The sequence below is a fragment of the Myotis daubentonii genome, chromosome 19 (assembly GCF_963259705.1).
Source record: "Myotis daubentonii chromosome 19, mMyoDau2.1, whole genome shotgun sequence".
Classification (NCBI taxonomy): Eukaryota; Metazoa; Chordata; class Mammalia; order Chiroptera; family Vespertilionidae; genus Myotis; species Myotis daubentonii.
In genome coordinates this window covers 25,775,922-26,058,607 of record NC_081858.1, presented here as the reverse complement: position 1 = coordinate 26,058,607, position 282,686 = coordinate 25,775,922, and the positions used below count along the sequence as shown (strand labels likewise).

At 47.7% G+C, this 282,686-nt stretch overlaps 4 protein-coding genes, 3 long non-coding RNA genes and 1 other non-coding gene across 43 annotated transcripts; 6 read left to right on the top strand and 2 right to left on the bottom strand.

Annotated features, from left to right (window-relative positions):
• The first annotated feature begins 3,669 nt into the window (after positions 1–3,669).
• LIF (LIF interleukin 6 family cytokine) lies at positions 3,670–19,945 on the top strand. Of its 2 annotated transcripts, none has more exons than XM_059675840.1 (4): positions 3,670–3,858; positions 13,959–14,079; positions 15,755–15,933; positions 16,565–19,945. In XM_059675840.1, the coding sequence occupies exons 2-4, from the start codon at positions 14,061–14,063 to the stop codon at positions 16,973–16,975; spliced, it is 609 nt and encodes a 202-aa protein (XP_059531823.1). In that variant the 5' UTR covers positions 3,670–3,858; positions 13,959–14,060; the 3' UTR covers positions 16,976–19,945. The 2 variants fall into 2 exon arrangements, with proteins under 2 accessions (XP_059531823.1, XP_059531824.1); XM_059675841.1 differs by lacking the exon at positions 3,670–3,858 and adding an exon at positions 11,669–11,858.
• Positions 19,946–59,089: 39,144 nt separating this feature from the next.
• Positions 59,090–62,031, top strand: LOC132221784 (uncharacterized). The gene is made up of 3 exons (XR_009450074.1): positions 59,090–59,409; positions 59,635–59,717; positions 60,591–62,031. It is a non-coding gene; the product is annotated as an uncharacterized LOC132221784 (long non-coding RNA).
• A 14,538-nt stretch (positions 62,032–76,569) lies between these two features.
• HORMAD2 (HORMA domain containing 2) lies at positions 76,570–128,307 on the bottom strand. 7 transcript variants are annotated; one of them, XM_059676882.1, is made up of 11 exons: positions 128,062–128,307; positions 124,117–124,201; positions 120,367–120,508; positions 117,673–117,736; positions 116,391–116,427; positions 114,423–114,443; positions 113,449–113,475; positions 108,465–108,532; positions 105,112–105,263; positions 104,693–104,946; positions 76,570–77,539 (listed from the first exon to the last, which is right to left on the bottom strand). In XM_059676882.1, exons 2-11 carry the CDS (start codon positions 124,165–124,167, stop codon positions 77,435–77,437), a joined length of 921 nt encoding a protein of 306 aa, XP_059532865.1. In that variant the 5' UTR covers positions 124,168–124,201; positions 128,062–128,307; the 3' UTR covers positions 76,570–77,434. The 7 variants fall into 7 exon arrangements, with proteins under 7 accessions (XP_059532865.1, XP_059532864.1, XP_059532863.1 ...); XM_059676881.1 differs by having other exon boundaries at positions 128,086–128,306; XM_059676880.1 differs by having other exon boundaries at positions 128,090–128,306.
• A 311-nt stretch (positions 128,308–128,618) lies between these two features.
• Positions 128,619–158,302, top strand: LOC132222062 (uncharacterized). The gene is made up of 2 exons (XR_009450137.1): positions 128,619–128,758; positions 157,658–158,302. It is a non-coding gene; the product is annotated as an uncharacterized LOC132222062 (long non-coding RNA).
• Positions 142,493–225,270, bottom strand: MTMR3 (myotubularin related protein 3). 21 transcript variants are annotated; one of them, XM_059676862.1, is made up of 24 exons: positions 225,053–225,269; positions 206,799–206,899; positions 187,864–187,914; positions 186,220–186,304; positions 183,496–183,585; positions 182,986–183,102; positions 178,545–178,577; positions 173,706–173,788; positions 171,341–171,507; positions 167,605–167,701; positions 166,553–166,666; positions 161,748–161,953; positions 161,097–161,228; positions 159,997–160,108; positions 156,437–156,632; positions 155,001–155,186; positions 152,409–152,579; positions 151,079–151,224; positions 148,877–150,272; positions 148,128–148,181; positions 147,677–147,787; positions 147,109–147,197; positions 146,310–146,336; positions 142,493–144,522 (listed from the first exon to the last, which is right to left on the bottom strand). In XM_059676862.1, exons 4-24 carry the CDS (start codon positions 186,220–186,222, stop codon positions 144,351–144,353), a joined length of 3,702 nt encoding a protein of 1,233 aa, XP_059532845.1. In that variant the 5' UTR covers positions 186,223–186,304; positions 187,864–187,914; positions 206,799–206,899; positions 225,053–225,269; the 3' UTR covers positions 142,493–144,350. The 21 variants fall into 21 exon arrangements, 18 of the variants coding, with proteins under 18 accessions (XP_059532845.1, XP_059532844.1, XP_059532843.1 ...); XM_059676861.1 differs by having other exon boundaries at positions 206,813–206,899; XM_059676860.1 differs by lacking the exon at positions 206,799–206,899.
• LOC132222061 (uncharacterized) lies at positions 144,403–145,938 on the top strand. The gene is made up of 2 exons (XR_009450136.1): positions 144,403–144,528; positions 144,666–145,938. It is a non-coding gene; the product is annotated as an uncharacterized LOC132222061 (long non-coding RNA).
• LOC132222323 (U6 spliceosomal RNA) lies at positions 150,549–150,653 on the top strand. The gene has a single exon (XR_009450192.1). It is a non-coding gene; the product is annotated as a U6 spliceosomal RNA (small nuclear RNA).
• A 22,463-nt stretch (positions 225,271–247,733) lies between the features above and the next one.
• Positions 247,734–278,631, top strand: ASCC2 (activating signal cointegrator 1 complex subunit 2). 9 transcript variants are annotated; one of them, XM_059676699.1, is made up of 20 exons: positions 247,734–247,869; positions 250,853–250,950; positions 255,901–256,059; positions 256,410–256,580; positions 257,764–257,893; positions 259,922–259,989; positions 261,107–261,217; positions 262,214–262,326; positions 265,876–265,950; positions 266,350–266,457; positions 266,693–266,761; positions 266,973–267,047; positions 267,362–267,542; positions 268,894–269,108; positions 269,954–270,073; positions 273,294–273,438; positions 273,609–273,739; positions 274,295–274,394; positions 275,200–275,279; positions 275,811–278,631. In XM_059676699.1, exons 2-20 carry the CDS (start codon positions 250,870–250,872, stop codon positions 275,980–275,982), a joined length of 2,304 nt encoding a protein of 767 aa, XP_059532682.1. In that variant the 5' UTR covers positions 247,734–247,869; positions 250,853–250,869; the 3' UTR covers positions 275,983–278,631. The 9 variants fall into 9 exon arrangements, with proteins under 9 accessions (XP_059532682.1, XP_059532683.1, XP_059532687.1 ...); XM_059676697.1 differs by lacking the exon at positions 247,734–247,869 and adding an exon at positions 248,233–248,257 and having other exon boundaries at positions 273,294–273,387; XM_059676696.1 differs by lacking the exon at positions 247,734–247,869 and adding an exon at positions 248,233–248,257.
• Positions 278,632–282,686: the final 4,055 nt, after the last annotated feature.

Here is a 282,686-nt window from a genome sequence, read left to right as displayed (position 1 = left end):
GGGGTTGGGGCTGAAGGTGGGAACAGTCCCACGCAGGACTCTCTCCAGTAGATAGGACCCACTTGGCAGGTGAGAAGACTGAGGCTCAGAGAGTTCGAGTCACCTGGCCACGTCCTCAGAGCACTTTACTGCGGGGGAGCACATTCTGAATTCGGGTCCCTTCGGTGCCAGGGCGGGAGCCTCTTCCTGTTACCCTCCAGCCTCTGTCACTCCGCTGACAGCTCCCTGAGCCCCTGCGGGCACGGAACTCCCAGGTGAGGGGCAGACAGACAACAGACAAGCGACAGTGCTCCCAGGAGCGTCTGAGATTGCAGCGTCAGCCCGGCAGCCAGAAGCAGGGGTGGTAGCAGAGAGTGAGAGGGTCGGGTGGTGTGGGCGGTCGGGGTGGCACCTGGAAGAGGTGCCATCCGCTCCTCAGCCTGAAGGACACAGGTGCCTCCGAGCGGCATCGTGAGGGCAAAGGCCCTGAGCACTCAAGGGTCAGGGTTACCCAAACGGCCTGGGGAGCAGAAGCGTCTTGTTCAAGGTCACAGTGCAGGGCTCAGGCGAGGCCTCTCAGCCCCTGGCTCCCACCAGCCGTCTTCCTGAGCTGCGGCCCGAAGTATTCCAGGCTATTTACCAAGCAGCTAGTCAGGGCCCCCCGCTGCCCGCCACGGGGCCCCCCTCCCTTCACTCAGGTTCCTGCCACACTGGGCGCCTTTGGGCTGCCGAAACGCCCAGGCTCTCTCCTCCTACAACGCCTTCGCCTATGCTGTTCCCTCTGCCTGGCATGCTGTTCCCCGTTCTATTTGGGAGTGTACCTTTAACAAGTCTTCCCCAGCACCCATGGGCTGGGTTCAGCAAGTTGGTTATTTGTTCTCTCAAAACTGCCCCATCAGATGGGAAGAGACAAATCAAAGAACGCATATACTGGCATGCATAGCTCAAGGAGACGGGCGATAGGCAGGAAGACCTGGGGAGACAAGGGGGGAAAACGGGAGATATCTGTAATACTATCGACAATAAAGAATGCATTAAAAACCCGCCCCATCAGGGCCCGCACCATCCACTTCCCTCACTACCTGGAGCTGCCAAGGATGGAGGCCACCTCCGCCTCCCTGCTCTGTCCCAGCACCCAGCCCCGTGCCTGCGCACAGTAGGCGCTCAGCGAGGAGCAGGGCAGAGGAGGCCTGGAGGGAGTCACAGCCCCGAGGAGGGTGCCAGGCAGGCAGCGGGGCCCAGACAGGTGCCCAGGTGCTGGCAGCGGCAGCAGGCCTCCTTTCTGCCCGCCCCAGGGGGGGTGGGGGTGGGGGGTGCCTCGGGTGGCTGCTGGGAAGCTGTGGGTGGCAGGTGGCAGACACCAAGCACCAGGCTCGCTCAGGTGCTCGGGGCGGAAGGGGACTGGCGCTGCCGCGGCCGTGCGGCTGCCCACGGAGAGGGCAGAGGTTGGTCTGCGGAGGAAGAGCTGGGGAGCCCGGGGTGCTGCACCCGCCCTCTGCCTGGGCCCCCGGCCAGCCCCCCGCTCTGTGGATCAGCCCCAGGAGCAGGACCTGAGCTGGCACCTACTCCCCAGGACGCAGATCCAGGGTCTCCAGGCTCGGGGGGCAGGGGTCCCAGGCCCGCCCCCCCCCCCCCCGTGAGGATTTGTCACCTCCCCACTGTCTTCTGAGGAGACCACAGCCTCCAGTGCCCAAGCCGTCATCCCCATCTCATTCTTTCCAAGCCCACACCCACAGCCCGCGGCCAGGAGCACCCATGGGCGCCTCAAGGCCAAACGCACCCCGACCTCTCACCTTTCTGCTTCTTATTGCCCCAACTGAAGCCCCAGAACCCCAGCCCACCCCCTTCTCTTCCCTCAGCCTCTCCCCTCCCCGCATTGATCACAGAGACCTGCACCCCTTCTCGGGCACATGCCTTCTCCTGCCCCTACCGCCAGCCAGGCCCTGGCTCCCTGCACACGGTCTATCCCAGGGGTGGGCAAACTTTTTGACGCGAGGGCCACAATGGGTTCTTAAACTGGACCGGAGGGCCGGAACACAAGCATGGATGGAGTGTTTGTGTGAACTAATATAAATTCAAAGTAAACATCATTACATAAAAGGGTACGGTCTTTTATTTCAATAGTTTCATTCATTTCAAATGGGCCGGATCCGGCCCACGGGCCGTAGTTGGCCCACGGCTGGTCTAGTGTCTCACCGTCATGTCTTCTGCTCACAGACCTTTGCTGACTCCCCCGTCTGACGGTCTGTGGCATCAATTCCCGATTCCTCCTCACAGCAGCCAGCCCCCCGCTCAGGTCCAGCCACCGCTGCCAGCTCAGCTCAGCGCGCTCAGCGGCCCCCACACCCCCGGCCTCCCGGCCTCCCCAAGGCCTGCATTTCCCCTCCCCGCTCCTCCCACCGCCTCCCAGAGGGTCAGCTTATGTCTCCTCCTTCTTTTTCTTTTTTTAAAAACATATTCTTATTGATTCCAGAGAGGAAGGGCGAAGGAGAGAGAGATAGAAACATCCATGATGAGAGAGAATCATGGGCCGGCTGCCTCCCGCACGCCCCACACTGGGTGGGGGTCGAGCCCACAACCCGGGCCTGTGCCCTGACTGGGAATCGAACCGTGACCTTCTGGTTCCTAGGTTGACGCTCAACCACTGAGCCACACCAGCCGGGCTGCCTACCAGTTCCGATGTGATTTCCCCCTTTTCTTGTGGGATGAGCATTAAAATGAATGGAAACCCCAGCCGCCTGCCCTGAAGCTGTGTAACTCCCAGGCTGGGCCTCAACTTTCCCCTCTGCACAGTGGGCCCGCCTGGCCCGCCTGCCTCTGGGGCAGATTTTCTGGGAGACAACACACACGCACACGCACGCACACACACACGCACACGCACGCACACGCACGCACACACGCAGCGCTATACCTGCCAGCCACCAGCTTCACTGAGCAGGTGCACCAGCCACGGTCCCTTTCTCCTCTCTCCCGTTTTCCCGTTTCCTTGGTTTCCCTCCTCACGGCTTTGTCCCCATCTCTCCACCCCCAGGCCCCGGGCCCGGGTGCCCACAGCTCCCCCCCCCCCAGGGAAGGTCACAGTCCAGCCAGCGGGGAGGCCCGGGCAGGGCCGGCCTCACTTCCTGGGGCGGCCCGAGGGCTGGGCGGGGAGGGGAGGGGCGAAGGTCCCGGAGGGAGGGTGGCAGGTGGGGCCCGGGAGTGTGTGGAGGCGGGCAGCCCGCGGGCAGGTGGCTCCAGGTTCCAAGGTGGGTGCCCGGACAGGGAGTGGCGGCGGGCCAGGCGCTGTGTCCAGGGGGTAGTGCGGCCGGTGGCTCCTGGGGACCGGGATGGGGACGGGGAGCGTGGCCCCGGTGCACACGGCCCACGGCAGGTCTGAGTCAAAACGCCTAAGGCCGACCCTGGCCGGTCATGCGGAGGGCTGCCCAGTCATCGCCTTATGCCTGGGCCACTCAGAAGGGCCGGGCACCGCCCCATCAGCTGTGACTCAGGTCCCAGCAGCCCTGCCACGCAGCACGGCCAGGGGCTTGAGGCACGGGGACACACCCCCCTCCCCCCTCGGGGCCCCACTTTTCCCCTCGGCCACCCTGAAGCCCCTGCCCCACCTGTGTCAGGGGCCGTCTGGCCGGGAACCTGGGGTTCTCTGCCCCTGTTGCCCCCAGCCCTTCATCGGGGGGTGGGGTCGAAGTGGGGGGAGCCTCCGAGACACCCGGCCCTCGACGGGAAGTCAAGTGGGGGGTGGGGTGAGGAGCCGGCTCCAGAGAAGATTCAGCAGGAGAGGGAAGCAGAGGGGGCCCTGGCCCCGAAGCCGACAGTGTCCCACGAGAGATCCAGCACTCACCCCGCAAGACGCCGGAGGGTCCCGGGCGAGCACAGACCACGGTAGGCTCCCCGATGGGGCAGGGCTGGGGGGTAGATGCCAGCCCCCAAATGTATCCTCAGCAGGGCACACATTCCCTCCTCCCTCGTGCGTCTGGGAGGCCCCCGGTGGCCCGCACGGTTCCCCGGGCCTCAGTCGCTCCATCTGTGTAATGGGTATGGTCAGCGGTGCCCTGCACATCTCTTGGAGGATGTTGAGGCAAAGAGGACAGACCAGATGTGGAAGTGTCAGGTGGCCACGTGAGGGGTTAAAGATCGTCTTGGGGTTAAAGGGCAGAGGAGAGAGCGCGGGATGGGGAGGACAGAGTCCTGGCTTGGTGTGATCCCCAAGTCACCGCTCTGGGGACAGTGATTCCTGGATTCCCAGGGAACCTTCCCATTCCCTTTTCCGATGAAGACGAGGCCGAGGGTCCCTGTTCCTCCAGGAGGGGCTGCGGGGGGTCCCGGGGTGGCCCCTGCCTGCCTGTGCTTTGGGAGGAAGGAGGGCGATGGTGGCGTTGGCAAAATGAAGTTCCCCACGGGGGGCTGTGGGCAGTGTGGTCCGTCAAGGTCATGGCCCCTTCGTTTTTGACCTTGGGCCAGCCTAGGACTCCACGACGCAGCGTATTCTTGGCTTATTCTGTGAGGTAGGCCCAGGGGCCACGGTAAGGGGGAAGGAAAGGCAAGGTCTGCCTGGAGCTTGGAACCTGAGGGCAGGCTTCCGGGAGGGCGGCGGCACTGTCCCCAGGGTCTGTCCTGGAGGGGAGGGGCACGGAGGGGGGTGGGAAGGGGCAGCAGCGTCCCTCCCTCTTCCTCCTCCCAGACCTCCAGCTGGACCAAGGCAGCTGCCCCCAACCCAAGCCCTGTGCGCGTGGTCCTGGCGCCCCCTGGTGGCCAGTTATTGCGCTTCCCACCCCCTCCTCCTCCCAGGAGGTGCTGGGCAGCGCGGAAACCCGGCCAGGACCTCTCAATCGTGCCCCCTTTCCCTGCCTTGGCCAATGGCCCCTGCCCACCCTCCCCTCCGAGCCTCGGGCATCCCTGCCCACTCCCTCCATCCCCAGATCCGCCCCGCGAGGCTCTGGAAGAGGCACTGGCCAAACCAGGCCGGCCTGGAGCTGGCGGTGTCCCGGCCGCTGGGCAGCGGGGGGCGCTGCAGTCCGCAGCTTGGAGCGGAGCTGAGGGCTGGGCACGGCCCTGAGCCCTGGCCCTGGCCCTCCTCCCTGCAGGCCCCGCTTTCCAGGGTGCCCGCTGGCCCGCAAAGCTTCCTCTACCACCCCCACAATGCCCCGCTTCCCCCATCCACTCCTCGAAGAGCCTTTTCTAGCTCCTTCCAGACTGGTGCCCCCCGACCCCAGGCCTGTCTTACAGATGGGGAAACTGAGACTCCAAGGAGCTCCTTTCGGGAACTCTCACAGCCAATCAGGGCCGAAACCCAGCGTCGCTGACCCCCTGTCTGGGGGTCCACGGGAGGCAGGCGGCTCACACGCTGCTGCTAACGAGCTGTGTTGCCTTGGGAAAGTGACTTCCCCTCTCTGGGCCCCACTGTTAAGAACGAAGATGATCATGTCAGTAACTCAGGTGCAGCGTCCGTGCCTGCCGCCCAGGCGCTGCTAACCTCATTGATAACATGGGGTCCCCCTGGGTAGCGGCCGGGACGGAGGCCTGAGGGGTGACGTCCGCTGTCTGAGGCCCAGAGCTGATCAGTGGCAGAATGAGGACTGGACCTGGGGCCTGGCTGATTGCAGAGCCCACCTGGCACCCCTTTCCCCTCCCCCAGCCTCATCTTTCCAGCCTTTTCCCCTTTGTAAGTGAGGATGCCCACGACGAGGCCAGCAGAGGCCAGGATGGTCTGCGAGCTGCCCCAGGCCAACTTGACTCCAGTGGGTGGGTGGGTTCTCGGAGGCCAGCCCGAGGGGGAGGAACTGCAGGCCACCGTCCTCCCTCATGCAGCCTGCCGGCCAGAGTAGGCTTGGGGGGGACACGGCCACGGAGGGGCTTGTATGGGCTGTGGGCTCTCATGACGGCCCCTGCGATCCCAGGGCAGGCCGGTCCCACCCAGAAAGGGAGGAAGAGGAAACGGGTCCGGGTGGGGCCGGGCGGAGGGGCCGGCTGGGCAGGAGATCAGAGCAGGATTGTGTCATGGAGTCCGTGGCTGATAAGCAACCCAGCGGCCGGCCCGGGCAGGAGGGGGCCCCCGGGGCGGGGGGAGTCACCTCGGACCCCCGTGCCCCCTGCTGCCCGTGAACCCTGCCAGGCTGCCCGGCTCCCTCGTGGCCTCCCGGCTCCGAACGGTGGGAGGCTGCGAAGCGCGGGTGGAGGGCGGGCTCCGTTGCACCCCCCGAGACCGACGACAAATCGCGCCCGCTCGCCCAGCCTCAGTTTCCACGTCTGTACAGCCTGGATGAAAACGCCGCCCTTGTGCACAGGGGCGAGGACTGAGATCACGGGGGCTTTAGCCAGCGCTTTGGGATGGCTTGTTGGGGGGATGTGGGTGCCAGAGAGGCTCGTGAAGGCCTTTGGGGTTGGCGGCATGCCAGCCACAGGCCGCAGAAAAGGCGGGAAGCAGCTCAAGTGGCCCGAGGGCGGAGGAGACGGGCATCATACCCAGGTTGCCGGGTGGTTGCGGCGGAGGGGGGTGGGTGGGGGGCCCAGGAGCTGGTCCCATCCCCGCCCCCTCCCCTGATTTCAGGGAGCTCAGCCTGTATTCTCTTCCCAGGGGAGAGGATGGTCACCCTCAGCCAGGCTCCCCCACCCACCAGGCCAGGACCACTCCCCGCTCCCCGTGTTGTCCCCTCCCCCCCAACATCCCCAAACGCCTCAGTGTCTGCGGGCACCGAGGGACAGTGTGGGGAGCCGGCCTGCTGCCTCCCTGACATCACCTCTGGGGGAGAGTCCGGGTGGCCCCACAAAACTTGACTCGAGGTGGGGGGTGGGGTGGGGGTGCCGCCGGCTGCAGGCTGAGTGGGTCCGGGGCCTGCTTCCTGTCCTGTTTATTGCCTCTGAGCTCAGGAAATCACTGCGTGAACCCTCCCCCCCCTCCCCCCGCCCCCCTCGAGATTCTTTAACGGGAGCCGAGCTGTGGGCTCGCTCTTTTGGAAAATCCAGTGGGAGAAGGAAGCTGTCAGCTCAGCTCTGACATCAGCCTTGTCCCTGGGCCAGGAGTCAGGGTGGCCGGGTGGAGGGGAGGGGGGCGGGCGGGGTGGGGAGGAAACCAGCTGCTGGTGGCCCCTGTGACGTGAGGCTGCCACACGGTTCCCAGGGGCGGGGGCTGGCCGGCGCAGAGCGGGGATCATCGGAGACACATGCAGGGGCGCAGGCACGCGCGTGCGCGCAGGGTCACGTGTCCCCGCTCATTCCCAGAAACTCCCACCGTGCGGGACACACAGACACGGGGTCAGACACCCGTACAGGATCCACGCGCTCCGTCCCACGGTCCCGCAGAGGGCTGGACAGTCAGCCAGAGGCCTGCACGCTGCAGCCCCCTCCCAGCCGCACACAGGCCAACAGACAGCACAGGCACACGTATGCACACACAGACACACGTATGCACACACGCAAGGCCAGGCACCTCTGAACCCAGACGTGCAGACACACAAAGGCCCCTCACCACACACGCACATGCGTGGGAATGGCCACTTGGGCCCAGACGGACAGGCCCCTGGGGAGGAGAGGTCTGTGACTACCCTGTGCTTCACCCGGGTAGGGCCAGGCGGGGAGGGGAGCTGGGGGGCGGGGTCTGAGGCTACAGAAGGGAGTGGACAGTGAGGGGCTGGGCCCTGGGAGGGCCTCTGTCCCCACATAAGGTGATGCCAGCCCCGCCCCCAGGAGCACCTGCCCGCCACACCCCACCCGCAGAACCTCAGGCCCATTCATGCCGGAGCTGCAAGGGGTGGCAGCTGAGAAGCCCGTCGGGAGCCCCACGCTGACCGCTGCCCAGTGACCTGAGGCAAGTCGCTCCTCCGTCCCTCGGGGCCTGGCCGTCATCATCGATACCGGGCGGCTCACCCACGGTTTGACCGCGACCCACAGTTAGAAACACATTGCACCTTGCAACCCGAGGATGATGCACACGCTGACACATCCGGGCAGCAGCGGAAAGAAAAGCGCCGGGAGGCAGAGCCGGCCCTCGCCCCAGGCGATGCCGGCTGACTTTTGTGATTCCATCTCCTTCTCAAAATCGCAGGCGGCAACCCGCAGCCTGGTGTGAGAAGGTCACTCTGACCTTGGCCTCCTGCAGCCTCGGGCTAGTGTGAGGTTCAGGGAGAGCCCGGAGGGGGTCAAAGTGCTTGCAGAGGCAGACAGGCCCCATCCGCTAAGTGCTGATGGTGAACTGGGAGGAGAGCGACCCATTCTACAGATGGGGACACTGAGGGCAGAGCATGGCCCTTGGAGCCAGGCCTCCGGCTCCGCCAGTGATGGGAGCCCACGGGCTGCTGCCTCCCTTACCGTTTCTATCAGAATTGAAGGAGAGAAGGAGCCGCTCAGATTCACCTTCCCGGGCTGATCCCTCGTGCAGAACCGGCCGGGAAATGCTGGGGGCAGCTGGCAGGAGACCAGGGCAGCTTCTGGAACTTCCTTGGCCCCAGGGCGTGTAACTGGTCCCTGCCAGAGATTTGACGGAGTGAGGCTGAGACGGGGTGCACAATAGGCCCCCGAGCCTGGGCCTGAAGAACCCCAAAGACAGCGGGCTCTCCAGGGCCCCGTGGGGGAAACATTGCTTACCCCTGGCTGAGGCTCTGAGGGGCTGCTGCGCCCTCACGCCCCACCCCCCACGCTCTGCACTGAGGACCAGGAGGCCTCCCTGGCCAAACTCTCAGACCTCAGGGGGTGCCCTGGCCCCTGGACGCCCGCCCAGCTCAAGTCCTGTGGCCACCCAAACCCTGGTTAGAGGGGCTGTCACGTGTTAGAGGGGCTTTCACGTGTTAGAATGGCTAGCAGGTGTTAGAATGGCTATCATGTGTTAGAGGGGCTATCCCATGTTAGAATGGCTAGCAGGTGTTAGAATGGCTATCACGTGTTAGAGGGGCTATCACGTGTTAGAGTGGCTATCACGTGTTAGAATGGCTATCACGTGTTAGGGGGCTATCACGTGTTAGAATGGCTATCACATGTTAAGTGGCTATCACGTGTTAGAGGGGCCTTCACGTGTTAGAATGGCTATCACGTGTTAGAGTGGCTATCAGGTGTTAGAGTAGCTTTCACATGTTAGAATGGCTATCACGTGTTAGCGGGTCTGTCACGTGTTAGAATGGCTATCACGTGTTAGAGGGGCTATCGCGTGTTAGGCACTTTATCTGCCTTTTCCATTTAACGTCCTCACGACAGCCGGTGAGTTTGTTCAGAGAAGACGTGGAGGCTTAGGGAGAGAAAGCCCGTGGCTCCAGGCCTCACACTCGGAAATGGTGTGGACAAGGACTTGAACCCACGTTTCCTGGCTCTGAGCCACACCCTCCCCCGCGGGCACCATCACCAGCCTCGCCCCAAAGCTGACTTGCAGGAAAGTCCACGAGGGTGCGTGGAGGGTCCCATGGTGCCGTGGGGGAGGGGGGAGGGGCCGCCGGTGTAGTTACGCCCGCATTTCTGAGTGCTGAAGAGTGAGGTGCTTTTGCCTCTTGGGATAAGACACCCACTTCCAGGACTGTGCCAGGCATCACTGAGCATCTCGGTCTCCTGGCTGCCTCTCCGGCCCCCCATCCTCCCCCGGGGCCACCTTCTGATTTCCTTACTCATTTCCCAGGGGTGGGGGGGCAGCAAGGCAGGGGCCGGCTGGGCTTTCAGAGAACTGAGACCTGAGCTGGGCACAGGGGAGGGAGACGCTGAGGGCGGGAGGGGGCCGCCTGGGCAGCGGGGCTCGCCCGCCCGAGCGCTCAGTTTCTGGGTCACTGGTCTTGGGGAATTCCCCGATGCCCGAAAGGCTGCTCACCTGGTGACTAACCGCGGCTGGCTGCCCACACAGGATGCCTGGCTGTCAGGGTGCCTCCCTGCCACCTTCTGCCCATGGCCATGGCCAGGCTGCCCTCTACCCTGAGTGCCCCGGGGGTTCAGGAAAGAGACAGACAGACAGGCAGGGGGCTGGCCCCCGCCCCCGCACCCCCTGGGGCTCCACAGGGGGCGGCTGGTGATTCAAGCCCCTCTGAGCTGATCTCTGTCTCCTTCCTTGTCAGAGGGGGCCCCGGGGGTGAATCAGCTGCTGGGGGCGGCGAGGTCGGCTCAGCCACGGACCTCAGCCCAGGCCTGGGAGGTGGTGGTCAGGGGCCAGGATGGCACATGGGGGGGGGTGAACACACTGCTATGCCAGCCCCCCCCCAACGACCCATCTCATTTTTTCTGAGGCCCCCCCTGAGGCTGGAGGCTGTCGGGGTGTCTTGCCTCCATTGTCCATCAGAAGAGGGTGGACAGGTCTCTCTCCTGCCCAGCTGTCCCCCCTCGACCCTGGAGTGCTCCCACATTTCCTCATCATCTGTTCAATGGGAACAGGGAACCCCTGTTTCACAGGGAGGGGGTGAGGACCCATGTCGATGGGTAGAGGGCTCGCAGGGCGCCCAGAACTGCGCTGAGCCCTGAGCCCTCACAGCAAACCCCCGGTGTCGGCCGCCTAATTCCCATTTTACAGATGAAGAGACTGAGGCCAGGAGGTGAGAACCTCCCCAGTGTCACACCCAGCTCACAACGGGCAGAGCCAAACCTCCATCTCGGCTCCGACTGAGGCTGAAGTCCACGCTTCAAACCTCCAGACACGACACCTTCTCTGCCTTCCATGGGTTTGGCACGGGCAGTTTTGGGAATGACAGGGTGCGTCGAAAAAGTCCTTAGCCTGCCCTGACCAGGCAGGCAGCTCACGTGGTCAGCACATCGTCCTGATACCCCAAGGTTGCGGGTTTGATCCCTGGTCAGGGCGATACAAGCATCGACCGATGAATGCACAGATAGGTGGAACAACAAATCTATGTCTCTCTCTCTCTCTCTCTCCCCCCTTCCCTCTTTCCCTCCTTCCTCTCTCTCTTCAATTAAAAACAACACAAAACGCAACTTAGCATCTACTCTGCTGTAACTCTGCCAGGTGCTGTCAATAGAACAAATGAGTGTCAGACCCCACCCAGGTCCTCAAAGGCTGGGGACTAAGACCCGTCGCCACCGAGGGACGAGGCCCTGGAGGGCTGCCTGGAAGAAGTGGCCTTGGTGCGCCCGATCCCCTCGTAGCGTGAGGTGCTGCTGGCACCGCTGCGGCCGGCAAGCCAGAGGCCTGGGTCCCAGACCCCGCTCTCCCATAAACGCTCTCTGCGGCCCCGGGCAAGGGCGTCACCTCTCTGAGCCTCAGTTTCCCCACCTGGAAAACAAAACATCTGTGACATTCTCGGAGAGGCTTGTGGGGGGAAATGAGCAGAAAACGGGGGGCAGGTGGAGGCACACACCAACGTGTGTAGGAGAAAGAGCCTCGAGGGGCCCTGGGAAGGCCGGCGGCTGGCGCCTGGGCTGGCTCTCTGGAGAGGAGAGAGGAGCCAGTGGGCGGCACGGCCACCTGGAGAGGGCCCCCAGGGCCCCGCTCAGCAGCCCCCGTCCCAGGCGGAGGTGCCCCCCGTGGGCCCCGACTGTCCCCCTCGCCCCGAGGCCGGTCCAGTCCCCAGCAGGCCCCGTGCGCAGGAGAGGACAGGCTGGGGATGAGGTCACGGCTGGAAGGGGCCGGGCTGGGGCTGCCACTCCAGGGTGGGGCCTGGGGTCACGACCCCGGGAGCCGGCAGCCAAGAAGGGAGGATGCCTTCCGTGAGGAAGCCGGGAAAACACACACACACACGCAGCAGTTTGGGGCGGGAGGGAGGAAAACAGACGCGAGGCCGCAGCTGGCCCGGGGCTCGCCCGGCTGCCTTTTCCACGTCGCCGGCGGCTCACCCCCTGGCGTCCCCGCGACCCTGCCCAGCCGTGGCCCCCGGGCCCAGCGCACGTGGGGCTGGACATGGACAGGAGCGGGAGGCTGGGCCTGGGGCGCCGAGGGGCCCGCCGCGCTGGGGGAGCACGGACCACGTCAGGTACCACCAGAGGGGAAACCGAGGCACGGAAGGGGCCAGTCGGGGATCGGGGTTTCGTCGCTCCTAGACTCTGCCCCCACTTCCTGTTTCCTGTGGGGTGGGGCTGAGGTTCTACAGCGATTGGGGGTGACTGTAGGGTTGATGGGGGCTGGGGGTGGGCAGAGGGCGGTGCAAGGCCCTAGAAGTCCGTGCAGAAGGGTGCTGGGGCGAGGCTGGGCCAGGGGAGCGGGGGAGGGTGGCCCCCGGAGAATCAGGACACCTAGTGAGACTCGGGCAGGGAACCCCGGGGGGCCCCGTGTCCACTGGATTTGGGGTCCATGTCTGAAATCCAAGCTGCGTCAGGTGACATGTCCGAGAGCTGTGGGGGTGGGGCTGGGGGCTGACCCAGAGTTCACGTGCTCCCAGTGTCCAGGCCCTTGTGCAAGAGAGACTGCGGGGGGAGGGGGGGAAAGGGGGGGTGAGAAGAGGGAGGGGAGCTGCATTGCCCTGGGCTGTGGGGTTGTCTGAGCCAGGCTGGGTGGGTGGGCATCTGGGGGATGTAGCTGACCACAGAGCAGGTGTATGGGGGGGGCAAGTGCCAGGTGGGGCCTTTTATGTCCCCCCCCCAGGAAGACACAAGGTATTGGGGGGCAGGGAAAAGGAAGGAGAGCTGGCCTGGGCTCTCCCAGCCTCCTTCCTGCTGGGAAGTGCAGGTGCGATCGGCAGTTTTATCGCCTCACATCCCAGGTCCCCCGAACATGGGGTAAGCGAGCCTGCAGGGGGCAGGTATGTGTGTGTGTATGGGGGGGGTGGGCGCAGCAGGCACTAGGGCCGTCCTGGCACAAGGAGGGAGGGGCACCTGGCTGGGCAGGTCTGGGGTGTGGCGAGGAGCAGGAGTGGGGGTCACCCATGGAGGATGGGGGAGGGGTGGGAGGGAGCACTGGGGGCCAGGGAAAGGCCGTGGGGCTCCCCGACCTTGGAAACCCAACTCTCCCGCCCTCCTTTCTGCTCAGGGCTGCGGTGGGGTCCCAGGAGAATGAGCTCAGGGGGCCCCGGGTTCCTGCTCTCTGACCAGCACCCCCACCTCATGTTAAATAAGGGAGGCGCCCCTGTGCTCATTTCGCCCTGGTTCCCCCAAATAGGATGGGTGACTCTGCCTTCGAGACTCGGGAAGCACCCTGGCGGGCCCCCACCATTCTCTGGGGCTTCCAGGGCAGGTGTGGGGGGCACACGGCTCCGTCCTCCCCAGCCATCCCTCTGCAGCCCCAGGAGGGACCCAGGCCCCACTTGCTAAGCCCCTCACGGTCTCCGCTTCAGGGTCCTTCCCCGCGGGAACGCTGGCCTACCTTCCATGCGGGGGGGGGGGGGGGGGGGCTGTAAAGAGTGTAGGTAAAACCCAGACCCCAAACGCCTTCCCAGGAGCTGTGTGTCCCCAAATGACCCAGTCACAGCAACCTCCCACCCCCATCCTCCCAGCCCCCTCCCCAGCCACGCAGGTGTGCTGATGGGGTCAATGGGGGGGGTACCCCGGACAACTGTTCCCTGGGGAGCTCCCCTTTGCCCAGGGCAGGTTCGGGGAGGCTACCTATGAGGTGGCTCCCTGTGCCCACGTTCAGTTCCGCTTTATTACAGTCTAAAGTCCAGGCTGGGTCCCAGCCCCTCTTCCTGGAATCTCCTTCTCAGCCAAACCCCAGCCTGCCTCCTGCCCACTGTCCCCCAAAACCCTCAATCAGGGGGGGGGGCCCACAGGTGCCAGTCTCCATCTACTTGCTTAGTCTCAAGCCACCTCCCCAAACCCAGGTGAGTCAGGGCTGTCTGGGGCGCCCACTACCTGAGGACCCTGATGACTCGGCCTGGGGACCCCCCCCCCCCACCTTCCCCATCTTCAGGGCAAGCCACTCAGGAAAACCACAGCGAGTTTTGTCGAAGAAGAGTTCATTATAATTTTATCAATCAAATTCTTAGAAGAGGGAAAAAGTCTGGTCTCCCCACCCTCCCCCCTCGATCCCCCCCCTTTCACTCTCACTTTCTTCCATTCATAATTTCCTATGATGCACCTCAATCAACTTCCTGGACGGGGTTCCCTGCTAAATATAGCTGTTTCTCTGTCTTACAACACAGGCTCCAGTATATAAATCAGGCAAATTCCCCCTTTGAGCATGAACCTCTGAAAACTGCCGGCATCTAAGGTCTCCTCCGAGGCCCGCTGGAGTGCAGCCCATAATGAAGGTCTTGGCAGCAGGTAAACCCACCCGCCCCGCGCCGGCTTCCGCGCCGGCTTCCGCGCCCCGCTGCGAGCCAGCACCGGGCGGGCGATCGCGGAGGGACACCCACCCGCCGCCGCCGACACATGGACGCTTGGGGCGCCCGCGCAGCCGGCCCGGCCGCTGGAGGCGCTGGGTGCCGCCGGCCGGACCGGGCGAGCGCAGGCACATGGTCCCGGCACCGCGCGCCTAGCCCTCCCGCCCGGGGGCCCGCGGGTCGGCGGGCCAAGGAGGGGGCGCCGCCGCCTTCCTCCACCTCCTGCTCCTCCTCCTCCTCAGTCCTGCCAGCTCCCTGCTGCCTTGCTTCTCCTGCTGCCTCCGGACTCACCCTCCCTCCTTTCTTTCTGTCTGTCTTTCCGCTTTCTCTTTTCCAACTGCGTCCCGGGCTGCTCCCCGGGAGGGGCGCCGGCCGCCGAGCCGCTTGCAAACTCTGGCTGGGACGCGAGCAGGTGCCGCCTCCATCTGCTAGAACCTGAAAAGCTGCGGGCTGTGCTAGGTGAGCTGGGCCCGGGGAGGGGACCCCCGGTTACCCCGGGGACTCCGCCTGGCCCGGGGATGCTGGGCGGTACGGGATCACTCAGAGAGTGAACTTGAGGCGGCCACTGTCCCAGCTGGGGGGACCCGAGCACCAAGCTTCTGCACCCCAGCCCACCCCCCCACCCCCCCGCCCGCCTCAGGGCTTCCCCAGCCTCACTGGTCTGCTGACCCCGGCCCCTCGGAGGGGACTCAGGAGTGAAGGGGGGGGAGCGGGCACCTAGGGGAGGGGCGATCGGGGATGGGCCCCAACAGCTCCCAACTCTCGGTCACCTTTCACTTTCTTTCCTCCCCCGCCCACCTGTCTGCCTGCGACCTTTTCCCTTTTCTGGTTGCACCATTTCCTCTTCTTCCCGGAGGCTCCGGGGGCCTGTGGGACCCCTGGATTCTCCTCGCCCCGACCCAGGGCCTGGGGCAAGGAGTAGGAGAGACGGGGGGAGGGCATGGAGGTGAGGTGCTGGGCAGGGCTGGGGGACAGAGAGTTTTGAATGAGGATCTGGGGAGGGATGGGGGCGCAGGGCCACAGGACTGGATGGAGTTCTGGGAGGGGAGTGGCCGCATGGGGAGGAGGACAGAGAGAGAAGAAACGGGGCGGGGAGGGGGACAGAATTAGGGGACCCATGACCCAGGGAGCCCACGTCACGTGACAGATTCGGGAGGGATAAGAGGGTCAGTAGAAAACCTATAAAACGACACGTGGGAATCCGACGGTCCTGGGAGCTGGGACCAGAGGGGTTGTTCTTGTGTTTTGTGTGTGTTTAGACCCTCTGGGCCGGGGCCTCAGGGCCTCCCAGCCAGAGGGCCAGGAGGCTCGGGCTGGATAGTTGGTGTCATCCTGGGCCCAGCTCCCAACGGGTGAGAACAGCTCAGGTCCTGCCCCTTCTCTTCTGTTCTCGGGAAAAAGCAGAGAGAGAGGTCAGAGGGTGGAGAGAAGCAGAGACAGGGAGTTAGCCGCCTGGAGAGGGAGACGCACAGACGCAGCGAGTCCAGGCCCCACGAAGCTAGAGCCGGAGGCTGAGAGGGGACGTGGTGCCCCAGGGGGACGAGAGCCACCCTCTGCCTGGAGCCCCCTCGCCCACCCCCACCTGCCTGCTCATGACTCCTCTTGCCTGTCCCCAGGAGTCGTGCCCCTGCTGCTGGTTCTGCACTGGAAACACGGGGCGGGGAGCCCCCTGCCCATCACCCCCGTCAATGCCACCTGTGTCACCCGCCACCCATGTCACAGCAACCTCATGAGCCAGATCAGGAACCAACTGGTGCAACTCAACAGCAGTGCCAACGCCCTCTTCATTCTCTATGTAAGCCCCCCCCCCCCCCGCCCCTACCAGGCCCAGAGGAAGGAGGGGGAAGGGAGAGGTGTTTGTGGCACTGACCCTTTTGTAGCTGGAGGGAGAGAACGGGGAGGGGACTTGGTTCAACCACCCCAGACCCCCCCAGCTCCCGCCCCGCCCCCCAGGTGCCCAGTTAGGTGGGCAGAGGAGTGGGGAGATGGGAGTTCTCCCCCACATGGAGCCTGAGGCCGATGAGGGACAAAGGGGACAGAAGAGAGGGGGATAAGTGGGGGGGTGGTGCAGCTGGGAGTGACAGTGGCTGTCAGGGGGTGCAGAGCCACCCAGGAAGTCGGGGAGTGCAGTGGGTGAAAGGGCAAGTGTGTGGGCACCCGGTCCCTCTATGGTCCTCACCGTGATGATGATGATGATGATGATGATGATGATGCTATACCTTTCCTGGCTCCGGCCTTGACCCTTTCCCAAGGACATCCACACTGTGATGACTTCCGGCTCTCACGGCCACGCTGAGATGCCTACAGGACAGTAGTGGGGTCCCTGCCCCATAGGTGGGAAACTGAGTCCTGAGAGCTCGCCCAGCGGGCTGGGATGCCGGCCCCCGGCTCTCTCCTCACCTCCCCTCCATCCCTCTGCTCCTCAGTACACGGCCCAGGGGGAGCCGTTCCCCAGCAACCTGGACAAGCTGTGCGGCCCTAACGTGACGGACTTCCCGCCCTTCCACCCCAACGGCACGGAGAAGGCCCGGCTGGTGGAGCTGTACCGCATCATCGCCTACCTGGGCGCCTCCCTGGGCAACATCACCCGGGACCAGAGGACCCTCAACCCCCACGCCGTCGGCCTCCACGGCAAGCTGAACGCCACGGCGGACACGCTGCGTGGCCTCCTGAGCAACGTGCACTGCCGCCTGTGCAGCAAGTACCACGTGGCCCGCGTGGAGGTGGCCTACGGCCCCGACACCTCGGACAAGGACGTCTTCCAGAAGAAGAAGATGGGCTGCCAGCTCCTGGGGAAGTACAAGCAGGTCATCGCACTGCTGGCCCAGGCCTTCTAGGGGGCGGCCTCGGGGCGCGCGGCGGCGGCCCACAGTCTCAGCTCGGGGGGCTCTCGCGCCGTGGCCCCGGCCGAAGCCTCACCAAACGCAGTGCCATCGGCAGGCAGACCCCGAGGCCCTCCCGGACGGCCCGCTCCCCGCAGGGAGGACTGTGCCGAAACCCAGCAGCGTCAGAACTCCCGTCGGCGAGGCCTGGATCCAGCCTCTTCGGGGAGACCCAGCCGGGCCCTGGGGTGTGAGGCTGTGAGGGGCTGGACTTCTGCCCCACGTGTCCCCGCGGCCGGGGCCTTCGGGACCAAACCGAACACGTGATCTCCGGCGATTCTGGCCACAGGGCGAGGCAGCAGGGCTGGGGGGGGGGGTTCCCCGACCCCCAGCGGAATGACCAGCGTCCGTGCCTTTGCTGCCCCTTGGGTAGACTTTGGAAGGTCTGGATGGGGCAGCCGCCGGGCCGGGATCCCGGCACCCCTGGGCCTCTGTGCGAGTAGCGGGGAGTGGAAGTCGGAGAAAGGAGCGCTGGAGGGAGACGTTGCCTCCTCTTCAACACGGTGGGGGAGCTCAGGCCTCGGAACTGCTAGGCTGAGGGTTCCGGAAGGAGGTTCCTGGGGTTCAGGCCCCTGGGGAGGCAGAGAAGCCGCCTGCAGGCCTGGGAGGGAAGACGCTGGAAGGAAGAGAGGCCCTGAGAGTCCCGCGGCCCAGGCGGCCGGGCTCTGGCGGCTGGACCCGGAGGGCGGGTATGTGGAGGCGGGCAGGTGGCACGGTCAGGTGAGGCGGTGGGGAGGGGACCCAGGTCTTCCTTCTGGGGGAGGATCTGTCGTGGAGGGGAGGGGCGGAGCCGTTCGGAGTGGCAGCTCACATCAGAGGCCTCTGCAGGCCCCGTGAGGTCACGCAAAGGTACTTGAGGGGGACAGAGGCCGTCCCCCGAGCAAGGGGACAGCAGAACTTGAGGTCAGGGTCTCAGGGAAGTGCCTGAGGCCCCAGAGTGGTGTGTGTCGGACCCGGCACATTCGTCTATTTATTATGATGCCCTATTTATATTAACTTATTGGTGCTTTCCATGGCAAAATGAATTCCCCCTTCCCTGTTCTCTACCCAATAGAAATGGTAGGGTGGCCCCTTCCCGGGGGGCCGGGACCAGGGCCAGGCCTTCGCGGGGCTGCTCTGGAAACTGAAGATGTTACAAGTGGGATGAGCCTTCTGGGCGAAGCTCAGAGGAGGCTCAGAATCCCAGGGAACCGGTCAGCCATCCCTCCACCCCAGCTGCGCTTTGGGGTGCCAGGGTCCTGGCTGCAAGGCAGGCTGGGGGCACTCTGTGGAGTGGCTAGAGGGGGGCCCTTTCCCAGGGCCGCGCGCTGCTTGGTTCCAAGGGGTCATTCGACGCTGTTCTCTGGGGGCCCCCGGAATTGTGCAGAGAGGGGGGCAGCGGGCCAGGCAGCCCGGGTGACCTGCCTGCTCCTGCTTCCTGGTCCCCACGCTGCCTCCTCTAGACTAGCAGTCGAGGGGGGCCCTGGAGCAGCCCCGACGACCCAGCACCCAGCACCCAGCAGGCTCGCACACAGCGGGAGGCGCCTTCTCTGGTGGCCCGGACACCCACAGAGGGAGGGCGGGCGAGCGCGCGGGCCGGGCTGGACCTCAGGAAGCGGGCAGGGCTGGGAGGAGGCCCCTGCTCCGGAGGCCAGGGAGGCCCTGGGATGTGGACCAGGAAGCTGTGGTCCCTCCCCCCACGCCCCCACCCATGTCTGGGCTCCCAGGCAGGGAACCCGATCTTTTCCTTTGTGCTGGGGCCAGGCTAGTGGAGGAACGCCCTCCGGGCTCGGAGCTCGGGCAGCTGCAGAGAGGAGAGCAGCATCTGGCTTCTTCTCAACGCTAAGCGCTGAGCGGCCGTCCGAGCAGCTCAGCCAATGCAGTTACGGTACTTTGCACTCGCTCTGCCCCTCTCTGTCCTCTCAGAGTGCCTCCCCCCCCGCCCCCACCCCAACCCCACCGAGGGCAGGTGAGCAGGCAGCGGTCAGCCCTGGGCCTGGGGTGGGGGCAGGGGGTGGAGTTGGAGTGGGTGTAAGGGGGGTGGCAGGGACCATGGAGATCCCATGTTCTCCGATGGGTCGATTGGTCGATGGGTTCGAATCTCAGCCTGCTGCCCGCCTCATCTCTCTGGCTCAAACGGCTTGGCTGGTGGGCCGCACATCATGTCATCACCCCATGAACACGAACAACGCCCCCCCCCCCCATTCCAGGCCAACCTGGGCGGCCTCTGAGACTCAGGGGCCAGCACAGCCCCTGGCTCCCAGGCTCCGCCCCTGCAGGGCAGCCGCTGTCCTGTCCCCGTTGTTCCTGGGGGCGGGGGTGGAATCCTATGTGCAGCCCTGGTCGCCCGCTGGGCCCAGGAGGAGGGAGAGGGCCGTCATGTTGCATTTTATTGAGAGAGGCGTATTGGGGACCTTATTTATTATTTAAATGGTTAAACAACAAAGCACCGTTAGTTTATTTGTCTCTCCTCCTTGTTGTCATCCCCGCCCCCCTTGTCCCCTCCGTGGGGACGTCCCCCCGACAGAAGCAGCCCAGCTCTGCCCCGAGGGCTCTTCAGAATAGACAGTGTGTGGGGTTGGAGCTGGGAATCCGGCGAGAAGTTCATCTCCTTTCAGCTGGTACAGATGTTTTTACCTTTGGATCACGCCCCCCCCCCCCCCCCCGTTCCCCCAGACCCCAGTACCTGGGCGTCCCTCCCACCCACCCCGCCAGCCCCGTGCTCCGTGCGTCCTCCCGGATTTCCCGCCGTCCTGTCCACTGGAGAGGACTCGGCTTGGGGACAAATTCCTCTGTGATGAATGTGCCCTGTGGGAATGTTTCCTACTGACAGAATTATTTTTATTTATTCAATGTCATATTTAAAATATTTATTTTTTTATACTGAAGGAATCCTTTTTTTTTAAAGAAGAAAAAAAAAAGAAATTAATAAAGAATCTGCTCTTGGCAAGCTCTCCAGAGTGTCCTGATGTGGGAGATGGGGCTGGAGGGGTCGGGGGTGGGGGTGTCTCTGTCCTGCACTCGCCGTCGAGTGGGGCTCTGTTCCGCTCAGGGCGGGGGTGGGGGCGGGCAAAGGGGGCGCCTCCACCCACTAAAGGTGCCGGCGAGGGAGAGGGAAGGGGTGGGCCGCCCCAAAGAGGGGCGGGGTATTAGTCGATGTCTTCGCTCCTTCACTCACCTCTTTCTGTCGTCCCATGAGCCCCCTGAGTCATCATGCCCATTTAACAGAGGGGAAAACTGAGGCTCAGCGACGAAGCCACTTGCCCAGGATCACGCCTGGTTAGGGCCTCCCTCTAGCTCCCCTCAGGCTGTCTCCCCTCCACGGAGCTTCAGGGACCTGGGCGATACCAGCTGCCCAGGCCTCTGCCCTCAAGGAAGGGACCAGGACCATCTGCGGGGACACGAGAGCAGCGGGCGTGAATGAATGACCGACCGCAGTGAGAAGTTCAAGGTTCCTGTCCGGACTCAGGCAGGATGCTGGGGCCAGAACCAGGGCCTTTGCGCCCGGCTCTCCTGGGCCCGAGCAGCCCTCCACAGCGGACACTGCCCTCCCTCCTCCTGCCTCGCCCCTGGGGCGGCTGCACCCTCCGTCCCAGCCTCCGGGGACCCTGTCCTTGGGGAAGGAGAGAGTCTGGAAGCACCTGACCACAGACGCAGGGGCCCCGGGGAGCCCCGAGCCTCCTCCCTGTGCTTGGCGCTAGGGCTTGGGTCTGGGATCCCCCAGCTGAGATCCATTTGGGGACCTGGGACATTTTCCTGATGGTCCCCCCCTGGCTTGTTCACGATGTCTGTAAGTGTCAGGTCCTGTGTTGGTGACCAGGATCCAGGCCGCTCCTCCCGGGAGCTCGCAGGCCGGTGGGGGCAGTGGGGGAGCCACCTGGATGCTGGGAGGGAGGGGTGAGGCCCCCAAAGGCCCCAGGTGACAGTGGGGAGACCACTCACAGGGCCCCCTGCTTCCTGTGCCGTGAGGAGCTGATCAGAAGGGCGGAATCCTGCCCCCTGTCCCCCCAAGCCCCGCCCCCCCCAGGCCTGCTGGCCAGAACCCGCCTGTTCACAAAGTCCCAGACAGTCCCTGCGCCCGCTAACGTCTGAGAGAGGCCACCCTGCGCTCCTCCCATCGCCCGCTCCTCCGGAGTTTACTGAGATCCCCAGAGCGAGCTGCCAGGCGCACAGCTGTTCTAGCCTCTTCCTCCCGCAGCCGGGCCCCTCCCCTCCCTGCAGGCTCCATCCCAGGCCAGGCCACACCCGCCCCGTCCACTCCCTTCCCCTTCGCGCATGGGAGCCCGGCTGGAGGCTTTTTCAAAAGAACCCTTTCCTAGGAAACCAGGGGAAAACAAAACAAACGCCAAAGCGCAAAAGGGAGGGAAGTGACGGGGCCGCAGCCCTCACGCGGGGCTGGGGGCGGCTGCAGGTTCTGCCGCCTCTGCCTGGGGGCTCTCGGCCGGCGGGGAGGGCAGGTGCTCGCTCGGCCCTGGCCCGGCCCGGCCAAGAGAACAAGGGACTGCCCCTCGGTTATCGGTGGTGGGGAGTGTTATGCCCAGAATTCAAGATCCCCAAGATACCACGCCAGGGAGCCAGTCCGATGCAAAAGCAGAAGGTCCTTTATTGAGTTAGCTAACCCGACCCGGGCCTCCAGTCGACGCAGCGACCGGAAAACCGAGTGATATCCATGAGAAAATCAGGGCTTTAATAGTGAGGGGAGGGGGCTAGCTGTGGGCCCTTCGGATTGGCCAGGCACCAAGTCGGGTCTTGTTGCACAGGATGTGGTCATCTCTATGGCGCGAACATCCCTTGCTTGTCATTAGAAATCCCGGGCGTGGCCAGCAGGGGCCTGGGCTTCCGGGAAGAAGGCACTCTTCTGAGCACATGGCCTCTGCCCCAACATGGAGGATCCAGGGTAGGATGGAGGGCATAGCCCTCGCCCTTTCATTCCCCCCTTGTCTTGGAACTTCCGTCTCAATCATGAGACGGACTGCACTTTTATTTCACCGTTGCTAGGGGCCCATAGTGAGCACACAGAACTATCAACTGAACTATTTTATACACTTAACAAATGGTCCGGTGGAAGGGAAAGAAACCATTTTAGCTTTAACGACTTCTATTGAAATAGGATTTTTCTTCTTAAAATTCCTCCATGGCTATTAAAAAGCCAAATCAAGATAAATTTATTTACTGTCCTGATGTTTGCATAAACACAACAAGAATGGTAACTGACTATCTTTGCTGGAATTTCATGGTTGAACCTTAATGTGCCCCGTAGGGCCAGGAAGCCAAGCCATCCAGCTGCCATCAGGCCTGCCTGCAGTATCTGCTGAGTTAGGTGAATCCCTCACCTGTAGCAACTCCACCTGAGCCCACGCTCCAGGCTTTAAGGCCCATCTCAGTAGCCCTCCTACTCGTTGCGGCCCAGAGTGTGTGGGGGTTCTGCAGGGATGCAGAGGCATCTTTACTGCTCCCCTTCTACTCTTACCAACCGCCAGTGATGGTAGGGCATGGGCCTGACGCTCCAGTGCCAGCCATCTTCAGGGCTCCCAGGCAGGACACCAGGCTTTCTTCGTGGCATTCTTAGTGGCTTCAAGTCTTTAGAGCTCAGATAGGGCTCTTCAAAACATGATACTCCAGTCAAAGTTTTCCGTTAATAAAACCACTATTAGGAACCAGTCTTACTGAATCTATGCAAAGAAACGTACTTACTTAGCATTGCCAGATTTCGGAGGAATTACATAAGGAGAAAAACATATTGATCTACTCTAAGATTTTCTGACTTTCCTTGCTAATTCCTTTTCATGGATTTAAAACAAAACAGTAATTGTTGGTATAAAACCTTCTTTCTATGCATAACCATGCCTCAGACTTTCTAGTCTAAACAGGCTTTTTCCAGCTTTACTACCCCTGACATGGGCATGGTCACGCAGGCCTGCAAGACAGTATTACAGGCTGTCAACTGTTAGCTGTCTCTCAATAGAGACCAAAATCTGATGGGCACCCTTCCCTGCCCAGTTGGGCACCTGCCCCCTTGGCAGCTAGGCACCCTTTACTTTTGGGGGTCACCCCACACAGCTCCCTTCCAGGACAGCCAACATACATTCAAACCTGCAAAGGAATCAAAGGTTAATATAACATATCAATACAATGAAACATAATATTGGCATCATGGCCGCTTCAGGTAGCCAAATATTCTACTAAACATGTGATTCTATAAATGGTCCTTGTCTTTTTGGAGCCATGTCCATGAAGATGCAGGCATTATCTAAGTGTATTACACAGTATTGTGGGGGCTCCTGGTGACAGGAGCGATCGCGAGTCATGTTACCGGAATCAGGCAGGTCAAGCACTCCGTAGCTTGAGCTTGAGCAGGTTGGGTTGATCTCTATCGATCGATGCTCCATTTGGTGATGAAGTCTTTCCGGATGGACCCAGGTTGTGATGCCGTCTACCTTGAGAGCGGTGGGGGTCGTCAGCCCCATAATGTAGGGATCCTTCCAACGTGCCTCTAGGGTCTCCCGGCGGTGCCTTCTGATGTAGACCCAATCTCCTGGTCTGTGCTGATGAGGAGTTGGGGTTGGGCTGGTCTCATAGATGGCGCGGAGGCGTGGCCAAATGTCCTCGTGCGCCCTCTGGAGCCCTCTCAAGGAAAGAGATAGTTAAAGAAAAGCGACCCAGTCCTCGCCAGTCTCTGAGTCAGATTCCTCCTCTCTTGGAGAACTTCAAAGTCCTGATGGCTTCTAGGTAACCCTGTTTATCAGTTACAGCGCTCTGCTTTCTTGCCTTTCTACCAGTTCCCTTTGTGGCAGAGCAGCAACCAGGCCTCTTTGAAGGGAGTGCGCTAGAAGGGGTACCAGCCCCTCCTTTGCTAGCAGCAACAGGTACCAAACCCTTTCAGTACATTTGACCAGCTTCATTCCTGCCCACCTTTACAGATTCTAAGGCCCATTGTTTTCCTTTAACCAGCAAGCTAAATGACACTGACCTGTATTATTTAATTCAGCACAGGCAGGGGGAAGGGCCCATGGAATCTCTGCCCTGAGGAACTGTGAGCCTCACCTTTAAATGTCCCAATCAGACTAGAAAAGCCGTAAATACCTTTTAAATCTACCCTAGAATTCCAAAATCCCAACCTAGCGCAGAATATACTTCCACACTTACATGAACAAATAATTATACCCAAGTAGACATATAAACACCAAATAAACATCCATACTTACATCCTTTCAGTGAACAAATACTTTTACAGTCTTGGGATCTTGAGCAGACAGGAACAGATGTGGAGGCCTCCCTTTCTCACATCCTAGGACAGGACTTTTGACCTATGTCTCATCCAGATAGAAACGGTCCACATTTATATCACAAAATACCAACAAATCAGTTTCAGTTGTGTAGCCAGTCTGAGTTTTGACTTCTCTCTGGAAGTCTCAGCGATGGTGAATACCATCTAGAAGCTATTAATCCATTCACACAGTCCCCCAAAAGTTAAAGAGGAAGGAAAGAATCATTCAATGTCACTCAAGAGGATTTCGGCGAAACAACAAAATTGACAGATTAAACACATTGGAAAACCAAGGCCAGAAGTACCCTCTGACGTTTCAGGGGTACCAAGGAAGGAGAAGTTAGGCCACAACCAGCCCTTCTTACAATCCACCATTAGTGACCAGTCCCAGCTCACTGGTCTACCATCCATTTAACATTTCTTTTTTCCTCCTATCACACCAAGGCCATGCTTTCCAGGTAGCTAGAACTTTTAGCCTTAATTTTTAGGTGATTAGCACTAGTTAAACAATTTTAAACAACAAAGATACATATTTAAGTAAACATATTATCTAGAACCTAGGTTAAACTTAGGCATATCCTGGGTCTCCCAAATACTGAGTTGGCAAGGTAACTGGAGCCCTTTAAGATCAGTATGAAACCACAGTTTTTACCTGAAAGACTTTGACATAACCTTTAATTGTCCTTAGTTTAAGGAAAGCAGTGTTTTCTAGATTTCATTTTTCAATACTTAACCAACAGATTTAATTCTGTCTTCTAGATTTTTTATGAGGCAAATTACTTTTTACTTTCAAGCGGCTCTGGAGAACCACATTCGAGCCTTGCAAGACAGGTTTTTGGCCTCCCTGGTCTTTTCAGATGTAAATTGACCACATTCTTTAAGATTTTGCTGCAGGCAGGAGGCGGCTATCTCCTCCCTCCATTAAGAAAAGCTTTCTTAATTAACAAAGGACCAGTTTTTTGTTTTTTTTCCCCTTTGGAAAAACTGTTCTTTATTATGGATTAGTCTTGGGATTTATCCTGCACTTTTGAAAGGAGACGCTAGCTTAAAACCCTATCCAAAATTGGACGGTGCGCACATTAGTTTTAAGCCAGCTTTTCTCCCTACACGTGCACAGAAATCCCAGACGCATTTACCTGGGGAGGGGGTGACCTGTTTCCACAGACCCTCACTCAGGCAGCCGCCGACTGCCACACAAAGGAGGGGTGAGAGCAGTCCCCCCTCCCTCCACATTCATACACTTTCATTAGACATTCATTCAGAGTTTAAACAATCCATTCAACTCCTAACAACTTCCCCATTCCTGAGGGAGCTCTAAAGCCTCCCCCAATCTCCTTGAAATTATTAATCCAGCAAGTCCACAAAATAAAACGGAAACACAAACAACTAAAGGGCCCAAAGAAATACAGCCTTCCAACTCCATGGAAGCAAAAAACAAAGACAAAAAACAAAACAAACCCAAAGCCAGACGTTGGCTGCGCGCCAACCAGCAGGAGCGACCCGCCTTTTCTCAGATTGAGGGGTTCCTACAGAACTTCCAACTCCGCGGAAGCAAAATTTCCCCTCTTCAGATGGAGGATCGGGGCGCCCCCCGACTCCTCCTGCCTGTCTCAGATTAAGGGGCTTCCTACAGACCTTCCGACTCCGCGGAAGCAAAGCTATACCCCTTCAGACGGAGGATCGAGGCGTCCCTCGGCTCCTCCCACCTGTTGATCCCGTGCATCCACGGGATCATTATTACAGGCATTTACAGGCATTTACAGATTTCAGAAGTGAGCTCACACCAAAACACACGACACACACAAAACACGACCTACCGCGGTCAGTCAGGCCCTCCGGACTGGGAGTCCCATCGATGGTGTTGGGGATCCCGATCGAGCCCCCAAAATGTTATGCCCAGAATTCAAGATCCCCAAGATACCACGCCAGGGAGCCAGTCCGATGCAAAAGCAGAAGGTCCTTTATTGAGTTAGCTAACCCGACCCGGGCCTCCAGTCGACACAGCGACCGGAAAACCGAGAGATATCCATGAGAAAATCAGGGCTTTAATAGTGAGGGGAGGGGGCTAGCTGTGGGCCCTTCGGATTGGCCAGGCACCAAGTCGGGTCTTGTTGCACAGGATGTGGTCATCTCTATGGCGCGAACATCCCTTGCTTGTCATTAGAAATCCCGGGCGTGGCCAGCAGGGGCCTGGGCTTCCGGGAAGAAGGCACTCTTCTGAGCACATGGCCTCTGCCCCAACATGGAGGATCCAGGGTAGGATGGAGGGCATAGCCCTCGCCCTTTCAGGGAGGGAGGTCCCCTGCTCTGCTGGGAAGCCCCCCCTCTCCGCCCCAGGAGACTCAGGTCCTGTGACCCCCCCTCCCCTTGCCTGTGACATTGCCACCGGAGTCAGCGATGAAGGGAGGGCTGCGGAGAGGAGCCCATGAGGCCGAAATGCTGTGAGCGGACCGGCCGGCCCATCCACAGGTGGAGATGGGAGAGAATGAATCCCAGGCAGGGACGCCCTCCCTGCAGGGCCAAGGGGGTCCTCTCCCCCTGTGAGTGCGGAAGGGAGGGCCTCACAGCTCTGAGTCCCAGGCCAGGGGGCCAGGCGGGCAGGGAAGGGGGCGCACAGGTGGCCCGCGGGCGGAGGGGGTGGCGTGGGAAAGGCGCTGTGTCTGACCGGTGGGGGTCAGACCAGCCTCGGTCTGTGAATTCGGGCGAGGAAGGAATTCAGAGCCAAGACCCAAACGGTAGAGAACGTTTCCTGGGTAAATGGCAGAGGCAGGAAAAGCAACTCCTGGGAGAAATGGGCCAAGCCGACAAGTTCTCGGGGCAAAGGAAGGGCCCTTGGAGCTTGGGAGTGAGGGAGCTCAGGGTGACCTAGGGGTAAGGTGCTGGGGGGGGGGGGAGGGAATGGAGAGGGAAGGGGGAGGCCTGGGCGCGCACTGGGTCCTCCGTCCTAAGGCAGCGGTTCTCAACCTGGGGGTCGCGACCCCTTTGGCGGTCGAACGACCCTTTCACAGGGGTCGCCTAAGACCATCCTGCATATCCGATATTTACATGACGATTCATCACAGTAGCAACATGACAGTGATGAAGTAGCAACGAAAATAATGTTATGGTTGGGGTCACAACATGAGGAACTGTATTGAAAGGGCCAGAAGGTTGAGAACCACTGGTCCTAAGGGGTTTAGGGTGGAGGTTTTAGGGGAGATCCCAGGGAAAGATCTTAACAGAACGTGCGGCAGCTCCACAGGTGTGTCCTCTCAGGGCTGTGGTCTCCGCGGATGGGTGGATTGGCTGGCACCAGGGCGGGTCATTATTCAAAGCAGCTGGTCCTGACCTCGGCCGGCCGTGGCTGCTCATTGCTTCTCTGGGCCTGGAGCTGAAACACAGGGAGGCCTAGGTGTCATCTCAGCGAGGAGAGGTCAGGGGGTCCAGAGCGCAGGACCAGCCATGTGCTGGGGGCGGAGGGTCACCTGGGGGCGAGGTCCCCCCGCAGTGGATGGTCCGTGGCTTGGCACCGGGCTCTCTGCCTGGGGACCTCCTGTGCCTGCCCACGTCCGGGCTCTGCCCATGTCTGCCCAGCGGCCTTTAGCTGACAGACCTGCAGCGATGGCGTCTCTGGGGCCCCAGAGCTCCATTTCCGAGAAGCCCGGCACAGAGAGGCTCCCTCACCCCAGCGAGGTGGTGGAGTCAGGGCCTCCTCCCACCCTGGCTTTTTTTGGGGGGGGGGTTCAAAGGCCAGGAGGACCCCCACCCCAGGAGGAAGATGGTCAACAGCCATGCCCCTGGGTGCACACGCCCACGGCTCGGCGATGGTTCTGTCCCTCGCTGTTTATGAAGCGTTTTCTGCCCCGTCATCACTTCCCCCAGCCGTTCTGAGGGTCGGACCCGTGACTGTGCCCATTTCACAGGCTGAGGCCTGGGAGGCGAAGGGACCATCTTGACCTCACTCAGTTTGGGAGATATTTGCTTATCTTCCTCTTCTTTTTTAAATATTTTTATTGATTTCAGAGAAGAAGGGAGAGGGAGAGAGAGAGAGAATCATGGATCGGCTGCCTCCTGCACGCCCCACACTGGGGGATCGAGCCCGAAACCTGGGCCTGTGCCCTGACCGGGAATCGCACGGTGACCTCTTCGTTCCAGGGTCGCCGCTCAATCGCTAAATCGCCTCGATATTTGCTTATCTTCATGCTCATCACCTGTCACTCACCTGGTCGGGGCCCTGAGGGCTTCTATGAGCCAAGGTGCTGAGAGGCTCAGAGGCGGAAGGGAGAGAACTTCTGAGGTCACCTCTGCCCTAAATACTGACTATGTGGAAGGGGAATTCACTGATCACGCTAAAAAACCCACATTTTCAGCAGTAAATCTAACGTCACAATGGAACCACTGTCCTCACTTAGGGTTCTCTTTGTTCCAAACAGCACGGAAAGCAGCTTACAACAGAAGGCACATCATAAAAACACTGATACAACAGATAAAGCGAATCAGCATCAGGGGAGATAGCAGCAGGGAGAGAAAGCTAAGCCACAGGAAGAAGGCAAATAAATGTTTCAGGTCACGAAGGGCCACAGAACTGCCGTGGCTTCGAGATTCCTGGCAGCCAAAGGGAAAAGGGAAATGTGACCTGAACTCAAGCAGTTCTCACAGTCAGAAAGGGGGAGGCTTTCTTCAGCCTCTGGGAAAACGGAGCAGGTTGGGTGTTGGGTGGGGGCAGGAATTTCTCCCTCAAGACCCCCGGAGGGTGGTGGTTGACGAGCCTGCCTCCACCTGTTCCTTCCGCAGCAGCCTTTGCAAAAGCGAATGCCCAGCATCCAATGCAACCCAGCGAGGGGGTTTCTAGAAGGACCCAGGATGACAGAGACACCAACGGGGGCCTTGGCCTGACCCACACGTGGACTTCTGAGTCCCGAGGGTGCAAAACAGGGGCCTCAAGCTCCCCCTGCCCCCCGGATATTGAAACACCTTTTAAGCAACATATGTTCTTCCTACAACATGGAAGATCCTGTGAGGCTGGAGGGAGGCCCCGTGGTGCAGGAGGGGGAGGGCTGGGAAGGACAGCACTGGGACAGAGGCAGGGACGTGGGGTCAGCGGGCCTCGGGCCTCCGTCCCAGCCTCACTCCCAGGCCACTGGGGTCCTCTGGGGTCCGGCGGAGAGCCTGTCGCTGGGCCGCTGGCTTCAGCATCCCAGGACGCTGCCCGCGCCCCCTCCCGCCTTGAGCGGAGCCCAGCCCGAACCCCTCCCTTCGACTTGGGGGAAGCACCACCCTGCTCTGGCCTAGATGCAGGGGCCAACTATTTCAATTATGAGGACGCGGTCAAGCCCGGCCCACTGCGGCCGCCCTGACCAGGCCGTTAGGAGAGAGGGTGTCTCCGGGGGAGAGGTGGGCGGCGTGCAGACGGGAGAGGGGACGGGGGCTGCGGGCTTAGCCGGGCAGACAGGCCTTCTCTGCAGACCCAGCATAAAACCGCCCGCCGGGGGAAAGTATGTGTGAGGCATTTTTGTAATTCCTGGAGGCTCGGGGCCAGCCCTTGCCCAGACGGTCAATGAATCAAAGCCGGGAAGGGCCCTACCTGTCAGCAGGCCTCCTCTGGCCCCGCTCCCCCAGGCCGCACCCCTCTGGCCACCGCAGGCCCAGCTGGAGGACGGTTCTTTGAAGAAGAATGTGTCGCAGGCCAAGGCCAGACACGGGCAGAACGCGAGGCATTTTCCTTCGCCTGCCCTGCGCCGGCCGCGGCAGGGGCCCCCCGAATGAATGGATCGTGGCCCCCGAAAGGCCCTGTCCACGTGCTCGCCCAGGGAACCTGTGCGTGTGGCCTAATTTGGAAAAAGAATCTCTGCAGATGTCATGAAGTCGAGGATCTCGAGGTGAGATCATCCGGATTATTCCAAGTGTCCTTAGAAGAGTGACGGAGGGAAGGAGAGGAGCGCCGTGAAGGCGGAGGCAGGCATCGGCGTGATGCGGCCGCAGGCAAGGAGTGCGGGGCCACGGGACCCGGACGGGGCAGCAAGGACCCTCCCCAGAGCCTTCGGAGGGGCTCAGCCTCCCTGACCCCTGGGCACTGGGGCTTCCGGCCTCCGTACTCGTGAGAGAACCAGTGGCTGCTGTTTGAAGCCATCCAGTTTGTGACAATGTGATACGGCATCCGGAGGACACGGATCCAAACACCCATCCCCCTCCAAGCGGCCCTGCGTTTCCATTTTGCAAATTACGTAGCTGGTCCTGCGCCACGTAACCTTTTCGGGTCACCTGCCCCACACCCCCTTCCTCCGGCCACCATGTGGCTGGGGTGGGGGGGGCGGTCTGTGACCTGTCCCATTTCTTCGCCTCTCCATACCTGGGCTCTGCTCTCCCTTTTGTCTCCAACGCCCGGCCTCCTTGGCTCCACGGAGAATTCTTTCTGGTCCTTCAAGTCCCATCTCAAATGCCACCTCCTCCAGGAAGTCCTCCGTGATGCCTCAGCTTAACTCTAAGTCCACTTCGGTTCTGATGACCTGTGGGCACAAGGCTCTAGAATTCACCAAGCTCCTCCTCACTACGGTCGTGTTTCACAGGGGACAGTGACACCCACTGTTTATCGAGCACCTACTATGCACACAGCGTGTTTTAGGGACTTTCACAGGAAATAGAGAGCGTGCGTCCATTTACTGAAGGCCTATGCCAGGCACTTGACTGTTTTACCTGACGTCAGGGAAATAGAGCACAGACCAGCATGTCCCCAGCCCCGGGAGCTGAGAAATGCGGGACCCAGACCCCACCTCAGGCCAAATGAAACGCTGCATTGCAGTGCGGTTTTCAGGGGCTTCTGTACATCCCAGGCCGAGAAGGGCTGACCCATGGGGCTAGGGCTCTGGCACGCCTGGGTTTGCATACCAACCCGCTCCTTTCCAGCTTAGGCAAGTTTCTCCAATCCTCTGTGCCTCGGTTTCCTCCTCTGCCACATGAACGCCCACGGCCCTTGAGAGAAGTAGGTGTGGTGATGCCTGGGCAGAGGGTGAGTGGGACAGGTTAGCATATGAATGTCCAAGTCCCCTCTGTCCTCTAGAACTTTCTAAAGCAACCCCCCGCCCCTCCGCCATGGTGACTCTTCTAAGGGAAACCTCAGATCTCCCAGAGGCAGCAGAGGAGGTTTGGGGGTTCAAAGAGGCCTTTCTGTCTCCTCCACACCTGCCCCTGGCCCTGGCTGGGGCCTCCAGGACCCCCCACTCGGTTCAGCCTGCCTCATCTTCTAGGTGCCTCCTCTCCCCCCGGGACCCCCGGGAGGTCCTGTTCCCAGCAGCAGCGAACCCCCAGGAGAGGCGCTGGAGGAGGGGGGGGCGGGTGTGAGGTCAGTCCCACGTCAGCCCCTCTCACTTTCCGAGCCGCGGCTGGGAAGAGGCCCCTGAGCCGGTGCCAGCCACGGGGGAGGTCTGTCCCCTGCTCTGGGGCCAGACCACAGGCAGCCACTGCTGGGCTGCAGCCAGGCCGGGGGGAGGGATCCCCACCCCCAAGCTCCTCTCTGTCTGGCCCTGGGGACCCCTCCCCGACCCCAGATCCCAGCACCAGCCAAGGGCTTCTCCAAGCAGGTGAGGTCATTCTCTCCATCAGACCAGCCTGATGCGAGAAGCCAGCCACCCACATGCAGGGCTCCTGCACCCCCAAGTCTCCTGCTCAAACCTCTTCCCCAGCAGCAGCCCTGGGCCCCCAATTCTCTCCCTTCATTCCCTCCCGGGGGCCCTCAGGTGGGCCCCAAACACCTGTTGAGGGAACGGGAGCGGGGGCGGGGGGCGGAGCGGAAATGGGAGGACAGGTTCCCTGACCACCCTGCGGGGTCCGCGAGGGCCTCTGAGCAGGGGCAGGGGCGCCTGGTGCACAGGCAGACCCTGTACCTCGGGGTCCAGGCATCGCCCCCAGAACACAGCCTGCACAGTGCCGGCGGCGGCTGTCCCCGCTTGGCTAGACGAGCCCTTTCCTCTGCTGTGAGGGCTTCCCCCATGGTCCCTCCTGGCTGCCTAGGATGCTGTTGCCGAAAGCCTGGGGAGGATCAGGGGTGAGCGTGGGTCCCCCTCTCACCCTTCCGCGGCCGCAAACCTTCGCGTTCGTGGGAATCGGTAGTTCCCAGCTGGGTGTGATTGCGTGCCCTCCCTCTCCTCCCCCCACCCCAGGACACAGTGACATGGCTGTTCGTCACACACGACTGCTGCCTGTGCTCCTTACCGGGCTATCGTGGGTGGGGCCAGGGGTGCCGCTAAACACGCTGCAATGCACAGGAGGCCCCCCCCCCCCCCAGTCATTGGCCCACATGTCGCTGGTGCTGGGATTGAGAAGCCCTGATCCCAACGAACCCATCCATCAACCCCTCCCCTCTCAGCGCCCAATCTGCTCCCAGACAAGACCCTCCTCCCCAGAAACGGTGAGGTCTACGCCTTCAGGTCTTATCTGGGCACCCGTGTGTGCAAACATGTATACACATGTACACACACACACTCACACACACACACACACCGGAACCCAAAAGGTCAACAGCAACACAAGTTCATGCCCAGAAGCGCTAGGCGGCCCCTGGGAACTGCAGAGGACGGGGAGCCAGGAGGCCTTTATCCGGGGCTGGACAGGCCTCCCCCCATGGCCGTGGGCCCCAGACACATCACCCCACCTCTCTGAGAAAGGACCCTGGTCCGGGAAGCAGGGGCCTGGGGTGCGGACTTGGCCTTTCACCGATTTTCGAGTGACCTTGGCCACGTCCTTTCCCCTCCTTGGGCCTGATCCTGACTCCCTTCGTGTGTTCAACAAATATCTATTAAGTGCCTACTATGTGCTACCAGATGCCGCTGGACACGGGCCCCCTCTCCTGTGGTTTCAAGTTGTGGGAGATGCGGCAGCGTCCACACTGCACCGCGGTGTCAGCAGGTGGGAAACGTCCCGGAGGAAACGCCGAGGGTGCGGAGGCGGAGCGGGGCGGCTGGGGGGCGGGGGGTGACCTTCAGCAGAGACCCCGCAGGAGGAGGAGCCTCGTTTCTCCATCCGATACCCCCTCTGGGCGGCCTGGGCCAGCTCTGGCCAAGAGGCAGCGTGTCTCCTGCACCCCTTTGCTTGAGACACCCTGAGAGAGGTGCCTTTCACTTCACCCCTTGTTTTTGTTGTTCTGTTAATCCTCACTCAAGGATAGTTTCCCATTGGTTTTTTAGAGAGAATGGAAAGGAGGGGAAGAGACAGAGAGAAACATCGATGTGAGAGAGAGACACATCGATCGGTTGCCTCCTGCAGGAGCCCCAACCAGGGCCAGGGATCAAGCCTGCAACCGACACGTGCCCTTGACCGGAATCAAACCCGGGACCCTCCTGTCCGCAGGCCGACGCTCTATCCACTGAACCACACCGGCCAGGGCCACCTCACCCTTTGGGGTAGAGAGGACGGGGCCACCGAAAGGGCTGCCATCGGGTGGAGGGTGCAGGTGGGGGTGTGGGGAGTCAGGGGTGGGGAGGGGAGAAGGGTGGAAGGCCTAACCCTGACCGTGCCAGCAGCTGCCTCCCTTCCTGTTTTCCTGTCCCCGTTCCCAGGAGTGTCCTGTCCGCAGCCACACTGGCCAAGCTGGCCTGACCCCGGTGGCCAGGCCGGGGAACCGGGAGGGCCGCGCCGCGTGGACTTCCTGCCGAGCACAGCCAGCCCCGGGCCGGGCAGCCCTGGGCAAGTGGGCCGGCAGCTCCCTCCCAGCCACCTGCCCCGGACGGACGGACGGTCGGAGAGCCGGGGAGGTAAGGAACATGGCCCAGGCCGTCTGGATGGGTGTGGCGGTGGGGGGCGGCGGTGCGACAGCCGTCAAGCCCGGTTTACAGCCCCACCCGCGCTCGCCGAACCCCGAGAACCCCCAGCAGCCTCGCTTTATGCCCCCCACTCCCTCCTCCACGTGGGAGTCTCCCAAGACGAGGTTTTTTTTCATGTGTACCAGTTTCCTGGCGGGTAATCTGATGAGCACATTGCCAGCGATGAGGGCATGATGCAGAGGTGCCCGCTGGCCCCTGGAGGCACCTCCAGGTCACACACTTACGTTTTAATTGGGGCCTCCGGCGCCCCCGGGCCAATGAGTGACGCAGGGTGGAATTCTGGGCCCCTGGCGAGTCGTGGGGGGTCGGCCCCTTGGGGGTTACGGCGGGGATAACAAAAACAGTCCCCCTCGGCGGACAGGGCTGTAAAGTTTACTAACGCGGAACTCACCCCGTCGGCATGCGCTCATTTAATTCCGCGCGAGCCCCACGGGGAGGCCGGCCTCATAGCCGCTCCTTCGTGTGTTCATGCCGCGCCTGGCCCTGCGCCGGCTCCTCCAACGCCAGAGCGAACACACAAGACCCTTTTCACGGGGTGGCCCTGTGGTCGCGGGAACCCGGGCGCCCTCTGCCGAAGCGAGCCTCAGAGAAGTGGGTGTCTGCCCCTGCAGGACCCACCCTACCCAGCCCCTGTCCCCAGGTCTGGTGCTCCTTCCTCTAGACCCGTGGTCGGCAAACTGCGGCTCGCGAGCCACATGCGGCTCTTTGGCCCCTTGAGTGTGGCTCTTCCTAAGCCTTAGGAGGACCCTAATTAAGTTAATAACAATGTACCCACCTATATAGTTTAAGTTGAAAATTTCTCAAAAGAAATTTCAATCGTTGTACTGTTGATATTCGGCTCTGTTGCCTAATCAGTTTTCGGACCAATGGTCTAGGCCCACTGTGGGTTCCACTGCTCTCCATTGCCCAGGGAAGTTCATGGGTGGTCAGAGAATTAAACACACACACACACAAAATTGGGGAAACACTGGGTTACACAAAATTTTTTTAAAAAGATGTTTTGGTTGCAGGACTTCTCAGAGCCTTCAGGCAGTTGGGTGGGGTGCAACATGCACGTGCACGGATCTCCCAGGGCTGCATTCCGTAGACAGTGTGGGAAATCCCGATCCATTCACTTCCTTTACTGTCCTGTTAGGCACCTTTCCCCAAGGCCACCCCTGCCTGGCCCACACAGAGGCTGGCGCGGGGCTGTCTGTCCACAGGCCGTTTCTCTTCCAGGCCCCCAGACTCCCAGTGCGACCTGCGCTTCTTGAACAGAAGGGGAGGGAGGAGAGTCTACTGAGCCCCCATTTGCCCCTGTCTCCCGCCCCCCCCCACCCCCCATATCTCAGCTGAACTCCAGGTGCAGGGCACATGGCATCTATAGGAGGGGTCCCCACAGAGAGGCCCCCTCCACTCCCAGCCGCACCAGGCCTTGCCCCAGCTCCTGTTTAAAACCCTCCGTGGCTCCCCAGTTCCCTCAAGATCAAGTCCAAAGCCTCGGCCCCTGCTCCGCCCACCCTCCAGCCCTATCACTTCCTGCTTTAAGCTCCAGCAACATCAAACTGTTCGTGGTCCCCAGGACACGCCACGGGCATCCCTGCCTCCCGGCCCCTGTGCCCCGGCCTGGGACGCCCTCCCTCCTCTGGTCCCCCTAAATGTTCTCCACCCTCCTGAGAGGATCAGTGGGAGCCTCTTCTGCTGTGAGACGCCTCCCTGTCTCCCCGGCTGGCCTCTCCCCCACATTCTAGGAAATAATCTTGTCTGAGTTTATCTCCCCGGCGAGACCGCAGACTCTGCTCCCTCCCCCGCCGCGGCCTCAGGGCTGCACAGAGCACTGCTTCGTTGCTGACACCTACAGATGTGTACCGGCTCCCGCGTATCAGGAGACACACGGGGTATCGCAGGGGAGAGCGCTGTGTGGCCTGGGGCGAGTTCCTGGGCCTCTCTGTGCCGGCTCCTCCCCTGCAGAGCGGAGTCTCTCTGGGTTTGTAGATGGACAACGCAGACCGGTGTCTGGTCTGTGGGAAGCGCTGTGCGTGTCATGCTAGGATGCAACGGGGGCCTCAGCACCCGTCCCTGTGCCCGCTCTGCCACTAGCTGGCGAGCCGGGGCCAAGAGCTTTTCCCCAGCGGCGTCTCTGATCCCCAGACTCAAAATGATGAGGCTGTGGGCCCCGCCAGTGTGGCTCAGTGGATAGAGCGTCGGCCTGCGGACCACAGGGTCCCGGGTTCGATTCCGGTCAAGGGCACGTACCTCGGTTGCAGGCTCCTCCCCGCCCCGGCCCTGGTCGGGGCTCGGGCAGGAGGCAACCGGATCGATGTGTTTTCTCTCACATCGATGTTTCTCTCTGTCTTTCCCTCTCTCTTCCAATCTCTCTTAAAAAATAAAATCAGTGGGGAAATATCCTCGGGTGAGGATTAACAGAGATAAGTACGTGAGGCTGTGGGGTGGTTGATCCAGGTGGGGGGTCGAACGGTAGCTTCCTCTCCCCAAAGTTTACATCCACGTCCGGGAATATGTCACCGCGGCCTCATCTGGAAAAAGGGTCCTTGCAGAGGTCAGGAGGTCAAAGACCTCCAGGTGAGATGACCCCCGTGGGCCCTGCACCCAAGGACACGCGTCCTTGCGGGAGGAAGGCAGAGGCAGAGAGCGGAGTGAGGTCAGGTTGCCTCCTGCACGAGCCCCGGCCAGGGCTGGGGCCGGGGAGGAGCCTGCGACCGAGGTGCGTGCCCTTGACCGGAATCGAACCCGGGAACGCCCGGCCTCACTTTCTAGATGAGAAGAATGCTTCCCTCGAGCCTGCAGAGGGAACCTGACCCGCCAGCACCTTGATTTCAGACGCTGGCCGCCAGCCCGAGGGAGGGGAAACGTCTGTGTTTTTAGTCACCCGGTTTGTGGTCATCGGTTACGGCAGCCGTGGGAAACTAATACACTCCTTACAGGGCTCTCCCCATCCCAACCAGGACTGACTCAGAGAGCTGCACAATGATCGGGCACGCTCCCAGGGCGGCCCCAGGCTCCTGGCAGCCTGAGACTCTGACTCTAGAGCAGCGGTTCTCAACCTTCCTAATGCCGCGACCCTTTAATACAGTTCCTCACGTTGTGGTGACCCCCAACCATAACATTATTTTTGTTGCTACTTCATAACTGTGATTTTGCTACTGTTATGAATCGTCATGGAAATATCTGATATGCAGGATGTATTTAGGGGACCCCTGTGAAAGGGTCATTCGACCGCCAAAGGGGTCGCGACCCACAGGTTGAGAACCGCTGCTCCTGAAGGCGAAACCTTATTCTTTCTCTAAGATATTGATCCCAGCACCCCCATCCTTCCCCCCTCATCAGCCCTTAATGACACCAATACCTGAGGCCGTGAGGGCTGGAGGAAGCCTTTGAAATTCTCCCTCCTGTCTCTGCGCCTTCGCACAGGCTGTTCCCTCTGAGGGGAGTGCTGTTCCCTGCTGCCTCCACCTGCCACTTGGCTACTCAGCCTCCAAGTGGACTCAGACATCCCCTTCTTTATATATATATTCAGAGAGGAAGGGAGAGGGAGAGAGAGAGGTAGAAACATCAATGATGAGAGAGAATCATCCATCAGCTGCCTCCTGCACGCCCCCCACTTGGGATCAAGCCCACAACCCGGGCACGTGCCCCCTGACCGGGAATGCAACCATGACCTCCTAGTTCAGAGGTCAAAGCTCCACCACTGAGCCCCACCAGCCAGGCCAGACCTCCCCCCCTGACGAAACCTTTTCCCAAAGCTCAGCCACCAGCCGCCTGGCAGAGTTAACTCTCGGACCCTGGGACCCCTGAGGGAGCAGCGGCCATGTCTTGATTCATTTCTCTCCAATCAGCATCTCACTCAGCCCCCAGCCCGGAGCAAGTGAGCGCAACCCACGTGCGTTGACGGAAAGGCGCCCTGCAGCCCGACACCCCCAGTTTCCAAGCGGGGGGACCAGACCGGTTTGCTCGGGGCCTTGGGGCGGATGGTGTGGGAGGCCCCAGGCGGTGGGGCTGAGACTCCGGCTTCAGCCACGTGCACGTGGCCGCACCTCCTCGCTGAGCCTCGGTTTCTTATTCAGGAAGAAAGGGGAGAGTTTACCGCAAACCTCAGGGGGACCCGAAAGTGCTTGTGCGGCGTTCTAGCGTGACGGGCGTGTGACAGCTCCTCCCACGGCCGTGGGCTGCATGGGACCCGGGTGTCTCCTCTCTGGTCTCTGTCATCCAAGCACCGCGGGGGGGGGGGGGCTCCCCTCTCCCCCGGGGGTGCGCGGGCCGTGGCCTGGAACCCTCGCCGGGGTAATGAGCCCCGTAAGTTTATCTGTGCCGGGTACTGTGAATCCGTGTTTATGCAGGCGCCCACAGGAGTAAACAGAACGCTCGCATGACCGGAATTTTCCATCGCAGCGTGTTTAAGGATAGATAACCCGAGTCGCAGCTGTCCCCTGGGCCTTGCAAGACCCCGAGGCCCCCCACATATGCACCCCCCCACCCACTCCCCGGCCCCTATGACGTTCGGTCGCATTGCACCATTTGGTGGGGTCAGTTATGAAAGTGCAGCCCGCCCGAGCTAGAAGGGCCTCAGAGAGTCCCCCGTGAGGTTTCTTAAATATATATCTTTTTATTGATTCCAGAGAGGAAGGGGGAGGGAGAGAAAGAGAAACAGTAACGATGAGAGAAAATCATGGATCGGCTGCCTCCTGCACGCCCCACCCTGGGGATCGAGCCTGCAACCTGGGCATGTGCCCCGAGCGGGAATCGAACTGGTTCATCGGTCGACGCTCAACCACTGAGCCACGCCAGCCGGGCCCCCGTGGGTTTCAAATTGGGCCCCGGGATCCCTGTGGGGTGAGGAGGTGACCCAGGGGCATAGGGCGACAGAAGACAGCGTTCAGGGTTTGACATGTTGGGATAGCACATGAGAGCTTTCTTTAAGAAGGTCTCTCTCTCTCTCTCTCTCTCTCTCTCTCTCTCTTAAAACAAAATAAAAACACCCACAAAAGCTGGGAAACCGCGGGTGTAGTTCAAACCTTTCTCACTTTACAAAGAGACCTCGCGGATCCCGAGCCGAGCGCTGCAGGGCCTTGCGAACCCCGGGGGGCTGGGTCCCAGGCCACAAAGGGCGGGGGCTTCCTGCCACTTGGGCCAGGACTCCCACCCCATCAGGGCACCCTCATCCCTGACAGCCGCCCCCCTCTCCCCGCCCCCCCGGCCAGGATTTGCCTGGGCTTCCTCCTTTATCCCAGAGTGACCTCCGGCCAGCTTCGCAGAGAGGGGACCCTCCTTCCCTGGGACCCAGGGTTCCTGAGTTTGCTAACCGGTCCGGGTCGCTCTGCAGGAGGTTCCCTCCTTCCGCAGGGAGAGAGGGTTCTGCCACGCAGCCCCCGCCGCGTCCTTCCTGTGCGGACAGCAGCTGACCTCAGGGTCAGACAGCTGTGCTGGAGCCGCTGGGGAGCAGCGGGCGGTGGTGGGCTCTCCAAGGGCAGGTGGGGCTCTCGGGGGCAGCACAGGCGAGGGGCAGCTCCGGCGGCAGGCACGGTGGCCCTGCTCGCCAGGTGGGCCAGCCGCGCATCGAGATGACTTCTCGGCCTCCCCACCTCAGGCAGGTATAGAGTCCCTGCTGCGTGGGGCCCAGGGGTGAGCAAGACCCAGGAGGCCCTCCTGGAGGAGGACAGATAGGGAGGCACTCACACTATTTAGGGGAGCAGCGGCAGGTGGAGTGACACTGGAGGTGGGAATTGGGGAGAGCCAGGCGGAGGAGGCGGGGGAAACCGTGTGAGAAGATAGGGCTGCTCAGTGGGTTGGGCTGTCGTGCCGATACACCAGGGTTGCGAGTTCGACCCCTGGTCAGAGCACGTACAAGAGTTAACCCGTAGGTGCATGGGTAGGTGGAACACCAGGTTGATGTTTCTCTTTCTCTCTGTCCTTCCTCTCTCTCTAAAAATCATTACGTTAAATAAAAATCTAAGTAGAAAAGAAGACAGCCCTAGCCGGTTTGGCTCAGTGGAGAGAGCATCAGCCTGGGGACTGAAGGGTCCCGGTTTCGATTCTGGTCAAGGGCACATGCCCAGGTTTCGGGCTCCATCCCCACTGGGGGGCGTGCAGGTGGCAGCTGATCAATGATTCTCCTCTCATCATGGATGTTTCTCTCTCTCTCTCCCTCCCTCTCCCTTCCTCTCTGAAATCGATAAAAATATATGGGAAAACAGTAAAATAAGAAAGAAGACAGACTGACCAAGGCAGATTGCGACACTAAACGAGATGATGCATTTACTGGTAAGATTCTTAGCATCATACAGGCCACAAGGGGCTCCAACTATGACAGCAATTCTTGTGGTTCCTTGTCTAGAATGACAGGATCGGGGATCTGAAAGGGCATCAAAGCCAGGGGTTCCCAGCCACGGGTGACTTTGCCTCAGGAGGCCCTTGGTAATGTCTGGAAACGTGTCTGATTGCCACACACGTTGGAGTCGGGAAGGGGAGGAGGGACACGCTGCTGGTAAGTAGGTAGAGACCAGAGAGGTTGCTGAGAGCTCCTGAGGGTGCACAGGACAGCCGCTGCCTCACAGCATGTCAGCGGCGCTGAGCTTGAGAAGCCCCGCTCTCGGCTCCCCTCCCTCAGAATCCATTCCCCTCGGGGTCAGCTCCGGCAGCCGGTTGTCAGGCCTTCCCTTGAGCCCCCGCCAGGGATGGGGACCTCTCCACCCCTCAGGCAGCGGGTCCATCTGGAAGTTCAGGTTCTTCTTTTCACAATGAGTGGAAATCCCTTCCACGCTCCTATGCCTTCCAAGCCTGTGTCCTAGACCCGGCCCTGGAATAGCCCAATTCAGGGCCTTCATGAGAGGCCTTCAAATAGCTGAGCATACGTGTGTGACTCCTTCCTGCCTGGATGCCACCACCCCTACACGTCCAGGCCCCGACATCCTGCCTGCTGCATGGTGCTCTCAGTCATACGGCCGCTGAGCCTCAGTTTTACCATCTGTCAAATGGGTAGGCCACCTGCCTGGCCTTCCTTGCCCAGTGCTGCCATGCTCAGAGGAGGCGACCGATGGGAAGATGCTTTGAAAGGCGAAAGCCCCGCCCGGGACACGACCCGTGCCCACGGCGCACCGATGATCTATGTGCATCATTGGCCAGGGATCCCGACGTCCAGGACTCTCTTCCTCCCTATTCGTTGACAGCAGAGGCCGAGCAGCAGCAGCGAGCCCATTTTACAGATGCGCAAACTGAGGGGCAGAGCCTGCCGTTAAGACACACGGCGGGACCAAATGCTGAACTCGGTCCTCTGGTTCCAAATTCAGGGCCATAAATGCCAGAGCCGAGGCGGCAGAAGGAGGAAGGGGGCGGGCGCCATGGACGGGAAGCACCCGGGGGCCGCTTCCTCTCCGCACACACGGCTTTTGTGGCTTTGAAGCTGCCCGTAGCTGGGTTCACCCGGGCACACCTGGAGGGGTGGCCGGGGCCCACGCCCGGGGCCCTGCCCCTGGCTCCCTCCTCCCCTTCGCTTTCGTTTCCCCTGGCGGCCTGCGTTTCCTTCCTCCCTTCAAAGCGCGTGGCTTCTCTCCTTTAGAAGCCACTTTCTTTTCTTTCTTGGAATCTGCCCAGAAACACCTGCGTTTCTGTTTCAATTTCTGCTCAGCCGCGCGCATTTCCTGGGAAGGTCAGGGTGGAGACGGGGCCGTGGGCAGCAGGTCAGCATCCGGCTCCCCCAGGCTGGGAAGCTGGTGTCTGCGAGGCCCCGGGCCTTCTGTTTCCAGGCCCTGACACCCGCCAACCTGCCCCCTCCTTCTGTCACCAGTTTGTCCTTTTCACTCCAATCTCAGCCCCAGAGACTCCCAGCTTCAGAGAGGGGAGGGTTGCTGTGGAAATCCAGGCCCGGGGAGGGGCAGGGGCGTGCGAGAGGAAAACACAGCCCAGTATGGGCAGACGGGCTTTCCCACGATGCCAGGCAGAAATCCGTTCTCAGCCTCTTCCTCACTCCTACCTAGCCCCTCAGAACATTCTCTGAATGTGCTTCCGGCCCCTCCGCCTGTGTTATCTTTTTCTTCCCCTCGCTTTCTTGCCCAACTCATTTTCTTAGGACTCGGCCCAGTATTGCTTACTCCAGGAAGCCCTCCTGGATTGCCTCTTCCTCCCCCCAGTTCCCTGGGGCTGAGAGGGATTTTTCTCTCTTTCCATAGCACTATACCAACATGGCTTCATGTGCAAAATATGTTAAACTTTCACACCAGGGCTCCAACCCTTGTCCCCAGCCGGCCCCGCTTACTCTCATCCCGGCCTGCGTTTTCCGGTGCTGTGAATGAAAGCGCTTCTCTGCCTCCCTCACCTGGGAGCTCCCTATAGGCTGTATCTTAAGTCTTTTCTTTTTAAGACAGTTTTACTAAGATAGAATTTCTTCACCATACAAGTCCCTCCTTTAAATAATTTTTAGTATGTTCACAAATGTGTGCACTGATCACCACAGTCAACTTTAGAATATTGTCATCACCTCAAAAAACAAAACAAAAAAAAGATCATACCCTTTAGCTATCACCCTCCCTCAACCCAGAGCAACCTCAAGTCTCTTGTCTGTCTCTATGCATTTCCCTATTCTAACCAGGGCCGGGGATTGAGCCTGCCACTGAGGTATGTGCCCTTGACCGGAATCCAACCCAGGACCCTTCAGTCCTCAGGCCAACGCTCTGTCCACTGAGCCAAACCGGCCAGGGCGAGCCTCACACCTTTTACCTGCGGGGCAGTGGAGCCCTGGAGGCAGGCCCAGGACTGGAAGCCCAACTCGTCATGTCCGCTGGGGGCCTTCGGCCAGCTCCCCTCCCCTCGCTGAGCCCCACGGTTCTCTCCTGGGGAACGGAATGGTGGTCGGTGCCCGAGAGAGAATGGATGTCAAGTGCTTAGCATAGCTGCCGGCACAGGACACGTGCCCAGCCCCTGGGAACTGCAGTAACAGCTGTGATGATCACGCGAAAAGCCTCGAAGTTTCTGGCGCCCAGTGAACCCTCGTGGGTATGGGAAGAGTGACCGGTAGCAAGTGTGCCCCGCGGGGAGGGAGGGAGGGTGCCAGCGGAGGCCCTGGCTCGGGCAACAGGGGCCTCGGGCCACAGCCCTGCCCAGGCCGGCTCTTGTCTGCAGGCGGACAGCTGTCTTTCTAGGGGCATCTGGAGACTCCGCACATGCACGCTGGCTCCTGGCGGTTTGAATTAGAAAGCAGCGGGCGCCTTCTGGAAAACCCAGGGAAAAACATTATTGTTGGAGGCCAGTCTCCTCCTTGGCACGGCTGGCTGCCCTGGCCTGGCATCCAGAGCACAAAAGCCTTTGCTGGCAGAGCCAGAGCCTCCTGGATGGGAGCTCCCCCCCCCCCCCCCCCAGCCTCCGTGGGCCTGGCAAACACTGGATGTTGGATGGGAGTCGGGACAAGAATCCCAGGCTGTCTGGGCCCATCCACCCCAGAGGCATTTGGTGGACGGAGGCCTGACTCCGCTCCCAGGCTAGCAGAGGCCTGGCGTCTGGTGTGGCACAAAGGTGGTGCCCTCCGGGGAAAGGGGCGGCGATGGGGGAGGAACCAGGGCCAGGAGGAAGGTGGCATCGGGCTGGCTGGACCCCGAGCTCCGCAAGAGAAAGCTGGCGTTCCTGCTTTCGCTGGACAGAGGAGGAAACTGAGGCCCAGAGAGGCGATGGCACCTGCCCGTGGCCACAGTGCCAGCGAGGGGTGGCCTGAAGACGGGCCCCCGGCCGGCTCCCGGGCCCCCACCTTCCCCTTTTCGCGCCAGGAAGGGGAATAAAAGCGCTTTGCAAACCCGAAAGCACAGCACACACACATGAGGGGCTTTGACGATCATTCTTCCTGCTTTTTCCTCGTCCAGATCCGCCCTCCTCCTGCCCACCTCCTGTGGGCCGCCCCGGGGAGGTGGTCAGAGGGGTTTCTGGGCCTCCCTGGCAGCTGGCGTCGGTGCTGCTGTGGCTTCCGCCTGGTCACTGACAGTTACAGCCACATGGCGGGGGCTGCGTTATCTCCTCGGGGGCCAGGCTCGTGCTCCGATGGGCAGAGTGATTGTGGAGATCTGCAGGGCCCTGATAAGGCCGCGGCGCTGGGGACCAGACCGATGGGAGGTGCCCCCCATGTCCCTCCCTCCGCCTTTACGCCCCTGTCCCTCCTTACCAGGGCCGATGGCACCCCAGGGTCGGTCCACTCCAGCCCCAGGGACACCACCACTAGCCACCTGAGGTGTCCCTCGCTCATGCTCCCATTTCTAAGGCTCAAAGCTGCCATCTAAGGGCCTCTCAGCCCGGCCGGCGTGGCTCAGGGGTTGAGCGTCGAGACCTATGAGCCAGGAGGTCACGGTTCGATTCCCAGTCAGGGCACAGGCCCGGGTTGTGGGCTCGATCCCCAGAGTGGGGCGTGCAGGAGGCAGCTGATCCATGATTCTCTCTCATCATTGATGTTTCTCTCTCTCTCTCTTTCCCTTCTTCTCTGAAATCAACAAAAATATATGTTTAAAAGTGCCTCTCAGATTCCATCTCCTCTGCACCCTGACCTTGAGCCTTCTCACCTGCTCAGCTGTGGACCTGGATGTTACCTAACGCCCTGGCAACCCGGAGATGCCGTCGCCACTAATTGCATTTGAAGGAGGAGAAAAGGTCACCGTGAGAGGAAGCCCTGAGCCTCAGGCTGTGCCCGAGGCCTGGCGCTGGGAAGGCCTGTGCCCCTGCGGCCCAGGGCCTGAGACCTGCTCTCCCTTCTTCCCGCCAGGTGGTTGCAGGGGTCACGGCACAGCGAGCCCAGTGTCAAGTGCAGACGTTGCCCATCTCGGGGCAGGTGGGGGAAATGCTTATTGGAGAAGCTACCCAAACCGGGGAGCTGGGAAGGAATGGGGATTTTATTAAAAATATATTTTTATATTGATTTCAGAGAGGAAGGGAGAGAGAGAGGGAAACATCAACGGTGAGAATCATCATCGATCGTCATCGATCGGCTGCCCCCTGCACGCCCCCTACTGGGGATGGAGCCCAGCAACCAGGCCACGTGTCCTTGACCGGCATTGAACCCGGGACCCTTCAGTCCGCAGGCCGACGCTCTATCCGCTGAGCCAAACCGGCTAGGGCTGGAATGGGGATAATTAACATTCCCTTTCCCCCTTGCTCTCCAAGGATAATAGAGAAAGTCAAGATGATTCCAGTAGCCCTAGTTCTGTATGGGGGGCTGGGCGCTGGGCAGGTTGGCGCCGACCCACGGACCTCAGCATTCCTCCCCCAACTCCGTTCCTCCTCCCGCGCCAGCTCCGGCCATGCGAGCTGTCTCCCCACCCCCGTCAGAGCCAGGCTGCCCAGGCCATGCCCTCTGCTCGCCTGGCTCCTCTGAGATGTCGGCTCCGGGAGGCAGCCCTGCCCAGCTCCCAGCCCTGCTCTGTGCCCATGAGAGACTGGCAGGGCCCTAACCCTCCCGGCGGCCCTTATCTTTGCTCTAATGAAACAATTAACTGCACCATTATCACACTGGTCTCTCTGGCCAGGCAAAGGTGCTATGGGGGCAGGGAGGGCCCGTCCTGCCCGGGCTGTGTCCCAGGGCCCCTTGGCAGAGCAGGTGGGGCCCAGCAAAGGCTCGCTGACGACAGAATGAATGAGGAGGGGGTGAGTGGACATTCCATTCAGCCTCATTCCTCGCCAGGGCTCAGCCTGGCTGTGCTGTGAGCCTCCCTGGGTCCGGCCAAGGCTGCTGAGGGATCCTGGCATGTTAGAGGCGTGTGGCCTATGGGCTCCGGAGTCCGATGGAGTCTGAATCCCAGCTCTGAGCTGTGTCATGTTGAGGAAGTTGCTCAATCTCTCTGAGATGGCACCTCGTTGGTGCTGCTGATAGAAGGCTTATGTGAGACACAGATGACAGCGAGTGGGACTGCAATGATTATTTCTCAGAATGACTCGGAGGATTCCTTCTCCCAGTTATGATCATTCTCCCATAGTAGCAGGGGCCCAGGTCAATGACAATGGAGTCGGAAAGGCCTGGAAAGAGAGCCAGAATCCAGGGCCTCCAGCTCAGTGGCCCGGTGAGTCGGCCGTGTGACCGGGAGGATGTCACACCATCTTGCCCGCTAGCCAGATGACTAAGAGCAGCAACCATCACATTTCCTAACTTGCTACCTCCCCGGGGGTGCGGGGGAAGACCACACAGAGACGTGAATGAGACCTATTGTCCCTGCAAATGTTTGTTGAACACCTACTATGTTCCAGGGAGCAAGACCGCAGGAGCCCAGCCCCTGGGAAGCCAGAGGGACGAGGTTTCCACAGGGTGAGTAAGTGCCCCGTACACGCCCCTTCTGCTCATGGAGGAGCCACCGAGGCATCTCTGTAAGTCCCAGGGACAAGCTAACGGTTCTGGGGAGGGGTACCTCCCCGCCTCCTTCCTTTTAGTGATGTGATCGGGGCCACTCCCTCCCTCTCACAGCCTCAAGTCTACATGAGTGAGGCAGGCTTCCAGCGGGGCGTGGACGATCCCTTCCTCGCCACACCGGCGTAAGGACGAAGTGAGTGCATGCGTGAGAGCTGGCGCGTCTCTCACTGGGTGGTGCTTATGGCCAACGCCATGAACTTGGCGTGACCTTGGCGTGACCTTGTTGCCCGACCCTGAACGGGCACCTGGGGTTTGTGAGTGCAATGCAGATACGACATTGTCTTCCAAACGGAGAGACCCCGGCCGGCGTGGCTCAGTGGCTGAGCATCGCCCTATGAACCAGGAGGTCAAGGTTCAATTCCCGGTCAGGGCATTGAACGTTGCCTGGGTTGTGGGCTTGATCCCCAATTGGAGCGTGTAGGAGGCGGCTGATCAATGATTGTCTTTCATCATGGATGTTTCTCTCTCTCCCCCTCCCTTCCTCTCTGAAATCAACAAAAAAAAATATTTAAAAAACAAAAACAAAGAGAGAGAGACCAGGAGTGTGGCTGGCTCCCGGGGACCACACTTCCTTCCCACATCAGGGCCGACTTGGGTTACACACACACACACACACACACACACACACACACGTGATTGTATGGGGACATGAAAAGGGCGGACATATTCCAACCTGTTCATTACAGAGGGTGGGTGGGGACATCTACCAATGATCTCTCACTTGCTCTGATTGTTTGCACAATAGATTACTTTGTGTGGTTTGTGTTTCTTTATTGTGATAAAATATAGATAACATGAAATTTCACGTTTTCACCATTTTTAGGGCTTACAGTTCAGTGGTATTAAATACATTCACTTTGTTGTGCAGCCACCACCACCATCTCACGTTCCCCAACTCAAACCCTGCACCATTAAGCACTAACCCCCCTGCCTCCCCCCCGCCCCCTGGCCCCTCGGAAGCGCTACTGTACTTCCCGTCCCTCTGACTCTGACGACGCCTGGCCCCCATGTAAGGGGACTCACATAGCACTTGCCCATTTGTGACTGGCTTAGGTCACTGAGCGCAGTGTCTTCAAGGTTCATCCACGTGGCAGCATGCGGCAGAATTCCATTCCTTTCTAAGGTTGGATAATGCTCAATAGGTCACCTTTGCAAATGAAAAAAAGAGAAAGATTGGGCGGGAGTCCAACAAAAAGGGTGACGCTGTGAATGACTGAAGAAGGAATGGGGTGGGGGGAGGGGGTGAATGCTGGGGGCCTCCCGGGACTGAGTCCGACTCTGCGGATTTTGGATGGGGGCAGCAGCAGGTCAACGGGGTGATCACTTTGGGCAGGCACCCCGTGAATCAGCCCCGGGCCGCTTCTGTCATATAAGGAGGGCGTTGGGCCCCCCGTCAGGGCTCCGGCCTCACTGTCCCACGGCCGAGTGGACAATGAAGGCACTCAGCCTGCCGGCCGGGGGCTGTGACTCACGGGCCACGAGGCCGGACAGAGCCCCCGCGCTCGCCCCCGATGCCCCGGCCATGCAACCTGAGCAGTGAGCCGCACGGAGCTCCCGGTCCCCTTCCGATAACGGCCCCGCTCCGGGCTCTGGGGACGACCCAATGAGCTGGTGAGTAAGGAGGCCGCGGACAATCCTTCCTTTCATAAGCCTCCCCTGCTGACTAATGACTCCCAGTCACGCCGCCCGTCCCCCCAGAACCAGTCCCTGCCCCGAGCTGGCCCTGCAGGGATTTGAGGGAGGGTCCCTCTTCCCCCTGGGGCTGCCCTCATGCCCTGCCCGCCCCCCCGCCCCCCAACCTCTGGGCTCTGCTGGTCAGCCCCCTCTCTCCAGGGAGTTTTCCTTTTCTCCTCCTTCCACCTGTCAATCATGAGCCCTCCCAAGCCCTTACCCCTGGGCCTTGCTGTCAAGCCTCAGGTGGGTCCTGCCATAATCCAACCTTGGCGGAGGGCCTTCTTGTAAACCCTCCTCCTGCCCATCCCTGGCCTTTCCTAGAGATGGGGCCACCAGGAGATGGGGTGCTTGGGCAGGTGGTCAGGGGAGCTCTTGCTGAGCATGTGTGCAGAGGTGTCCTGAGATGCCCCCCAACTCCTTGAGGGCACATGGAGAGGCGTCGTAGAAAGAGACAGGCTTTGGAGTCAGACCTGAGTTCAAATTCTGACTCTTACTAGCTGGGTGGCCACGGGCAGGTAACTCAACCTCTCTGAGCCTCAATTTCCACATCTGTTTGACGCAGTGGAATGGGCATGGGAATGAGAGACCCTCCCTTCCCTCGTGGATGGGAACGAAGCACCTTCCAGAGAGACTCTCCGCTCAGGGGACAGTCCCAACAGAGGGACTAGGAAACGGGGTTGGGCCAGGCTGGCGTGGCTCAGTGGTTGAGCATTAACCTATGAACCAGAAGGTCAGGGTTCGATTCCGGTCAGGGCACAGGCCTGGGGTGCGGGCTCCATCCCTAGTGTGGAGTGTGCAAGAGGCAGCCGACCCATGATTCTCTCTCATCATCGATATTTCTATCTCTCCCTCCCTCTCCCTTCCTCTCTGAAATCAATAAAAATCTATTTAAAAAAAGAAAATGGGGTGAGGAGGCCTTGGGGAGACCCTGCCTTCCGAGGGGAGGCGTCGGCCAGGGAATGTGCGGCCGGCGAGGGACCGGTTGAGTGCCCCCCACGCCGGCACGCAGGGCGGCTGGATCCAGCAGCCGAGCACTAGCCTCTGTTCTCGGGGCTGGCGGAGGGTGAATGGCATTCCTTCCGGACACCACGTGAGCACAGGGCCTGCACCCTGGAGGGGAGCCTGGCCTGGGCAGCGCACGGAGTCAGGCGACAGGAAAAACGATCCCTGTTTTTGGTTCTGGAACGGGCTCGCTTGCCTTTGTGCGAGAAGGGGCCACGCCAGCTCCCAACACAAGGGAATGTGGGAAGGCCTTGGCAGCACCCGAGGGGCGGCTTGGAAAACCGGGAAGAGCTCCCGCCTGGAGGCCAGAGCCGCAGGGCCGTCCCCGAGGAGCCTCCCGCCAGCCCCGTGACCGTGTGAACGTGTGACCGTGTGACCGTGGCTGAGTCTCAGCCTCACCGGGGGACGGGGCCCTGGTCTGCAGAGGGAGGAGGTGCGACGGGAGGTCTTTGCGGGCCCTTCCCGGCTCGAAGACTCCCGAGGCCGGCAGCCATCTCTTTAAAGATGAGAAGCAGAGAGGCTGAGCTGAACCAGATGTGGCAGATGAAGCCAAGATCTCAGCCGGCGGCTTCTCCCCCTCCAGCGCCCTGCGTCAGCACGGCCTGGGGTGATTTCTGGCGTTGGCTCATTTCGATGGGCTATCCAGGCAGCATCTGCGGTCCCGGCTTCCGGAAAAGGGGCTGATCGAGCCACTTCCACCCTCAGCCCTGCCTCCTTCCCCCGCGGCCTGGGCTCCCTGGGCTCCAGGGGGGCTCCCAAACCAAGCATTTCCTGCAAAGGGTGTCTGTGCTCAGACCCCCACATCCCTCTCACCTCCCACCATCAGCCGGGGCGGCCCATTCACTACAGAAGTATTTCTACGTGTCTTCCCAGTGCCTGGGGCCACGTGTGCCGGAGGGAATTCGCAGGAGGCACTGGTGTCTGAGGGAGCTGTGCTTCATGTCCCTGTGGGACGGGGTGGGGCGGACATGAGAGGTGAGCCAATATCCACAGGGCAAAGCAGCAAGTGGGTGAGGAAGGGCTCAGGGTGGGGGAGCAGCCCACCCCCTGCCCCCCGGAAAGGAGGGCGGGAAGGAGGCCGGGACGGACAGGGAATGACATGAGCTGAGGCGGCCAGGCAGAGGGCACATGTAGGCAGCGTGCAGCTCTGAGGGTTGAGTTTCATTTCTATCTTCAGACCTGGTTTGTCTGCATCATATTTTTAAAATATATCTATATATATTTTTATTGATTTCAGAGAGGAAGGGAGAGGGAGAGAAAGAAACATCAGTGATGAGGGAGAATCATTGATCGGCTGCCTCCAGCACGCCCCCTACTGGGGACGGATCCTGAAACCCGGGCCTGTGCCCTGATCAGGAATCGAACCGTGACCCGGTTCCTAGGTTGATGCTCAAGTGCCCGGGCCGAGCCCTGCGCAGAGAAAGGGCTGGAAAAGCCGCCGCGGTGGCGTGTGTAAAGCCGATGGAGCAGGCGCAGGACAAAATCTAAGCCGTGTGTGAGGGTGGCGGCGTGGCAAGGCCGGGCCACAGTTGGCCAAAGAGGTCTTTGAAGAGCCGGGGACGTTTTTTCCCTCCTGCTTCCCAATCTGTGGTTTCTTGCCCTTCGCCGGAACCCTGGGCCGGAACCCTGGGCCAGGGAGGAGCACCTGGGCCTGGAGGCGGGCGTGCGGGGGAGGGATGCGAAACTGTGCCGCAGCCCTGGGAACAGGATCGGTCTTTGTCCTCATCTGGTGCACCTGTCGCCCCAAACCCTTGACAAACATTGTGTCACTCACCTTCCCAACCTCTCGGTGGATTTGGCCTGGGGGGGCGGGGCGGGGGTGCCGGCAGGAGCGCAGGGAGCGGCATTCCGCACATTTCTGCCTCCTGACAGCTCCTGGTACCAGGGCTGGGAGCCCGGGTGTCCAAACATTCCAGCTGACTCATCCGTGGGTGAGAAGGCCACGACCAAGGGACGGGAGGGATCTCCTGGAGCCCGGCCTCTGTCCAGGTCCCCGATTCGGAGGGGACAGTGGGGCGGGGCGGGGGGATGGCCGGGATGTGGCTCTTCCTGCTTCAGGGATGCTCGGGCGTCACCGGAGGTCCCGGGACGCGGTGACAGGTGCAGCCCGGTGCCCTGGGTGGGAGCCTCGGCCAGGCCCGTGGACGCCGGATTCGAGTTCTGGCTCCACCCTTATTGCCTTTGCAACCTCATCGCACCGCTCTGGGCCCCGGTGTCCTCGACGGGAGACAGGGGCGGGTCCTGGTTCCGGCTTCACGCCTCGTGGGGAGGACGGAGCAGGAGAACGGGGTAAGACAGGGCCACGGTCCCTGGGCACGGGCGATGCTTAACCAGGGTGATCTGTGCTCGAATGTCACTCTTTGGCTGCAACGACGTCAGCATCTCTTCCGGGCGGGCCGGCCGGCCAGTGTGTCATGGGCCCTCGCGGGGGGGCCCCCAGGACTCAGGCTGCAAAGCAGCACGGTGGGGGTGCCCCGGCTCTGTTTGGGGGTTCCGGGCAGAGCCACCCTCTCTCTGAATATCCCGTCGCGGCTGACCCTCCCGGGACCACACTCAGGGAATGACTCGGCACCGAACAGGCAGCAGCTTGCTGGTCCTCACACCGGCTTCCAGATGGCCCGTAACCGCATCTGCCAAACGCGCTGACCGCCCCCCGGGCCTCGTCTTGCCAAAGCGTTTCTCAAAAGGGGGAAACGCAGGCCTGTCGTCATCAGCTCGTCACCGGCTCCCGGCCCGCGGCGTCCAGCTGTCCTCCCTGGGGACGGCTCGGAAGGAAGGTTTTTCCCCAGCTCCGCCCGGGGCTGCAGGGAGAGCGAAGTCCGGGAATGAGGATGGGGACACGGGGCGGACGTGACCCTGGGCCGCGCGCTGGCCTCCTTCGCTTTCCCGGCGTCTGTGAAAGGAGGCGGCTGGTTGAGGTCATTTGTTTCCGGCCGTCGGGTCCCGGGGGGTTCTGGCTACTGAGCGCGGGGGAGAGGCCGGCAGATCTGTCTCCTGACACTCGTCCCTCTTCGTTAGGGGAGCACAGAGATCGGGAGACAAGCGGCTAAGCTCTGGGTTCCGATCCTCCCCCTGCCCCCCCACGCCCCCCCCCCGCCCCGCCGGCTGTGTGACCTCGGGCCGGGCTGACACCCTCTCTGAGCAGGGACACTATCTGTAAAGAGAACATGCCAGCTGCCACCTCCGGAGTCGTCATGATTAGGCGAGATGACAGATGCCGGGGCAGAGCTGGGCCTGGCATCTTGGCACCCGGGACCCGATCGTTTTATTTTTCCGCGGGCACATGCATGGGCCTGCTCGTCTCCACTGAACCGCTGGCCTTCGTGGGGGGGGGCGGGGGAGACGGGGGGGTGGGGGATGCGGGGCACGGGGAGGTGGGGGGGGGGGGGAGAGGTCAGGCCGTGTTTCCATGTTTCCGTGGCCACACCGGGCTGGCTTCGGAAGGGAGCTGCCGTCACCCCCGGGGACTAGGCCCACGGCGTCCGCTCAGCCCCTCGGCGGCTCTCACAGCTCCTGCCGGGGATGGCTTACAGCGTGGCGTGCTCTCTCCTCCGTGCGCTTAGCTGCTCCAGAAGGTCCGGGCAGCAGCCGGGGAGCGTTGGCAGGCTCCGTTTTGTTGTCTCTCCTTTCCTGTCGCTTCGCTCTCTCGTTGCTTTCCCCCAACGAGCCATCGGAGCTTCGCAGACAAAAGAACGACCCCTTTCCCATCCCCGTCGGAACCCCCGGCCGCAGGCCCTGCCTCAGAGCCCCCTGGAAGTGTCTGGCCCGTCGGTCACGGAGGAGGGGCGGGGCTGCTGGAGACCCGATCAAACGCTCCTTCCTTCACCGGTCACACGACAACTGCCTGCGTATCGCACACGCACGTTCTTTACTTCTGTCCCGCACGCCCGGGGCCCTGGGAAATGGTGGCCTGGGGAGCTCTGGGGACCAAGCCAGCAACATGGAAGGCGCTGTCTCCTGAACACCCACTCTGGGTGCCCGCTTCACCCGTGGCATCACCACGAAGTCGGTGATATCAGCCTCCCTTTTTTTGGGCGAGAAACCAACTCAGAGAAGCTGTGTCACTTGCCCAAGGTCACCGAGCTGCTGAGATGAGCGCTTTGGCCCAGCGCGGCCGGCTCTCTCCATGACGGACGTCGGGAGCTTGCCTGCCCAGCCTGGCACGGCCTGGGCTCTGGGCCTTTGCTACCGGCATCTACCAACCTGGTCCCAGGCCATGAGCTCCAGGCGAAACCTGGGCCAGAACGCAAGTCACCGGCCTTGCCTCCCCCAGGAGGAGAGCGTCCAACCCACTCCCGGGGAAGGAGCATGTGTCCGCAGCAAAAGGGGTGTGTGTGTGTGTGTGCGCGTGTGCGGGTGCATGTGTGTATGTGTGTGCGTGTATGTGCATGTGTGTGCCTGTGCATGTGTATGTGTGTGCATCTACGTGTGTGTGTGTGTGTGTGTGTGTGTGTGTGTGTGCGCGCGTGTGTGTGAGCGTTCCAGGATGGAGGCGGGAGGGTGCATGTCTATGGAAGGGGGTGTGTGTTTGTGTCTGAGGATGCACATAAGCATGTGAACCTATGTGTGCACGTGTACGAGGACATGTTGTGCTCTGAGAATGTGGACTCGCATGCGTGTTTGTATGTGAAAGTGCCCTTATGTGTGAGGATGTGTGTGCTCGTGCACGAGAATTCTCTATTTAGAGAGACCTCCTGGGTGTTGAGTACCAGGCATTTCTGGCATCTGTTACAGATCTTTTTATTTTTGTTCATTTTTTAAAGTTTATTTTTTAATGGAATTTATTGGGGTGACATTGGTTCACAAAATCATACAGGTTTCAAGTGCACAACTCAATGAAACCTCATCTGCACGCTGCATCGTACGCCCATCACCCGAAACCAAATCTCTGTCCCCACTTCTCCCCCTTTGCCCACCTCCACCTCCCTCCCCAACCCCTTTCCCTCTGGCTGTCACCACACCGTTGTCCATGTCTATGTGTCTTATACATATGGGTTGCTGTTGTTCTTGCTTAATCCCTTCATATTACAGATCTTTTTAAAAAGTGCATTTATCTTCTCATGTGCATATACATAGGTGCATACTAGTACACGCATGAGGACTTGAGTGTGTTTGTGTATGGATGTGTGTGCAGAGTGTTTATGTGTGTGGGTGTTTGTGTGAGGATGCGTATGTGTAAGAATATGCGTATGCATGTGTGTGTGGGCCTGTGTGCGTGTGTATGTGTACACATGTGAGGACATGTGTTGGGGTGTATGTACAGAATGGAGAAATATAGGGTGAATGCATGCACCCTGGTGTGTGTGTGTGCACCCACATGTAAGGATGTGTGCGCGTGTGTCAGACAGCGGGGCGCGGATGATGGTGGGGGTGGGGACCCTGTGATCTTTGTTTCCAGAGACCTCCTTGGTGCTGAGTACCAGGCGTCACCCAGCACCGACGACAGGGCTTTTTAAGCGTGTGTGTATCTTCTCGCGTGGTCACAGGGCAGCACGCGAGCCGAGAGAGGGTTCCTTCCCCCGGAGGCCTGAGCCTGCTCCCCGCCGGGCAGCGCGGCTCCGCTCACCGTGGCCCTGAGCGGGCTTTGCAGGACCAGCTTCCAGGGCCCACAGCGCCCTGGCCAGGCTCCCTCTCCGCTTGGAGGTGTGGCTCCGCCTACCTCGGGGCGATTACCTTCCCTGGCACCGGCTTTGTTTGGGCTCATGAAGGAGGAGCAGCAGCCACGGAGAGCAGAGGCCTCTCCCTTCCGCCCCGGGCCGGGTTCAGCTGAAAACATGGATGTAGGGCTGCTTGCTTTGCATGCCCTGGCCGAGAGCCCCGGCAGGAGGGGAAGCACCTCAGGCCCAGGCTGTGTGGCTGCTGAGATGGGAGGGTCTGGTTTCCCCACGGAGGTGGCGGCGCTGGCCCCAGCAGCCCAGTGGGCCTGGGCGGTTTGCTTGCTGAGCGTCTGTTCCGGGGGTGGGGGTGGGGGTGCGGGTGGGAGGGGTGAGGCTGAGAACAGGGCAATGGGAAGCAGGTGCGGGAAGCTCAGGCGTGTGCAGGGGGAGCCTGCTTTTCTGGGGAGAGCGCCTCTGTGTCCACTGAAACCCTTTCTAACTTCCTCTTAAATGCGTTCCGCTCCCAGGTCCCCATGTCCCCCTACACGTCCCCTCTCGGGGCCCTTAAAGGCCACAGCGCCTTAGCTCCGAGGGACACGGTGGTCACCTGGCCGCACCCTCCGCAGAGAGAATCTTTTCCATGACGCTGAGCATCGTGCCACCCACCTGCCTAGACTCTTTCGGGGCCCCTGGCATGTCAGCTTCCTGAGGGCAAGACCGGGATCTCGCTGAGCCCATCACGGCCCCGGTATCTGGCCCGGCGCCTGGCGCCTGGCACGGAACAGGCCTCGGTACGGATTCGTCCGAGGGGACAGGATGAGGTAACTGGCTCCTGCTGCAGGTAGACAGCCCTGGGGAGACGGGCTTAATCCAAAGATTCCCTGGGATCTTGGAGTCCAATTAAGTGGAGCCCAAATGTGCTTCCTTCTGAGTGTCACCCTCGGGAACTGGGATTAGCGGGACCACGGAAGGCCTGTAACTAAGCAGGCGTTACACTCCTCGCAATGCCTCCCGGATCCACGCTGGATGCAGTTCCCACACCATTCCTCACAGCAAACTCAAAGGAGCAGCGATTTTTCTTTTTTTTTCTTTTATAAAAATATGTTTTTATTGATTTTAGAGAGAGGGAAGGGAGAGGCAGAGAGAGAGAAACATCCATGGGAGAGACATCCTTAGGCAGCCTCCTGCACGCCCCCCTACTGGGGATCGAGCTCACTACCTGGGCATGTGTCTTGACCGGCAAGGAAACCGGTGAACTCTTGACGCCTGGTCGATGCTCAACCACCGAGCCACACGGGCTGCGCGGGAGCAATTTTTTCAATGGACGTCTTGTCATATGGTCCGTGAGTGGACCCAGAATCCTAGACGTGGCCTGTTCGGTTTGTGGTACTTGGTTATGGCGGCCGCAGGACACTGGTGCACGGGACCACACTCCCCTCGACGTGTACGTCGCTACAAAACGTCCCTCTGGGGAACCCTGTGGTTTCACCCTTAGAAAATTTAAAGGGACTACCCGAAACGACTGGAATAAATCACAGAAAGATTTAGAAAAATGACTGGACATACGACAAACACCCCCCCCGGTAAAGGCGTTTTTGTATGCCTAGTAGCTGAGCATCCTAATCATGATGTTCCATTCACACTGGCACCTGTGTGGCACGCTGAGTAAGAGCACTACACACTTATATCGGGAAAACGTAAGAGATTCGAATAAAATAGGTGTTGCTACATGGAAAAATTCCATGTAGGAAATTTCTTTAGCCCCCAGATGAATTTGTTTATTCATTATGATTCCAATCAAAACCCCAGAGGATTCACTGATTTTTTTTTTTTTTTTAAGAAACAATTTTACATTGAATACGTGAGAGAAAATGGCAAAGACAGCTCTGGAAAAAGAGGGTGAGGTGAGGTTGGGAGAGTCCAGCCAGTAGAACAAATTATTGCCCGGCCGGCGTGGCTCAGTGGTTGAGCGTTGACCTATAAACCAGGAGGTCACGGTTTGGTTCCAGGTCGGGGCAGATGCCTGGGTTCTGGGCTCAGTTGCCTGTTGTGGTGCATGCAGGAGGTCGCCGATCAGTGATTCTCTCTCATCACTGATGTTTCTATCTCTCTCTCCCCCTCTCCCTTCCTCTCTGAAATCAATAAATATATATATATTTAAAAGAACATATTATTGACTAAACATACTTAAGTGTATGATACAAAATAGTCCCATTAATCAACGGACGTTGGCTCCGTGCTGTCACCCCCTTCCAGGAACCATCTCCCAGTGAGGTGACAGGCAGGACGCAGCCCGAAGCAGACGAAATGGCACAGCTGAGCCTGTGGGGCACTTGGGCACCTACAGATGGAAGGAAACCCCCACTTCCAACCTGCAGCCTGGGGCCCGGCCCCCACCCTCGGGGGCTCGCAGCCCCATCCACTCAGCTGCTTTCTCAGAAGGAGGGGTGCTCGGAGCTGCGCCCGTTCCTGCAGGGACCTGGACGCGGCTCCCCAGGAAGAGCCGGGCGGAGAGGCGGGGGAGGCGGGAGGGTTCGGTGGCATGCATATCTGCTGATAGCGGCCGCGTTTCCTTGGCTAGTTCTGCTGCTCACCGTGTTCTCTCTCGGAGGGGGTTTTGTAATCACCAGGACCTATTTTTCTCAATCCGGTGGTTTGAATTTCCAGAACCAAATGAGGTTAGGGAAACACCCTGCATTTGCAGATTTCACGTTCTCAGTTTCATCAGAAGTTTGCTGAGCATCGAGGACGTGTGTACCCAGCGCCGTGCGCCAGGCCCCGGGCACAGGAAGCTCGTGCCATGTGGCGATGCCTTCACGCCTTGCACCGGATGGATTGGCACCGGCCCCTCGTGAGGCCCAGACGCGCCAAGGAAGGGTCCCGCCTGGCAGCCGAGCGCCATGGAGCACAGCGTGGGGTGGCTCACTTCGTTGCGCAAGAATGACGGGGTGCGTTGCACACAGGCGTTGTTATTGTGGCTGAGAACGCTCGGTTATACCCGGGGGCATCTTCGGGAGGTCTTCCCCCCCGGGGCGAGGGTCACAGGGGAGGCCAGATCCCAAATGCTGGCGCCTGGAGGGAAGCCCGGTGAGGACCAGGGAGAGGGGACACGTGCCAGAGGACAGGGCTGTTGTGCAAGGAGCCGGCGGGTGTGGCTCCCCTCCCGGGCCAGCGAGGGGGCTGGCCTCGCGCAGTGGACGGGGACTCTGGAGGCACATTGGAGCTTAAGAAGCAAAACCTGTGTCCGGATCCCGGCGCAGCCCAATTCCATCAGAACCTGGGGGGGGGGGGGGGGGGGACGGCGCGCGGGCGGGCTGGTGACTGCGGCTCTGCAGGTGCCTCTCGTGGAGCTCAGGCCTGAGAACCGCGCTCAGCACGGGGCGGGGCGGCTGCGTCCGGCTTCCTGGACGAGGCCTGGTTGGTGCAGGTGAAAGCTCGCGCTCACACACACGTGAAAAGTCCCGGCCAATTGCAAGGTCGCCATTGCAAACAGACAGACGTACTGAGCATCCGTGTGGCCGGGGATCCTTGCGCGCGGCGTGGGGGCGTGTGGACCGAGCCGTGTGCAGGAGGCGATTGCAGCGGTCTTTCCACGCAGGCCTCGTCTCTAGGACTCAGGCATGGCGCCCAGCTTTTTAATTTTTTTTTCTCTTAAGCCCATTGTGGGTGTCTGTGCAGATGTGTGAGAAATAAAAGATTCTGGAGATACAGAAACAAAGGAAACACGAGGGTTTCTCGCCCTACAAGGTAAGTGTCCCTGTCATTTCCATCCTCACCGCCCGCCGATTTCCTCTGACGAAAAGGAGTTGCATGTGTGGACGCTTCCTTTCTCCGGGCGTCTCTCGCGGCCAGTCTCTCGGCCGGTGCCACCAGCAAAAGGTTGAAAGGGCTCTTTTTGTGTCTTAAAAAGTTTGCTTACAGCCCTGGCTGGTTTGGCTCAGTGGGTAGAGCGTTGGCCCTCGGACTGAAAGGTCCCAGGTTCGGTTCCCATCAAGGACACATACAGGTATGTTGGTTGTGGGCTAGATGCTTGGCCCCTGGTTGGGTGTGTGCAGGAGGCAACCAATGGATGTGTCTCTCTCACATGGATGTGTCTCTCTCTGTCTCTCTCCCCCTCCTTTCCACTCTCTCTAAAAATCAGCGGGAAAATACCCTCAGGTGAGGATTAGCGAACAAACAAGAGAGAGAGAGTTTGCTTACAGGGTATATCTGGGAGCCTGCAAGGCTTTTTCTAGACGTTTCTATTCTTCTCAGGGATTTGCTCCAATGGCGGGGAGGGTCGTGGCTCTGAATTAGGCCAGTTGGTCAGACTCAATCTGACTCCAGAGTCGTAGCCCGAGGCTCCCAGCGTGAGCTGGTCACCATGCGATGTACCCCAAGGGGGTTAAAAAAAAGGCATTATCAGGTTTGGGGATGAGGCTCCCCCTGTGTGTGTGTGCGTGTGAGAACCACACCGAGGTCTGGATCAGAATGGAAGAAACTGAGAAGAGAAAACCCAACCCTTTTCAGAAGATCCAGCCCCTCCCTGCCCCTGGGTGGCCCTTCGCCCATCACCCAGCATCTCCTCGCGGGAGAAGCCTGCCTGGCCCTCTGGTCCTCAGGAAACCTCCCGTCCTGAGAGGGAAGCGGGGCAGCCCCGCGGCCGCAGCTGCTCTCACGGAGGAGCGAGACCAGGGCTGACAAGGCCGGCCTCTGTTCACATCTCCAAGGAGGTAAGGAGGAAAAAGAAAAAAAAAAAAAAGATTCCTCACTGACACCAAGAGTAAACTTCCTGCCCCATTAAACAATGAGGCATTCAACATCGGCCGAGTAAAAGTCCCTGATGTAATGCGCGGGTGAGCAATCGCATGTCGGGCTGTTGTTATGGGATTTATACATGTCCTAGCGAGGGCTCGAGGTGAAGCCCCGAGCCAAGAACAATAGCCCTGACCCCGCAGGCACAGAAACCTCATTCCAGCGGAGTTTCCTTCGGAGAGAGAGAGCGCCCAGCAGACTCTTGACAAACAAAGTGACTTCAAAGGTAGGCTTGCATCACTGGCCTCCCCCACTCAGCACCGACTTCCCTTCAGCCCAGACCTGGCCCTCCTGTCTCCTGGTTTACTTTTATGAGGTTCACACACACACACACACACACACACACACACACACACACACACGGAGCCATGATCTGAGCACGCGCAGGCCAACAGGAAAGCAATGGTAACTGAGCACTTCCTTTGGGATGCTGGCCACGGTGATGGCAGTAGGATTTGTGCCAGGCGCCCGAGCGAGCGCCCCGGGGTGCGCCTGGGTGACAAGGCAGCCCCTCCCCCCGCCCCCCCCCCCACTGAATTCCCGAGGGAGGACGACACCAGTGGGATGGGGGAACGGGGAAATTTTCTTACATCACTTGACGTGCTTGCTTTCTCTCCCCAAACCCTGAGTCATGACTGGGGCTGCGTGGCCTCGGGTCTCTGGCTGAAACCAGAGGTTACAGATTTGGAAATCTGACTCCCATCAGCTGACTCCCGTCCAGCTCATCAGAGGAAGCGTGTATTGTTTTAGCCACCCCTCCCTCTCCAGGCCCAAGTGCCTGCTCGTGGAGGAGGGCATTACGTGAGGAAAGTGGCCCGGCCGTGGCTTAGTAAGGCGATGCCAGGCTGGTGAACAATATCTGACATTCGGCGAGTTGACAGAAAGGGCAGTTTCTCTGTTTGTTTAAACGGAGATTAAGTGAAAGGAAAAGTTTTTCTTTCCCATCCCGAGACAAATGCGAAACACATGTTTCCCCCTCTCGCCTGTGCGGTGCAAGGCTCACAGAGGCCTCCCGCCCCCTCATCTGAGCCTTTGCAAGGATTGCAGAATGTTTCCTCTCTTTGGTGGCCAAAGCCAACATGAGCCTTTGTCTTTCCAGACAGCGGAGCTCATGGTGATGGCCCGGGCACTTCCAGGCAATTACTTCTGCGTGTGCGGCGCTCCTGGGCCCCCCATTGTCTGGGTAGGTCGGGTGGTAAGATCCAGGGCGAGGGATCCGGGGAACCGGGTTCGAGTCATAGCTCGGCCCTTGCCTGTGTGCCCTCCTCCCTGAGCCTCGCTCTCCTCGTTTGCAAAATGAAGGTGGTTGAGTTTGACATGTCTCGGGGGGTTTCCAGGTCTGGAAAGGCCGCTGGTTCGGGTTGGTTGTGCCGGTATGCGGGAGATACTCCTGGTTGAGGCCACCCTGGTAGCACGGGCTGGGGGCAGCAGCGGAGACCTCAATCAAGCAGCCTGCCCGTGCACTGACTCACCCACCGTGGCCTTGAACTACTCACTGGCCCTCTTTGTGAGTCCTTCTTATCGGAGAGAGGAGGTCCGGCAGTCTGGCCCCTGACATCGCAGCTTAGATATGCGACCAGCCTGAATGACGAGGGTGAAAAGTACTTCGTGTGTCTAGGGCTAAATGGTTATTCCTCTTGGAAGATAAGTTTTAAACGTGCTAGCCCCCCAATATATTTGTTGATTATCCAAAAACAGAGTCATAAAAAGTCAATATTCTTTACTCTTGGCTTTCCTTACATTGCTTCTGGTTCAGAGAAGGCACGTACCAGGTAGCCAGCACGGGCTGTGAGAATCAGGGTTTCTCCCTCCTACGTCGGCCAGAGCAACAACGTTCCTTGTTTTTGTCAAGTTGCTACTCTGCTCAGAAACCGTCAAGATTCCCCTGACATCTGAGGTCCAATCCAAACTGGCATGTAATTCCTGTGATGACCTGGCTCCAACCTGCATGATCTGTCCTCCTGCCTAAAATCGCAGAATTCGCCAGGCCCTCCACAATGGTGCCACACTCACCCCCTAAGGGTCACCTGACAAGTGGACAGCAGGTCTCTGTAGACACAGTGATGGGGAGAAGCCTCTGATACTTTTCAAATCACCCCTAATTATTGGAGACCTCTCCCCTGTGTTGGATCAGAACCTGCCTCATCATAAACCCCAACTACCCACCGGTCCTGTAGGAGCCACTCCTATGCAGCTCTGTTCAGCCTCCTCCGTGTCTGAAGAAGCCATCATGCCACCCCTGAGAAATCTCTTTTCCAGACTCAACAACTGCAGTGTCTTTAACCGATTTCATTGGCTAAATGTTGCTGTCCTTCCCTTTTTTTCTGAACATGCTTCACATGGTCACCATCTCTTCAAAAAGTGACCCTTTAGCCTGGCTGGTGTGGCTCAGTGGTTGGGTGTCAACCTGTGAACCAGGGGGTCGAGGTTCGATTCCTGGTCAGGGCACATGCCCGGGTTTCAGACTCCATCACCAGTGGGTGGGCGTGCAGGAGGGATCCGATCAATGATTCTCTCTCGTCATTGATGTTTCTATCTCTCTCTCCTTCTCTGAAATCAATAAAAATATATTCTGTAAAGTGGCCCTTGCAACTAAATGCAATGTTTAAATGTGGACCAGTTGGTAGAGCTAGCATCTCCTTTGCTTCTGTAACAGGTTAGGTAAGAGATGTGACAATAGTTCAGTGGCTTAAAGAATGTAGAATGTTTTTTCTCTTTAAGTAACTGCCCGAGAGGAACAGGTTAGCAGGTGACCCCTGCTCTCTGCAGTCATTCGGGGACCCGGGCTCCTCCTAACTGGGGTTTCGATATCCCATAGGGTATTCCTGTCCAAGCTGGGTTGCTGCCAAGTCCCGGAGGCAGCCAGCAAGAAGAGAACAGAGTGTGAGGAGGGGGTGAGCTTGCCTCTGAAGGGCCCCAGCTCCCAATACAGACCATTTGTTAGCAACCCCCTAGTGAGAACTCGGTCCCATGGCTATAGTCAACCTGCAAGGGAGGCTGGGAAATGTAGTACAACTGCAAGGGAGGCTGGGAAATGTAGTTCCCACACACCATAACAGCTGGGAGAATGGATGTTGGTGGGCATGAATATGGACACACCTCATTGGTCTTTCAGTCCCAGGAAGACCTCAAACTCCTGCACGCAACCCAGGAAAAGTGGGCCCCTCGTTGCTCTCTTTCCAGCCTTCATCTGCTCTCTTTTCAGTGGATCTGTAAATGCGTCTTCCCATCCGTAGAACGGTACACGCAGTCAGCACAGAGAGAAACGGATTCCTTGTGCGTGTGTGTGCGTGCGTGCGTGTGTGTGTGTGTTACAACGCACATACAGTTTTACTATTTTAACCATTTGGAAGGGTGCCATTCTGTGGCAGTAAGTGCACGCCCGTCATTGTGCAGCCATCCCCATCTCCCCAAATGAAACTGTCCCCATTGAACACTAACTCCCCAGTCTTCCCTCTCCCCCAGCTCATAGCAACCGCCGTTCTATCTCCCATCGATCATTTCCGTGACTCTAAGTCCTGCGTGTCAGGGGAAGAATGCAGAATTTGTCTTTTTGTGACTGGCTTAGTTCACTTAGCACTGTGTCCTCAAGTTTCCTCCCTGTGGTGGCGGCTGTCAGAATGTCCTTCCTTTTTTAAGGCTGCATAATATTCTTTTTGTATGCATTTCATTTACCCATTTATTGTTGATGGGTTCTGGTGTTTCAAAATAGTGAGGTTTGGATTTTAACAATCGGGGGGTTGAAGAGTCAGTGGGGTAGTGTGAGAATAGCACTGAACCAGGTGCTAGGAAACCTGGGTCTTTAAAAAATATATATCTTTTTATTGATTTCAGAGAGGAAGGGGGCGGGAGAGAGAGAGAGAGAAACATCAGTGATGAGAGAGAACCATTGATTGGCTGCCTCCTGCAAGTCCCACACTGGGGATTCAAGCCCAAAATCTGGGCCTGGGCCCCGACCAGGAATGGAACCGTGACCTTCTAGTCCATAGATCAATGCTCAACCACTGAGCCACACCAGCCGGGCAGGAGACCTGGGTCTCGGGTCCAGCTCTGCAGCAGGTGACCTTGGACCCATGGCTCCCACCGAAGTCCTGGCGGAGCCCCTGCCTCAGGCCAGCTGGGCTCCCTGGGAGGGTCACAGACTCTAGGCCTGGTCTCTGAGAGTCCGTATGTCTACACAGCTCCCAGGTGATTGTGTAGATTCAAGTTCGAGAGGCCCTGCTCTGGGCCTCCTCCTTTCCCTGGGAGACGTTCTGCACAGGGCTGCGCGTGCTCAGAAGACGCCAGGGTTTCCTAGAGGGACGACGGGGACTCCCAGGGAGACAGGTGCGAGGTCCGGAGCAGAGGGGAAGTTCAGGGGCAGGGCTTGGTCTCCCTGCCCCTACTTGCTTTCTCTCTCTTGCCTCTAAGAGTCTACAGAATTCTTAAAAGCAAATTTAAAACCAGTAGGATCCTATTAAAAGGCACTTCTACTGAAATCAAAGGAATTTCAAAATTACGAAAATTTTTTTTGAAATTATTGTTGCGTTTCCAACATGATTATTTTATAAACTTAGTGGGTTTTGATGCTCTTGTTTGGGACTCACTAGAAGGTTGTTTTGATTTAATGTTAAGCTCTGGCCAGAGGTTCTCATAGGGCTTTGGATGTTCCTCTGCCAAACTGCCAACAGGCCCTCTCTGTGAACGCTCATCTAGTACGTACATCTAGTCCTACGCTGGCCCCGGAGAATGCATGTTTCAGTCCCTATGTCGTAACTCTGCCTCATCGCAATCATTCTAATTCTTGATTCTAACATATGATTGCAGACCTTTGGGCAAAGCTAGTGTCTGACTCCTACTCTCATCTTGGCTCCACCTGGGCCTTGTTTTATTTCAAACAAGTCCCTTACCCTCTCCACAGGAGACCCCTTTTCTCCGGGAACATCCCTACCCTCCCAGCCCCTCTCCTTGTCAATAAAGTGGGTACCAGAGCCCAACTGGTGTGGCTCAGTTGTTGACCTATGAACCAGGAGGTCACGCTTAGATTCCAGGTCAGGGCACAGGCCCGGGTTGTAGGCTCAATCCCCAGTAGGAGGCATGCAGGAGGCAGCCGGTCCATGATTCTCTCTCCTCATTGATGTTTCTCTCTCTCTCCCTCTCTGACATCCATGAAAATATATTTTTTAATAAGTAAAGTGAGCAGCAGAAAGAGCCCTTCTGAAGAGAGAATAGTTGTGTGTGTGCAGGTGAAGGAGAGCGTGGCACACACCAGCGTGAGCGTGGGGGATACTGGTGGCGTGAGCAAGAGCAGAGCATGCAGGGGTCATGGGCCATGCCAGGGCGTCTGGACTTGACTCTGAGGCCCTGGAGGTTTTCTAGGGGTCAATCTGATCGTACTTAGACTCTGGGAAGATCCCTTTGGTCCGGGGTTGGAGGATGTGAGGTGGCGACGGGTCTGCAGTCGCCTGGGAGAGAGGGGATGGTGCCCTACCTCTGCTTTAGGAGAGAAAGAGGGGTTTACGGGGAGAGAAACATATACAACATGCTGAATGGGACCCTCGCGTGCGAAGAATCCTCTCCATCATACACGGAAAGCTGCGGGGAGCCCACACAGCCATAGGCAGTCCCGAGGGGCTGGGGGTGTGGGCCTCTCATGCCCTTGCTGTTCGTCTCTTGGTACCAATTGGCTCCGTGGGCGGCCCGGAGAGATGGGGCACAGCGTGAGCGTAACTGTGGGAGGAAAGGTCGAGGTTCAACGCGGGAGCGGTCATCCGGGAGCTACCACCAGGCCTGGGGCGGTGTTGTGTCCTAGGAGCATCCTGGGAAGGTATGGGGACAGCAGGCAGCAGGGCTGTCAGGAGAGGAGCCTGCAGGACCAGGTGGAGGGGCACCAGCCCAGACGTTGGCTCGTTAACAGAATCACTGAACTGACTGGCCAGGAGGCCGTGGAGACAGCCAGCCTTTGACTGGCGTGCAGGACGCTCCATTGGAGATGGACCAGCTGTGGCCCGGGGACCCTGGGAGCCTCAGTGCACGGGACACAGCACTCGGACCAGATCCTACGGACACTGTGTGATCTGGGGCAGCCAGCACCGCCGCTGGGCCGTGGCCCAGGGCCACGACCCACCTCACCAGACCACTGCAGAGCTTCAGTGGCCTGATCCACATCGGACGCAGGTGGCACATCCTCGGTAGAGGGGACTCTCTGTTGTCCTGAGCCGCAGCCTGTGGGTCTGGTCCTCACCGCTCACTCCGGCCAGATCTTTGACCCCTGCCTGGAAGGCCCCCCGATGGAATCGCAGAGAAGTGCTGCCCCGGGACAGAGCCAACAGGCTGTCGGTTGGAAGAGGGGCTCGTTGCCTGTCCCTGTGCCTTGTCGTCCCCCCAGGACGAGGAGACTCAGACAGAAGGAAGTAGAACTAGTTTTCAAAACACTCGCGACGCAGAGACAGAGGACACGGCTTTGACCTTAGCTTTAGGGTCAAAGGAAAAGCTCATCTTATCCATTTGGCTGCCTGGTTCTGCATCTTAGATTTCAAACAGCTCCTGCCTGCCATGGCTCCGAGGGCGCCGAGGACCCGGGACTTTGGGTAAAATGTCATTTAAAGGGACTAAAGGGGGAGGGGTGTACTTAAGGGCTCTAGGTAGTGAGTTCTGGTTTCAAAAAAAAAAAAAAAGAAAGAAAGAAAGCCAAGTTGGACTTCGCTATTGAGAGACACCTGATTTTCTGGTAGCACAACTCAAGTCAGAACATTGGACAGGAAGCTTGGAGAGCAATTCATTGCATGCAAACCCCAGGAGGTACTTTACTGTGGAAATTTATGTGCATACGAAAGTGATTCCCAGAGCAGCCCTTTGAGGAGGTTGGCCCTTGGCCCTCCTCCCTCCTTCCTCACCTGCAAATGGGGGAAGCCGCTCAAGGGAAGAGTGACGACTGGCGCCGCCGCGTTTCTAATGACTGGACGACTTGTCCTTTTTTTCTTTTCACTGATCGGTGTCATTCCTTGTGATCTGGGGCAGCCAGCACAACCTCTGGGCCGTGGGCCACGGCCACGACCCACCTCACCAGACAGTTGCAGAACTTCAGGGGCATGATGCACATTGGGATCATGTATACAGTTTTCTGCGTCTGCCCCTGTAATCAGAGCTAGACATTCAGTTAACGAGGAGGAGAAAGGAGGAGAAAGGAGCAGTCCCCTTTCAGAGCCAATTTCCTTGTGCTCAGGAGAGGTTCTGAGGGGAGGTCAGCACACATGTGCGCAGGCTGCGCGCCTCTCTGGCTGTTGACGGGTAGCACGTGACGGAGCCAGAGCTGTCGCCGGCCATAGCAGTGACCACTCCTGTCTTGGCGTAGACACTGCCCGTGAATATCTCGGCACATGCCGGGGTCCAACCCCAGCGGGTCCAGGGGTTCCCCATAGGTGTGGACGGAGTTGGCGAAGAAGGAATGACACAGAGATAGCGTTCAGTTGATCAGCAGCCTAGCCAGGATCTCCAGCCAGGATCTCCAGCCAGGTTCTGGTCTGGATCTCCAGAGAGGTTCTGCTCCAGATCTCCAGCCAGGTTCAGTCACCAGGTTCTAGTCAGGTTCTCTTGCCAATTTCTGCAGTCAGGTTCAGTCCAGGATCCCTTGCCATGTTCTCTCCAGCGAAGCTCCTCCATCTCCTGGTTCCCTGTAGGTTCTGTCTCTCTTGGTCTTGTCTTCTGAGCCCTGTGTTCCCAGTTCTGTGTTCTGAGTTCTGTGTGTTTCTGTCTTGTTACAACTGTATTTATACCAGTTGATTCAATCCTATCAATCTCTATTACAAAGGTTAGGGCGTTTCTTATCTCCATTCCAGGGAGAAAAGATTATGTAGTTTAAGCATGATTGTTCGTAGTTAAAGGGATTAATTACCCGCCTGGCACTTAGTTGAGGGGTTTTATTCCCTCCCTAACTTCAGGGGAAAATCCCTACCTGGGGAAAACAACCTTTCTCAGAGACCTTGGTTAAAACACATAGTGCCAAGAAGGTGAGCAAACATATTAAGAACCGTATGCCATATATGCCAGGTCCCTTGAAACAGCAAGCATGGACCGGCTCCCGGCAAATTCCCCCTTTTTTATTTTTTAAATGCAGGCATTAAAAAGAAAAACCTGAAACGCTCTCTTGTATCCATTTTAAGAGTAGGATTGGCGCTTTCTGCTATTACCTGAGTCCTGATCTATCACCCCAGGGAGAGCTTGCCAATCCTGCACTTTCCCGGGGTGGAAAGGCTGCAGTGGGGTTAAGGATAAGGCTCCTTGGGCCTACCTTCTCCCATGCCTCTACATTTACCTTTCCGGCACCTTTCCTTCCTCAGAAAAGCATGGACGCATTTCTTGTATAAAATGTTCTGTCTGACTGGGAGTAACCTTAATTCCTCTGCTAACAAGCATATATGTTAAAAGATCAATACGGAGTCTTTTTTCTTTAGACTCAGTATGGCACATCTTCTTAATCTAAAGATCAATACAGAGTCTTCTTTCTTTGGACTCAGTATGGCACATCTTCTCAATCTAAGAATCAATACAGAGTCTTCTTTCTTTGGACTCAGTATGGCACATCTTCTCAATCTAAGTTCTGTACTATCCACCTTCTTACCCTACTTATCCTCTATAGGGGGGTCTGTAGCACCCTGGTGGAGTCCTATCCGTCCCGAGTGTGGGGTTCTCAATGGGGGGGGGGGCTTACCTAAGGGAATCCTGTTCCAGGGGTTCCCAAAGGTGTGGACGGATTCGGCGAAGACTATCCACCCTCTTCCTACGGTGGAGTCTGATCCGTCCCGAGTGTGGGGGTTCTCAATGGGGGAGGGGGGCTTACCTAGGGGAATCCTGTTCCAGGGGTTCCCAAAGGTGTGGACGGAGTCGGCGAAGACTATCCACCTTCTTCCTACGGTGGAGTCCGATCTGTCCCGAGTGTGGGGCGCTTACCTAGGTGTCCCTGTTCGGGCGCCAGATGCCGGGGTCCAACCCCAGCGGGTCCAGGGGTTCCCCATAGGTGTGGACGGAGTTGGCGAAGAAGGAATGACACAGAGATAGCGTTCAGTTGATCAGCAGCCTAGCCAGGATCTCCAGCCAGGATCTCCAGCCAGGTTCTGGTCTGGATCTCCAGAGAGGTTCTGCTCCAGATCTCCAGCCAGGTTCAGTCACCAGGTTCTAGTCAGGTTCTCTTGCCAATTTCTGCAGTCAGGTTCAGTCCAGGATCCCTTGCCATGTTCTCTCCAGCGAAGCTCCTCCATCTCCTGGTTCCCTGTAGGTTCTGTCTCTCTTGGTCTTGTCTTCTGAGCCCTGTGTTCCCAGTTCTGTGTTCTGAGTTCTGTGTGTTTCTGTCTTGTTACAACTGTATTTATACCAGTTGATTCAATCCTATCAATCTCTATTACAAAGGTTAGGGCGTTTCTTATCTCCATTCCAGGGAGAAAAGATTATGTAGTTTAAGCATGATTGTTCGTAGTTAAAGGGATTAATTACCCGCCTGGCACTTAGTTGAGGGGTTTTATTCCCTCCCTAACTTCAGGGGAAAATCCCTACCTGGGGAAAACAACCTTTCTCAGAGACCTTGGTTAAAACACATAGTGCCAAGAAGGTGAGCAAACATATTAAGAACCGTATGCCATATATGCCAGGTCCCTTGAAACAGCAAGCATGGACCGGCTCCCGGCAGGCACATAATAACAGTTTTGTTTGACCAGGTGAATGTTTTTTTCGCGCATTTATTATTATTTTTGCGACACCCATCAAAGAAAGGGAAAGCAGCCAGGTTGGGGTACAGCCAGGGGCCCCCGGGCCGTACAGAGGACTTCAGGTTTCCTGTTGACTAGCCTACATTTTTCTTTGCACCAAGACTCACCTCCACCCCCCCCCCCCCCCCCGCCCTGCCCCTAAGAAAACGGAACAATATAAAGTGGACATAACATGAACTGCTTTGAAGGGGAAAGTCACGCTACCTTTTTAGGCGACAACGCGTTTTTTTTCCGGTCGCTTAAAAGAAACCCAGCTGAGTCCATTTTCAGGGAAGCTCTGGGCTTGGGGGAGTGAGGCATCGACTAGCATCTGCAACCCCCACCCACCCCACCGGTCGCAAGTGCCTCCAAACGTGGCTGGGCTGGTATTTACAAAGTAGAGTAAGAAACGGTTTGAATGTTCAATCAAATTAATATCTTTCTATGGAAGAATGTTCACAGGATATAGCTGAGAGGGGGGGGGGGGCGGGGGATTCTACGGTTAAATTTTTTTTTTTTTGCGCGCACACACACACACACACACACACAAGAAAATATGCTAAAATGGGTGGTGGGACAATGGGTACTTTATTTCTTCGTGCTTTTCTTACTTGCCCAAACTTCCTACCACAGCAGGTATTATACTCATGGTAGAGGTTGGTGGTTAAAAGCACAGGCTGGGAGCCAGGTCAACTGGTTCAAATCCTTGCTCTACCACTTCCTGTGGTGGCATTAAGCAGATGGCTTCTTTTCTGTGTCTGTAAAGTCTGTAAAGTGGGGATAAGGACTGTACTATCTAGAGGGCTGTTATGAGAATCAGAGAGTCGGTACACATAAAGTGCCTAGAAGATGTCGAGCACAGAGTAACCACGATGTGCTTGTCACATGAAGAAGAGAGTCATTGTAAATGTAGTCAAATTGTGGATCATTTTCTCTGGGATGTTACTGGCCATCACATTCTATTTTAGGATCCGTGTTGCTGGAGGGAGGATATATCCCCATGTCTGTGTTTGCCCCAGCTAATATCATTCGGGTGGAGAGATGGCATTCGACAGGTAGCTGAAAGTCTAAGTGATTTGCCAGGTTATGACAAAGAGCAGGAATTTCCCAAGGGTATATGTACTATGACCCCCACACACACACTTGGTCATAGCTGAATTACAAGCCCGATTTTCTCCTAAACCACAAGTTGAACTCTCACAATTTAATTCATGACGTTCACAGAATTGAAAGGACCCTTGACCCTCGGTACACTATGCCCCTTGCCCAGGTGCCAGGTGGGAATGCCCTGGGCAAGTGCCTGTTGGGTGATACGTGCTTCGCTTCCTCACGTAGGCCTGGGAGGAGCAGAGGGAAGTGAGAGCCGGCTTTGTGGGAGATAATCAAATAATTGTGAAATGCTCCTGACTGATAGGAGACGACGAAGGATAGAATGACGAGGCAGAACTCGGCAGGGAGACCTTTTCCCAGCGTTAGGAGGGAATCTACACGGAAGCAAACCCACAAGCCTACTTCCTGTTGCCTTGCCGGCGAGAGAGCCGAATGGTTGAGCTCATTTGTCATTTTGTAATAAGAAACGTTTTGGTGAGGTGTAGCCCAAGCACTGACAGAAAGAAATTTTTTTAAAAAAAAGGCAACAGCCCCAAAGGCGGGGTGCCTCCTGGCCGGGGGACGGAGGACAAGGTGGCACTGAAAATCATTGAAAACCACACGATGCTGCTTCCTTTCGGCCAGGGGGAAAATATGCTAGAAAAAGGAAACTCCAAATCTCGTGTTTACCCAGCTGTCTGTACAAAGTGAATTATTCATGATTAAATGTGAATAATAAACCTATGCAAATATTTGTTGTATTTTCAGTTTTAAGGAGGTTGGGGGAGCAGCAGGAAATGAAGTCACTTTTAAATGATTGCGTTAACTATCTTTTTTAGAAATAGATCAAGAAAATAAATTTTGATTGTTATTTATATACAACCCCCCCCCCAGCCCCCCAAGAAAAACACACAGGTTGTTTTTTCTTTGGGAGTCGATGTCCTATTGGCAAAAACAATCTAAAGCTCTCCTCTTAGTGCCATGACCTTCATAAAATTTCCTTAGAAACTAATTGTGAAAGTTTTTTTTTTTTTAATTTTCTGACTTTAGAGGGTTAAAAAGCTTACAGCAGACATTCTTCTATAATGCGAAACCTTAACTGACAAGTTTCCAAGTACTGCCGCTTACTGTAAATTCTTACCTATACATTTCAGTTATCGGCTTTTGATAAAGGGAATATGACAATAATACTGATACCCGGCAGCTTGAAGCGACTTATCTTTTCGTTACCGAATTGGTTTAACAGTTTCCATTGGAACTGCTAGGCTTGTGGCTTAGAACGAGGTTAGATTCCATGTAGCCGGTCCATTCTAAGAAACACGAAATTCAAGCAGGAGCAAAACAGCGAAAGGTGTTTTATCATCTTGCAACCTCTGTAAGTTTTCAAAGTCACTTTACATAGTGTGTCATCACCCTGATCTCTCAGAGTGTGTGGCATGCAAATGACTCTTCTGTGTGTCCTGCAATCATAAATGAGTTTCATTAATGATGATAATAAAACTTCCTCCTGCACCCCGTCCTGAAGGCTGAGTTCATTCTGACTGGAGCCCGTGGTTCAGTGAACCATTTAACCACCTAGTCCAGGCGCAGGCAAAGCTCACTTTTTTCTTTTTTTTTTAAAGCCTTCTTCTTCTTTTTTTTTTAAATATATTTTATTGATTTTTTACAGAGAGGAAGGGAGAGAGATAGAGAGTTAGAAACATCGATGGGAGAGAAACATCGATCAGCCTCCTCCTGCACACCCCCCACTGGGGAAGTGCCCGCAACCCAGGTCCATGCCCTTGACCGGAATCGAACCTGGGACCCCTCAGTCCGCAGGTCGACGCTCTATCCACTGAGCCACACCGGTTTCGGCCGAATCTCACTTTTGCTTCACAAGAATCTCAGTGCCTGCAGGAGGGGCCCGAGAACGGTCTCTCTTGGCTCCTAGGCTCCGGGTTCTCTCTAGAAGCCGATGGATGGCTGCCCCCAGGGGAGCGCTCCGTTATGCTTTCGGTCGGTGGTTGGTGGTTGCTTTCTCACTGTGACGGCTGGGGGGCCGTTTGGTCAGGAAGTTTGCAGCCTGCACGGTAATGAATTCCTCCCCGGGCTCCTCGTCAGGGAAGGCCCGTTAGTGGACTTTGCCAGGAATGACCATCTTGGTCCGGGAGCAAAGCTCTCCGGAGGCCGAGCGAAACAGACACAGCTTTGCTGAGAGATGTGGCGGGGGCTTAACCACATTCCTTGTGGTTTCAGAATGACATGCACATTCGGGGACCCATGGGTAGGCAGGGCTGGCTGTTCTCAGTAAGGCCTGACCACACCGGTTCTCTAACGCAGAGAGCGAGCGCCACATGTTACAGTTTCTTAGAAGAAAGCAGGTGGCGGGTGTGCACCCCGAAGGAAAGGGAATGAGGCTCTGCCCGCGACTAACGCCTCTGAAGACCGGCTGCCAGTCACGCAAAGCCCCCCGGCCCCCGGCCCCCAGGCTCCTGGACAAACCCATTGATCTTAACCTCCTGTGGATGCTTTCTCTCTCCCTTGATCTTGTTCAATAGTACTGGAGTCTTTCAGTTGGCATTTGAATGTTTTCTTTATCTATCTATGTGTATCTATGTATAGATAGATAGATTTCAGAGAGGAAGGGAGAGGGAGAGAGAGAGAGAAACATCAATGATGAGAATCATGGGTTGGCTGCCTCCTGCAGGCCCCACACTGGGGATCGAGCCCGCAATATGGGCCTGTGCCCTGACCGGGAATCAAATCGTGACCTCCTGGTTCATAGGTCAATGCTCAACCACTGAGCCACACCAGCCAGGCTCAATCTCTCCTTGTATCGCATTCCCTAGGTGAGATTGTTCTTATTAACAAGCTTCTGTTTGGAAAATGCAAGTGTGGGAGGGCAGCACAGTAAGCTTAATCTGGTGCTCCCGTCCAGTCCATCGAACTGTCCCGGGGGAGGGGGAGTTTGGATGTGGGGAGAGGAGTGGGGAGAGTGCTCAGAGCAGAGGCACTCGGAAGCATGTTCAGGAGAGGATGTGGACGCAGGATCTCTGGGTGGGTAAAAGCAGCACAGGGGTCCGGAGCTCCTGAGGCTAAGGAAGAAGACAGGCCGAGTTAAAAAAAAGAGCAATTATGATGAACATCTGTTGAGCATTGATGAGATGCGTGCTGGGCAGCTCCTATGAATTGCCTCACGGCAGGGTTGCTAGGTAGGCGTCATTATTATCCACATATTCCCAAATGAGTAGCATGAGGACTAGAGGATTTCTAAATTGTCTAGAAAATTGCAGTCAGGTTTTGAAGCCAGAAACCTAGGCCTTTTCTTGACCACACTGCTAAAAGGAAGGTGAAAACCTAACTGTGCCTGCTCAGCCTCGGGCGGATTAGTAATCATCCCAATGGAACTTAGGTCCCCCAGACTTCTCCGCCTTCGGGAGTCCAGCAATATCCAACTAAAGACCCCCCAAAAGTCCCCTCTTGTTCCAGGTTTCTATCCCTATGGCTTTGAGGCCCCAAGGAAGGCTCCATGCGCTCCCCGGTCGGTCTTAGATGTTTGGGGTTATCTTAACCAGCCTGCCTCTCCACTCCTGCTCTGGGGAAACCCTTGTACTGCTGAACCTCATGGCAAAGTTAAGACCAGACTAAAATGTTTAGTAAGACTGAGGTCAGTCTACTCGCACCCGCCTCCCCCGCGCCCCCCGCACCTCCCCCCCCCCCATGCACACAGTTAGGGAGCAGTATTTGTGAGACCAACACATCCTACAAGAGTCCGTCTCAACAATGTTGACATTCCCAGAAGGTGCACCCATTTGCCAAGATGTAGTACATCCAAGCGGAAGTTATATGAGCGGATTAGTACCTCCAGTCTCCCCATTTCTGGATAGGGTCTTGGCTTTCCAATGCGTTACCCAAGGGCCCATCAAGGCCCTCAGTGGTGCCCTCATCCTCCACAGAAACGGACAGCTGCAGAGCAAGCCTCAGCCAGGGCCTCATTACGCAAACACAGAATCACACTTAAAAATAGAAACGAATCATTTCTAATTTGGGACAAAGATAGGGATTGTCTCATGAGTGTAGAGTCTAGCTAGGATCATATGCGGTGGAGGACCTCACCTTAACTCCCACAAGCAGAGTGTGCTCAGCCTCCTCCTCCTCCTCCTCCTCCTCCTCCTCCTCCTCCTCCTCCTCCTCCTCTCCCTCCTCCTGAATGATTGTTATTGTAACTAAGGATGCTCTCTGCCATCAGAATCCGTGGAAACCTCTAAGGAGCCAGGACTGCTGGGTTTGAAACCATAAATTAATTGAACATTTTAAGACAATGAAAACTGGCTCTAACAGTTAACGTTAGTTTTTAAACACACACACACACACACACACACACACACACGACGTTGACCTTGTGTGTGTGCCACTTTGGCCCTGGTGACACGGTCAACTTCATTTCCAGCCTCTTCCTGGCAGCGGTGAGCTGGAGAATGAAAGAACCAGCGGGACCCGAGAGGGGAAATGAAGGTGCGGTTTCGGTGCCTGGCTTCAAAGGCCGGCGGCAGTCTTTGAGCCTAACCCATCTCTTTCCAGCTAGACCAACTTTCTGTAAAGACAGAAAAACCCCAAGCAGCCGAAGTCAAATTTCCCCTGCATAATTTTTAATTGAACAATGTCCCAGTTTCTAGGCCATCGTCATCTCATCTTCGCAATCACACTGATGAGCCACGCGCAGCCAGGGCGAGGGGCGGCTAGTGTGGCCCAGCTTCCCCGGCTCGGGGTCCCCGATGCCATTCTTTTCCCTGAAATTCCAGCTTCTTGATGAACTTGTGTTTACTCATTTAATTACTATGAAGGGCAGAAATGAATAGACTGGAGAAAAGATTTTTTATCCCTGTAGTAAATCGTTCAGTAAATAAAACTGAATACCTTCCAATCTTGATATCAGGTTGCGTATATCAGCTCTGCTATGTAAAATCAGCTCGTTCACATTTTCGTGGTTCTCAGGGCCTCCTGATAACAGATCTTCCCTGTGTAGCCAGCCAAGGGCATAGCCCAGCAACTTCTCTCTGTTGCCTCACACTCACTGCATTAGACATACATTTCCCACCTCTTGGCATCGACAGAAGACTTCCGTTGGGAAAGGGGTGTTAACAAAGACACTAAAATCACTATGAAATTTTTCTAGAGAGATTCAGATTCTAGACCAGGGGTGGGCAAACTTTTTGACTCGAGGGCCACAATGGGTTCTTAAACTAGACCGGAGGGCCGGAACAAAAGCATGGATGGAGTGTTTGTGTGAACTAATATAAATTCAAAGTAAACATCATTACATAAAAGGGTACGGTCTTTTTTTTTTTTTTTTAGTTTTATTCATTTCTAACGGGCCGGATCCGGCCCGCGGGCCGTAGTTTGCCCACAGCTGTTCTAGACTTTGACTTACAGGATCTGTCAACCTTAGGCTACGTTGATGAAATGTGTAAACACAGATTGAGAGCTAAATTCTCTTTTTAAGCAAAATGGTTCCTTCTGAGACCCAGGCTGACTGTCCCATAGAACTGCTTTGCTTTGAGAGTCAAACACTGGTTACGGAGGGGCACTCATGCCTCACTAGGCAGCAGCCCGTTGCAAAATTCTGACAACCTTAAAAAGTGCCTCCTTATACTGAGCCAAATGGACCTTCTGTGGCTTTCAATAGTTTGGTGTTAGATCTACCCTCCGGAGAGATACACAATAAACCTAATCCCTCTGGTAGACAGCTAAGCTCCTTATACGACTCTCTTAAAAGAAATTGTGGTGACTCAGGCTACAGTTCTACCAAGGATATAATAAACACAATACCTTTCCCCTCCTTCTCCTTCTAGTGGCAGAGCAAGCTTCTGTGAGGGCACTTCACAAGCAGGGAGAGGGAGCATGCTCCCCCATAGCAGGGTGTGAGCCCAATTCAAGACCCCCGTCTGTGGGAGGTCAGAAATAGATGAGAGCCTGGCAAAGGGCGGAGCTGGACAGGGGCGCTCCCTCGGATTCTCCTCTTACGATAACACGGCCTTCTTCCAGCTAAAGTGCACGTCTGGCCCCAGAGATGCCCCTATTAGTCTGGGTCAGAGGTTTCAGGGTTTCCATCTTGTGTGCACATTAGAACCTGGGGAGTTTTCCATAGGGCCCCGTCCCTGGAGATTTGGATTCTGTGGAAATGAAGCAGGCCTTGTCAACTCTGTTTTCACAAGCGCTACAGGTGCTGGTGTTCTTACTGCACTTGGAGAAACATTCATCTAAGCGAAGAAGAAAAGCCAAGCAAGAAAGAAAGACCTTGCATTTTTTAATTAACCAGTAAATTTAACCAATACATTTATTTAAATGTATTTAACCTATACATTTCACTTACTGGTTCTATCCATTTAAATTAAACCCCACGTTATATAACAATAAAAATAACACTTTAAGTCATTTATAATTTATTACATCTATCAACATTCTTCCAGAATAAGGGGGAACTAGTAACATCATCTGCAAGTTACAGATTGATGTGTGAACGGAGGGCCTGCTGGGAAGCATTCAGCACGGGCCTTAGCAGGGAGCAGGCTCCTGCACTGCAGCCTCCTCCCCAGCCTCGGGTTGGCCAACAGATCAGGGCCCGGGGCCAGATTTGAAGAACTTGATAGTCCAACACTTAGCTGTTCGACCTCGTGACTGACGTGAACACAAAACTCACACCTGGGTAAGCACCTCCGCATCCATCTATGCAATTCTGTGGGAATTCTAGTAAAGCTATAGAGGGATTCCAGGGCACAGGTTACAACAAGTTGGAACATTTCACAGTCGTCTAAGTACCCAGGGAGTTTGATTATGCAAAGAAAAGCCTCTCTCTCTTGAGAACAACGGCTTATTTCTCCTCAGCGTAGCCGCTGTGGCTCCTTTATAAATAGGAAGGTGTCTCATCTCTAAATCTCTCTGGAAGCAATGCTAGCCCAAGGCAGCCCTGGTGACCATGCTTCCTTGTGGCGAAGTGAACACAGGTCCTACCTCGTAATTTATAAACTGACTACGGAAGCTGAACAACAAATTCAGTGAAAGGTTTTGATGACAGGAGCTTACGCTCCCACTAAGACACTTCATGTGGTTTGCTGGAAACAGTTATTTGGGGAAAGACGCAGCAGAGGCCTCTGCCTCACTTGCTCTCTGGGGTGATGCGTTCCAATGGTTCGCTGACCTTCCTCTTCTTCCTGGCGCTCTCAGAGCTTTGCTGACGGAGCACAATGTCCGTGCTCTGAACCTGTGAGAATCACCAGAGAGAGGCCCCATTCAGCAAAGGACTTGACATGTGCACAAGGACATACAAGACAGGCAGACCCAGCACTAATCCTCACAGCTGCATAACGGATCCAAACCTGCTTTCCTGTGGGCCAGTTTGGCCCTGCACAGAGGCCCCGCTGCCAGTATCAGAGTCTGCTATTCCAAGTTTCAGGAGCCGCGGTCCCCCGGAGGCAGCCAGTTTCAGGGACGGCTTCTTGGCTCTTTTTAGTGAATGCGGCACATCTAACTCTTGAGGGAAGAGTTGTTAGGGTGTGAGGCCAACAAGGAGCAATTAAGGGTCAGGATAGATCTAGGGCACTGATTGCTTTAGAGGCGAACAGAAGCTCAGTCCCAATTTCAGGTAGCAGAAACATACAGCCGGTCTTTCCTCTCAGGGGTTCAGGCTAATGAATTGGGAAGGACCACAGACCACCTTTCTTCTTGAAGTGTATGTTATTGATTAAAGGGAAGTTGATTAGTGAGTCATCATTGGTATATAGTTCTCCATTGGACTCAGCCTTGGTCAAGATTTTAGAACTTACTTTTGTTTAACTGAATGAACAACTGGATGAATTATAATCTGTCAGACAATGTCTGATGCCTGGAATTCCAGGAAACACATAGAGGGTATTTTTATATTTTCTAGCCACTAGATGGGAGGAAAGGTTTTTCCATGTCCTCTGTTCTTTCTTTGGTAGGAAAATAGAATAAGACAAGTATTTTTTGTTGTTGTTAATCCTCATTGGAGGATATTTTTTTCCACTGATTTTAGAGAGAGTGAAAGGGAGAGGGGAGGGGGAAAGAGGAGAGAGAGAGAGAAAGAAACATCATGTAAGAGACCCACATTAATTGGTTGCCAACTAGGGCGCAGAACCTGCGACCCAGGTACGTGCCCTTGACTGGAATCAGACCCAAGCCACCGAGTCACACCACCCAGGGCAAGATAAGTATTTTTAAGTAAGACTTGTCAGAATATCTACTCGAGGTTCCAACATTATCCTTTTATCTTTTGTTATATATATAGGTTGTTGTTATTATTATTGATATGTTATTACTACAAACTAGTGGGGGTGTCAATATAACATTTAAGTACCATTTAGAGTCAAAGATTGGGTCTACAAATGGTTAATGTAATCACTAACTTTTCTTTTAGCTTTAGAAAGCAGTTGAAATTCTGATCTCAGAAACCACAAATTCCCTTTGGCTTAAACTAAGACATTGACAATAAAACTCTGAGAAAATAAATAGAGCTGCTCACCAAATAAGTGTTTTGCTTAGATATGTAAAAGTTTAAATCAGTCTGCTCTAAAGGAAGGGAAATAGCAACATAAAAACCCAAAACCCAACTTCTTTATTTGTTACAGTGTGGTTGTGAGAAAAAGAACTTGGTAAGATTCGCTTTCCTAGAAATACTGCTTGGGTGTGCTTTTCGTTCAAATGAAATTATCCTAATTTCTATCAATCCTGGGCACACTGAGAAGAAAAGAAAACGGACCCACAAATCCTTAAATGACAAACTGCCCTGATGGTTTAATAGTTTGTTCTCTTTTTCTTCTTTGCTCAAAAGTAAACCTGAGTTTTATTATAAGTTTCAGAACTAGAATTTTATTGCAGTGAGTTAATGGCGATATTTTAAATAATGTATACAACCTCAAGGAGACCAGCGAGGCCTGGGAACTCAGTAATTTACAGAAAACTAGTGGATTCAAAAGCAAGTATGTGATCCGTCAGGGGACACTTCCTAATATAGATGAATAAACTACATGAACTATATAAACCAACAAATTTGTCCATACAACGTTTTTCAAGTGTTATTCCAATGTACTGAGTTTGCACATTTGATGCCAAAGCCAGCCAGGCAAGCTAAGGGCCAGCGATCAGGCAGGCTAGACAGACGATCTGGGTGATTTGAGCAACATCGGTGATCATCAAATGATTGATAATGCATGTCATATTCTATTTTAAACAGATAGCGTTTAAAGAGTTCTCGTATATAGACTAACCAGAGGCTAGGCTCCACTCACCAACAGAGCCCCAGGAGTGGAGTGCCTACATATATATCTGTAAAAAAGCCCGGAAGATGTGCTCTCTGGTGTAGGCATTTCCCTCCTCTCCAGTTCAGGTTTGCTCACTATTCTCCATTTGGGAAGCCAAAGAGCAAGTTTTGCCTTGAGCACCACTGGACAGTTAGCTGACTTGGCAGCAGCATTTAAAAAGCACTGGAAAGTGTCTTTCCTTTTAAATGAGCCCATTTCTTTATTCACTTACTTTAAAAAATTGGTTTGAATGTTTATTACTGTTTATCCTTGAGGTTACTAATACTATATTAGTCATCTTTTTATTCCCGGCTTCCTGGCATCTGGTAGGTGCTCTTAAATTATTGGCTGCATTAATTAATGCATTTTGAAATTGATTTTAAGCCAGGCATTGTGCTGGGCATTAGTATCTTATCTCTAGTAATATAAAGATGAATAAGACACAGTCGTTATCAAGAATTGACTCTTATAAGGGAGAAGCATAAAGCACATGATTGCAGTATAATGCAATCTTATATAATAAAAGCCTAATATGCAAATTGTTCCCTCGACTGGGAGTTTGACCTGGGGAGTGAGGCCGGCTGGCTAACTGCCCGTGGCCCCTCCCCCTGGCCATCCCCATCCCCAGTCAGGCTGATCGGGTTGGGCTGGCTGGACCCCACCTGTGCATGAATTTGTGCACCGGGCCTCTAGTACAATATAATTCAATAGCCACAATAGACATTCATTCATTCAGCAATTATTTACTGAGTGCCAGTTCTGTGCATGGCACTGTTTTAGGTGCTTGGGGCACATCAGTGGCTAAAGAGATAAAAGTCCCTGCCCTGTTGATTTTACAATCTGTCCATTTTTGGCTTAATAATTTCCAATGGCTTGTAGGATAAAGTCCAGAGTCAATACCTTGGGCTTTCATACCATCACAGGCTCTACACTTCTAGAGCGGAAGAGGATCGCAGATTGGCTGTAAGCCCCTGACGATGCCCTATCTGGTTTGGCTCAGTGGATAGAGGACTGGCCTACAGACTGAAGGGTCCCAGATTCGATTTCGGTCAAGGACTTGATCCCCAGTAGGGGGCGTGCAGGAGGCAGCTGATCAAGAATTCTCATCATTAATGTTTCTCTCTCTCTCCCCCTCTCCCTTCTTCTCAGAAATCAGTAACAATATATTGGGGGAGGGGAGGCAGGGAGAAAAGACTCTGATGAAAGCTATGCATTCTCTCCTCAGAAAAATGCTCAGAGAGAAAGAGACAGAGACGGGAGGGGGGAGGGGGATGAAGGAAGGAAATTCTTATACATTTCACTGTAGCAGGCCATTTGAGGGGGCTCCAAGGCCCCCTGAATCCATCCCAATTAGAGTCACTATCCCCACAGAGCCTGGCTGTGCCCAGCAGTTCCAGCCTCAGCACTTGCACTCTACTCCTCACTCCCTGACCTCAGTTTCTCATATCTTGCTTCTTCCTGATTTCAGACCTTTGTACATGATGTTCTTTCTGCCTAAAATGCTCTTTTGCTTCTACCTGACCTCTCTTTGCCTAATTAATTCCTAAGTCATTCTTCAGATCTCAGATGAAAAATTATTTACTCAAAGAAACTTTCCCTACCCCCAAGCTCTCTCTTTTTTAATCCTCATCCGAGGATATGTTTCACTGACTTTAAAGAGAGAGAGAGTGAGAGAGGGAGAGAGAGAAACATCAATCAGTTGTCTCCTGTACATGCTCCAACTGGGGATCAAACCCACAACCAAGGTATGTGCCTTGACCAGGAATCAAACTAGCAACCTTCAGTGTACGGGACGATGCTCCAACCCACTGAACCACACCGGCCTGGGCCCAATCATTTGCTCTTAAGTAGAATTATAGGAGATCAGGGACATGCCTGTCTTGGTCACAAATTGCACATAGTAGGGGCTCAATAAATATTTTTCAATGAATGAATTAATGAATCTTCCAAGAGCACTCTGCCAGCAGTGCGGAGGTACTGGAGGCATCAAGTGGATGCAGGTGCTGAGTCTTGCCATTGGCGTAGTCAGGTGATAACTTGGGTGGCAGTGCAGACAAAAGTCAGCAGTGAGTATATAGATGGTAGTGTCAGAAGACTGGCCAATCGCAGATGATGGTAAAGGAGAGGCAGGTATGTCAATAATGACTCCAGTTTCTGCTTTAGCTAACCTCATAAATGGAGGTCCTGGTCCCTCAGGTAGAAAACAGTGGGCGTTCTGAACCTGCTGAGTTTGGGATCCCGTGAAACCCCGGTGACCAGGTAGAACAGGCAGCTGTGTGTGGAAGTGCAGTGCTCAGGAGAGAGGCCTGGGCTGGAGATGTCAATCTGAGAGTCATCAGGACAGGGAGGCTAATTAATGCCATGGGTGTGGAAGACTTGCTTATTGAGAGATGAGAGCGTGAGAAGGGAAAGGGGCCAGGACATAGCCCAAGGAACGCCAACAGAGAGATTAGATGGAAGACGAGCCAGCAGAGGAGACTGAGAAAGAAAAAGACCAGGTTGTCACATCAAGAAAGCCACGGGAGGGAGTTTTAAGAATTGGTCTTGGGTGGCGCTTAAGACACTTAAGTGGTAAAATTATGGACAATAGGAAAGGGAGTCAACAATAAACTTTTAAAATTAATGTTAACTTGCCAGGATCCAGAGAGCTTTAGGATATAATACTTTCAAATTAAAACTTGAGTTTGACATATTAAAATTTTTGCTCTTGCCCTAGCCGGTTTGGCTCAGTGGAGAGAGCGTTGGCCTGCGGACTGAAGGGTCCCGGGTTCAATTCCAGTCAAGGGCACATGCCCCAGTTGTGGGCTCGATCCCCAGTGTGGGATGTGCAGGAGGCAGCCAATCAATGATTCTCTCTCATCATGGATGTTTCTAGCTATCCCTTCCTCTCTGAAATCATTAAAAATATATTTTTAAAAATTTGCTCTTCTTTTTACAAACATTTGAATGCTTACAACAGACCATAGACTGTGCTAAAAACGTCCTCACAATAACAGTGTAAAGGCAGGGATGGGGGTTTTATTCCTCTTTTACAGATGTGGAAACTGAACCTCAGAGAAATGAAATAATTTGTCCACTTTACACATTTAGTAAATGGAAGTCTTAAGCTCACACCTCCCGATTTCAAATTTAGTCTCCTCCTCATGTACCTCTTCAACCCAAATGGGAAGACAAAGATAGGAAATTGCAAGTGAGGCCCTCGGACTCTCTGTAGGGCTCACAGGCTTCTCTCTGGGGTTGACCTTTTTTGGGCATAATCTACAGGGACCTCAAACCAAACACAGCCAAAGCCAACTTCTCTCTTTTTCCCTTTGTAACCAATTTTTCCTTTGACTTTTCAATTTGTGTTAATCACCATTTCCCAGTCATCAAAGGTCAAAGACACAGTCACTTTAGATTCCTCTCCCATCCCCTAATGCCTACACAGAGTTCTTAAATGAGTAAATGGAATAGCACAGATAGAGCGCCTGGTACAACATCACACACGTACCAGTCATTCAGTGACTGATGACTGTTATCATTCCCACTGCCTCAGGTTTCCCAAATTCCAGCCAACCTGGATGGCTGTGACAGCTGAAAAGTGGGGCGCCATTTTTCCACGTGACCACCAAGTCAGAGCCTGGTGGTGCAGCCACCAGCCAAGGAACGCAAGCAGCTGCCTGAAGCTGGAAGAGGCAACGAACTCTCTCTCGTAGCGCCTCCAGAGGGAGTACGGCTCTGTCTACATCTTGACTGCAGCCCAGGGACACTGATTCTGCACTTCTGGCCTCTGGTAAGAGAGTAAATTTCTGATGTTCAAGCCCCAAATTTGTGGCCATCTGTTACAGAAGCCCTGGGAAACTGATATCGTTACATTCCCCAAACACACCTCATTCCTCTCCTGCTTCTTTACTCCACATTTCAGAAAACAAAAACCCTCCCTTATTTACTCATTTTAAATTTGGAATCATTCCTTCAAGGTCAATCTCTATTTCATCCCCACAGCACATTTTTGTAATTGTGTTTTTCTGGAAGCATAAATACTTTTAAACAATGTGTCCTTTACCTGGGACTGGGTTTTAAATTCTTTAGGAATTTATTTGTATTTAATATTATGATCTTTAGACTCTCTACAATGCCGTATGCAGTGTCTCACAGAGTAGCTATCGATAATTCTTTTACTACCTATTTTTATCACCTACAAAAGTGTTCAGTTACAAAGTTATTAATATACCCGACAGTTGCACTCTCTATTATGGTAGCCATTAGCTATGTGTGACCATTTAAATTAATCAAAATTAAATACAATTTAAAATTCAGTTCCTTAGTTGCATCAATCACATTTCAAGTGTTCAATAGCACATATGAATGTTCAATTCAAGTGTTCAATAACACATACTACACATCACAGATAGAACATTCTCATCATCACAGGCGGTTCAGTTGGACAGAACTGCTTTACAGAGGCAATCTGGTTAAAATCCAAGTAAATAAAGTTTCCTAGGGACCACAGTGATAACAGAAATACAGAAACTAGAAGTACTTTCTTCCCCTCAAAGTGCAAAGACTTATTATTAGAAAAATGTCGATTTTCCTGAGATTATTTTATCAAGTCAATCCAATCCAAATAAAAATTCCACTCATATGTCTGTTGAAACTTTAAAGCTGATTCTAATAGTCACCTAGAAGAGAAAATGTACAGGAAACTCTTTAAAATACTGAAAAAGAAAAAGAACTATGAAGGGGAAAGAGTCACTCTTTCAGATAATACATTATCATATAAGCTACAGTAATGAAAGCATGACGGCAGTAATACAGAGGTAGACATATGGATCAGTGAAATAGAACAGCAGTCTAAAAACAAACCTATGTATCTATGGGTTTTTAATTTATAATAAAAGTGGCATTAAAATTAGCTGGGAAAAGGGAGAAATTCAAGTGGTTATCAGCACAATGTTCTCACATTGAGGGGCGGGGCGGGGGGGAATCTCAGCTAGTTTAAGGAGTCAAATGTAAAAAGCAAATATTTAAACTTATTAGAAGAAAATATAGAAAAATTATAACTTTAGCATTGAGAAGACCTTCTTAGCAAGATATAAAATCATGGAAAGACAACCTATGTTTCTAAATTCAAAGACTTAATATGTCAATACTATCCAAAGCAACCTATAGGTTCAATACAATTACTGTTAGAATCCTAATGACATTTTTTGCATAAATAGAAAAATACACTCTAAAATTCATATAAAATCTCAAGGGACCCTGAAATTCCAAAACGATCTTGAAAAAGAACAAAATTGGTGGCCTCACCCTTCCTGCTTTCTTCCTGATTTACTACAAAGCTACAGTAATCAAAACATGTGTCCCGGCATAAAGACAGACATAGGTAGAGTAGCGAGCCCAGAAATAATCCCTCAGTTATACGGTCAGATGATTTCCACAAGGGTGTCAAGAACACTCAATGGGGAAGCGAAAGTCTTTTCAACTAATAGTGTTAAACAGGTAAAAATAAAAGCGGCACACAATAAAAAAGATGTAAAACACATTTCCTGTGGTGGTACAGTCTGAACAGGACAATCTGTTCAATAGAAATCTAATAGAAATAGAATGTAAGGCACAATTACCAGCCACATATATAATTTTGCCTCAGGGTTCCTCCTACATGCCACAAACCAAGGAAAACGTTTTCATTTTTATAATTACTTCAAGTATGTGCTTGAGTATATTTTTATGTGTCTTATATGTCAACTGTTAGCTACCACTGAATTAATATAATAGAAATAGAAAAGCCCTAACCAGTTTGGCTCAGTGAATAGAGCGTCAGCCTGCGGACTCAAAGGTCCCAGGTTCGATTCCAGTCAAGGGCATGTGCCTTGGTTGCGGGCACATCCCCAGTGGGGAGTGTGCAGGAGGCAGCTGATTGATGTTTCTCTCTCATCAATGTTTCTAACTCTCTATCCCTCTCCCTTCCTCTCTGTAAAAAATCAATAAAATATATTTTAAAAAACAGAAATAGAATGTAAGACACAATTACCAGCCACATATATAATTTTAAATTTTCTTACAGATATATTTTATAGGGGAAAAGAAACTAATAAAATTAAATTTTAATAATTATTTTTATTTAATCCAATATAAAAATATTACCATTTCAATATGCAGTCAATATAAAAATTATTGAGATAGTTTATATTCTTTTTTTCTTAATACGTCTTCACAATTCAGTGTATATTTTATATTTATAGCAAATCTCAACTCAAATTAGCTACATTTCACGTTCTTAATAACCACATGTAGCTAGTGGCTATCATATTGGACAGCACATCGTGTGTGTGTGTGCGCGCGCGCATGCACACGCACACGCCTGTGTTTTAAATACAAAGTCAAAGATATTAAATATATTTATTGGTAATTTTAAAATAACTATGAGAATGTAGTCATGTGTAACTCTCATAATTAAAAATATAAAGTTACACATTAATTTGCTTATTAATTTTGTTAAAATTATGTCTTTTATTACTTGTTATGTTTATAATCAACATGCTTATTACTTCAACTCTTTATTTTCCTTTATTTCAATGTGATGAAAGCTTTATTATGAAACTATTTTTATTTGTAAACTGAAAGGTAATGAATGCAGATAAAAACACCTTAAAGCTTATTTGGCTTACCTTTCACAATTATAAAATATTTAAAAATATTATTAGATACTTTCCCATGGAAAAATGTCAGTTTCTTTCCTAGTTTCAAATGCCTAAGTAATTAACTATTAATTCAGTGGTAGCTAACAGTTGACATATAAGGCACATAAAAATATACTCAAGCACATACTTGAAGTAATTATAAAAATGAAAACGTTTTCCTTGGTTTGTGGCATGTAGGAGGAACCCTGAGGCAATGACATGATGATGTTATTGGATGTACTGAACTTGACATAGGTTTGCTGATTCTTCAAAAAAGAGATGAACAGATAGTAGATTCAGAATTGGAAATGTGATAGCCTGCTTCTCAAAGACTTGCTATGTAGGTCATTTACTTGAATCTGAGTCTCCATAAATTACTTAGCAGGTGTTGAAAGGAACTATATAACTGTAGGTACAGAAATGACTCTAGAGATCGTCCCATCAAAGATACAAAAAACAAGACCGTCTGAGGTGGGAGAGCCTGCCAGGCTGCTATCCAAACCTCGGGCCGAGCTGCCCACTCTCGCTGGCAGGAAGAGGGCCAAGCAGATGACACTGAGGACTCGCATCCTTGAAGAGCTCTTGGTACCAGGCGGGGGCAGAGCGGCAAAGACACATTCACTCAGCAGTCAGAGTTTCACTGTAAATTGGCCTTAAGTTCACTTGAAGAGAAAAAGACAAAAGGAAAACAAACCCCTACAGAGAAGTAGCTGGGTGCTTAGAGTGAGGATAAGTTTTACATGAGGAGCAGGCACTTAATTTTTATTTTGCTTTTCTAGCAGACAAGGAAACATTTTGTTTCTAAAACAAAATGAAAATAGCCATACCTCTCCTTCTGATCTACTTTTACTTTTAATATAGTCGAATCATTCCTTTAATTAACAGAATTTTCTATGGCATCAGTTTAGTTCATGTCTATTTAATTGCCTGCTTCCATTTTCCATTTATTTCAATGACTTACATAGTCACATAGAATTAAATTCAAAAGGTAAAATAAAGGTGCAGTGAGATTTCCCCTGAACCCCAGAGCCACTCGACTGCCCACAGAAAGCAACCACTATTACCACTGTCGTACACATTTTCATTTTAAAATCAACTAGACCACTAAAAACAAACTGCTATAAAATTCACAGTATCATTCTCTTCGAATTGTTTTTACGACAGCGGAAGTAGGGCCCTAGCCAGTCCGGCTCAGTGGATAGAGCATCAGCCCAAGGGTTGCAGGCTCGATCCCCAGCCCTGACTCAGGAGGCAGCCAATCGATGAGTCTCTGTCACATCAATATTTCTCTCTCTGTCTCTCCCCCTCCCTCCCACTCTCTGTAAATAAATAAAAAAGTAAATAAGTAAATAAAGCAGAAGCAGGCCTGGCCACAGTAAGAATGAATGAGGAGGTGGAGGGTTTTGACCAAGTTACACTCCTAGCCGGGGCCACTCCCGGTCTCATCCTATGGAGGTGGGCTTTCTCCCATTGCCTCAGTTACCTCCCCATCTAGAGACCACGCGCTCTCCTCAGGACAAAGGGAAATAAGAGAAAATCAAGGCGTGGAAGGTAAAGGAGGAGGGTCAGGAAAGAGAGGTTCAAGGTCCCATGCTAAGTGCTGCGGTGGCGATGGGCGCAGCAGGGTGTCACAGCAGGGATGGGCAGCAGTGTGTCAAGGAGTCAGAACACAGATGTGTAAACAGCACACTCTAAGCAGCATTTCACACAGGAATGCAGGAATGCAGAGGAAGAGGAGATGCAGGGAGGGACTTCATGAGTAAGCCCAGGGCCGGTTGGACATGTCTGACGGGCTTCTCCACTGCACACGTTTTCCCTGGCTCTCGAGAACCACGAGCTGGGAGTGTGCCAGACCAGTGTGCTAACCTCAGTCAGCAGGGAAGTCTCTGGGACCAAGATGGAGAGGAAAAACTAAGAACTTTGCGTACACACAGCCCCAAAAAACCCGTAAGAATAAGAATCCAAGTCCTACTGCAGGTCACAATTGGTGACTTGTGAATCAGAGAAAAAATAAGAGCATTTTCAAAAACCTTCCGAATTGGTTAAAATCGGGGCTGCCAGGCATTGCTCACCTCCAGGGGGCGCCACTCACATTGTTGTCTGTGCTTCAGGTATCCCTGAATTGTGCAGGCGACAATAATACAACCCCACATGGCAACGCTGCTAGGCAAACGTCAGTTTTTTTTACTACCACTTTCTAAATTTCCCCTCATTAAACTCTTACTTGGGATACTGGCTATTCCTTTTGGCTAGTATTTCCTATGACAAGAGAAAACAAACATTTAGAATGTTATGAATATATTTTCTTAAAAACCCAAGGTTGTTGAATATAAACTGCAGTGTAGCTATGCTACAGAATATGACTAGATTATATACCTAACGTATGACCTACTGGACATATTTTCCAAACTATAAAGATTTTCCATGATGGATGGGGCTGCCCAGTTTCAAATTAAACACCATTTATTTAGAAATGTAGGGCCATTTCAAGTTGGGCCGGGCCAGGGAGCAGAGTAGACTGGAATTACTGTTGCAGGGCGTCTGGCACGTTTTACGGGGCTTTCAGAATCTAATGATTAAAAGTTGAAAGTTTCTCCTTGTTTTAGAAGAGTTTTCGGATCTCCCCCCCGCCCCCTGCCCCCAAGTATCTCTTTTCACCGCCATTATCTCATTCAGCAATACAGTAGGAATAAAAGAATCTAAAAATGAGACATGAAACTGATTTTGTGAGTGTTTAAAATTAGGCCACTGTGGTTTGTAACTCCTGGTTCTACTATTCCTGATTAGGAAGTGTCTAACCAAGTGAAATCAAGAAATATTTGTCATCAGGAGATATGGCTGTGTTTGTTCTCTTCTCCACTTTGAATGAATAGTTGAGTCTACAGGAATCTTAAGTTGTGTGTGTGTGTGTGGGGGGGGGGGGGGGCGGTATTGAGCTCATTCCGGGTGGTTTTCGAATTTACCCACATTTCCCTTTTTATGGAAATATTTACACTGGGGATTTCCATTAAGGGAATTAAAATTAATTGAGCTCTTTTTTTTTTTTTTTTGGATTATAACAGCTGAGGCCATATTTCTATTAGTGTCTTTTTTTCCTCCTTGTCCTACACATGAGACTTAATCTAAGTCAGCGGTTCTCAACCTTCCTAATGCCGCGACCCTTTAATACAGTTCCTCATGTTGTGGTGACCCCCAACCATAAATTATTTTCGTTGCTACTTCATAACTGTAATTTTGCTACTGTTATGAATCGTCATGGAAATATCTGATATGCAGGATGTATTTTCATTGTTACAAATTGAACATAATTAAGGCATAGTGATTAATCACAAAAACAATATGTAATTATATACGTGTTTTCCGATGGTCTTAGGCGACCCCTGTGAAAGGGTCGTTCGACCCCCAAAGGGGTCGCGACCCACAGGTTGAGAACCGCTGCTCTAAGTGGTTCTCATGAAATATTACTTATGTAAAATAAGGTAATATATTTGAAAATGTTTGGCACAATATATGGTACATGTTATCACCCAATACAAACTGAATATGTGGCTGCTCTACTAGTAAATGAAATGTGCTCTGAGCTGGTATGGGAATTTTACAATCTAATTCATCTTGGGTTATAAGAAGTATAATGCAGCCTTGGCTGGGTGACTCCGTTGGCTGGAGCATCATCTTGTACACCAAAAGGTTGTGGGCTCGATTCCCCATCAGGGCACATGCCTGGGTTGTGGGTTTGATCCCAGTTAGGGCACGTATGGGAGGCAACCGATCGGTTTCTCTCTCACACCAATGTTTCTCTTTCTCCTTCTCTCTCCCTTCCTCTCTCTAAAATCAATAAAAACACATCCTTGGGTGAGGATTTAAAAAAAGTATAAGTGATCTCTGAGTGACAAGTGAGATTACATATTCAGAAACAGAAATCTTTAACTTCAAATATTAGCTACAAATTTCTAGTGTTGCTATAAATGCAACCGCAGAAGATGAACTACATATGCTTGAAAATGCTTAACTTAAAATGAAGAAGCAAAAGAGTGTGGAACCTAGAGACACTGAAAATTGAAATGCATACAAACTGAGACATCCTCTCAAATCCCACCCAAGAAGCAATGAATAAGCCTGAAAACTTATTCATCGGGGCTTTTTTTCATGGTATAGTGTAAAGACTGAGAACAAGGGGGCTGGGTTCCATCACTGACTTTCAAGTTTCCATCACAGTAAAAAAAGGGAGGGGGGAATATTTGCCATGTACCAAACAGCAATGCTTTGAGGATTAATGACATCATGTCTGTGGAGGTTGGAGCTCCTTGGAAAAAAGACACTACATAAATATAAAGTAGTATTAATATTTAGGCTTAGTCCACAATGTGAGACCCGCTTTCTTTGGCCCATGAGGTCATCAGCAGCTTTGTACAGCGTGCTCGAATTCCCACAAAGGAGTGTTGTTCGCTGCCTCGCAAGTGGACTGTACAGCTAATCTGACCCACCTGGCTGGAGCAGTCATGGAGGCTGTGTTCCATTTCCAGGTCTCCACGAGGGTACAGACAGAGAGTGCTCGACTCCCTAAAGGAATGAGACATAGCACTTCAATAGCATTCAGGGCTTCCCAGGAATGCAGTGGGAGTTTGGGAATGTTTTGGCTTAGCATTAAACAGAAGTCCAGCCATATCACATCTTGATTAGAAGAAAGACTAAATTTGCCTTTTCTCAAAGAAAATTTGAAGTAAGGGTAGGAAGGAGAAAGCTACTTCTTGGAATGGTTAGTTTATATCTTTAAAGGATTTGGAGGCAAACGGGTATTTTTGTCCTGGGAAAGTTGTAGTCTCCAGGAGCTGTCTCTTTGATGGCAACATCCTGATTGCTCATCAGTGCTTCAATCTGTGAAATGCTTATCAAGGGCGATCTTGCAGAGGTTTTAGTTCTAAAGTTTCAAAGAACAATTAATTCAGTGTAGACACTGCCTTGCAAAATCCTGTGGTATAACTAAATGACATGAATGCTTTTATGACAAAATATTTGCATTTCTCAGTTTTAAAAGATATAATTAATTTTGATCCAAGGGTCTCAGGCATCAGAAACCACCATATTCAAAATGTAAGGTTCATAAACTTATAATCATTAGCACTTAATAGTGATTCTGAGGCTGTGTCTAAATACCAAAATATTTGAACAACAGATAGAAAAAAAATGTGAGGAATCTTTTATCTGGATGTTTTGTTTCTACATTGATCTAGGTTGGGTTCTTTCAGATCTGATTTGGCTTCTTGTTCATGGATTACAATGCTATTTCAGACTGACTAATGTGCTTTTTTAAGGGAAAGGAGCAGAAATGTTACAGCCTTCTCGACTTGATGCCAAATCTACACTAACTAGGAAGTCTTTGCTAAATAAAATATTGACCTTCGTCCTTCCTCTTCCTATCCCTGATGAACAGCTTAGTCCCAAAGCCAGAGTGAGGTGTGGCAGAGCAAGGCAGGCATCCACATGGAGGGGTGTCAGAGCCTGAGCAGGGAGAAGGGCGTCCATGTAGAGGACAGGCCTGGCGTGAAGAATCAGGACGGAAGGCAGTGAGGAGGGCCTCGTAAGCACTGACCCACAGTAGGTGTGAGAGGGAAGAGGTCCAGGGAGGGAGAGTCAGAGCCCGAGAGGGCTGAGGTGGACTCCTACACGTGTGTGGGGAAGGTGGCAAGGGTGGGAGTTTGGTTACACTTGAGGGGACTGATAAAGGAAGTAAATATGCTACGTATAATGGGAGCCAGGTTCCTCACGGATGGAGAAATTACAAATATGGACAGTGAGAAAACTAGAATAATTTGTATGGAAGTGACTCAGAATTGTCAATATAGGTGTGAATTCTATTCTATAGAGACATAAATACCGATGTGTGTGTGGGTGTGTGTGTGTATGCTTATACATATATTCTCTAGCTCTCTCCACTGCCGGAGTCCACATCAAGGCGACTAAAAGGAACCACTGACAAACCAGGGGGCCTCGGAGCAATGGCTGACTCCAGAACTGGGACGGGGAAAGTTGTGTCAAACTTGTTGTGCCAAAGTGTAGGAAAGTGGGACATGCCAAAAAACAAAAACAAACAAAAAAAAAAACCACACACAGCCTGAAGGGTCTCCCACTAGCAAATTTCTGAGAGAGTGAGAGCATCAAAACAAATATTAGTAATGCATAAAATAGGCACCCATAACTAAGTAATGAATAAATAGGAAATTTAATAAGGAACAGGCTAATTTACATAGTTTCAAAGTACTTTCCTACAAACTACTTATTACAAAGGGGAAGAAAGTACCTTTATAGTAGAGAAGCCTCACAGAAACCACCTTAATCAAGTGAACAAGATAAATATCACCAGGAACGGACAGTTCAAAATCATGTGTCACCTGACAGGCGATGAGCCTGTACTCGGCACCACTTCGGTGGTGTTCTTGAAAAATGCAAACCCTGAATTTAATCATGAGGAAACACCAGACAAGCCCAAATTGAAGGACCTTCTACAAAATAACTGGCCATTCTATAAATACACGTCAAGGTCATGAAAGTCAAAGAAAGACTGAGGAACTATTCCAAACTAAAGGAGGCTAAAGACATTTAACAAGTAAATGCAACAGATGCTCTAACCCGGATCATTCTGCTGGAATGGACGTGACTGGGACAATTGGGAAACCTTGGGTGGAATCTGAGGGTTAGATGGCAGCAATGTATCAAAATTAGTTCCCTGGCTTCCATGGCTGTATGCTATTACGTAGGAGAAGGCCCATGCTTTGGGCATCTCAGACTGCAGTGTTCTGGAGTGGCGAAGCAACTGGTTCAGAAAAGTACATCATTTGTGCTGTCCTCGCAGCTGTAAGTTAGTGTTTTAAAATAAAAATAAGTTTAAACAGAAATATTATTTTTTAAAAGATGGTACCACTTCTTATTTTTTTCCTGTTATTATAATACATATTCTACAGCCACTGTTGTAGAAACTGAAGCCATGGAAAGTAAAGTAGACATGAACAGATTCATATCTTGAAAAGATGACTCAGTGCTTTATGTCAAGTAAACTGTGAGGGCAACATGAAAAGAGGGAGACCATTGTGGCTGTAGTGCTGACTTAGGCTAAAGGGGTAGCAACGAGATAGTCATAAGTGGTCAGATTTGAAATCTACTTTCCAAGGGGAGCTCACCGGACTTGCTGGTGGACTGGAGGAGGGTTACAAGGAAGAAGAACGCAGGGTGGCTCTGAGGGTTTAGTCCCAGGAGGTGGGGAAATGATGGTGTCATTTACTGAGATTGCAAAGACTGAGGGAGTGACTACTGATAGGAAAATACTGGAATTAGGTATTAGACAGTGGAGTGGTGTGGATGAACACCTGATTAAAGTAGGTTCAGGAGAACAGAAAGCAGGAAAGTAGACGCAGCAAATATAGGCATTTCTCTTGCAAGACAAATGTGATTGGCATCAATGGCAGGAGGAAAGGCATTCCGGGCAGGTGAAGTATGTTTGTGAAGATGCAGGGCAGAAATTCACTTGGCTTGTTCTCGTGACAGTAAAAGAACTGACGTAACCAGGAAGGGGAGCATGTTGGGCAATAGTGGGAAATAAGACAGGTAACATGGAGCCAGATCATGAGCAGCCTGAAAGTCAGTGAGAGGTGTTTAGACTTGATGCAGTAGGAAGTAGGAGTCATGAGATACTTTAATTCGGGAAGTGATATGATGAAAGTTATATTAAAGACGATTAGACTGGCAGTGGTATGCGGGATAGGGCAGGAGGTTGTGGGAGAGCCTGGAGGCTGTGGCAACAATTCAAGTGTGAGAGGATGAAGGCCTGGACTTGAGTTTTGGCAGAAAGAACAGGCTGGGAAGGGAAGGCTTGGTGGAATTTTGATGCCTGACTAAATAAGGAGAGTGATAGCAGGATTCTGAAAGGATAAAGGTGATGCTGAAAGGCAGGGAAACTGGGTAGAGAAACTTGTTCTGGGTGTGAAAGGTGGAGGGCGATGGCTAACAAAAAGGTGAGCATGCTGGACTTGACACAGTAGTGAGTCATCAAAGTGGAAATGCCCAACAGAAGGTTAAGGATACAGAAATGCAGCTCTGGGGCATGGTCAGGGCTGAAGATATGACAGTTGGGAGTGAACACCACACATGTGATGCTTGAAGCCCTGAGAATGGAAAGATCTTCCAAAGGAAAGATCCTCTCTAAGGAAGTTACCAGAGGGTCACATGGAAACGAGAGCGCAAACCAAGAATAGGAAATAGGAGATCTAACACAAGGAGAGGCAAAGATTTCCCTGGAAATTGGTGAAGGGAGATTCTGGGATAAGAGGCAGGCACCAGGCAGAGAGAGCAATCACGCAGATTTAGTCAAAAGTGGAAAGCTCCAGGAGAAATTTCTCATTGAGGATGAAATGATTGCTTCTGAGTATCTCAGAGAAGATTTAGACCAGCACTGTCTGGTAGAACTCCCTGTGAAGATAGACATGTTCTGTATCTGCACTGTCCAACACAGCACTCACTAGTCAAAGCACTTGAAAAGTGGCTGGTGTGACCGAGAAACTAAACTTATAATCCTATCTAATTAAAATTAATTTAAATTTTAACAACCACATGTAGTTAGTGAATACCATTTTGGACAGTTCAAGTCTAGATAGTCAGCAGAATATTTGAAGTTGAATTAGGAGTAAGTATAGAGAAAACTAAGAAAATGAAAACAATTATTAACCACAGGGAAAGCAAAAACTTATGCAAGAAAGGAAAATCAGCCGAAACCGGTTTGGCTCAGTGGATAGAGCGTCGGCCTGCGGACTGAGGGGTCCCAGGTTCGATTCCGGTCAAGGGCATGTACCTGGGTTGCGGGCACATCCCCAGTAGGAGATGTGCAGGAGGCAGCTGATCGATGTTTCTCTCTCATCGATGTTTCTAACTCTCTATCTCTCTCCCTTCCTCTCTGTAAAAAAATCAATAAAATATATTTTTTTTTTTTTAAAAAAAAGGAAAATCGCTTATGGCTTACTACACAACACAGCTCTATACGGAATTATAGAGTTATAAAAATATAAGCACGAGTTATTGACATAACCCAATTTAGAAACTGGGAGGCTAATAAGTGGCTTATTTTATTTTATCCTCATTTACCAAATAAGTACAGATATTTTCTCAATATCACTAACTTTATTTCTCTAATCTTTTTTACAAAAATATTTATTATTGATTTGAGAGGAAGGGAGAGAGAAACATCAATGCGAGAGAAAAACAGTGGTTGTCTCCTGCACACACCTGACCGGAGGTCACACCTACACCCTGGGTATGTGCTCTGGCCAGGAATCAAACTGGTGACCCTTTTGTGCACGAGACGATGCTCAACCAACTGAACTACACCAGCCAGGAATCTCTAATATATTCTTAATGGCTCCATAGTGCTTCATTTTATTGTTCTGCCAAAATTTACTCAACCAATCCTTCACTGAGTGACAATTTGGGACAATTAGGCATAGGGCTTTAATAATTAACATTGTGAGTCACTGCTTTTTGAAATGCAACTGTAATGAGGCAAACTTTACATACTATTCCATCTATTTGAAGTGTACATTTCTATAAGCTTTCATAAATATAGACAGGGTGCCCTCCAAAATGTATATATATTTTGAATAATTATAAAGGCAGTGTTTATTAAAATACATTTCATTTTCAAAATGTAAGATCTATCAGCTATTAACATGTGTACACATTTTTGGGGACACCCTGTATATACTTGTAACCACCACAATCAAGATAGACAACATTTCACCACCCCAAAGTTTCCTTATGTCTCTTTGCAGTAAATCCCCATCTAATCCCTACCCCATCCAAACACCAATTTGTTTCCTATCATTTTCGATTATTTTTGCTTCTAGGTTTTCATGTAAATGAAATCATACAGCTGTGCTCTTGTCTTTTTTTCCGACTTTTAAAGATTCATTCAGTTTTGCATGTATTGGTTGTTCCTTTTTAATGCTAACTAGAGGCCCAATGCACGAAATTTGTGCAAGGGTAGGCCGTCCTTCCCCGGGCTGCTGGCACTGGCTTCCCGTGCAGCCCAGCTTCGTCTGGAAGGTCATCCAGACGGACGTCTGGTCTAATTAGCATATTATGCTTTTATTATTATAGATAATTATTCATTGCACAAAGATACCACAATTGGCTTGTTTCCAGTTTGGAACTATTATGAATAAAACTGCTGTGAACGTTTGTGTATATGTCTTTTTGTGATTACATGTTTTCATATCTCTTGGGTAAATAACTTAGAAAGTGCTGTACCATATGGTAAGTGTATGTTAAACTTGCTAGGAAACTCATAAAATGTCCTCCAAAACTGGTTGTACCATTTTACACACCAACTAGCAATGTTTAAAAATTTCAAAAGCTTTACATCCTTGACAACATTCCTGGTATTGTCATATTAATTTTTAGTCATTCTAGTAAATGTGTAACTCACTTTGGTTTTAATTTGCATTTCCCTGATGACTAATGACACTAACAGTCTTAAATTTCATTTTCCAGTTGTTCATACAATAGGTTTTTACATATTGATCCTGTATCCCAGAACTTGTTAAGTTTATGTATTAATCCTGGTAGCATCTTTCTTGTAGATTCTTAGAATTTTCTATAACACAATCATTTCAATTCAAAAGAAATTCAGTTTTACATCTTTCTTTCCAATCTGTATGCCTTATGTTTCTTATTCTTACCTTAATTCACTGGCCAGGACCTCTAGCATAATGTTGAATCAAAGTGGTAAGAATTGATATCCTGTTTAGCCATAAGTGTTTAGTCTTTCACCATTAAGTATGATGCTCCCTTCAGGTTCTTTGTAAATATCTTTTATAATGTTGAGGAACTTCTACTCCTTGTTTTCTAGAAGTCTCTTTTTTAAAATTACAAATGGATGTTGAATTTTGTCAAATACTTTTTCTGCATCTTTAAAGGTAATCGTGTGTTTTTCCTCCTTTATTCTGGCAATATGGTGAGTTACACTGATTGATTTTTACATCTAAAACCAACTTGTATGCCTGCAATAACCCCCATCTAGTCATGTATTATCCTTTCCATAGACTGATTTGCTAATATTTTATTAAGGACATTTGCAGTTACAGTTATTAGGGATATTGGTTGGTCCATAGTTTTCTTTTCTTATAATGTTTTTGTCTCGCTTTAGTATCAGGATAATGCTGGTCTCATAAAATGAGCTGTGAAGTCTTCTCTTCTATATTCTTAAAGAGTTCGTTTAATATTAGCCTTACTTCTTCCTTGTTTGATAAAATTCACCAGTGAAACCATCTTTCCTGGAGCTTCCTTTATGTGAAGGGTTTGTTATCAATTCAATTCCTTGAACCAATATAGGATTATTAAGTTTATTTCTACAAATGTCAGTTTGCTAATTTTTGTCTTTCAAGGAAAGTGTCCATTTCAACTAAGTTGTCAAACTTATCAGAATACAGTTTTCACAACAGTCCTTTATTCTGTTCTTAATGTCTGTGGAATTGGTGGCAATAGCCTGTTTCCCATGCCTGATACTGGCAATTGTGTCTTCTCTCTCAATTTCTCAACCAGTCTAGCTAGAGGTTGACCAGTTTTATTGGTATTCTTAATATTCTCCTTTTGGTTTCAGATTAATGAAACTTATTTTATGGCCCAGAATATGGTCTAACTTGATGAGTGTTCTACAAACACTTGAAAAGAATAGGTATCACACCAAGGAAGCATAACAAAATGCGGAGACAAAGAAACAGGACAAAATTGTCAATGGAAGAAATAGAGTTCAGAACCACACTTTTAAGGTCCCTCAAGAACTGTTTAGAAGCTGTCGATAAACTTAATGAGATCTACACGAAAACTAATAAGACCCTCGATCTTATATTGGGGAACCAACGAGAAATTAAGCATACACGGACTGAAATAACGAATATTATACAGACGCCCGACAGCAGACCAGAGGAGCGCAAGAATCAAGTCAATGATTTGAAATGCGAGGAAGCAAAAAACATCCAACCGGAAAAGCAAAATGAAAAAAGAATCCAAAAATGCGAGGATAGTGTAAGGAGCCTCTGGGACAGCTTCAAGCGCACCAACATCAGAATTATAGGGGTGCCAGAAGATGAGAGAGACCAAGATATTGAAAACCTATTTGAAGAAATAATGACAGAAAACTTCCCCCACCTGGTGAAAGAAATGGACTTACAGGTCCAAGAAGCGCGGAGAACCCCAAACAAAAGGAATCCAAAGAGGACCACACCAAGACACATCATAATTAAAATGCCAAGAGCAAAAGATAAAGAGAGAATCTTAAAAACAGCAAGAGAAAGAAACTCAGTTACCTACAAGGGAATACCCATACGACTGTCAGCTGATTTCTCAACAGAAACTTTGCAGGCCAGAAGGGAGTGGCAAGAAATATTCAAAGTGCTGAATACCAAGAACCTACAACCAAGATTACTTTATCCAGCAAAGCTATCATTCAGAATTGAAGGTCAGATAAAGAGCTTCACAGATAAGGAAAAGCTAAAGGAGTTCATCACCACCAAACCAGGATTATATGAAATGCTGAAAGGTATCCTTTAAGAAGAGGAAGAGGAAGAAAAAGGTAAAGATACACATTATGAACAACAAATATGCATCTATCAACAAGTGAATCTAAGAATCAAGTGAATTAATAATCTGATGAACAGAATGAACTGTTGATTATAATAGAATCAGGGACATAGAAAGGGAATGGACTGACTATTCTTGGGGGGGAAAGGGGTGTGGGAGATGTGGGAAGAGACTGGACAAAAATCGTGCACCTATGGATGAGGACAGTGGGTGGGGAGTGAGGGTGGAGGGTGGGGCGGGAACTGGGAGGAGGGGAGTTATGGGGGGGGAAAAAAAGAGGAACAAATGTAATAATCTGAACAATAAAGATTTAATTAAAAAAAAATAATACCAGAAAAAAATAAAATAAAATAACCATGACCTGAAAAAAATTATTAGAAAAAAAAAAAAAGAAAAAAAAAAAAAGAAAAGAATAGGTATCCTGTAGTTTTTGGATTGTTTTATTAGGGTAATAATGTCAAAATGATTGATAGTTCAATTTGGATATTTTCTATTGCTCTACAAGTTCAGTGATCTATTTTTTATAGCCTCTAATCTGCTGTTAATCCCATCTAATAATACTTGAAAATTTCAGATATGTTAAGTATGTTAAGCTCTATAGTGTATTTGCCTCCACCCCCCCAATTTTTAACGCTTTCCATTTATCTCATTATTATATTCTTTCATGTTTTTATTTAAATCCTTGAGCACAGTTTTATCACATTTGTTTTGCTTAAGTATAACTCACAGTAAAAAAAATAATATTTTAGTATACAGTTCTGACAAGTGTACACACACACACACACACACACACACACGTTTCATCAACCCCCAAAACTCCACTATGCCCCTTTGTAGTCAAACCTCACACTCAGCCCTGAAACCTACTGATCTATTTTCTTTCCCTATAGTTTGCTTTGCAAGGATGTTGTATAAAAGATAAACTTACAGCACATCAGTCTAAGGAGTTTCATAGACCTGTTTCCCAGAAAAAAAACTGGTGAAAACTATTTTAAAAAACGTAAAGTCTCTGAAATGGTCCCAAGGACATACAGCAAAAGAAGAAAACTCTAAAAGAAAAAAAAAATTACAAAAATTTGGCAAGAACAACAAAAATCTGTAGTATTTGAACCAAAATCACTCCCTCCATTCTCCTGGCTCAGTGAGATTCCACTCCACTCAACTCCAGACTGGTGTAGCCAAGAACTCCCAGCTCCCTCTCCCCCAACTCACATTAAGAAGGCTCTATTTATGAGAGGGACAGACGTCAGCATTTCTCATCCTGGCCCTAGCTATGTGTTGCTGAGGATAAATTCTCTGTCAGTGTGGCCAGGAATTATGGGTTTCCATCTTCCACCCAGCCCCCAAGATGAGACTAATGCTCTACTTTGGGTGCAGTACTTCTGAGAGTGCGAAGGCACCAACCACTCTTTCCCTGGTTTATAAGACAGTGGTTCCATGCTGGGAGAATCAAGCAGAGAAGACCTGAAGCTAATGTTCCTCTTTAGCTAATACTCAGTTCCTAAATCAGAAATTTTACTCTGAGAGATGCTTGCCATTGTCCCCACCCCCAGCTCTGGGGCTATAGCTTAGAGATTTTACCAGGGGGTAGAAGTGGGACATCAAAGAGGTCACTCCTAAACGTTTCTCTAGGAAAGTGATTTATTTGCAACAGAGCATGAAAGAAATTCAAGGCAAAGGGCACTCTCAAATACAATGGAGGTTGTGTTGAAAAATTTGAGAGGTCATTGGAAATATAGGCTAAACTATAACTTGGCTAGTTGCGAGAGATAATCAGGAATAGAAGCGGCTGGGAGGAGCCCACATGAGGACAGAAGAAATCTCAAACACTAACCTAAGGAACCATCCCTTCAAGGAGCACAAATTTGATTGGACTAGTCTCTAGAGAAATTTATGCCTGGAACACTGTTGAAAATAATCACCAGCAATTAGTTTAATTTAACAGCTGGGTGTGGTCATGGAAAGAGACAGTCAAAGAAAGCCCTGATTAAATCATCATCATCCCAAGATGACTGTGGGCATAACCAAGGCTGCACTACCTGAGTAGCAACTTCAGAGGCTTAATACTACAGGGGAAAAGTATATTTCACTAAAATAATCAGCCACTCACTAAACAAATAAACAAAGAAATATTAACAATAACAAGTCCGAGAGGTGAAAAAAGAACCATTACCATAGTTGCTATATGATCTAAAATGTCAAGTTTGCAACAAAATATTATAAGACATGCAAAGAAATAGGAAGGTATGACCCATACACTATAAAAATAAGCAGGTAACACATAATGCCTGTGAGAGCAACCAGATATCAAATTTAACACACAAAGGCTTCAAAGTATACATCATATACATGACCAAAGATTTAAGGAAAATCATCTTTAAATAAACAAAGGAAGGTATGACAACAATGTCACATCCAATAAAGAGATGCAAATTATAAAAAGTACCAAGTGGAAATTCTGGAACTAAAGGTGCAAAACTGAAAATTTTATTAGAGAGCTTCAGCAGTGGATTTGAATTGGCAGGAGAAAGATTAGCAAATTTGAAGACAGATTAATAGAGATTATGCAATCCAAAAACCAGAGAGAAAGAGAATGAAGAAAAATGACAAGACCCTCAAAGAAATGGGGAACACACCAACACACACATAATGGAAGAACCAGAAGGAGAGAAAGGTGAGAAAGAAATATTTAAATAAACAATGACTAAAACCATACAAATTTATTGAAAACATTAACCTTTACATGCAGGAAGCTCAATGAACTACAAGTAAGATAAATACAAAGAGATCCACACACAGACACACCATAGTAAAAATGCTAAAAGCCAAAGACAACATGAAAATCTTAAAAGCAACAAGAGAAAACAACTCGTCACTTACAAGGGAACCCTCTAAGACTGACTTCTCAGCAGGTACAATGGAGACCAATTAGGCAGTAGGATAACATATTCAAAGTGTTCAAGGAAAAACTGTCAAATAAGAATCCTGTATCAAGCAAATCTATCTTCAATTACTGTTGTTAATCCTCACCTGAGGATTTTTTTTCATTGACTTTTAGAAGAGAGTAGAAGTGGAGAGACAGAGAAACAACAATGTGAGAGACATATCAATTGGTTGCCTCTCAAATGCACTCTGACCAGGGATGGAGCTTGCAACCAAGACAGGTGTCCTTGATCAGAACTGAACCCGGGACCCTTCAGTCTAAAGGCTAACACTCTATCCACTGAGCCAAACTGGCCAGGGAGAGCAAAGCTATCTTTAAAAAACAAAGATAAAATAAAAACATTTCCAAATTAACAAAACCTGAAAGAATTTATTAATTCAATGCCTGCCTTATAAGAAATACTAAAGAGGTATTTATAATACATGCATTTGACAAAGGACCTATATGTAGAAAATATATATATTAGAGGCCCGGTGCATGGATTTGTGCATGTTGAAAGAAAATTAATTAGAAGAAATATTTTAGAGGCTGGGGAGGGACCACGGGAGGTTGGCTCTAGGGCGTGTCCGGCCCAGTTCCGATAGGCCAGACCCCAGCAGCAAGTTAACCTACCAGTCAGAGCATCTGCCCCCTGGTGGTCAGTTCACATCATAGCGACCAGTCAAACAGTAGAACGGTCTGACACTTAGCATATTAGGCTTTCATATATATATAGATATGTATAAGCAGACCTCCTAAAAATCAATAAGAATGCAACACAACCCAATAGAACTCAACAGAAAAAAAATGACAAACCCTGAAAAGACACTTCACAAAAAAAAGATATCCAGTATGGCCAATAAACATATGAAAGGGTGCTCAATTCATTAGTCAGCAGGGAAATGCACATTCAAACCACAATGACATACTACTACACACCCACCAGAATGGTTAAAATTAAAAAGATGGAAAATGCCAAGGGTTGGTGAGGATGTAGAGCAACCACAACTCTCATATATTGCTGATGGAAGTGTGAATGGCACAACCACTTTGGAAATTGTTTTGTAGTACCTATTAAAGGCTAAATGTACACATGTCCTTTGACCCAGAAATTCTACTCCTAGCAATTATATTCCTACCAGAAATGTGTACATATTTCACTAAAAAACCTGTGCAGAATGTTCAGAAGTACTATTCCTAACTAGAGGCCCAGTGCATAGATTCATGTACTAGTGGGGTCCCTCGGCCTGGCCTGTGGACATCCCCCAAGAGGTCCCGGATTGTGAGAGGGCACAAGCCAGGCTGAGACACCCCACCAGTGCACAATCGGGGCCAGGGAGAGATCGTGGGAGGGCTCCAGGGCGTGTCCGACCAGTGTCACCCAGATCGGCCAGACTCCAGCAGTAAGTTAACCTACTAGGCAGAGCGTCTGCCCCCTGGTGGTCAATGCGCATCATAGCTACCAATTGCATGGTTGCTTAGGCTTTTATATAGAATATAGATAGTAAAAAATAGGAAATTACACAAATGCCCATCAACTAGATGGAAAGTGAGAAGGCCCTATAACAATATGCAGAAATGTGGATAAATATCACAACATAATGTTGAGTGGTTCATACTCTATGATTCTACATCTGTAAAATAAAAACAAGAGAAAGTAATCTATGCTAATAGAAGTCAGGATAGCCCTAGCTGCTTTGGTTCAGTGGATAGAGCGTTGGACCATGGACTGAAGGGTCTTGGGTTCAATTCTGGCCAAGGGCACATGCCTCAGTTGCAGGCTTAATCCCTGGACCTGGTTGGGGTATGCTGGGGAGGCACTCAATCAACATGTCTCTCTCATATTGATGTTTCTCTCTCTCCTTCTCCCTCTCCCTTTCACCAAAAATCAATGGAAAAATATCCTTGGGTGATGATTAACAACAACAACAAAAAAGAAGTCAGGATAGAGATATTTTTGTTGAGTGGAACAGTGACTACAAAATAAGACTGGGTTTTCTGGGGGGCTACTGGTATTTTGTTTCTTAATCTAGGTGCTGATTTAACAAGTTTACTCCATAGGGTTGTGGCAAAGGTGAGGCAAACAGGATACCTAGGGAGCAAAATGGAAGGAGACACTCCCTCTCACGTTGTTTGCCTCACCTTTACATCAGCCCTGATGTTCATTTTGTTAATATTTATTGAGCTATATCATGATGATGTATTTTCTGTATGTATATTATACTTAGATTAAAAAATGTTAAGGGCCTGACTGGTGTGGCTCAGTGGCTGAGCCATGAACCAGGAGGTCATGGTTTGATTCCTGGTCAGGGTACATGCCCAGGTTGTGGGCTAGATCTCCAGTAGGGGGCGTGCAGGAGGCAATGGATCGATGATTCTCTCTGGAACACTTCTGAGTTTCTGCCTAGCTTTGTTTTCAGTTTGCAAATTCTAAGACCCCTAAAAAAACCTCTGTCATTTACTTCTAGCAAAGCCTCTGGACTCTTTTTGAATATGTTTATTATTTATAAATGAAAGATAGAAAATCCAAAATTTTCTAAGTTCATGGGTATCTTTTATAAAAGAAGTATATTGGAAAGTCTTTTTCTCCTCCTAGTTGTGGACAATTTTATATAACCAAGTATATTTCCTTCTTGAAGACAGTACTTTTTTTTTTTTTTTTTTTTAGAATAAACACTCCTTAAGGTTAGGGTCTAATGGATGTGCCAGGTATAAAAACTGTGACAAAACTACCCAGCTTTTATACCCGGCGCGCGCCATTAGACCCTGTTACTGTTTCTGTGTTTATACCTGGCGCACTCCATTAGACCCTGCTACTGTGATCTGACCTGCATAGTAACTGTGTCAGCTGTTTCGCTGAAGCATGGAGGCTCCCTAAAGCTTTGCCTTACTTGGTTGTTGCTTCCCTCTTCTTCCTCATCGCCGTCCAGACCCTGATGGGCCATCTCGGTGACGCTGTTCTCCTGGAAGAGATTATCCTCCAAATCGGACACTCTGGTGGCTTCCGTGATGACTTTTAGCTTCATGCTGTGAAAGCCAGTCGAGACCACTCCCACTTGCAGGTTTACAGGCTCCCCCTCAAACAGCAGGATGTGTGAGTTCACCCCATGTTTAAAACCAGGGGGCTGGTAATAATCGGGGGTCACTGCAAAATGGAGAGTGAAGAAAACTGAGTTTCAACAGAACAAACCAGGTTCATCTTTCATGTGTAGCAACAGAGATACTTTTCTGATGCTTGCAAAATCCTTCTATTTACATGAAATATTACTTCCACACTTGGGAAGGAATTTGACTAGAGGTCTGCACCTACCTGCATTATAGTAGTGGAGTTTCATAGTAAGTACAACATCATTAGGAAGGGGTCCAAGGTTCTGCATCAGGGTATACAATTTACGGAGTAGTAGAATGCTGGCTTTCTTCATATGTCCCCTCTTTGTCCCACTTTCGGTGCTCGTATTACTGCTATAACCACATTTAAAAAACAGCATACTTTTCAATCATATACAATATCAAAAATATCTTTGAAAAGAACAAAACTTTTTACAATAAAATCAAATAAAAAGAAATTAACATCAGGACACTCTTGAGACTTCTTTTAGAATGTAAATTAGAGGAGAGGTTGTATTTTTTACAATGAATATACAAAGGATTTCTTTATAGCAAGTTCCCTTAAGGTATTTTAAATATGACCTGATTTTTTAAAATTTGATTTAAAAATGGCCACATGCTATAATAGTGAGAACAATGGGTTTGGAATGAGGAGACTTGACAGCTAATATTGGCTCTGCTGCTATGAGCTGAATAACCTCAGTCAAGTCACATGGACACAGTTAGCTCATTTATGAGATAAGCTTACACACATTTCTACACCTTTTCTAGTATAAAATCGGTCATCAACTCTGGGCCTTTCTATCATCTGTTATCTCTCAGAGGTATCCCCTCCTCACGCTTACATGGATTATGATAATATGACTATTCTTCCCGCTTTTTTCTTGTCCATACTGAAAAAATTTCCCACACCACTGCTGGAATAATATTGCTAATAGAAAAATCTGCTGATGTCACTCGCTTGCTTAAAATTCTTCTATTACATCCATCACCTTTCAACCAAATTCAAGAATAGCGTACAACGCCTTTCATGACCAGCCATGCCCTCACCTCCACCTTCATTTGTAATCACTATCCAGTGTCTTCCCATCCACGTGCATTTGCAATTTGCTTTCCTGTGCTGTTCCCACTTCTCTTCCTGACTCCCGAAGTCATTCTTGAATACCTAGCCACGTGTCACCTCGTCAAGGAAGTCTTCCCTGATCATCCCGTACCTCACCCTTGTTTATAGCTGTCTGTATGTCCCCCTCTAGACTATGAATTCTACACCTTTCCTCTCCACAGTACTAAGTTTGGCGCCCAGCTACAGCAAGTACACAATAAATATTTGCTGAATTAAGGAATGAATGAACAAGTTGGGCAAAATTACTTTCCAATTCTAACGTTTTCTTTTTCCTAAGAATTTTCTTCCCCAATTCGTTTCACATTTGAGTAGTTTCCAGGAAGAAGTATGACTATAATATATTTGCACACTGCCGCTCACATAGTAAGCACTCAATACTGAAAAATAATCCTCAGTAATTGAACTATTAGAGGCAGTGAGAAGTCCTAAAACAAACATTGTTAAGTAAATACATTTGTTCCTGTTTCAGTTCCGAATAACCTTCAGTTTTGTCTACTAGGATTTAACCAATTTGAAATAGGTAACCAGAGATAGCCATTTAGCTCATGGGTTTCTTCAGTATACGTCATATTCACATAAAATCATATTCAAGACTCCCCTGCAGTCTTTTAAAAGGCAAATTATCTTTACCATGGAAGAGGTGATCGGGAATTTTATATGGTGATTATTTAAACAAATGTCTACCTTCGGTTTCTAGGAAATCAGTAATATGTATTACCGTCTCTCTTTCTTAGTAGCTGAAAGATTTGGCCATTTGTTTTACTGCTCACCTCTTGACATACATGCCTTCATAACAAAAGAAATTTCTCGCCCTAGCTGGTATGGCTCAGTGGATAGAGCATTGGCCTGCAGACTGAAGGGTTCTGGGTTCAATTTCCAGTCAAGGGCACATACCTCGATTGCAGGCTCCTCCCCAGCCCAGTACTTGGTCTGGAGGCAACCAATCGATGTTTCTCTCTGCCTCTCCCTCTTCCCACTCTCTCTAAAAATCAATGGAAAAATATCCTTGGGTGAGGAGTAAAAAAAAAGAGAGAGACAGAGATTTCTCTGGTTGTCAGTAGTTCATACATTTGAATTTTAGAAGATGAAGGCAACTGTTTTGTGTGAGAGAACATGTATGAAAAGTGCTGAACAATCTGTGAAGTGCCATACAGACGTTAGCTAATGAGGGTGATATTCTCATTCTCATTCTCATTCCTAGGACTTACTTCCTCTTCACATCCTAGTGCCGTCTGTAAGTCTTACAGATGAGAAAACAATTAAGGAAGTGAATCTTGGAGAGACATCCTCAAACTTGCAATAAATTATGAAACAGAGCTAATAGTAGAAAATTGAGAATTAGGCCACATTTCTTTTTAGAGTCATTCCGTTCAGGGAAACTCATCCCCTTGGCATGGAGTCCTCTGTCACGTGTGCTTTTTCCCATCATCCTCCCCCTCCATTTCCATTCCATCTCATCAGCAAATTTTGGCTCTTTCTAAACCCAAAAGCTCCTGGGAAGAAATAAAGAAAATAAACGTGGCTCCTTACTAAAACATCTCCGTCTGCACTAGGACCTTCGGAAGCAAATGCCTTGTCTTTGCTATTTAACCTATTAGTATATCTAAACACTTGGAATTCGAGACCTGCTAGGAAAATACAGTGCTTCCCAGTCTTTTCCATCCTAAGACATACACAGAAAATTATTTTTGTATGACATACTGAGGTAAGCAGATGGCAGTGATTGTGTCTAAAAGCAAATCGTTCAGTGGTCCCATCTACCCCAGGTTCAGAGGCAGAGAGGACCAGTATCTTGGCATAGCAATGGAGACACTTTGGTTTAGTGGGAAGAGAGAGCCTTTGGAGCTCTTCCGTCAGCACCATGTAGACGGCCTCATTAACATCATTTCTACTGCTGTGCTGTCTACCAACCACCATTGCCTTCGGGGACCACTATCACCACTACCACCACCACCACCAGGTACCATTCACTGAGTGTTTATTATGTGCCAGACATGGGCAGAGCTTAATATATGCATTATAACTAATCACAACAACCATAGGAAGTAGATACTGTATTATCAACTCCACTGTGCCTATTAATATTTAGGGAGGTTGAGTAATTTGTCCAAAGTTATATAACCAGAACAGTCAGAGCTGGGGTTCCAAGCTACAGCCTTCTGCCTTGGGAATTGGAACTCTCAACCACTTAAGCATAACTGCTTTAGAGCCTACTACCACCACCTATGAGAAAAAGAGGAAGCAGAGGACGCCCCTATTCCCACCAGAAATTTCAACAATTACGCGATCCCTCCTTATAGCAGTGCTGGTGTTCTTTGTAGGGTTCCTGGGAGAGCTCGAAAGGAAGCATAAGGCCCATCTGTGGCCTCAAGAGGCTTATGTTTACCCCAATCATATCTATTTCTCGTGTTCATTAAACAATTAGATTCTACCTGTCAAAATCCATAGTGATTCCTTCATTTGTGTATTTGAATTTGAACTGGTATATCTCAGTCACTTTCTAGAAACATCAAAGGAAACAGAGAGATAAATTACTTTAAAAAAGAAATCCTTTGGTAGTTACAAAATAGTCAAGGGGATGTGAAGCACAATATAGGAAATGCAGTCAATAATATTGTAATAACTATGCATGGTACCAGGTGGGGACTGGGAATATCAGGGGGAACACTTTGTAAAGTATATGATTGTCTAACCACTATGCTACACACCTCAAACTAATACAAAATAATATCAAATGAAAACTGTAATTGAAAAATAAATTTAAAAAGAAATCCAGAATCTTATCTGATAATAGGTAAGAAACATTTTCATTTCGTATCTACTATACTTCCTACTTACCTGTTTGTTTCACAGCATTACATTATTCAGGAATAATCTTTGCAGATATAGAGATAAGGATTTTTCTCCTGGTCTTTTTTTTTTTTTAGAGAGAGAGTGGAAGGGAGGGAGAGAGACAGAGAGAGAGAGAAACATTGATGTGAGAGAGGCACATCCATTGGTTACCTTTCCCACATGCCCCAACCAGGGCCGGGGATTGAGCCTGCAACTGAGGTAAGTGGCCTTGAATGGAATTCAATCCAAGACCCTTCAGTTCGTGGGCTAACGCTCTATCCACTGAGCCAAACTGGCTAGAGCAATTGTTACCATTTTAAAGCTGGAAAAACTAAGGCACAGAGTCAAGTACGTGACCAGCGTAAGTAAATGACAGTGGAACCGGTTGAGAAACCATTTATTCATGTAACAGATATTTACTGAACTTTGTGTCAGGCACTGGAGTTACCGTGGTGAACATGACAGAAAAGGTCCGTGCTTGAGCTGAGTCTTGGGTGACAAGAGGGGACAATACAAAGGCTCTGAAGTAAGAAAGGAAGCCTCTCCCAGGATCAGAGAGGAGGCCAAGTGGCTGGCAATGAGTGAGCAAGGGGGAGAGTACAGGAGATGAGGTTGTAGAGGTTTGGGGGCCTGTCAGTCACAGTAAGGGGTTTAGATTTTATTATAAGTGAACACAAGTCCATTGAAGGGTTTTAAATAAGAGGCTACTGCAGTAATTCAGAAAAGACTAGAATGGCAACAGGAAAACTGGAAAAAATAGAAAAGAAACTAGGATCTATGATTTCAGGTCTTGTTTTTGTTTATCCTGCACTTAAAACTAGGTACGATTGCTATCTTCTCCCCTCATTGTTAAGAAAGCTAGAAATAAAGAAGGGCAAATTTCCTCATGAGAGATATACTCCAATTAAAATATAATAACTGTCTAGTAGTTGAAGCAAACATTTCGCCCAGATATACTATAGTGTGTCCACAGAGCTGGAGAAGGTATTAAAGACAGGAAAATGATGTGAGTTTAGGTCAGAACATAAAGTATACCCTTCATTTATCTATTTGTTCCGTGGAACTGTGGGAATGAGGCTGTTAGGTTGATCAGAAAAAGTCTCAATGCTCTTGTTACTTTTCTTTATTATATGACTAGTGCCCCGGTGCAGATTCATGCACATTGGAAGGAAATTAATTAGAAGGTGGCCAGTGAGCGGACTGGGCGAGACAGGCCGGACACGCCCTGGAGCCAACCTCCCTTGATCCCTCCCGACCAGCTGCACCTGGGGTGGTGCCACGGCTCGAAGGGCGTCTGCAGAGTGAGCGTGGTCCCTCTGGTAGGTGGGGTCCCTCGGCCTGGCCTGTGGGGATCGGGCCAAAACTGGCTCTCTGACATCCCCCAAGGGGTCCCGGATTGCGAGAGGGCAGTTCTCAGGTGATGCACCCTGGAATCGGGCTCCCTCCTCTCTGGTTCCAGGGTGCGTCACTCAAGAACCGCCACTGCCAAGTCACTGCATCTCGGCAGCTCCTGCATTGAGCATCTGCCTCCTGGTGGTCAGTGCACATCATAGCTATCGGCTGGATAGTCGAATGATCTGGTGGTGGTTTAGCCTTTTATATACATAGATTTGCTATCCCATTAATCACAAGTGAACAGGTCCTAGAGAAATTAGCTCATCTGCTTAAACTCGAAGAACACTGATTTTTAATGGAGATCATTTTAAAAGAAAAAAAAAACATTTTTCTAGCAAGAGTTGAAAAATCCAACTAAGTTCAGAAAGCTGCTTTGTAAGTACAGTCAGATCTATGGGTTCTACATCTTCAGATTCAACAAAGCAAGGATCAAAAATATTTAGGCCCTGGCTAGTGGTTAGAGCATCAGCCCGAGCACTAAAGGGTCATGGGTTTGATTCCAATCAAGGGAACGTACCTCAGTTGCAGGTTCGATCCCTGGCCTGAAGGCAACCAATCAATGTGTCTCTCTCACATCGATGTTCCTCTCTCTCTCTTTCTCTATTTCTCTCTCTCCTTCTCCCTCTATCCCTCCCTAAATGGAAAAAAAAATATCCTTGTATGAAGATTAAAAATTAAAAAAGTTAAAAAAATATTTGGAAAAAAATATGCCACGTGGCTGTTGACGTGTACTATGTAGTTAGGCCTATGAGGGTTGTATCTGTACTGAACATGTACAGACTTTTTTTCTTGTCATTATTCCCTAAACAACACAGCGTAACAGTTATTTACAGAGCACCTCATTGTATTAGGTACTACAAGTAATCTACAGATGACTTAAAGTATTCAGGAGGATGTGCGTAGGTTATATGCAAATACCACACACTTTATATAACAACTTGAGCATCTGCAGATTTTGGCAACCACCGGGGTCCTGGAACCAATCGAGGGAGCACTGCACAGTAGGAGAGGAATGTGAGACTGGAGTGCCTGCAGCAACAGCTTCACTTCGGACAGGCCAGTTACATGGCGTCGTTGTCTCTTCGCTGCCGCTGAGTGTAGTTGCCCTGTCGCCCAAACAATGCCTATTCCTCCTGCCTGCCCATGCTTCCCAGCCAACTCCAGCTTCGATGCTCTGAGCTATCTTTCATATTTTAAATTGTACCAAGAACAGATCCTTTATGACCTTTCTATAAACAGATTGTTTAGCAAAACTGAGAATATACAACTTTTACTCAGTTGTGCTATCTGTTGTCTGAGATCATTTGAGAATGAAAACATGTGATATTTGATTTGTACCCTCGCGATATTCATATAGTAATCCTTTAGGGGTCTATCATGCATTGAGTTGTATAAATCTTTCCTTACAGTTACAGTTTGGCTTACACTTATTAATACCCTCACGCATTCTGTAGTGTGTGTCTGCAGAAAAGCTGCACTACCCCTCTTTAAAACTACTTTACTTTTCTTTTTCTACTTTAGTTACTTTCGTCAGTTCATCTCAAAACGTCAAGTGCACAAGCACAGCAACTTTGTGTGTGGCTCAAACTCCTGTTGGCCTCTAGACTGGGTAAGCATCCTTTACTTAAGACACTGGTTCTCAGTTGTGTACTGTGACAGACCCTCACAGGTGTGCTGCAAAGTTTAATCCGCGGGTAAAACGTATTTTCACTTCAGGTAAACGTTAATATTGGTACTGTTTGTGCCGTTTTGCGCAGTGGAGGATACAGTTCTATGGATATGAGTCAGGAAACATGGCACGATATCAGATAAATGCCAATAATGAAGAGTCTGGAAGCATTCAAATTTTTTTTTCAGGCTCATAAATGATAGCTCAGAACTTATATAATAAGCCTTTGTTTCCTAACTCCCTGTTATATACATTGCGTGTAGCAAAGCTCATTTAATAGCTCTCCTCTCTCTGTCAGATTTTTCTGTAGTTAAGCCCAATTTGCTTAGCAGTTCACTACCTCAAAACCACCGGTTTCAGAGTTGAAGTTGTGTGTGCATAAGAAAACATAATAATTTACCGCGTTCGGGAAGTGACCGATTTATTAACAATTTAGCAGGAGGGTTTAGTTTGGGAAACTTCCCATTTCCCATTAGAGCTAGAAGGGGAAAGCACTCTGAAGTTACACGAGAGACAAGGACCCAGAGGTACTCTGGCATTAAAGAATTGTTGCCCGCCTGTATGTACCCGTTTTCTTCCACCTTGTTCAAACACATATTTATGATCTTGCCAAGAAAGGATTTTAAAGACTAAAAATGCTTAACTAAGTCTTGAATGCCACTAATTAGGCTAAACCCATTGGCTTAGAGGAGGAAATGGAAAGCAAAGAAAAGGTAAAGGAACCGGAAGGAAAGATAGGAAGAAAGTAGACAGAGTGAGAAGAATGAAAGGCCTCTCCCTCCATGTCTATGCCACCGCCAGTTTCCATTCAAAGCAGCACATGTAACTATTACGTGCCCAAGACTATAGTCTCTCCCCCTTGGGGAGAGAGAAAACAAGACAAGTCTCTTGATCTCAAGAATTCACAATCTGGTTGGGAAGATAAAGTAATCTACATGAATCAACTGAGAGTGTTAAATTGTGGGGTACTGATGAAAAAGGAATTTAGAGAAGGAAGAAATTAGTGTGAACAGAAGAGGCAACGAGGCTTTCATGAAATATTTGGAGGTAAGTTGGCCTTGAGGATGAGTAGAACTCAGTCAGCAGAGGGAAGAAATTTAGAGAAAGAAAGAAAGAAAGAGGTAAGCTCTGAAAATCTAGGAATAGGTCAAAAAGGGGAGAATTTAGTTGGGGGGAAAAAAGCTTACAATAATGCCATATCTTCCCAAAGGCCACAAACAAAAAGGATTCAGAATCAGTTAAAATAAGTAATAAAATACGGTGTTTATACAAGCAGAGATCCTTAATGTTATGTTAGGGAACAGGCTCAATTCTACTCCACACTTATTTTTCAATGCCCCTAAGTAGTTTTAAAATCTCATAATAAAGAATTGGTGAAATTTACAATAAAACACTGAAAGAGCTCACTACAAGTTACTTTGCTCATGTGGCAGCCCAGTAACATAATCTATGGCCTCAATGTAGGTAAACATATTTAAATATAATGTACATATACTACCCATCTCTATGTGTGTTCTTACCTCAGGTTCCTTGGGATTTGGGTAAAGCTGTTTAAGGAAAAATAAACAGCACTTAATTTCTGAAAGATACTAGATTACTCCTCATAGAATACATGTTCTATATCAGGGGTCCTCAAACTACGGCCCGCGGGCCACATGCAAATACAAATATTGTATTTGTCCCCATTTTGTTTTTTTACTTCAAAATAAGATATGTGCAGTGTGCATAGGAATTTGTTCATTTTTTTTTTTTAACTATAGTCTGGCCCTCCAACAGTCTGAGGGACAGTGAACTGGCCCCCTGTTTAAAAAGTTTGAGGACCCCTGTTCTATATGAAGAGTTCAATTTGTGCTATATTGAGTACAGAAATAGATAGATAAATAGATAGATAGGTAGATAGATAGATAGATAGATAGATAGATAGATAGATCGATCTTAAGATACATAGTTCAAGCTAGAGCTAGAATAAGCTCATTTTGTAAATATAGCTTTTAGAGTATTCTGTAAACACTGACCATAAGAAAATTGATAACCAGGCATTTATGATTACTGGTTATGATTTGTGACTGAGTTACAAATAAATTCTAAATAATTTTTATGGTTTACAATTTTTAAATAAATAATATATCTAAGACTCTCAATGATATCTCATTTTCTTTATATCTTAATAACATTCACCATGCTATACCCAGAAATAGGTAAAACTTCAGAAAACTCTACAAAACTTCAATCTGTAAACTCAAAAAATAAAATCCTGATAGCCAATAGATGAAGCAGTTGGTAATCCTATATTTTCCCATGTATTACAATATGCCAAAGAAATAGTTTGTGACATTTTATTAAAACATCACAAATTCTATTTTTTAAAAATTCCAAAATGTCATAGGACAGATAAAGAAATTCAAGAAAGGAGAGGAAAGTACTGTTTTAACGTTTCACTTGCCAAAAGACAATGAAGTAGAGGCAGAGGCTTGGTCTTTAAATGTATACTTACTGTAAGTATTGCCATGTGTAGCTTCAAGAAAAAAAAATAGTTATTATATTTTATATACTTGCACCTATGTTGCTATTATATTCATTAAAGGCTAGTTAAAATATTATTTCAGAGAGGTCCAAAGTTTTGAGTTGAAAAAAATATTATTCAGAACAAAAGGGATCCTAATTACTTATTCACTCAGTGAGTGCCTATTACATACCCAGGGTTATGATGGGAAGAGGAGGGATTTAAAAAAAAAAAAAAAGAAAGAAAGAAAAAGAAAATAATTATCCTTATTCTCTAGTTGTTATATTATAGTTTGGCAGGTAAAAGATATGAAAATAATTTATTACTAAAAATTAAATGTGCCACAAGTATTTTTTAATAAAGTGCCTTTTGAAACAAATCAACTAAACTAAAAGGTTTTAAGCCTGACATAAATCTATAAAACCTTTGCTCTCCCTACATCTAAATATTACTATAAACAGATTTTCTCTGCTTGAATATATAGATATACAGATAGAGATATAATAAAGCCTATCATAAAAATTTTAAAACTAGAATACAAATAACAAAATTTAAGGACCACAATTTCATAGCAAATTACTCACCTATTTCACTCAAAGGACTAAAACTTTAGTGACACTGTGTGGCTATTTTGGTTACTGCATACAATTGATTTTAAGACTACACAGTGCAACTCTACTGTATATTAATTATTTAATGAAAAGTTTATTCATTCAAAAATAGACATGGCCTCAGCCCTGGCCAGTGGCTCAGTTGGTTGGAGCATTGTCCCATACACCAAAGGACTGTGGGTTCGGTTCCGGTCAGGGTACATACCTAGGTTGCAGGTGTGATCCCAGGTCTGGGCACTTATGGGAGGCAACTGATGGATGTTTCTCTTTGACATCAATGTCTCTCTCTCTCTCCCTCCCTCCCTTCCTCTCTCTCTCCAAAAATCAATATCCTCGGTGAAGATTAAAAAAAAAAAAGACATGACCCGGATCACAGAACTTGCAGACCAGCAGGGAAGAAAATATTAAACAAAAAATATCACACAGATAGGTGTCCATTGTATTATGTGCCATAGAGAAATAGCACAAGATGTTTGAGAGGAGTGTCAGAAAAGGCCCCCCGGGAAGTAAATGTTTGGGCTGAGACCGGAAGGTCCTGGAGTTAGCCCAAAGGGAACAATATGCAGAAAGGTAAAAGGCACGGGGCATACTGTAGATGTGTCATGTGGCTGGACACAGTGAGCAGTGGTGAGAGTGGTGCCCTGCAAAAGCAGATGGAGATTAGATCACACAGGCCTTGCAGATCACTTCAAGATTTCTTCAAGAAATAGAAACTGAGAGACAGTGAAAAGAAGACACAGAGGGAGAAAGGGGAGGAAGCAGTAATAGACATTTCATTTTTATATATTTTGTCTCTTTAGCTAGGACTAGAGCCTCTAATTATTACACCCTTTGTAGCTGTCTTGGGCAGCAAGAAAGATCTGATGCACTTAAAATTTAAGCTGCATTTCTAAAAAATTTGAGCTACAGCACTTATTTTGAGGGAGCAGATTATATATATATACACCAAACAGTTACCAAAATAACCAACACAGAATAAAAACGAATTGTTCGAGTCCATTTTCCCTTTCATATCTGCAAACTGAATCGCACTATTTTGAACATGCTCAGTGTGCTAAATGCCAGATTCTTGTCTCCCTCTCCCACATCCTGTGGGTCTCTTCCAGTGACTTCAGAGGAAATTCTGTGGTCAAAAGATATGAGTATGGAAAAGAGAAAAAGGAGGGCTTCATTTCTAATTGCTGTAAATGAGACATCAATGGGACAGCAAAAACTTAAAATAAAAAGAAACGGGCTCATGAATACAAATGTAGGCACTAGCACAACATTAGACACAACAAAATAAAGGCTAATCTTTTTTTTAAGGGATAAAAGATGAGTCTTTGAGTAAATGTTAAAACATTCTTACGTATCCCCTTTCCAAAGCGTCAAAACAACCTTGAATCCTGTCAAGAAATAAATGTTGATGTCAATTTGGACTAGATTCAAAGCCAAAAAAATTCCAAATACAGAAATGATTTATATGTTTTGCTTTGAAGTACATTAAATTGATAATCATTTAGTTACCTTTCCCATTTAATAAATTTTTAAAACTCCCAATACCTTTCAATGTGTTAATAGAACTTTATAAATAATAGGTAAGCAATTTTAGGGTACAGAATTACATCTTATTTTTCATGTTGGTTTCCATACTGTTTAGGACACTGGCATGCTATCACGAGTAATCAAAGATTGATTGATATTTTTCTTTCTTTATACAAGTCTATTGACTTCAAAAATAACACTAAGTCAGTATCTTCAAATTACATTGATTATTACAAATTTGTAGAAAATTATTTTAAAAAGGCAGAAATTATTTTAAAGAACTGTTACCACAACAACAAAGAGACATTTAGTTTCACTTAATGCAGCATGAACACAGATGGAGACACACTATGAAATAAATAGCTACACGCGTGGGCTTCCAGTCAGGCTACCCCGATGTGAGCCCCGGGTGTACCACTTGCTACCTATGTGATGTTCAGCAACTGAGCCCCATGAAGTCTGTTTCTTCGTCTGTAACATGGGGATTATAACATATCTCATAAGAGTGAAGATGCACATTCTTTCATATTTTATCATCTCTAATATCAGGATGCATCTTATAACTGGTGGTGTGTCTTGGTTTCATTAGCAACATCTTTTTTTCTTTCTTACTGGTACATAAATTGTGTAATTTACAAACTACAGCATTTTCTATTCAACTAAACAATTAGTACCTACTTCATAAAGTTGTTTTGAGATATAAATAAAATCAGGATGTAAAATCTTATGCCCTAGAGCTTGGCCCACTGAAGACTCTCGGTAAACAATACCCATGAATGTTGTACAGTATGATTTCTGTAAATGCTGGCATTTTCCTGTCTTTTTAGTCATAATTTCTGTTTGCCAAAACTAGAAGTTAATTTATTTGCAAAATCCTTGTTGTTGGAACCATCTGCCTACCAAACTGTTCATCACATTTCCTCTAAAGTCTCTGGCAGCAAGATAGTGACCCTAAGGGTTCAAATCTAAAATGTGAAATGTGGTCAAAATAAAGTTTGTGAACGTCTTAAAAAAAGAAAGAAATGATGTTACCAAATAAAGTCTTATGGGTAATTTCAGCCATGATAAAAATAATATTCAACTTTTGCAAAATTTCAATTACTTACCATTTAACAATATGCACTGACCCAGGAGAGTTTTCATCTTCTCGGAGGATTTTTAAATTGAGGTCTACAAAAATAGAAACACAGTCTATTTTCATCTACTAAATGACCGTTGGACTAAAATTGTCCATTCTAAATAAAGGTATTTCCTTTAACTATTTTATTTATAAAACTTAGTTTTTATAGCTTATAAAAATATTTGGACTCTCTACTAGTAAATATCTAAAAATAAATCCTATGTTGATAATTAGCTTCGTTCTGATTTTGATTCTAGTTTAGTCTATCCTTACACAATATAGTGAAGGGAGCCGAATATTACTCCCAACTGTGCCACTTTCGCATGTGGGTTATTTGAAGTGAATGGCAATCGAGACCCAGCTGACTCGCCCGGCCAATGTGGCCTAGTGGTTGAGCATCAACCTATGAACCAGGAGATCACGATTGGATTCCTGGTCAAGGCACGTGCCCAGGTTACGGGCTCAGTCCCCAATAGGGGGTGAGCAGGAGGAAGCGATCAATGCTTCTCTCTCATCATTGATGTTTCAATCTCTCCCTCTCCCTTCCTCTCTGAAATCAATTTAAAAGAAGACACACTGGTATTTAAAAAAATGGAAGACCCAGCTGACTCAAGGTAAACTTTTACCTTTCCATTAACTGATTAAAAGTATTTAGATAGGGGACCTGGCCCAGAAAGAGAACTATTACCAGAGATAACATTTTATCTGATAGACTTGCTAATCTGCATTAACAGGGAGAACATCTGATTACCAAACACCTGCTCCTCTTATCTTCCTGTGAACTGCCCTCCTTCTCTTTGAAACTCCCTGGCCCTTATCCCACTGCTTAGCTCAGAAGGGCATATACATCTGAATTGCCTGACTGCCTTTGCTCTCATATTTGTACGGAGCTCCTGTATATACAAAATTAAATGTGTTTTTCTTGTGTTAACCTTATGTCAAATTAATTACTAGACAATTCAAGGAATCTAGAAGGGTAGAAGAAAAAATTTTCATTCCCAACAGTTGCACAAATGAATCGGCTGCAAAATCAATTTGTGTCACTTCTTTGCTTCTGTTAAATTCTAAATAATCAGGTAGTACTGAGACCATCTCCATTAACCAATTTAAAACATACACTTCAATCTCAAGTCACTTCTTTTTTCTTTCTCTTTTTTAAAATTTATTTTGTATATATTTTTCTTCTTCTTTGGGGTTTGTACTTTCTTATGACATAGAGAGGACAGAAAATTGTATTAAAAATCTTTAGTTCACATAAGTCCAAAATCAATCACTGATTCATGTATGACTTTGAATAAGTCACTTCACCTTTTCATATTGTTTTCTTATTCTAAAAATTATGTCACTTCTATCTCTACTGAGGAATATTAAAATTATTCCATGTTGTTAAAACATTTAAAAATTACAAAGCTCTCCATATTTATTTGCTTTTTTATTTCTTATTTTGAGCGTATGTTTATTAAAGCTGGGGACGGTCTAACAAGGAAGGACTTAGGATAGAAGCAGCGGCAGGAGAGAGCGGAGGGGTGGCTTTGGCTCTCTGGAAATGTTATCGAAATGAGCGGCTGTTAGCTCGCTGGAAAGTTGGAGAAAAGGGGCCTCGGAGACAGGGTCAGGGGGTCAGCTGGCATGAGCTGCTACCGCCTGCTGCTCCCCTGGTTGCAAGTCTCATGGAGACCCTTAGAGTTTAGGAGAGAAAAGTAAGGATGCAGGCCTGAGAGGGAAGAAAGGTGTGTGTGCTCCCAAGAGGAAGACTGCACCTATTTATTTTTCAAATGATAGTTCCTACTTTAGTAACACATCAGCAAGGTTTTCTGAATGGTTATCATAATCCAGCTTTTTAAACAAATAATAAGATTTTGAAAAATTGAGGAGGCCCGGGTACATTTTCTAAAAATTCAACAGAAGAAAAGGAGCCCCAAACAGCTTGTAATGTAAGAAAAGGAGATCGTAAGTTTGAGGACACCAGAAATAAAAAGGCCCTGGCCAGGTAGCTCATTTGGTTAGAGCGTCATCCCAATATGCCAAGGTTGCGGGTTGGATCAGGGCACATACAAGTATCAACCAATGAATGCATAATTAAATGGAACAAATCAATGTTTCTCTTTCTCTCTCCCTTCTTCTCTTGCAGATCAAATTTTAAAAATACAAATAAAAAAGAAACAAGAGGAAGGCAAGTTGAAGGCCTGGCATTGAGAAAGGACCAAAGCTGATTAGAATAATAATTGTTTAAATATACATGCTAATCAACAAATGGGTTTGGCATGAATATGCATTTTTACAGCATATTTACATATATGTTACCAGGAAGAAGAGTTTTCACCTGGCTCTCAATGCCAAAGTACAATTCAAAGAACAAATTTAATTGGATGCAAATCCATAGCATCCAAATAGATTTTGATTTGGCTGCTGCTTTTATAGGTCTAGTTTAGATTTACTGGGCTTATCCATATAGATTTCTTTTCTCCTTAGTCTGTCATTTGGTATCTGGCCTGGAACTAATAGTTCCTATAAGTAAAACCACTAAACATAGTCAGATTAAAATGGAAAATTAATTAGCAAATTGTTCTTATGGCCTAGGACTTGGACTCAGCACACTCTGTGAGAAATTAAAGCTTTACTCCTGCCAAACAGAGAAAAGGGATATAATAGGCAAAGTAACGACTTAGTTCAACTTTACCTTCCAAATGGCGGTTTCCATAAGAGCTTTCTGGAAACAGGCCCCTTAAATATGTTATACATGAGACAGAAGTAGCAAAAAGTTTCTTCACCATTGTCAGTGACTCTTCCTGATCACAAATTTGGGATGGGAAAACTGGTCTCTGGAAAAAAACGATGAAAAAGATTAGTATTCACCCGGGCCTGTGTGCGCAGTGGTTAAAGCATCAGCCCGAGCACTGAAGGATCGGGGTTCAATTCCTGGTCAAGGGCACGAACCTGGTTTGCAGGAGGCAACTGGTCAATGATCCTTCTGTGCTTGGGCAGACACTCTAACCACTTAGCCACACAGCCAGGGCTGAAATTATTACTCTTGCATGTATAACAACAACTTTGGGGAGAAATTGAAATGGGTTGTAAAAGCGAGGCTAAGGAATTTATGCTTTATTTTGTAATCAATGGAAAGTCAGCAAATTTGATCTGGTGAGTAAAATAATTGTTTGAAGAATATTAAGCTGTAGTAGAAGTAAGCAATACTGAAGCTCAAGGAGAATTAGGTGTATATGAGGTGTGAATGTGCATTTTGTGTATTTTGATCTTTGTATCCATGAATCCTGAAAAATTAAGGTTCTTTTGGGTAATTGTGTAATAGCTGGCATGGCATGCATATAGAGTAACTTATTGAAAACATGCCAAAAGTTAAAAGGCAATACTTCAGTAACAATAATTTGTAAAATTAAATAACCTGAAAGTATAACGATGTTTACTTTAAATATAGAATGTAAAAACACATTTGTAGTAACGAAGATCAATGGTTAGAAAAGGTTTCCAGAGTTCTGTCACTTCTCTATTGTCTAGGGATATTTTTCTCAGCTCAGCTGGTCTAGTACTTTAAGGGCTATCATTGTCTTTTTTATTTTATATTTTATTAAAATATATTTTATTGATTTTTTACAGAGAGGAAGGGAGAGGGATAGAGAGTTAGAAACATCCATGAGAGAGAAACATCGATCAGCTGCCTCCTGCACAGCTCCTACTGGGGATGTGCCGCAACCAAGGTACATGCCCTTGACTGGATCGAACCTGGGACCCTTCAGTCCACAGGCCGACACTCTAGCCACTGAGCCAAACTGGTCAGGGCTGTCTTTTTTAATGTTTGTGTTTTAATTTTTCTCCCATCACCCTTTACCCCCTCTATGCCCTCTTCCACCTTCACCCATCCCCCTCCACCCCTGCAATCACCACACGGTTGTCCATATCCATAGTTCTATTTTCTCTCTTTTATGCTCAATCCTTTCACCCCCACCCCCCAATCCCACCTGCCCCCTCTAGAGCTGTCTGCCTGCTCTCTATCTATGAGTCTGTCTCTATTTTGCTTGGTAGTTCAATTTGTTCATTAAATTCCACACGAGTAATCTCATATGGTATGTGTCTTTCTCTGACTGACTTAGTTCATTTAGCTATCGTTTTTATAATGCCTAAGACATGAAAATACTATAAATACTGTAAAACAACACTATTATAAATTACTTTAATAAGATAGTGTGCTAATGACATGTGATTTGTTACAGCTTAGCTGTCAAGTTATATGACCTCAGGCAAGTTACATTATTTCTCTGAGCTTCAGTTTCTTCCTTACTGCAAAGTTTAATTGAAATAATAATATATTAGTAAATCCCTTGGCACAGTGCCTAGCCATGGTAAGTGATGCATAAATGTTAGCTTCTATAGTTATTATTGTTGTTGTTTAAAGTATTAAATAGCAAAATCACTTAAAACTTACTGGGAGAAGTAGCTCATGGAGTCCAAACCACAAAGATCTGTCAGTGGTTCTCAACCTTCCTAATGCCGCGACCCTTTAATACAGCTCCTCATGTTGTGGTGACCCCCAACCATGAAATTATTTTTGTTGCTACTTCATAACTGTGATTTTGCTACTGTTATGAATCATCATGTAAATACCTGATATGCAGGATGTATTTTCAGGGGTCGCGACCCACAGGTTGAGAACCGCTGGTTTATCTCAAAAGGTCAATTTGTCAATACTCAGTGAGAAAAATAACTGCCAAGTTGATTGCAATTCATATATATGGCTCAGCATCTGTGCCCCAGGAGGGAAGCACACTTAGAAACCGAAATGAGACAGGAGCCTGGTGAGTACATTAAATTCGAGCAAGAAAGATGACTGCCTTCTCTCTGCCATAATTCTCCTTCAACTTCAATATTTCCTATTTCTGCTTTTACTCACTCTCCTGATCAAACCCACTGACTTGCTATTGACTGCAGAATAAAGTATAAGATCCTTAGCCTTACGATCCATATTATTTTATCTTCAGAGTTCCTATTCATTTTTACTTACTATTTCTGTTCAACAGGATGACACTCCAATTCAGTAAGGACGGTTCTCTGTTATTCTCTGAAACACGCCACACTCATTTTTTTATTCTGAGGCAAGGCATGTGATAGGTTTCCCTCATGGAATTCTCTTTTCTCTCCTCTATTAAAATCATTTTCATCATTCAAGATTCACTTTAAGTCCCATCTCCTTCATGAGGAATATATAAATTATTCCAGTCTATATAAAAATCTATAAATTCTTATAATTTGTGTTGCCTTACTCTTTCATATATGTAATATATATATTACTTTGTATATTGACTTAACTCCTGCAAATCTTAATCTAACCAGATTATAAACTTCTAGAAGATGAAGAGTCTTTTTTTTTTTAATCCTCACCCGAGGATCTGTTTTTATTGATTTTTAAAGAGGAAGAGAGAGAAACATCGATGCGGCCTCCCATACTGGCCCCAACTGGGGATCAAACCTGCAACCTAGGTATATGCCCTGACCAGGAACCGAACCCGCAATCTTTTGGTATACCAGACCATGCTCCAAACAGCTGGGCCACCCGGTCAGGGTGAAGTTTTTTATTTATGATTCATTTAGAGGATAATACAGTATTACATATATATTATATTATATTGGGCTCTCAATGGAGACATAAATGGTTCATTATGAATGTTATGTGCTGTAGCCGGTTTGGCTCAGTGGGTAGAGCCTCGGCCTGCAGACTGAAAGGTCCCAGGTTCAATTCCGGTACCTGGGTTGCAGGCACATCCCCAGTAGGAGGTGTGCAGGAGGCAGCTGATCGATGTTTCTCTCTCATCGATGTTTCTAGCTCTCTATCCCTCTCCCTTCCTCTCTGTAAAATATATTTTTTTAAAAAATGAATGTCATGGGACAAGATAAACTTGTCAAGATAAACCAGCAAGTTTGCCTAGCCCTGGCATGCTCCCCCACGCGTCCCAGCATATAAGTTTTTCTCATTGTTCTCTCCCTCAGTTCTTATAACTACATCATGTTGTACATCAGAAGTTTCCTAATTGTTTCAGGAAGTGAATGTCTAACAAAGAACCATTCTCTTTAAACATCTCTTTTGTGTCTGATTTCTTTTACCCTAGAAAATCTAAATATATAAATATGAAACAACACCCAGTAAGTCATTTTGTAGGAGTCTATTCTAATTTTCCGAACATCCTCAGTCCATTAGGCAGTTAAAATGTAGACACGCTCTGCCATAAATTTTGTGCCAATTAACTGATAAAACTGCTGTTAAAAAATAATGCCAAAGATTAAAGTCATCATTCTGAACTGACTAGTCATCAATTTTCTTTTAATTCCATTTTTAAGTGAAATAGAGTTTATTAGTGAAGCAGTAAGATGGAGAATAGGCTACTGCAGAGACAGAGCAGCCTTAATTCTTACTAAATACCTTAGATGCCTTGTGAATTTTGGTGGAGTGAGAGAGCTGAGCAATGGCCATTATAGTAACGTATCAGGATTCTTTTAAGTCTAACCTGCAAAAAAAAAAAAAAAAAAAAAAGAAAAGAAATAAACCAATTAGAGACCTTGCCCAACATAATCCTTATTGTGAATATTCCAAAGAAATATTATATAATTAGCATTTGACTATATTGTTTGGAAAATTAGTTTAATAAACATTTTGATCTCCACAAACAATTTTTTTAAAATTTGGCATAAAGCCTCTGGATCAGTTTTTCCAACCACCCAATGAAAATATAAGTTGACTTACTTGTTCCCAAATACATCTGGAGGAGAAAAATATTGTAAATCACCTAATGAGTCTTAGCTGGTTTGCCTCAGTGGATAGAGCATCAGCCTGCGGACTGAGGGGCCCCAGTATTGGTTCCAGTCAAGGGCAAATACTTCGGCTGCGGGCTCAATCCCCCGCCCTGGTCAGGGCCCATGTGGGAGGCAACCAATCAATGTGCCTCTCTCACATTGATGTTTCTCTCTCTCTGTCTCTCCTCCTCCCTTCCACTCTCTCTAGAAATCAGTGGGAAAATGTCCTCTGGTGAGGACTGACTCTCCCCCCAAAAACATATATACATCAATCATATATTTTTTCATCCTTGTTAGTCCCTCAAAGTGTAACAGTGCTTTGCATATAGCAGCACCTCAAAATAATTTCTTGAATTAGCTTCGTGTGTAATTGATTTTCAAAGCCAATTCAAAATTTAATGTTTATACTTCACACCCATTAGGTTGGCTATTCAAAAAGAATGGAAAATAAGAATTGGTGAGGATGTGGAAAAATTAAAACCGCTACTGATGGGAATGCAAAATGGTGCAGCTGCTATGGAAACAGCATGGCAGTTCCTCAAACAGTTAAATAATCACCATGTTATCCAGCAATTCTGCTTCTAAGTATATACCCAAAGTAATTGAAAGCAGGGATACAAACAGATACTTGCACACCATTGTTCATAGTAGTAGTATTTACAATAGCCAAAAGATGGACTATCCATCAGCAGTTGAATTTTTAAAAATGTGGTATATAGAATGGAAAACTATTCAGCTTGAAAAAGGAAAAAAATTCTGACACATACCTCAATATGGATATTATGCTAAGTGAAATAAGCCAGACACAAAAGGAAAAATACTGCATGATTCCACTTATATGAGGAAGGTAGTCAAATTCATAGAGACAGTAGCACAGAGGTTACCAGAGGTTGGCGGGTAGGAAGAATGGAAAGTTTAATGGGTACAGACTTTCCGTTCAGGATGATGCCCATTTTCTAGAAATGGATAGTGGTGATGGTCGTCTAACTCTGTGAATGAGCTTGGTGCTGCTGAATTGTACACTTGAGAGAATGGTTGAATTTTGCTGTGTACATTTTACCACAATAAAAACCATTGTTTAAAGTACATCTAGGCACTCCGCCTCCCGGGAGCACACCCACACCTTCCCCCACAGGCGTGCGTCTCCTAAATTCTAAAGGACCCAGGAGACTAGCAGCCAGGGCAGCAATGGGCAGCAGCAGCCCACCCCAGGCTCACCCCTGGGCCCATCTCCAAGGCCCCCTTTCCTGTGACTTCTCAGTGAGCCAAAGCAGCCCCGCCTAGGCGCCCTCCTGTTGCTTCTTCCATCTTAAGCCGTTCCTTAGGAAAAAACAAAACAGGTTTTCTTTCCATTGCTTCACTACATTAAAAAAAAAAAAAAAAGTAAAATTCCCCTTTTCTTTTCAAAGGCTTTAATCTAAACTGTGACTTCTTTTCAAGGTTTTAGCCAGTTCTGACCAAAATATTTGTAAAATAGTCCGTTAAAAGAAACTCCATTCTGGATCACCCTGTGATCTGTTTTTGTGTATAGATTAATGCAAGAATTCTGGAAGATTTTGCAAAGAGAAGACGGCAGAATTATTTGAGGCCACAAGGTGGTGACAGAGATAACAAACAGGTAATAATCCCTCTCAAATGACTTCTTCAGAGCAGCACTAGGGGACACTCTTTTACAATATTTTATATGAGACTGAAAACCACCTAATACTTCTTTGGTCCTTAAAGATTCCAAGGGATCCTTTGTCGACTTCAGAATATAACTCTCATTTCCGAGTGTAACCTTCCAATCTGACTCAACATGGCAATTGTTTCCCTTAATGACTGCAAGAAATAAAATAGGGCCCAAGCCAGCTGGCTCAGTTGGTTGGTGCGTTGCCCCATACACCAAAAGATTGCGGGTTTGATCCCCAGTCAGGCATGTACTGGAGGCAACTGATCAGTGTTTCTCACCCTTCTCTCTCTCTCTTTCTCTCTCTCTCTCTCTCTCCCTCCCTCCCGTCTTTCCTCTCTCAACATAAATGGGCTCTACAACTGAAGGGACAAGAGACATTCTCTATAACTAATCCAGTCCCTTCCTTTTAAAGAAAAGGTAAACAATTCAGTGGAGGAAGAGTAGTCTTTATAACCAACTAGAGGCCCAGTGCACGAAATTCATGCACTTCGGGGGGCGGGGGGGGGCGGTCCCTCAGCCCAGCCTGCGTCCTCTCACAGTCCAGGAGCCCTCGGGGGATGTCTGACTGACGGCTTAGGCCTGCTCTCTGGGGAGAGAGGGCTTAAGCTGGCAGTCAGACATCCTTAGCGCTGCCACAGAGCTGGAGGAGGCTCCCACCACCACCGCTGCACTTGCCAGCAGTGAGCCCAGCCTCTGGCTGAGCGGTGCTAGCACACGGACCACCAGGGGGCAGCTCCTGCGTTAAGCATCTGCCCCCTACTGGTCAGTGCGCATCATAGCCACCGGTTGATCTGCCATTGGGTCAATTTGCATATTAGCCTTTTTTAATATAGGAGGATGGTGTTGGCACAATAGGAAACCCCTAAGACTTGGGGGGCGGGGGTGGATTTAGGTGAGAAACTCAACCTACATCTCACACCATAGACAAATATTAATTCAAAAGGGGTCATGGATTTAAATTTAAGATACAAAACTATAAAGAAGAGGAAAGCAAAGCCCAGCAAGGGGACTTGGTTTGCCAAAGGTCATCCAGGGACTCCAAGGTCTCACCCCCTTTTAACAAATCCCATTTGGCCCCGATAATTCCCCTGCTCCAGGTTCACGCAGAGGAAATGGTCTCCGCTCTATTAGCTGGGTATTTGTTCATGCTCGCTTTTTTTTTTTTTTTTAATATCTTCTTCACACTGCTTTAATCATTCATTCAACGTTTCATTACTGGGCGACTACAATGTGATAAGCTTCCCCTAGGATTACAAAAAATGCAAAAGACTGTTCACACATCTCAAAAGATTTATGGCTCCTTGGGGGAGAAATGAGATGCTCGCCCTAATTAGATTAAGCGCTCTTTTAAGAGCAAGAACCATACTTCTTTTTTTCTTTTTCTTTCTTTTTTTTCCGTTTTCACCAGCCAAGTACATGATGTACCGCACGCCCCGTCCAGTGCTCTGCAAAACTTGAACTCGTTCTGGCGATTGGCTAATCCTGCGTTTCCAAGACACGCTCCCCCCTGTAGTGTTTGGGGAGCTAAAGTCCACGGAGATTAAACGGCAAATCCCGGGTATAAAGTGAAAGGACGGTTCAGGTCACTGGTTGGCGGGGACCCATCCCCACCCTCTGGGTCTGCGCTGAGCATCGATCCTGGCGGGAAAGCCGCCATGGCGGCGGGGGAAACACCGGAGCTCGCGGAGCGCAATCCCGAACGTTCCACGCCCGACTCCCTGCAACGAGCAGAGTCCTGGTCGCCTCCGCCACCTTCCTCTCCGAGACGGATTCCTCCTCTTCCACCGACATCTCAACTGAAACGCTGCCTAAGATGGTGGGGGTGCGGGTGTCCCCGGGGAACGGTCTCCACCTCCCCGCCCCGCCCCGCCCCGGGGAGACGTGACCGTCGCCATCGCCCACCGTGGAGGGAGGGGGCCGTGTTACCTACAAGCTCCCCCCAGGCCTTCTCCTCGGCCCCGACGTTCCTCCTCACAGTATGTGGCGCCCCGCGATAGACTTTCAAATCGGGGATCGAAACTCTCCAGCGAAAAGAAAAGGAAAAGTTCACAGAAGACTAGAAACGGACAGTCCTCCAGGGCCCTTTTCCTTCGCGGCCCTCGCCCGTCCACCTCTCCCCGCCGACGGCGCCACAACGGCCTTTTCCGGTTCAAACCCGCCTCTCGAGCTCATGAATAATCAACCAGGCCTTCTAGGGCGGGGCGAAGCACTTCATGAATAATTCATCACCTCTCCAAGCGGACTCCGGCGTCCAGCCTTCTCCCTGCTTCATGAATATGCAAATAAGGGCCGAGCGGCGTCCAATAGGCCCCTGGCAGGCCCGGCCCCCTCCACGCCCGGCCCCCTGAACAGCGGCCCGTGTTCCCGGCCGGACACCTGTGCACAGTTTACCAGCCCTCACGCCGACGTCCCGGAGTCGCTAGTTCGGCGTTTCCAGCCCTTCCGACGCCTGGCCCGACGGGGCGTCGCGGGAAACCGGGGGTGCGGGGCTACCCAGGACCCAACGGTGCCTTCGACTTGGGTAACCGGTACCTCGAGGACAGCCTGCCGCGGGGCTTCCTGGGGAGACGCCTCCCACCCCCACCCCCACCCCCCACAGGTGAGGCGGCAGCGCGGAGGCCCTTGCGGGGCCGGGAAGGGTCTGGGGGCCGGGAGGGGTCTGGGTTAGAGGCCGAGGGACCTTGGGGCTAATGCGAAGCCTTGGCCCCGGGCCACGGGGTCCCAGAGAGACCGTGAGGCCAGCGCCGGGCGGCGTGGGGGAGGGGAAGCCGGGGCCCGGGCCCGCGCGGAAGGGGGTTTAGAAGTCCGGCCGGCGGGAGTTTCAACCCTCGATGGCACCTCCACTTCTTTCCTATGCATAGACTCAACATGGCATTGTTTTGGACATTGATTTGTAATTATGCAAACAGAACGTGCACACGTGCTCCCTACCTGCCCCTAACCCGGTCCCTTCGGCAGGGGTGCCCCCGGGCGCAGCGCCCCGCTGCAGAGCCCTTTCCGGGTGGTGGGTGGAGGTGCCCCTGCCCCGTGGGCTTTCTCAGCTGCGTGCAGGCCCCGGAACCTCTGCCACGGGGTTTCCTAAGGGAGTGGACGAAGCCGTGGGCCACGTGAAGTCTGTTTTTCACTTTGTTTCTGAAAGTAAAGGGGGGGGGGGGGGACTCAAGTTGGCAAAAACACGAGATTATAAAATAATGACGAACACCCAAAGCTGGGATGTAATGCTCCTTTACAGCAGGGTTTTCCAACCTCGGCAGTAAGACCCTTCCACCCCCTTCCCAAATCGCGGCAACCCAAACGCCTCCAGATATTGTCACACGTGGTGGGGAGGATCGCCCTTAGTTAAGAACTGCTGCTACGATCCTGTATTTTCCAGAATTAACTGCTCTCCCAGCTCCAGCCACACAGATGGTCTCTCTCTCTGCTCCAGCCCTTTCCAACCTCCGCTTTTACGGGCTTCCTTCTGGCTAAACCGCAAGCCCTCCGTGCTGGCGGCTTGCTTCTCATCGGCCTGTAGGTCTCAGCTCAGTTGACTGCCAGGGTCTCCAAAGAGCCTTCCCCCTCTGGCCTATGCCAACCCCTAAATACAGTTATTCCCTCTTATTATTATTTCCTTCCTATCACAACCTGGGTTTTATTTTTTATTTATTTGTTAGCCTGTGTTATTGGGTTTGTTTGTTTTCTTGTGTGTGTGTTTTTTTCTTCTCCACCTCCTAGGACAGTGACGGCGAACCTTTTGAGCTCGGCGTGTCAGCATTTTGAAAAACCCTAACAACGCTGGTGCCGTGTCACATATAGAAATTTTTTTATATTTGCAACCATCGTAAAACAAAGACTTATATTTTTGATATTTATTTTATATAGTTAAATGCCATTTAATAAAGAAAAATCAACCAAAAAATGAGTACGCGTGTCATAGGTTCGCCATCACTGTCCTAGTATATATATATAAGCAGGCTTCATTTAGCGGCCTGGTCGGTCAGGGTCACCCGGGATCCCCAGTGCCTGGCGCACTCCATGAGCATGGCTGGACTGAAACAATAAATTACCTTCAATTCCTCCTGAGAGCGATGGAGTTCCTCCTACTCCAGCGGTTCTCAGCCTTGACTGCACATTAGAGTCACCTGGGAATTTTTATAAAATCCTGACTTCTGGGCCTCATCCTCCGGAAATTCTGTTTGTTATGAGGTGAGGCCACATTAGTAACAAAGAAACAGAATTTCCTGAGGCTGAGGCCCAGAAATCAGGATTTTACAAAGATTCCCAGGTGATTCTAATGTGCAGCCAAGGTTGAGAACCGCTGTCCTCCTTTCTGTCCTCAGTGCCTGCTGGTTTCCTTGGACGGATGAGCACCTGTGTTAGGAGCTGTGGGGAGCGCCTTCACTTTCCCCGCTGACTTAGGAACTCCTTGAGGTGAATGGACTCGCCTAACCCATGACTTAAGGAATGAGTATTAGGCCATTAAAAATGGACAGTGCTACGGGGGGCTTTAGAAATCATCAAAGTCTAGTCTCTTACTTTACAGGTGAGAGTGTAAGTAATTTGCTCACGGTCCCTAAGCTGGTTAAGAGGCACCAAGTCACAAGTACAACCCATGGTCTCACACCTCTCCTTTCAAGGCTCTTTCTTATCTCCAGCCAGTCTAATTTCTGATTACTTCTCTGCAAACCTGATTTATCACTCACTCAAACACAAAAGTCCTGAGCCAAAGGCTTGCTTCCTGTCTCCTAAAAGCTTTTGAGCTCGTATTCTTCCTCCTTTTTTTTAATCCTGTTCATTGATTTTTAGAGAGGAACATCAATGTGAGACAGAAACATCGGTTGGTTGCCTCCTGTGTGACCTGGGCCAGGGATCGAACCCGAAACCTAGCATGTTCCCTCACTGGGAATGGATCTCGACCTTTCAGTGTACAGACAACCTCCAACCAACCGAGCCACACCGGCCAGGGCTGTACTTTCATCTTTGATTAAATACAGACCTAGGGATAATGGCTAATGAACTCAAAAGTGCTATATGAAATTCAGACAATTTCCCAGCTTCTTTGGTACCTTTCAGTGATAAGAGATTGGGAATTTTCCCTGTCAAAGCAAAGTTTCTTATTTGTTTTGGAAAGAAAAAAATGTACATTGTGGTAGAAATTGATCATTGTTTAGAAATTTCCAAATAACCAGTTGTTAAAGTTTTGCCAAACCCGGTAAAATGTGAAACAGATGAAAACAGATACCTTTTTGAGATGACTTCCATTGCCTAAAGTGAACCTTTCTCTCTTTAGACATGCTTCATTCTACTCTGTACCTGAAACAGTTGTCACTCCTCATTAATCCGTCTCTGGTTAGACCTTTGTTTTGAGAATTAAAGACGTTTTTCCTTCTCAGTTAAAGAAATTCAAGTTCCTTCTTTCCTCCTCTTGATCATTTTAAATAAGCAGCACATTGTCAGTAGAGTCTCGTGGAGTAATGCTGTCCGCTTGCAGAATCTTGGAGTTTCTCTGGGGCATCTGACAGCACACTGTGTTTGTCATGGGAATTAGAGATGCCATTTGTCTGACTGATTGAAATCTCCCCATCAGCTGCACTGTAACCTTGGAAATCTTCTCCAAAAGATGGTTTACTTGAGGGTTATCAAAATAGACATATTGAAGATAAATGTATTCCCAGGAGGACATGTCTAGATGCATCTCTCTCTCCAATGTATGCAGTGATACCAAATTCAGGGAAAGGAGATTAGGGTGGAGGGAGCAGCTAAGTAGAAAGTGTGGTTGCTTTATCCTGTTTGCATTCAACTTTTATTAGAACTCTTAAAATCATCGTCACTTCCAATCATCATAAAGCTGACACCACCATATTTATTCATTCATCAAGCATTTATTCTGCTGGGCACGGTGAGGACCAGAGAGATAATGATCAGTCCCCAAGCTGTGGAAGTTCACAGTTTAATAAGAGAGGGAAACATTGTAAACACATTACTCACATAGAAAGTAGTTTGCAAATATTAATGGAGATATAAATTGTATGATAGAGTGGAGAGAGGAAGCTATGCATTCTGATTAGGGAATCAGGACAGCTTCACGAAGGAGCTGGCATTTTAAGAGGACAGCATATGCATACAATTTCCTTTGATCATTCTTGGGCAATGGTTAGACTACCTAGAACGAATGACATTTGGCCACCACTTTAAAACTAGGAAAGAAAAGGTGTAAGATCCTTTTTACTTCTGGAAGCAACATGCTTCTGAAAGCTACATGTTGCCTTTGCAATTCCAAGTGCCTCAGTCATGGTTAATAGGAGATCTAAAAAGAGAGTCCCCTTTCATCTTTGACTTCCTCCTCACTAAGGTTAAGTCAGATGTGGCTCTCTCATGCCAGCTGTATTATTTCAAACCTTCTCATTTCTGCATTAGGGTATTTTATCCTGATCTCCATTGGGACATGCAGTAGCCAGGTGTCTTTTTTGGGGGGGGGGGGGGGTGTCAGTAATGTTTATAAATGTATTTATGAGTGTGACTCTGGAGTCCTAAAATTTTCAGTACTACTGAGAAGGAAAGAGAGGCAAAATGATTTAGATAACTAAGTGTTGAATCAAGCCTCTGTGTGTAAACTGCTATACTGCCTAACTTATTTAGGGTATTTTTTTTTTTTTTTTTAGAGAGAAAGGAAAAGATAAAGGAATGCCAGCTTGGCTTTAGCTTCTGAATTTGATCCATTCTTTGGCAGCCAAAGAGAAGTCAGTCAATATGATATAAGCCCTGACTGTTAAGGTCTAAATCTGAGCTCCTACTGTTCCTGCCTGCTCACTGTCACCCTACAAAGTATAACTCCATGTGTAGGTGGCAATTTATTACGGACCTCATGCCCACTCAGGAGTTGCATATCAATGTCTGCATCCTTCAGATTGCTCTTTCTGACTGGCAGAAGAATCTCCATGTGGGTTGTGTGTTTCTGGGAAAGCCTAGGGTTTAATGAGTTGGAACAAGAAATGACAGCGGATGTAAGTGACAGGCCTGCATGAGTGCCCCGACTAAGAAATGATGTCAAGGACATGATTGCGTTCTCAAGCATTATAGCAATGCTCTATTTGACTACTTGGTTCTGTTTTTTTGCTGATTATGAAGTTTTGGTGACATATAAACTGATGTTATTTCTCTTAATGTTTATCATTTAATAGAAAAGGTTTCAGATGAAATAGATTTTAAACTGACTTTTTTTTTCATGATTGCTACTTGGTACATCTGCACAGAAATCTGAGATGATTGCTCAAAAATTACTCCACTACTAACAGCCCATATTTTGAGGCCTTTTACTTTATACACATTTGATACTTGGAAAATGTCAGTTACCAAAAAATGGTTTAGAACTTGTAGCGAAGTCACAAGAGGGGCTTTGTTTCATCCTTAGTTTATAGTATAAACAGAGGTGGGAATGTCTGGCCTGCGGGCCATACAAGGCCCGTGAAATCATTTGATCTGGCCCTACCAACGCATTACTGGTGAATTAATTAAATGTTCGATCAAATATAGCAGGCTAATTTTTAACTTAATAATTTTGTATGGCCCGTGAATGATGTTATAAATTTCCAAATGGCCCTTGGCAGAAAAAAGGTTCCCCACCCCTGGTTAATACTAACTTAATGATAAATGTGTGAGTACTAATGACCTCTTATGGGAAGGTCCCTAATTTAAGAGTCAGAATACTAATCTTCACATGATTTGAATTAAATAATACAAAACATCTAAGGCAGACTATTCTAAAATTTCTTCTCATTAACCAAACAAAAACCACTTTCTTCCTAGATAGATAAAGGTTAAACAACTGGAAAGTAAGAAATCACAGGAAAATTACCTACATAGCTTTAAGAATAGAAGGGAGAAAGAACTGCATGAGGTTTACTATAATTTGCACCTAAAAGAACTATCCCAGAAAGCCAGGCTTCTATGAAAGCCACATTCTCAATGTGCCAGGGCCTCTCTTGACCTAAGCCACAGTGCACAGAACTGAAAGATGTGTTATAGCCGTGTTTTTCAACCTTGGCTGCACATTAGAACAACCTGGGAATCTTTTTAAAATCCTGATTTCTGGGCTGCATCATCTGGAAATTCTGTTTCTTTGTTACTAATGTTGTGGCCCCATCCCATAACAAAGAAACAGAATTTCCGGAGGATGAGGCCCAGAAATCAGGATTTTAAAAAGATTCCCAGGTGATTCTAATGTGCAGCCAAGGTTGAGAACCACTGTATTATAGTAAGAGGCAATGAGAGAATCTGAAGTGTGACCTTATTAATAACCTGCCTAGACTTAGGACATGTTTAATCAACACAGTTGAGTAAATGCACATATGTTATTGGAAGAATCCAAAATAGTTTCAAAGCGATTGACTGGGATATATTCACATTATGCACAGTGGAGTTGATTTTTGAAAAAATGCACTCCAATTTCCTTTTTCTGTTGGTCATATTATTTTTCCATTTATCATTATTTGAAACCATTATTCTCATATTTTTCTTTCATTCTTTAGTCCTTGGTTTCCTTTACTTATTTGAACATATTGAGCTTAACATTTTTGTCTAGTAATTTCTCTTGACTGTGTGTGTGTGTATGTGTGTGTGATACTTGTTTCTTTGCGTATCTTGTAATTTTTATTGAAAACTTGACATTTAAAATATAGTGTGGCGATTCTGGAAATCAGATCCCCTGTCTTTTCAGAGCTTGTTGTTGCTATTTATTTGCTTAGTGACTTTCCTTAGCAAATTTTATAAAATCTGTATATTTGGCACAGCCGGTTTGGCTCAGTGGTTGAGCATCTATTCCTGGTCAGGGCACATGCCAGGGTTGCAGGCTCAATCCCCAGTAGGGGGCATGCAGGAGGCAGCTGGTCGATGTTTCTCTCTCATCATTGATGTTTCTAGCTCTCCCTCTCCCTTTCTCTCTCTCTCTCAATAAACATTTTTTAAAATCTGTATTATTTGTGTTTTTTAAATATATTTTTTATTGATTTCAGAGAGGAAGGGAGAGAAACATCAACAATGAGAATCATTGATCAGCTGCCTCCTGCACGCCCCCTACTGGGGATGGAACCGGAAATCTGGGCATATGTCCTTGACCAGAATTGAACCTGGGACCCTTCAGTCCACAGGCCAATGCTCTACCCACTAAGCAAAACTGGCTAGGGCCTATATTATTTGTTATGGGTGGCTATAGAAGTCTGCTTGAAAACCATTCTCTTTTTAATTTTTTGGGTATTGATTTTAAACAGAGGAAGGGAGAGGGAGGGAAAAGAGAGAGAGATTTGTTTTTTACCCATTCCTGTGCCCTGGCAGGGATGGAACCTGTAACCTTTGGTGTATTGGAATGTGTTCCAACTAATTGAGCCCCCAGCTAGGGTGAACCCATTCTCTTTTATTCTTCCTCTTCCCTTTGTCCTACATGCAATCATTTGCTGAGATTTAGTAGTTTTACTTACATAACTTTTCTGGCATTATTTCCTCCTTTCATTCTCATGTCACCACTCTATCTCAGGTCCTGGTTACTTCTTACCTTAATTACTGTAGAAACATCCAAACTGAGCAGTCCCCTTTCTGATTTAAACTGTTCTGTTTTTTCTTTCTAAATATGGTTTAATCGTTGTCTTCACGCTAACCAGTAATATTCCCCTCCCCTCCCCCAAATGCAAGGATGATTACATTGGAGGAGAGACACCCATATTGGTAAACGGAAGAATCTTGTAGCAAAGAGTAACTGCAGATATAGTGTAAGAAGTGACTGATAGCATAAAGTTCTAGGAAAGAGTTGGACTAGAAACACCTGTGTTGGAAACAAATCTTATATTATTTTTACTAAACTTGATCATCCTTGGACTCATGTACCAGATTCTTAGCCTTTCTTGTTTTTATTTGTCTCAAGATATTTCTCAGTTTCCCTTGAGATTTCTTCTTTGACGCATTGATTGTTAAAGTGTGTTGTTTAATTTCCACATATTTGTGAACTTTCCAGTTTTCCTTTTGCTATGGCTTTCTAATTTTATCCACGTGATCAGAAAATATACTTGGTATGATTTCAACTTCTTAAATTTCTTAAGACTTGTTTTGTAATCTGTCCTGGAGAATGTTCCATATGCTTTTGAGGTGGTTTGTTCTGCTGCGTTTTGGTGGAGTATTCTGCATGTCTGAGAGGTCTGAGTACAACTGAAGCCTGCCTCTTTTTCTCCTGGACTTTGTTCTATATGGCTTTCCTTTGTTGACTCCAATCTGTATCCTTTCATTGCAATAAACCACAACCATGAGTATAACAGTTTTTCCACATCTTACACGAGTGCTTCTGCTGAATTACTGGCACCGAAGGTGGTCTTGGGGATCATTCATGTTGCGCTAGCTAACCTGCCATGCCCACAGTTTTAATTAGGTCACATGTCCCTCCGGACCAAGCATAAGTTCATTTCCACAAGCATTTAATGAATGCCTTTTATTTGCCAAGTCATAGGAAAGCAGAAAAACTCAGAAGTCATGCCTTGGGCTACACCTTGACATAGGTCTCTTCCTCTTCATCCTTCTAAATCTAAGTGGTAGAAATCATGGATATAGGAGATATTTTCATTCTTGTTTCCAATTTACTTCACCCAACACATCATTCTACATCTTATTCTATATCAGGCCGTTCTTAAAGGGAATACTTTGTTTGCAAGGTACTGAACTTTTAACTTTGAAATTTATTTTTTAAAGTCAGATTTATTGAAGTATGATTTATCTATACTAATAAAAGAGAAAAATGGTAATTGGCGTACGACGATACCCTTTTCATTGGCTAATCAGGGCTATATGCAAATTAACTGCCAACTAAGATTGGCAGTTAACTGCCAACAAGATGGCGGTTAATTTGCATATGTAGGCACAATGCAGGGAGGCGAAAGGGAAAGCAGGAAGAAGCCCCCTGCCACTAACAGTGATTGGAAACCCAGGGGGGAGCTAAGAGCTGGGGGGCAGGGCAAAGGCGGCCCCAGAGAATCAGGTGCCTTTTCCGCCCTGGCCAGTGATAGCAGGAAGTAGGGGTGGAGCCAGCGATGGGAGCTGGGCACGGTCGAAGCTGGCAGTCCCAGGAGCTAGGGGGTCCCTTGCCTGGGCCTAAAGCGAAGCCCATGATCGCGGGGCTGCTGCCACTGCAGGTCCCCGCTGCCCGGGCAGGACGCCTAGGCCAGAGGCGTCAGGCCTGGGCAAGGGGCCGATCCTGCGATTGGAGGGTGATGGGGGTCAACGCCTGAGGGCTCCCAGTATGTGAGAGGGGGCAGGCTGGGCTGAGGGACACTCCCCCCCCCCCACACACACACACCCAGTGCACGAATTTCGTGCACCGGGCCCCTAGTATACAATAAAATTCACTCTTTATAAAAATACAGTTGTGAATTTTGAAAAATGTATTCCACCACATCAAGATCAAAACTTTTTAGTCACCCGGGAAAGTTTTCTCATGCTTCTTTTTGGTCAAATCCTCTCTCCATTCTAAGTCACTGGCAACTGATGATCTTTCTTTATCCCTATAATTGTGCCTTTTCCAGATGTCATGTAAGTGGAATGGTATGCATTCTTTTGTTCCTGCCTTTTTTTTTTTTTAACCTATCAGTGCTTTTGCAATTCATCCATGTTGATTCATGTAGTTTGTTCCTTTTTATTGCCCAGTAATATTTCATTGTATGGATGTACCACGATTTATCCATTCACCAATCATTGGACATTGGGTGGTGGTTGTTTTGTTAGTTTTTCATTGGACATTTCGGTTGTTTCCAGTTTGGGGCTGTTATGAATTAAGTGCTATGAATATTCAGATTCAGGTGTTTGCGTGAACACCTAAAAGCAGATCCTGTGTCACGTCGGTATGTTTTTAAGAAATTGCCTAGATTTTTCCAAATGGCTTTGCCATTTTTTATTTGCACCAGCAAGTATGAGTGTCCAGTTGTTACTCATCCTCGTCACTACTTAGTAGTGCCAGTCTTTCCCTGTTTTAGCCATTTACAGGGTAACTGCAGTAACTCGTCGTTTTCGTTGGTATTTGTTAGTGATTAATAATGCTGAGCATCTGTTCTTATGCTTATTTGCCATTTTTACATCTTTAGTCAAGTGTATGTTCAATCTTCCATTCACGTTTAAATTGGGCTGTTTTATCTTAAATTATAAGAGTTGATTATATATTCTGGATATAAGTTCTTTATCCTAAATGTGTTTTGCATCTGTGGCTTGTCTTTTCCTGAAAGTGTTTTTTTGATCTCTAATTTTTAGGAAAACCAATTTATCAACGTTTTTAATGGTGTTTTTTCTCCTAAGACTACGCGTAATGTAGGGCCAATTTTTTTCCTTGTTGTTGGTTTTTCCCTAGACATTTAATAGCTTTTTGTTGTTGTTGTTAATACTCACCTGAGGATATCTTTCCATGGATTTTTAGAGAGAGTGGAAAGGATGGGGAGAGACAGAGAGAAACAGGTTCTTTCCACCAAACTAGTGTTTATATTAAAAATAATCTTGAATATGCACGTGCAGGTGCAGAACGGGCATTCACTTAGGCTGCACGAGACCTCACAGTAAGGCCTTCGTTGCTGTGCTTATGTGGGCTTCTCAGGGTCGCTGATCTAGAGGCTCTGGTTCAGTGCTGGGATCACCAGCCCCGCTGCAACCCCGTGCTAGTGGCTTTCACCATAAAATAATTTTAGTGATTATAACCATTGGATGATTCTTACTTGATATGTGAAGGGTAAAGACTGAAAGCAGGTGTTGGATATTCTATTAACCTGTTTTTATCAAGCATCTACTTCAGTCTTGTCAATAATAACCAGAGATTGCAGGCAAGCTGTGACTATTACCATTTGCAACCGATTTTCTATATACAGTCAGGATTTTTCTCCATATCATACAAATTCAGAAATACATTGGATGCTAAGATAGTTCACAACTATCCATTTGCACTAGTCAAAAATGCCCCCCTTGCAACCTCACTGATTTAGGACAGTGTTTTGACTTGAACTTAGTTCATGCTAGTAATATATTTTATGTATTTGAAAGGTTAAAAGGAAAACCCAAAAAAAAAAAAAAAAAAGGAAAACCCAAAACACTGGATTATATCAAAACCTTTGATTTTAGTAGCAACTAAGCTCTTTTCCAAGATTTCTGGCTTGGCTAACTCAAAGAGGACTAGGTTAAAGTAACTATTTATCTAAGGCTGTCTTCGCTGTCTTCTAGAAGCACAAGAACACTGAGGGGGAAGGGTCAGGAAAGAATTTTTAATTCAAACTGCTATTTATTCATTGGTAACCTCGGATGAGTCTTTGCTGTGCCCTAAGCCTCAGTTTCAACAGAAACCAGGAGGTTGGACTAAATCAGTGACTCTGAACACCAAAACCTTTCTTCAAGTCAGATTTCACCTGGAAGCCTAATACTCAATGGGCCTGGGGGCTCCCTCCCCATGAAGCCTGACAGAACAGCAGGAAAAACGTGACACTAATCTAAGGCCCTTCATCTCTAAGTCAGCACTCCATACCCCCTGCTGCCCCTTCCCCAGGCCATCTATCTCCCAGACAAAGGGGCTGAGCTGATGGATCCCTCATATCCCACACTGGTCGCAGCATTGACTAGAGAACCTGAACCCAGGGGCTAAACAACGGTCTGTGGGTGAAAATGACACATTTATTTAGTTTTAAATGGTCACTGAGGCTACAGCAGAATCAGTGCTATTACAATAGGCAGGCACTTACTGTCAGAAGCAACACTGTATTTCGTAACAGCATCCAAGTCCCCTTGGTCACATGTTTGTTTTCTTTTAATCTTATAAATCAATCGGGAGGCAGTTAAAGGCCAATTTTAAATGCCAATATAAAACAAGTGTCACTGAAAATACAACTGAAATGCAACTGTTATGAGCACTATAAGAAAGTTAACTCAGAACTCAGGTATGAGTCACCTGAGTCAAAAGACTAAGTGGTAAATAAAATACAAGAGCAGCATTTAAAACTTTTAATTCCCATTTTAGAGGGTGCCCTTTCCCCTTCCCATACCTTTCCTGCCTCTGTCTGAGCCTAGAAAGAGCCTGTTTGACGGGTTGGCAGCTGGTATCTGCATGGAATGAACTCTACACACAGGAGGGGAACAAAGGGTTGGTGCTGGTTATGTGCTCAGGACATGTTGGAGTCAGAGGCTTAGGAGGGCTGCCTCCTACTCCTGCCTCCAGAAATCTTGTCAGTAACTCAGCTTAGAACACATGTTCTTAGAAAATGTAACTAAGCAGCTGGGACTCCTGCTATGTTATGCAAAGTTCAGATGGAGTGTCAGGGCTCTGAAACCTCTGGTTATGAGAGCCCAGGCCCTTTTTTGAACCCTGCTACTAGCCCTATCTCCGCTGATGCAATCGGGTGGTGCAGCTGGGGACAGGTCACTCAAGCCAGCTAATGAAATCCTGAGAAAGCACCTTTAAATCAGTTTTCATTCTTAAAGGGTCAATAGAGGTCAGGGCTAGGGTTAACAACTTCAGCAGGCACGGATCTCCTACTCTCAATGTGCAGCAGCCACGTATATCTAGGACAATTGCCTGTAATCTTAATTCCCACTTGATATTCTTTGATAGCTAGAAATTACTTAACAAATCCTAAATAATTTCCACTTTGTTCATTCTCCTTTAAATCTGCCACAGTACCTTTTTAATTCTTAGAATATTCTTTGTTAACATAAGAATGAACAGGGAGCATATTAGCAAAATTACTGAAGAAATAATTTTCTATACATCCTCACTAGGAAAACCCAGTGGATTAAGGCAGCCCTATCATTTTGGGGACTGGGATAAGGAGGCCAAAGTATAGAAAGAAGGGAAATACTGATTGAGTACCAGGATAGGAAAACTCAGAGCAGCTGAGTTGCTGGTACTGCCCCATTCCTTCAGACCAAGTTCCTCCGCATGATGGACGGCCTGAAGAAAGCTGGCCTTGTCCTTGACCCGTTCTCCACATAGAGCCATCTTCACGGGGCAAGTCCTTGCCTTCAACCCACGCTGTGCAGGTCTCTGCAGCTCTCCACCTGTGGCATCAACAGCCTTGCTAGGTTCTATTGGTGTTTGAACTCACTGAGGATTAAGCCATTAGACCTCAGGAACTGCAGGGGCTGTGTGTAGACACACCTTGGCTATGAGACAGATTTTTTACAAATTGGTCTGAACACAGACTGGTGGGCTCCGTGCTGGACTGAAGGCAGCTGAGACAGCAGCTTCTCCTCCCAGAAGACAGGCTAATTCTCAAACGTGGGTGGAAGGCACTTGCAGCTTTCACGCTAGAACCAGCTGAGCTGCTTTTAAGTGCATGTGTTCTAGGCAGAGAGTACATTTATCCAGAAATTGACCCTGGAAAGCCTGCCTCAGAGTTAAGGCCCTCCGAGCAGGTCCCTTTTCAACAACGCCCAACCAGCACAGCATGGAGATAGTGGGCTGGGGCCCCCAGAGCTGAGCACCCCTACCCACCGGCCTTCCCAAGGGACAAACTGCATAACAGTGACACACGGGGAAAGACAATCCCCTCTCTGTGAAGAGGAAGAGCTAGCCAAGACATGATTAGAAGCTATGGCCTTGCTGGCTGGTTGCATACCTAAGAAACAGATTCTCTCCTCTGTGGAGGGAGGAAAGAGACCCCTAGTTAGACACATAATCCAATCACATCCCATTCAGTTTCTGTCTAAAGTCTCTCATTCAAGAACAGACAAAAGCACTATCTTTTTTTGTTAGTCCTCACTAGATTTTTCCCCCTACTGATTTTTAGAGAGTGGAAGGGAGGGGGAGAGACAGAGAGAGACACGTGGATTGGTTGCTTCCCAACTGGGGCCAGGGATCCAGCCTGCAACCAAAGTACATACCCTTGACTGGAATTGAACCTGTGACCCCTCAGTTCCCGGGCTGATGCTGTAATCACAGAACAAACCAGCTAGCCATCCTCCCCCCCCCCCCCCCCCAACATCTTTCACTCCACTGGGTAGGGGTGCCCTGAAATCAGAGCAGCAGCAAAAAAAAAAGCTTGGAGGCCAGAGGTAGTTTTAATTACTATTGATGCTCAGTTCTTCAGATGAGGAAGAACCACTTGCTTGTTACGGAGCCTGACGGCTGCTTTTTTAGCTTTGGAAGCGAATGTTAGGGGCAAAACCACCATGGAAATGTGTTTCAGTGCTTGGGCATCATGGTACAGTTCCTTGCCAAGGTCCGGAGTTGAAATCTAGTTTTCCTTTGCCAAAGTCCAGGTTCCCAGCAGCACTTCAAACTGCTTCTGTGTAAGATGGAAAAGGGATAAAGGGGGGATAAACCAGAAGGAAAAAATCGGAACGTGTTAGCAAACGCTACCATGCGGAACACTAAACTTTATTCACTTTATTTATATATTTAACAGTTCTAAAGTATTTACTTCTTGCTTTGACAAAAAATGAAAAATATAGGAGCACTGACTGACTCCTCTTTAGGAAAAAGGGGTTATATGTACAGCTACGGAGAGTTACGGCTCCTCCTTTACATACAAAGGAAAATATTAAAAAAGTGCTTCATTGATCAAAAAAGGGCTAAGAGCTGCAAGCATTTATTCACACTGTACATCAGACCCAAGAAACCCGTATCATAACCTCTTGGCACCTGTCACTAAGAAATGCACAATATCAGTTAGACTGACTTCTCCCTATCTGCACGGGAAGACCACACAGAGTGTGGAGAACGACACCCTGTTTCACGAAATTCAAACTCCGCAACCTGCTGCCACTGGGAAGTTGGGCTCGTGCTCAGGTGCTCTTGGCTTTGCCTGGATTGGTTGCTCCAGGGATGGCTTCTGGGCCCCATCTTAATAATGTCCAGGCACACACAGGAGCCACCTTCCTGAGACAGAGCTTGTCTTGGAACAGGGAACTGCTTCCAGAAAGCATCAGAAGAGTTCCCTGGTCTCATCCCCACCACTCACCACAATCCGCCTTGTGACCACTTAGCAGCTTTAGCAGACCCAAGCGTGGCCCTACCCACAAAAGGGAGGGCAGGCACAAAACATGGATGCCAACCAAGATTACAATGCACAAACCTAAACTCTCCACCCCTTCCCCATACCCACCTCCACCACAAATATTCTTGATTTAAGGCTCTTTTGGGACCACATCAAAGCTCACTGAGGGGAGGTGCCCTGAATTGCTTACGGGCTGTGTCACTTCTCTAAGGACTGCAGAGTCACCGAGTGGGCCCTCACTCTGCCAGCAGCACAGGAGCAGGGCAGGAGGAGGAAGGCTGATTGTATGGGACACGCCCCATTTCCAGAGGCTTGAACTCTAAAAGGCTGATTCTACCCCTTAAGGGGGAGGTCCATGATTTGTTTGCTTTGGGAGTGGGGGATTTTGGGAACCCTGAGTCTGGATTTCCATGTGCTAGCCAAGGACGAGATTGTTTGGGGGACCAGGTGCCTGGGCTCAGGGCAGGCTTTGGCCTTGGCCACAGCAACAGCACTCTGGCCAGTCTGCACGTTTATGCCTGAGAGTGGGAAGCATGGGAAGCACGACACAGCCTGGCGAAGGGAGCCATAGATCAAGTTAAACACAATCCCACGGGGAGAGCATGCTGACCACCCATCTCCAGCCCCTCCCCTCTCACTTGCCTCAGAACAACATACGCCTTCCTTCCCCCGAAAGCCAATCTCATCTGTCTGTAGGTGGGACTGGTCCCTTGCAGGAGGGAGAGGGCACCCAGGGTAATGCTCTTAGGGGAAGATGCTTCCAGCCAGCTCTGATGTGGCGTGAGGAAGGTCACAAATGTTAGCCCTGGCTCTTCCCCATACATTATCTCAGGCCTCCACTCCCGACTCTGACCAGCCTCCTTCCATCCTGAGAAACCAAGCCAACCCTCAGCATCGCCTAACAACAGGCGGCTCTACAGTTACTTGGGGCCTGGCAATCTCTGGCATTCCATTACATTTTTTTTTCCTTTTTTTTTTTTTTTCCCTCAAGACAACCAGGGGAGCATGGAAAGGGGAGATTTAAAAACAAACAAAAAAAAAAAAAACAGGAAAGAAAAATCAATCTACAATCCAGTGGTACATCCCAAATTTCTGTCACTCTGCACAGGTGGTTCCAAGCCCCCATTCCAAAGTGCACGGGCCTCTCGGTCTGCCAGGCTGCGTGGGCCTGTCAGAGGAACAGCAGCTTGGCCTCTGCCTGCCCCAGGTCACGTAGCTTCAGTTTGAAGTGGCAGCAATGGGCTTATCCAGTTCAAGGTCAATGCTGGAGCTCGTGGGATGTAGGCTGCTATAGCAAGACTTGCATACTCGACTGGGTTCAAAGAGCTGCTGGCTGGGAACTGGAACCTTCTGATTACAACAACTGGAGCAGAATACATTCCCACAATTCCTTGAGGTGAGGAGAAGAAACAAAACAAAATTAGTTTTGGTAGCAGATATGGGTGGGGGAACCAACTTCAGAAGACAGGACTTAGTTGTGTGCAATTCAAATGTGCTGGAGACTCCTCTAAGAGTGAACTTGCATTTGTCTAGCCAAGAAAAAGCCAAGCAGAGAGGGGATCCCTACCTATCAGTCACAGCCTCATCACTATGGCTCAAGGTTACGAGGTCAACAGGAGGATGTTGCTCATGAGAGATCTGTGAAAGCAAATGAGCCCAGGGCAGAAGCAGCTGCGAACTATGGGCAGTCCGGGCCCAGAAATCCAGTGGCCACACCCACCTGGGCAACAGCCTCTCTGTAGCGTGTGATCACAGAGAGGCCAGAGGCCAGTGGAACTCCCATAAGCCCTGCAGATGAGAGAAAGTACCCTGCCCAGCGGGGGAGTGAGGAGCCTTGCCCAAAGGACCACTGCCCCAGAGGCTCCCAGGCAGCAACAGCAACATGGAGAATAGATTGCTGCCACCTAGGACTGCTCTGCGCCCGGCATGCAAAGCCAGAGACAAGCAACCAGTGACAGACACATGCTCAGGGTGAAATGACAAGAACACAGATGAACACACATGCCCTTAGTAGATAGGTATCAGTCAATTATGGCTCCCTCCCCTGCCCCCATGCAACTCCAGGGACTATCCACTCTACCTGAAGGCCTGTCTTGTACCCAGGCCTCATGCCTCCCCTCTCCTCCACTTGAAAGCCCACCTCCGCACACCCAAACAAGACACCTCTTCACAGCTAACGGGAAAGGAACTGGCAGAGGATGTGTTTCTGCCCACCTTACAAACCCACTTTTGATGGGCCTTACAGGACAAACCAATCCCAATAAGCGAAGAACAGGAGATTCCAAGGAGCTTAACACAGCTCGCCAAAGATTTGGGGAAAGCAGCAAAGGGAAATTCTTCTTAGCCAACATCACTCACTGTTTTTTCATTTACGTTCCTTAGAATGCAAACCCAGTACTGGTTTAAGGACCAGCTAGGCACAGAGGAGAGAATACTGAATATCTTTTCAGGACAAAAACCACAAAAGGAAAAGACACAGGGTAATGGAAGGACAGAAAACTAAAACACACAAAACTTTTTCTAGAATACAGTAAGTATTTCACAACTCTGTTCTGAAAAGCATGTCAGCAAGAACCTGTGGTTACACAGAAATATTACCTCAATCCGTTTCTGAATATTTACATTTATTTAACACACCTGCTAGAGTTCAGCTCAAAAGCCTGGCATAAATTTGATCAGTTAAGCTTTTCAATCTGACTTCAGGGGATCCTGATAGACCCTATGTGGAGTCTTCCCTTAAAGTCTTTCATGTTAAAACAATTCTCTGGAAAGACAACCTCTGTTCATTTCCGGTCTCTTTTAAAAAGAGCAGTGATGCTGTTTGACTTAGAAGTCATTAGCATTATTCTGGCATCTCAGAGAATGATTGGCCACCCCAAAAAAACTCTAAACATCCAACAGGTTATCCCACAAGACCTGCTGAAGCACCGCTTCTTGTCACAAGCAAGATGGCGGAGTTGACCTGTGCAGTCAGGATGGGAGTGCAGGGCTGCAGCCTGACTCAGCCCTAATGGTCTGCTCAGCTGGCTGCTTTGGTTCTCCCGGAAGCCCGCCTGCCTGCCTGTGCTCCCAGCCCCAGGTTACATCCCAATGAGTGCGGAGAGGGGGAAATGGCGCGTTAGTGTGAAGTTATTGTAGATATGCAGACATCACAGACAGGTTGTTGCAAATGCTCACCACGTTTGATCAACACGGTCAGTGTCCCTGCAAGGAGGGGAGAAAGAGCTCAGAGGAGAAGCCAACCAAAGACATTTGGGCTTGGGGTGCAGGGTAGGGAGATATATAGTCCTAGAGGTATCATTACTACACAAAGAGGTGACTCCATTTTTTTGTCTGGGATCACTCAGGTGTGTAAGCTATACCACGATTCATATAAACTTCCTATACCAAGAACACTGACCATCCTCTAGTCATCACCCCAGGTGGGGCAAAGCATCAGTAGCAACTCACTACCCAACCAAGAAGGAAGGAAGAAGTCAGCCTAAAGGACTAGACTGTCCTCCGCTGTCCAGCTACTATCCCCAGCTACTTTTGCTCACCACTAGCAAAAGGAAACCAAGTTTGGGGTCAGGAAATAGGATAAGAAGTAGGAAAAATGAAGTTCCCTGCCCACAACTGGAGAACTATTGTGCTCATAGCAGCCATGTTGAATGGGAAGAAGTTTTATTTGAGGAATAAGAAATGGTGATTTGAGAGGTGGCTATTGCTCCACCAATCCAGGAAGCAAAACAAAAAGGGACATAATTTGCACATTTCAAAATTCAGTCATGGTCATTCTGAACTGGAAGAAAGACACCAAATGCAGTTCTGCAAACACCAATTTCAGAGGCACAAAGCATGAGTTAGAAGTCCTGTGGACCAGGGGGCCTGTCTTAAGACAGAACACAGCCAGCCAGATGCCTGCATCTCTCATCTACAGGCTCCATGGACCAAATCTCAACCCCACACCCTGGCCCACCACACCCCCAAGTGGCACCTGCAATGGTGTTTCCTGCTGGCGAGCCAGAAGGCGCTGTCACACGCATAGCAGTGGGCAGCCAGGTGGTCAGGGAGCCAACGTGTCATCTGTAAAACAGATGGGGCCAGATTAGTAACAGGAAATGGGCCATCCAGCTGTTGCCAGCAGAGCCATGCTGGGGGCAGCAAGAGTCACAAAGACCGTACTGTCTCTGGGGGCACCAGACCAGCAGGTCTGATGTCAGCAGTACAAGAAAGGCGTCCAAATCATTTTCCTGGAGGGGACTCCAAACTCCCCTGAGATAAAATGGCAGGCAGCAGCAACTTGGGTCACTATGAGAGCTGGGAAAGCTCCAGTTCATACAGGCAATGAGGAGAGAGGGCCAGCTCGCTGAGTCTCCCTGGCTCAATAATTCTAGGCTCCATGGGATCCATGGGGATTCACAGGCGCGGAGATTCACAGAGGCTCAAGGCTAAGAGTGCTATGAGGTGATTCCTTGCCCAGGGGAAGGGGTTAGGGATGGGGGTGGAGAAGAACTGCAAAACAGTTGCATGGATGGCACTCAGAACAGGGGCTGAGCCTGTACCTCCGTGTCCTGTTTATCCACCTGCTCCCAGCTGGCTTCAGAGAAAATCTCTGTGCTGCAGCGAGACAAAGAGTTCTGATCCAGATTGCTTTCCGAGTCGGGGATTGAAGTCTGTTGGCAAACAAACACAGCTGAAGAGAATGAACCTGGTCTCCTTCCTGAAGAAGAAGAAAGGGCTTGGAAAAGAGGAGGGAGCACTGGGGACTTTGGGTGGGCCTTGGTGTTAGGGCTGCCGAATCTAGGTACAGTACATAGCCATCAAGAACTGGGTTGAGCAGGTGCAGAGACAGGGCTGAGCTCAGCTGGAAGAGAGATACACAGTTCTAAGGCTGTGTGCAGTGATTCTGGGCCTTGGATTCCAGGAAGTGAATGGGGCAGAAGTGACCAGGAAGGAGTGGGAACTCAGTGTCAGCTGCTCCAGTGGGCCTGTCAATCCAACCCTGCCACTTACATCTGTGTGTTGAAACTGAGTGCTTTGGGCCTGTCCTCCTTTCTCTGAAGGACTCTTGGGAAAATGAGAAATCATCATTAGTGTGAAGGAAAAACTGAGAAGTCAGTTTTAATTGAAAGTCATTGATGAGCCCGCCTTTAATGTACGCTGACTGCCTCAGAGCCAGATTCACACTTGTCCATCAACACCGAGTACTTGAACATTAGCACACCCAGTAAGAGAGAGCCTCCTTGATAATCTCCCCTCAGGTACCCCCACTTTGTTCCCAGGCCCCATCATTGCTAACTTCACAGCGCTAGAAATCAATCACTTCTCCATTTCTACTGCCGTCACCTGCCACAGAGTAGATATATCAAAGAACTAAACCCGCGCCGGTACAGCCCAGGTGGGGTGGGTAGGTGGGTGGGTGGTGCTACCAGGATAGGACAAGCACTACCATTTAATAGGAATAGTTGACATTACCCTCCAAATGTCATTCTGCCCAGGAGTTTATGCCCTTAACTATGATCCTCCCTCCAAAGAGTCTTGACTGACCATGTATGAGTGCTCGCTCTCTTCCTTATTCTAACTGCTGACTAGGACCCCCGTGGAAGGTAAGCAAGGCAGAAAAGAGAGGCAGACTGCCATTCGCATGGCTGCCTTTCCAATTCTTTGAGAAATCTGTACAATCACCATGCACCCGTCACAAAGGGTGTCCAGCCTCAGTGTGCCCTGCTTCCCGGGGTGGCTGTGAAGCGCCGGATACTCACCACCTCGTCCCCAAAGTCCCCGTTGAAGCGCAGAGAGCTGGTCAGATACTGGCTCTCCAGGCGACTCCTCAGCTCCTGGACTTGTTTCTTCAAGGTCTCCACTTCCTGTTGGTGGCCTGACTCAATCTGACGCAGGCGCTGTTGGATAGTGTCCGTATACACAGGCATGCCATCGTCGTCCAGGTGGCTGCGAGAAGGCTGGTCAGGGCTGCCAGTTGCAGATGGCCTCCCTGTCTGGCTATGTAGCCACTTGTGGTGCAAGTTCCTCGAGTGTAAGTGGGCAGAGCTGCAGCTTATAGCAGAGAGCTGGCAGCTCAGTGAGTCCTTGCTCCTACCAGCCTCCCCATTGGCACAATGCCCGTTGGGGGTGGGGTACTCCTGGAGGGTGCTAAGCCCTGGGGGCTGCTCGGAGGCCTTATTTTCAGTCTCTGGGACACCGTTGCACACAAGTCCCTCTTTACATTCAGCTACAGGCAAGGCACAAGGAGAACGTGCTGGGCTGTGGGTGCTGCCAGGGGAAGTCCTCTGCACCACAGATCCCACTTGGGGCCTCTCGGCCAGGCTCTTCTCTGGAGGCCTGGGTTCCACAGCTTGAGGAAACACGTCCTTGCCACTGAGCCTGCCACTGTTTACCAGGAAAGGTCTATGAGGAAGCCCACTTTCCGACTTCACTTTATCTTCCATTAACATGTCCAAAGAGCTGTCTATGCTTGGTCCTCTGCCCTCAAATGGGACTTGCGAGAGCAGCGGAGAACTTGACTGTGAGGTACCATAACCAATTTTTTCATCAACTGGGATTGTAGTCATTGCTTCCTCCCTCTCCTCTGCGATATCTCCTATTTGAGGCTGTTCTACAGGGACCTCCAGTACCTCCTCTCCCATGGGGGGCTCCTGGAGAGAGCTGGGAAGAACACTGTGCCCGCCCTGCTCATCAGGAAGACCGATGCCTGGAGGGCTCCTCAGAACAGCAGGATCCAGCGGTGGTGCTTGAGGAAGGACAATGGCTGAGTCCTCAGGGGCCTGCGCCCTGCTTTCCTTTTCTAAGAGAGCCTCCTCTGTGACCTCCTGCATCAGGACGCTCCCCCTCTGGACAGTCTCCTCTGCCCCACTCTCCTCTTTGGTGGCCTCTTGCAAAATGTTCTCCATCTGCCCCTCAGCCACTCCAGCTGCAACAGATAGTTCTGCGCCTCCCAGCACTTTGGTTGGCTTGCCCAGGCTGTCGGGATCCAGAGGCTCCTCTCCAGGACCAGCCAGGCTGCTTAACTCCAGGGAGCGCCTGTGCTGGTGCTCCTGCCACTTCTCATTCAGGCTTGGGTCGCTACTGCGCCGGCTGGCTAGAGGCACCGTGTTGTCGCAGGCTGTGGTCAGATTGTCAAATGATCTAGTCTTTGGTAGCCTAAAACAAAGGATGTGGGGGAAATGAGACTCTGAGGCTGCTCAGATGGAAAGTAGGAAACAACAGATTTTAACAAGTTGTCATTTCACAATTGGGTCCATTATAACTACTCAAGGAGCCATGGCCTCTCTGAAGTGAGGCTCAGACTGCTAGAAAGGCAAAGCTCCAGGACCAAGCCTTCTGTAAGTCTGCAGACTTCCTCCTGCACACCCTCTACCCCATGCCCAAAATACACAAATAAGCTAGTCGCAAATGCTACTTTAAGAAGTCATCCTTGTGCTCGCTTCGGCAGCACATATACTAAAATTGGAACGATACAGAGATTAGCATGGCCCCTGCAACAAGGATGACACGCAAATTCGTGAAGCGTTCCGTATTTAAAAAAAAAAAAAGAAAAAAAAAGAAGTCGTCCTTTATGATACTGTTTCTCAACTACTGGCAAAGGAAAGTGAGTGCTGCTAATTTCCGAATGTCTCTCATTTTAAATATATTTTTTATCAGTCTGAATTCAAAAAAGTTAATTCAGTGGCTGAAACTCAGGCCAGAGGGTCACAAGGAATCCAGAGGATTTACAACATCACTAAAAACTGCTCAGTGCCTGCAGCAGAGTGATGTAGTGGCAGGGCCCAATGAGGCTCTTAAATATAGCTAGTGGCCCAGAACCCTTATACCTTTCCTGAGGAAACTTCAGAGATCTAAGAAAATGTGTGGAGCCAGCCAATGTCAGCATCTCTGACCACCCCTGGGTATCCTAACAGGAATACACCACACAAGACTTAAGGCCTTGGCATCAACTCTGGGCTCACCGGCTCAGGAGTGGATCATCAGGGCTGCTGCCAGGGGCAGGGTATGGTGCACAGCTGTCATCCACAGGGGTGGACGGGGATGGGCAGGGCAGGTACACTGCACTCCACAGCATCAGGTTACGCACATGGCACACAGGGTACAGCACCTGAAGAGAGAGTAGAGGACGCAGGTTTCAGTAAGTCCTTTAGAGATGTCTAGAAGTAAAGGTCAAGAACAAGCACCATGCTTGAACAACCAGCAGTTTTTGGCAAATCTCCAAAGGAAGTTACCATAAGTGGATACAAGTCTATTTCCCAAGAGGGCCTATATAAGATTAGAGTTTTGGCAACATTTTTCACCTGAGAGTCTCCTGTAAGCATGAACACTTGAAGTGGTTTTTTTTTTAAATCCATTTCTCAGGTCACATTTACTGAAAGACTGACTCATCAGCTTAATTTGTTGCTTTTTCTACATAAGCGAGTCATTTCACTACATGGTGACCGTTCTCTGGTACAAAAAATTGGCTTCAGAAGACACTGACCTATTTTATAGGATCATTTTAATTAATCATGTGAAAAGGAGGGAAATTTCTTCCTGTATTGTTACTTCCCCAACAGGCACAGTGAAGGAGAGAGGCAGTTACGTCAAATCTTTCCTCTCTACTTAAATGTGGTGAAAAGCACAATAATAGTCCAGCAAAGCAATAAAAACTCTGACTAGCCTCCTTTTAACTTCTTTAGAATTTAAGATGCATTCTGACAAAAGACACATTACCGTATATCAGCACACTGGTGTGAGTGCCTCCTTTTCTCTGCTTAACAGAAGGTGTTCCTTTGAGGAACAAAGTCTTAGAGGGCCTGCCAATTCTCCATGTAAGCACAGAAATAAAGACACGCATGCTAACGTCACACAGTTTCTGCTCTCTGGAACAGACGCTGCTGTGGATATCACCACCGGATGACACTGTAAGGGTGCTGGAGGACAGGTGGCAGCTCCTTCTGAGCTACCAGGGGCACCCAGGGACAACTCCAGTGCTTCTGCCACTCATTGGACAGAACATGCTAGGAGTAAGTTAGCTCTGGCGGAGGTGCCAGGAAAGATTCATGTTTACAGTGGCAGAGATGTATATGAAATCAGACCACCCTGAATAAAATGTCAGAAGCAGGTCAGAGCATCACTAGAAAACAGGTCTTTCTCTCAGGACAAAGTGATAGGAAGAACATGAACCAACCCATCCAGAGACCGCAGAGATGCCTTTGAGAAAACAGTTACTACTCAAAAAGGCTCTTAAATGTCCCCACCAATAAATTCCTTCTGCTGATCAGAGAGGAAAGACTGAAGGATACATACGGCTTCTGACTGAGAGGAATACAGTAGGTTTTTGAAAGCCTTGTTGCCTGCCCGAAGCAGCGACCACACGGAGCATGTCCGTTCCTGAGTATGCTTTTCCCCTCTCTCCTTGGCGTTGTTGCACAGGAATGTTCCAAAGAGGCAGGAATAGGTATGTTGCACCAGTTTCACCTATGGGAGTCCAATGAGGCAAAATCAAGCAATAGGGTACATATTCTCTGGGGAAAGTTCTTCCCAGACATCCTTGAGAGCACTTCCGTTCACACTCGGTAAGAATGGGAAAAGCAAGTAAAATCACGCAATAGCAACCTCCTAACAGCACCAATTTCAGAGTGCCAACCCCAACCACCATGACTCCTAAATCAAAAGAGCAAAGACAGATAATTGGCATACCCACTCCTCTTGCCTCCCTGACAGTCTCTGAGGTCCTAAGTTAACAGTCACTCTCAAGAGTGACAGAGCATATAAACTGCATACAGGAGCAGGTTAGTGTGCAACCCAAGTCTGAACTGGGAGCACACTTCTAAATGGCTTTTCATTCAACAAGTGGTTACTGAGCATCTCACATACTCCAGACGTTTCTATAGGGCTGATATACATCAACTAGAGGCCTGGTGCACAAATTTGTGCACTAGTGGGGTCCCTTGGCCTGGCCTGCGGGATTGGGCCGAAACTGGCTCTCCAACATTCCCCAAGGGGTCCTGGATTGCAAGAGGGCACAGGCCAGGCCGAGGGACCCCACCGGTGCACAATCGGAGCCGGGGAAGGATGCGGGAAGTTGGCCAGCTTGGGAGGTAACATGGGAGGGCTCCAGGGTGTGTCTGGCCTGTCTCACTCAGTCCCGATTGGCCGGACCCCAGCAGCAAGCTAACCTACCGGTCAGAGCATCTGTTCCCTGGTGGTCAATGCACGTCATAGCGAACGGTTGAGCGGCTTTAGCATATCATTAGCATATTACACTTTGATTGGTTGAACAGCCAACTGGACACTTAGCATATTAGGCTTTTATTATATAGGATAATCAAGTAGCTCTCCTACCCTGACAGAGCTTATTCTAGTTGGGAAAGAGGAATGACCAGTGGTATGGACAACAATAAGGTAGAGTAAGAGGTGCGGGGCAGGGTGGGACAGCCTTCCTGGCCCAAGACTTGACAGAATGAAGAGAGGTCATGTGGGTATCTGGAAGGGAAATGCTCAGCAGAGGTGACAGCAAGCACAATGGTCTTAAGGTGAGTGTATGCTTGTGATTTCTGAGGAACAGATGGAGGCCAGAATGACTAAAGGACACTGCATAAGAAGAATGGCAGGAAATGAAGCTACACAGATAACCTCTGAGGGAGACCTGCAGGCCATCATTAAGGACTTTTACTTTTACTCTGTAAAATGGAAAGTTGGAGGTTTTTCAGCAGAGGAGTAACATGGTCTGTATTATGCTTTAGAAGGATCCCTTTGGCTGCTGGGTTAACTCTTAAATTGGGGCAGGAGGTGATGGTTTAGACGGGTGTGGAAATAGTGGAGACAGCAGTAAATCAGGTTTTAGGTGTATTTTGAAAGCAGAGCTGCAGAATCTGCTGACAGACTAAATTTGGAATGTAAAAGAAAGAGAGGAAATACAGATAGAGAAGCAGCCTACAGGCTGGGCCTGGGGCATTCCAAAATTCAGAACTGGGCAGATAAAGAGCAACTGGCAAAGGAAGCAGAAAGGACCAGCTAGTGAGGTAGAGGAGAACTAAGATACAGTGCATGCTGGAAGTCATTCGTTTCAAGAAAGAAGTGATTGAACTGCCAAATATTAATGGATCAAAGATGAAGACAGTCAAATGGTACAAACTTCCAGTTATAAAATAAGTTATGGAGATGTAATATACAGCATGGTGACTATAATTAATTAATACTGAATTGCATATTTAAAAGTTGAAAAGTTCTTGTTACAAAAAAATAACTGTATGGTGATGGATGTCAACTAGAATTATTGTGGTGCTCATTTCACAATATACACAACTATCAAATCATTAGGTTGTTTACCTGAAACTAATTATGTTACACGTCAATTACTCCTCAATTTAAAAAAAGAGATGAATGTACACAGACTGATGGAATTTTAAATAAATGGGAATTAAGTATTTTTTAAAAGATGAAGACTTAGAGCTTATCACTGGATTAGCAACATGAAGGTCACTAGGCACCTTAATAAGAATGACCCTGATAAATTAGTGGGATGAACACCTGATTGGAGTAGGTTTAAGAGAAAATGGAAAAATAAGATTTTGAGATAGTAAATGTAGAAGACTTGAGCTCTAGTGTGAGGAAATGAAATAGCTAGAGGGGGCTGCAGGACTAAGAAAAGTGTGATGAGAGCCACTACACTTTAAACCAACTCCAAGACTCTACAAACCTAGTACACCTAGATTCAAGGAATAAACACTTGTTTTTTACTGTTGTTTTAATTTTGTAAATGGGAGAAAGGATGACCCCTCTTAAATTCTAAAAAGGATACACAGATTCAAGTGAAAATGGCCCATTACCATTTTGTATTGATACCCCACAAATTTAGAAGGTCCCCAAAATGAAGAACCACATGCCCAAACTCACAAGGAATGCTTCATTGAACTCAAAAGAGCAAGGAAATTGCCTCTGAAGCTGATGCACACAGTCAAGCCACTGCAGAAACACTGGGCAACGCTCGTTGAGATCATCAGAGTTCTCCCCATGACCACACCGATCAGCGAACTTGTGACCAAAATCCAGCCACTCCATCTCCACGAGGACCTGGAAACCCTGCAGGGAAGCACACAAGAAAGACCATTTGTGCTTGTCTGTCCAGACTGTGACAGTCCTGGGCCTGGTATCACCAGCAGTGAACCCTTTCACAGCCTCCCACTAAGCCCATCAGAAGCAGCCCTGGATCCAGCCTCGAGGCCGAAGGCTGCATCCCTGATAAGATAGGTTTAAGCCAACTTCCTCATTCCCTCAACTTCGTTCCATAATCATCAAAAGGGTACTAAGCCTTTCTTGAGTTAATGTATATTTTTAGCCTCTTTCACTCACTATATGAAAGTCACTATTTTTTTAATATATTTTTTATTGATTTTTTACAGAGAGGAAGGGAGAGGGAGAGTTAGAAACATCCATGAGAAAGAAACATGGATCAGCTGCCTCCTGCACACCCCCTACTGGGGATGTGCCCGCAACCAAGATATATGCCCTTGACCGGAACCGAACCCGGGACCCTTCAGTCCACAAGTCGATGCTCTATCCACTGAGCCAAACTGGTCAGGACTGAAAGTTACTATTTTTGCCCTAACTGGTTTGGTTCAGTGGATAGAGCGTCAGTCTGCAGACTGAAGGGTCCCGGGTTTGATTCTGGTCAAGGGCACATGCCCTGGTTGAGGGCTTGATCCCCAGTAGGGGCTTGCAAAAGGCAGCCGGTCAATGATTCTCTCTCATCATTGATGTTTCTATCTCTCTCCCTTCTTCTCTGAAATCAATAAAAATATATTTTTTAAAAAGTCACTATTTTCCCCTAAATTTCTTTTTTACTTTTCAGTTTCTGTCTTTCATATTATACCTACAAAGAAAGTAATGTTTGTAAAATCTTTCCTAACCTCTGATTTACATATATTTTAGGGTACACTTATGGTTTTTCTTACATCTTTAAGCCATCAGCAGGTTATTTCAGAGTAGAGCTTTCTCCACAGAATACTGTGGTAATATTTATGACATAAGTATACCAAGATCCTTCTATAGAAGCCCCATTTTCGTGGGGCAGGGAAAACTTTTCCAAGTAGGTAGAATACAAAGGAAAATATGCTATATTCTCAATACTTTATTATCTAAGTCTGCGCAATTTAAGAGGCAAGAACTGTGGTAGGCACCACCACAATTTAGCTCAAGGTAAAAGCAATGATTTAAAACAAGAAAATTTCACTTTCATTAGACCTATCCACACAACCAAAACTGACCATAAAACCCTCTAATGTGCCCCGCCTCACACTGAAGTACCAAGTCCTACCCTTGGATGCACCCACCTCTATGGTTCGGTAATAAGGGTCCAGCAAGAGCTTAGCCAATGCCACGATCTGGGGGGTGCGGTCCCAGCCATCTGAGCAGTGCACTAGCACTGGTCGCTGATCACGATCCACAGCATGCACTACCAAAAGTGCCGACTTCAAAAGCACAGACAGGTGATGGAGCCATTTTGTGCTTTCAAGAGCTGAGAGCCAACTATAAAGGTAAAAACAGAAGGGGATAAGGGAATGCTGACTCTTCTGATTACGTCACTGTGTCATGCCAAATACCCATCAAATTAAACAGCAATTCCCAAAGACTTTCCCTTCAAATAAACATTGCCAGAGCAAACAGAAAACCCGTCTGTGTCTTTATAAAGCATGTACAAAGATGATGCCCAAACCCTACTATGCAATAGAGCAGTGGTCGCCAACCTTTCGGACCTCACGGACCACCGGCTGGCAACTGCTGCAATAGAGGAGAGCCTTAGAAATAGGGCAGCCATCAATAGGACCACCTTTTGTTTCAAAAATCTTATGGCTAATTTCCCAGAAAATTAATATTTAATATTTTTCAGTCTGTGATAGGTATATACCCAGTTTAAAAAAACATAGTTCTGGAATCTTCTCTTGAAGAAAATACAGCCACTTCTGAGATGTAAAACAAGATATTTAGATATTTATATTTAATGATCAGCAACTTTATCCAACAAGTTTTCAAAAAAAAAGTACAGGAAATTCGTTTAACAGAGACTGGATTCAGCCGGGATCCACAAGACCCTTTTTTCAAAAGGCCTTTAGGAAGTATCAGATCACAAGAATTGCCCCCCCAAGCTCTCTGATTTCTCCAAAATGCAATCAGATTTGTACTAAGACCACAGTGTAGCCCTTCAAACACTGAGTCAGAGGAGGGAATAAGTACTTCTGCGAGGGGGCTCTATAAACAACTATTAAACCTCGGGGGATGAGTGTGACTTTTTGGAATGGTCCACGGCGGGGAGGTAAATGGACTACAGAATGTAGTGTACAAGCTTTCATTTCACATGGATTAGCTTGGTCTACCAATCAGACCCTAGATCCTCAGAGGGCAGACACTGTATCTCAGGCATAGCTGAAAATCATGGGTAAAAAAAAATGAACAAACAAAAAAGCAAAACTCAATCTCAAAACATTCTATCTCCTAAGAGGGACCCGAACACATTTTTTGCTAATGGATAAATTGTTTATTCTCATTCCTCACAGAGTCTTGAAGAAACTAAAAGTTAAGGCATAGGAGAGAAAATACTGCATTATTTCCTGGCCCCTGGAGAAACAGTAACCGAGAACAAGTGTGAGGCTCTCTTGACCTGACTAGACTATTCATACTTACCGGGTGGTGCTGTCCATGCCTGACAGAGAAGCTGCACTACAGAAGTGGCCAACCAAGGAGGTGCTGAGGGACTGCACACTCCTTGCCTATTCTAAAACAAGTAGGAATACACCGTGCCCCAGCCTTCCACAGCCACCAGTGCTGGGAGGCTTGTTTACAGCTGGTCCCACCACTGCCATAGCTTCATTTTTCCTCAAGGGAGGCGTCAGCACAGCATTATAACTTGTTGCTAAAGACAAAGCTGGAGGGGGGTTGAAGGACGGAGTGAAAAAGGTGATGGGATTAAGGAGTACAAATCGGCAGTTACAACACAGTCACAGGGATGTGAAGTACAGCAGAGGGAACAGAGTTAAAAATGTTGTAATAACTACGTATGGTGCCAGGTGGGGACTAGAAAAGCTGGGGGAACACTTTGTAAAGTATTCTAACCACCATGCTGTACACCTGAAATACATACAAAGTAATACTGAATGTAAAAACTGTAATTGAAAAATAAAATTTAAAAAGATAAAGCATTACCTTCTGTACTTTATTTTTTATATTTTTATTGATTTCAGAGAGGGAGAGGGAGATAGAAATATCAATGATGAGAAAGAATCATTGACTGGCTGCCTCTTGCATGCCTCATACTGTGCATCGAGCCCACAACCCAGGCATGTGCCCTGACTGGGAATTGAATCATGACCTCCTGGTTCACAGGTCAATGCTCAATCACTGAGCAACACAGGCCAGGCAGGATTACCTTCTTTAAAAACCCCCTTCCTTCCCAGACATTCATTTGGACCAACACAGTGCTAAGTACACCCTTTTTACCGAGTTTAAAAAATATGCCCTGGCCTGGAGCACCAACGTAGACCACAAGGGCTGTGCATTTCATTCCTAGTCAGGCACAGATCTAGGCTGCATGTTCCATTCCCAGGAGGAGGTGCATATGGGAGGCAACCTATTGATGCTCCTCTCTCATATCAATGTGTGTCTCTCTCCCTTCCTCACAATCTAAAAATCAATAAAAACGTATCTTCCGGTGAAGGTAAAAAATAGCTTTATAATTTTAATATATGGAAGATTAGAGATCGGGTAGTGTTGATTCTATCCCTTTCATTTTAACAGACAGGAAAACTGATACCCACAGATTTGGCCAAAGTCATACAGTGACAGATCTCCTGAGTCCTCCTTGCTGTGCCCCGCCTTGAAGGAGGAGAGCGCTACTGGCTGGGCTCTGAGTGTACAGCAATGCCAGCTGCTAATCCCCAAAGCAGAACATCAAGCTCATTTCTTCCGTCAGGCTTCTCCCCAAGGACAAGTGCTTCATCCTCTGGGCTGATTGCAATTGTGATGAATTTAATCATTTGGTACCAGGAGTTAGCACAAGTGCTTCAGGCAGCCGTCTGATTTAATAAATCACGTAAAGAAGGCTGCAAAACTTCATGTGATCGTGAGTGTGATCGTGCGTGTGATCGTGAGTCTACTAAATAGAACCCAAAAACAGCTATAGGCTCCAGCACAAACCCCAGAAAAGAGAAAATTCTCTCTTTGGCAGCATTTCTGGCTTCCTGAAATGTAAAGCAGGGGCTTTTAAATATTTATGTGTCCATATTTGTTTTACAGAGCATTCCTCCTAATTTATCTTGTATTCAAACAGTTCCCTTGGGAAGAGGGGATGTTATTTCACCTTCCTCACTGCACATGCCAGCCATTCATTTTTAATAAGCAATAAAAATCATGGTAATGTCCTTAGTAAATGAGAGAGGTTAGTTTAGAAATCAGCTTATGTGAAAAGAATTGACCTAATAGCAAGTTTTAAAAAGTTTAACCCTTTTTAGAACACGATGAATAAACTTTGACTCTTCATGGTAAAACATCCCAGTTCATAGCCGAAAAGTGTCACTACAAGATGTCAGAAACCAAAAAATTAAATTACTTTGGGCCAAAAGCAAATGTAGAAGAGAAGGAAGAGTTTTTAGAAAAAAACAAGAAAGCAATACTTCCATTCTGAGGGCATCCATTTGTTATGTGGTGCACCTTTTAAACCTTTCAAAGGGCTACATTTTAATCCCAGCTCCTCATTTATGCTGCCTGCTCCTACCACTGAAAGAATACCCACAGAGACTGACAGTAAAACCAAAGTTTACCAAGAAATAGAAGGAACCTCTGAACTCATTTAAAAAAAAAAAAAGGCAATGCAAAATTAAAGCTAAGGCCAAGGTCTTACTTTCCCGGATCTGGCATCTGTGTGCACAGCAACCGCAGAGACTGAAAACTCCTCCGGATTGAATGAATATTTGCCATCCCCATAAACACAACTTCACAGTTGGGGTAATACTCTGGAGAGAAAAACAGTAAGTAGAACACAAATACGTTAAATTTAAAGCCCACATGGCCAAATTTAAAAGAAGCAAAATGGCAATAAACAAACCCACTGCAGCTGCTAATGGAACTGCAGTGTTTTGAAGCCTATATTAGCTCAGTCCTTTATTATGAGCGGAAAATAGTGCTTGAAATTTTACCTGTTTTTGCAAAGAGGAAGGTTAGATTTGTGAGGATACTGACATAAAATAGAAGCTGTTACTTAAAAAACATGAATAATAAAAAATAAAAAGATCTATATACTCCCCTCACCCCCAGGTTTACTTCTTGGGCCTGCGCTAACTTGTAGCTCTGGAATCTCTGAAAACAACCTGGCAGAACAATGCATTTCATGCATTCAAATTTCACCTTAGTACCACTGCTTTTAATTCTCAGCTTAGATCCCATCTGAATAAGAAGTTTGGTGCCTCAACTTGCTCCATCGGCACACAACTAGCACCAAAGGGTTCCTTCTTTGGAGAAAACCAGCATTCAAACAGTAGGCACGTCAGAGGTTAGGAGAGAAGCACTTTGCTACAGTTTTGTATTTACTGCTTCGATTTCCAGGCCAGGTTTTCTAAGTGGGAGCCATGTGAGGAGTTTCTGTAAGACAAGTGATGAGCACACCCACTTGTCAAAGGCAACACAAAGCTCCTAGAAGGCTGAGAAATTGAGCCCTAAAGAAGCCGCTTCCAAATAAGAACAGACCTTATTATGGGAGAGAACTGACTTTCCTTATCACCTAAAGGCTGGCACAAGGAAGGCGGACTATTTGGTTTCACTGTGCCTCCACCTCCACTTCTCCCATGAAAAGAGCATAGTGTCAAGAATCCAAAGAGCTCTGGCTCTCTCAAGATAGGTTGGGGAACATGGTTTGCCTTTCATTTCATATTAGGAAGTAAGACCCAGTTGGGCACAGGCCTCACGAGGAAAGAATGTTGGGGGACAAAGCACTGTCCATCTCACCTGGGCATTCACAGCCTCCTCCTTTGGCTCTGTTTGCAACAGCTGCAGCATAAGAACGTGCATCCAAAATCAAAAGCTTCTGAGGTTGGATGGCTAAACTCTCTGCTCCTGAAGCATGTGACAGAGAAGAATCTAGGAACATCAGGAGTGGGGAGGAAAAACTGAATGAACCTGTCCCTTCCAGAATTGTGCAAAGTAAGAACCCCAGACACATATTATGGTACAAAAAAATAAAATAAAAAAATTAAGTGAAATCCCTAACCAGAACTTCTTTTTGTTTTCTATGTTGCCTATAATCTCCTATACCTTGTTTCTACAACAGTTGTCCTTTAATGAAGCCTGGTGAAATTTTCCTCCATGGTCTGGAGAAACTGCAGGTCCCCTACTACATATATATTCCTGTTACTATGGCAAGAAAGACCCCCCTCCCCCCAACAAAAACAAACAAAAAACAAAAACACCACTCTAGTCCTCTCAAACCAAGTTTGAAATAAGGGGTCTTCTTGTTCATTGCCAAGACCCATGAATCCTCAATCACATCAACTGAAGCTTTGCTCTCTTCTATAAAACAAATTCTGTGTTATAAGAAAAAGGCCATTTCAAGAAAAGGTTCTCATCTGCTATAAAAATTGCTGCCAGGAAGCACCTTACCAAACTCCACATCAGAAAGGTCTCCTGCATTGGGAAAGTCTCGAGAACTGTTCCTAGTTGACAGCTTGCTGCCACTCGATCGGGAGTTGGAGGCACAAGCTTTGGCTACTGACTGCACCAGGTGCTCATCATCAGCATTTCGCCAGCCCCACCAGCTGACCTCCGGCTGCCCGCAGCGGGCAATGACAGCTCCATTGCTCTGGTGCCTGTGCAGGGAACAAGAAACAACTGTACCATCCAGAGGCCCCATCAGATGCTCTGTGCTCGTACCACAGTGAGGTCGTGGATTTTAAATGCCTTAATGAACTGCCTAACTACAGGTAAAAGATGCATTAGCTTCAAGTCCTCTCAGGGCAGAAATCTTATATAGCAACAAAAACAACAAATCCTACCTCGACCTTTCTCAATTATCATACCATTTTAGAGATCTTTGCAGAATTACCAATAATAAATGTATCTTCTTAGAGAAAACAAATTACTATTCATAAAGCAAATGTCTGTATCTTTAAATTTATTTTTAGAAAATCAGGTTAAAAATAATCTACAGATACTACACTAATTCTCCTAATCAATAATGAAGCATTGTTCTCTCCTTCTTATCTGCACCTGAAAAATTTGTTTCCTCACTGATTTCTGAAGGTCCACCACAGCAATTGGCTGGCTTGGGGATTATTTTCAAAACAAGATCCCACCTTCGGGACCGAAACACTTACCTGGCCCACAGCAAACTGCTTGACAAAATCTCCTGAGATTTCCTGAGTCACAAACTGTTCTTATTATAGGCAAATAAGCTCAATGAGCCAGCTACTCTTCCTTAAGCTCTTAGAAGGAAATGAACAGCATAAACCTCAATAAGCCATACTCTCATAGATCCTTTTCCAAGAAATAAGATCAGAGTATTCGTAGTCTACTTTAAGATTCTATTAAAACCAAGTCTTTTCCTAATTAGGAATTTTAGTTAGGCAATTTTAGTAATTAAAAAGTTATAAAGTAATATTATTTGGCAATAAAGAGAAATAAAGTCCTAACACATGCTACAACACGGATGAGCCTTGAGTATGTTCTGCTAACTGAAAGAAATCAGTCACAAAAGGCCACATTCTGTATGATTCCATCTATATGAAATGTGCAGAACAGGCAAATCTAGAGGTAGAGACAAGTTTAGTAGTAACCCAGGACTAGAGGCTTTGGGGAGTGACTACTAATGGGTCTGAGATTTCTTTTGGGGATGGTGAAATGACTAAAACTACCTGTAAGGATGGCTGCACAACTCTGTGAATCTACTTAAAAGAAAAAAGAGAAAAAAAGAAAAGATCACTAACCACATATTACATTAAAAGGGAAATTGTATAGGATATCTCCATAAAGCCATTTAAAAAAATTACCAAAGAAATCAGTTCACTGTAAACACAAATTAGAATAAAAAGCTAGTAAGCAAAAAATTTAAATGTCCCTCAATTCTATATTCTAGAGGAAACCATCAATGTCTTACCTCCCGTTAAAACTGTTTCTAGCCCTGGCCGGTTTGAAGTACCAGCTCAGTGGATAGAGCATCGGCCTGTGGACTAAAGCGTCCCGGGTTCGATTCTGGTCAAGGGCACTGCCCGGTTTGCAGGCTCAACCCCCAGTGGGGGGCATGCAGGAGGCAGCCAATCAATGCTTCTCTCTCATCATTGATGTTTCTCTCTCTTCTTCCCCCTTCCTCTCCGAAAGCAATAAAAAATGTATTTTTAAAAAATTGTTTCTAAACACATATATGATACACACATTACACATATGTAGAGCAAATATGGATTTAAGCAACACACACTTTTGAATCCATTTGTCTTCTTCAAGGATGATGTGAGAAAAGACTTTTGTTTTTAATCCTAAAGCTCACAAGCAATACATTAAATTTGGTAATAATCAAATTTCACTGGAACCACCAGTTTGCTTGTAGTTTTTAAATCCTCCCTTATTGGGAAACAAGTAGTTGTCTATTACCAACACAATCAACTGGCTCACCTGAATGAAGCCAAACTGGAAAAAAACACCTCATTGATTCTTAAAATGCCTACGAGCATATGCTAATAGGTGCTGGGTAACCAATGAGCTGATCGATGCCAAACCTAAGAGGCTTGGCAGGACTTTCCTCAGCACCTTTCTCTGCAATGCTTCCCAGGCGTGCCCAGGAGGAACAGTAGATGGCACTCTTCAGCCATGAAAGGCTATGGCATTATAGTAGCTAGACTGCAGTGGGCAGTTTCTGCAGTCTTCTAAAATGCTTTAGATGCAAGAAAGAGAACTAAAACACTAAAGCTAAAAATCATTAAAGAGCATTTCTATCATTTTCACAAACAGAACCATAAAAAATATAAAAATTAAACAATGAAATGTTTAAACTATCCCTAAATTGGTGTCAGGCAAACTTCCAAAATGACTAGAATTTTCTAAATCATTCAATGCACAAAGAGGGGAGCTGTGGATTGAACTACAGAGGGGGTGCCCTTCGCATCATCTTCCTGTGTTAGAGCAATCTCTGTCTTCAATGATAAATCCAATTAAACACTCTCATCACAGGAGAAAGCATGCATCAGGCACTGGTTCAGTGCTGTCAAGAAACTGCTGCTAGCAACCTCAAGAATCATTACTGCAGCCTACGGACAATTAAATTCAGTAAATGCAGGTGGATTCAGAAGCATCCTGCCACTCAGGCTGACAAAGCAGAGTGCTAGAGCAAGCATGTCAAATTCATTTAAACGAGGCATACGGCCCACTGGCCATGAGTTTGAAATGCTTGTGCTAGAGCAGCCGTGGGCAAACTACAGCCGATCCGGCCCGTTTGAAATGAATAAAACTATTGAAAAAAAAGATCGTACCCTTTTATGTAATGATGTTTACTTTGAATTTATATTAGTTCACACAAACACTCCATCCATTCCTTTGTTCCGGCCCTCCGGTCCAGTTTAAGAACCCATTGTGGCCCTCGAGTCAAAAAGTTTGCCCACCCCTGTGCTAGGGTATCCCAAAACATTCTTCAGCTGCCTCAATCTGACCACCCAGTCTGGAGCTCAAAGATACAAGAAAAAGTTCTGAAATAGAGGCCAGTTCCTGGAAGCCTGATTTCATGTGGACTACACCACGAACTTTCATTTGTAATCTTTTGAGAGCAGATTTTCTGAGAAATTACAAATTTTAAAAAAAATTCATTTATACATACTCTATGTCTCCAGAAAAGGTTGGAGGGGGAAAAAACAAACAAACCCATGGCTCATGCTCTCTAGAATAAATTTTAGAAGGGAAAAAATTCTTTCCATGTTTATCCTAAGAAGTTTTTCTTCAACCTGCACTTTTAGGGTTCTCTACCAACAGGGAGAATTCACCTACAGCCCCTTGTTTGAACACAAGGGGGAAGGACTCTCATTTTCAAAGTCAGAAAACCACACAAATGCCAGGTTTGCTGATCTAACACAGTTGGCCAGAGCAGCCGCTGGTTGCTTTCCCCATTTGAGCTGGGCAGATCACTGATAAGGCCCATAAAACCTTTCAGCTTTCACTGCTAATTCTTGTGTCATCCTTACCACTTGAGGGATAGGTAAATGTGGTGACCTACTTTTCTAGGGGTGTCTGAAAACAACAATGATGGAATTGAGACTGAAAACTTTCACTGGGCCAGAAAAAAATACTTTTCCATCTCATTATTCAGGGTGGCATCAGAATTTGCCTTCAGTGGACTAAATTAATAAGCCCGTTACCTCAGTGGGAATTACACAGAGATAAATCCCTTTCTACAATTTCAAATTTTCAATAGAAGGTCTCTAGGCATGAAAGAGTTTTAAATAAGCCTCACTGGTTTAGTCTAATTTCAAGAGGAGACCAAAAAGTCTGCAAACTGGGAAAATGAAATGGAGAATGTGAATATTACAAGAAGATGACACCCGAAACAGTTTCAAAATAAGAGGTAATGACTTCTTAAAATTTTAACATGATTCTGTGAGTAATGAGATAGTCACTGAATTATAAAAGCAGCCATCAGGAATACATCAGTAGTATCTACTCCAGATACTGCTTAGAGAAGTCCAGTGTTTATAGATTCATTCAGATGCCACAGCATACAGGCAAAGAAAGAACAGGATTCCCATTTCACTAATTAAGAACGGGCATTAGTCCGTTAAGGAACTTACTCAAGGTGCTATAGCAAGAAGTATCAGAGAAAAGAGTTAACCTCCAAACCTGTGCTTGTCACCATGTCACCATCCCCTCCTAGAACTTGCCCCTCTGCTAGCAACCGCAGGAATCATCACTGCAATCCAAAGACAACTGAATTTAGTAACTGCATGCTGGATCCCTGCCTCTGACTTCTCAGATCTTACAGCCTGTCAAGACCTATCTAGCCTTCTTCCCTAAATGCTCCCTCTCCAAGTAGAGCTCTTTGAAGTGTGGAAGTTTTTCAACCACAAAGACAATTACAAGTGACTCAACTCTACTCCCAATTCTCACTTTCTAGGACTCATCTCTCTTGTTCCAAAGGCCAACATCTGAGCGAAATGCAGCAAGCACATTATCTTCCCATAGAATGTCAGAAGGATCTTAAAATAGCAAGACCAGCCACCTTTCTATTAAATTTTTAACAGTGTTAATTTAATGTTACCAGCTAGTGTTCAGGATGCAGTAATTACCGGTGTGTAACTGAAAGAGCTGCTTTAGCGCTAAGGAAGCACAGAACTGCCTGCGAAGTTTCCTGAAGCCTCCTCACCTCCCTTCCCAGGTGAGCAGCATCAGAGGCAGCAGACCACTTGCAGTGGCAGTAGGCCAAGCTTACTTACCTGTAGATGACGGCAGGGATGCGCTTCCAGGACCTGAAGCCTGCTACACTTTCCAGTTCTTTGTCAGTGATCCAGGCAGGCACTATGAGTTCCTGAGGATAGCTACCACACAGCCTAACAGGAAAGGTGAGAAAGAGGGAGAGACATTACGTGAATCAGCAGAAGGAAGCTGATCAAGCTACCCGAGTCAGTTAAAAGGCAGTGCGGAGCATTACTTGAGGCTTGGCCTGCTCAGCAGAATGGGCTGCTTCCAGTGTTTATATATACACACACACTATCTTGGATTGTTTCCCTTGATGCTGCCTTTTGGGAATCTGCCAGTCTTAACGATCAATGAAAAGAGGGGAGTTGAGAGGCAGTTACTCCATTGTAACTCTCTGTTGTAACAGATACACAGGCCGTTTCTAACACACACGATCCCCGTCTGACAACAGAAGTGAAAGTCTGTGTTACCTCCAACAGTCCCCCCTCAGTCTTTCAGGCTTTCGTCAAAGTGAAACACAAAAAATGTTAAGAGCCTACAATTTCACGTTTCCAGAGACCTCATAGGATTATTAATGTAATCTTTGATATGAACCAAATAGGATGTCCTAATTACAGATAACAAATGCAGCAAAGGGTATGTACAGAATACTTATGTCTATTTCACAGAATGTGGAGTAAAATTAGTCATAAAAACTACCCCTAAGTGTTTTATCACTGCATATGAGATCACTGATCCGAACTCTAATGTGATGTCAAGTGGTGATGAGAACTGACTGCCTACTCACAGACGCTGTTATCTAGATATGCCTGTGCCAGGAAGCAGAGACCATGAGAGGGTAGAAAGGAAGGTTCCAGAATCCTATTAAGTAAGGATCACTTTCCACTTCAGGAATTGCAATGGAAACAGAAGACTAAAGAAGTACTCTGAAAATCACGCATTTAGATTTAATAAATAGACGTCATTTGAAAGAAAAAGTCTAAGTTCAAATGTTCTGTCACATGAGAAATAGGGTTTTTGCAAAAACAATGGCTGTGAAACACAGTCCACAGGAACCCATACAACTCACTTGTACTTCTCATTGATGTTGGAAATCCTCCAGGCATTGATCATATCAAAACCCATCCGCTCCACTTCATTTTTAAACCTTGATGTTACATGTTCCCCTAGAAACCAAAGATAGCAGAAAAAAGGAAATGAATACCATTTAGCAAAATAGGTAGAATAAAAGCGTAGCTACCCTTCTCAGTAGGGGATAGGTATTGTATAAATAAAATAGCATCTACTTGGTTTTAGTTTTTTTAAAAATCCCTGTCAGGTTAAGACTGAAGTAAGGAATAAAGAAATTAATTTTGATCAAGAAGTATGTTATCTCATCTAATCACTACTATCAAGTCTGAGGATAGTTATCGCTGAGCTCACTTTACAGATGACAACATGGAAACAGAGAGGTTATTATGGCAGGCCCGTCTGGTCCCAAAACCCATGTTCTTATTATTCTGGCTGCTTACCTACTTCCACACTCAGAGAGATGGTATGCATAAGAAATGACATCAACAGTTCACCAAAAATAGTAACATAGATCTACAACTCATCAGAAACCCTTTGGGCCAGGCCTGGCCAGTGTGGGTCAGTGGTTGAGCATCAACCCCTGAACCAGGAGGCCACAGCTCTATTCCTGGTAAGGGCACATGCCCGGGTTGCAGGCTCAATCCCAAGTAGGGGGTGTGTGGGAGGCAGATGATCAATGATTATCGCTCATCATTGATGTTTCTATCTCTCCCTCTCCCTTCCTCTCTCTGAAATTAATAAAAACATTAAAAAACAAAAAAGAAAGAAAAAAACCCTTTGGGCCAGATTTTAAAATGGCACATATATTATAATATTAACACTCTAAACAAGGTCTACTTAATCAAACATTAGTATTTCTACAATGAAATGCATAATTCATACTGAGATAAATAAAGCAACAAATAGTTTCAGATCAGTTCAAGCCACCAAATAAAATAAAAAAAATCATTCCATTTTCAGAGCCTTATAGATTAAAGAATTACAGATAAAAGAAAACAGAACTATAACTGCCAGTCCCCAGGAATCTCAGGAAACACCATACTACCAAGTAAAGTGCTAAGCATTTGTAAGAATATCCACCCAAACATGTGTAACCCATCTGCACATGCCCTACTGCATTTGGCTTTCTCTTCCTTAAGACAGTGAGAAACAAAGGCATTAATGAACTGAATATAAAAGTCATTAAATCTGAAATAACTTTCGTCCTTTAAAACTCAGAGTCCTAAGGCAGTAATTTTATTAAAAAATCATTAAGCAGGAGAGCCTACAATAATAAAAGCACAAAAGAAGCACAGGACTGCTTTGATGATCAAAGTATAAAGCTTTGCTCTCCCTTGGAGAAAAGCTTCAAAATAGGAAACAGCAATTACTTGAAGAAAATTCTATAAAACTACTTCCCATTTAAATTGCTTTTCTTGAGCTTAAACTAAACTAGGCATTATATGTTTCCTGAAGGAAAGCTATAAAAAGACCAGGCTCAGAAATGCAGGAAGAAATAATCAGCTGAATCTATTATTTTGGAAGTGATATGGACTTCCAAATAGGAAAAAAGCTATCTGAATTGGGGTGCCATTTGTCTACAAATTGCATGGAACAGCGACCATCAAGAATACTAAACGGGCCCTGGCCAGTGTAGTTCAATGGTTATAACTTCCATGTGGACTGTATATACTGGGAAGAAACAAAATACAACCTTTTACTTATAGAGAAATTCAAAACAGTTACAACAGCACCACATCACCTTGTATATTCATAATTTCCAAAATGTTTTTACAAGCATGGCACAGAAGAGATACACAAACATTTACTGAATTGAGCTCTAGCATAACCAATTTGATCTTCAGGATACCCAGAACAGCTTGGGCAGGAAGAACAAGAAGTTCCCAGTTTGAAGAACAAAGGAAACTGAAGTACAGAGAGGATAAAAATGGCTTACCCAGTATTTTTTTTTAATTAAAGAGTAGAGTACGAATTTGATCAGTTTGATATCTAATTCCTAAGTCTAGTACTTTACCCACCAAATGCCTCTATCCATCACAAATCCATGAAAGACAGAGGACACCATGGGCATCTGTAAGGACTGGTGGTCAAAGAACACGAAATAACATCAGAAAGGAAGGACCTGAGGACCAAAGACATCCCAGCTCAGGACAAAGCCATCCATCATTAAAAGACTACAGTGAAGTTCTGACCTGGCATATCTTAGGAATGGACTAAGAGTTGGCTCAAGTCAAAAGAATAAAATTATCAAGGGAATAAGAAATCATCTAAAAATATGAGAAAATTTCAGTTTCAGGAAGGAGAAAGCTACGTTTGTTAACTAAATGCTGCCAATCCAAAACTAGGGGAATGCCTTTGGAGTTAAGAGTCTTAAATGTACACATAAGATTTGTGCATTTCATTATGTATACACTTTACCTTTAACAAAAACTTGACAAGAACCAGAAACAAAAAACAAAACAAAAAAAATAATACAATGGTATCTCAATAAAGAAGGAAAGAAAAAGAGGGATGCTGTGGATGAGGGAGTGAAGTGAGACCGTTTAAAAGCACGTTCTCATAACCTCCAAGGCTGGTGTGGTCTCTTGCTATTGACTGAGTCTCTTGCTATTGTCTGAGTTTCATCTTTAGCTCCCAAAACAAAAATACCAGCCTATCCTGCCTGTTTGATCAGATCATAAGGGCCAAACAAAAAATCAAAGCATCTTTAAAAATAAGATGATACTTATGTGTGTTATTATATTTTATTTAAACAAGAATATAAACCAAAAACTTCAACCAGTGAATGAATCAAAGACAAAACAATACACATAGCTAGATTAGCCTCAAATGTTTAAAATGAGCCAGGGCAGAATTGTTAAGACTGAAGATTCAGGATTAAAAACTGAGGTTTAAAGAAAAAAAAATCCCAAGAGTAAACTTTATTGGAAGAAAGCTCACAACTCTGTACCACTTAGGAATTCAAGACTTTGCTCCCAAACTGGATACAGTAAAGACTTCAAGTTGGACCAGAAAAGTTATATTTATTGCAACATAAAGTTCACAGACAACTATATGGAGAAATAACATGAACTTATTAGTCAAAGCCATTTCTGAGGGAGAAAGATAGTAAATGCGACAAAGATTTAATGAGGAGTCAGGAAGTCTGGGTTTCAGCACAGACTCAGCTTCTCTGTCCTGAAGGAAGTCACCTGGCCTCTGAACCTCTGTTTCATCATCTTGGGATGAAAGGGGTGACAATAGTAACCTATGGCTTGAAAATTCAAAGACAGTGAAAGACCTTTTTATATTCCACTATTACATGGCCTAATCTCACACTTCTATACCTTTACTCATGCTACTTGCTCTATCATTCTTTTCCCCATTCTCTAATCAATGAACTCTCACCCGACCTTCAAAGCCTACTCAAAAGCCACTACTAACGTGAAGTCTTCCCAGGCCTGTATACAATCCTCATGGCTCCTTTCTACTAGGCTCCCAGATCACCCATTAAATCTTACTTTACAGTTGGTTTTTAAGCCCAGTAGATTGTGATGCCAAATCTTGTGTTCTTTCCTTCCCCTGAAAGGCAGGAAACATGTTCTACTCAGCTTGTAAGAATGATGGGCACATGCTAAGTGTTGCATAAAATATATACTGACTGACTATATGAGTGCTTAGGGGTCCCATTTCATGTTAGGGTACCTCAGTAGCAGTTCGTAAAGCCACTATTGGCATATTTTAGAAAGGCCTACCTGGTCTGCACAGGTCTCCATGTTGCTCTTTTTCACTGGCATAAACCTCCATGCACCAAGCATGGTATGCAAATGAGAAGAGATCTTCTATTTTAGCAGGTGGTCGGATTGCATTGTTCAGTCTCTTAAGCCACTCTTGACATTGCTCAAAAGTTGAAAACTGACACCTTTGTAAAGCGAAAGAAGTACAGATGTAATCAGAAGACAGATAACAACAAAACCTAAGAAAAGCCACATTTTAAGAGTGCCTACTCATGATGAGGTGATAACTACAGTCAAAAAAGCGTTAGAAGTGGTCATTCACATGTTTATCATTTATAATAAAAATAGGCCAACAAATTTTAGCCAATGGTGTAAAATGTCAAAAAGAAGAAAACTGGACATATGGGAAACCTATGTTTTAGACTAACGAAATCTCTTCTGAGACTGATTGTCAATTATTAAAGTAAAATGGCAGTTATTCTCTTCCATGAGTGGAATTTCATTCTATTTCTTCCATCAAAGCTTTATAGTTGTCCCTCCCAAGAAATATGTTTAGAGAAGTCCTTTTGTTTTGTTATGATATGTTAGGCTGAGCTCAAATCACAGCCATACTTTTTGCCACTTAGGGAATAATTTCAAAGTTTGTCTATTTAGCAATTAGAATAAATCAGCAACTTTATATCCAAAATAAGATAAATTACATTACAGTATTCAGCTATTACCATGTAGGAAACAAAATTTTATTATCAATTGCAACTTTCAGAATATATAACTAAGGTTAAAATAATTAGTGTAAACATACTTTACCTTTTCAGATGCAGTGCTTAAAATCGAGCAACTAATAAGCAATCTTTTTAAACTGTGAGTTATAGCCAGTATCTATCAAAAGCAAGCCAAATCTCAATGGGTAAAAAGCAACTATACATATTTACCTTAAAACCAAAAAGGTCAATTAAACCTCTCCCTTGTCCCAATCAATGTGGCTCATCAACATGCCAGCACACAGTGTTTATTGGCACTCCAAAACAGGTCAAAGAGAAAAAGTAAAAACTTGGGGGAATTTAAAACTTGCAGAGCTACTAAATTTAAAAAGGGATTTCAAAAAAAAAAAAAAGGTATTTCAGGCATCATTTTGCAACCATTACAGTAAAGATTAGATCAGATAAAAACATTATTGGATGCTAAATCTTTGGAGAAATTTGGTGAGAAACAAGAATCTGCATTGTCTTACAGTGCCTCCCATAGACTATTTATTAGTTGCAAGGGAGAAAGTTTAGAAATTATGGTGACACCTTAATAGAGAGATCAAAATTAACATCACCAATAAGGGACAGCTGGATACTGTTTGCCTCCAGACGTAATACAATACCCTGAAAAGGACACAACCTCATGGGTATAGTGTAACAGCTGAGAATGTACAACCTCAATTTAATCATGAGGAAACACTGGACAGACAAAATAAGAAACAGTCTATTAAAAGACAGTATTCTTCAAAATGTCATAAAGAAAAAAAATGCCATAAAGACAAAGCTGGTGAGAAACATTCCAGGTTAAAGAAGGCCATAGAACAGCCGTGGGCAAACTACGGCCCGCGGGCCGGATCCGGCCCGTTTGAAATGAATAAAACTATTGAAAAAAAAGACCGTACCCTTTTATGTAATGGTGTTTACTTTGAATTTATATTAGTTCACACAAACACTCCATCCATGCTTTTGTTCCGGCCCTCCGGTCCAGTTTAAGAACCCATTGTGGCCCTCGAGTCAAAAAGTTTGCCCACCCCTGCTATAGAATCATGCCAGCTAAATGTAGTACCTGGCCTTGACTGGATCCTGTTCTGAGCTAGGTGGGGTAGGGGCAATGCTGTAAAGGGATTATGTCAACTAACAAATTTGGAATATGAATTGTAGATTGAATAAAAGTATTATAAGTGTAAAATAGTGAAGTTGATAATGATACCGTGGTTATATAAAAAAAAATCCCTATTCTTAGGAAAGCACATGAAAGTATTTCAAGGTGAAGAGCCATGATTATATTAACTTACTTTCAAATTGTTCAGTAAAGAATATATATCACACACACACACACACACACACACACACACGGCCCCTGCAAAGGATAGAGCAAATGGGGTAAAATGTTAACGATACAGGTGTTCTTTGTACTATTTTTATTTTCGCATTTTTTGTAAATTTGAAAATATTTCCCAATAAATTTAAAAATAGCTTTCAAATAGCAAAGTAACCTAAAATATTTCAGATAGTAACTACTCAAAAATATTCCCACAAGGCTGATCCTCAAAAGCTCTTTTTCTGTTAACAAACCATAAATCCATTCTCTAAAACGTCTTTTCCACAATAAACAGCAGCATAAACACGCCACATACCTGATAACTTTGCAATCTTTGCAAGTCAAATGAAGCTGAAATATATCTCGGCATTCAACACTTTCTATAAGCTGTAATGGAACCTGCAATTAAAAGAGATAAAGTCCCCTTAGTAAAAAAGGCACGGACCGACCCTGCAGTTCTTCAATGTGTCCCACAAGAGGGAACAGAAAGCTCCACAGGGAAAGGAGCAAACAGAACTGCACACTTATCTGGCTCACTAGTACTCACGTGCTTTACTACTGGGTGAATTAGGGTTTCCCCTTCTCTATCTCTAAATCAAAAACACAAGTCAGGAAGAGGAGACACCACCTCTGGAAGAATGGGGAAATACGTCATCTCGCAAGCAACAAACTCACAAGCTCAACACTCAGTGCTTCTTGAGAAGCTATAGCCAGCTGTGATTTGTAATGACACAGAAGCTGAAGGGAACCATAATAGTAATCCTGTCTTGTTTACAGAAAAGAACTGTAGATCAAAGTGCTGGTGGGACTACACTTGTTCTTTGCCCCAAATCATAAAGTGAGCCTGTGGCTTCGTGTCAGTCAGCAAAGAAGCATCCTGAAAAAGACAAGTCTAAACTGCCTGCAGGTTGCAAAGAAAAGACGACAGGGCAGTAGATGCTGGCCAGGCTTTCTGCTCAGTAAAATAGGCTTATAGCAATCGAGGAGGAAGGAGCAGACCACTCAGTGGGCAAAGGTCCTAAAACTAGTAAGGTCTAATTTGTTTTAAAAGACCAGTTGAGGAGCCCTGTTGCCAAGTGGGACTTGAGATATGAGCAAGCTAGAATGATTTTCTTCCTGCCAATCAGGTCAGCAGACTCTACTGAATGAACACAGGAGTAAATACAACAGTAAAAAGCAAAAGAAGGGAGACAGGATGGGAAGGCATATAAACAGGGTGACAAATCCTCAAGTTGACATGAGACTCCTCCCCCTCTCCCTCCACTCATCCTGACTCAATCCCTGGCTTCAAATAGCAATTTTCAAAACTTCTAAAGAAAGCCTGAGAAAGCCTAGTGGATACTCCTGCTCCTTGGAAAAGGTTAGACCACTGCCTCTGACACTGTATCATGCTAGCCAAAATATGGCCATGGGAGTTGCAAGTAGCCTTCAAACAATTCGTGTTTAGCATAGAAGAGGGAGGCAGTCTTCTCCAACACAGACAGAAACAAGGGAATGCTGGCTGCATTAGGTGGCTCTCATGTTAGCTGAGCCTTTTCGGAAACCCTGTCCTACCATGCAGTTGCCAAAGTCAGCAGAGAACTCTTAGAACAAGGATGTGGGGATCCAAAAAAAGCCCCATGCTGGATGTCTAGGACCAAGAAACAGAAACCGGGGCAGGGATTTTTTAAAAAAAAGAACAAAGCAAAATAATAATATTCAGATACTGGCTGGGAGTATCTACTCAAGACCAGGGCCTTCTTGCTTAGTTCTAAGTCTATAATCTGCAAATTTTGCTTACACTTGTAATAGGACTGGGAGTAAAAGAAAGACTATGAAATCTTGCCTGTGTTCTGAGAAAAAAAGCAGCACTGGCCCTCGGTTTTTGAAGTCCTTAACCCCAAAGTGCTGTGAGAAACTGGAGCTGATACAGCTAAAAATTCTCTCAAGACCTGTACATCTAAGAAGGAAAACAATAATAACAATGTATTAGTAAGAATAAACTGCGAAGGAGGAATATGGAAGATTAAGAGGAGAACTCTGATTCATTCTCAGGACAGTACTCGGTAATAGACTCTCGTACTGTTTTCCTTTCTTTAGGTAACCTCCTCCTCCCTCCTCCCTTTGCAGTGAGTGAGCTTTACAAATTCAAGTGGAGAGGCTGCAATCTCAGCAGTCACTGCCCCCCAGGTCCCCTTGACTGCTTGAAAAGCCCCCTCAGCCCCAAAAGAAAAACAAAAGTGGCTGCAAGACTGACAATTAAGAGGCCTGAGTTATTTCAAATATTAAAGATGTCCCCTCTTTTTCCCCCACATTGACACCTCTATCCCGCTCCCCCAGGCCTTCACCACACTATTGTCTGTCTGCCCATGGGTTATGCATATATGCATATAAATTCTTTGGTTAATCTCTTCCCAACACCTGCTCTCTGAAATACACCCCCCTTCCCTCTGAAATCCGTTAGTCTGTTGCATGCTTCAATGTCTCTGGATCTATTTTGTTCATTAGTTTATTTTGTTCATTCGATTCCAAATGTAAGTGAGATCATGAAGAGGCATGAGTTCTAATCTCAATCTTCGAAAATTTTACCAACTAAAATTGTGCCTGCTTCCAGACTTCCTTAGAGAGCTTCCCCCTTCCTATATGCACTAGTCTCTACTTTCTGAACCTCAGATGGTCACAACTTAGGAATTCCAGGTACAGGGAATGGGAAGGGAATGAGAAGAGCCTGCGGTTCAGTGAGTGAGCTTTACACATCCAAGTGCAGAGGCTGCGATCTCAGCAGTTACCGGCACCCCAGGGCCCCTTAGATTAAACCAATTAATGCTCTTAGCAGTTGCTGGAGAGAGTGGACACCAGCCTGTGCTACTTAGCTACAACGAACAGGTAAGTTGTATATCCCTCCTACTGGACCAGAGCACAAGGGCCTATGCCCAGACTTCCAGAATAAAACTAATGAAATATGTCAGAGCATGTAAAAAATGTGCTCCCTAAAATGCATTTGATATACAAATGTTCATGTATTTTAACATGACAAATTTAAAGAACAAAGATGTTGGTTGCTAATATGCAGATACTAGAAACACCAGTGTACACCACACGTACTCAAGTCGTACATCTATAAAACAGCAGATTTCAAGACTCATGCAGATTGTTACATGCACTGAAGTTTAATATGCAGCAGGAACAGGAACATACAGAAGAAAAATACCTGATTTTATATCAATGAACATCTTCCTTTTTTCTTCTACTTCTACCTCAATATTCCCGTCTTCACTGTTCCTTCCACAGAGTGCTTCCTCTTCTAAAAAGATAGAACTGGCCTTCTTTTCCTCTTCATTTCTCCAACCAAAACGTACTAAGTTTCTCTGCATTTTTTAAGGCCCACGCCATTGCTTTAGCTTTTTCAACTTTCCTCACATATGAAGAGGATCTCTTACCATTTCTGTAACTAAACATACCCAACAACCAATCTCATAGGCAAACAATTACAGATTCAAGAGCCAGACCATTTTACAGACTAGGAAGGTTCGCCGCTACACTATAAGCTAGTGACCAACTCAGGACAGTAATCCATGACAGTCCTCCAGTCCAGGCTCCTTTCGTTATGTATATGATGTGTGTTTCTTCCTTTAAGACTGCACTTCACTTCTGTATGTGCTCTACCTTCGTTTCTTCTTTCTCAATTAAGGCCTCTCCCTCAGGGGTCTTCAAGAGGAAAACAGAATCTATTTTTTTTTAATATATTTTATTGATTTTTCAGAGAGGAAGGGAGAGAGACAGAGAGAGTTAGAAACATCGATGAGAGAGAAACATCGATCAGCTGCCTCCTGCACATCCCCCACCGGGGATGTGCCCGCAACCCAGGTACATGCCCTTGACCGGAATCGAACCCAGGACCTCTCAGTCCGCAGGCCGACGCTCTATCCACTGAGCCAAACCGGTTTTGGCGGAAAACAGAATCTAAACCAAGATTCCTTAGAGGTAATTTTACCCATGGAAGAGTAGTCAGAAATCTAAAGTCACATTCAAATCCTCTCTAGCTCACTGATTCAAATGTTTTAGAGCAATTAATTTTCTTTTTGTTATTTTTTCCTCTATCGTCTACCTTGGTAATTCTATCTCCCTTTACAGTGCTCTTCCTCTTATGAATTTCACCAAACTCATGCTCAAAACAATGCATCAAACACACAAAGTGCTGTTAATCGATTTCTCAAAAGGCCAAAAGTTACATCATGAACACCAAAACTCATAAGAGCATCAATCCAAAGCAGAAGAGCAGCAATTAAAGACTTAACAGACATGCACAGGTATTGAAGCCCCACAGTACCGTCCCATTCGGGGATGTGTGCGCACTCACATGCACACGTGTACTGTTTGAGCACCAGAATTGAAAAGCGGGATAATTCCTACCTTTTAAAAACAAATGCCCCCTTTATAGCCTGAATGGGAAGTACTAATCTTATATGTACATTTGAAGTAAAAATGATAGTAACTAAGTGAAAATAAAGCTATGATTCTAAACCTAAAATCTGTAATAAACTGGAATATCTGGGCACTAAATCTTATCCTTTAAAAACCAGTCCTAAAAAGAAGACTGTCACAGGCTAAAGACATAAACTTTTTATTGCTCTCCTTTGATATTCATAAGCTACTCTTCCAGCACTGGTGCCAGATGCCTCTGCTGACATATGAATGCTAAGGCCAAAGTGTATTCAGTGTTAATAATAACCTCTTCTTCATGTTTGGAGAAGAAAGATTTTTGATGTACTACAGTCAGACAATTGAAAATGTGAAAAAAATGTTAAGAAAGATGTTTCCAGCTGCTACACTTCCACCTTTTTCCTCAGAAGCATTAACAGGACATCCTAGAAACAGAAATTCTAATGTCCTTTTAGATACTAATGTTGATTTTCCAAAAATTTCTAGTTGAAATTCAGTTTTCATTTTTTGAAGGTCACAATTCCATGAGCTCATGTATAAGCTGTGGGGCTTTTTCCTCACCCCACAAATTGTTCTCATTATAGGGTACCACTAGAACACTGTCTAGTAAGAGGGAAGGGACTCATGCAGAATGGACACATTTTGCTGACTTGCAAGGTGAGCATCTGACATTCAAAACCAATCTGCTCCAGGCACATGTGCAAAAATCGCCTAGGTTTCTCATGCTACTTACTGGGACTTCAGAAGCAGTAGATTGAGAGGCAGTCTATTGAATTACACAAAAATTGTTTTAGACTTTCATGAATTCCACTTGAATACTTTTTTGTTTATAAATTAGCTGAGCATCAAAGAAATATATTTGTACATAAGTAAAAATATGGTTTGGGCAAAGCACAGAATGGAGGCAATTCATACCTTAAATGCTACCAATGAACTCTAATACCGAGGTTCTTTACCCTAGAAATTTAAAACTTGATATCCAGTGACTGTGTGTGAATTACAATACACAATACTTTTGGCATCTAAATCTACAGACTTTCACTCAATGTGTAAAACTGAAAGAATATATGTGATGAATAGTAACTAGATTTACAATGGTGTGGTATATACAAATATCAAATTATAATGTTGTACAGCTGTAATATATGTAATCTTGTATACTAATTTTTACACAAAAAAAACCATTTTAAGAATATATATCAGGTTGCTATTTAAAACCTGACAGTAAATTATTTTCTAAAGTACTAAATATATTGATTTAAAAACATACAAAATGATGGAAACTGGGGCCTGCCACAATATATACTGGCACATTTTGGGCTTTGACGGTTGAAATGTGTTTGAATATCCTTCAAAGGGAGTCTGTTGATCTCACTTACTTTATTGAAATATTTATCTGCTGAGGGAGAAAAAGAAGGGAAGGAGTGGCAACCCCACCAACTCTCTAGTCTCCATCCAGCACCTAGCAGGAGGAGCCACTGTTTCTTGGTGTAATCACAGGTTTTAGGAACCTTAGCACTAGCTGTGATGCAAGTAATTTATTTGTATGGAGAAGTCATAGTCTCCTTCTATCTGAAATATTTAAAATCACTGCAATACCAAAATAATTCTGCACAATCATTTTTCTAGACAGCCATTATACTGGACTTTTTAAGTCACATGCAGGCTATATGCCTAGAGGGTTATAATGCTATCTGAGAAAACACTTTTAGGTGAGAAAATAGGTCAAAAGTATGTACACTGGTAAATTTCTTAAGCATATCTTTCAGTCACAAAGAGGGACCAACATTTACAATAAACAACCCACTTATACAGCTACCCTTAGAGACATTGACATGGGCCTATCACACAGATATGCTGTTTTAAAATGAGCTTTAAATCTACAAAGGATTTTAAAATGGTCTAATAGCCATTTCAAGCCCATATTAACTTTAATTCACATAATACAGGGGTGGGCAAAGTAGGTTTACAGTTTTCTGTACACAGAACAGTTTATTATTATATTATTACTTATTTGTAAACCTACTTTTGCCCACTACTATATTTACTGAATATCATGGTACCAGGAGATATGCTGGATGCTGAAGACACAAAGATGAATAACCAAAAAACTTCAGCATATCCGGTAAATGTTGTAAAGGTGTGTTCAAGATACAGAAGAGCAGCCAGGACTGTAATAAACTGCCAGGGAGGAACTGGGACTGAGAAAGACATCACTGAAGTTATCATCAGATTTGGGTTTTGAAAGATGAAAAAGAGTTCCCTGAGCAGGAGAGAAGAGAGAGAATGGCTTAATAGTCCAAGGAGGATATACCGTTTTATTAACACCAAGGGGAGAAGGGAGAAAAGATGGAAACCGACAGAAAAGCTGGCAGGGACCAAGTACCAAATACCCTGAGATCATGCTAAGTAATTCCATCTTAAAAGCAATAAAGAAATACTGAAAGGCTTGAGGCTGGTGAACGACATGATCAAATCCATGCTCTCTCTCCAATAGACCCTATTCCAGAATAGATCTAAAAATAGTCTCTAAAATACATGGCCATAAACCAACAACCTGAGAAATAGGGGACTGAATGGAAAAACGCAATGATATGCAACTGTATCATCCCCACATGCAATTTAAGTAGAATTTCATTGATTCCAGCCATTTAACACAAGATTAAATTGAACAATTCTACTTACTACAGTAGTCCCCCTTATCTGTGGGGGACATGTTCTCAAACACCCCCCACTGGATACCTGAATCTGTAGACAGAACCGAACCCTATGTACACTGTGACTTTTTCCTATACGCACAGTAGTTTCTGCCCCCTCCTTATTGGCAGTTTTGCTTTCTGTGAAATCAGTTACCCATGGGTCGACCGTGGTCCAAAAATATGAAATGAAAAATTATAGAAATAAACAATTCATAAGTTTTCAATCACATGCCATTCTGAGTATTGTCATGAAATCTTGTGCTATCCTGTTCCATCCCACCCAGGACGCGAGTTGCCCTTTGTCCAGCATCTCCATGCTGTGTGGTACCTGCCCATTAGTCGCTTAGTAGCTGTCTTGGTTATCAACTGTTGCAGTATTGCAGTGCTCGTATTCGAGTAACCCTTATTTAACTTAATAATGGCCCCAATTTATTACCATATATTGTTATAATTGTTCTATTTTATTATTAGTTATTGTTAATCTCTTACTGTGCCTAATTTATAAATTAAACTTTATCATAAGTATGTATGAATAGGAAAAACACAGTACATATATACCAGGTTCAGTGCTATTCAAAATTTCAGGCATCCAATGGGGACCTTGGCATATATTCCTCATAGATAAGGGGGGACTATTGTACATACCTCTTTACTTAAAGGAAGCACTTTATGGCTTCTCTTTGGCATATCCCAATTGCCAGCATCACTACTCTTGCACTCTGGGGCCATCTAGGATGGCATAAGATTTTATCACACTGCTCAGAATGGTGTGCAACTAAAAACTTATGAATTGTGTTGTTTTTAATCTTTACCCGAGGACATGATTAGAGAGAAGAGGAAAGTGGAGAGGGAAGAGGAAAGGGGGAAGGGAGGGGGGGAGGGGAGGGGAAGGAAGGGGAAGGGGAAGGGGAAGGGGAAGGGGAAGGGGAAGGGGAAGGGGAGGGGAGGGGAGGGGAGGGGAGGGGAGGGGAGGGGAGGGGAGGGGAGGGGAGGGGAGGGGAGGGGAGGGGAGGGATAGATATCAGTTGCCTTTTGTACATTTGTACATGCCCTGACCGGGGATGGAACCTGAAACTCAGGTATGTGCCCTGACTGGGAATCGAACCATCAACCTTTTGGTGCACAGGACGAAGCTCCACCAACTGAGCCACTCCAGCCAGGCAAAACATATGAATTGTTTATTTCTGGAATTTTCCATTTAGTCTTTTCAGACCACAGTTGACCATGGCTAACTGGAATTGCAGAAAGCAAAACTGCAAAAGGTGGGGGACTACTATATTACTGTCATTACTTTCACAGTAACTGGTGGGGAATTTCTGGTTGCTGGAATTTTAAAAGTTTCTATCCTGTCCCCTCCTATGATAACTATGCATTCCAAATGGACCCTCCTGAACACAGTGCAATATGGAATGAAAGCACAGCATGCCTCTTTCCTTGATGAATCCAATGTGTATTAATAGCTGATGAACAGAAATCTTAAGTAACAGCTATAATAGTAGACCAAATCTAGAAGCCAGAAGGAATTCAGGCCACAATGGTTCCTGGATATAAACACTTAACTACAAAGAATAATAACAAAGACTACATAAATAATAAATGCCAACTATAAAGAAAATGGCAGCTATTTGAGTCTTTTGACCAAAAAAAAGAGAATGTGATGAAGGAGTTGGGTAACTTTCGAATCAATGAAAAAAATAAACTTAATTGACAGATATCAAAGAATCCCAAATGATCCTCAAAACACACGATCTGAATGATGTCTTAATACACTTCTCTGTGCTAGAACCGAAGTGCAGAAAGGCACAATGCTGGCAAATAAAGAAAGAAGAGGCATTCATTGGTGGGAGTACACAAACTTTTGTGCCTTTGTGGTGAAAGGCACATTAATTGAAAACTATTAATAATGGCAGTGACTGAAGAACCAGTTCACTCAGAGTACCCTCATAAGTAAAATGGATAAATGCACTCTATGGATTGAGAGCCTTCCTTTTCTTCGGGAATACATAGTCCATTAAACAATTGAACATTGTACTTAACATTTATACTTATACCACTATGGAGCCATTAGACTAATTTCATCCTAAGATAGTCTACACTGAGCTCAAAGTACACCTCATCATTTGACATCAGGATCCAGGAAATTATCTCAACTGAGGCAGTAGTTAACTATTAAAGGTTGAAGAATGAAAGTCTATACAGCCTTTGCACCTTTATGAAACTTAATGATACAGCATTACTTAGGGCAAATCAATTCAGTAATACTAAACAATGGACACCTCAGCTGACAACTACGGGTATCATTTTAAATCAAGCATTACAACTGCCTGCTAACCTAGTGTCACCTGGGTGCCAAACTGAGAGAAAAGCAGAGTATAGTGTTTTCACACCCAACCCTGTATAACACTCCTCTCATTGAGAACATGAACCAGTTTTTTTACTTTCCTTCTCCATCTACTTTAGTTGGTAATCACTTACATTAACAAGAGACTCCTTGAACTTGATATGAAGTCTGTAATTAGAAAGGGCAATGATGGCATCCTCAGCACGGCCCACATACTCTGTGCTTTCTCCATGAAGTTCAAGGAAAGGAACCTTCAAAATGGAAGCAGAAACCCTTCAAAGTTCTGAAGCAGTAAATCAAAGTCTTCACAGGTCAGATAAATGGATGATGAAACATCCTCTGTTACTCAAACTTAGAACACAATACATAAGTGGGTAAGGGACTGGGCTTATGTCCACATAATTCGAATATACCTAGTTATTCAAATTCTAGACTTCTGAAGGAATGACACAGATGAACATCTCAAACAGTCAATTCTCAGGAAATAAGTCTTCTAAAAGGAAAGATGTTTTCCAGCTGCATTTCTACTATGTGCATGGCTTAGGAAAAAAGATATATATTATATAGTACATTACTTCAAACCATTAGCTCACTACATTACTATGATGCTAAATACTTTTCAATCAAAAGTGGCCTGTAATTACCTGAAGATTCTCATCCTCCCGGATCAGCTGCTTCCTGGGAAAGATCTGATTGGCCTGGATGCACTCAAGGCTGTGCCGAGTCTCTTCATCCTGAAGAAGAAAAAAAAACAAAAAACTTTAAATAATTTCAAAACTCCCAGACACCCATATTTGGTTTTTCTGCCATGTTTTAATAGTGTAATCACAATGGGAGTCTGGTGATCAAAGTTAACAGGCAAAAAACTCAAGAAAAAAATATTAATCCCCAGCCCTAACCAGTTTGGCTCAGTGGATAGAGCATCGGCCTGTGAACTGAAAGGTCCCAGGTTCGATTCTGGTCAAGGGCATGTACCTTGGTTGCGGGCACATCCCCAGTAGGAGGTGTGCAGGAGGCAGCTGGTCGATGTTTCTCTCTCATCAATGTTTCTAACTCTCTATCCCTCTCCCTTCCTCTCTGTAAAAAATCAATAAAATATATTTTAAAAAAATATTAATCCCCAAAAGTGTTCTGTCTGATATATATTAGGCGCCTCTACTTAGAAAACACACTGACGCACACAAAAAACTTAATAAAAAAAAAAATCAAAGAGGTTAAGAGCATTTATATTAAGCAGTAATAAGTTGTTAGGACATTACCTGTAAGAGAAACAAGATATAATAGTTTTGTTCTTTTTTTATTACCTTAAATTCTTATTTTTGAAAGATACATTCTGAATTATTTAAGAATGAAATGATGTGGTAACTGGAATTTGTTTCAAAATAATTAGAAGGGGAAAGGTAAGGAGGAAATGAATGGGGCATAAATGAAAACAGGATTGTCCATGAGGGATGATTGTTGAAACTGGGTAAGTGGGGTTCACTATACCATTGTGTCTACTTTGGTTATATATGTAATTTCCATAATAGAAAGTTTTTTAAAAATGCAAAGCGTAAGAACCAAATTTCTCAAACAGCAAGCATATGTGAAACACTATCCCTAGTTTAATATGTCTTATATTACAGAATAGATTTCTTTCTATTAAGGCAATTTCAAAAAAAGCAGCAATAAATTCTAATCTAAATGGCACTTGAACTAATTATAACTTGTATTAAAATATAGTCTTTTACATTATGAATCTTTACGGTATAGGAAGACAGGAGAGAAAAGCAATATAATGGAAAGTCTGAGTATAAATTATGATGCAATTTATTTACACAGCAAACTTTGTAAAATCAAAAGCCATGTCATGCTCAGCTGACGGCACTAATAATTATAATCACTAATTAGTGTTCGGACATTTCTGCATATGCTATTTATCACAATTCCAACAATTCTTTCTACATCCTTAAAGAGGGAAACAAAATCTTACCTATAAATAAAACTTAAAGTTTTACTGAAGAGCCCTCCTAATCTTAAAACCATAATACTCTAACTAGTGTGGTCTATAGATTCTGAGACCCTTTCAAGGGGCTCTATGAGGTCAAAATCCCCTTCACAGTAATACTAAAACATTATTTGCCTTTTCTCACTGTATTGACATTTGTATTAACAGTGCAAAAAGAATTGGTGGGTATAACTGCTGGCACCTTAGTACAATCAAAGCAGGGACCCAGCAGCACCAGGATGAAGGCCACAGTGTTGCTAGCTATGTGGAATACAGCGAAGGACACCTTAGTACAGAACAGAGCTGCCTTAATAAGCTCATCTGCTATTCATTAGCACTGGCATATATGCCATATAAATATTAGGAAAACACTTTATCAACTCATTAAAATCTATGGGAAAACCAATAAAACATGATCTAGAAAAATAACATTAAAAGTTCATCTGTGTTTGGGTCTAAGATACATTGTTATGCCCGTAAACTAAGAAGAAATGGGCCCAGCTTGAGATGAGAGCAGTTACCTCTCCTCCTTTTAATATCAATTTCTGCACAACTAGTTTTTCTGTTTTAGTTCGTTTTTAATTTTGAAAAGCACTTTCCATCCATGTCCCTAATGAAGCTTGAAATTAATATGACCTTTTCAATTCCTTTTTTTGTGCACCAGCATGAAACAGTTTGCATTTAGGAAATATCACAAGGTAGAAGCAGGACAATATTACAGAGGACTGTTCTTTTTTAAGCCTTAAAGCTCTATTTACCTATTCTCAGGATTGATAGAAATGTGGCTGACTCACTGCTGCATCTTTTCTGCCTAGATGGCCTGGGTCCTAAATGGCCCACAAGTCACTGAAATGTCCAATAAATATCCATGCTCTCTGTCGTCAAAGGTGTGGGCAGGGGTGTGCAGAGCTGCTCCACCTTCTTTGGGATAAAAATACTGCCTTAAATAAAATGGGGAAGGTAGGGAATTGCTTTTATCCAGATAGGTAAGTTCATAAAGAATGTGACCATACCATAATTCACCTACACACACTCACACACAGTTTCGTATCTTGCTTCCTCAAAAAGGAAGAAGAAACCTAGAGTCCAAGAATCATGGGTTTTAGTCTTGATTCCATTTACTACCTGACTGAAGGGAGACAATATTTAACTCACAGAATTAAAGCTAATAGAAATGAAACGGCTTTAATACACTAGAATATTCTATAATTATTACTATTAAGTAAACAAAAAAAGAAAGGAGACAAGCAGAGTTCTGGGATAGGAAAAGTGAAATGGTTTCTTACAACAACAGAAATGGGTAACTATGATGTATTAATGTTCACTTGTCAGGACAGAGTTCAATTCCAATTTTCTTCTTATTTGCTTGTTATTTACTTACCATGACAGGAGGCCCAGATTAGGAGGAGAGATCCCCGTCCCTTCTTCAGTGTATGGCAAAGCTTTTCTTTCCTTTATGCCTGAATCTTTAAAAAGGGAGATGGGGGGGAAGGAGAGGGACAAAATTAGCAATTTTCCCCCAGTTGGCCATACTCCAATTAAAGGAACTACATATACACAGACCCAAAGACCTGACCAGAGTCAGCCAAGAATATGCTGAATATTACCCAGCCAATTCTCACTAGTCAAATGCAAACTCCATATGCCTTTGTGAAAATCCTCCTGGATTTTGGGCAAAAAAAATAGCACAGGCTCATATTCCTAATGTTGCTAGTAATATGAAAAATGTTATAAGCTTTGGATGAAAATAGTAAAGCAATAATAATTAAACCAACATGCAAGTACAAAAACAATACTCTTGTAATATTATAAAATGTTTTATCTGTAAGTTCAAAATGGATCTCCCTATCTGTGGGAACCAAACTGGCTTAGTAGGCAAAATTGCCTTATTGCCCCTATATTCTATATTCATCTGAAAATTCACATAAACTGTGCTAATACCTTTACCAGGCTTTTTGTTGTTATTAATCCTCACCCGAGGATATTTTTTCCATTGATTTTTATAGAGAGAGTGGAAGAGGGGGATGAGGGGGAAAGGAAGAGGAGCAGGGGAGGGAGAGGGAGAGAAACATCAATGCGAGAGAACACATCGATTAATTGAATGATGGCCTCCCACATGCACAGGAGCCAGTGATCAAACCTGCAACTCAGGTAAGTACCCTTGACTGAGAATCAAACCCACGACTCTCTGGTGCTCTGGCTGATGCTCTAACCACTGAGTGACACGGGCAAGGCTCTACCGAAGTTTTAACACCTGCAGGCCGACATTCCCATGGGTGCTAATCCACACTTCAGCCTTGTGCATTTGTGCAATGACTGATAAAGGAGATGTTTTTAAAGCCCACTTGTGAAGAGCCTAACATGCCATGTTCAAGGTTCTGGAACAAGAAAATGATTTGGATCTAAAAACGTAAAACCAAAACAACTTCTCTTTTCAATAGTATTAGATTATAATTTCCTAGATTAAACGGATGGCAGAAACAAGAGGCAGTCATTAAGACTTAGGCAGTAAGAGATACACACAGGTCTGTGAAAAGGATAGGACTGGAATTAATATCCACACTGAAGACAGAGCTAACAAATTTTTAGAACTTGTTTTCTATTTAAAAATCCAATTAGTGCCACTAAGCCTAGTAACATGGCCTTGGTTCTCATATAGATATATAACAACAATTTAAGAAAATTCAAAATAAGAACCAAGTTTCAATTTAAAAGAACTTCATGTTGTTGAGGACCATCTATTTAAAAAAAAAAGAGTAGGGCTACACCTCATTCAATCTCCACTTAAATACAAGTTTCCAGGAACAGTATATTATATTATGGCACAACTACATATGAAAAAAGCAACCTTGCTTGAGTTCTAGTGAAAAAACGTTTCAAGACTTACCATTAAAATGAAAATATAAGAGCTCATCTCAATAATTGTGTACATACTGTGTACAGGGACAAACAGATGCCCCAAGTTAATCTGTAAATTCGTTTTACCTGCCTCAAAACAGCACAGTTGGCGGGAGGGGAGACTTACCAAGAACTTTGTCCCAAGAACTTTTTCTACTAGAAGGTCTCACAAGAAAATCTGCAAAAGAAAAACCAGTATTTTTATGAAAAACATCCTAAGAATCAAGTTAAACCACTTGGATCTGCCCACAAGACTTTTCTCTACAAGGTAGAATGCCAGGGTAATACATTATCTTTAAAAATGATACAATGTGGACTATTTAGTCAACTGCAGATTTTAGAATGCTTAATTGTCCACAAAATGGACGCAATCGGGCCTCCGCATGCCTTTAGAAACTGCAGAACTATACGTACAGACAAAACTTTCCAGGAACCTACAGCTACTCCTATTTAAATGTTTTCCTCGATCAATAAAGCATCACTCTGATAGCTTCTCAGACAAACCTTTGCCACTACAGGAACAAGTAAGTACTTTAAAAAACTATATAACTACAAGAGATCTAGGCTTAGACTTGAGAGTTTAAGGTGTTTTAACACAGAATTAGCTTCTACCAAGGGATCTTTTATGTGTAAGCAAAAATTGGTCAGGGGAGGTGGGGTGGGGTTGGGGGTATAGTCTCAATACACAGAATTACCGTCACAACTAGGCAACAATCTGACCTTTACAGAAATAAAAGACTAATCAACCTGATTCCTTTGTAAGGCTCTCTCAGTATTTGCAGACAACTCATCCCTTTGGGCTGTTTGATTACATGACATGAATTCACATATGTGAACAAGACAAAGTATCAAAATCCTAAAATGAAGGAGTCTGTCAGTACAGCACATTATTCCCCTAACCTCCAGAAACATTTTTTTAAACTGAGTAAGAACCATAAAAGGGAGACCTAACCATGCAATAATGAAGTGTTCTAGCCATTTTATAAGTAGTATTTTTGCTCCCAGTAATTTAATTTAAATTTTGTAACTCATGCCATATTAACCACATACTATATTAGAAAGGAAATAAAGCTATTCATAATACGCAACTTCAAATACAAACCATACCAGAATCAAGACTGGTCTTATTAACTTGTTTAACAAGGTACAGCACAGTACAGCAGGAAAGTTGGGTGGATTTGTAAATCTCCAGGTCCTTTTCTTACTAGAGTATAATTTTTGCTGAGTATTTGAATACTGAAATACACATTATAAATTTTTTTCCTTTTATTTTTCCTTTATACTATAGGATGTTCCTGGACTAGTAGTTCAGATATGAATTGTTAAGAGCCCAATAACTCAACAATAGTGAAAATGCAGAGGAAGACACCAAAGTGAAAGTATTAACTGCTTAAATGTATGTCCAGCAGTTAATACGGGGGAAAGGCCATTAAATTCAACAGACAGGTCATGTCTAGGGGTAAGAATGAATTGATAGTGCTTGATTTAATTCAAAGAATCACTATACCTACTATAAGAACCGCCTGATATGTCTTAGAAATTATTTGATAATTTATTCTGTTAAAGATATGAGAAGTCCATTAATAACAGAAGTGTTTGTGTGAAGTTTCCAAAGGTGTAAAGTTCCAAGAGGTAGACCAAACAACAGGTTGATTCAATACAACAAAAAGGTTCAGGCAGGTCTACTGCAATGACTCTTCTTCTCAATAACTGTCACCCCAAGCCACAAACATCTGTCATTGTGAAACATTTCCAACAAAAATTTAAAACTGCCCATGCCTCTTAGGACAATTTGCCAGATAAAGGCCATGTCTCTGGTGCTCCAAGTTACCTTCCCATGATACCAGCAGGTATCCCATGATATGTCATGTATACCTCAGAAAGTAAGAGCAATTATGTTTGGGTGACCGTGAATATTCGTATACTTGAAGAGGTAAAACATAGAGTGGTTATATTAAATCCAAGCAACCTGAAGTGTCCAATCACAAGTGTCTTAAACACATCAACTATTGATGAACAGAGATAGCCAGGGAAGTGGGGTGGGGCAGGGATTAACTATGGTCACTGTTAAGTTTCGTCTCTGAAGGGGTAAAAAATAAATCTGAAATTACCTGAAATAAGGTTAAAAACTATTACAGTTACATATTATACTATGGACAGGATTTCAACTATTATAAGAGAAAACCCTAAAAAGTAAAAATTAATAGACTTGAATATTAAATACTATAATATCGGATATCACTGTGCAGCTGCATTAGACAGGAGAACCTAACACAAAAACCCTTTATGGAAAAGAATGAGATAATGACTAAGAGGAAGGGCATGGAGGCCCTAAGGAGGCCAAGAATGGAATAGCTTATGTGATTGATCATCTGTATGTCACCTACCATATTAGCTACAACAAGGGCAAAGAAGCATGCCAATTTAGACCATTTCCATAATAAAAGATTCCAAACAACAAAATGTTGTGGGGGGTTGGAGTAGGGAATAGGGGGGAGAGTTAAGCAGTATTTTTTGGGGGGAGGGGGGGGAGTTAAGCAGATACATTTTAACTTCAAAAGGACACTGCAATATTTTTTGCATAGACCTGTCTCCCATCCAAATGCAGGATTAATTAAGAGTTCAACACTGGCCCTAACCGGTTTGGCTCAATGGATAGAGCTTCAGCCTACGGACTGAAGAGTTCCAGGTTCAATTCCAGTCAAGGGCATGTACCTTGGTTGTGGGCACATCCTCAGTAGGGGGTGTGCAGGAGGCAGCTAATCAATGTTTCTCTCTCATCGATGTTTCTAACTCTCTATCCCTCTCCCTTTCTCTCTATAAAAAATCAATAATATATATATATATATATATATATATATATATATATATATATATATATATATATTTAAAAAGAGTTCAACACTGAATAATTATAAAGGAATTTTTAAATTTTCCGCATACAAGAACACATGCACTACGTATTAAGAAACATTCATAGCAAACGAGCACAGAGGCAATATAAAAGAATTCAGAGGTTTGAAATTGGTCTTTCATTTTTTTAATCCTCACCGAGGATATGTTTTTATTGATTTAAGAAAGAGGGAGAGGGAAGGGGAAACATCATTCTGAGAGAGAAACATGGATTGGTTGCCTCCTGCATGCACTCCCATCAGGGATCAAACCTACAGCCTAGGTATGTGCTCTGACTGGGAATCAAACCTGCAACTTTTTAGTGTACAGGATGATGCTCCAACAAACTGAGCCAGGGCCAAAAGTGTTAACTTTTAAGTAGTAGCTTCACAAAACTGTCACTAATTTGGGCAAGTTTTTTCAGCTTTGGAGTTTCCTCATTTATGCCTAATAACTTTTCGGATATCTGAGGGATGACATAACCTTCCCAAACTAGGATTCTGTGATATGTTGGATAGATTATTCCATGATGGAAAGATGATTTAATCAGCAGCAGTGACCAAAACCCAAGCATTTATCAGCTGAATAAAACTACCGTGGCTTGGACTTACTCCCTGAACAGGAGCCCAAACTTCAGCTTTTCTAAAACCCTTGTTGAAGTGAACTATAAATGAAAATAGAAACAAGGAAAGTTCAAAAAGAACAGATGCCTTCACCTATCCTAAATCCACTGTGGTGGAGATTCACTTATGTGACAAATATTTTGGGGTGATAGGCACTTTTAGGCACTTGGTAGGGATGCAGCAGTGGAGCTGCAGTCTTAAGTGTCAACTGTAATATTCTCAACAGGGCTGAATGGGCTCAGTGTGACCCCCACACACACTACTTATTAGGATCATGCTTTGAAGAAGGTAAAAAAATGGAACAGTAAATATGAAATTGCGGCAGTGTCCTGATTCAGTGATACCTCCAAACAGATGACTTAAAAAAAGAAAAAGATCTATGTCTCTTTTCTATGTCTTTTGGAAACCCTAAGTAAAGTCTGCGAGTTTTCAGGGATCCAAACGCAAACTCATCATCAGTGTACTGCATTCCTCTGCCAGCTGCAGGACACAGATAAACAGCTAAAATATTATCATTTCCTAAGCAAAACCCACAACCTTCTACTTGAGAAACAAAATCCAGTATGTTGTCAGAAACCATTAGCTGAACTCCATGTTATAATCACATTTCTGTATCAATAAGTCTTTTACTGATAATAAGTCTCTTGAACCAGCAACACTTATGATAATGTTCACTGTAACAAGTAAAATCTCCATTTCAATAGATAATGACCAAAGATCAATCTTGGTAATTCTGTGACCACGAGTGGTTCTTTTTTTTTTTTTTTTTTTTTGGCAAGGGGGGAAGGACAGGGATGGAGATAGACTTTTTTTTTAGTGTGGGAGATGTTCTGAATACCGTACTTCCCTTCCTCCCTCTAAAACCTATAAATAAAATTTTTAAATAAAAGCCAAGCAAGATCATTTTATCTAAGTGCCAGAGGTAGTTCAATATTTATTATTGCTCCAGCATAGGAAAAATGTTTCCTGACTTTTGTTTCTTTGATTGGTTCTGAAGTCTACCTTTAGAAAATTAAGAAAAGGCAAATTCCTGCACACTCATTCATGTCCTACTCACTCTCAGTTACCTCTGGTGAACAGGAAAGAAGTAACTTGTTTTCCCCTGCACCCCATAGGATAAACTGAAGAGACAGGACAGAGAGAGAGAAAAGAGAACCTTATAATGACTTCTGCTCTTCTTAACATCCTATATAATAAAAGGCTAATATGCAAATCAACCGAAAGGTGGAATGACCAGTAGCTATGACGTGCACTGGCCACCAGGGTGCAGACACTCAACACAGGAGCTGCCCCCTGGTGGTCAGTGCACTCCCACAGGGGGAGCACCACTCAGCCAGAAGCTGGTCTCAGGGCAGTCAGACATCCCCTGAGGGCTCCCAGGCTGCAAGAGTGTGCAGGCCGGGCTTTGGGGCCCCTCTCCCCCAAGCACATGAATTTCATGCACCGGGCCTCTAGTATCATATGATTATCTCTTAACATGAGATTGCAGACTCTGTAACTGCCTCCTACTGATTAAAGAACAAAATTTTAACTGCATTTTCTGGAAGTAAACTACACTCAAAAAATAGTTATCAGTATTATCCCAAACCTAGCTAATCTGCACATTGCTTATTAGTATATTAATATTATATATTAGAAACCTGAGTGTTCCTCTCTCCATCTATACTCTTCAAAGTTCTGGGTCCCTCCACTCATTTTATTCAGAGTTAACAGGCATCAAAATGGACAAGAACCAAAAAAAAAAAAAAAAAAGGACAAGGACCAGAAAGCTGAATATAAATGCTAATTCACCCTTTAAGCATGCAATTTAACAATGAAGAGAAGAAACAGATTTGAATTTTAAACTGCTGTCATCATAATTAAAAACTGTCCACTCAGGCTAGCCAATAGGTACATTCAGAGGAAAGAGACAAAATTCAAATAGCAGAGGCTATATGCAATGAAGAGCCCACTCACTCTTCTCCTGACCTAGTTAAAATGTATATACTGACAATTAGGTAGGGAGTTGCTAATTTTTTAAAACAAGCCAATAAAACACCAAATAATCTTCAATAACACTATAATGTGGGCTTTGTTCAAAATGGTAAGTTCAAATACCTACTCTTTCAAAGCAGTTCTCCTCAATTATTAAATAGCCAAAAAACAGAAATTGCCTTGACCAGAACACCATCTTAAGAATCCCTTTAAAACCATACAATTCAACAGATCCCCAGAAAAAAACTGAGCCACCCTTTAAACTACTAATGTTTATCTCACCTAAACAGAAGGACACAACTGACTGCCCTCCAAATATAGGAAGAAAAGGAACTTTCCAGTGTAAGTCAAAAGGTAGAATTTATCAACATGCTTTACTTAGGAAAAGAGGAGCTAATAAGAAATAAGCTCAATTCATTATTCTTCCTAATTATTTTTGTTATTTCATGACTGCACTTAACAACTCAGAAAAACTCAGACAAGTCATAGGTTCACACTAAAAACAAAACCAAGCCTTACATTTAAAAAATTCTCAAACTATCATTTTGCTTAACCCATTAATCAGAAAGAGAGAGGGGTTTTCCTTTTTTAAAAAGCACTGTCTAAATTACTTATAGTCATACTTATTTATATTCAATGTATTTAAATATTGGTAAAATATTCTCTAAAACAAGATGAAAAAGTTCTCAAACATATAGCCTAATATAAATCTACATTATGGAGTATACTTTTATATATTAAAAACTTCGGTACTATTCAATTCAGCATGAAAAAAATCCATATAAACAAGTAATTGGAATGATCAAGTTTACAATAAGCATGTGAACATTATAACTATTAATAATATTACACCTCCAAGGTCAATCTGAGCCAGTCATATATTTCTTTGCATTTTCCAAAATGAAAATAGTTTGTCAAAGAAACTAATGTCTGAAAGAAACAGAAGGAATAATGTGTATATCAAGCTCTCTGGTAAACAAAATGTTGTATAATATACAAAATAGCAATAAAAATGAACTAGATCAACATAATACATAGGAATGTGCAAAAGCAGCAAAATAGAAAATATATACAGTATTATTCCATTCAAAAACCGACAAAACTAAAGTTCTGTTTACAAATGCATACATGGGTAACAATACAAATGAAAGCCAAACAGTGATTATCATAAAGCCAAGACAGGCTAAGAGGGAGGGAGAGAGATACATGTAAAAAGAAACAGGCCTGGCTGGCATGGCTCAGTGGTTGAGCATCAACTTATGAACCAGGAGGTCACCATTCAATTCCCAGTCAGGGCACATGCCTGGGTTGCAGGCTCAATTCCCAGTATGGGGCATGCAAGGGGCAGCTAGTCAATGATTCTCTCTCATCACTTATGTTTCTCTCTTTCCCTCTCCCTTCCTCTCTGAAATCAATAATATTAAAAATATATGTGTAAGATACTTTTCTTATAAAAAGTAATTTACCAAGGCAAATGAATGGCTATGAACTATTTAAGTGACACCAATTTTTCAAAAGATTTACTACAGATTATTATCTATAATCAACACTAATAAAAGAGAAAAATGGTAATTGGCGTACGAGCTACCCTTTTCATTGGCTAATCAGGGCTATATGCAAATTAACTGCCAACTAAGATTGGCAGTTAACTGCCAACAAGATGGTGGTTAATTTGCATATGTAGGCACAATGCAGGGAGGCGAAAGGGAAAGCAGGAAGAAGCCCCCTGCCACTGACAGTGATCGGAAACCCAGGGGGGAGCTAAGAGCTGGGGGGCAGGGCAAAGGCAGCCCTGGGGCCGCCTTTGCCCTGCCCCCCAGCCATGATCGGAGAATCAGGTGCCTTTTCCACCCTGGCCAGTGATAGCAGGAAGTAGGGGTGGAGCCAGCGATGGGAGCTGGGCACGGTCGAAGCTGGCAGTCCCAGGAGCTAGGGGTCCCTTTGCCTGGGCCTAAAGCGAAGCCCACGATCGTGGGGCCGCTGCAGCTGCGGGTCCCCGCTGCCCGGGCCGGATGCCTCAGCCAGAGGCGTCCTGCAGGGGCAGAGGCGGAGCCCGCCGATCGTGGCACCCCCCGCTGCCACTGCAGGTCCCCGCTGCCCGGGCCAGACGCCTAGGCCAGAGGCGTCAGGCCTGGGCAAGGGGCCGATCCTGCGATTGGAGGGTGATGGGGGTCAACGCCTGAGGGCTCCCAGTATGTGAGAGGGGGCAGGCTGGGCTGAGGGACACTCTCCCCCCCCTCCCCGCCACCCAGTGCACGAATTTCGTGCACCGGGCCCCTAGTATATATATAAAAGCCTAAGCGACTGAACACCTATGATGCGCACTGACCACCAGGGAACAGATGCTCAACCCACAGGATCGGGCTCCCTCCTGTCTGGGTTGGGCCTGCAGGGATCGGGTCGAAACCAGCTATCCAACATCCCCCAAGGGGTCCTGGATTGTGAGAGGGTGCAGGCCAGGCCGAGGGACCCCACCGGTGCACGAATCCATGCACGGGGCTTCTAGTTATTAAACGTCAGCCACTGGCGTTTTCTGCAATGTTAACGAAGCTGAACATATATTAAATATCCTCAAGCTGGGCACTCTTTTCTACCCACTTTCTTAAAATCTGTATTTCAGCACTGAGACAATCTAATGTAATGGGGTAAAGTCAAGAAACCAGGTTTTTATTAAACTCCCATGTTCACCATCCTCAGAGCTGGCATCTAGTATAGGAAAAAACTCCAGGGTAGGAAGGAAGTCTACTTGCCCTGCATTACTGGGCTCTTAAGTTTCTGTTGTTATGGGTACCAGCACAACAGAAAAACTATAAGGGCAAGGAATCAAAAAGCTGACCGGATGAGACAATTTGGTCCATGTGATGAGTATATTAATGAGACAGCTACCTAAAAGTTTCCAAGCATACCCAAATAATCTGACTTTCAAGAAAAAAAAAATTATTATATGGGGCTAGGCAGGGTGGGCAAACTTTTTGACTCGAGGGCCACAATGGGTTCTTAAACTGGACCGGAGGGCCGGAACAAAAGCATGGATGGAGTGTTTGTGTGAACTAATATAAATTCAAAGTAAACATCATTGCATAAAAGGGTACGGTCTCTTTTTTTTTAGTTTTATTCATTTCAAACGGGCTGGATCCGGCCCGCAGGCCGTAGTTTGCCCACGGCTGGGCTAGGGTCATACTGTAACAAAATGGGAGAAGTTAAGGAATCTTTTCGTTTTTCTTAAATCTAATCTTGGTCCAAATTACAAGTGTAAACTACAGAATAAAAAGAAATGTAAACCTATCTAAGGGATTTCAGAATAGCTAGCTAGTTTTGTCTCCAGCTTCTAAACTTTCCCCCAGAAAAGGATACAAGGACAGAAGGGATTATTTTATCAGACAGTAAACCTAATCACACAGGTAAATATTATTTTGCAAAAGTCAGAATTTAAGATTAAATCCCGTTTTTCTTCCTTTATTTTATGCTCCACAGCTCGTGGCAGAGTGGAAGAATATGATTTCTGCTTTTACTCTGCTGTATCACTTCAGTTTCTGCTGTTTAAAACAAAGCCTTCAAAGAACATTCGTGTTTATGAATTTAAAATGTACTGTAGCATTTTAAAGAGTGTTTTTAGGCATTCTGGCACAGCTTTAGAGTCAGCCTGACCTTGCCTCAAAACCTAATTCAGACATTTATTATTCTGTAATCCTGAGTAGGTCATTTGTCATTAACATGCTTCTGATGGCAACAATATCTCATAGTGTTATTGTAAAGATTAAGTGATCTAATACACAGAAGCAATTGGAAGTGTACCGGCACTTAGTAATCACATACATGTTGGCTAATAAATGCCCTGTCACATATCAATAATTAAACCACACACTCTCTAGGCATGTTTCTTGAGCTTTCAAAAGAAATATAATTATCTACCCTGACCAAAGAGCCTCACAGGATTATTGGAGAATAAACCAATACAGTTGACCCATGAACAATGCAAGGATTACAGTCTGACCCCCACCAGAATTGAAAATCCACACATAACTTTTGACTCCCCCAAAACTTTACTAATAGCCCACTGTTAGCCTTTACTGATAGCCTATATAGCCAATTAATAAATATTTTGTTTGCTATATGTATTATATAGTATATTCTTACAATAAAGTAAATTAGAAAAAAGGATATATTTTTAAGAACATCATAAAGTTTATCTGCATTTTCTCAAATTGTTGTAAATCTCCAAAAAAATTCCAATATATGTATTGAAAAAGAATTCATGTATAAGTGGACCCATGTAGTTCAAAACCGTGTTGATCAATGAGCAACTATATACATTAAAAAACTCTTAAATTAAAAGGTCTTCATTATAGAAGAATCTATTACTTAGTTCACAAGAAAATAACAGTTAAAATACTGCATACAGAACTCTATTTAAATACTAGTAAAACTAGTCTAAAAGGGTATATGCTTTGTTAAACAAAACCAAACTGAAGAAATGCCATTATCTTTATATTTAAAAGCTAGAATTTACTAAATGAAGAGCCAATCACTGAGCTATGTACTTTTCATATATCATTTACTTTTCATAGGACTGTTGAGGTAGGTACTACTTAGCCTATTTCACAATGATGCCTCCAAGTCTCTCAAGGATTAAGTAAGTTGTCCAAAGTCAAAGAACTAGTACACTTCTATAGTCTAAAATACCAGTGTAGAATGGACACGTTACCATGATGTGACATGAGCACCTAAAATGCAGTTTTCCCCCAAAACAATGATAGGATCTTTTCAACTTCTACAAATATGATGGTGTATAATAAAGTTCTGCAAGTTAGATATTAAGGAAAGAGATATAAATTTTACATTAAAATGCAAATGTAACAAAAGAAAACTCCAGAAGTTACATGTATAAGAAAAAAAATTGGGCTCCAGAATATCCAACAGGGCATGTGGAAAACCACCACCTTCTTTGAGTACTCCACTATGGACAGTTGCTCCTTTGGTTAGATGTGTGCAAAAATTTTAGTATCCTGAATTTAATTTTCACAAAATATTTACTCACTTCCAGAGATATGATACATAATGTCTTTATGCATAAATTAATTGCCCTAAAAATGTGTACTGTTACAGGGAGAGCAGATAGGAGAATAAATGTGACTTGGACAAGCACAAGTATATCATCTCTGCAGGAGGTGATGATAAGGGACAACAAAAAATTCTGTTGGGTTTATAGTATCATCATTTATCAATGTACAAAGGCCATTAACAGACTAAGGTCTGATTAGTACCTCCTTAGTTCAAAACTTATGTGAAGATACATGCTGTAATACCTGGTGACAACAACCCAATGAAATATAAGCAGAAGTCAGCAAATGCATTTTAATTCTCAAATTTCAAAATGTCTTGACCAAGAGGTAAAATAAACTATATATGCATTTAATCAAGAAGTTTAAAAAGCATACTGAAAATTCTGATCATACAGAAACCTGAGGTAATATGTGCCAACTCTGAGGTGTATCTAAGAATTTAGATATAAGATTATCCTCAAAATTAAACTATAAAACCCCAGAATCACTCTGTGATTACATAAGAGAATATCCTTATCTTATTCTTGGAAATAAACTCTAAAGTGTTCTGAAGCAAAGGGTCATAGTGCCTCCAACTTACTCTCAAATGGTTCAGGGGGGGGAAAATGGAGAATGATAAAACATATGAAATAAAATGTAAACAACTGGTGAAGGACACTGGTAAGTTCCTCGTATTATTTATGTTATTAGATTTGAAATTACATCAAAGCAAAAAAATTATTCTTTAAAATCTGACATAAGCCCTGACCGGTTTGGCTCAGGGATCTGGTCGAAACCAGCTATCCAACATCCCCCAAGGGGTCCTGGATTGTGAGAGGGTGCAGGCCAGGCCGAGGGACCCCACCGGTGCACGAATCCATGCACGGGGCTTCTAGTTATTAAACATCAGATAGAGTGTCGACCTGCGGACTCAAGGGTCCCGGGTTCGATTCTGGTCAAGGGCATGTGCCTTGGTTGCGGGCACATCCCCAGTGGAGAGTGTGCAGGAGGCAGCTGATTGGTGTTTCTCTCTCATCGATGTTTCTGACTCTCTATCCCTCTCCCTTCCTCTCTGTAAAAAATCAATAAAATATATATTAAAAAAATCTGACATAAACATGACAGATTAATATTGTTAGTCTCTAAGTACATGAATATTCATTATATTAATTTATTATTCTATATTTTCCTTATTTAAAAATCCAAATGAAAAAGCAGGTTGTACTCTAGTCCTAGGTAAAGTATATTCTAAGCACGAGGAAGGCTGCATAACAGTACCTTAGAATGATGTTACTAATAATCTGAATTTACTTTGCTCACTTCCATGCCTTCCAAGCAATCCTACCCTATATAATAAAAGCCTAATATGCAAATCGACTGAACAATAGAATGACCAGTGGAACAACCCATCACTATGACACACACTGACCACCAGGGGGCAGACGCTGAATGCAGGAGCTGCCCACAGCCCACAGACTCCAGGCCAGCCAAGGCAGGTGCCAGCGGGGACCCCCAAACATCCCCTAGTCACCCTGCAGAGGGAGGCGACCAGCGTTGGCAACAGGGAGACAGGGCCAGCAAGCAGGCAGTGCCAGGCTGGCCAAGGCAGGTGCCAGCAGGGCCCTCCCCCCCCCCCCCCCGATCACCCCGGTCACCCTGCAGATCAGCCCTAATCGCCAGCCAGGCCTAGGGACCCTACCTGTGCACAAATTTCGTGCACCAGGCCTCTAGTTATCTATAATAATAAAAGCATAATATGCTAATTAGACCAGATGACCTTCCAGATGAAGCCGGGGCTGTGTGGGAAGCCCAGGTGCCGGGTGCTGGGTGCCTGCCGGCAGCCAGAAGGAAGCCCCGGTCCCAGGTGCCAGAGGGAAGCCAGTGCCAGCAGCCAGGGGAAGGAAGGCCTACTCTTGCACAAATTTCATGCATCAGGCCTCTAGTAACTTTAATAATAGGGTAAGTATGCCACTCCAGTGCTCTAGTAAATTTATAAACAAAACAAAAAGGAAACTTTTTAAAAAGAACTTTTACTATAAAACTAAAAAACAAAGGTACTTACAGTGATAGAAGTCAAAATAGTGATTTCTCTTTACAGTATGTACTGACTGGGAAAGGGTGGAAGTCTTAGTGGAGGAGAGTTATAAATGTCCTATCTTAATCTGGATGTAGTTACATGGGTCTATACATATGCAAAAAGTTATCAAGATTTAATTTAAAAGTTATTACACTATTATATGTATATTATTTCACAATTTTAAAGAATAAGAGTTAAAACAAATAGAAAGTACTTTCAGGGACCAGAGAAGTTCTCAATTTAAATCCAAAACCTGTAACACAAAAGGCTGACAGGGATTATACTGGCACTCAAGATCTATTATAACCAGTCCCTATAATCTTGATTAACATGACTATACCACTGAGGTGAGTATTTTTTTAAAAAGAATAACTATCGCAAAGCTTTGAGTAGAAGGTGTGCAATGCAATGAGATAATGGCACATGCAAAGAAAGAAGAGCTGGCTGTCAGGAGTTCCCACCAAATAACAAAATCTTGATGAGTCCATAACATTAACTGTTTTTGCAAAAGGGATAGAAATCAAATTCGATACACTCCCCTCTACTGCCTTCATCTACTTGAAAATAAAAATAAAAATATGGAAAGGTTTTTTTCCCCTTTTAGTGAGACTACAGAAATGGAAAATTATTTTTTTTAAAATACAGCTTTGGCAAAAACTAAACACTTATCATTTGGGATGTTGTCCTTTATCAAAACAATGTCTTTATGTATAAGACAACATAAACCAAAATCAATGTATGTAATGGTAAATACAGCAGGACAATGAAACTAACATTTAAGAGGCAAGTATGGAAATAGATAGGGGCATATCAACTACTGCTATCTTCATTCCACTAGGCTCTCTCCTTTCAGAGATGCAAGTACTGTTAACCTTGTTGTGTCAGTATTTCCACTGCAGAATTTAAAACAAAATCTTTTTCTAATTAAATAGTGAAGTTGCAGGTCACCATTCAGAAACTACTCTCAACTCTAAATTCAAGATATTTTAGCCAACTCTTAAAAGTTCATCCTTTTTAAAGTTCACTTTCTTAATAACAAACTAAATATAATCATAAGCTCAGAAGTCCAAATAAAAGGTCTGGGAATTATCATTTTTATTAAATAATGTAATAGGCAAAACTAATCCATAGTGACCAGATCAATGGTTTGCTGAGGCAAAGGGGAGAATTGACTGTAAAAGAGCATTAGGAACCTTTTTTGGGAGCAATGGAAATATTCTATATCTTGAAAGAGGTAATGGTTTTATAAATGTACACATCTGTCAAATTATACTAGGTTACTTCTGTTATACACAAATATCTTAAAGTTGATTTTAAAAGTATACACACACAATTTAGGCTTTTAAAAATAACTGGAAAATCAAATGCTAAGAAAAAAATTACTAAAATTGATTTAACTGAAAGAAATGAAAAGGTTATTTGTATAGAGGCCAATCTAGGTGCTTCCCAGAGTGACTTGGTCCTCACCTGCTCTACTCTCCACACACTACTTCCATTCCTTAACCACTTGCTCAATGCTAGAAGCTTTTCAGTCAAAATACCGGTAAAGAATTATGTTCATATTATGGAATGTTATATAATACTTGAGAACATTTGCTTAAGACATATTGTTGAGGAAATGTAAAATAAAGGCACAGAATATTAAGAAAACTAAGAATGAAGGATGGATGGAAATGCGAAGGGATTAAGAAGTACAAATGGTAGTTACAGGAGAGTCATGGGGATAGGAAGTACAGCATAGGAAATATAGTCAATATTCTAAAGACTATGGATGGTGCAAATGGGTACAAGGTTTATCGGGATGATCACTTAGTAAGCTACATAATGTCTAGTCACTGGAGTGTACACCTGAAACTAACACAATATTATGTCAACTGTAATTGAAAAATAAAAAATTATTTCAAAATAAATAAGATACCTAGGAATAAAGTTAACCAAGGAGGTAAATAAAAGACCTGTACTCAAAAAATTTTAAGATACTGAAGAAATTAAGATACAAATAAGTGAAACCATTCAAAAAGTTTCATTTTCAACCATTTTTGTTACTAGATGCAAGACAAATATGCAAATGACTGTAACATGACATTCAAATATTCTAAATATAAGTAGGCACCAAAACTGAACACACACAAATTTAGTAAGATACTGTTTAATAAAGTCCCATATCTAGACTTCAGTTTAAATACCTTGTTTATTCCTAAAATCTTAATCTTAGCCATAAATTTCCTGATGGGCTTAGTTTTGCATATTAAAACCCCAACAAAATGTTCTTTTCTCTAGCCTATTATAGACGGTTTAATTAGCAGAAATAAGTCACTTAGAACTATATACCATGATCTAATAATGTTTTTCACTAATGAGGAATAACAAATGAGTTCCTGAGTTATCTGATTTAAAATTTTAAAGCAAATCACTTAAACCTTAAGAATAACAAAAGCACAGGTAAAACAAAATGCATATATAAGGTCATCAACCAGTACCCTAAATAAAGTTAGATATCTGAAACATTATAAACATAATTATACGGGGTTGAGTTTAATCTAGAAAAATATTTCCTACAGATTAAAACCAAGACTAGGAAAATGCCTAAAAATAAATATAATTAATAGTCCTGAAATACTTATTAAAAATTCAAGTCCCAAATGTCTTATTGGGCATATTAACACTGCTTTACGACAATTTTATTAACCCTTTGATGAGAAAACTTCCCTTTCTCCCTTCATGGCTAGCTTCTGCTTTCAAATTGGACACTTTAAACCACTTCACCAAATGTGTCAGTGAGAAATCCAAGGCAAGACAGAATGTCAATTACTTTTAAGTACGTACATTTTGGGCATAAAGAATAAAAACGTGCCCTGCTAAAGAACTAAGAAGAGGGGGTCCTAGAGAAAACATTTTTCCCTCCAGAAGAAAACAGAAAGGACAGGAAGCATAAAATGAGGAAACTTAATTAATGACCCAGTGACTACTAGCAAAACTATGTAGTCAGTCATATGATATTTTTTCCCAAAACATTAAGGGTTATAATTGTTGATTTTAGCCTGATACTAAATGCCTCTTGTAGGGAAGAAAGAAATAAGGCAATTCAATTAACCATTCAAAAAGGCAATAATTTCTTTGTATTCTTAAAGGCAAATAATACTGTGTACATCTACGTGTTAGATTCCACAACCAATAGCATTTTGTTTTTGTTAAAATTCCCTTTCCCTTAACATGAGACATATTTTTAAATTAATAGTTGACAGAATTTCCAGACAGATTCTGGTAAAACCTCCAGTGTATCAAAAAAAAAAAAAAAAAAGCAGAAGACTATCTTAACCATTCAACATATTTTACCCACTTGAATCAAAAAAGCAACTTACAAATGAGTAATTCCAACTCCTACGCCTATAATCAGTGATGGCGAACCTACGACACAAGTCAGAGGTGACACGCGAACTCTTTTTTTTGGTTGATTTTTCTTTGTTAAATGGCACTTAAATATATAAATGTCAAAAATATGTCTTTGTTTTACTATGGTTGCAAATATCAAAAAATTTCTATATGTGACACGGCACCAGAGTTAAGTTAGGGTTTTTCAAAATGCTGACACGCCGAGCTCAAAAGGTTCACCATCACTGGCCTATTTCTTTTCCTTGACAGGCAACAAACTGAATGAGGTCAGAGACCATATAATCTTGTTTTTACCACTCCATCCACAAGGCCTGGGGCATAACAGTGCCTAGTAAATACGCAGCATTTGGTAAATATTTATTGTGTTAATAAGCCTAAACCAAGTCCCATAAAAGAAACAAGCAAAGACATAAAAGAGGAAGATGTTTCAAGGCAGAGGACATGCTTCAAAGAGCTCCTACCTGCTTAAAATTCAAAATTAATTAGAACACATAGAAGTTCTTTTAAATTATATAACCAATTTAGCCCTAGCCAGTTTTGCTGTAGTTAAGAGAGTCAGCCCGCAGACTGAAGGGTCCCAGGTTCGATTCCAGTCAAGGGCACATGCCTAGGTTGCAGACTAGATGCCCGGAGGCAACTAATCAACCAATCCATGTTTCTCTTTGTCTGTCTCTACCCGTCCCTTCCACTCTCTCTAAAAAGCAATGGGATAAAAAATATCTTCAGGTGAGGATTAATTTTAAAAATATATGTATAACCAATTTATCGATGCTTGCTTAACATCACGGACTTCTTTTTCAGTACATTAAGAAGTAAAACCTTATTCTGGCATATACTGGGAGATTAGTGTTAAGAAGGAAATATATATGTAAAGTTCTAAACAGCACAAGTATACATCATGCTCCTAACACTTCCCTTCCAGGTACATCTCATACTAAATAACACTATTGATTACTAATCAATTACTAATCTTTTCTAACTGAAACACAAACTCTGCATTAGCAACATAAGACACTGAATGATTTCAGATGGGAAAACGTATTTTAAAATTTCAAGATAAATAAGCAAATTCCTATATCAAATGATCCCTTGACAGTTATTCAACTCCCATTTAATCTGTTAGCAAATACTGTTTAACTCATAAAAATCTTCAAGCTACACAAAAATCTTACTTATCCATATATATCATGGACACAATATGTCAATTTACCCATAATGACTTTTTACCAAGATATAAAGCTATAAAAGGAAAGAAAAAAAAAAAGGTACTAAATAAATGCATAATCTATAATAATAAAAGCGTAATATGAAAATCAACCTTACAACGGAACAGCTGAACGACCGTTCGGACAACCTTCGGTACAAAGCCAGGGCTGTGAGGGCCTACTCTTGCATGAATTTCATGCATTGGGCCTCTAGTATTTTTATAACCTTCTATCATTTACCTAGTAGTATTCAATAAAATAAGAATAAATTATTTGACATCTTTTGTCAATATTTAAATACTAGCTCTACTGAATAATGCCAAATTTGACATGAAGACTCGTTCCAGTGAAGTAAAGGTTCTGGTGAACAAAAATATCCAATTCAGTAAGTGAAAATTAGATAAAAATTACATGCTATGATTATAAAGTCTGCTGGTATGGGCTGCTACTTTTAATTCAAATCCCAGTACAATTTTTAAAATATTACATGAAGGGTCTTTCCTTGAGTAACAAGAGAATACTATCACTAAGAAAAGAAAACTGAATTCTGTAATCCCAAACAATGATCCAACTATAAGAGATACCTTTGGCCACACAATTTTTTATTTAAGCAATATACAGATATATGAAAACTTCATACCTCCTTCATATGAAAAACAGTCACTTAGCATCACCTTTCCACTTCTAATGTTAAAACAGATTTTTAAGAGGCTAGTCCTATTGTTGTCATATTCTAATGAAAAGCAGCTGGGGGAAGCCAATACAAAATCCTTTATAAAGGTGTTGGGATATTATAGAACAAGAAGAGAATAATCCATAATTAAATAGTGACATCATGTCTTAAAGCTCAAAATACTGTGGTTACAGTGGCCAGTGAAACAGTTCCAGCTATCAATTATAAGCATTAGAGACCAACTGGTAAAGTAGTAGATCCAGGGTATTGTTTACAATCTATAATAAAAGTGTAATATGCTAATTAGACCAGACAGCCGAACGACCTTCCGGACAAAGCCAGGGGTGCGAGGGCCAAGCCCCTTGCATGAATTTCGCGCATCGGGCTTCTAGTCCTATTATACAGGCTAAACATTTCTTAATTTACATAAAATCCCTCCATAAACCATTAGAACATGTAAATCAGGACAGATGCTGCAAAAGGCTGCCTGCAAAATGTAATACATTAATTTATTCAAAACTTGCATCATACAAAATCTTGCATTTTCTAAAAGATTCAACTCTGATGGAGTAAATGGGTTTCTAGGGTAATAAACAGGATAGTTTTTCATAATGCTTTTTAAAAAATATTTTTATTGATTTCAGAGAGGAAGGGAGAGGGAGAGAAAGATAGAAACATCAATGAGAGAGAATCACTGACTGGCTGTCTCCTGCATGCCGCATACTGGGGATTGAGCCTGCAGCCTGGGCATGTGCCCTTGACCAGAATCGAACCCAGGACCTTTCAGTCCGTAGGCTGATGCTCTATCCACTGAGCTAAACGGGCTAGGGCTGGGGCTGGAATATTTTTTAAATTCATGTACACATTAATCCCATTCATCAAAGGCTTCCAAAACAACAATCCTGAAAGTTTGAGTACTCATTTTTTATTCTCACTTAATGTGTTATACTCAAGTAATTAGGGTCAAATAATAAGGGAGCAGATTTTGTAAGACAACATAATGCCAAGAGCTTAAGCAAGACAAGAAAGCTGCTCCTAATACCTTATTCACCACATCAACCTTAACCTCAGCCTAAAGAAAACAAATTAAGACTTTTCTTCATCTCTATCACTAACTGATTTCTCAATCCAGATGTAGGCAATTCATGGAACCTACAATTATTAGTGGCTCAATAAAGCTTACCATATATATCTCACCTCTTTACTTCCTCTTCTCTGTTCTACTTTTCACTCAGTTTTCCTCCTCCCTATTTCTGATCCTTTTATAAGGTCACCACAGGTTCACTGTCAGAATATAAAGAGGATATTTATGACTAATCAGTGAAATTATGACTACAATATGACTTTATTTCTTTGCCCTTCTACTGATTTGTGGTGATCATCTCTTTAAAGGAAACTTCTACACTGTATAGGTATAAATAGTTAGAAAAGAATATTGATCCATCCTTTACCTATCAAAAACACTTTTCCCTTTAAGCCAGCGGTTCTCAACCTGTGGGTCGCGACCCCTTTGGGGGTCAAACCACCTTTTCACAGGGGTCGCCTAAGACCATTGGAAAACACATATATAATTACATATTGTTTTTGTGATTAATCACTATGCTTTAATTATGTTCAATTTGTAACCATGAAAATACATCCTGCATATCAGATATTTACATGATGATTCATAACAGTAGCAACATTACAGTTATGAAGTAGCAACGAAAATAATTTTATGGTTGGGGATCACCACAACATGAGGAACTGTATTAAAGGGTCGCGGCATTAGGAAGGTTGAGAACCACTGCTTTAAGCCAAGACCACTGAAAATGGAAGATACTTCATTTTCACTCCACTGATTCTGAAGCTTAATTCATATATGAAGTAAGTTCACCTATGTATATTAAATGTTTATCCTGAGATTAAAGTTCAAGCTATCTTTAAATACTTAGAAAGTCAGTGTAGAAACAATAATAGGTAATAGCATTAGATATGTCAGAATTCTCAATTGTAAGTGAAAGAAACCCAAGCTAACTTAAAATCAGAACTGCCTTGCTCACAGAAGGATACTGAGGTGGGACACAGAAACAAAGAATGAACTTCAGGCAGTAGGGCCTCAAAGGCTCAATGCTACCGGATCCATCTCTTTATCTCATGCTTCTCTTTACTCACTGGCCTCATTCTCTCCCACTGTAGACAGACGGCCTGACTCCTAGAGGCAGTCCCAGCTTCACAAACCCAGAAGAAGACTGACAGTTTGCTCCTGTAGTCTGTGTACCAATATCAGAGAAGAACACCTACTGGCCCTTTGTATCAAATGCCAATTAGTACTATAAGTGGGATAGGTACAAAATTGGCCAGGCCTGGTACACATGTTTAATAACCCTTAAGTAACTAGAAAATGAGGAATGAGAAATCACGATGAATAAATTACAATTTACTTGCCACTATCTATAAGTTAATTTATTTTGATTCCATGAATTAAATGCAAGGACCTCAAAAACAAATAAAACCCAGTGAACACTCTATTCCTTTCGCTAGAACTATAAATTACGTGTTGGAGAGTTCCTAATGTTCAAAAAGATCTGGTTTAAGGATACAATGAGAAATTAATAATCCTCCAGATATAATTCAAAATTTAAAAAATAAGAAAAGCTAACCTCTGGCGCTGAACCACTGACCTAAAATTGCAGGACTTTTCTAAACTCACAGGGGAAAAAGGAATAGGTCAATTTAGTGGGCATGTATATATCATAGTTTAGCAAGAAACAGAGCAATCTCATTTTAAAAATTCACTCAGTAATGGCACAAATCTGAAACTAAAGAATAAAATGAAACTTGTCGGTGGGTATAAAATCACCATAGCAATGGCTAAGATTCATGCAGCACTCAAGAAGCTAAATATCTCTGGAGAAAAGTGTCCTTCTTTAAAAGACTTATTTTTTTTTTTTTGAAAGGAATCTGAAATTCCCTACCATATCTAAGTTTTAAATTACTTTGTTTCAGGGCTAATCATTTCAAAACAATTGAGTGTTACAAATCAAACCCAGCAACCACAAGTCCTTGCTGATCCACCACTCAGTTTAATGATGCCGTTTGCTACCAACTAGTTTTTATCTTTTCAGTACTTCCAGTCCCATGCAAGCTGTTTCTGTTCTACATAACTGCGTGTACACTCAGAATGCAATTCAAACAACTGACCTAAATTTAATACTACCTGGGTACCTGATAAGACATAGAAAAAGGCTCACTTTCTACTAATTTCTTATCTTTCAAGCTTAATCTGAGAAAAATGACACTATTTCTTAACAAGTAGCAATGCATAGTTATTTATTATAAAGAATTAAATACAGCCCCGGCTGGCAAGGCTCAGTGGTTGAGTGTTGCCCTATGAACCAGAAGGCCATGGTTCAATTCCTGGTCAGGGCACATGCCCAGGTTTGGGGCTCAGTCCCCAGTAGGAGTAAGCCAATCAATGATTCTCTCTCATCATTGGTATTTCTCTCTCTCCCTTCCTCTCTGAAATCAAAAATATTTTTTTTAAAGAAATACACTTTTAACTTTTGAGAGGCACATTCTGAAGAAAGCTCATATTAAATGACAGCACTTTGAAAACTAACTTTTCATTCATAAATATTATGCTTGAAAGACTATAGCAAATAGCTAAAAGCATCTTCCACGATATTCAATAGGAAAGGACTATCATGTTCAACAATTTTTACTGAGAAATAGAAAGTACTACAATAATAAAAAAAAAATGGGTCAATTCATCCCTGTGGCATATTCACTTAGTTTTATCTATGAAAAATACTTTTAGATTATTCAAGTATTTTCTTATCTGAGACAACCTTCAACAATATGAAAAGGGCAAACTATTTCTACAGAGAGTGAACATTAAGTGATCTTTGGTAGTGATTATAAAAGATTAATCTGCCACCTAGGAAAACTTAAGGCTATGAAATGGAATATAGAAATGGAACGGCAATCACTCTAATCCACAAAAACAGAGTTAATACTACTTATTTCACAGTTCTGAAGCCAGGCCCACCTTTGTATAATTTTTACTCCTGAAATGTGCAATGCGAGTAGGCAAAGGGTCTGTTCTTCAAAACTGAACTGATTCTGGACTTGCTTTGGTTTTTCTGGTTTGTTCAAGTAGGAAACAGTAGCTACAGTGTCTGACATGAACTTGATACTTGTGCTTACTACTGAGCTAAGTATATTCCCTGAGCTCTAGAAAACTGATACAGCATTGAGCTTCTTGAGTTAACCCTTAGTCACTACAAGACTATTCTCATTCAGGCCCAACAAGGAAACAGCACTGCAGCCCCACAAAAATAACCACTATTCTAAACCCTCACCTTGTTTCCCATCCCCAAGTTTTACAAGAGTGAGTAGGAAAAAAAAACCACCAACCTTAGTTGCATACTACTATGGAAGTCTTCCTACCATTATTCCCAGGAGGTACTGCAAGATCTCATCTTGATTTCTTGGCTGCCTTTCACTTGATGTAATCATAGCATGAAGCTTTGAAATAGGACCCTGGGATAGACCATTCCCTTCAAAGCGTCTATCATTACTCCTTGGTGAGTCAGCTTCTGGACTGCTGCCAATGTGCTTTTTGTTGAGTTTATCATGGAACCATATTTTCTGTAGAGTTGAAATGATGGCCAAAACACTGCATTTCAAAAGAGTCCCTCAACGTGTTTATCAAAGCCACTCACATGCTTTAGTGAAAGAAGGGGTTTTACATAGTATCATGTTAAAAGATTCTCTTATGTTCAAGTGTCCAAAAAACGTCCGGTAAAAATCTTCTGATAATTTTGCTTAAGTAGAGAGTTTATGCTAATATGTACATTTAAAAGCTTTTTATTATGCCCTTAAGGAAGGAAAAGTTACTTTTCTGTATCAGGTAAATGAATTGAAGAATTTTGAAGTTAACAAAAACATAAGATATCCAAGAATTCTCTGAAGCTACATGGAATATCTCTGAAGGGAAAAATATGTTCTACTGTACCTTTTTAGAGGAGCCCACTAATAAAAATTTTTACAATTCTTAGTTTTGAGAAGGTAAAACACTGTTGGGAATGGAGAAGGGGCATGTACAGTACAATTAAAGTAGTTCCACAGAGCAGGAAGGGGGAAAGCTCCTAATAAGTGTATAAATTTAAAGATACACCAAAAACCCATACAAGTTGCTTTAATACCCAAAGAGGAAAAGGTGTAAGTATACAAAAACACTGAATATATAAAATATATAATTCTACTGAGCAGCTATTAAAGGAAAGGTATTACCTAACAAGTAAATTCAAACAAGTTGCATTTAATTTAGAATGCCAAGAATACCTTATCCACACACAAGATCTAAGCACCAAATGGCATAATCCTCTAATTTATAATTCAGAATTCCCCAACTCTTAAGAGTTATACACATGGTAAAAGAGCTCAAGAAGTATTCAATAATCTATGAATCTCCATTACTTATAAGATATGCGCTGATAAGTTTCTCTATTATTCTGTGTAACCACTAAAAATGGAAAATGTATAAGCTTCTTACTGCTTATGTAACAAATAGCTCTAAGAACCATATGTAAGAGACAGCAACAACCTGGTGTTTAAATCTTGGTACAGAGTAAGTCTCCCATACACCATCTGTGATAGTGATTTAAAAATTTACCTCCAGCACTGATCCTCCTTTCTCTGCCTTGCCCTAAAAGCTCCAACTGTCTAACATATTTGTACTTAGATGTCCAATTGCTTACATGTTTAAAAGCAACAGACACACACGTGCACGCACACACACATACATGCACGCGCGCGCGCACGAACACTTGCCATCTTTCTGCCAAAATCCAAATCCCCTCGCATTTACCTTATTTCAACTCTAACACTAACCCCTGTGGGAAGAGGCAAGTGTTGCTACTGTGTTGTTATCACTCCAGTAACAGTAGCAATAACTGCAACTAGTATACTAGTACATGGAGTGTTGACTAATGGCTGGTGAATCCCCACAAAAGCCCCAAGAGGTAGATATTGTTATCCCCATTTTAAAGCTGAGAAATCTGAGGCACAGAGAAATTCAACAATTTGCCTAAGATCACAGGTAGGTATCATACTAGTGGTGGAGCCACCATTCAAACCCAAGCCTAAGCACTTTTTGTTGTTGTTGTTAATCCTCACCCAAGGACATTTTTTTTCCCATTGATTTTTAGAGAGAGTGGAAGGGAGGAGAGATAGATGTGTGAGAGAGACACATCGACTGGTTGCCTCCCACACATGCCCCAACCAGGGCTGGTGATCCAACCTGCAACTATGATTCGTGCCCTTGACTGGAATCGAACCCGTAAACCTTCAGCCCGAGGGCCAACACACTAACTGCTGAGCCAAACCAACCAGGGCTTTTTAAAAAAATATATGTTTTTATTTATTTCAGAGAGAGGGAGGGAGAGAAACATCAGGGATGAGAGAGAATCATCGATCGGCTGCCTTCTGCACACCCCCTACTGGGAATGGAGCCCACAATCTGGGCATGTGCCCCGACCAGGAATCAAAACGTATCCTCCTGGTTTACAGGTCGATGCTCAACCACTGAGTGACACTGGCTGGGCTAAGCATGAGCTCTTAATCACCATACTAAACTGCAATAGGAAAGAGCTTCTAAACTTACGTCAGAAGATCTAGGTTCAAGTTCTAGTTCAGCTATTCACAAGCAGTGCAACCTCAGACAAGACTGACAGCTATGAAACACAATTTATTCACCTGTAAAGTGAGAGTGATAATATGGCCTGCCCTTACTGCTTCACAAGGTAGCAGTGAAAATAAAGTGTGCAACTAATAGAGCTAATTAAAAATTTATTTGTAACACAGGTCCCATAGTTGCTACCTCCATATTCCCAGGGTTTATTTTGGTAACTCTATTCTGGAATTCTAGACTTATGTCACCAACACTGTAGTCTCAGGAAAAGTAAAGAGCCTAAAGCTTGTCCATTTCAAGTAGCCACATACAGAAGACCAACTGTTAATTTGCAATCCCCATTTCTATCAAAATAGGGGATCTTCAGGTCAATATTTCCATGTAAAATAGCTAGACACATAACAGTCTACAAATTAGATTTCCACTTACCAAATCACCACATTTGAAGTATAATATCTCTTTGTTCTAAGCAATATTCACTTCTCTGAATATTTTAACTCGGAAGAAATGTACATTGTTGAAATAATGTTCTGTACACCAAATATCTAAATCATAAAAGACATTTAAATCTGAAGAGCTTAAACTACGACTCTAGACTAAGCCAAAGAAATACAAACACACATACTATTCTCGAACATGTCAAACCACCATAGTCTCTGTAGTTTGCTGCAGGGTCAGAATTGGACCCTCAAAACTTTAACTTGCAAAAACTGCCTGCAATGTCTTTTCCAAAGAAAAAGGTCCCATTTCTTTCTTTTGGCCTTATATTGCTAGAAAAAGAAAGCTCACTGCATTGGAATAGAGGATAATTTAGTTCAAGTACCTAATCAACCATAAACCACAAAACATGTCTTATGTCTTGTTCACATGAAACTCTGGCTCCCAATGTTAATATTTCCAGGCATCTTGAGGGAGGGGAGGAGAGGAACAGGAAACTCTGTAGTGCTAATAAACATGTTTTACTTATAGACTTTTCATAACTAATTACATAACCTAATGCTGCTACTTAAAAGAAAAAAGTCAAAAATTCACAATTCAAAAGCTACTAAAAACATAGTATGAAATTATGCACTAATGTTTTATAACTAAATTTATCCACTAAGTATGTGTGCCTAAATTTTAAAAAGTTTAATGATTTAGTGTAAGATTATTTACATAACAAATTATTCCCATTCCAGAGTGGACTTTTGGGGGGGTGAAGTTTACTAAGCAACTTACAATGACCTGTGAAAATTACAAGCTTTTCCAGGTCAAGGCACCGTATTTTCTTTTTTTTAGAACCATTAAGAAAAAAAATCCATGGGCCCTGGCAATGGTGGTTCAGTGGTCAGAGCATCGGCCAACACACCTAAGGGTTTGGGGTTCGATTCCCAATCAAGGGAACATACCTGGATTGCAGGTTCAATTACCCAGCCCCAGTCTGGGTGAGTTTGGGAGGCAATCAATTTATCTCGCTCTTTCCACCGCTCCTACTATCTTTAAAAAAAATCAATGGACTAGGAGGTCATGGTTTGATTATGGGTCAGGTCACATGCCCGAGTTACCAGCTCAATCCCCAATGGGGACCATGCAGGAGGCAACTGATTGATAATTCTCTCTCATCATTGATGCTTCTATTTCTCCCTCTCCCGCCCTCCCTCTGAAATCATAAAAACATATTTTTAAAAAATCAATGAAAAAAATATCCTCAGGTGAAACAAGAAAACAAAACAAAAAACACACACATGGCCACATACACACGTGTGTGTGCATGTGTGAATGCACGCTCTTTATAGCACCTTATTTGTAGTTATCAAAAACTGGAAAACAACTCAAATGAGCTTGAAGAATGAATAAACAAACTGTGGTACATCCTATAGGAATACTATGTAGCAATAAAAAGTAATAACTGACACCAAAAATACCGGTATCTCAAATTGTACTATGTTAAATAAAAGAAGCCAGAGTCAAAACACTACATAGTACGTGATTCCATTTATATGAAATTCTGGAAAAGACAAAATTATAGTAACAAAACAGATCAGCAGTTATCAGACACTGAGGGCAGTAGAAGGGGCTGACTCCAAAGGGTCAGGGAGAAATTTTCTTGAGGTGATGAAACTATTCTACATCTTGATCGTAGCAGTTTCCCTCCTGGCTGGATAGCTTAGTTAGTTAGAACATCATTCTGATAAGCCAAGGTTGCAAGTTTGATTCCCAGTCAGGGCACATACAAGAATTAACCAAAAAATGTATAAATGAATGGAACAATAAATCAATGTTTCTGTTTCTCCCTCTCCCTCTCCCTCTCCCTCTCCTTCTCTTCCTCCCCGCTCTTCCCTCCCTCTCCCTCCCCCCTTCCTCTCCCTCCCCCTCCCTCCCCCCCCCTTTCTCTCTCAGAAGAAAAAAAATCATGTTTCCAAAACTTTCAGAACTGTACTCAAAGAGTTTCACTGTATATAAATTATACCTTAGTTTGAAAAAATTTTTAGACCATAGAATCTTAATTATTGGTCTGAAAACAAGGACCAGATGCTACTTAAGCAACCAAAGCAGGAACATTAACCCTTGTTAGATCTGCTTCCAAGTTTGAAAACTCCCTTCTATTAACATTTTGCCTAGAAATCTAAACAACAGTTGTAAAATAGTCATAAATTCCCTTAAGATTAAAAATATATTTTAAAGAAAACTACCTAGAGCTTTGTCGAGGGAATAAAACCCAAGCAGTAAATATTAACATCAATCTTTCCCAGAACCGTGATGGTCACAACAAATGAGGTTACTCTCCTAATCTGGCTTCAAAAAGCCAAAATTTTACTTCACAAAACCTTTTTAACATTTGTCTAAAATCATTAAGTGCTTTTACTTAATTAGGCATTATAGTAAAATAGTTAAAATAAAAGTTCAGGTTCAAGTCCTATTCATTTTGGCTCAATGGATAGAGTGTCAGCCTGCAGACTGAAGGGTCCCGGGTTAGATTCCAGTCAAGGGCACACGCCCAGGTTGTGGGCTTGATCCCCAGTAAGGGGCTTACAGGAGGCAGCCAATCAATGATTCTCTCTCATCACTGATGTTTCAATCTCTCTCCCTCTCCCCTCCTCTCTGAAATCAATAAAAATGTGTGTTTTTTAAAGTTCAGATTCAAGAACTCAAATACCTAGGCAAGTTATTTAACCTCATTTTGCCAAAATTTCCACATCAGTAACACTGGAATAATTAGAGCTACCTCTGAGAATAATCCCAGACAATTAAATGAGTTAATACATGTAAATCATTTAGAAAAGTGCCTGGCATACTTATGTAAGCCTCAGGAAGTTTTAAGCTAATACAAATGAATGATGTTAATAATCATCAGCTGTGTGTCTTCGGACAAATCATTTTACCGTTCTGTATCATAATTCTGCTCTATAAGGTAAAAGACCTAAATTCAATGGCCTAAAGGCCCATCTGGTAGTAATACTATTCTATGTTCCTATAATTTTTACCTGAATTGCACCTAATTGCCCTGCAAAGATTAGGTATTATCCTTTTCTATAGAAAAATCTGATACCAAAATAAACTAAACAACTTGTCCAAAGAGATAGTAAGATGAAGGCGTAGCCAAGATGGAGATACGGTATTCTGAGATTCCTCAAAACTGTTCTCCAAAAATTTTAGTCCTCCATCAACTCCTTCCCTTCTGATAGACACAGGTATGACATACCAAAAAAGCTCTCCACTTTATTTTTAAAATTCATTAAGCTATACAGCACATTTGTTTTATGCACTCTTCTGTATGGTCATTTTATATCATAACTTTAAAAGGTAAAATATGGCCCAGCCAGTGTGGGTCAGTGGTTGAGCATCAACCCATGAACCAAGAGGCTGCTTGTCTGATTCCAAGTCAGGGCACATGCCTGGGTTGCTGGCTGAACCCCCCAGTAAGGGGGCATGCGGTGCGAGGAGCCAGCCAATCGATGTTTCTCATCATTGATGTTTCTATCTCTCTATCCCTCTCCCTTCCTCTCTCTAAAATCAATAAAAAACGTTCATTCACAGCGGGTGGCTATTGTTGCGTTGACAGTTGTCACTTTTTATTTGACAGTCTAAGGGGAAAGAGGTCAGTGTACCTAACTAGATATTGCATGTTTTAAAATTTCTTGTGGCACACTGGTTGAAAATCACTGTACTAAGGTGCCATATATATTTGAAACACAGTAATACTACATTTTAAATACACACAGATTATTTATAGGAAGAATATAAGAGCATGAGCTAAGAAACATAAATAACTTCTGGATAATGTAAATAAGATTTGAGGAGTACAAAAGGGATTCAATTGTATATTTTAATATTTTTATTTATTGATTTTACAGAGGAAGGAATATGAAGCAAGAAAATAGTCACACTATTCCACCAGCCAGAAATTTATCATTATTAATATTTCCATTCCTGTCTTTCCAAGGTCCCTCTTATGTATAAAAGTATTACTTCACTTACTAAACAGGATTTTAAGTACAGCAAAACAAAAAGGAAATTAACATACTAGTTCTTTGAAAGACTAATTCTCTTCAGTATTTTCACAGTAAGCCAAAACCATGTGTACAGGGAACTGGAGAGAACGAGACAAGTGAAAGAAATCATACTTGCTCCTTTTCATTCATTCACCCCACGGCAAACTGGTGTCCATGTTTCAAGAATCATTATATACCCAAAGACTAATGAGTATGTTTCTTTTAAATAGCAGTCTACTACATAAATAATAATATACACACATATATACACAGCCTTGCCAGTAGGAGGGACACACACAGTAAAAGTAATTATTATATCAAGACTAATTTTTTTGTCACCCTGAAAGTATCATTAACAGAAAGTAAAATGATACCTGAAAGGCTAATGTAAACTTAATGACCTCTCCCACAAAAACATTTTCTGTGCATATCAGATGAAGGAACAATCTACAAAAAATGGTGAGCGTTGGTTTTACAATGCTATAACTTCTTTACTGATATAAACAAATATGTAAGAGTTGAAATAGTCCATCCACATTGATAACTTACTCCATACTAGACAGTATAATAAGTGCTGGGAAGTGGAGAACAGCCATCAGTACCTATTTCTGCAGGGTTTACAATCTACCTCTTTAAATAAGATGTCAAACATTAGGCATGTGGCCCCCAAAGGAGTCATAACATCTCAAATCTTCATGAAGTTCTAAAAAGATGTGGAAAAAAAACCTTATAAATCATGCTATTTAAAGTAAAAAGGGATATCTGGACTTTTTTACAAAGCACTGTATATAGCAATCATCTTCAGTATAAATTACAGTATCTCATTTCTTTAACTGGCAAAAAATAATCATTCGAGTTGCTCTTTTCAATAATATCTTTCTCTGACAATGGCCCATAAGAAATAACTGAAATTAAGTTCTCCAAGATGGGAGAAGAAAGGGAGACATTTTTCTAGTGCAAAAGCACCATTTCCTGATGCCATCCATAACTTACAGGAGGAGGTGGGGCAAATCAAAAGCATTTATTCAAACTTAAGAAAAAAGTTACCTTTTAATCTAAGATTCATCATGGAAAGTTTGGCCTGAGAAAGCATTTTTTAAAAGTTAAAGGCTCAGGCTCTTCCAAATGGAATTAGAGTGACAGGTTAATTGTGGTACTTTGCAAGCAAAGGAAAGCAAGTAGCAATTATTCACCCCTTTACTCAGTCTCTAACACTCAAGCTCTTAGAAAATAAGGATATGTTATAACTGAACTGCTTTCCATAAAGCATAGACATTTTAAAATACACTCTAGCCCTAATCGGTTTGGCTCAGTGGATAGAGCATCGGCCTGCGGACTGAAGGGTTCCAGGTTCGATTCTGGTCAAAGGCATGTACCTTGGTTGCGGGCACATCCCCAGTAGGGGGGGTGCAGGAGGCAGCTGATCGATGTTTCTCTCTATCCCTCTCCCTTGGTTAGAATCATCCCAATATGCCAAGGTTACGGGTTCCATCCCCGGTCAGGGCACATACAAGAAGCAACCAATGAATGCATAAACAAGGGGAACAACATATCAATGTTGCTCTCCTCTCTCTCCAAAAAAATAAAATACACTCTACACGATATCAGCTATTCACATTTAAGAGAAATACACTTACTCAGAATGTTCCCTACCCTATTATTTGCCCTTTTCTAAATTCAGTCACCTCCACAATGACAAATGATATCAAGCTGATGCTTTATGAGCAAGGTTTATATGTTGGCCCTTATTGTAGACATGACTCTCAACAGCATGGGACACTTTAAAGCAGAGTATCAGAATCCAACCAGGCTGGACCATCTGCAGAGCTAGTGGAAATGCCCCCCAAAAAATCATCCATGAAAGCCCAACAACATATCGTAAGAGTCTAAAGCTGTGATAACCACAGCAGAGTATAATATACCTCAAGGAGTACCCAAGAAGCTCCACTGGAGTAAAGGAGAAAAATATTTTTTTAGCTTTATTTTTAATTCTCACCCTTGTTCATTTTTTTGGCGGGAAGGGTATATTTTATAAAGTACACAATAACCAGTTACTATACTTATTGTCTGTCAATTAAATAAGTACTTAAAGACTGAGGATTAATGCTCAAAAATTTTTTTTACTGTTGGGATGAACAATCAAAAAGTTTAGAGACCACTGAAGTACTCCTTGTCACTTTCATTTTTACCTGCCCCTTCCACAGAGTTAAGCTGTAAAGGCTAAAATCTGATGTCGAACAAACTATTTTAAGGTCCCACCACCAAGCTAAAAGATAATAAATCACTATCAAGAACATGTGGAGTTGGACACTAGTATACTGTTGGTAGATCTTTAAAATAAACATCTATCAATACAGTACCTTGAGTATATTCAAATTTAAAATACACACTTTTTGACCAGATAAGCCCACTTTAAATATTTAGCCTAAGGAAATAGCATAATTGTATAAGAAAAAGTCCAAACCAGTTCATCACAGCACTATCTGAAGAAAACAAAATTGAAAATGTCCATTAACAGGGAACTGCTATAAACTATGATGCATCCATACCACAGAACACTAAATACCCATTATGGGAACATCAATTTGACATGGAAAGTTGTTGTGTAAGTATTTCAGTAGATAATATATAAAAGAAAAAAAAGAATTACCAAGTTATTACATCTAAGTGCGATTATGGATTACCTCTACTTTTTTAATTCTCCTGGGTTATCTCAAGTCTTGTTTTTTGTAGGGTTTTTTTAAATTTCCATACTGAATATGTTTTGTAGCTTTTATAATCTAAAATAACACTTTCTAAAATTTGAAATTTAAATAGGATTAAGTTAAAATTCGTTACTGTTGCCCTATGGCACTTCCAAAAACTTTTTCCTTAGCTTTATACCAATTCTCTCCAAATGTAAAATTAATCAATATACTTATAATTCCTTACATTTTGTCAGATTATCAATCGATGGATAATTCAGAGGACTGAATGAATTTATATTTCGCTTCTGCAACTAAATTATAAAAGCATTAGCTACAAAATAAATTAAATTTAGAACCCAGAGCCCTAACCAGTTTGGCTCAGTGGATAGAGCGTCGGCCTGCGGACTCAAGGGTCCCAGGTTCGGTTCCGGTCAAGGGCATGTACCTTGGTTGCGGGCACGTCCCCAGTAGGGGGTGTGCAGGAGGCAGCTGATTGATGTTTCTCGCTCATCGATGTTTCTAACTCTCTGTCTCTCTCCCTTCCTCTCTGTAAAAAATCAATAAAATATATATTAAAAAAAAAAATTTAGAACCCAGAGAAATGAAATCAGGAAAGCGTGCTACATGCTACTATCTCTCATAATGAAATCAGTCTAAACATCATGTAAAGCAGTGGTTCTCAACCTTCTGGCCCTTTAAATACAGTTCCTCATGTTGTGACCCAACCATAAAATTATTTTTGTTGCTACTTCATAACTGTAATGTTGCTACTGTTATGAATCGTAATGTAAATATCTGATATGCAGGATGGTCTTAGGCGACCCCTGTGAAAGGGTCGTTCGACCGCCAAAGGGGTCGCGACCCACAGGTTGAGAACTGCTGAAAAAGACACAAACAGGCACATAAAAGACTCAAGCCTGGGCATATCCAGATGATTTGTAGTGGTCAGCACCAAGACAATACCTAAAGGAAAGAGTGAGTAAGAACATTAGCGTAAGTTTATGTCTTACCTTTGTTCATTAAATCAACAATTTATAAGAGTGATGAGACATTTCACCTTTAAAAGAATACTGTGGCTTTAATTTAACCCAACTTCACAATTTTCTTACAGTTTTTCATTTGTCTTACACCTTATAGACAGTCAGCATAACTATAAAGTCTAGGTACCTTGCCCTTAAGCAACTGCTTCAAAGTTTTACCACAACTCAAGAAAAATATACTTTACCTTGCAACACATAAATATATAATCATATATTTAAAAAATAAACAAGTTTCCCAAATCAATGCATACTTTCACCACTTGCAATGTGCTGATATTTTTTAATGCTTTATTTTATTTATTTTTTATTAATCTGAGAGAGAAAGGAAAAATAACATCAATCGGTTGCTCCTGCATGGGCCCCTGACTAGGGATGAATCCAAAACCTGGGTATGTGCCCTGACCAGGATCCAAATCCACCACCTCTTGGTGTATGGGACAACACTCCAACCAACTGAACCACCCCAGCCAGGGCTTAATGCTTTTTTAGATCACCATATTTATTTCATTACCCTGCAGCATTGCCACCTGCCATTTAGAAAAGATAGCACTACAACTTTACACAGAATGTACTAAACTCCGTGACTGCCACCTTCCACCACAGCTCCATTATAACAAAATGGGTGAAATCCAGCAAGTCTATTCCAAGTGCAAAACTTGGCACAAATGTGAGACATCCCAGGTCTTTCTGAAGTTCCTGCAACACTGTGACTATTCCTATTGGCAGATGGGATACAAGTGCTGAAAGGTTTCTCCAGGCAAAGTACAGAAACAGAAATCTTTTGTTGTCGTATCAGTTACATTAGTAAAATCTGCACTTGAGAATGCCTAGCAAGTTTACCATTGCTCCACAAACCAACTCTTCCAAGAAAATAAAAGAGGATCCTACCACAATAGGATTCTAATATCATACCCTTACATTTTTAGATTGCTTTCCATATACATCATTTCATTTGATCCTCCCCAACAGTGAGATAGAGAAGTTGGTATTCTTCCATTTACTAACGAGGGAACTGAAGCTCAAAGGCCTTACCTGGCTTGCCAGTAACAGCACAGCTAATGAGGAGCACAACCTATGCTTGAACCCAGGATTTATTGATTTATCCACTCTCATGCTACAACAATTTTCATTTTGAACAGCTGATGCAAATGTGAACTTAAAAGGTATGTTAAATTTCTAGATACAAAAGTGAAGATGAAAGTATGATACCAATATTGATCATAAAATTAAGATTAAAAATAGTAATGTTAACAATTTCAGTAGCCTCTTGATTTACTGGGAATCCTAGTTCAAGTCAATACAAATTTGGTTTCATACTTTGTCTTTAGTCAACATTTCACTAATTATAAAATTACATATAAATTCACCATAGAAAATTACAAAATTGGGTGGTCTGTAAGAAACTGGCCACATAACTTGCACAAACTTCCCCCAAACCATCCTTATGCGTGTGGCTTCACACTAAATTATCAAGTTCCCTATGTGAAATCCGTTTTGATTTCATCACTAAGTGAATTACAACAGCATAAGCATGTTGTTTCTGCATAATACTTGCAACATGCACTCAATTTCCAGAGCACTTTTGAACAACATCTAAAATTCATAAGCTTAAAGGCAGAATGTTCCTTTTTTAGTTAAAATAGCTCATGTACCTTTGAGATGAACACCAACTTAATTACAAATTATTAAAGTTTTGGAGAATCAAGCTGAAGAAACTACTTGAGATCAAGGAATAGAACCCTTAATTGTACAGATGAAAAAACTGAGGCCCAGATGTGACATCTCCAACAGCAATCACGTAATCAATTAATGATGACATAGCCCCACCAGCGTGCTGTGTTGAGCATCGACCTATGTATGAACCAGGTCAATTCCTGGTCAGGGCACATGTCTGGGTTGCAGGCTCCATCCTCAGTAAGGGATGTGCAGGATGAGTCCAATCAATGATTCTCTCTCATCACTGATGTTTCTATCTCTCTCCCTCTCCCTTCCTCTCTGAAATCAATAAAAATGTTTTTTTTAAATATCCTTAAAAAAATGACACACAAACTCTCCGCCAATCTATGGTTTCCCATTATTCTAAATGTCTCTGCATCTAATAACATGTGATCCTTAAAAAAGTCACTAACACCTAAAAAATTTAAGACACATTTTTTAAAGACACACTTAAGATCTAAAAACTAGGGGACAGGATAGTGTCCAATGACAGTCTTTAGAAAAACAATCTCTTGAACTCAAAGTTACAAACTACTTGAGCTAAAAACTGGCTCTTCACTCCAATGCAAGAAAGATATCAAGTAGCTTTTAATAACTAACGTTACCAACCACCTTAACAGCTCTTTTTCCCATCTCAATACTACTCATTTACTCAACAAATACCGATGGCGTATTATGAGGGAGCTCCAGCGAGTACTGGAGAAACCAAGGGGCTAAGCAGACACGGCTCCTGTAAGGCACACTGGGTGCCCTCCCCTCCCCCGCTGCACTATGAATACCTCCTTCATAACTCAGCATTCCACTTCACCACATGAGGTGCTAACCAGAATTACAGGAGACTTAAAAACTGCCTGTACTGCTCCTCGTGGCCTGGGCAAACTTCAAGGACCTTTCACAATAAACCTTCCTGGTTCACAACCCTTGTCTCAGAAAGCTCACCCACCTCCCCTCACTTCCCTGGAACCTGAGCCAGGTGGTGGGGAGCGACCAGGATGGGGGATGATGGGACGCACCTTCCCTGCACCACTCCGTGAGCCAGAAGCAGACTCACTGCCTCTCCCTCCGCTTCTGCCCACTAGATCCTTCCGCGTCCCTCTGAATACACCCACAGTCGGGCAGTACCTCACTCACCAAGTGTGTCCTAAACACCTGCACAAGTAACTGTAGGAGATGCTCAATTCTGTTTAAGTTTCTCAGGCTTCCCCTTCTGCCCTACCTCCCAAATTCTCCCAAGATCTACAAGCAAAAAAGCAGTCTCCCCCGAACTGAAATGAACGAGAATCACCTGGAATACCAAAGGGGCCTAGAGCAGAACCTCACACACCTGGCTGCCCGGCCCCTCCTCCGGAGACTGTCATTCACGTGGCCCCGCATTTCAGGCCGTTCATCCTACTTCGGATGACCGAGGTGTTGACTAGTAACCAGGTGAGCCCTGAGCTAGAGAACCCGGCCAACAAGCTGAGAAACCTGGGTCCTCCCATGGGTCCTCCTTGCCATTCACGACCAGTGGGCTGCACCTCGGTGCTGACCCCATGAACGGGTCTGGGTCACCCCAAAACCAGGGAGGTCACGGGAGCCGACAGAGGCCTTCTTAGGCGGCCCATCCAAAACTCCAGATCCCCCCCCAATTTTAGTTTAATCTCACATCCTGGGCTGGGCGGACTCAAAACAGCGTCATTCCGGGCGCTCTTCCACCCACCCTCCTCCTGCATCCCACCACCGCGCCTGACTTTACGGCGAGGGCCTTGCAGCTGAAAAGGGGAGGGAGGTCCCCATCACCAGCATTTTACGCTAAAACAAACAAACAAACAAAAAAACACCACCTCGTGTAATTCAACCCGGGCCTCCACGGAATTACCGTCCACATCATGAGAAACTACGCTGGACCTCAACTCGAAGAGTGTGCGCACTTTCTATTTCTTTGTTAAAGAAAATAATAATAATAAGATACAATCGGATAACAAAGTGAAGTATCAAGATACTAAAAAAAAAAACAAAAACACAGTCAAGAATCCAGGTCTCGCTCTGCAACAGCCACCTCGACCTCAATCCCCAACTCGTGGCTCGTGTGGGAGACTCACAGGTGAGGTCAGAGACCCCAGAGGAGTTGACTGAAGTGGGATGGACCCCACTCTTCACCCATAACATGGACCCCATCGCTCCGAGGTCAGGTCCTCCGGCAACAATAGGATCTCGGGGGCTCCGCACCGCCGGGCCATGCCCGTCCCCCTCGGAAGTCACACCGTCCCCGTCGGCGGGGCTGCCGGACCGGCGTTCCCCGAGCTCTCCGCGGCCGCCGCCGACCACCCTTCACCCCGAGAACCAGCCGGGCGGGAGGATGCCCGGCCGCACCGCCCGGCGGCCACTCCTCCTTCCCACAAGTCCCGGGCCCGCGCCGCTCGCCACGGGGGCTTCCCTGGCTTCTGGCCGCAGCGGGCGCCCCAACACCCGGCCCGGGCGAGCGGTGCACACTCACCTCCCGGGGGCCCGCGGGCCTGGATCCGGACGCTCCGGGGGAGGAAGCGCTTCACACCCCTAAGCCCAAGGGCCCGTCCCGCCGAGTCCGGTCAGGCCGCCCCGGCCCCGGGAGCCCGCCTCCCTGGCGCCGAGGGTCCGGGCCGAGCCGGGCCACTGGGCTCCCCTCCCCGCGCCTCCCCCTGGCGGCCGCCGCCGCCGCCGCCCAGGACACCCCTTTCTCCGGCCACGCACGCCGTCCACAGCCCCCCGCGGGCCATCGCCTCCTCCGGAGGGTGACAGCCGCCGCTCCCCGGCCGCGGCCGGCCCCTCCTCCAGCTCCTCCTCACCCCGGAGGAGACGGGAAGGGGGGGCGGTGGTGGGCTCCTTACCGGGCGGCAGGACATGGTGAGGCCCGCCACGGCACGGCCTCCTCCGCCACCCCACGAGGCTCCCAGCCAGGGCCGGCGGGGGGCAGCGCCTGGGCCGCTGGAGCGTCTCGTCGGGGTGCTCCTCCGCCGTCGCCGCCTCCTCCTCACAACCACAACAACATGGCGGCAGCGGCCACACAGAGCGCGCTCCCGACGCCGGGCCGGGCGCGGGGGCGCGCGCGCACGCTCGGGCCTTCAGCTGGCGGTCGGGAAAAGAGGGCGGGGCGACGCGGGTTGGGGGCGTGGCCCTGGTCGCTGGCCACGCCCCTAGTGGTGGGCGGGGCTTCGGAGCGTAGGCGTGCCCGTGGCGGTGGAAAGGCTGGCAGAGAAGCCGGGCTGGAGAAGCAAGGACAAACAGGTGGTCCCACCGATTTGCGGGGAGACAGATTTTCCTGCCTCTATAGCTCTCTAGACGAGACAACGCCTCAAGCTACTTAACCAGGGAACTAGAACAACAGTACCCAGTATTAAAGCTAATTTCATAGAAGCAGGTAAGGTTAGTGTACTCAAGGTTCCACTTATATACCATTTCAAACTGCTTCCGCTAAAGCTCAGCTGGATGAAGTGAGTGCAAACAAAAAAATATGTTGTAACCCATCCAAAACAGCCTGCAGAATTTTACATACCGGGACTGAATTACCTCAGGCCCTAACAGACTTACCTCCGCAGAGTTGCATTTTTTTAAAAATATATTTTATTGATTTTTTACAGAGAGGAAGGGAGAGAGATAGAGAGTTAGAAACATCGATGAGAGAGAAACATCGATCAGCTGCCTCCTGCACATCTCCTACTGGGGATGTACCCGCAACCCAGGTACATGCCCTTGACCGGAATCGAACCTGGGACCTTCCAGTCCGCAGGCCAACGCTCTATCCACCGAGCCAAACCGGCTAGGGCCGCAGAGTTGCATTTTAACATTATGCCCTTGACTTTATGGAAAATGTCTGAGAAAACCAGTCAAATGAAATACTACTATATCTTTGCATTTGGTGCATCGTCGTTCCCCCCCACAGTACCCTCTGCAATGATTTAACCATTTTATCATGTTTACCCATTACAATGTCAAAGCTACTTGAATATAAGGATCGCGTTTGCTTTGTTATCCCCAGCATCTAGAACTTCGCATGACAAGCAATGGGCAGCCAAATTTCTTGGTTAACTAATCGCTGCTAATATTTATTTATACAGTTCACCTAATTGAGTCCTCACAGCTTGAATACGTAGATACTATCGTTATCTCCATTTTACAGATGAACAAACCGCAGCCCGGAATAGCTGAAACTAAAACAAAATTCAAGTCCAGGCCCAACTGACAGCAAAAATCATGCCTTACTGTCCACTTTGTGGCATCCTCACCTGAAATAAAATCCCAAGTAAGAAATTTCATTCATTCGAGCTCAAAGTCAGGAACAGATTTGCTTTACTCTCACAGAAACAGATGTTCTTCCTCTCTGTTATGCAAACTGATTGCCTATCATTTTACCTTGGCTTCCAGAAAGCCCACGGCTATATTTGAAGCTCAGTGGTGGCCTACTGTTGGCCTTTGGGGTGGCGGGGGTGGGGAGTGAGGGAGTCCACATATTAACGGTGGTTTTCCCCCTCCCATCTCAACCTGGCACCTTTACTTATTATTTTCACTTTTATTTACACTTGTTCTCATTTCCCCTCTCTGTTATATGATTATAGCCTTCGTGGAACAAGAGAGGAAATAGTAAGTGCACAGGATAGATGAATGTCAAACAAAATACATGGTTTCCCACCTGTTCCTCTAGGTTGCCATCGGTTTCCATCTCCTCCGGGCACAAGTCCTGCTACCCAAACCTCTGCTCGGGGAAAGGCTGGAGGATGGGTTTTTATAGTTGGGTGGCCTCTGCTTGGATCAAAGCCAGCACCTGACCCCAGAGCAGCTCCTCCAATCAGGAGGCTGAGGACAAATATTCAGCCAATAGGCTGTGGGAATCCGCTCAGCCAATCCCACAGTTCCCCAGGCGAGCCCACCAGGAGCGGGCAGGTTGTTGGCATATCACTTTAACCTATCTTGAGGCAGACAGACTATCACGTTTGCTTTTAATCTGGACTAAGGAATTTTAAAATGAATCTTCAACTAAGATATAGGACGCAAGAGGTATTTCTCTGTGCCGCCAAAATCGTTATTTGTGCCTCCTCGTTCTCATAATCACTAACATGGATTGAACCTTAAGATGGGCTGACGCTAGATGAGTGCTTTACATGTGGAGCTAATGTCACTTTAACAACCCAATTAGCAGGTCCTGTTACTCTCCCTCATTTTACATATGAGGCGCAGGATTTGAACTCAGATGATGTGATTTCCCAGAGCACGCTTTTAAACTTCACACTGACTCTCATTCCACTGCTGCCCACCTGCTTGCTGTTAAGGCAGATCTTTGTAGATTGTCTCTGAATAAGAAACTGCTGCCTGGCCTTGAAAACTCGCTTAGAGGAAAGGGCCTATGAGGCCCAGAAATCAGGATTTTAAAAAAAAGATTCCCAGGTGATTCTAATGGGCAGCCAAGGTTGAGAACCCCTGGCCTAACAAGAAGCAATGGGAAGGAAGCCTGCTCTGCATCTGGAGACAAATCTGAACCTTAGTGCCTCCACTTGTTTTATTTCGTTTTCCCGTGGGCCCTGTGGGATTCTGGTCACTACATCACTCACCTCACAGGAGTTTGAAAACGTTTTGTGCCCTACAAAAAGTCAAACCAATGGATGGCATTCGGGGGGACTTTGGCTGAAAACAAAGCCCTAAACTTTGTGTGATGCGTCAAGAAAAAGCAAAACAGAAAACTAATCCAGGCTCAGAGGGCTTCTTGCTGCCCTATTTCTCATGTGAGAGGCCCCCTCTCCCCCACTGACCTCCCTCCCCTCCTCCTGCTTCCCTTTCAGCCTCTTCCCCCTGCTATCTTCAAAGCTGACAATGTTCCCGCAGCTGCTCAGGGACTCTTTGAAGTAGCCCAGGACAGATGGAGAGGTTGATTGATGGAGGTTTCCCAAGGTCAAGCAGGGCCCCTGGAAGGCGGAGTCCCTCAAGCCTCCAAAATGCAACCTTCTCAAAACTTGGTCCTGCTGCTTAATGACCAAAGTCACTTCCCCTTCAGTGGGCGCTTTGTCTGGATTATCCCCGGACTCTCATAACCCCTCATCATCTCCTTGACCTCCCAGCCCAGCAGACAGGGTAACCAGGACTCTCAGCTTTCCAGAAACCATTGGCCCTGGGGTCAGATGGTAACTGGAATTGGACCCACATTGATGTGACTCAAATCTCCAGAGGTTTTTTTAAGGATCCACACTGCAGCCCTATTGCCGAGGTGGGTCAGCTCAACTCAAGTTCAGCATACAGCAGGGGTCTTCAAAGTGGGGTCCCCGGGTCCCTAGGGAGCCCTGAGACTCTTTCAGAGACCAAGGTAGATCAGAACTATTTTAATAATAATACTAAGAAATTGTTTACCTTTTCTTTTTTTTTTAACCATGTTGATATTTGCACTGATGGTGCAAAGGCGGTGGTGGTAAAATCGGTGGCACAAATCCAGGCAGTGGTACCCATGTGTTCTAGCAGCCATTACCTTCTTCACTAGCCTGCACTGGTAGTCAACAAAATGCCGGTGTCGCTAAAGAGTGTCCTCGACACAGCAGTAAAAAAAAAAATTTAATTTTATTAACTCTAGGCCTCTGCATACAAGTCTTGAATAGTCTCTATGATTAAATGGAAATTATGCATAAAGTACTTTGTTTCGCTGTTTTATTGAGGTAAAATTCAACGAGCATAAAATGAACCATTTTAAAGTGAGCAATTCAGTGACATTTAGAACATTCACAATATTGTGCAACCACCACCTCTATCCAGTTCCAAAACCCTTTCATCACTCTGCAATAAAACCCTGTACCCATTCATCAGTTACTCCCCACACAGAAAGCATTTTTTGCTACGTGCGGAGGTACGGTGGTTGTCTCAAGGGAAAGCACGTGTGCAATTGTTTGAGTTGCAAGCTGAACTAGCCTCTTTCATTGGGGGGGGGGGGGGCGGCGGAGAAGGTGCACAAAAAAACAACCCTATTTTTACTTTGTTTGAAAGAATGGTCAACATGCAAACTACAGTTATTCAGACTTGGATATTTGGCAGACAGTTCCTTTAAAATGTACGAAATGAACTTGTCACATGAAGTAAAACAGCTGATAGTATTTGTTGCCAATGGTCCAATTCTAGCTTACTTAAAATTTTGGAAAACTTGAATGTTCCACCATGAACTTGACAATCCCTAATGTTTTTTTACTGCTTGGTTTGCGGTAATATTAGCAAAAGTCCATCTTTGATATTGTATCTGAAATGTGCCAACATTTGAAAAAGCTGCATAACCCAATGAACCAGTATTTTCCAAATGACCAGTGTGTGATGTTACCAAATCATGCCTGAATAAAAGATCCATTCAAAGTGCAAGATAAATCAGTGGTTTCAGTCTGAGTATGAAAACAAAATCATTCATATCCATCTATGCAACTAAACTTTAAGAAACTACTACCTATTACGTGTTAGTGGGATGCCAAATAAGAATAACCACAATTATCTTAATTGTATGAGGCTGGATTATCTTCATTTATTTAAACTAAAACACGTTGCCATAGATAATGCAGAAGCAAAGATGAGAATGCAAAATTCTTCTCTTAAGTCAAACTCTAATGAGACCTGCAAATACATAGAAAACAATGCCATTCTCACCAAATGTTTGTGTTTCGAAATAGTTATTTTTCATAAAAACATGTTTTTATGCTAATGTCATAGGTTTACAATGTTTTTGAATCATGTCATTTTGACATGTGAATAAATCATTTAATATATTGTCAGTTTTCATTCCTAGCAAGGTAAATATCAACTGAGATAACTTACATCAGCAAGATCTCTGTAAGGTCCTCACTAATTTTAAAGAAACCAATAAGTTTGAGAACCAATTAAAGTATTCATTGGAATGTCTCCACCCCAAAGGCATTTTTAGTCAGTACATGGATTTTTTAATCTAAATAGTTATGTTTAATATATATACATATATATATATGTATATATATAATTATAACAGATTAAGCTTAGTATCACAGATCTCTTTGCTTAGGATGAAGCTAAATTTACTTAAAATGACGAATTGATTTAAAAAAAAAAACATGAAGCTAATAGTACAAAGCTAATTATGTCAAAAATTAATGAGGAGCCCTAGCTGGTTTGGCTCAGTGGATAGAGCGTCAGCCTGTGGACTGAAGGGTCCGGGGTTCAATTCCAGTCGAGGGCACATGCCTGGGTTGCCGGCTCGATCCCCAGGAGGGGGCCTGCAGGAGGCAGCCCATCACAGCGTCTCTCTTCTCTCTCATCATTGATGTTTCTATCTCTCTCTCCCTTTCCCTTCCTCTCTGAAATCCATAAAAATATATTTTTTAGAAAAAGGAATGAGGATAGTATCCAAATGACTGGATTTGGGGAAACTCTCAAATAGTGATTGAGTTGTTTTTTTTTTTTAATTAGGCAGACCTGCCACCAAAACTTACTATGTGGGTCACTCCATCCAGAAAATGAATGACTTGTGGGGGTTACATGAGTTAACACAGGCACAGAAGTGCTGAGTAGATGTGCCTCCGCCCTGTTCTCGTCCCAGGGAGAGGTGCCTGGCGGCCCAGTGTCAGGGAAGGCCTGCTGCAATGGGCGGTACGAGGCCTGGATTCCTGGCCCAGCTGACTCATTGTCTGACCTGACCCCACCCTCGGGGCCTCAGTTTTCTCATCCGGAAAATGACAGGGTAGCATGTCATCTTCCCTTCAGAGCCTCCCAGTCTTGCCAGCCATCCTCTGATTAAAGGATCCGGCCTTACCTTGTCTGATTATTGCATCAGAGCATCACAGAATTGCAGCTGGAAAGAACTCAAGAACTCCCAAAGCCTCCCTGGTAGGCACCCCCACCCCCAGATTAAAATAAATGAAGAAACTGAGGCCTAGAGAAGTTAACCAGTCAAGCAAGTTGCTTCCTCAGATGGTGGGGACTTGGGGGGAGGCGGGCTGTGGCCAGGTACTGCCCCGGGGTCCAGTGGGGAAATGGGGGTGCTTCCTCTACACTTGGATCAATAACTTCCTCACACCTTAACCAATAACCCGCACTTCCGCTAGGAATAGGAATCCCGCTTCAGGTTGAGAAAAGCAGTGCTGTTGGGTTGGGAACACTGTGTTAACCACGTTGATGGATTGATGGATTGCTCCGCGTTACTCACCACACCTTCGAAACGCCCGACCTGCTACTCCAAATGCCCCCAGAGAAGGCAGAGGAGATGAAATTGACAAGAACAGGATAGAAAGGGATGGCCAGGAAGGAGGACCCTGGGACCCTCTCCTCCTCCCTCTCCTCTCCCTGCCCTCTTGACGTTAGACAATACACCCGTTTCAGCGGCCAGCTTGCTCTACCCAAAGCTTCCCTGCAGCCCGGGCCAACTCCCAGCCACAAATAGAACCAGAATCCACTGTAAATAGCTCCTCCTCCCTTCTGCCCAGAGTTTCCAAGTGCTGGCAGGGGTGCCCTGCCCCCACCAGCCAGGCCCCAAGCAGGGGACTCGGGTAGAGAAGCGCCAAGGCCACATTTGGGAACCATCCCCGGCTGGCTCTTAGTAAGTCCTGGCTCTGCTAGGCCGACGGGGCTCAGTGGTTGAGCATCGACCTATGAACCAGGAGGTCACGGTTCGATTCCTGGTCAGGGCCTATGGCCAGGTTATGGGCTCGATCCCCAGTGTGGGGTGTGCAGGAGGCAGCCGATCAATGATTCTCCCTCATCATTGATGTTTCTCTCTCTCCACCTTCCTCCCTGAAATCAATAAAAATATATTTCAAAAAAGGACTGGCTCAGTGCCAGTACCAATGGGAGCTTTAGTTCTCAGCCACTCATGCAGATGAGACTCAGAGAGGCAAGGAGCTTGCCCAAGGCCACGGCCACACAGCCAGTGGGCGGTGAAACTAGAGTCCACATGGTTAACCATTGCGCTACGCTCCTCTCTCCACACAAGGCCTCTGCACCAACCAGCTTCATTCATTCGGATCCCTGAGGCAGTGGGGAGCTCCAGCCTTCCAGACCCTCCTTCAACAACGGGGGAAACTGAGACTCCGAGAGAGGAAAGCCTTGCCCAACGCCGCTCAGTAAACAAGGAAAGCCAGTCCCCAGGTCTCTCAGCTCAGAGGCCCATGTTTTTTGCAGAGGTTGAAGCAAACAGAGGCTCCCTTGTTCCTTTTATGTTGAAGCCCCATGAGTCTTTTGCTTTTTCCCCTTTTTTTTTCACGTTTCAACCTCCTCTCGTTTCCCACTGGAGCAGAGAGCCCGCCCCAGACACCCGCCTGGCAGCCAGGCGCCTGAGATTACCTCTTCATCCCCCTCTGCTTGGGGTGTTTAATGTTCTAGGGCAAGAGAGCAAACAGCGGGGCATAAATCATGGGTGACACAGGCTGGCTTTCTCCTCTGCTGAATGAGAAGCAGACAAGACCCAGCAAGGGAAGAGAATCAACAGGGATTTGCCGACTCATTTAAATCCAAGGCCCAAAAGCACACCTTCCTCCTACTCCTGGGAATGAGAGGGATTTTTCTCTGCCCCAAGACCCCCTTTGTCATAAAAGAATTCTCCGCAATAGTCTTAACCTCTACAGCGATGACAGGAAACACTAGCATGAGGCCGAGGACACTCTGGTGGGTTGGAAGTAAATTATTTGAGACGTGGTCAAGGGGTATGAGGTAGAGTCTCACACCTCGCGTCACAGGGTCTTGGTCCCATCCCCAGCTCCATCCACACCCCTAGGGAGTCTGCTGAGCTGCCTCAATCTCCCCAATGTGTCTGAGAATCAGGGAGTTCAAAGAGTGCGTACTCTCACGTAGTCAATTTCGTTGTTTATTGCAAATGTTTGTTGAGTCGTCCCTTTGTCTAGCACCACGCCAAGCTCTGCAGATGCCACGGTGACCAAGACAAAGCCAGTCCTTGCCTTCCTGGGACTTAGAGTCCAGTTGGCAAGACAAAGTCAGCAGAAGGCCAGGTAAGCGCTTTGACGGAGAAGATACAGGATGTATGGCCACAGTCAGGTAGGGAACCTACCTAAGTCTTATAGGGGTCCAGGTAACACTGATGCAGAAACTGGAAGTGTACAAGTTAACTAGGCGAAAGTAAGAAAGGGGGCAGCTCAGGGAGAGGGAACAGCACATGCAAAGACCCAACGGGCAAAAGAGAGCCAACCTAGTCATTGAACCAACCAATTGGTCCCAAGTATAGATCTATTTGGGCATCTTTCTCTGGGGCAGGCTTGCCATGCTAAGACTGGAATCTTGCTGAATGTCTATGGTTTGGTGCTGTGTCAATCATAGAGTATAGGCTGGATTCCATAATATTGCATTCTTCTAATATTACACATTCCTTCATCAGCACCTCCAGGAAATAATCAGCCCTGTTCCAGCCAGTCCCTGCATGTTGGCAGACCCTTTTGTTGGCTGTATTCCATCTGTCTCCATGAATCCTACATGCCTGACTTGTTTTTAGGTTGAATGTTCTAGAACCTGACCCCCACCATCATCCTTTACTAGGGCATCCATGGCCTCAAAGTGCAGCTGGTGTGATCTGGAGGCCTCAGGTTTTCTGGGAAATTACAAAATTATATCCAACCAGAGAGAAAAAATAAATAACGCATTAACATTCTCTCACGCCAGCCCAATGACATGGAAAATTGCCAAGAATGCCTCTGAGGGGGAAAATTGGCTCTAAAAGCAGGAAATGGGATCAGAGATGGAGGTGGAAATGAGTCTTCACTTTCCACCAATGAGACTTGGGGAAGCTGGGTTATTTGCTCAGGGTCCTGAAGCAAGGAAATAGCTGGGCCAGCTTTCAAGTGATTGGCCGACGATTTCAGAATGTGTTTCTGAGGAATGATATTGCATAGCTATCATCAAAATAAACAGAACGCAAGAGTTCTCCAGCTCAATAAATTTAGGACATGCTGAATTCAACAAAGGTAACCAGGTTATTTTCTTTGCTGCAGGACTTCTCAGAGCCTTGATAAGTTGACATACGTAGTGACTGTAAGAGAAGGTTATGGAGTTTTCAGAGTTTCTAGAACTCATTTGAGCTAAGCACATGTTTCTGGGAACCCTCGTTGGAACCCACTTTGGGAAATACTATACTAACTATGCCATGTTTTTGTGTATAGAGGGAGTCCGATCTACGTATTTTGGATGGGTGAATAGATGCATAATTTGACCATTCCCTTGTTATGTTACTTCAAGTATATGACATCCTCCCTTTCTCTGAGCCTCAGTTTTATCTCTACAACAGGGGCCAATAAACTTTTTCTGAAAAGGGCCAGATAGTACATATTTTAAAATTTGCAAACCAAGTATGACTCTATGGCATATTCTTTCCTTCCTTTCTCCCTTCCTCCCTTCCTTCCTACCTAACTTCCTAACTTCCTTCCTTCCTTTCTCTCTTTTAAAAACCCTTTAAAATGTAAACACCATTTTAGCTCTCAGACCATTCAAAAATAGGCGTGTGGGGGGGTAGGATTTGGACTCAAGCCATTACCTACCCCTGCTCAACACATTAAGGTATGAGGAAATCCAGTGTGTAGTCTACATTTTGTGATTTTTCTTATTTATCCCTTTATTGCCCTCCGACGCTGCCTTGGGAGGTAGGCACTAAGCGCCATCCGCTGTCTAGGGAAAGGCTGTTGTCCAAGGAAAGAAAATGTGCCGCCTTTCCCGGGGAGGTCAGTGCCAGACAAGCTGGAATGGGGACCCTTGGGTGCCAGTCCTGAGGACAAACCCACTAAGCTCTGATGCTCGGTAGAAAAGATACTCAACCTCTATTGCAGATTGGTAGCGTCTCTGCAATTTCTATAAGAGAAGGGCTTAAGAGCAGGAAGTGGGCTGAAGAGAGGGACTAAGAAATGTCATTTGCAAGACACATTGGCATAGCCAGCACCCCTTTTACTTACAGCGCATACTTGGGGGGCGTGTGATAGAGAATATGAGGTAAAACTCCCAAACCACCCCTCAGATCTGTCCCTAAGGTAGCGGCTGTGGACCAAGTTCACTGTTAGCCACAGAGTAGCCCCCCCATCTCATCAGTCCACCAAGTAATCCTGTGAGGCAGGTGATATGATCTCCACTGAACAATAGAGAAGGTGAGGCTCCAGGAGGTTTGGTAACTCACTTACCTGCCCAACGTCTCTCACGTGATAAAGGATGAAATCACAGTTCAATTGCAGGTCTCCCTGGCTCCAAAGTCAGGGCCTGTTTGAATACACTCTGCTGCTTTGGGCCGCTTTCCTGGGTCTATGTTTGAATGGTCAGGTACTCACAGTCAATTTCTTACACTTTCACAATTAATTACGGAGAGCGTTAGATTGTTTGATAAGTGCTTCACATGTTAGTCTTCATTCAGTCTTTGTATAGATTGACTTCTTGTGTGTGTGTGTTTTTTCACCCAAATTCAATATTTGAGTCAAAATTGCTCTGGGATCTTGGCCCAGAAATAGATCCACACAAATACATCCAATTGATTTTTGACAAAGGTGTAAAAGCAATTCAATAGGAGAAAGCGTTTTAAACAAATGGTACTGGAGTCCTTGGACAATCATGGACACAGAAAAAAGACCCCAAGACATTGACCTAAATTATACATCATATCCAAAAATTAACTCAAAATTGATCAAGGATTTAAATATAAAACTATTAAACTTTTATGAGGAAAAAGGAAATCTTTGAGATCTAGGGCCAGGCATAAAGGTTTTAGACTTGACACCAAGAGCATAACCCATGAAAGGAAAAGATCTAAGTTGGACCATATCAAAACAAAAACTTACGCCAGAACCGGTTTGGCTCAGTGGATAAAGCGTCGGCCTGCGGACTCAAGGGTTCTGGGTTCGATTCCGGTCAAGGGCATGTACCTTGGTTGCAGGCACATCCTCAGTGGGGGCATGCAGGAGGCAGCTGGTCGATGTTTCTCTCTCATCGATGTTTCTGGATCCCTATCCCTCTCCTTTCCTCTCTGTAAAAAAATCAATAAAATATATATTAAAAAAAACAAAACAAAAACTTATGCTGTGAAAGACCCTGTGGAGAAGATGAGAAGACAAGCTACAAACTGTGAGAAAATATCTGTGAGCTACATTTCTGACAAAGAACTCTAAAACTCAACGGTAAAGATCAAGGAATCCAATGAGAAAATAGGCAAAAGACACAAACAGGCACCTCATGGAAGAGAGTACACACATGGCAAACAAGCACATGAAAAGATGTTCTGCCTCATTAGTCATAAGAGAAATGCAAACTGAAACCACAAGGAGATATAACCACATGCTTATCAGAAAGACTAAAATAAACAATAGTGATAACACTAAATGCTGGTGAAGATGCAGAGAAACATTGCTGCTGGGAATGTAACATGGCAGGGTCATTCTGGTAAAAAGTATGGCAGCTTCTTACAAAACTAAACATACAGTTACCGATATCCAGCAATTATACTCTTTTTAAAAAATATTTTTTTTATTGATTTCAGAGAGGAAGGGAGAGGGAGAGAGATAGAAGCATCAATGATGAGAGAGAATCATTGATTGGCAACCTCCTGCACACCCCCTACTGGGGATCAAGCCAGCAACCTGGGCATGTGCTCTTGACCGGAATCGAACCCGGCACCCTTCAGTCAACAGGCCGACGCTCTATCCACTGAGCCAAACCGGCTAGGGCCAGCAATTATATTCTTGGGCACTTCAGAGAAATGAAAATATGGTCACACAAAAACCTGTACATGATCATTCATAGCTTTATTCATAATTTCCCCAAATTGGAAACAAACCAAATATCCTTCAGTGGGTGAATATAAAACAAGCTGATACCATGGAATACTATGAAGCAATAAAAAGGAAGGAAATATTGATACCTGCAACAACATCCTGAGCTCTCAAGGGAATTATGCTGAAAGAAAAAAGCCAACCTCAAAAGGCTACATACAGTATGAATATATGAAGGCATATATAAAATTTTTGAAATGACAAAATCATAGAAATGGAGAAGAGATTTATGGTTGTCAGGGGTTAGGGCAATGAAGAGAGAAGGAGAAGGATATGATTTTAAAAGAGTTACAAGAGGGATCCTTAAAATGGAACCATTCTGCATCTTGATTGAGGTGGTGATCAAACAAACCTACACGTGTGGTATAATTTCATAGAACTAAACACACACGTACCATGAATGAGTGCATGTAAACTGGCAAAATACAAACAATGTGGGTCACCTGTGTCGATTCCTGGTTGTGACATTGGACACTAGTCATACACGATATTACCATGAGGGGGAAATAGATAAAAAACATAGGGGATCTCTCTCTTGGTACTATTTTTTTACAATTGCATGTAAATCTACAATTATCTCAAAATAAAAGTTGGGGTTTGTTTGTTTTTTTAATTCATTTGAGTTCTTGGCCCAAGATGGTTCCTTTCAGGGGTGAAAGTACATTTACCATTCATTTGGGTACTAAGGTCTCAACCTGATCATCTCTAGCAAAACCAATAATATGGGTGTGTGTGTGTGTGTGTGTGTGTGTGTGTGTGTGTGAGTGTGGCACTGGGCTAAGTGCTCTCCATAGATCATCTCTTTGTCAACAGAACCTAGTGAAGAAGAAAACAATGCCATTATATCTCCAATTAATAGATAAGGAAACTAAACTCAGCAAAGTCAGGTCATTTGTCCCAATGCACGTAGCAATTAACAGTCAGGAATAAAACCAGGGCTTCTGAGCCCGAGACGCACACCCTTAACCTCTGCACTGGTCCTACCTCTGATTAGATGCTATGTGGCATTGGTCTTTGGTGTAGGCTGGCCTTGAACCTTGGCCAAAAGGCCAGAACTCTCCTTGAGTAGCTACCAGGAGTGGCAGTACAGTGGAAAGAACACTGGAACCTTCCACTAGATTCCTCTCTCTAGACCAGTGATGGCGAACCTTTTGAGCTCAGTGTGTCAGCATTTTGAAAAACCCTAACTTAACTCTGGTGCCGTGTCACATAGAGAAATTTTTTGATCTTTGCAACCATAGTAAAACAAAGATTTATCTTTTTGATATTTATTTTATACATTTAAATGCCATCTAACAAAGAAAAATCAATAAAAAAAAATGAGTTCACGTGTCACCTCTGACACGCGTGTCATAGGTTCGCCATCACAGCTCTAGACCATGATTTTCAACCTTTTTCATGTCATGGCACATTTAAAGTAATCACTAAAATTCTGCGGCACACCAAAAAATATTTTTTTTGCCAATCTGAAAAAAAGATAGGTATAATTTTGATTCATTCACACCAAACAGCTATTGTTGTCATTTTTTTTAATTCAACCATCTAAAGGGAAGAGGTCAGTACCCCTGACTAAATAGTCAGGAGTTACATGTTTTAAAAATTCTTGTGGCAACACCATTTGAAAATCGCTGCTCCAGACCATTCCACTTCCCAAGACTAAGTCTAAGTCCCAGCACCACCACTTTAGGCTGCGTGGCCGTAGCAAAGTCACTTCTACCTGAGTTTTCTCACCCTCAAGCCAGGGCTTGCACTCTCAGCACTGTCCGTGGATCCAATGAAGTCATGCATTTCAAAGGGCTTGGGATACTCCAAAGGGGGCAGTTATTATTAATAACAGGGCACCATGAAATAAATTCTAAATATAGGCCACTCACTCCTATTTATCTTCTGGCTCGATGGTAAACACTTTAAAGGCAGGGGCTGAGTTTTAGCTTTTTATTTTCTCCTAACCTCCCTTTAAAAAGTGCTCACACACAAAATGGTAGGTTTTCTAAAAGCCCTTGTTTGGCTGCTCTATTGGTAGAAATGTGATCGAATGCAAAAGGAAAAAGCAAAGCATTGATAATAAAAAATAAAGAACCCGGTGCTTTCCTGCTTTTTTTCTTGTCAGTTGCAAGGAGAACTGAGAATGGTTTTCAGCCCCAAATTGGCTCCTGAATTTCCTGCCTTATAACCCCAGGTAACTCCTTGTTTTCAATGTTTGGAAGTGTGGATTCTATCTTTTCAGCGGCCTGGAAGAATGTGAAATTTGTGAAGCCGGGTGAGGCACAACATGTTCTTGCTATTTATACCAACCAGGATCTGTGGCTGTTTTTTGGGCAAGGTTTTCCACATAAAATCAACCTTCCCGCCCCCACCCCCCAACCCTTTCCCCATTTATGACAACCTTGCAAACTCATAAACAAATTCCTCAGCTTTATTACTAATGCCAATAACATGGACTTTTAAAGCTGCCTTTCATCCGGACATCTCAAGCAATGTTGCAAACAGTAATTAAAGTTCAACACCCTGGTGAGGGAGGCATCTATTATTCAACCCATTTCCCAAACAGGTAAGCCCAGACTTACAAATTAGAGGCCTGGCCCTGGGTCACTAGGGGTCGGTACCGGGGAGGAGAGTGAAATGAAACGTTCTAGGCTTCTCGGCTCTTGGATTCAAGAGCCTAGGGCAGTGATGGCGAACCTTTTGAGCTCGGCGTGCCAGCATTTTGAAAAACCCTAACTTAACTCTGGTGCCGTGTCACATAGAGAAATTTTTTGATCTTTGCAACCATAGTAAAAGAAAGACTTATATGTTTGATATTTATTGTCTGTATTTAAATGCCATTTAACAAAGAAAAATTAACCCCCAAAAAAATGAGTTCGAGTGTCACCTCTGACATGCGTGTCATAGGTTCGCCATCACTGGCCTACAGCGATGCCCTCTGGGAGCAGGCATCCACTTAAGTGGGGGCGCCATTGAAAACCATGAAGCAGAGGAGTGACGCACTCAGATTGGGGCTGTTCAGTAACCATGCAGTCCTGCCTCCCGGCTCCCCTGGAATGCCTGGCCGCAAGCAGACGCGGGCCTCCCTCCGTGGCCTTCTGGCACCGCTGCGGTTTTCTGTCGGGGAGCTAGAGGGTTGTCAAAAGGCAAACGCACTGGGGCTGCCGGCTTTGCTGGCAGCAGCCAGCAAGGCTCGCGCCCAGGAGAGGTGGCTGCGGGCCCTCCCAGGAGGGGGGCACAGTAGGTATATGGGCGGCAGCCAGGAGGCTGAGAAAATGAGGCATTCATCTGAACAGTGTCAGGGATTGTCAGTGGGCACGGGGAGAGGAAACCGAGCCCGGGGGTGCAGGAAGCAGAGACACACGGCAACATATGCCTGCAGCCAGTGGGAGAGAGACAAGGCAGCTAAAGACAGGGGAGAGGCCCGCGGTCCAGGCCCCTCTCGCTATCTCCGCAAAGGCTGCTTTGTGCCTTGTCACTGGCAGGCCGCCCCCAGCGAGCGCTGGATGCCCGCGTGGACTTCGGGACAGGTGGGTGTCCTGGCACGTCAGTCAGAATCACAGGGGTTCGGCTGGAGGCAGGGCAGCCTTCTGGGATTGGCTGGTGACATCTTGATAAAGTTCTCCAGGCCTGCAGGCAGCGCCTGACCGCTTTCCCGGGTAGCGGTTCATCTTGGGTCGCCCCTGCTGCCTGCCTGCCTGCCTGCCTGCCTGCTGCCCACCCGGGGCACAGCAGCTGGCAGGCCGCTGCCCCCTGCCAGGAAAGGCCTGAGGCTCGCTGGATCTCAAGAGTCTTGACTTTCTTTTTAAAATTTTAATTTAGAGAGAAAGAGGAAGGGAGGGAGAGAGAGAGAAGAGACATTGATTTGTTGTTTCACCTATATATGCATTCATTGGTTGATTCTCATACGTGCCCTGACCAGGGACTGAACATGAAACCTTGGTGTATCTGGACAATGGGAGTCTTTTTAAATATATATATATGATTGATTTTTACATAGAAGAAGGGAGAGGGATAGAGAGTTAGAAACATCAATGAGAGAGAAACATCAATCAGCTGCCTCCTGCACACCCTCAACTGGGGATGTGCCCACAACCAAGGTACATGCCCTTGACCGGAATCAAACCCGGGACCCCTCAGTCGACGGGCCGACGCTCTATCCACTGAGCCAAACCAGTCTTGACTTTCAACCCCTGGATACAGTGTCTTCTGAGAACACCCCCGATCACCAGGCAGGAGGCCAATTTAAAGACACAAAACTTACTTTTTAAACATGTTCACAAGTTGTCTAAAAAGTATGAAGACTTACATCTACATCTTAGACTACCTAGAAATTTATGCCTTATCCTGGGTTCCCCCAAAAGTCGAGTCTGAGGTAAAAGCTTCTGTATTGATAGTTTATCTAGCAAGCGGCCCCAGGAAGTAGGAGTAAATGACAGGCAAGGAGCAAGAGCCAGAGCCAGGGAGGGCCATGAGGGGCTCTCATACAGCTGACTGGTGGCTCCGTTCCTCAGGAAGTGCTGAGATGCCTTGGGAAATATACCTTGGAAGCATCCACCCTGAGGTATAAAGGAGGAAGCATTTGGCCATCAGCTCCCATTCCCCTTAGGCAAGGCTTGCCTCATGGGGTGTGAACATTGCACACTTCCAGGTTGCACATATTGAGCCTCACAGGTACCCCACCCCGGTGACATACAGTGAGAGAGGTGAGGCGTTGTCAAGTTGCAATCGAGCGCATCTGTCATTGGTTGGAATAAGAGGTGAGCCCAAGAGGATCCAGCGACTCTCCCTGAACCAATCACTGTAGCCAGAGGGGAAGAGCAGACTTAGTTGATTGGCTGAGCCTGGAACTTGACCAACCCTTGGGGTGGAGGACATGGGAAGGTGGGGAGGTCAGCCTCACCCAACCACAAGAAGTACTACACTCAGTTGTCTCATCCACTCTACAGGCATACGGGCATGTCCCTACCCCCAGCCACTCTCTTGATCTCATACAATGGACACCTCCCATTCTTGCCTGCCCAGAGTCCATTTACCTTTTCTGGGAGCTGCATCCCTATTTTGGGGTTGGGAAGCCAAGCCCACCCTTACCGCACAACTGTCAGTTCTTGTGGTTGGGTGAGGCTGACCTCCCCACCTTCCCACGTCCTCCACTCCAAGGGTTGGTCAAGTTCCAGGTTCAGCCAATCAACTAAGTCTGCTCTTCCCCTCCTGCTACAGTGATTGGTTCAGGAAGAGTTGCTGGATCCTGCCGGTGCTTAGATCTGCATTGAGGTATCTACACAGCCACACACTGGGAGAGGCGATTCCATCCCAAATTGCAGGGGTGAGACTTGAAGGACTTAAACCAACCAGGACACTCATTCCACTGGATGTAGATGCTGATTTCGGAGTGAGCTGGTGACCTCAGTGGCCCAGCCAGGCTGACCTTCAGGACTCCGGTTTGGATTGCAGGGACAGATGTGTTCTTGTTGGCATGGAAGTCAATACTAGTAAGAAAGCCCCCCAGGCCAATGGCTGCAGGAGGCCATCCTAGGACTCTGAAGTGAACCAATCTCAGCCAGAGCCCTCGCTGTGTACGGCAGAGCCAAAAGACAGAAAGACCTGGTCCCGGAGGATGAGGACATGGGTGAGTTGTTGAATCAACCAAACCTGAAAGCTCAACCTACTTCTGATGTCTCTATTTATGTGAACCAATCATTGCCCTTCATGGTCCAAGTCAACTTAAGGTGCATGTTCCGTTACTGGCAGCTGAACACAATCCTAACCGAGACATGGACTTGAGCATAAAAGAGAACCATCAATTCCTATAACAGAAAAGTCCAGGGGAGGACACTCTAAACAAGCTGAGAATTCACATATGTGTTCTCATTGGATCATCATCATCTCACCCTGGTAATGACTACTTGAGTCTCCACTTCACAGATGAGATGAAGGACAAAGAAAAGAAAAAAAAGAATGAAAAAAGTGAAAGAACCAACCTAGTGGTCATCAAGTGGGAGCAGTTTTGCCCCACAGGGGACACTTGCCAATATCTAGAGACCTTTTTGGTCACCACGACTCGGGGGAGAGGGAGGTGTGCTGGTGGCCTGTAGTGGGTAGAGGCCAGGAATGCTGCTCAACATCTCACAGTGCATGGAACTGTCTCCAGCAAAGAGGTATCTTGGCCAAAAGATGAATAGTGCTGAGGTTGAGAATCCCTGTGTGACTAACCCAGGGCCACTAGGATTCTAGGCTCAGAATCAGACGAGATCGGGCGCATTCAGGGTGGTATGGTAGGCTCAGAATCAAACGCAAAAAACTCAAACTCTGCTGAACACAGCTGAGCCCACGCTGGACATGCAACGCAGCCTAGCACCGGAGCCGGTCGGGATTGCCAGGAGGGCAAGGGGCCTGGGAGCCGGAGGAGGAGGAGGGAGCCCAGCCATTCCAGGGGCACCATGCTCTGGTGCCAACGTCACCCTCGATCCAACGCATTCCAGGGTGAGCCCCTTGCAGATTCCTGCATAATTTCTTGGCCCCGAAGGCCTGTGCTTCAGGGCACCTGGGGAGGTCTGTGGCTCCATGCCCAGAATACCAACCCCATTTCTACCTGTTTGGCTGGCATTTGCTATACAAAATTGGAAATTAATAATTCATCTCACGGGATGAATAATTCAACAGAGGGGACAAAGGGCCGCTGGCATCACAAAGCAGCACACGGCACCTTCCAGAGGGAGAGGGGAAGAGAAACTCTACAGCCAGGCTGGTGTCTGGACCCAAAGGACCCTAATACTAGACAGTTTAGATTAGAGCACAAGGAGTCGATGGGGGCATTGGGGCTTCCAGAAGGGAACTCAGGACCCTATATCCCTCCTCTACCCCCCCAGCCCCATACCACTTCCAGGCTCTCTAACCTTCACAGTTCATTACAGCCAGCTGCACTGGCACCTGTTCCAGGAAACTTTCTCTGATAACCCCAACCAACTGAAGCTGAAAAGCATTTCTCTCTGACCCACGTGTGAGCCCCTTAGCCCTGACCATTGATTACCCACAGCCTCACGCTAAGCCATGTTTCTGGCGCCAGAGCTTCTCGGGCCATGGGGTGGCTTTTCTAGCTGAGCGGGAAGAGGAGATTCAGCAGAGAGCTGATATCAGTGGTTCTTAGCACTGTGGGCATGTAGCTCTTTTGAGGCTGGGATGAAAGTCTTGCAGCCCCTTTACTGGAAAATGCTCCCCAATATATCCGTGTACTATGCAAGGGGTGCATGGATCCTGGGAGCCACTTCATGGACCCAGGTTTCGAATTCCTGCCTCATGGGGAGCTTTCTGTTCAAAAGAGGGACTACAGCCCTCGCCGGTTTGGCTCAGTGGATAGAGCGTCGGCCTGCAGGTCAAAGGGTCCCTGGTTTGATTCCGGTCAAGGGCACATACCATGATTGCAGGCTCCTCCCCGGCCTGGGCCCTGGTCAGGGTGTGTGCAGGAGGCAACCAATCGATGTGTTTCCTCTCACATCGATATTTCTCTCTGTCTTTCTCTCTCTCTTCCACTCTCTCTAAAATCAATGGAAAAATATCCTCAGGTGAGGAAGAAGGAGGAAAAGGAGGAGAAGGAGGAGAGGGAGAAGGAGAAGGAGAAGGAGAAGGAGAAGGAGAAGGAGAAGGAGAAGGAGAAGGAGAAGGAGAAGGAGAAGGAGAAGGAGAAGGAGGAGGGGGAGGGGGAGGGGAGGGGGAGGGGAGGGGGAGGGGAGGGGGAGGGGAGGGGAGGGGGAGGAGGAGGAGGAGGAGGAGGGGGGAGGGGAGGGGGAGGGGGAGGAGGAGGAGGAGGAGGAGGAGGAGAAGGAGAAGGAGAAGGAGAACTACAATTGTTCAGGAAATAAAAAACAATTGAGTCCCTGAACCTTGCCTTAAAAACGGCCCTGTCCGAGGTGCCAAGGTATTTTAAGGAAGTGAATCATCAGCAAGGAGCTATGCGTTGCCTACGTGTAACCCTGGGTGAGTCACTGCCTAGCTCTGGACCATGGTTTCTTTACCTGCAATCGAAAGAGCTGGTCTAGATCATCTTAGTAATTTGATTCAGTCATCCACTCAGCAAATATTCATTGCACCCTATTAGGTGCCAGGTACCAAGCTAAGAACTGGAGAGAAGGTTGGTGAACAAAGCATATGAGGCCCCTAACTTGTCAGAAGGCAGAGTCTAATGAGGGAGGCAGTCGTTGATTAAACAATCACGTGCAAAAAAACATATAAGATGATGAGCTGTGATCAGTGCTACACAGGGACGTGCAGGGAGCTGGCTGGGGCTGTGCATATCAGGGAACGGCAATCACCTGCAGAAGGAAGAGACAAGAAGCCTCAGGTTGGTGAGGAGAGCATGGGGGCATTTCAGACAGAGGAAGCAGCATGCGCCAGTGCCCTGAAGTGTGAGGAGCCAGGACACTCAAGATGGTCAGAGCGGCTGCATTCCGGAGCCCTCTGGGGACTGTGCGGCCCAGGGAATAAACAGCTAGAAACATGGGAAGGCTAGGTTCCCCTCTTCATAATGGTCAAGGCGTATCTTCCAGGAGCTTCTTTCAATGCTCTCCAGAAGAAGAAAAAAAAAAGTGAAAGAGCTGGCACCGTTCCACTACATTACAACCCAGGTTTGATGGTTAAAAACATCAAGTATCAACCTTAGCCATCACCGGCACAGCTGAAGTTGCCTTTTGACAGCTCTTCCACGCTGATCCGGCATGAAAAGCCCAGGATGCTACTCCATAAAGAGTGTTTATCATCGAAGTGAAGCAATCTTCCTGCCCAGCGCCCCCCCCCCCCCCCCCGCAATTTAAACTCTGTCCCAGGCCTGGAGGAATTATTCCACCTCCTGGTTCCGTGGCTCCATCGTCCCACACTGGTGATTATCGGAAGCTCGGACGTGCCAATTGCCACTTGGATGGGTGGTCTGAGCGCAGCCTCTTAGCTGCGTGGGGCAGACAGAGCTACCCTTTCATCTCCCCGGGCGGGGTTGAGGCTAGAGCCAGTGCGGAGACTTCCGTCACCAGCTACTGGGTGACTCTGGGCCAGTTCCACCCCCTCTCTGGGCTTCAGTTTCCTCAACTGTAACACAAGAGGTTTGGACCACATGTTCGAGAAGAGTCTTACTTTGACTTGGGGATTCTCTGCCCTCCGCTTTCTAAAATGTGTTCACGTGGACATCTCCCCACCACCACCACCACCACCACCACCACCACCACCACCACCATTTTTCCGACTTTTGCTCACAGACCAGCAACAGCAGGCAAGACAACCAAGCACTCATTGTAAATCATAATGTGAGGATAATTAGCTGCCTTCAAATCAAGCCTCCCTTCTCGGAAGCCAGGAAACTGCGTTTTTAAGTTCTCATTATCATCATTTAACGCTGCTTTCTCACTAAGACCCAGAGGGGTGAGGGAGAATGACAAGCAGATGTTTTGTTATTAGGGGCCCTGTGGGGTGATTTGAGACTTTCACTGCAGTGATGGTTCTCTGCATTCCTCTGGAGTCAGCAGAAGCTCCGATGAACTTGACAGAGGGCAGGGGGATTGGAGAGACATGGAGCCGAGGCCCTACTGAGAGAAAGCTAGGCTTAACAGAAAGCTGCTGGAGACAGCATTTCCTGGCTGGGGACAGCGTGGATTATGAAATTAGTATATTTATGGAACACTTTGCAAAGAGATTTCAGGCTGTTCTTTCATTTTCTCATGAAGATACGTTGCTACTGCCTGAGCTCTTCCCACCTGTCGGTTCCCAAATTTCCAGAAAACTCAGACTAAATAGCATCCTCTTCAGTGCCAACTTGCCAGCCACATTAACGAACCACCTTGGATTCTTTGGCTCTGGTCAAGGCTTCAGATGAATGCAGTCACCTCTGACATGTGATGGCATCTTCACGAGGTACCCCGAGCCAGAACCACCCGGCCAAGACACTTTGATCTTTTGGATGGCTCCCTCTGAAGGAAGCCAGGGGCTATGATGTGCGGATATTCAAGCAGCCACCCCACCCCCCCTTTTTTTTACTTTAAAGTATGCAATTTTTCTCCAATGATAAAAATAATACATTATCAAAAAGATCAGAGTGCTGCTGGTCTCTGTGGCTCTAAGGAGCCAGAGGCGGTGAGGCCGCTGTGGGCGCCAGCGCACCCAGCACACGAGAGCTGAGGGGAGCCTGCTGAGAACACACACGCTTTGCACAGCGCAATAGGACAGAGCTGAAGTCTCATCCTTCAACAACTGTTTTTCTTTTCATTCCTAACCCACAGAAACCACGGGCAATAATAAATGATTAATACCCAGAACTGCTTTTTAATTTAGTTCCAGTTGGACATATGTTAGTTCAGACAAGGATGCCTCCTTTAGAAGGTCACACTCCTCATTAATCTCTCCATGCAAAGGAGAGAAAACAAAGATGAAGCGGTTCTTAATCTGTGGGTCGCGACCCCTTTGGCGGTCAAACGACCCTTTCACAGGGGTCGCCTAAGACCATCCTGCATATCAGATATTTACATGACGATTCATAACAGTAGCAGCATGACAGTTATGAAGTGCCAACGAAAATAATTTTATGGTTGGGTCACAACGTGAGGAACTTTATTTAAAGGGCCAGAAGGTTGAGAACCACTGCTACTTGGATTTTCCGAAAGGTGGAATCACAACCGAGTATTACCTTCCATCCGCCGGGAGAAAGGCGCGATGAGGGCGTGGCTACAGTCAGACCGGTCCCTGTGGGGGCGGGGTCTTCGGGCTGGGGGCGTGGCCTCGGGCCCGGCTTCCCGGTGGCAGTTGGCGCCGGGGGCGGGGCCGGGTCGAGGCTTCCTATCACCGTCTGCGGAATCGCCGTTTGACCCCGGAAGTGCCGGCGGACTGGGAGCTGTCACCGTGGACCGCGGCGGCGGCGGCGGCGGCGGCGGCGGCACGGAGCCGGTAGTGGAGCCGCCGAGGTGAGTGCGTGGCTGGATGCGGGGCACCGGGCCCGGGAGGAGCCGTCGGGACTCTCTGTCTCCACGACCGGGCCCCCGCTGTGCTGCCCCAGGGGCCTGGAGTCGCCCCCAACCCCCGATCCCCACGAGGCCAGAAAGTATCGGGGTTCGAGGCTCGGCCCCAGAGTGACTTGAATGAGTCGCGGTCCCCGCAAGTCCATCCTGGGGCGAGGGGACCGCGCTGTTCAGTTTCCTCGGGGTTCATTCCTTAGTTCCACACATAGATGGCACGTTTCTCCTACGTGCCTGGCACAGATCTGGGCACTTGGGGATACAAACGGAACCGGACAGACAAGACTCCTGCCCGCATGGAGTGTACAGTCCAGCGGGAGGAGACGGCCGGTGACGGGTAAAGGCGCAAGATAATTGAATATACGACCGGAACGGGGGGGGGGGGGGAGTGGAGGCTTGAGATAGGACCGTCTGGCACCTCAAGGAGGGTCAGGTTGAGTGGAGACCAGAAGGGCGATGACAGGGAAACGGAGGCAGCCGCAGCCCTGGGAATGCGCCCCGGCCTTACAGCAATGGGTGCTGGCCCCGAGCTCCCCTCCTCAAGAAGGTGCTTTCCTAACTCTCGGCCTTGCTGTCCCGCTTGGCACTGGGGTTGCAACGGTGGTGACAGACGTTGTCACGATCATTGTCCTTATTCTTTCGGAACTTCAGGTTCCTTCTGTGCCTCGTTAGTTCCTGCCCACACGTTAGCTCAGTGGTTCTCAACCTTGGCTGCACATTAGACTCACCTGGCAATCTTTTTAAAATCCTGATTTCTGGGCCTCGTCCTCCGGAAATTCTGTTTCTTAGTTACTGATGTTGTGGCCTCACCCCATAACAAAGAAACAGAATTTCCGGAGGATGAGGCCCAGAAATCAGGATTTTTAAAAGATTCCCAGGTGATTCTAATGTGCAGCCAAGGTTGAGAACCGCTGCGTTAGAGGAAAACGCACGTCTTCCTTGGCAGCCTTCCTCTGCCCAGCCAGTTCTCTGTCCTAGCTGCAGGGGCCTCCCCTACGTAGCGTACATCACGGTGCTACGATTTACTTGTTTGTATGGCTGTTTGACTCATTGCTGTCTTTTCCTTCAAGACTAAGTTCCATGCAGGGCAGGACAGGCCTGTTATGTGTGCACCTGAGCCTCCTGCGGGCTTCAGTGCCTGGATCAGAGGTGCTCGGGAGTCCGTGGGTGGAGGAGTGAGAGGATTAAGATACACTTTGCTCTCCAGTGGTTCCTAGGAGGCCTCTCCTGCCACCAGGTTATTATTGCCTTCTCTTTCTGATCATGTCTCTCCTCTACTTAAATGGCTCCTCACTGCCTGCAGATGAAAAGCCAGAATCTTTAGCATGGCATTCAAGGCTTTAAACAACAAACAGACTGGCCCCATCTTTCCTCTCCAGCATCTTCCCTCCACGTCTGTCATCCCCTCCCTGACCTGGCGTTTCCAACCATGTCTTCCCCTTCCTTCAAACCACAGGCTCTGAGGCTTGGCTCACGCTCGCTCTTCCTTCCCATCTTGTCAGGCTACCCTTCAACCACCCGGTGACAGGTCACTTTCCCCGTGGCATTCTCCCTTCCTCCGCTGTGCTTGTTTTGGGGATTTCCTGTTACAGCTCTGGCCACGCCAAATCATAGTCACTGACCCTCCCAGGACCCTGCACGTATGAAGTCAGTGCCGAGTGAGTGAAGACGCCCACGGCGCTCTGCCTATGGCGGGACTTAGAGTAACAACCAGTGAACTCTATCGGTGCTTATTGCACACCAAGTCCTGTGTCGAACACTTAGCGCCATTACCCTCGATTTCCCCGTTGGTAAAGTGAAGATGCTAACAGAACCAGCCTTAGAGATGGTGTGAGCGTGAATACATGCAGAGTGAGTTGACACGTGTGGACTGAGCTCACGCCGAGCAAGAGTTGCCAGCACATGACAAGCACGTTGCTCCTGCGGCTGTTGTCATTATTTTGGGGCGTGAGCTTCCTCAGGGGAGAGACCCTGCCTTATCGGGGTGTCTTCCGAACACCAGGCCCTGGCCTGATGTCAGATATGGACACCCATGTATACGTATATAGTCCATGTAACGCATGGATGATCGTGCCCCTCGGCTTCTCTGCGAGGGCTCGGAGGTGATGGTCTCCTCACCCCGGCCTTAGTATGTCTTCATGTTGTCACTGAGACGGTGCTGACGGTTTATGGTGTGTCTGTTAAAGGGCCTGATTCACTTCATTCCATGATACAGCCAATGTGCACAGCCTTCCAGTGGGTCAGGCCACTGGTATTGTGAAAAGAGCATTGGACGGGAAGACGGAAGACGTGCGATCTGCCGTTCGGTGACTCTGAGGCCGATCTGGGCCTCTAGAAAGGAGCTCGTACTGGCACGTTTCTGTGAATTCTGTCATCCTCCTTGATCCTTCTGTCCATCCATGTCCTTTCTCCCTGAAGCCTAGACAGGTTATAAAATCTTAACACACCCCACAAGTGAGGAAAGGCCCATGGCTTCGCCCTCAAAAGACTTCAAATCTGGTTGGAGTTATAAGAAAAGTATCCTGTTCAGTTCGTTGTTCATCAAACATTTGGATGAGGCCACCTCTCCACCAGCCTGTGCTGGTCCTGGGAAAGTTAGGAGGAGGAGGAGGACGAGGAGGAGGAGGAGGAAGAGGAGGAGGAGGAGGAGGCGGAGGGGGAGGAGAGCCCGGCACTGGCTTCACAGAGCTCACAGGCCAAGGAGGGCCCGGAGCTGGAGCCATAATAGATCATCTAGGCACGTGGGACCGGTCCTCAGAGGGTGGGAGTGTGTAGTCACTGTAGCGTGGATTAGTACAGGAGCCAGGCCTTTGAGGCCCATGTCAGGAGTCCCTTGAGGCCAGTGGTTGCAGCTCCTGGGACCAGCCCAGAGCAGGCTCTTGCACCAGGAGCCTATGTGTCTGCTCTCTCTTCCCATCCATATTCCTTTCAGGAGGGTCACGCAGCACAATGCCAGCTCTGCCCCTGGACCAACTCCAGATCACCCACAAGGACCTGAAGACAGGAAAGCTGAGGACATCACCAGCGCTGGTGAGCCGGTGCCTTGAGGCCTTTCGAACTGATGTTATCATTCTTGCAATTTCAAAAGTGCGAAGTAAATTCCTTCTTTATCTGTTCCAAGAGTGACCTCAGGGCCACAGTCAGTAATCCAGTAGCTGGGACACTACCAGGTCCTTCCAGGCCCAGCATAGAAGTTTTCGTTCCAAGCCGCAGCCTGAATTTGAGTCGTATTTTCCCTGTCACCTCCCCATACTTTCCCCCAAAGCATTGCATTTTGAATCGGAGTTGGAGGGCCGTTCTGGCTAGCCTGAGCTGGCCTGGAAATGGATCCATCCCGAAGCCGGGTTTGGGCTTTTGGCCCTGTGGGAGGGGTTCAGGTTTCAGGTAGGCCTTTTTCAGAGCTATCTCAGCTGCTATCCACACTTCGGGGGGAACACTGATTTCAGAGGTCCGGCCGTCTTTGATCTCAATGTCAATGGGCTGAGACGTGCCACATACAGACTCGGCAGGGCCTGTGAGACTGAAAACCAAGGAGGCTGTGAGGATGCCAGTTACCAGCTGCAGAGGGAGATCAGAGCCACAGGGAGGTGCCAGGCTGCTGAAGGAGCCAGACCCGGGGCCTGGAGTCCCCCTGCCCACTCGCTGTTTTCCCAAGAAGATGAGCTTACTCGCACAAGGTGGGAGGAAGTACTTTCCCGGGGCTGGAGTCAAGGCGTGGGAAACCAGAGCTTGGTGTTCTATTTCCTGCTTTCTGAATGGCTTCCTGTTACTTCCTAACTATCGTCCAGGCCGCGCATGCCCGCCCACTGCTCCCAAGAGAATTATTAATAGTACTTAGCCGTCACAGAGCACTCGCGCTGGGCCAAACCTTCCTAAACACTCACCTGGATTATCTCTTGTGAGCTGCGCCATAGCCCTGTGAGTAGGTATTTTGGTTGTCCGGATCTCACAGATGAGGAAACAGAGAGTTCAGGGTCACAGAAATAGGAAAGTAGGGGAGCCAGGAGGGGAATCCAGCTAGGCTGACCCTAGAGGTCAGACCCATCATCTTTCTGCTATAAAACCTCTTGTTTCTTTTTTGTAACCTTTTTATGTAAGGAGGATATTGATCAGAAAATAGAAAACTCTTCTATCCAAGAGGGTAGCCATTTGCCAAACATAACAATTGAGCTCTTGAAATGTGTATTGTTCAACTGAAGAACTGGACATTTATTTTAACTTTAGTTAAAGTGAAGTAGCCCCATGGGGGAAGTGGTGGCCTGCACGGGTGGAGAGCAGCTCCAATACTGCAGAAAGTTCTGTGGACAGGACTGGAGGAGACGGGTTCCGTGAGTGGTTGGGTCTGATTTTCCACCTCAGTCCCTCCCCGCACACGGAACACCAGGGTTGCTGGACTGTGGGCTCCGGGAGACCAGGGACCTGGTGCCTTCTCTTCATTCTGGCTTCCCAGGGCCAGGAAAATTCAGTTAATGAGTCAAGGACCCAGCAGCCATTGTGACAGGCACTGGAGCTGCAAAGAGAAAAGACATGGTTCCTGCCCTGGAGCTGCCCATGGTCTGAGAGAAAAGCAGACCAGTAGCTTCTCTGCCGTGCGATCAGGGTGGTGGTCAAGGAAGTCCAGGCTGCTGATCCAGACCAAAGCGGGGGGTGTGGGCAGGGGCGCCTCGGGAGCAGTGGGAGGACATGCGCAGCCAGGGAAGGCTCATTAAGGGGGGAGGTCCTGACCTGGGTATTGAAGGATGAATAAGGTTAGCCAGGCAGAGCAGTCGGCAAAGGCTGGGTCTGGCAGGAGGACCCGAGTGTGCTGTTTTGAGAGAGCCTGACTCCTCCACCAACCACCGGTCACCTGCGGTGGAAACAGTATCCCAGGGGCTTTGAGTCAAATGTCACGCATACTTGGCTGTGTGACTTTGGGCAAGTTACGTAACCTCTCCATGCCTCGGGATCTAAAAGGGTAATAATAGAACCAGCTTTGTGCGGTGCCTATGAGGATTACACGAGACGTCTGAATAAGCACTGTACTAGAACATAGTAAACACGCAGTAATGATGGTGGTAACAGTGACCGTGAGAGGAGCCTTGAATGGGAGTAGGGTGGGGAGAGGGATGAGCTGAGGGAGACAGTTGCCTAAACGAGGAGTAGTCTTGCTGGCCATGCTGAAGAGGGTTACCCTGCTGGCTGTGGAAGCTCCTAGAAGATTGTCGTGAGGTTTGTACCCACCCTGTATCTGTGTCTTTAGTCCTAATGTGGGACAAGTAGATCTCTATCCAAGGGACAGCCACCGTGCCACCTTTGCAGGGTAATGGGCCAAGCTAATGTTTATTGAGTACCTACTGTGTGCACAGTGCACACTTGGTGCTGTTGAATACCCCAAAGCAAGTCTTTGGAGGAAGACAAGACTCGTTTAAGTGGAGCAGTGGGAGAACGGTGCAGATGGTTACTTACCAAGAAGTGTGGTGGGCAGAGAATGTTCAGAAAGCTCCTTTGAGCAGGCGGGACCTAAGCCAGCTCTGGGGGCTGAAGATACAGCTGGGCCTGTCGCTCCCTGCCCTGAAATCTCCCACGGCCCCCATTACCTATGAAATAAAGCCCCTACTCTGAGCTTGGCATTCAAGGTTCTTCAAAGGCCTTAGGATCTGGTCCTTGCTCACCTCAAAAGGACAAGCAGTGCGACCAGGATGGCACATGGGTACCACAGGTCACTTAGTAGGTCTGCAGTGTAAGCTTTGGTGCACACGCTGCCTCAGTTGCCTCCTTAGCCATGTGACTTTGGCAAAGTTCCTGAAGCTTACTGAGCCTTTGTTTCCTCCCCTGTAAAAAAATGCTATCTCCCTTTTCTTTTTTAATATATTTTATTGATTTTTTACAGAGAGTAAGGGAGAGGGATAGAGAGTTAGAAACATCGATGAGAGAGAAACATTGATCAGCTGCCTCCCGCACACCTCCCACTGGGGATGTGCCCGCAACCAAGGTACATGCCCTTGACCAGAATTGAACCTGGGACCCCTCAGTCTGCAGGCCGACGCTCTATCCACTGAGCCAAACCGGTCAGGGCCTATCTCCCTTTTCAATAGTTGTTGTAGGTAAGAAAGAAAGGCTGGGGGACATGCCCACTCGGCAGCAGGCACAGGACAGGCCCTCGGTACCTGGTGGCTTTTATTGTCATCGCTCCAGTGTTCTCTCCCTCCACATCCGTCTCCTACCTCCCAGGGCAATCTGTGCCCGCTTTTTTTTATGGCGCATTTATATGCCTCCATAAAAATACCGCTTCTTCATTCTAAAAATCTTTCTCATTCTCCAAGGCCCAACTCAGACGCTGCCTGCTCTGGGAAGCGAGCTGGCCTTGTCCTCCATTTGTCAATCCCCTTTGCACTCCCACGGCCCCTCTGGCAGGCCTGAGCTGTCACTTGCTCTGTTTTATGCTCTCTTGATGGCTTAGATGTGCATCTTCCCTGCTGCAGCATGGTCTCTGAGCACGCAGATGCTTTTCTTCCTGTGCTACACCACAGCAGGGTTCCAGTCCATGCTTGTAGGATGGTAAGGAGCGTAGGATCTTGGGGTGGTGGTTGGGGGGGGGGGGTCTGTTTCCGGAGTCGAGGAAGGGTGAGTAACCTGGCCTGAGCAATGAATGACCTAAGAGGTGAGGTGTCAAACAGATAAGAGTTTCGGGGAAGCCAGGAAACCCAGGAGATGAATTTAGAGAGTAGTTTTGAACTGGGTTCAGTCAGCAGGATTCCTTTTTCAAAGATTTGCACCTGGAACCCCACTGTATAAATTTTAATTTAAATGGGAAGAGTCCTAAAGACCCACCTAGAGATGCCCCCCCACCCCCCCCCCCCCCCGCAGGAATCCTTGTGGAACCCAAAGACTCCACAGGTTGGAAACTTGCCTTGGGCAGTAGGGAGGCATAGGTGGTTGTCAGGAGACTAGCAATCAGTCGGATTTCCCTGTCCCCCCCGGACTGACAGGCCTGGAAGGGGTGGATTGTGCTTGATAACAGCTGAGATGTGGCCTGGTCCTCCTCCTGCTACCATTTCCCCTGGAGAAAGCAGCCCTTATGCAGCCAGAGGAGCAAACTGGCTCTTCATGGTGAACAAAGTCAGGTCTGTTCATGGCGAGGTAGGGCTTGGGAGGGAGAACTTGTGACTCTAAGCCAAGACCTGCAGCTACTCGACTAGCATCTTTTCTTTAAAAAAAAGAATGACTCAGGTGTTTTTTCCTGATTATAAAATGGATATAGCATAACACATATAGAATAATACCATTGTTGTGAGGAAACATCTAAACAAATACCTTCTGTGGGTATATTTTAACGTAAACGCCTGCAAAGGGTCTGCAAGGACACTCACTGGATGGACGGACACGGGGGCTGGGAGTGTAGTCCCAGGCAGCTCACCTTCTCTGTAGTGTTGTAAACTTTTGAAAGAAAAGATGCTCAGGCCTCACTTATATAATTAAAAGATAATTTTAAAAAGTAATACATGTTCATTTTTTTTAATTGGAAAGCATTTTCAAGTCAAAATCCCCCCTCCAGAGACAACCACTATCAGCTTTAGAGTGTTGTCCCCACACACACTTTTATTTTTTAGCCTGTATGTGAATGTGCTAAATCTGTCTGTCTGTCTATCTATCTTCTATCTATCTATCTGTCATCTATCTCTCTATCTGTCTATCTAATGTCTGCTTTTTTTAAATACAAAAGCTGATTATATTAACTAGAGAGGTGTGTATCCTGCTTTTTTCTTTTTTAACCTTTCCCGTGGGATGAAAATATTCTCCAAGAAAACATGGTTTTAAAGCCGCCTGGTGTTCTCTGGAAGCAGCCAAGCCCCTTTGTCAGGCACACTTTGTTCTCTATGCGTAAAAGCTCCTTGAGGGTCACCGGTGGGAACAGCCCAGTGTTGTCATTGCTGTGGGTTGGCAGGTGGGCCCTCGCTGACTAACCTCTGCCACGTTAACACGTGGTTTTTGGATCCGTAGCACCCCGAGCAGAAGGCAGACCGGTATTTTGTGTTATACAAACCGCCCCCTAAAGACAACATTCCCGCCCTAGTGGAGGAGTACCTGGAACGCGCCACCTTCGTAGCCAATGACCTCGACTGGCTCCTGGCCTTGCCTCACGATAAATTCTGGTGCCAGGTAACATTCTATCAAAATTAACGCTAAGACAAAGCACATGCCATGCTGTTTGGTTGGTTTCTGTTGTTGTCTCTCTCCTCCTAGGAGAGGCTTTTTTCTCTACTTTTTTCCTGGATCCTTAACAGGCAATTGTGGTTTGGATGGCTCTGTCTTGTATCACAATCTTAATGATGTTTATACAGCACCTTCCAACGTGTCATTTTTAGAAACTGTGTGTAGCCCTCGCTCATTCATACCTTCTTAGTCCCTTGGGGTTGGAGTGTTTGGCACGGCCACGAGCCCCGCTCAGTCCACCCGCAAGCCCGTGGGTGTGGGGCACAACCCTTGCTCTCCTCTGTTGCCCGGCTCAGGTCATCTTCGACGAGACCCTGCAGAAGTGCCTGGACTCCTACCTGCACCATGTTCCCCGGAAGTTCGACGAGTGGGTGGCCCCGGCCCCCGAGGTTGCTGACATGCAGAAGCGGCTCCATCGCAGTGTTTTTCTCACCTTCCTCCGCATGTCCACTCACAAGGAATCCAAAGTAAGCCCCTGGTCCCGTGACAGGCCGCCCCGACACCCAACACCCCTGTGCGTTCTCTCCGCCCTGGGAAGGAAGGCTCTGGAAGTATCGCGTTTCCTCTTTGTCTCCGCTCTGCCTTTATCCCGCCTGTTGGGGAAGAAATCTGTGCCACCGCCCTTCTCCTCTGGCTCCCCGGGTCCGTCTGCATTACACCCAGTGTTTTCTTCAATGGGAGCCCAGGGCCCTTTGCCAGGTGACGCGTGACTCTGCCTTTTCTTGTGCGTCAGAGGGTGAAAATACTGATCTCATTTTTGAAAGGAACTTGTATGTGCTGTTTAAAAACCTTTACTCCTCCCACCCCCCAGTTTTACAAATAATAATGCTGCTGCCCTGGCTGTTGGTTGGAGCGTCATTCTGTACCCCAAAAGGTGGTGGATGCAATCCCTGGTCAGGGCACATACCCAGGTTGTGGGTTCAATCCCCAGTTGGGGTGCATGCGGGAGGCAGCTGATCAGTGTTTCTCTCTCACATCAATGTTTCTCTCTCCCTTCCTCTCTCTAAAACCAATAAATAATAATAATAATATTGTCTCTAAACAACACAAATATTACAGAAATATTTTGTCAATATTGAAGGTTACCTAAAAAATCCCCTCCCCCCAATAACTACTGTAAAGGTGCCTGTTTCTTTAGGGAATGTTTTTCCCCTTTTGGTAGCGGGATGTGTGTGTGTATGTGTGTGTGTGTGTGTGTATTTATTTTAAAAATAGGATATTGTGGGGTCTTTAAAACTTTTTTAGTATGGAAATTTTCAAAAATCACAAAATGATGAACCCCATGTACCCGTCACCCAACTTAAACAGTTACCCACATTTTGCCGATCTCATTTTCTCTCTCCTCCGGAGATTTTTTTCTTTCTGGAGTATTTGAAAGTGATCCCAGACATCGTGGTAATTCACCCATAACTGTTTTAGAATGAACCCCCAACCAACTGTTGCACCGTGTACTTCTGCTTCTTTTTATATGAAATGGCTGTTGCCCCAGGTCAATGTAGGAGTCTCAGACGTGTCCACAGTGTGGATGGAGCTTCATTTGCTATCCAGTCCCTGTGATGGGCCTGCAGGCTGTTTCTCCTGCGTTTGCTCTTACCTTACGATGCGTCTTCACTCAGACAGTCTCTCACCCTCTCTCTGCCCGGCTCCTAGGATCACTTCATTTCCCCCTCTGCGTTTGGAGAAATTCTCTACAATAACTTCCTGTTTGACATCCCAAAGATCCTGGACCTCTGCGTGCTCTTTGGAAAAGGCAACTCGCCTCTGCTCAAGAAGATGATAGGTGTGTAGGGTGTGGGGCTGGGGGTGTGCATGGAGTTGGCCCCATAAATCAAACCAGAGGTTCCAGAGGTGGCGCCTAGAGGAGTGCGGGGGCATTCGGAGCAGCAGTGGTGGGTGGTGCTTGGAAATGGCTTAGGTGTATGTGTGTCGATCCTGAAATAAGTGGCTGGTGGCGCTGGGGGAGTGGAGACAGAAAGCTGTCCCACACGGTTCCTCAGGGACCTTGGAGTCTTCGTGTGAGGCTGTGAGTGGAACAGTTGAAGGAGTGGGGAAGCTGGTAACAGAAGAGCAGCAGTGACAGCTAGCCTGTATCTGCGTGTTCACCGGGGGGCTGAGCACTCCTCGTGTTATGTCAGTTGATCCTCACCAGCCCTGGGATGTAGTGCTGTCACCTCCCCATTTACAGACAAGGACACTGAGCTTCAAGTGTAAGAGGCCGTGACTCACAAGTGGCCGAGCTGGGATTGATGTCACGGAGGCCTGACTCCCTAGCTCTTGTTCTTCGCCACTCCCTGCCTCAGGGATGCTGGGGCCGCCTCAGAACTGGCATGATTTGCATTGTTGCTGAGAACAGACGGGGCAGAGTTCAGAGCGGACTCTCTGAGCTGTGAAAGGAATGACGTCAGCAGTTGGATCCTGTCTGGAGGCAGTGGGCTGGAAGGCTCCATCAGAGACAGGAGCTTTGTCGGGATGCGACAGAGGGAACAATGCCCTTTGAATCGCAGCTCATGGCAGCGGGCCCCGCGTGGAGAGGTGCTCACCCCGGGCACCCCTGTCCGTCTTGCTCACCTTGAAATTGTAGGACACAGTCTTCCAAACACCCAGTACTTTCTCCTCACCCTGGGCTGCTGAACTGTTTCGGCTGAGGAACAACGTTTCTAAGGATGCCATTGCTGTCCCATTTTTTTAAAATTAATTATTTTAAAAATCCTCACCCGAGGATATGTCCTTCATTGATTCTAGAGAGAGAGGAAGGGAGAGGGAGAGAGAAACATCGATCTGTTGCCTCCCATGTCCTAACGGGGGGTCAAACCCAAGACCTGGGTATGCGCCCTGACCGGTAAGCAGTAAAAGATTTACATGATTTTACCTCTACCCTTTGGTGCATGGGATGATGCTCCAACCAACTGAGCCACACGTGCCAGGGTGCTGTCCCAGGCCTTTTAAATTATTCCTTTAAGAGATTGAAGTTCTTCGCCATTGTCAGAATCAGATAAAGGAGAGGAAGGGGACTTCAGAGTCCCCAAGGGCAGATTGTGAAAGATCTGAGAGAGTGCTTCCCCCAGGCCGGGCTGTTCGGGTTCAGAGGGGACCATGGTGTGGCCCTGGGAATGATGGGAGGAGACCGGCTCCTGATGCCTGGGTCAGGAGACACTGCCTGGAGAAGGTGACACCTGCCTTATGGGAGGTCTCTCCCTAGAGAAGGAGGGGACAGGGCTTGCTCTCTGAGGTTGAGGACGGTGCAAAGGAGGAGGTGCGATGCCAGGAATGGGGAGGGCGTCAGGTCCCTTGCAGGCCTCTCTCCTTGGAGTGGGATCGCTTGGCATGGCCAGCATATTCAAAAGCAGAGGGTGAGAGAATTTCCCAAGAAATGTCTCCTTAGATTCCTTCACATTATTGAAGACGTGGCCTGGCAAGAATCCTGGATTTGGCATCCAGATTTCTTGAGCAGAGAGATGGCTGACTCCCACTTCCAAAGCCGATGCTGTCACGTCAGGCACACTGCCCAAGTGTGATCCCTCCCTGGGGGTGTCAGCGAGCTGGTCTGACCAGGGCAGTCCTTTTGCGTAACTCGCTGGGCAGAGGTGCTTAAAAGGTTAACTTGTACCAAGCAGGTTCCTCCCTGCCCTGGGAAGTTTCTAGGCTGGGCCGAAGCTGGGTGCCAGCAGGGCCCGGGGCCAGGACTGCTCTAGTTCACGCAGGCTTAGGAGAGGGAAGAGAGGTCACAGAACCTGCTGGTAACCCGCTGTACTATATCCTCTCCGCCCCCTCTCCTTCCCCAATTTCTACCGTTCGCTTCTCTTTTCAGGAAACATCTTTAACCAGCAGCCAAGTTACTACAATGACCTGGATGAGAGCATGCCCACCATCCTTCAGGTACCAGCTCTCAGCCCTGCCCAGGGGAGGACGAGCTTGGGAAGCAGACCCCCACCCCACCTGGTGGTGACCTTGACCTTGCTGAGCCTGGGAGAAAGGTTTACTTCCCTCACCCCTCCCCTCCCCAGAAGGTCTCCGTGTCCTGCTTCTCACACACACTTCACGTTCGCTCTTTCCCCTCTTGAACAGGATTGAGCTCTGAGGGCCGTCAAGTGCTGCACTCGTACAGAAAGGCTTGGATTGCATGTTGTGTTTGCTGACAGCCATAAGCCTCTAAGAACCCTGCCAGAGAGCTGGGTTTCTCAAATAAGGGCTTGAATCAAATAAGGGATTGAATCAACCATAGATCGAAAGTGTATTTTTCTAAATGTTACATTGCTGCTGATGTGTACTAAACAGTTAGGCCTCTGATGGTTGTGTCTGTGCTGAAAATGTACAGACTTCTTTTCTTGTCATTTCTTAAACCACACAGTATAACCACTATTTATATAGCGTTTACATTGGATTAGGCATTATAAGTAATCTAGAGATGATTTAAAGTATACAGGATGATGGGTGTAGGTTATATGCAAATACAACGCCACTTTATATAAGGGACTTGAACATCTGTGAGTTTTGGTATCGGCGGGGGTCCTGGAGCCAGTTCCCGAAGGACTCTGGGGGACACTAGCATGCTTACAGATGGCACAGTCAGCTGAAGGTTTACATGATTCTACCATCCGCGCTGTGTCCCCTCACTGTTGATTTGTCTTTTATTTCAGTATAGTTTCCATAAAAGCCATCTACAGGGGATCGAAAAACACATTGTATATTACTGAATATATATCTTCAATATTATCGTGCACTTGCTCAGCCTTTCCAGTCGGATAACATCTGCGTGATTCTGGGGGCTCTACATACATTTTATCTTTTTAATCCTCACCGTAATCCTGTGAAGAGAATATCCCCCTCATCTCTACTTCACAGTGTCCACTCTGACCCTGCTCTCTGGGCAGGTCATTGTCTCAGCTGGTGTCCTGGGAGCCCTGGCTTAGGTTTCAGATCACCCACCCCTGGGGAGGCAGGGGTCCGAGCTGCTGGTTCGAGCTGGTGGGAGCGTCACCTCTGTGTCTCACAGGTCTTCAGCAATATCCTCCAGCACAGCGGCTTGCAAGGGGACGGGGCCAGCTCCACACCCCAGAAGCTTGAAGAGCGGGGCCGGTTGACCCCCAGTGACATGCCTCTCCCGGTGAGGTTGCCCTGCTCGCGGTCCCTTTTCCCCAGTCCCATAAGCAGCTGTTCCTGTCGCGTTCAGAGCACTTCGGCAGGCTCCCATTCTCCTCTGGAAGCTTCATTTAGGGAGTAGTGGGGCGAACAGGGAACTAGAATTCAGGGGGCAGGAGTTCAGTGCAGCTCAACAGGTTCATTCGTGTGCTATTGTTTGAGCTGTTCATTCATTTGGTGACTTTGTACTGCGGAGCCCCTGGCATGTGCCAGGCCCTGTGCTGGGCCTTGGGAGTAAGGCAGTCGCAGAAGCAGACATGTCGCCTGCTCCCGTGGAACTTACAGTCGCCTGGAGATGACCGGCAGGAGGTAGATGAGCACCGGAGACAGAGCAGGAATGAGGCAGCCGGAGCTGCCGGCCTGGAGCTCGTGGTCTCCTGGGAAACAGGCCTTAAATGTTTCAGAAAGGGCCGCCCGCACCAGGTGCTGTGGGAGCAGGTCCTTTCCACGCTCTGACCCTCCAGTTCCTGTCTGCACAATAGAGAGTCTAACAGCTGCCCGGCTCATAAGTGTCATGACGACCAGGAAGTGTCTGAGAAAGCACTCCCGATCCCGAACACCCTCTTCAGAATGCAAGGAGAGCGCGGGCTTGCTACTGTTGTTCTCACCGGGATGTACTTTGTGGGGGACCGCAGGCGTGTTCAGACTCAGGGTTGATTCTCCTCCAGTTTAGCAGAGAGAACCATCTGACCCTGGAGCTAGAAGTAACCCTAGAGACCACGGGGTGTACCCCCATTGGAGCTGTGGTAGCCAGGCTGAGGCTTAGGGAGAGTGAGTGACTTGCCTCGATTGTGCTCGTAGAGACGGGCAGCCAGGCCTGGCCCAGACCTCCCTGCTCTCCTACCACAAGGCATCTATCTCTCTGCCTGTTGGGGACCCCTGGCTCTGTCAGCTTTGTCTCCTGCCCTCTACAGAGCTGTAACGGGGCGAGGAGAATAACGGTGTTTCCTTTTGGCAACAGGAGTTAAAGGACATTGTTCTCTACCTTTGTGACACCTGCACTACGCTCTGGGCCTTTCTGGACATCTTCCCTTTGGCTTGCCAAACCTTCCAGAAACACGACTTCTGTTACAGGTACCGCGATCGTTCTGGCGGATGAAGTAGAGGTTCTAGTTCGCATCCTCATTCAGCAAGTGTTTACTGGGTGCTTAGAGCCCTACGGCCTGGGGACACGGCAGTAAAGAGGACAGATCAGACTCCTGTTGGTGTGGAGCCTGCATTGAGAAGCACTCCGAGGGTAGAGGGGGAAAAACAACCACCAAGAATAGGACAATCCCATTCAGTTCTATTTGATTTCAAGGCCCCTGTCCTGGGCAGGCGCACGGGAATAATGGACAAGAAATGGTCTGTGGACCTCAGCATCCAGTCCAGGGCAGAGAGACACACGCAGGGAGACAAGCAGAGACGTTTACACGTGGGCGGGCTGGGTGGCCACATTAGGAAATGCTCTGGGAACACCGAGGAGGGAAGCAGAATTCTGCCTGGTGAAATATGAGGTTTCTTGGAGATCCTCAAACAAGGTTTGGAAGAATGAGCTAGAACCTTCCAGACAGAGAAAGGTTGCAGTGGCAGAAAGGGCAGGCCAGGCCGGTGGAGTGAAGGCCCAGAGTGCGTTCCTGGGAAAGCCAGGGAGTGGAGGGCGACACGTGGCGGGGGTTGGAGAGACCAGGGCAGCGGGAAACAGGGTGGGTAACAGATGCTCGGGGGGAAGCTGGGATAAGTCAGACTGAGAGGCGCCTTGAACACGCTGTCAGGGAGCGGGGCCTTTATTCTGTAGGCAGAAGGGAGCTGCTGGAAGTGTTATCCAAAGAAGTCATAGGAAGATCCTGTTGGGACGAAGAGAGGTGGAGAGGGCATGGAGCAGGGGGAGTCCTCTTCGCCCCCTTAGCACCATGAGCATCTGTTCCTGGTGCAGGAAGAAAGGGGTGCAGGACACGGGCTGGTAACCTGCACGTTGCCTGGCAACCGCGGGGCTGGCCTCTGGCTATTGCTCTTGCCAGGCATCTTTCTCCACTGTCTGAAGGAGCTTCTGGGAGCTGTCCAGCTCTGTCTGCCCAGCCGCCAGTCCATTCAGTCGTTGACTCGCCCATGCAACAAAACATTTATCTAGCGCTGACATGTGCCAGAGGTGGCAGTGGTGTCTGACTCGTATTGGATCACCTCAGCTGGTGAAGATCAGATGTTAAGATTGATCAGCCTCCCCAAGAATGTTAGGATAAAGCATTGATTGACGCTTTTCCAAGAAGAAAGGGGTTAGGCCGGCACTGTAGCTGTCTGTTTTGTTGAAAAGGCATCTTTTCTCCTGGTAAATCTGGCCAATGCTTGTAGGAATTTGGAAAATCCCAAAAGGTAGGAAATGGAAATCACTGACAGATCACGTGACTCTTAGACTTCAGTGCCTGCTGATTTTCACTTCTCACAGGCTTTCCGCATTTTGTTGCAGATCTTCCCAAATGTGGCACAGGTAGCTTTTGAAAGGGTCTTTGGAGTTGGGGGTAATTTTTGGGAGAGCGGATTTCCTGCAAGGGACAGTGGAGGCAGGGGAGCAGCTGGGCCTCTCAGGGTGAGGGGGGAAGAGAGGGAAACATGTTTGCCAAGTGACGCTGCCTTTGACCCACACACAGCCTGGGGCTGGCCCAGCCTGTTCAGCTGTGCTGGAGGCCAGGCACGCCCACTGAGCAAATGCATGACCTCATCCCTAGAACTTTCTGCGAGGGACGAGTCGCCCTACAGCTTTGCTAATCCCTCTCATGGCAGCCTTCTCCTTTCTCTTGAGTATGTACTGAGTGCATCTGAATCTCTTTCTCTCTCTCTGTCCTTTCGTTTTATGAATGAATAATACATGCACACAGTTCAAAACTCAAAAAAGTATGAAATATATAGTGACGCCTCACTCTCCCCTACTCGAATCTGTTCCTCATACAGAACCATTGTCCTTAGTTTTTATGTGGGAGTTTCCAGAGATATGCATATAAATAGGCATGTATAAGCAAATATTTGTACTATATATTGCCCAGCCGCTTTTAAAAATGTATTGCTGGCATATGAGTGCTCTATGTGCTGTTTGCATTGTACTTGTAAATTTGATGTATGTCAGTGCATAAAGCACCCTCAATCTCTGGTTTGGCTGGGTAGAATTCCATTGTATGGGATACCAGACCCCATAGATGAACCTATAGGATTTTTTTCAGACGTTCGCTATTACAAAAAAAAAATGCTATAAAGAATAACTTTTTGGTTGTCTAACACTATGTTGTGCACCTGAAACTAATACAAAATAATACTGAATGTAAACTGTAATTGAAAAATCAAATTATAGCCCTAGCTGGTTTGGCTCAGTGGATAGAGCGTCGGCCTGCGGACTCAAGGGTCCCAGGTTCGATTCCGGTCAAGGGCATGTACCTTGGTTGCGGGCACATCCCCAGTGGGGAGTGTGCAGGAGGCAGCTGATTGATGTCTCTCTCTCATCGATGTTTCTAACTCTTTGTCCTTTTCCCTTCCTCTCTGTAAAAAATCAATAAAATATATTTTAAAAAAAGAAAAGAAAAATCAAATTATAAATCATAAAAACAAAACAAAAGAGTAACTTTGCACACCCATCTTGCACTTCTGCAAGTATTTCTGAGGACCAAATTCCTAGAAGTAGCATTGCAGGAGCCGTTGATATATGCATTTTAAATTTTTGTAGATCTCGCCCAGTCACCCTCCATAGGAGTTGTTCCACCTGACTCTCCCCCCTGCAGTGTATCCTGGTAACACCTACATGTGGGTCAAACCACCCTCTCTGTCTTCTGCGTGCCATCCCAGGGGCCCACTAAGGCCTCTTTTGGCCGGTCACCCTCTGCTACATACGGCATTACACTAGGCTAGAAGTGGCCAGAAATCAGCCAGTTGACAAACATTTGCCTGTAAACGTTCACGGAGTACGTGCTACGGATGCAGCACTGTCCTAGGCACATAGGCTGCCTTTCTGGCTTTGGGGAGCTAGGGTGCTCAGACAGAAGTAGTCTACAAAAGAGAGGTGGCTGCATTGACATTCAAGGACAGCGTATTCTGGTGCCGTGCTTCTGGTCCTGGGAAGGAGGAATCACATGGGGGGCCTGATGGTGAAGCGTGTGGCTGGCTTAATTGAGGGTTAAAAAAAAGCGTGTGGCTGGAACGGAGAGTTCAAATTCCATCTGGGAAGGTGTGGGTGTGAGGTCGCCGTGATGAGAAGCAGGGCTGTGCCAAGGGAGGATGTACCAGCGAGAGGAGTTACGACTTGAGGACAGAGGAGGTGGGCAGTGGCTAGAAGTTTCTGAGCACAAAAAAGAGAGTGACCCGTGTGTTTCTCAAACCTCTGCGTCTGGGTGGCCGTCTCGTCGCCCTGTTAGAATGAGCCTGTCAGATGGTTTCCCATCTAAATGGGAGGCGTGGCTGCTGGTCGCTTCCTGGGACCCGCACAGGGGGCCAAGCTGGGGCTGGGGTGAGCTTGGAGAAGAGCCAGGCTCGTCCCAGGAGAAAATGGCGGAGATAACTTGGGAGCAAGAAGTGCGCCTTCCTACTCCCTTGGGTTTGCTTGCTTTCCTCGTGACGTGTCGTGTTTATGAACGAATGTAGCCTTTACCCACGTGTCCTCCACAGACTCGCTTCCTTTTACGAAATAGCAATTCCCGAGCTGGAGTCTGCAATTAAGAAGAGGAGGCTAGAAGACAGCAGGTGAGGCGGGGACAAAACTCTGGGTGGTGCTGTGGGTGAGAGAAGCCGGAGCACAGGCCCTGCTTCAGCATCCCCGTCTCCAAGGCAACGGGTGGGACCAAGGACCACACACCTTTGGCTGGTGCATCCCTACCCAGCAGCCTCCTGGCCCCGGCATCGCAGCCCTTTCCCCTCAGCGGTGCTCTAAGCTCATGCTAACGGCCCGCTGCCTCCGGGCCCACGGTTTGAACTAGAAGTGACCCTGGAACCAGCCAGCCTCAGAGCCTGTAGCCTTTTCCCAGCTGCTGTCAGCAGTGAGCTGTGAGGCCTGCTCAGCCCAGGGTGTGTACGGGCTGGAGCTGGGTGGAGTGGGATTAGTCTCTCAAATCTCTATTTCTCTCTTCCCCTCGGCCTTCCTAGGCTGCTGGGTGACCTGTGGCAGAGGCTGTCCCACTCCAGGAAGAAGCTGCTGGAGGTTTTTCACATCCTCCTGTACCAGATCTGCCTTCTCCCCATCCTAGAAAGCAGGTAAGCCCTTGGGCGCCGCCCCCCAGGGGGAAAGCCGCCGCCCCAGCCCAGCAGGGCCATCGCCCTCACCATCTGCCCCCTCTCCTGCCTCCATCACTGAGCCGGAAGGGAAACCAAGAAAAAGCCTCTTTTCCTCCAACTGGCTGGAGGCCTTGCGCGGGGCGGGGCGGGGCAGGCGGGAAGGAACTGCGGATCATCTGCGTTGGCTGAGCTCATCCCTGCTGTCCTGTTGCAGCTGTGACAACATTCAGGGCTTCATTGAAGACTTCCTGCAGATCTTCAGCTCTTTGCTGCAGGAGAAGAGGTGAGTGTGGCTGAGCTGGAACCAGCAGCGGGACAGGCCCATGGTGCCTCATCAGTCCCCACAGACCTTGCATAACAGAGCCCCTGCCGTCATCACCGCGCTCTAAGGTTCTGGAATCTGTGGTTGGGCAGCAGACACGGGGTGTGGCCCACAGCAGGCCAGGGCCCCTGTGGCCCCAGCCCTCCCCTGCCATCTGCTGTCTGTCTGGCAGGTTCCTCCGGGACTACGATGCGCTCTTCCCGGTGGCCGATGACGTCAGCTTGCTGCAGCAGGCCTCGTCCGTCTTGTATCCTTCTCACAGCCCCGTGGATGGGACCTGGCCTGACCAGGCCAGAGGTGGGCTGCTGGGGCCCAGGGGAGCAGAGGGCAGTTGACAAGAGAACACACAGGCAGCCGGCTTCCCCTGGGCCCCTGCCCAGGCCCGAGCCCAGTTCCTCATGCAGCCCAGGTGCCTTGCTGGTGCCCAGGGTGCATCCCAGACAGCCCTGGCAGCAGCCATGTGATCAGATGCTGGGGAGGGACTGAGAAATGAAGCTGCCTCCGAGCTGAGGGGGCAGAGAGGCTGTGGTCCCCCAGAGAGACCCCTTAACACATCCTCAGAGATGAGACACGGGCTGCCTACATCCTCCAGGCGGTTGAGAGTGCGTGGGAAGGGGTGGACCGACGGAAACCCACGGACGCGAAAGACCCCCCAGGGGCCGAGGATCTTAATGGCGTCGGGGCGACCGCGGAGCCAGTCAGGGGACCGGCCTCACATCCGGAGAACTCGGAGGAGGAGGAGGTGTGTCTGGAGTGGCGCTTTCTCCCGTGGCAGCTGCTCCTGCCCTCATCCTGTCTGAGGGGTTGGGGCAGCGGAAACCTCCCTTCTTGGTTTCTGCCCTTGCTGGGGGGAGCTGGCGGGGGGGGTTGTAATGGGCAGCCTCGCCCTGCCTGTCGCCCTGTGCTGCCTCAGAGAGTCCTGAGCTGGGTGTGCTGGGCCGGTTAAGGAGAGTGGTCTCCTACGCTGTCACAGCCTCAGTTTCCCCCCATCAGATGCAGCCATCCTCTGAGCAGGTCCCGTGGCTCCGCTCTGGCTGCAGCTGGTGCGGTGCCAGGTCTCCTGCGTGGCCCCTGGGAGCCCCTCCATAGGGCGGCGGCCCGCGGAGCCCGTGTGGGAGCCTCTCCTCTCCTGCTGCCTCTCAGGCTTTTCCAGAGCCACCAGGTCCGTGGCTGTGCCGAGCCCAGGACTCTGCCTGTGTGTCTGGAGGCAGCGTGACTTGGGGAGTAAGACCACACAGTCTGGGGTCAGGCAGCTCAGGGGTCTCTCCGGGTCCTGCCCCTCGCCAGCCCTGTGGCCTTCGGCAGCGTCACCCACTCCGAGCCTTGGTGCCTCATCTGTCAGGTGGGGCTCGTCGCCGTCCCGCCTCCCTGAGGCTGTTGGGACGCCCAGGGCGGCTGCGTGGAGCCCCCTGAACGTGGCCGGCCCCGGTGCCTCTTTAACAGACACTGACAGGCTCCTCAGAGCCCAGGTGCTGTCGCAGGGCCTTGGGGGTGACAGTCCCGCCACCTCTGCCCACCCCCCTCCCCATTTGGCGGCTTATCTGAGTCAGCGAAGGTTTTGTTGCTTTTTTATTTGGGAATTTCTGTAAATGAAAAGCCTAACAAAATTAAGCCACATCAAGCAGTCTGTAAACAGGCTCCCTTATTGAGAAGCATCTGATTACAGGGAAGCATCGCCCCACGGCCCGGGACTGTCCCCCCATGGCCAGCCGCCATGGTTAGCGTGAAGGGACCTGGGTTAGCAGAAGCCAAGACTGTGTATGGGGAGTCGAGCCGGTGCCAGGCTCTGTGCGTGGCTCTTTATGAGCATTAGTTCCTTAAACCATCGGCAGCGGCTCTGAGGCGGGTGGCGTGTGAGTGCTTGTTCACAAGGAGGAGGCTGAGGCTCGGGGGGGGAGAAGCAGCTCGGCTGGTCAGTCCTAGAGCCCCTTCCCCCAGCGAGGGAGCGGAGGCTCGGAGAGACTTGGCACTTGGCAAAGGGCCGATGGCTATAAGGGCAGGACTCGCACCAGGCCCCCGGATTCCTGGTCCAGTGCTGTTCGGGGCCTGTTGCCCCAGCACGCACCTGGCCTCACCTTCCCCCCTCCCCCCAGTGCTTGGGGGCCGCTGCCGCCCTGGGCCCCCCGGTGAGTGGCGTGGAGCTGGACTCGCTCATCTCCCAAGTGAAGGACCTGCTCCCGGACCTCGGGGAGGGCTTCATCCTGGCCTGCCTGGAGCACTGCGGCTACGACCCGGAGCAGGTCATCAACGACATCCTGGAGGAGCGGCTGGCCCCTGCCCTCCGCCAGCTGGACCGCGGCCTGGACAGGTGGGAGACGCGGGAGGAGGCTCCTGGCCGCCCGCCTGCCCGGGGCCTGGCCAGAGGCGCTCCGTGGGCCTTGTCAGGGCCCCGTCTTCGCTCCTCTGCTTCCCCCTCTTCCTTCCCTCGTGTCCCAGGACTCAGCTTGCTCTGTCCCCCAGGGCGGTGTTTCCCGACCATTTAAACTGATGTCCCCTCGGGAGGTTCCCACAGGCGCCCGCAGGGCAGAGCGCCCAGCTGGACTTCCCTGCCGCACTTTGTGGGACGAGGATTAGACACGGGATGTGAGGGGTTGCTGAGCCCTGCAGAGCTCCTACGTGACTGGCCTGCCCCGTCATTGCCACTTCCCAGGAGATCCCTGAGGAAGGAGAGCAAAGTTTCTCACCTCCTCCATATCCGCCCTTTCTGAGTTTGGCCCATTGCTTCCCTAGGAGCCCGTGGGGCAGCAAGAATGAGTGCGTGAAGGGGTATTTCTTCCATGAACAAATGATGTTTATCAAACAAGTGGATTGAGTTAGCTCTGGACAAGCTTTTCAGCATCTTTGTGCCCATTTTACAGATGAAGGCACTGAGGCACACAGAGGTCGAGTGGTCTCTGGCTGCCTATCCCATAGGGCTGTCGTGAGCAGCAAATGAGGGAGGGGACTTTTAAGAAAATCGGTGTGCGTGGGCAGCGGGACTGAGGGGAGCCTGTGTAAGGTGCGGGTCATTCCAGGCAGGGGCCAGACAGGGCAGGTGTTTAGCTTGTGTCCCAGGTGTGGCTGTTGAAGGCGAGTAGTAAGGGGGAGTGGGGTACAGGTGGGCATTAGCTGGCAAGTGCCCCTTACACTGCTTTCCGTGCCCCCTCCCCCCAGACAGATAAAGCCCGACCCGACGCCTCTGCTGACATCGCGTCACAACGTCTTCCAGAACGATGAGTTTGACGTGTTCAGCAGGGACTCAGTGGACCTGAGCCGGGTACACAAGGGCAGGAGGTGAGTGCAGGGGGCCGCGGGGTTGCAGGCACCCCAACTCCGCAAGCGCAGCGAGAACTCGAGAGAAACCATGGGCTTCATCGTTAGGAGACAGGGCTCCCTGGCAGCCGAGACCTGTGTCTTGCTTGCTTGTTTTTTCAGTTGGGTGCAGGTTCTTTAACAGTTGTATTTCAGAATCATCACAACAGTTAAAAATCCATTTTAGTGAGTCCTCCTCGTTGATAGCAAAAGGCCAGAGGGACCCAAACTCTCCCCAGGGAGTGAAACAGACATGCCCCTGCCCACATGCGTCTGTACTAATCAGTTCATCGAACAGCAACGTAAAGTCGGTTATAACAGGTGCTACAGGTGGAGCGAGCAGATCTCCACGCCGCTGGCAGGGGCTTCGAGCAATCCAGGCAGGAAGGCTCCTCTGAGGCAATGACATGGGACCAGGGGAGGAACGGGGGAAGGGTCCGTGCAGAGTGGGGGAGGAGAATCTTCCAGCAGAGAGCACAGCAGGGGCAGCGGCCCCGAGGCCATGGGGAGATGGCGATGGTCCCACGGGCCAGTACACTTTGTTCTGGAAAGATCACCTGACTTTGGGAGGGACTGAGAGTCGGCTGTGATGGTAGAGGGGACAGCATAGTAGAGAATGGCAAAAATAAGACATTGACAACACTGTGCTCATCTCCCAAAGTTCCCCTAAGGGGTGGTGTTTGATGAAATCCAGAAATCTGGGCACCGCTGGGCGAGCACAGCCTGCCCTTTCCCCGGCTTATGATGGAGACAGTGCTGTTGAGACAGGGTAGGGACCTGCCCGTCCTTACGACAGGATCCCCAGTGGCAGAATCGCAAGCTGCTGCTGCAGTGAGGCGCCCATGCGACTTCCCCTCCCCAGGGCCACTGGGAGCTTGGCTGGCCAAGTGCTGGAGCGCGGGCATAGGCCAGCTATAAAGTCATCTGGCTGGCTGGACAGGAAGCAATTGGAATCTGCTTAGTCACACACATTGCAACAGCCCCAGATCCGAGGCCAGCAATGGTCTCCTGCTTCAGTGGCCACTGCTCCAGGCCAGAAGGAGCCTCTGTAGCTGGGGCTGTGGGTAAAGGGGCAGACAGGAGGGCTGCGCCCTACGGGGCGGGCGCTCCCGGCCGCCAGGCAGAGTCTGGGTGGCAGCTGTTTACTGAACTCATTGTGCCGGGTAGCCCAGGGCTGAGGTTTGCAAAGAGGCAAAGCCTTTGTCTGTGTACTCATTATTTATTCATTCGGCAAATATTTATTAAGCAATTTACCAGCGCTGAATCCTGAGCTAAACAGTAGGGAGACGACGTGAACAGGGCACCCAGGCTTCGCCCCAAAATGTCACAGAGACCGTGGGAAAGGCAGGCCACGCAGTACGCAGTGATAAAGTGGGAGAGGGGCTGGGGTGGGCGTGAGGGGCTTGGTGGGGACACCTGTCCTAATCTGGGTAGGCCAGAGGGCTCAGGGCCCTGGCCCTGCCCTCAGGAGCGCAGGAGAAATTAAGTAGCACAGGCAGGTCACACTTGAACTCCCAGGGCATGCTGGCTTCCATGCGGCACACTTCATGCTGTCTGCTTTTGCCCGTCACCCTCACTAGACTGTGAGTTCCATGAAGTCAGACCCATATCTACTCTTTCCTGAATCTCGCCCAAACTCAGTACTAGTACCCTGCCTGGCACATAGTAGGCCCTTAGTAACAGCTGCTGAGAGAAGTCCAGTCCTGTGCTGGAGGCTGCAGTCCTGACCTGCCCCAGGCTCCGAGGCAGACAGCTCCACAGACGCAGGCGCCTACCCCTGCTTGTATCAAAAGCCAGTTAATAGAAGGTTTTGATGGAGGCTGCGTATGGCTTTGTGTCTCTTCCCACTCCCACCCCCTTCCCCTCGGTACATTCCAGAGGCCTGATTTCACAGCTAAGCTGGACTTTCTTGCCTAGCATCTCATATTGATTTTCCCCTGCAGGGCTCAAAACTGCATTCCACAGGCCTCCGTGTCTGACAAGCCAGGTTTTTCTACAGATTCGCAGAGCTATGAGTCAGGAGGCCTGAGTCCCCACTGTGGCTGTGCTAGCTCATGGCCCTCCCGGGCAGTCCCTCCCCACCCCTGCACCCGCGCTCCCTCATCTGTGATACATCGGGAATGAACTTACAGGCATTTCCCCGTGCGATAAGACATGCAAGACTGACCACAGGCCAGTGAGAGGCCGCCATGGTGAAGTGGGGGTGAGAGGAAGAGGTCAGGACCCCTCCTGACCCTCACACCCAAGATCCCCTGGGGCTCCCCTGAGTTCAGTAGGAAAACCACATGTGGCCCTGCTTCTTCTTAAATGTTTGTTTTAAAAGATTCACACACACTGGACCCTCCCGGGGGTGCCCACTGTCATTGGGTGGGGCTCACTACCCCTCTGTGCGTTCGCATACACAGGTACAGACGTGCCCACCGGAACAGACAGTCTTACTTTCAGCCTTTCGTACAGATGGGATCGTGCTGTATGCATTTTCTGTAGCCGGGTTTTTCCTCTTCAGAATTCTTTCTCCATCAGCATGAGCAGATCGACGTCATTCTTGAGAGCTGCCGCAGGGCGTGCGGTGGTAGAGGTGTGGCCCAGGTCATGCAGCCATCTCACTGGTGATGGGCATTGGTTGCTTTCCATTTTCACGATTCACAGACGATGCTGAAAACAGAACCCCCCCCCCCCCGGCAGACCTCTTGGCGCACACAGCCAGCGTTTCTCTAGGGCGGGTGCCCCGAAGGGGAATTTTCTGGTTAGAGGGTGTTTTATATTCTTTTTAAAAAAATATATTTTATTGATTTTTTACAGAGAGGAAGGGGGAGGGAGAGAGTTAGAAACATCAATCTGCTGCCTCCTGCACACCCCCTACTGGGGATGTGCCCACAAAGTACATGCCCTTGACTGGAATCGAACCTGGGACCTTTGAGTCTGTAGGCCGACGCTCTATCCACTGAGCCAAACAGTCAGGGCTGCTTTATATTCTAACAGCTGCCCCCGGGATGCCCTCTAAAGCGCTGGGCCCGGGCACATGGGCACCAGCAGCGGTGAGTCCCACCCCCCCACACCCCGCCAGGGCTGGGTAGGAGTCGTCCCCGTTTGCTCTGGCCTGAGGGTAAAGGGGAGCCCACAGTCTCTCTGGACCCTGGACACAGCCTCTGGAGCCTGATGGTCCTTTCCTCTCTCCTTCGCTGCTTCCGCTCAACGCCAGGAAGGAGGAGGACGCGAGGAGCCTGCTGAACGACAAGAGGGCGGTGGCGGCGCAGCGGCAGCGCTACGAGCAGTACAGCGTCGTGGTGGAGGAGGTAGGTGCCGGGCTGCGGGGCTCTGAGCAGTACCGTGTGGTGGTGGAGGAGGTAGGTGCCAGGCTGCGGGGCTCTGAGCAGTACCGTGTGGTGGTGGTGGAGGAGGTAGGTGCCGGGCTGCGGGGCTCCGAGCAGTACCATGTGGTGGTAGAGGAGGTAGGTGCCGGGCTGGGGAGACCAGTGGCCCTGGGCCCCTCTGACCCACCCGTCTGCCACTGCAGGTGCCGCTGCAGCCAGGCGAGGGCCTGTCGTACCGCGGCGATGACTATGAGGATGAGTATGACGACACGTATGATGGCAACCAGGTGGGCGCCAACGATGCCGACTCCGACGATGAGCTCATCAGCCGCAGGTGAGGCCACGGGGCAGGTAGAGGGTGGAATTCCGGGGGCAGCGTGGCTTTCGGGCCCCGGGGCTCTCCCAGAGCCTCTTGTTTATACACGTGGGGAGGCCGAGGCCCTGATCACATGAGCACGTCAGTGGCAGAACCAGGGCCCAAACTCCGAGTCCAGTGCTCTCTCCAGCCCCAGTCACCCCTTGGCTGGTTGGTCCAACCCACCCTCAGTGGGGACCCCTAATTTAACTTCATGCAGTAGTTTCACATTGTTCTCAGTTGCAGAAAGCCTTTCCCAGTGGGTTTAGATGGAGATTACCCAATACAGATGAAAAGTGAACTAGAGAGCCCCCCGGCCCACGCTCAGTCCCCCCCCACCCCCGCAAGCCCGTACATCAGACCCTGGGACCCTCAGGGAATCCAGAGGCTGGAGCAGAGCTGGCGGGAAAGGCACTTCGGTTCTTCCCAGCCTTCTCAGCCTGTCCCATCAGGCCCCTCACCCGCCCCGTTCCCTCTGCCCTGAGGCTCTGAGTTTAATGCTGCCTTTGATTTGACCTTCTCTCTAAACCGTAGGCCCTTCACCATCCCTCAAGTGCTAAGAACCAAAGTGCCCACAGAAGGGCAGGAGGAGGATGACGAGGAGGAGGAGGAAGCTGAAGACGAGGCCCCCAAGGTACCTCCTCGGCAGGTGGCGGATGAGGGAGGAGGGTGCAGCTCTAAAGGGCAGTGGAAACACTGTACCCCCTCCTGCTGGCCTGGAGGCAGCCCCGCCTCAGTGCCAGTGGAGAGGGCACCTTCAAGCCCAGATGTCTGCTCGGAGAGCTGCTGGCTTCGGACTCGCCTCCGCTGCCCAGGGAGGGCCCAGGGAATGGATCAGAGGCCGGGCCTTTGAGCTGCTGGGTTCCCTCGGCCCAGGAGCCGGGGCCGGGAGAGGGCAGCTGCCTGCCTCCGTGCCCAGGATGGCAGTTTCTAAAATCAGAGAAGCCTCAGAGCCCACGGGCCCTGGGAGACCATCTGGGCTGGTGGGTTTGAAAATTTTATTTTTTAGCAGCTCAACGTTTTCTTCAAATAAAATCTTAACTAGAACCTCACCATAGAGGACAGTGGAAAGCGGTGATGCTCAGGTTGAATGGAGGGGCAGCCCAGGGCCTCTGGGTCCCCCCGGGCCCCCCACCAGGGTGATAAATTCAGATGTGTCCAGGGCCAGGCCACCAGCCCCCATTGCTCCCATTTGTCGTTATGTTCCAGCTGTAGTCACCCCCCCTACCACGCCGTCCAGGACCCTCCGTCCCAGTGCTGCCTCCCCCTTGGGCAGTTGGGGGAAGGGACAGAGGAGGCGTTCTGGGGCCAGGCCCTGCCCTGCTGTGGCTCGCCCGGCTCCTGGCATGGAGGCATCGACCAGATTCAGTCAGTGCAGTCTCACCGCAGCTCGGGGATCTGGGACGACGCGTGATTCTTTCTCCCCCTCCCCTCCGCAGCCCGACCATTTTGTGCAGGACCCTGCGGTGCTACGGGAGAAGGCAGAAGCCAGGCGCATGGCCTTTCTCGCCAGGAAAGGGTGAGCGTTCAGGAGCTGTTTCTGGCGGGAGGGAGCCCATCCGGGAGTCCAGGCGGCCAGCTCTGAGGCCCACCCTTACACCCGCTACTGGACAGACGCTGAAGCGTGTCCCCTCGTGTGAGAGCCCGATGTGTCCAGCCGCTGGCTGGTGTCAGGCAGACTGTGACACGTGAAAGAGCCCAGAAGGGCACTTGGTGGCCACCAGCACCAGGCCCCGGATGGAGAAGGGGACCCATTCCCAAGCCTTCCTCCTCCCTCGTGTGGGCTGCCCCCTAGCTGGTCCTTCCTCACCGCCGAGCCAGGGTCCCATCCGCAGGCCAGGCTCGGAGAAGAGAAATCCCCAGGCAGAGCCGCCAGGGCCCCGAGCTCCGCCCCCGCGAGGCTCCACTCCTCCTCCCGCTGGAAGCAGGGTTCATGGGGGGCCTGGCCCAAGCTGCACCCTTTCCCAGGGATCTTCAAGGAGGGCCGGGCTCTTCCTGGCGGAGCTCCTCTGGCTGATGGTTCTCCTGGGGATGGTCGTTCCTCCCGTAGGTACCGACATGACAGCTCAGCAGCTGTGGCCGGCAGCCCCCGGGGCCACGGGCAGAACCGTGAGACAACCCAGGAACGCAGGAAGAAGGAAGCGAACAAGTCGACACGAGCCAATCACAACCGGAGAACCATGGCCGACCGCAAACGAAATAAAGGCATGATTCCCTCCTGAAGCCGCCACGCCAGGGCCCGCGAGGAGGCAGCGGTGCCAAGCCCGCCAGGCTGTTTCCTCGCCAGAGACCCAAGTTCAACTCGACCCCTCAGCCGCCTCAGCTTTGCAGCCCCTGAGAAGGCCGCCTCGTTGTCCACCAGCCAGCCGTGAGCACCCTCTTGCAGAACACACAGTGCCTTATCCCACAGCAGAGGAGCCTGGGCCAGCGCGGGCAGAAGGGAGGGACAGCCCCAAGGCGAGGCCCAAAGCCTCTTGCAGCCAGACACCGCTTCCCTTTCCTCTGGACGGCAGGAAACCTGTGTATTCCAAACAAAAAAGGCCTGCGAATAGAATAAAGCGTTTGACCCTTTTGAGCAATCATCCATGACGTGCCCGTGACCCGCCGTCCCCGTGTCCCATCCTCCCGTGACAGCCACGGAGGAGGGCAGGACGTCAGCGGGTCCTTCCCATCAGCCTGCCGTGCTTGCCTCACGTGGCTCCCCTCCCGATGCCGCTCTGCCTTGCTGTGTGTCCCTGGGAACATCGCTCCCTTCTCCAGCTCCTGCTTGTGGAAGGAAGGACTCGGGTGTGAGGCCCTGCAGTCCTGCCTGTTCTCCTTTGGTCCCCACCACCTGCTCCCGAGGAGGCAGGCCCGTTGTCAGCCCCAGAGCACAGATGAGGAAGGGGAGGCCCTGAGCTGACGGCGCCGGCCTGGGCCATAGCTAGGAGTGGGCCAACGGGGATGGACACGCAGGCGGACCCCTGGCCTCTGTCAGGCCCCCGGCCCCTGGGTGGTGTCACCTCCGTCTCTGCTGGCCTGAGGACACTTGGCCAGCGCAGAGCCCGGACCAGAACTCAGTGCCTCCTGGTTGTGCGTGTACCATAAATCCTACAGAAATGAGGGGTCGGAGATCAGAAGAAGCAAGTGAGGATATTACTGCCAGGCCCGGTTGGAGTGAGTGGGACTTGGGCCTGGTTCCCCAGAGCCCCCTCCCCGGCATGGCCAACTGGCTCCGAGTGTGGCAGCAGCTGCCGTCATCCCGATTCCCGGGCCTTCAGCATGTGGCTGCACAATGGCACATGGGGGCAGTCGCTGGGCTGATCCTAGCAGCGGAAGCCAGGGCCCCTGCCCAGCTGGGCCTCGACAATTGCCCTGGTTGCCAGGACAATTCATTTGCATGTGGTCAGGATGAGCCTCTGAAGCAGCGAGGCAGACAGGCCTTGACAGATCGGTTGTGTGCGGTCAGCCCGCTCGAGTGAAAATCGATGGCCGTTCTCCCGCGTCGCGCCCGGTCTCTGGGTGCGCTGGAGATGCAGAGCTGACCTGGGGGCGGTGTCCTCCCCTCACGCTGCCGAATTAGCTGAGATCAGGCCCGGGCAGCCACCCCGCCAGGTGGCAGGAGGACTATTTCCTCCCGTCGGCATTTGCCAGGGCTCGGGCGGGGGCCGTTCTTGTTCTGTCACTGGCCCAGCTCATCCCTGGAGCAAAGGCAGGCGGGTCAGGGGAGCTCCCGGCCTTTACATGTCATACCTGTTACTGTCCACTTGGCCCCTCTCCTTTCACTCTGCCGTCTGCACCTCCTGACCACCAGAGTGGTGTCCAGGCCGCACCCGCTTCCTGGTTTAAAGGCCTTGAGAAGACAGAAGGGATTTTTCCAATTTTCCCGAACGTCCTGCCAGGCCAATTGAGCCTCCCTGGAGGATCTGCATGCTTTCTCATTCTAGATCTTGAGAGCACCCTTTCAGGGATGCTTTGAAAACAGCTCAGGGTCATGGTGCTGGCAGGCACACCCCTTCGCCTCATAGGGTCTCAGTTTTCTCATCTGCAAAGTGGGTACATTGGCCCAGATGAATGGTTTACACTTGGTGCCTGTTAAATCCTCTGAGGCAGCCCCAAGGTTTAAGATGGGCAATGGCAGAAGTGCTCTAAGTGAAGTGGGACGGGGGCCCTGAACCCTGCCCACTGGCTCACTGGGGTCCAACCACTCCTGCTTCTGACGCAAGAATTTTCAAGTGCCTTCTCTGTTCCCTGGCAGAGAATATGACTATGACAGGCATTTCCCAGGAAGCTTTTAAGACCTTGTGCCTCTGAGAGAGACTCGTGTTTGTTCCTAGTCCGTGAGTGGCGATGACGGTTAGCATGTTTGCTTGGACAGCGCTTCTGTGCTGCGAGTGGGTGGACAGAGCGCGTCATTGTTTATAGAAGGGAGCCGGGAGCACAGGGAGTGACTTGCCCGGAGCCCAGGGCGAGTTAGCGGCAGGGCCTGCACGCAGAGCCTTTCTGAGGGCCCCCGAGCCAGCAGGTGCAGCCAGAGGAGGAAATGGCTGTCAAGAACCTGCCTGTCCCTGTTACACCAAGAGCTTGGGGTAAATAATACAGGGAGGGAATAAAAATAAAAACAAACCCACCAAAAATGGGGTGGGGGTGGGGGTGGAACACCCCCTTTATATGTCAGTGAAATGATGCTAGCCATGTGGGAAACTAAATATTCAAGAATGATGTTTTTTAAAGTTTGAAAGCAGAATACATGCTGGTGAAAATGTAAAAAAAAAAAGAAAGAAAAGATTTTGCATACAGACCACATCTGGAAGGGAATGTGCATGAATGAACACGATGATGAGACCACGATGAACTGTAGTGAAAATAAAGGTACTCACTGAGGACTTGCATGGCCAGTGTCACTGGGCTCTTGCCTTGCTTTGTCTTGTTACTTCTCAGGCACAGGTGAGAAGATTGAGGCTAAGAGAAGGCAGACAGCCTGCCCAAGGTCGCACGTTTAGCAAGTGGCTAAGGAGGGATGTAGTCCCAGGATTGTCTCCTGGAGCCCACCTTTTTTAAAAAATATATTTTTATTCATTTCAGGAAGGGAGAGAGAGAGAAATAGAAACACCAATGATGAGAGAGAATCATTGATCAGCTGCTCCTGCGTGACCCCTACTGGGGGCTGAGCCTGCAACCCGGGCAAGTGCACTGACCAGGAATCGAACCATGACCTCCTGGTTCATAGGTCAACGCTCAACCACTGAGCCACACAGGCTGGGCCAGAGCATTAGCTTTGAATGTTTGCTGCCTGCCCTCAGGGTTTGGGCATGGGTGCTCCGCCGACTGGCTGGGCGGGCCAGGGGAGGGGAGGACACGTGTGCAGGCGCTGCACAGGTACGTGTGAGAGAGACCTGGTCCCCACCCTCATGGAGTTAAGACATTTTTGGAAAAATTAGTAACCGTTGGGCTAAGTGCTAATAAATAAATGAAGAAATGAGGAGGCAAGGTCAACGGAAAGTGGCTGAGCGCCAAGAGACTTTCCAGAAGCCGAGGGTGGTGGTCACGGTGTCAGGCAGCAGCGAAGATCGACCAGGCTAAGGCACTGGAGCTCCTCCGGGCTCTGCCCCAGCTTTGCCGCGGAGGGGGGGCGGCCGGTGGAAAGAACAGAAAATGAGGAAGACAAGGTGAGAGAATGAGCCTATCTTGAAAGGAACTTGACATCACAGAGGAGGGAGAGGGGACTCGGGTGAGGAGGGAGTGCTGGACCCCAGAACATGCTTAGGGGATGGCCAGAAGGAGCTGGGGAGCCCCAGGGAACCCTGCTGGGAAAGGGTAGTCAGTGAGGGGAAGTGGGGGGCCAGGGCCCGTGGGGAGCTCTCTAGATCACCCTTGACAGCGAGGGGCAGCCCGGCATCAGGTCTCCCTAAATCCATAGGTGCTGCCCTGGTTGGGTAATTCGGCTGGTTGGAGCATCGTCCAGATATGCCAAGGTTGGAGGTCCGATCCCCGGTCAGGGGACATAGAAGAATCAATCAGTGAATGTGTGGCTGAGTGGAGCAACAAATCAATATTAATCTACAGGTGCCGGAGCAGCCAGCAGGGGCCTCAGCTGCGAGCTGAGGTTGTGGCAGTTCTGCAGCCTGAACCGAGGTTAGCCCATCGGTCTGAAGATGACCATCCCAGCCCTTGGTGCGGTGGGGGTGGCAGTGTCTTAGAATGAACACGAAACTCTGACTTCACATCAGACTGGAAATTCTCTTCCCACAATCAATAATCATCCAGAGGATTTTACACAGACTGTCGGAACTCGGAGAGCCTTAAAGGGCACCTAGCCCACAATTTCTTACCCTATGTAAACCTCCAAACCTCCCCCTCCCCCCCGGGATTTCAGATACTCCCCCTTCCCCCAGGGCGGGGAGCTTTCCCTGCTTAGGAACCCACGGGGCTGCTGTGGTCTTTGCCAGCCAGGGAGGCTGTACCAAGCTTCACTTGCTGTGCCCTGAATTCCAAAAACAACGGGCACTTCATTCCCGTTTTCCAAATAGGAAATCATGCCACCGAACACGCTTTTTCTGGCTGCGTGAGCCCACCCTCCGCATGCTGACATGTCCCCGAAGTGTGCTGTCACCCCAGGCAGTAATTATGGTTTTCTCTCCTGATAGTGGTTTGCACAGAAGTGCCTGGTAGAAAAGGGGCCCCCAGCGGGATGAGGACGGATTTAATTATTCCTGGACACTTAGGGATTTTACTTGCAGGGTTTACAGGCAGACTCTCACCCCATCGCTCATCGCCTGGTCTGATCTACTTAGCGTTCTTTCACACGTCACATTCCCAGGCCTCACATGCCCATCCTTTTTATTGCTCCTTTGGTCACAAAGGTGGCCTGGGGTGGGGACAGGAGCGCGCGATGAAGGGCCAGCAGGCTGGGGGCTGGGCCCTGGACTGCAATAAGCTGTGTAACCTTTGGTCTGTCTCTTGGCCTCTCTGGGCCTCTGTTTCTTCGTGTGAGAAGTGGGGACGATGGTTCTCCCAGTCTTGCCTCATGGACACGGGTGATGGTAAGGGTCAGGTGAGACCACGCCTTGGGGGACATGCTAAAAGCAGTGAACCTTGCGCTGACTGGTCTGGCTCAGTGGACAGAGCGTCGGCCTGTGGGGAACTGAAGGGTCCCAGGTTCGATTCCAGTCAAGGGCACGTGCCCCGGTTGTGGACTCAATCCCCAGTAGGGGGCGTGCAGGAGGCAGCCAATCAATGGTTCTCCCTCCACATGTGGTTGACTAAGAATGGGAAAGAGGGCATGTCACCTTCTTTGTTCTAAACACCATACTTCTGTTGATATGATCAAGTTACTCCATTGACAGAGGGACAGGGGAGAGGAGGACAGCAGGAAGCCGAGCAGAACGTATTTTCCAAGTCTCCGCTCTGCCAGTCGCCCCTGTGGGCCTGCGGGAGGAAGGGTTGCCCCTTGGGGGGCCCCATGGGAAGAAGGTGTTTCATTAGGAAAACTCAGTGAGCCATGGCGACAAGGAGTCGCAGGGCATCGCAGCCCTAGGGAGACCAGTGTGGGAGGGAGACAAGTCTGGCCGGACCTCAGGAAGGGGGGGGAGACAGAGCGGAGAGGCATTGGTTTCATGGCGACAGGTGTGGGGTGGAGATAAGGGCTGCCTGCAGATGGATGACACGTGGCTCCCGGGGTCTGAACAGTGTCAGAGATGCTGAAGTGAGATTTCCCGGGGACACGCAGGGGGATCCCAGGAAAGTGAGTGGGCCTCGCGGGATGGGAGGATGTCGGTGAACATGGTTTTAAACAGCAGGGGTGGGGTGGGGGACGCCTGGGTGATTCCGCTGTACGGTCATCCCCAAAGCTCCGCACTGGCCCCTGAAGACCATGCAGGGAGCCCCTGTTGGTTCACTCCCTGCAGGTGACACTGGCTCATAAGCCTGTGCTAAACATGCCACAAGCATTATCTCAGCTATCGTCTGTGAATTATTATTATTACCCCATTTTCCACATGGGGAAACCAGGGCTCACAGAGAGAAAGCAACTCGCCTGGTTGGAGTTCAAACGCAGGCATGCTCCGTGTCCACAGCCCACGCCTCGGCACATCAGGGCGGGCAAAGGGACCCACAGCAGCAACCCTAGCTGGAAGGTTTCTGCAGTGAAGTTAGAGGTAGCCTGGATCTTAAATGTCGGGCTAAGGAATGTGAACTTGATCTTGCAGGTAGTGGGGAGCCATTGACGGTGTTGGGACATTGATCTGGCAGCCTTCCAAGGACGCAGGAAGAGGAAGGGCCCCGAGCCGCTGAGGGAGGCTCTGTGCAGCAGGACGGCTCCTCGCCAGCACTTCCTCTGCATTTCATCATCGCCTTGTCCTTGAGGCCGGCTGGAGTCCGCCCTTGACATTCAGTCGGTGCGTAAACCCCAGCCTCTCAGGCCAAGGCCCCAATGAAAAGAGAAAAATGGTTTTTACAGGGTGTGGAGCAGTGCGTACGCATGTAGCCTTGAGCCAGCTGTCCCGCTCCACTCTCACTAGCTGTCACCCTGGGCGGGGCGCTAACCTCTGAGCCTCACTTCCACTTGTAAAATGGGGTGGAGATTGGCGCCCACCTCGGCATGAAGATCCAGGGACACGGGGCATGTTAACAGCACCCAGCCCAGGCCGGGCCTTGGGTGAGTGCCCAGAGAAGGCAGGTGTGTGTGTGTGTGTATGTGTGTGTGTGTATGTGTGTGTGTGTCTCCCGTGGGGGCTGTGCCTGCCCCTGGTCCACAGTGCCCGTCCCTCACTGACACTCGGGCAGCTGCCATGACTTCCATCTTGCCTGAAGAATTGGTATTCCCTCCAACTTTACACGTTGCTCAGACATTTTATTTTTTATTCTTTTAAATATATTTTTATTGCCGAAACCGGTTTGGCTCAGTGGATAGAGCATCGGCCTGCAGACTGAAAGGTCCCAGGTTCGA

Coding starts and splice junctions, on each gene's coding strand:
- LIF (XM_059675840.1), top strand. Junction 15,934..16,564: donor ACGCCCTCTTCATTCTCTAT/GTAAGCCCCCCC, acceptor TCTGCTCCTCAG/TACACGGCCCAGGGGGAGCC.
- HORMAD2 (XM_059676882.1), bottom strand. CDS start 124,167: ATGGCCATTGCTCAGCTCTCTCACTCCACCAAAATTCACAAGGCATCT. Junction 116,428..117,672: donor TCAGTGCATATTGTTAAATG/GTAAGTAATTGA, acceptor ATTTCTTGACAG/GATTCAAGGTTGTTTTGACG. Junction 105,264..108,464: donor ATCACTATGGATTTTGACAG/GTAGAATCTAAT, acceptor ATGTGGTTATAG/CAGTAATACGAGCACCGAAA.
- MTMR3 (XM_059676862.1), bottom strand. Junction 171,508..173,705: donor AAAGATTGCAAAGTTATCAG/GTATGTGGCGTG, acceptor CGCTTTACAAAG/GTGTCAGTTTTCAACTTTTG. Junction 147,198..147,676: donor TGGATAAACAGGACACGGAG/GTACAGGCTCAG, acceptor TCTGTTTTACAG/ATGACACGTTGGCTCCCTGA.
- ASCC2 (XM_059676699.1), top strand. CDS start 250,870: ATGCCAGCTCTGCCCCTGGACCAACTCCAGATCACCCACAAGGACCTG. Junction 256,060..256,409: donor ACGATAAATTCTGGTGCCAG/GTAACATTCTAT, acceptor TGCCCGGCTCAG/GTCATCTTCGACGAGACCCT. Junction 270,074..273,293: donor CGGGTACACAAGGGCAGGAG/GTGAGTGCAGGG, acceptor GCTCAACGCCAG/GAAGGAGGAGGACGCGAGGA.